At 39.5% G+C, this 285,321-nt stretch overlaps 17 protein-coding genes, 1 long non-coding RNA gene and 3 other non-coding genes across 51 annotated transcripts in view; 12 read left to right on the top strand and 9 right to left on the bottom strand.

The window, feature by feature from the left end:
- Positions 1-65,396: 65,396 nt before the first annotated feature.
- Positions 65,397-80,671, bottom strand: DDX39B (DExD-box helicase 39B). Of its 5 annotated transcripts, XM_031965184.1 has the most exons (12): positions 80,286-80,585; positions 79,643-79,656; positions 78,758-79,089; positions 77,748-77,875; positions 77,081-77,173; positions 75,730-75,913; positions 74,773-74,891; positions 72,725-72,856; positions 72,195-72,304; positions 71,965-72,109; positions 71,671-71,818; positions 65,397-65,684 (listed from the first exon to the last, which is right to left on the bottom strand). In XM_031965184.1, exons 3-12 carry the CDS (start codon positions 78,966-78,968, stop codon positions 65,650-65,652), a joined length of 1,305 nt encoding a protein of 434 aa, XP_031821044.1. In that variant the 5' UTR covers positions 78,969-79,089; positions 79,643-79,656; positions 80,286-80,585; the 3' UTR covers positions 65,397-65,649. The 5 variants fall into 5 exon arrangements, with proteins under 5 accessions (XP_031821044.1, XP_031821043.1, XP_031821046.1 ...); XM_031965183.1 differs by lacking the exon at positions 79,643-79,656 and having other exon boundaries at positions 80,286-80,671; XM_031965186.1 differs by lacking the exon at positions 79,643-79,656 and having other exon boundaries at positions 65,397-65,681; positions 80,286-80,671.
- On the top strand, positions 70,065-71,213 carry MCCD1 (mitochondrial coiled-coil domain 1). The gene is made up of 2 exons (XM_003768924.3): positions 70,065-70,226; positions 70,696-71,213. The coding sequence occupies exons 1-2, from the start codon at positions 70,065-70,067 to the stop codon at positions 70,879-70,881; spliced, it is 348 nt and encodes a 115-aa protein (XP_003768972.1). The 3' UTR covers positions 70,882-71,213.
- Positions 75,566-75,642, bottom strand: LOC111720613. Its single transcript, XR_002770223.1, has one exon. It is a non-coding gene; the product is annotated as a small nucleolar RNA SNORD83 (small nucleolar RNA).
- LOC111720612 lies at positions 77,609-77,684 on the bottom strand. The gene has a single exon (XR_002770222.1). It is a non-coding gene; the product is annotated as a small nucleolar RNA SNORD83 (small nucleolar RNA).
- On the top strand, positions 80,651-82,348 carry LOC116423215. Its single transcript, XR_004233723.1, has 2 exons — positions 80,651-80,738; positions 80,881-82,348. It is a non-coding gene; the product is annotated as an uncharacterized LOC116423215 (long non-coding RNA).
- ATP6V1G2 (ATPase H+ transporting V1 subunit G2) lies at positions 81,955-83,885 on the bottom strand. 2 transcript variants are annotated; one of them, XM_031965187.1, is made up of 3 exons: positions 83,710-83,885; positions 83,364-83,464; positions 81,955-82,882 (listed from the first exon to the last, which is right to left on the bottom strand). In XM_031965187.1, exons 1-3 carry the CDS (start codon positions 83,801-83,803, stop codon positions 82,709-82,711), a joined length of 369 nt encoding a protein of 122 aa, XP_031821047.1. In that variant the 5' UTR covers positions 83,804-83,885; the 3' UTR covers positions 81,955-82,708. The 2 variants fall into 2 exon arrangements, with proteins under 2 accessions (XP_031821047.1, XP_003768952.1); XM_003768904.4 differs by having other exon boundaries at positions 81,961-82,882; positions 83,722-83,884.
- Positions 83,886-89,379: 5,494 nt separating this feature from the next.
- NFKBIL1 (NFKB inhibitor like 1) lies at positions 89,380-90,803 on the top strand. Its single transcript, XM_023502880.2, is given in 4 exon segments — positions 89,380-89,745; positions 89,977-90,061; positions 90,063-90,370; positions 90,373-90,803. Coding segments are annotated over 4 exon segments (795 nt in total). The 5' UTR covers positions 89,380-89,525; the 3' UTR covers positions 90,555-90,803.
- A 5,920-nt stretch (positions 90,804-96,723) lies between these two features.
- Positions 96,724-98,456, top strand: LTA (lymphotoxin alpha). Its single transcript, XM_003768905.3, has 3 exons — positions 96,724-97,043; positions 97,148-97,265; positions 97,407-98,456. The coding sequence occupies exons 1-3, from the start codon at positions 96,966-96,968 to the stop codon at positions 97,814-97,816; spliced, it is 606 nt and encodes a 201-aa protein (XP_003768953.1). The 5' UTR covers positions 96,724-96,965; the 3' UTR covers positions 97,817-98,456.
- Positions 98,457-99,426: 970 nt separating this feature from the next.
- Positions 99,427-102,091, top strand: TNF (tumor necrosis factor). The gene is made up of 4 exons (XM_023502874.2): positions 99,427-99,808; positions 100,196-100,241; positions 100,456-100,500; positions 100,842-102,091. The coding sequence occupies exons 1-4, from the start codon at positions 99,623-99,625 to the stop codon at positions 101,261-101,263; spliced, it is 699 nt and encodes a 232-aa protein (XP_023358642.1). The 5' UTR covers positions 99,427-99,622; the 3' UTR covers positions 101,264-102,091.
- A 4,108-nt stretch (positions 102,092-106,199) lies between these two features.
- Positions 106,200-108,723, bottom strand: LTB (lymphotoxin beta). Of its 2 annotated transcripts, none has more exons than XM_031965181.1 (4): positions 108,643-108,723; positions 107,903-107,948; positions 107,655-107,723; positions 106,200-106,938 (listed from the first exon to the last, which is right to left on the bottom strand). In XM_031965181.1, exons 1-4 carry the CDS (start codon positions 108,688-108,690, stop codon positions 106,457-106,459), a joined length of 645 nt encoding a protein of 214 aa, XP_031821041.1. In that variant the 5' UTR covers positions 108,691-108,723; the 3' UTR covers positions 106,200-106,456. The 2 variants fall into 2 exon arrangements, with proteins under 2 accessions (XP_031821041.1, XP_003768955.1); XM_003768907.4 differs by lacking the exon at positions 108,643-108,723 and adding an exon at positions 108,396-108,623.
- Positions 108,724-154,973: 46,250 nt separating this feature from the next.
- On the top strand, positions 154,974-155,801 carry AIF1 (allograft inflammatory factor 1). Its single transcript, XM_003775312.4, is given in 4 exon segments — positions 154,974-155,010; positions 155,236-155,398; positions 155,710-155,767; positions 155,769-155,801. Coding segments are annotated over 4 exon segments (288 nt in total). The 5' UTR covers positions 154,974-154,976.
- A 2,999-nt stretch (positions 155,802-158,800) lies between these two features.
- PRRC2A (proline rich coiled-coil 2A) lies at positions 158,801-175,427 on the top strand. 8 transcript variants are annotated; one of them, XR_004233722.1, is made up of 33 exons: positions 158,802-159,010; positions 161,061-161,235; positions 161,762-161,939; positions 162,201-162,300; positions 162,394-162,466; positions 162,904-163,047; positions 163,334-163,485; positions 163,628-163,704; positions 163,881-164,023; positions 164,419-164,509; positions 164,659-164,872; positions 165,482-165,947; positions 166,308-166,498; positions 166,784-167,081; positions 167,296-167,506; positions 167,746-169,581; positions 169,927-170,198; positions 170,415-170,545; positions 170,708-170,837; positions 170,927-171,012; positions 171,208-171,441; positions 171,566-171,694; positions 171,819-171,893; positions 172,002-172,163; positions 172,481-172,563; positions 172,682-172,892; positions 172,972-173,070; positions 173,184-173,396; positions 173,483-173,571; positions 173,649-173,745; positions 173,874-173,964; positions 174,258-174,427; positions 174,867-174,953. XR_004233722.1 is itself a non-coding variant. In XM_031965166.1 (32 exons), the coding sequence occupies exons 2-32, from the start codon at positions 161,124-161,126 to the stop codon at positions 175,103-175,105; spliced, it is 6,600 nt and encodes a 2,199-aa protein (XP_031821026.1). In that variant the 5' UTR covers positions 158,801-159,010; positions 161,061-161,123; the 3' UTR covers positions 175,106-175,427. The 8 variants fall into 8 exon arrangements, 7 of the variants coding, with proteins under 7 accessions (XP_031821026.1, XP_031821025.1, XP_031821029.1 ...); XM_031965166.1 differs by lacking the exon at positions 174,258-174,427 and having other exon boundaries at positions 158,801-159,010; positions 173,901-173,964; positions 174,867-175,427; XM_031965165.1 differs by lacking the exon at positions 174,258-174,427 and having other exon boundaries at positions 158,801-159,010; positions 174,867-175,427.
- Positions 161,441-161,577, top strand: LOC111720616. Its single transcript, XR_002770226.1, has one exon. It is a non-coding gene; the product is annotated as a small nucleolar RNA SNORA38 (small nucleolar RNA).
- BAG6 (BAG cochaperone 6) lies at positions 174,519-197,887 on the bottom strand. Of its 8 annotated transcripts, XM_031965173.1 has the most exons (27): positions 197,666-197,741; positions 195,502-195,647; positions 187,392-187,509; positions 185,597-185,714; positions 185,288-185,487; positions 184,980-185,033; positions 184,246-184,320; positions 183,482-183,690; positions 182,900-183,029; positions 181,505-181,702; positions 180,955-181,207; positions 180,394-180,471; positions 180,182-180,289; positions 179,942-180,054; positions 179,754-179,838; positions 178,708-178,988; positions 177,948-178,239; positions 177,315-177,484; positions 177,010-177,063; positions 176,675-176,777; positions 176,470-176,594; positions 176,208-176,354; positions 175,998-176,054; positions 175,760-175,903; positions 175,579-175,686; positions 175,093-175,239; positions 174,519-174,714 (listed from the first exon to the last, which is right to left on the bottom strand). In XM_031965173.1, exons 3-27 carry the CDS (start codon positions 187,497-187,499, stop codon positions 174,619-174,621), a joined length of 3,453 nt encoding a protein of 1,150 aa, XP_031821033.1. In that variant the 5' UTR covers positions 187,500-187,509; positions 195,502-195,647; positions 197,666-197,741; the 3' UTR covers positions 174,519-174,618. The 8 variants fall into 8 exon arrangements, with proteins under 8 accessions (XP_031821033.1, XP_012404381.1, XP_031821030.1 ...); XM_012548927.3 differs by lacking the exon at positions 195,502-195,647 and having other exon boundaries at positions 197,666-197,887; XM_031965170.1 differs by lacking the exons at positions 195,502-195,647; positions 197,666-197,741 and adding an exon at positions 192,543-193,072.
- On the top strand, positions 190,947-193,454 carry APOM (apolipoprotein M). The gene is given in 8 exon segments (XM_023502904.2): positions 190,947-191,589; positions 191,983-192,117; positions 192,119-192,135; positions 192,506-192,590; positions 192,670-192,764; positions 192,986-193,013; positions 193,016-193,085; positions 193,364-193,454. Coding segments are annotated over 8 exon segments (642 nt in total). The 5' UTR covers positions 190,947-191,403; the 3' UTR covers positions 193,390-193,454.
- Positions 193,601-195,495, bottom strand: C4H6orf47 (chromosome 4 C6orf47 homolog). The gene has a single exon (XM_003768926.4). The coding sequence runs from the start codon at positions 195,088-195,090 to the stop codon at positions 194,224-194,226; it is 867 nt and encodes a 288-aa protein (XP_003768974.1). The 5' UTR covers positions 195,091-195,495; the 3' UTR covers positions 193,601-194,223.
- A 23,479-nt stretch (positions 197,888-221,366) lies between the features above and the next one.
- GPANK1 (G-patch domain and ankyrin repeats 1) lies at positions 221,367-224,207 on the bottom strand. The gene is given in 4 exon segments (XM_023503998.2): positions 221,367-221,411; positions 222,074-223,535; positions 223,537-223,670; positions 223,673-224,207. Coding segments are annotated over 3 exon segments (573 nt in total). The 5' UTR covers positions 223,967-224,207; the 3' UTR covers positions 221,367-221,411; positions 222,074-223,390.
- An 89-nt stretch (positions 224,208-224,296) lies between these two features.
- Positions 224,297-232,558, top strand: CSNK2B (casein kinase 2 beta). 7 transcript variants are annotated; one of them, XM_031965178.1, is made up of 7 exons: positions 224,297-224,385; positions 228,800-228,882; positions 229,453-229,555; positions 230,923-231,038; positions 231,701-231,776; positions 231,917-232,106; positions 232,301-232,558. In XM_031965178.1, exons 2-7 carry the CDS (start codon positions 228,811-228,813, stop codon positions 232,389-232,391), a joined length of 648 nt encoding a protein of 215 aa, XP_031821038.1. In that variant the 5' UTR covers positions 224,297-224,385; positions 228,800-228,810; the 3' UTR covers positions 232,392-232,558. The 7 variants fall into 7 exon arrangements, with proteins under 7 accessions (XP_031821038.1, XP_031821039.1, XP_031821034.1 ...); XM_031965179.1 differs by lacking the exon at positions 224,297-224,385 and adding an exon at positions 224,417-224,438; XM_031965174.1 differs by lacking the exon at positions 224,297-224,385 and adding an exon at positions 224,576-224,696.
- Positions 232,559-233,890: 1,332 nt separating this feature from the next.
- LY6G5C (lymphocyte antigen 6 family member G5C) lies at positions 233,891-236,558 on the top strand (the record flags this gene model as incomplete). The annotated part of the gene is given in 4 exon segments (XM_031968629.1): positions 233,891-233,947; positions 233,949-234,003; positions 234,623-234,759; positions 234,761-236,558. Coding segments are annotated over 4 exon segments (387 nt in total), but the record flags the coding sequence as incomplete, so codon positions are not given.
- Positions 236,559-248,715: 12,157 nt separating this feature from the next.
- ABHD16A (abhydrolase domain containing 16A) lies at positions 248,716-262,589 on the bottom strand. 5 transcript variants are annotated; one of them, XM_003770507.4, is made up of 20 exons: positions 262,395-262,588; positions 261,312-261,368; positions 260,058-260,124; positions 259,758-259,844; positions 258,342-258,427; positions 256,482-256,555; positions 256,113-256,235; positions 255,517-255,631; positions 255,341-255,442; positions 253,007-253,070; positions 252,306-252,355; positions 251,721-251,844; positions 250,708-250,812; positions 250,121-250,184; positions 249,955-250,011; positions 249,787-249,849; positions 249,630-249,706; positions 249,445-249,543; positions 249,245-249,291; positions 248,716-249,059 (listed from the first exon to the last, which is right to left on the bottom strand). In XM_003770507.4, the coding sequence occupies exons 1-20, from the start codon at positions 262,524-262,526 to the stop codon at positions 248,976-248,978; spliced, it is 1,677 nt and encodes a 558-aa protein (XP_003770555.1). In that variant the 5' UTR covers positions 262,527-262,588; the 3' UTR covers positions 248,716-248,975. The 5 variants fall into 5 exon arrangements, with proteins under 5 accessions (XP_003770555.1, XP_031821023.1, XP_031821024.1 ...); XM_031965163.1 differs by having other exon boundaries at positions 252,306-252,352; XM_031965164.1 differs by lacking the exon at positions 250,708-250,812 and having other exon boundaries at positions 262,395-262,589.
- Positions 262,590-282,695: 20,106 nt separating this feature from the next.
- The window catches only part of LY6G6F (lymphocyte antigen 6 family member G6F), a gene marked incomplete at its 5' end in the record, with an annotated part of 3,656 nt that continues 1,030 nt past the window's right edge, over positions 282,696-285,321 (top strand). The window contains 4 exon segments of the mRNA XM_031968628.1: positions 282,696-282,777; positions 284,726-284,844; positions 284,846-284,912; positions 285,210-285,243. Coding sequence (XP_031824488.1) covers positions 282,696-282,777; positions 284,726-284,844; positions 284,846-284,912; positions 285,210-285,243 — 302 coding nt within the window.

The raw sequence follows: 285,321 nt of genomic DNA, 5'->3' as shown, positions 1-285,321 counted from the left end.
TATAGTTGAAGAACTTCCAGCAGCTGCGTGTAGTAAAGATAAGGCGAAGAACTTCCAGCAGCTGAACTTCCAAGGACATTTAACTTCCTCTTCTGTATCTTTAGTTTCTCTATCTTTAGTTTCTCTGTGACCTGTGTGAGTATGTTGAGTGGTAGCCAACATGTACTTAGATTTTAGCCATATGTATTTAACCTCAAATGATGACATTTATCACTGTTCAAGTTACCAACATCTGGCCAATTAGTTGCCTGATGTATGGTTCCTCCCTGAACTAGGAATCTGCTGTTTTTGGCATGAATAACATCCAATTAAGGGGGGGGAGGGGAACCTATCTCTTAATGTTCTCCAACTCATGATGTAATCCTTTGTATCTAAAACCTATAAAAATTGTATACCTTATCCGCTTCTTTAGCCCTACTACCATAAGCTCTCTCTCTTTCCCTCCTCACAGTGGAATTGCTCATTCTCATGAGAATTAATTAAATAAACAACTTTTCTGCTTTTTACTTTGAGAGGTCTCTGAGTAATCATTTTTGGATAGGATCTCTATCCCTCACAATACTTATGGAATCTCATTATTAGTATACACTAATCTTCTCTCCCACCTAATAGACTCTATACATTGGTAGAATAGTATGTTCCATTATTATTATTACAATTTTAGCCTTCCATTGAGCAAAAGTTAGGATTATTCTTGCTTTTGCCTTTTCATTCAATAAATGTTTCATGTACAGTAAAGCAAACAAAGATTGCATTAACTTTTTTGGCTAAGATATTATACTATTAATTCATATTGAGTTTGCAGTCCACTAAATCTCCCAGGCCTTTTTTCATACAAATGTTGTCTTGCCAATTTGACTTCATCTTGTAATTGTGAAATAGATTTTTTGAAACCTAAGTGTAAGACAACATTTTATCTTTGCTTGAACCCAATAGTCTAGCCTGTCAAAATCTTTTTGAATCATAGCTGCAAGTTAATTAATCCCTACCAAAGTTGTGACATCTTCGAATTTAAGTATCATGCTATCTTCAACCAAGTCATGAATCTATATTTGTGTGTGTGGAAACACACACACACACACATTTATATGATATATGCAGATGTGTATTATAGCAAATTATATAAGCCACGGGTGGCGCATTTGCTGACCTTTGATCTTTTTATTTCTGTTATTATTACCAGCACATAACCATCATATCAAAACAAGAAAAGGAAAGGGAAAAAAAATTCAGAGAACTGAGATAATTTCTATCTTAACTTTGGCCTCTGATTCTAATTTTTTTATTTTTATAATTTTATTTATTTCATTTAACTTCTATCTTTCTCACTTACCTCAGTTGTAAAATAAATATAATAGTAATATAACAACTATAAATAATAACAATGATAATTAAATATAAGAATAGCCCTAGGTAATGTGTCATATTGAATAGAGAACCACATCTTTAATAAAAGGCTAAAAAGATTTATATGATCTGAAGAAAAGATAGTATGAAAAAAAAAGATAGTATGAAACCAACTTCTTAAACTATGGTTCATAACCTCATATGGAGTTTTGGACCTGAATGTGGGAGTGATGAAATTATGATTTTTTTTTAACCAATAAATGTTTGATTTATATGTCTATTGTACATATATATATATATATATATATATATATATCCCAGGATCATGTAAAAATTTCTCAGGTGAAAAGGGGTTCTAGTGAAAAAAATTTAAGAAGCCTTGGGATAGAGAACTGGCCCAGAGTCAGGTACATTTAGGTTTAAGCTTTGTCTCTTACACATAATGCCTAGGTGACCCTGGGTAAATCACTTAATTTTTCTCTGTTCTAGTCAACTCTTTAAAACTTTAAGTTGCAAAGGTGCCAGCCTACATCGATTGAGAGAGTTTTCTCATCTGAATTCCCTATGTCAAACAAAGGATCAGTACTTAATCTTATCCTTATAATCGCAACTGACATTTATATATCATTCTATGACTTACAAAGCTCTTTAAATAGATGATCTCATTTGATCTATATGTAATCTGAATCCTAGACTCTCCTCCGACAGAGATCAATACGCCTTGCCTGCATGAAGGGCCAGAGAAAAGAGCTGAGTCTCTTTGGATTCTCTTTGAGTCTTTTTGGTCTCTGGATTTTCTAAAAGTCTCTTTGACTCTGTCTCTTTGGGTTCTGGTGCTTCTGGCTATAAGGAGAGAAGATGGACAATACCATCCCACTTCAGATTGCTGAAGGAAAAGCCTCTAGAAACAAGCTGACGAGAAGAGCTCCCCTTCTTCATGTTCCTATCCTTAGCTTGATATTCTAGAGACCCCAAAAAGTTTCCCCTAGAGTGAAAATTAAAACTTTCTTTCTTGGTTGCATTGACTTACCTTGCTTCCAAAGGGAGAGGTCCTTCAACTCTATATTGTCTGATAAATATTCTCCTTTGTATAATTTTTGATTTCTGTTTTGCTGTCAATCTGGATAATGGTTCCTACATGTGTTCATGGTGGAATTGGTATTTGATGGATTAAAAGACAAACCCAGATATAAAGTTTGGGTCCTACCTTCTAATTAAGAAATATCATCAGACATTCGCCTGAAACTGAAAACCATATCCCCATAACTAATAATATTTAAAGAAATAGAGAGATATAATTCTAGCTCACTATCCTCTCTCTGAGAAAAGCCAACTGGCCAAGTTTCTGGTTCCAAACCTCCTGCTTCCCCTACCTGCAGAAAATAGTCTCCTTTGGAAAAGGGTGAGCAGAGAAAAAAACTAAAGATGTCTATTTTGCCTCCCTTTGAGCCACCCACCCCATCCTATAAGAGTGGCAGCACTCATTACATACATTTCAGTAAGAAACCATTAAAATTATATTCTTAAAGAACCTAGGCTGTTAAGGGGATTTACTTGGCATCGAGTTTCTTGAAGTTGTCATAGTATCTGTGACCCAGAAGGAGGCAGTAGAGTCATAAATTGAGGATCTTGGATGGGACTTTTTATACCTGTATGTTCTATAAAGGCAAGTTCTGACTAGATAATCATCCAATTCAATTAAATTCAGTTCAGCTCAGTTCTGCTTAACTCAGCTCAGCTGAGATCTTGTTGCTGGTCTCAAGTGCAATCCAAAAAAAAAAAATTAGTATGAAAGAGAGGGAGGTTTGTAGGAGGCTTGGTATACAGAGATAAAAAGGACAAGGTTTGTAAACTCCAAGTGATTATAGTATATTCATGTGTATAAGATTTACACAAATAAAGCACAGAGCCCGGATCAAGTAGTCAGTGAGCCAAGACCTAGTCAGGAGCCAACGGAAATAAAACTGGAAAGAGGAAAACAAAGCTAAAATTTATAAATCTGAGACAGATCTAAGAAAGGGTAGTCCAGGTTAGAAAGCTGGCAACAGGCAGAGGCAATTGATGCTGAATATCTTTATGAAGTTACTTTGTAAAGAAAGATGACATAAAGCAGCTTCCTCACACTTACTCCAACAAAGATGTTAAGATTTTACCTCAGTGAATAATGATCAATAAATCCAATTAGAAAAAAAAAAAAAGGGTAAGAGGTGAAAAATTGGAACAAGAGGTTTGGCAATTGTTAATGATGTAAAGTTACCCATGTATATATCTTGTAAATAAAAGGCTATTAAATTTAAAAAAAAAAAAGAAAAAAAAAGAAAAAAAAAACAAAATAAATTAAAATAAATAAATAAATAAATAAATAAAAATAAATAAAAAACAAACAAACAAACAAAAAAATAAATCCAATTAGAAACTATAGTATGTGACATCAGTGCCATGAGTGCACAAAAAAATCATTGAGAAATCCATGGACAATAAGAAATGGGTCCTGTCACCAAGATCCGGGCAAGCAAGCCTTCCCAGCACAATCAGATCTGTATGTGGAAAGTCATAAACAGTAAGAGTGGAGGATTTATCTGAGAAAGTCAGAAACCCAAGGTATAGACCTTGGAAGTCACCTGGAGTAGCCATGTAACCAATGCAGTGACCAGTTCAAATTAGAGATACTTAATCCAGAATATTCCAGGATTTATAGACACCTGTCCTGAATTACAGTCAAAAGCACAGAAAATTCAGCCTTCTCATCCTTAAGGATTCAGGGGATTTTTGAGAAGTAGCTCTAATATCAGTGTCTTCTTTTTTCAGATTTGATGTTAGAATGGAATGAAGTACTTGAAAATCATTGTACAGTTAAGAAATGGAGGTTTATCTTGCCTTAATATACAAAGGATCTGCAATGAAGAGATACGGACAATTTTTGCTGATATGCCATTCTGTAGTCCTGTACAGAAATAGATTTTTACATAATTCAATTTGCCTCCAGACATGAGGAAGAAAGGGAGGGAAGTAGAAAGGGGGGCACATGCCTGGGGAGGAAGGGGACTGGCACATGATTCAAGGACATATAGAATTGGGGGCCCAGAACAAAGAAACTAGAGCAGAAAGAGGAGCATTCAGTATAGGGATCAGCCATGTGAGGGGCTGGACAGAACCAAGAAGAACAGGGGTTGGGGGGACCATACGCTTGGGAGATGGACAAGGATATAGACAGAAAAGGGCAGGCAACACAGGTGCTGGGGACGGAGGCAGAACTAGATTGCAGGCAGTGAACATGGGAGAGTGTGTGGAATGGGGCGAAGTTTTCTTGCTGCTAGTCTCAAACCACGCCTGGATTCAGGAACTGGACCAACAGTATCTTCCTCTAGATATATGTCTTCTGATTTCACTTGAAAAGATTTTATTTTTTTTTAGACTTTCTTTTTTGATGAGGGAATGGGAAGCTGGGGAGAAGTTGGGGTGCATAAGCAGATAGACAGGAGAGGAAAGAAAGTATAGTACTATACAATGAAGTTAACATAGTATTTTTTGGAATACAGATTTTTAAATTAAAGCTTTTTATTTAAAAGTATATGCAAAGATCATTTTCAACATTCACCCTTGAGCTCCAAGATTTTTTCCTCCTTTCCTCCCATCCTAGATGGCAAGTAATCTGTTAAATATGTGCAATTCATCTATACATATTTCCACAATTACCATGCTGCACAGGAAAAATCAAATCAAAAAGGAAAAAAATGAGAAAGAAAACAATGCAAGTAAACAACAATAAAAAAATGAAAATACTATGTTGTGGTCCATACTCAGTGCCCCTTTTTCTGCGTGCAGATGGCTCTCTTCATCACAAGATTTGGAACTGGTCTTTATCATCTCACAGTTCAAAAGAGTCACATCTGTCAGAATTGATCATCATATAATCTTGCTATTGTTATATACAATGTTCTCCTGGTTCTGCTCATGTCACTTAGCATCAGTTCATGCAAGTCTCTCCAGGCCTCCCTAAAATCATCTTGCTGATCATTTCCTGTAGAACAATAATATTCCATTACATTCATATACCATAATTTATTCAGCCATTCTCCAAATGGTGGGCATCCGTACAGATGGGTCCTTATTCCTCTTTTGTCCTCTCTGGGATACAGACTCAGAAGAGACATTGCTGGATCAAAGGATATGCACAGTTTGATAGCCCTTTGTACATAATTCCAAGTTGCTGTCCAGAATGGTTGAATTAGTTCACAACTCCACCAAAAATGTATTAGTGTCCAGTTTTCCCACATCCCCTCCAACATTCATCATTATCTTTTCCTGTCATCTTAGCCAATCTGAGATGTGTGTAGCGATACCTCAGAGTGGAATCCAGATTTCTCTTTTTTTTTTCTTTTAGTTGTTACATTTATTTTTTAAGCTTTTTTATTTTTAAAACATATGCACAGATAATTTTTCAACATTGACCTTTGCATTGCCTTGTGTTTCAGATTTTCCCCTTCTTCCCCCTACTCCCTCTCTTAGAAGGCAAGCAATCCATTATATGTTATACTTGTTAAAATATATGTTAAAATTAAAACCCCTCAATTAAATACCAAATTTGACATTCTGAAAATAAAAGACTAAAAATAGAAAATAAGAAAGCTTGAATTAATAAATAAAACTGAGCTGATTTTATGAAAAAAAAACAACAAAATAGATAAACCCTTTGTTAATTTGATTAGAAAAAGGAAAGAAGATAATCAAATTGTTAGTCTCAAAAATGAAAGGGGAAAACTTTCTACCAATGAAGAGGAAATAAGAGCAATAATTAGGAGTTATTTTGCCCAACTATATGTCAATAAGTTTGATAATCTAAGTGAAATGGAGAAATATCTACAAAAATATAGATTGCCCAGGTTAACAGAAGAGGAAATAAATCACTTAAATAATCACATTTTAGAAAAAGAAATAGAACAAGCTATTAATCAACTCCCTAAGAAAAAATCTCCAGGGCTAGATGGATTTTACATGTGAATTCTACCAAACATTTAAAGACAGTTAATTCCAATACTACATAAACTATTTGAAAAAATAGGGATAGAAGGAGTCTTACCAAATGCCTTTTATGACACAGATATGGTGCTGATAACTAAACCAAGTAGGGTGAAAACAGAAAGAAAATTATAGACCAGTTTCCCTAATGAATATTAATACAAAAATCTTAAATAAAATATTAGCAATGAGATTATAGGAAGTCATCCCTGGGATAACATACTATGAACAAGTAGGATTTATACCAGGAATGCAGAGCTGGTTCAAGTATTAGTATAATTTACTATATCAATAACCAAACTAACAAAAATCATATGATTATCTCAATAGATGCAGAAAAAACATTTGATAAAATCCAACACCCATTTGTATTAAAAACACGAGAGAATATAGGAATAAATGGACTTTTGCTTAAAATGATCAGTAGTATCTATTTAAAACCATCAGCAAGCATCAGATGTAATGGTGACAAAACAGAACCATTCTCAATAAGATCAGGAGTGAAACAAAGTTGCCCACTTTCACTATTACTATTCAATATTATATTAGAAATGCTAGCTTCAGCAATTAGAGAAGAATAAGAGATTAAAGGAATCAGAGTAAGTAATGAGGAAACCAAATTATTACTCTTCGCAGATGATATGATGGTATACTTCGAGAACCTTAGAGAATCAACTAAAAAACTACTAAAAACAATTCACAACTTTAGCAAAGTTGCAGGATACAAAATAAATCCACATAAATCATCAGCATTTTTATATATTGCCAACAAAGTCCAGCAGCAAAAGATAAAACAAATGTTAAATCCAATATGTGTAAACAAACATATTTATACAATTCTCTTGCTGCACAAGAAAAATTATGATTCACATTCAGTTCCCACAATCCTCTCTCTGGGTGCAGATGGCTCTCTTCATCACAAGATCATTGGAATTAGCCTAATCATTTCATTTTTGGAGAGAGTCACGTCCAGCAGGATTGATCATTGTATAATACTGATATTGCCATGTACAATGATCTCCTGGTTCTGTTTATTTCACTTAGCATCAGTTCATGTTAAGTCTCTCCAGATCTCTCTAAAACCATCTTCCTGATTGTTTCTTATAGAACAATAATGGAATCCAGATTTCTTTTAAGGATTCTTTATGTAAAGTCAAGTTTCTGTAATTCAGATTTACCTGAATTGAGAATTGTGTGTATGGTACTTTGCTTCCCTAGAAGGGGCTTTCCTCATGCACATATGGAAACTGATTCTATCATCAAGGCAGATAATCGAAAAGGACATGGTGACTTCCATGATCTTCAGAAGTCCACCACCAAGAGATAGACAGAGTTCATGTGGTTGAATTTTAATACCATTAAGTAACCAGGGAAGCCATGGTGAATCAAATCCAAAGGACAAGATTAATTTCCTTTTAGGAAAGAGTAACCCCAGTCCCAGGGGAAAAAAGGAAGCTTATCTGTACCCTATCTGTAGTGTATGTTTGTGGGGGGGGGGGGGGGGGAAGGAGGAAGCTGCATCAAGACAACAAGGGTCAATTTGGTCCCAGGACTGCCTATCATAGGAGTCTAACCATAACCAGTGAGGTGGAAGTTAGCACAGAAAGCCAGATGACCTTGGGTCCCAAGGAAAGGAAACAAGATAGAAGTCCCCTCTCCCTTCCCTCCCTCTCTCCTTCTTTTTTTCCCCCCCCCCCTCCCCCCCCCCCCCCCCCCCCCCCCCAATACAGAATTATCTTTTTAAGGCTTGTTCATAAAGATTTTGAAAGTGTCCTTGTACTGCTTCTGACCCACCATGTGAGCAATTGCCTTATTCAAGTTCTGTATAAATTGTTTTGGGTAAATGTAAATTTGGCATTCAAACAACCTGGCCAGACCATTAAGAGTTGGACTTTGTACAGCAGTTTAAAATTCTTGGCAGTTCAGCTTCAATAGTTCTGTAAACCTTCAGTTTGGTAGTCAGCCTAATATCTTTTCTCTCCCACACTTTTCTTCAGAATCTCTCTTAAAGCTGAGCTAGCTCTCTGACAATGCATGAGTTACCCCCATCACTATGTGGATATCCCTGGAAAGTATATTACACCAAAGTGAGTTTATCCACAGTATTCAAAATTTCTTTATTTCCTATAATTGATAGTTCCACATATAGATATTGCTGTGCTGGTTAGTGGAGAAACTTTTTTTTTTTTTTTTTTTTTTTGATATAAACTAGTGAATCTAATCTGTTGCTTTAGCATTATCTGCTTAATAAATAATTGGTTGATTGATTTCCCACCTATAGGTTTATAGTGTAAAGGCTCTCCCTACCTACTGTGCACCACACCATGTTCCAAGGTCAAATTCCAGATGTCTTCCTAACTTTCAGAAAAACTGGAAGAATCATGGCAGACAGAAGCTTCTGAGCTCTGAACAGAATTCCATCTTCATTGTCCTCAGGTGAGATAAAAATAAAATGGAAAGCTAGACCAGTGACCTCAATTTCCTGATCTGGTTGAAGCTTGATCTGAAGGATGGGCTATGTATACCTGGACCCTGGGATATCTCTATAGTACAGGAATTAGTCCCTTCTCATTCCCTTCTTCCTGAACAACTTGAATATGGGAAGCTGAAGACACTGTACTTCCCACCTTGAAAATCTCAAAAGGAAGCTTTGTAGCTTCCAAAAGGAAGGATTTACTTAATGAAAGACATCTCCTCCATTAAATGTACCTAACTCCTGCTATATCTCAATCTGTGAAATGTCAAGCCAGCCTCACCTCAGTAAATTACCTGCAGCAGATATCTGGGTTATCCAGTTCCCAAAATACTAAGGAAAGGAAAGGACAGAGTCTACACTTGTTCCTAGACTACAAGGGCTGGCTGTCTAGTCCCACCTCAGAAATAAGAGTAAGTAGATTGATGTAGGACCGTTGAAGTTTCCCTAAAAGCCTTGTTAAACACTTGCAAATTGTGGTTCCCCCCAGCCCATAAAACTTTTCTTTCCATCAACACCATTAACCCATCTTTCTTCCATTACAAGTCTTAGCTCTAAAATTCTTTGGAAGGGCTGGGGGCTGAGTTGGAGAGTATTTGTAGTGTGCTTTCTAGAGCCCCACGTTGGACTACCAAAATGTAGTGTTCGGACCAGCTCTCTGGAGGATCTTGGTACCAGCCCAAGTCCTTGGTCTTAGAGGAGGAGTGATGAGGCAAGGACCCACATGGATGATCAAACATGGTGTCCATTTATTCCAAGTTCTCTCAACCCTAAATACCTTAGTACAATTATGTACTAAGTACAATATACTAGGCATGTGCTCACTCTAGTATGATTACCTCACTACAACACACTTTGCATATGCTAGCTATAAAGCACCCTGCTATTATTATATAAATGCCTCTTTTACTGTATCTGTAGCACCACAATTCAAAAGCACTGATTCTGAGATGCTCAGCTTTCCTTATAGTCTAAGCCATATATTATTCTGCAAAAGCCAAAGATTTGACTATACAGACCTTTGTTGACAAGGTGATATCTCTGCTTTTTAGTAGTGTCCAGAGTTGCCATAACTTTCCTTCTAAGGAACAAGCATCTTTTAATTTCATGGCTGTAGTCTTGTGATCTTTGAGCCCCAAAATATAAAATCTTGCATTCTTCCATTTCTTTTCCCTCCATTTGTCAGGAAGTGGTGGGACCAAATTGCCAAGATCTTAGTTTTTTTTTTTTTTTATATTTGGCTTCAAGCTATTTTTTACATTCTCTTCTTCACTTTATATCATGAGTGTTATCATCTATCTGAGATTGTTATTTCTCCTGCTTTTAATTTGTCCAACCTAGCATTTTGCATAATGTGCACAAGTTAAATAAACAAGGTGACAATATGCAACCTTGTCATACTCCTTTTCCAGTCTTAAACCAAGAGGTTCCATGTCCAGTCCTAACTGTTGATTCTTAGTCTCGGTACAGGTTTCTTGGGAAGATAAATAAGATGATCAGATACTACTATCTTAACTTGAGGACTTGCCACATTTTGCTATGATTCATATAGTCAAAGACTGTAGTGTAGTCAATGAAGCAGTAAATGATTTTTTTTCCCTTTTTCTAGAACTCCTTTGCTTTCTCCAAGAATATTGGAAATTTGGTTTCTAGTTCCTCTGCCTCTTTGGAAACTATCCAATGCTTCTGGTAATTCTTAGTTAATATACTGCTGAAGGCTAGTTTGCAATATCTTAAATATAACTTTGCTAACATGTGAAATAGGTACAATTCTTTGGTAACTTGAACATTCTTTGCCATTGCCCTAGATTAAGACTTAAGTGATCATTTCTAATTCAGTGGCCACTGTTTCCCAAATTTGCTGGCATTTTGAGTACAGCACTTTAACAGCATTATTTTTTAGAATTTTAAATAGCTTAGTTGGAATTCCATCATCTCCACTAAGGTTTGATTTTAGTGTTGTCTATGAAGTTTTTTTTTTTTTTTTTTTTTTTTTTTTTTTTGGCAAAGACACTGGTTTGCTATTTCCTTCTCCAGAATTCTTTTGTCAGAATTTTTCACTATGACCTGTCTGACTTGTATAACTCTTATAGCTTCATTAAGCTTAAAAAACCCCTCCACCACAAGACAGTTGTGGAATAGATTCCTTACTTTGTTAAATGAAGAAGCCCTGAGTAATCTCAAAAGCCCAGAATCAAGCTATCAGAATAAGAACACTAGTAAACAGTACAAAGTCCTTTCCCCACTAGCCTCCAGTTAGTGTGAATGAACCATATATTTTAATGTAATATCAACATATTTTTTTTCTTTTAATACCAAAATAATTCAGACTTCTCTGGTATGAAGGGAGGATCAAAAAAAATTTACACGTTTTTTCCTGATTAAGGGGCCCAGGCTCCTAACTCTGAGATGTAAAAGGGATAACTGTACTGGATTTGAGGGATTCTATACACACGATATAGCTTTCTAATCTGCCATTGCAACTCTTCAGTCTCTTAACCACTTTTACTACTGTCTCCTCCTGAGAGTCTTTACACTTTCAGGTTGGAAATTCCCCTGGATTGATACCACTCATAACCCCACTAAGTTAGCAAGGTTCTACTGAGTCTTTCTGCTGAAAGACTAGATAGTCACAGAGGAACAAGAGGCAGCTAGCTGCACTAAAACTTCTTCAGTTACGTGTTCCATGCATGGGTGCTAAATGATGAACACTCTAAAACAGGTAAGTAGTTGCAGGTCCTATCACTTCTTCAACTGAACAGGGTTGGAAAAGAATGACAGGATAAAGCCAAAGCTCCTCTGGCAGAAGAAATAGAAAATGAGGAACTCATTATTATGAGGGGGAAGGAAGTAATAATCAAAGACTAAAGTCTATACTTGAATGGTCAACTGTGTTCTTATTCCAGATCTGATCTCTGACATTTTCTAGTCTAATCTGGAGTCTCAGTTTGTCTATGTCTAAAGTGGGCATAACTGACCACTTTCCTCAGGGAAGAAAATTATGAACTTAATCTTTCCACAAACAAACTTTGTGAAAGGGAAGGCCTTTGGGGATGGACAAATTCCGAGACTTGAGGACATTCGGTCCAGAACTGGACAGAATGTAGCTTGCAGCCTAAGCTTGTAAAAGAGGAATTTTGGTACCTAAGACTATTGAGAATGAAGAAGCATGTGGAGATGCGCAAGGAAGTGGAGCTGGTGGGAGATGTAGGAATGGACAGGTGGCAATATCTAACATATGTGTGGAGTTGGGAACAAGTTCTAAGGGGGGCAAAAAAAGGATGGAGAAATCGGCTGTGAAATGTGTACTAAACTTATTTTCCTCGACCCTTCAACTCCAGCTCCAAGCCTAACCTTAGACAGGGTAGGCGCAGGCAGGGGCACGAGGCGAGGCTAGTGGCAGGATGTGGTAAAACAGAGAGAAGGGTTAGGGCGTCTATAGGACTCCGGAGTTCGGACATTTTCTCTTGGTACTTTGGGGAGCACAGTAGTTGAGGCTGTGACTCGGAAAGCGGACGCCGCAAGGGAGAAGTCTCTTCTCCGGCCCTATGAAGAGCGGCCTACGTGGCACTTCTCGGGCCGCGGGGGCTCCGCTCCCATCGGATTCTCGGCTTCGGAACAAGGGATACAAAGGCACAGGCAGCCTCCACCTCCCACCCCCGGTTCGCGGCAGTGCAGTGCGAGTCCTGCCTCAGCCACCTAGCTTGGCCAAGGCTCTTAAAACCTTCCTGGGCTTCAGTTTTCTTATCTGTAAAACTGAAGGCGAGATTTCAGAATTCGTTGATTCGGAGCAGGACTCTGAGGCCATTGGGCCCCCCTGATTTACAGATGAGGAAACTAAAGGTCAGGGCTACAAAACTACCAGTGTGAGGCAGAATTTTAGCGTTTTTCCTACTATACTAAGCCCTGTACCAGCCCCAGACCCTATGATCTAGGTGCGCCATCATTTCATGTTTATCACTAAACTGTTTTCCCAGCTAGGAAAGGGCTCAGGTACCGGAGAGGAAGAAAGGTTGGATAGTTCCTTTCTTCCCTCCCCCTAATCAGTAGGTTTTAACGAGCTCCCCCTCCATCCTGTCCCTCCCCTTTTTCCCCACATCTTTTTTGGCGTGCTGATAGTCTTACCTTCCTCCCTCCTCCGAGCCTTGGAATCTCCCTCCCTTCAGTCCCCATACTACGAACGGCGTTACTTGGGTAGCTCAAGGCTGGGAGAAATTGACTCTAGGGTACTATAAACCAGTAAAAAATAAAACACTTGAACTTGAGTGTTGTTACTTCTTCCTTCTCTCTTCAAACTGAGATTCTCTCCCCCACCCTCCCCCTTTCAAGTACAACTGTTTGGATAATGAGGTGACCAGCGATGCTTGAGCCACCTGATCATGTCGGCTGAGAGTGTTGAATATTGATGGTCAGAGGGAGGGGTGACATTGTAGGATACGAAGTCGTTTATATTGTTAGTCTAGGAAGTGGCCACGTGCTTTGTCATGAATGGGATGGCAGAGAGAAACACGTGGTCATATTTGACTAGATTCACTCCCCTTGCTATGGACAGCACAGAAACAAGCCTAAAGAAAGTTGCCCTACTCATCCCTTTTCACAGGATTTAGGCCAGAGATTACACCACAGCGCCTGCTGTCCAGCGAGATCGGACAATTCTGGCTCACGGTTTTATAAAAACATATTTGGATTTCTTAATTGATTTTTGGAAGATAAACGTTCACTTAAGCCACTAGGTCATGCTTAAATTATTTTTTAATGGAATGAAACTTGAATTGTAGGATAAAATAGAAGCCTTGTGGGTTGGTTTTTTTTCTCTTTTAGTGTTTTTGTAGAAACCCTGAATTGTGCTTTTAAACCGATCATTATTACTTTGACTCACTTTTACCCGATGGATCTAAGCTGCTCCTGATTAATGGCAGAATGTGAGTAGTGGGAATAGTAGCTGCTGCTTCCCTCCTGTTTACAGCTGGCAGAGCTTTTGGACAGAAGGAAGAATCTCCTTGCTCTCTCTTACATGTATTCAAATACATTTATATTTGGCTCTTAAAAGTGAAGCTTCTTCATTTCAATAAAATCAGAAATGATTGTTAATAACATTGTTCATTATTATTATTTTTGTAAAATAACCAATAGTATCTGAATGGACTGGCTGGAGGTGACAAATGATACTGATATTCTTATGTGTTTAAGTGGAAAGTTGAAACCAGCAATAGAAAAATTGCTTTGTGTTAAAACTGCATGTTAAATACAAGTCTTAGACTCTATAGCTAAACCTAACAATTCTATGAGAAGTTTTATCATTTGAAAAAATGTCTGGGCAATTTGCATGCTGAGAGGTAATGAGGAGAAGGATGGGGTTGGGAGATGGCCTACCAAGACTAGTAATCTTAATCAGATCTTGCAGCCATCGTCATTCCTGCCTTTACTCTGAGTGACCACTGCTTGTGCAGTTTCCTTGAATTGTCAAGCTTAACCCACAAGCTAATGAAATCAGTCTTTGTGTGTCTTCTTTCACAATAAGACTAATATGGCAATAAAGTAAGAAATGAAGCAAAGAAGGCCCTCTTTTGTCTAGTGAAAAAAAAAATCAGTTTGGGCAGGGGAGACTTTCCAGGTTGCTGGTCAAAACAGAATCCACCCACTTTTGCATAGCAGTGGCAATACAGAGTGGATTTTCCCCGGAGTTGAGGGAAAGAGAAAAAACATTTGGAACTCAATTTAAAAAAAAGATGAGTCAGTTCCCCAATTGGTAAATGGTCAAAGGATACAAACAGGTAGTTTTCAAATGAAGAAATTAACTATCTACAATCATATGAAAAAAATGTTCTAAATCACCATTGAATGGAGGAATGCAAAATAGCATAACTCTGAAGTACTATCTCAAACCTATCATATTGTCTAAAAAGAAAATTATAAATATTGCAGGAAAAGTAGGAAAACTGATACTTATTGATGAAGTTGTGAACTGATTTAACCATTTTGAATAGTATTTTATTTTTCCAATTACATGAAAAGATAGTTTTCAACTATGTGATATAGGTTTATACTTGTACAATCATTTTTATTTTGTTTTAATATTTTTATTTTCCCCAGTTACATGTAAAACAATTTTCTTACATTTATTTTTAAAATTTTGAGTTCCAGATTCTCCCCCTTTCTTCCCACAGTCCCCATTGAGAAGACCAATGTGAAGTTATACAAAACATTTCCTCAAATTCATATTGCAAAAAAGCCCCGTAACCACCCCCACCAAAAAAAAAAATTCTCAAGAAAAAAAAAGTTTAAAAAAAGTATGTTTCAGTTTGTATTCAGACACAATCAGTTCTTTCTCTGGGTATGAACAGCAATTTTCATCATAAGTCTCTCAGAATAGTTGTGGATATTACTGAGAATAGCAAAATCATTCAGAGCTGATCATCCCACAAGTTTGCTATTACTATGCTCACAGGACACAGGACACAATACATTTCACTTTGCTTAAGCTCATAGAGGACTTTCCAGGTTTTTCTGATAGCATCCTGCTCATTCTTTTTTATAAAACAATAATATGTCTTCATAATCACATACTCCAATTTATTCAGTGATTCCCCAATTGATAGACATCTTTGAGAAAAGTGCTGCTATACATGTTTTTATACATATAAGTTCTTTTCCTTTTTTTAAAAATGTCTTTTGGGATTCATGCCTAGTAATGGTATTGTTAAGTCAAAGGATATGCATCTTTTGGTAATTTTCAGATCAAGGAATGGCTCTTTTTTTTTTCCTAGTAGCATTTTATTTTTCCAAATATATGTAAAGATAGTTTTTAACATACATTTTTGTAATACTGTGTTCTAAATTTTTCTTCTTTTTTCCCTACATAAGCAATCTGATATAGGCTAATTGTGTGCAATCCTTTTAAACATACTTTCATATCTGTCATGTTGTGCAAGAAAAATAAGATCAAAAGGGAAAAAAACCACAAGAAAGAAAACAAACAAAAAGGGTAAAAATACTTTGATCCAAATTCAATCTCCATAGTTTTCTCTCTGGATGTGGATGGCATTTTCTATCCCAGATCAATTGGAATTGCCTTGAATTATCATATTGTTGAGAAGAGCCAAGTCCACCACAATTGATCATCACATAATTTTGTTGTTACTGTGTACAATGTTCTTCTGGTTCTGCTCACTTCACTCAGCATTAGTTCATATAATTCTTTACAGGCTTTTCTGAAATCAACTCATCATTTCTTATAAAACAATGATATTATATTATCTTCATATACCATTACTTAATTTAGCCATTCCCCAACTAATGGGAATCCACTCATTTTCCAGTTCCTTGCCACTACAAAAAAAAAAAAAGATACTACAAACATTTTTGTACATATTTGTCTTTTTCCCTTTTTTTACTGTGTTTTTGGGACACAGCAGTGAGATCTCTGGATCAAGGGGTATGCATAATATTATAGCCTGTATGCCCAGTATTATAGTCCTTTGGGCACTGAAATTCAAAATCTTATAAAAGTATGTACTATCTTTACATATAATTGGGAAAAAAAATACTATTAAATGTGTGTGTAGGAGAATGTTGGCCATCAACACTCACCCTAACTTTGCCACTCAACTTTGATGACACTAAAAGAGAGAGTGAGGCTGATGACTTTGTGATGACTTAAATATAATTAATATACCAGTCAAAACATCACCCATGATATCATTGGTTCTAACAACCCTAATTCTCCAACTCCAATCCTAACCAATCCTCCAACTCTAACACTAACCTAAACCTTAATCTTTAATCCCACCAAATTTAACCAATTTAGTTATTAAGGAAAAACTAAACTTACTGAGGAATAAGGATCCCAGAGATCCAGAGGTGCCAATCAAAAAAAAGGATTTGGCCAAGGATTTGATTTTTTTTTTATAACTTTTTATTGATAGAACATATGCATGGGTAATTTTTTACTACATTATCCCTTGAACTCACTTCTGTTCTAACTTTTCCCTTCCCTCCCTTCACACCCTCCCCTAGATAGTAGGCAGTCTTATACATGTTAAATATGTTATAGTATATCCTAGATATAATATATGTGTACAGAATCTTACAGTTCTCTTGCTGCACAAGAAGAATTGGATTCAGAAGGTAAAAATAACCTGGGAAGAAAAACAAAAAATGCAAACAGTTCACACTCATTTCCCAGTGTTCCTTCTCTGGGTGTAGCTGATTCTGTCCATCATTGATCAATTGGAAGTGAATTTCATCTTCTCTTTGTCGAAGAGATCCACTTCCATCAGAATACATCCTCATACAGTATTGTTGTTGAAGTGTATAATGATCTCCTGGTTCTGCTTATTTAATTCAGCATCAGTTCATTTAAGTCTCTCTTCATCCTGCTGGTCATTTCTTACAGAACAAGAATATTCCATAACATTCATATACCACAATTTACCCAACCATTCTCCAATTGATGGGCATCCATTCAGTTTCCAGTTTCTTTTCTTCTTTTTTTTTTTAATAACTTTTTATTGACAGAACCCATGCCAGGGTAATTTTTTACAACATTATCCCTTGCACTTACTTCTGTCCGATTTTTCCCCTCCTTCCCTCCACCTTCTCCCCAAGATGGCAAGCAGTCCTATACATGTTAAATAGGTTACAGTAGATCTTGGATACAATATATGTGTGCAGAACGGAACAGTTCTCTTGTTGCTCAGGGAGAATTGGATTTAGAAGGTATAAATAACCTGGGAAGAATAACAAAAATGCAAGCAGTTTACATTCATTTCCTAGTGTTCTTTCTTTGAGTGTAGCTGCTTCTGTCCATCCTTGATCAATTGAAACAAAGTTAGATCTTCTCTTTGTTGAAGAAATCCACTTCCATCAGAATATATCCTCATACAGTATCGTTGTTGAGGTATATAATGATCTCCTGGTTCTGCTCATTTCGCTCAGCATCAGTTCATATAAGTCTTGCCAATCCTCTCAGTATTCATCCAGTTTCCAGTTTCTAGCCACTACAAAAAGGGCTGCCACAAACATTTTGGCACAATCAGGTCCCTTTCCTTTCTTTAAGATTTCTTTGGGATATAAGCCCAGTAGTAGCACTGCTGGATCAAAAGAGGGTATGCACAGTTTGATAACTTTTGGGGCATAATTCCACATTGTTCTCCTGAATAGTTGGATTTGTTCACACTCCACCAACAATGCATGAGTGTCCCAGTTTTCCCACATCCCCTCCAACATTCATCATTATCTTTTCCTGTCATCTTAGCCAATCTGAGAGGTGTGTAGTGGTATCTCAGAGTTGTCTTAATTTCTTAATTTGCATTTCTCTCATCAATAGTGATTTGGAACATTCTTTCTTATGGGTAGAAATAGTTTCAATTTCATCATCTGAAAATTAATTGTCTGTTCATATCCTTTGACTATCAATTGGAGAATGGCTAGATTTCTTATAGAGTCAATTCTCTATATATTTTGGAAATGAGGCCTTTATCAGAACCTTTAACTGTAAAAATGTTTTCCCAGTTTGTTGCTTCCCTTCTAATCTTGTTTGCATTAGTTTTGTTTGTACAAAAGCTTTTTAATTTGATATAATCAAAATTTTCTATTTTGTGATCAAACATGATCTCTAGTTCTTCTTTGGTCACAAACTTGTATGTCCAACAGACATATTAAAATTAATATGTCCCAAACTGAATTTATCTTTTCCTCATTAGGTTTGTAACCTGGATATTATTCTCAACATTTCACCTTCTCTCACATCAGTTATCCAATCTATTGACAAACCTGTCAATTTCACCTTTGAAACATCTTTTGAATAAGCCCCTTCTCTCCACTGATACTGCCACCACCCTGGTACCAGCCCTCATCACCTCATACCTGGACTGGTGCGATAGCCTTCTGGTGGGTCTGCCTGTCATAAGTCTCTCCCCATTCCAATCTGTCCTTCAGGATCAAATATAAAATGTTCTGTTTGATGTTCAAAGCCCTTCAGAACTTGACTCCCTTATACTTTTGAGTCCTCTTACACCTTACCTTCTGTCACAATGTACTGTTTGGTCCAGTGATACTGGTTTCCTTGCTGTTCCAGAAATAAAAGATGCCCTGTCTTGGCTCTGGACATTTTTTTTCTGGATGCCCTTAATGCCTGAAATGGCTTCCTTTAAATCCCAACTAAAATACCATCTTCAGCAGGAAGCCTTTCTCAACCCCTTTTAATTCTAGTGTTTTCCCTCTTTTATTTCCTATTCTGGATATGCTTAGTGCACAGAGTGCCAGATCTGGAGTCAGGGAAGACTCATCTTCCTAAATTCAAATTTGGCCCCAAATACTTGCTAGTTGTGTGATTCTAGGCAAGTTACTTAACCCTGTTTGCTTCTGTTTCTTCATCTGTAAAATGAGCTAGAAAAGGAAATGGCAAACTACTCAAGTATCTTTGTCAAAGAAAACTCCAAATGGGGCCACAAAAGGTCAGAAAGGACTGAAAAATTACTGAACAATTCTGTACATAGCTTGTTTGCATATATTTGCTTCTTATCTCCCATTAGATTGTGAGGTCCATAGGGAGCAAAGACTATCTTTTGCCTCTTTTTGTATATCTGAATATATATATACCAGGCTCTTAATAAGTATTGATTGATTGAAAGAGTGAGTGAATGTCGTGGGAATGGGTAGTTTGCTGTCATTACACAGTTGTCTCCCCCACAGAATTAATTGAAGGAAGAAGGAGCAATTGCCTTCCCACACTCTCAGGGAAAGTTGATTCTACTCCAATGTGAACTGAGTTAAATTCAGTAAGAGGATAATTGGCAAGCAGAATTGAGAAAAGGAATGAATGCGATAGTCCTCCCTCTCCCTGGTTATGGGATCTACGAGTGCTACATGAAGGAAGTGAGGAAGGTGAGACAGGGCGCTAGACTCAGCCCTGACTAAAGTGGAAAGGAAGAAAATACATTTAAAAAGTGAAAGAGTACTTGTAAATTGAATAAACAACTTAAAAATAGAAAATCAACAAATAAGTTGAAATCATTATGTAAAAAAGGCAATTTTGGAAGAGGGGAAAAGAAATTGGAAAATAGACATCAAATGAAAAGCTAGCTCTTTGAAAGAATGACAAAACTGATAGACCAAAGAGCTTAGATGGTGCAGTAGATAGAGTACCAACACTCACTCATTTAATTCTTCCTAGCTGTGTGACCCTGGGCAAGTCACTTAACCCCAATTGCCTTTCAGGAAAAAAAAGAAAGAAACACACACCCATACCCTAATACACAAATTAGCTGATCTGATTTTTGAAAATGAGGAAAATTCACTAAACTAAACAAAAAATGAATAATGTGAAATTTCTACAAAATAAAAAGAATTATCAGAGGTAATCTGCACATTTATATTGCACAATTATGTACCAGCAAAGCTGAGAACCAGAAATAGAGGATTATAGACAAAAGTATAAAATATTCAAATTAACAGAACCTGAAATAAAGATTTTAAACGGAGGCAGGTAGATGGCGCAATGATGGCTCTGGAGTCAGGAAGACTGAGTTCAAATGTGACCTCAGACACTTAATACTTTGTAGCTGTGTGACTCTGGGCAAGTCTCTTAAACCCAATTGTTTAGCAAAAAAAGAAAAAGGAAAGAAAGAAAGAAAGAAAGAAAGAAAGAAAGAAAGAAAGAAAGAAAGAAAGAAAGAAAGAAAGAAAGAAAGAAAGAAAGAAAGAAAGAAAGAAAGAAAGAAAAAGAAAGAAAGAAAGAAAGAGAAAGACAGAAAGAAAGATTTTAATTTAATTTTAGAAAATGAAATTGAACTAAATATAAAGTAATCAAAAGAGGTCAGGGGAAGAGGAGGAAAGAAGGAAACACTGATCTAAATGAATTTACAGATCAATCATACCAAATTTTAAAAGAAGAATAAATAACTTTACTATGTAAGGCTACCAGTCTTTCATTAGAATCCAAATAAAATCCAAATAAAGAAAAAGAAATTTATCACTAATGAATATCAGTTTTAAATAAAATCTTCACAAAGAGATTGCAGCAATATCTCCCTCAAATAGTCATGTTGTTGGATATATCCCAGGAATACAAAGATAAGTCAACACTAAAATATTAACTAACAATTATCTAAACAAGTAAAAGCAAGAAAACCTTCAAAATTACATGATTATAATAATAGATACGGAAGAGCATTTGCCAAAGTACAGCTTTTATTTATGCTTTTTAAAATAACCTGTATAGTATAAGTATTGAATGGATAATTTTAACATGCTAAAAAGGAATATATATAACTCAAAGCTAATATTCTATTCCTTTCTCCTCAAAAGTTTCTAGTATAATATTCAATGGGAGAACATTAGAAGTTTTTCCAATAAAAAATAGGAATAAAGTCTTCCTTTTTCAGATTTTAAAACATTTCTAGAAATTCCTAGTGATAGCAATAATCATTGACATGATAAGGAAATAAAAGGAATAAATTAAGGGCAAAGATCACAGAAGCTATCCCTATTTACTGAGGGTATGATGGTTTAGTCAGGAAAAACTTGGGAGATCAACAATTACTTGAAGCAATAGCTTCAGTAAAGTAGATTTCTCCCATAAAAAAAATACCCCACAATAATCAACAAAGTATCTATACATCATTATCAAAATCCAGGAGGAAAAAAATCAAAAAGAGAAATCCCTTTTAAAATAATTTTTAAATGGGTAAGCTATGTGATTTAGTCTACTAAAACATACATTAAAGAAATTAATAATGACTAAACAGATTAAAAGAACATAGGATAATTTACCTCTCAGATCTGTGGAAGAGAAAGGAATTTGTGACCAAAGAAGAACTAGAGATCATTATTGATCACAAAATAAAAAATTTTGATTATATTATGTTAAAAAAATTTTTGTACAAACAAAACTAATGCAGACAAGATTAGAAAGGAAGCAATAAACTGGGAAAATTTTTTTACATTCAAAGGTTCTGATAGAGGCCTCATTTCAAAAATATATAGAGAATTAACTCAAATTTATAAAAATTCAAGCCAATCAACAATTGATAAATAGTCAAAGGATATGAACAGACAATTTTTAGATGAAGAAATTGAAACGCTTTCTAGTCATACGAAAAGGTGCTCTAAATCACTATTGATCAGAGAAATGCAAATTAAGACAACTCTGAGAAACCACTACACACCTCTCAGATTGGCTAAAATGACAGGAAAAGGTAATGATGAATGTTAAGAGGGGATATGGGAAAGCTGGGCCACTGATGCATTGTTGGTGAAACTCTGAACAGATCCAAACATTCTGGAGAGCAATTTGGAACTATGCTCAAAAAATTATCAAACTGTGCATACCTTTTGATCCAGAAGTGTTTCTATTGGGTTTATATCCCAAAGAGATATTAAAGAAGAGAAAGGGACCCACATGTGCAAAAATGTTTGTGGCAGCCCTGTTTGCAGTGGCAAGAAACTGGAAACTGGATCAATTCTGATGGACGTGACTCCTTCCAACATTGAGATAATTGATGCCAGCTCCAATGATCTTATGATGAAGAGAGCTATCTATACCCAGAGAAAGGACTGTGAGAATTAAATGTGGATCACAACAAAACATTCTCACCCTATTTGATGTTATTCACTTGCATTTTGTTTTCTTACTCATTTACTTTCTTTTTTTTTTTTATTTGATTTCTCTTGTGTAGCAAGAGAATTGTATAAATATATTTATATATATTGGATTTAACATATATTTTAACACGTTTTACATATATTGGATTGCTTGCCATCTGGGGGAAGGAAGTGGGAAAAAGGAGAAAATCCAAAACACAAGGTTATGCAAGAGTCAATGTTGAAAAATTATCCGTGCATATGTTTTGAAAATAAAAAGCTTTACAAAAACAACAACAAAAAAATACAACCTCCATTCCTATTAAAAACACTAGAGAGCATAGAAATAAATGGAGTTTTCCTTAAAATGTTAAATAATATGTATCTAAAATCACCACCAAGCATCATATATAATGGGGATAAGCTAGAAGCATTCCCTGTAAGATTAGGGGTGAAACTATCACCATTACTATTCAATATTGTATTAAAAATATTAGCTTTAGTAATAAGAGAAGAAAAAAGAAATTGAAGGAATTAGAGTAGGTAATGAGGAAACCAAATTATCATTCTTTGCAGATGATAGTATACTTACAGAATTCTAGAGAATCAACTAAAAAGCTACTAAAAACAACACCATTAGCAAAGTTGCAGAATATAAAATAAATCCACATAAATTATAGGCATTTCTATATGTTACCAACAAAGTCCAGCAGCAAGAGATAGAAATTCCAATTAAAATAACTGCAGGTAACAACATATTTGGGAATCTACTTGGCAAAGGTCACACCTTTTCAAAATAACAAAGAAATCTTCAAAATCATTTCTGTGACGGAAATAAACCAGCCTAGAGGGAGAAATAATCTTAGAATTAGAACACATAACACTCCACCCTCTCTCTCTCTCTCACACACACACACACACACACACACACACAAAACTACCCTCCTACAAAAATTCTTTAAAAAAAAAAAAAGCTATTTCTCTTATTCTTGTGATCAGGAAAATACACAGTTCTGTGGCCAATATGTTTGAAAAATCAGCCTCCATGTGCACCCAAATGCTGGGAATTAAGGAAGCTCTTGTAGAATTAGCCCATAAAAAATGGCAGTAAACTCGGATAGTCATCTGATTCAACCACTAACTTAAGCATGAAGCTTGTTGAGAAGATATGATTAGCTTCCTTCAATATTGTTCTTTTTAAATTAAAAAAACTTTTTCCATTTTCAGATTGTCAGAATTTGTTATAAGTTTTAAAATTCTTACCTAAAGTTTGAAATATAGACATTTTTAAACCCTCCCTTGAAACTTTCTTTTAATGAGGGGAAGAAAAAAACCCAAATTCTAAAATATGGGGGGGGGGGGAGGGGGGGGGGGGGGGCGCGGGAAGAGGGAATTTAGCTATGGAGCAACATCCCCATCTTGTGGCATTTAGGAATATTGCTGATAAATACTTTTATTAGGGAAAGGATTTTTTTCTGATGTGGAAACCATGGCTGACAGATCAAAATAACTTGCTGGATGACACAACTAGAAAGTGTCTAAATCTGGATTTGAACAAAGGACTTCCTGGCTTCAGACCCAGAGTGTCTGTCAACTGCACTGCCTAGCTGCCTCTAGAAAACAGGCAAGAAAAGTCCAGGTTTCTACCTCTCCATCCTCATCCATCCAGCTTGGCCAGCTGAGTCCATGGAGAGTTCCCAGCCTGTGATGCACACATCCCAGTCATATAAACAAGGCCCTAGAAGTGTTCCTGAAGCTAAGGAAAAAGGATCTGCCTGTCCCCATTTTTAGAGGGGCCTAGATAATGGTCAAAGCCCAGGTCAGGGAACTTGCTGCTCTGAGGGGAAGGATGGGGGTATGAGTGGGGAGGAAGCTGGATAGAGAATGATTGCCTTCCTACCTCCCTGAGGAGGAACATACTAGCTCAGTCAGCTCTAGCAACTGACAGGGGGAGGACAAAGAAGCTACAGGTAGGTTAGTTTCAGGTCTCATTTCAGTCATGGGCCATGATGGATCATCTTGCTCATGGAACTACAGACACTTAACACTGAAATTCTACCATTCTATAAAAAACCTGTTTAAACACCATTCTGGAGACCCAAGAAAAAATATATGCCATGGATCAAAAAGACCAGACCTTAGCTATATGTGGCAAACTGGAAAAATTTCACATTACAAAAAAAGAAGGAAACCAACCAAATGTGGGGAGCTGTTGGATACACAGGGAGAGCTGCTGAAATACACGGGAGCCACCTGCAGACCTGCAGAATGGATCTCCTCATGTGAGAGGATGATACAAGGAGACTGAGAGGCAGTTGTTCTCTGATCTCTCTGACTGAGAGGCTGTTGCGTTGTCTGACTTCTCTGAAAGTACCTTGACAAGAGGGACCCTGTCTTCCCATATTCTGCATCATAGCCTGGGTATAAAAGGCATTTGTGCCCACCGTGGCATAGAGTCTTATGATCTCCTCTAAAGGAGCATCTTTGTGTAGGCCCCCTATAATTCTTCTACAAACCTCATTAGCATTTTCCTTAGCTAGTTGTCTTATCATAATTCCTGTAGCTGCATTTTCTTATTGTTGGTATGACAGCTGTCTGCAGATGTCCCACAAAATCAACAAAGGATTCATTGGGACCTTCCTCTATTTTTGTGAAGACTTCATCTCCATCTTTTTCTAGGAGGGAGCCCCATGCTTTGATAGCAGCAGCAGCAATTTGCTCACATGCTATCAAAGGGTAATTAATCTGTATTGAAGTGTCTGCATACTGACCTTTACTAGTTGGTTAAAGGTGATTTGTATATTAACTCCAGTTTGCCTATTATGTTGAGTCTGTCTCCCACAGAGTTCACTATACTCTGAAAGCCACAACAAGCTTTGTCCAGGTTCTAAACATGTCCTTGCTATAGATTTCCAATCACTAGGGATTAAAATTTCATAAGCCAAATTCTCTAATACCATCTTAACATAAGAGTGCAACCCTTTTTCGAATCTTTAATAATTTCCAGATCAAAAGGAGTGTATCTTCTCCTGTCTTGACCTGAAGAATCAAATTCTTCATTATATTTAATATATATATATATAATATTATATAATTCCTTAAAGTATTAAGTTATATGTATAAAATGTTTCTTTAAGAATTGAATCAGGGCCATTATCATTGTAGAATTCACTTAGTTGCTCTCCTACTAATTTTCATTCTTCTGGATCTAATTCTTTTTCCATTGAGAACCAAGGAGATGTGTATTGTAATGTTTCTAAAAGTTCAATGATCTGCTCCCAAGTTACAATCAAACTTTGTTTTTTATGAGTTTAACTAAGCTTTCGACACATTTTCCTTGAGAAGGAAAAGACGCCTTTCTAAACATTTGTCTCATTTCAGCTGAAACACTTCTTTAACCCTTAACACTGTTTCCTTCTTATGTTTTTATACTCACACTAATTTCTGGGTCACAAAGACTTTTCCACTGAAATCAGGATTGGAGACTTTTCCATTAACTCAGGATGTGTCAGTCTGGACTGCTGATTGTAAATCCTTAGTCCCACATTCAGGCACCAAAATGTAATGTTCTTGTTTGCTTTTCTGGAAGTCTCTGGGGCAGCCTTCTTTTCAGCAGGGTAATCACCATGAGAATAGCCAGGTCCAAATCCTTTATTATCTCTTTCACAGTCTAGTTTCCTTGCCTGGGACCCAGGCTAGCTTTCTTAGAAGCCTTCTAAAGTCTTGGTTTCAGTGGAGAAGCTAAGGAGGAGAGCCCTGCCACCCTGGTGGTGTGAGATGGGATGAATGAATCCCTCTGAGTCCAAGGGCTTCAGCCTCCAGCCACTACAAAGGTGGACAATGGAATGAATCTGTTTCTGTGTCCCTGCTGGCTGTTATATACTCTATTATAATTATATTATCATAGGTGTGAATCTTGTGGAACTATATTAAGTACTAAGTACATGTACTGAACTAGAGAACTATTAATCACCATGCTAAACTAGATAACCATTGTCTCATCAATTCCACTGACTTAACATCTTGTAAGAATCCTTGTTTTAAGTACAGAGTTCTGGCCTTCCCTTCCCTGCCCCCCCCCCAAATTTTTATAACCCCCGGTTATATAGGGATATAAAATGGCTATACAAGTCAAACATTTACTGGTTTTTAAAAATCCTAATTTTATGATCCTTACATTCAATTATGAGACCCCATACAGGATTTAAGTTTAAGAAGCTGGGCCTTAGAGCACTGGGTCAGAAGCATTATTATTCCCCAAGCTCTTATCTCCATCAAGATCTGAGGAAGGGTGGTGATCAAGATGTTGGCAATGGTTTTGGCCTGCCTGTTTCTCCCTCATGATGCCTTACTGCTCTAATCTGACTATGGAATACTTATCCCTCACTCTAATCCTAATTTCAAAATAGTCAGCCAAAAAATTAAAAATGCATTTGTCCTTAATAAATACATTTAAACATCACTTTTTGTTTTACAAATGTATATTTTTAATTCCCTAAAATTCAGCCTTTTATGGTACATGGGTATTTGTTCTATAGTGGGTCAAGTCACACTTACTACAGTGGGGCCTGGAAACCTTCCCCAGATATATAATCCTTTGCAGGGGTCCTCAAACTATGGCCCGCGGGCCAGATGCTGCAGTGAGGACGTTTATTCCCCTCATCCAGGGCTGTGAAGTTTCTTTATTTAAAGGCCCATAGAACAAAGTTTTTGTTTTTACTATAGTCCCGCCCTCCAACAGTCTGAGGGACAGTGAACTGGCCCCCTATTTAAAAAGTTTGAGGACCCCCTGCTTTAAAGTCTATATAATCCTGTGTTTGCAATTTATACTTTGCACTCCTTTACTGACACCATGTCCCTGTCATAGGGAGTTGCCCTTTCTCTGAAGTTGAGATCATAACAAATCCTTTTTTTGCTTTTTTACCTTGGGAATCTCTGATTTTAATTTGGGTAAGGACCACTGTCCCACACATGGCCAACAAGGATCTATTCTCTTTTAAGAACCAATCCAGCTAAATTCCAATTTATACCAGATCTCAAATTTCAGTATCCTGCTAAAATCTCAGATCCAGAGTTAACTACTAGAGATTTCATGAAGCTCTTCATTTAATATGTCAAGTTTCCAGCAAACATTCATTTCCCTGTCTAAAGGAGAGGAACAGTGGCAAACAAAACTAATTCAAACTGGACATTTCCTAGCACTCCCGAGTGTAGAATGATCCTATGCCTGAGTAATTTCAAGGGTTTAGGAGAGGATTGGTCTTGAAACACAGCTCTATAGATATTTTACATGTTCATTAAATATTGTTCTGTTTTGTTTATTTGATGATAGATTCTATGCTGAGGAAACAGATTATGCATATACCAAGTACTTCTAACAGAGCCAACTCTAAGGACTCAATGAATTACAGCAAATACAAGAAAGGAAATGAGAGTATGCCAGAGAGCAGAACAACAGAGGTCATTCTAATTGAACCATCCACTTATCTTCTCACCCTTTCACCAACAAACCCAAGCCCAGTAGTGAGAGGCTGGGGACTCTCTGGAAATCATAAAATAAAGCACCTACTCAATATTTCCACCAACAGAGAGTGTACAAACCACCAAAGTGTGCCAAATGTGTGCTCTATTCTGGCTATGGAATACTTATCCCTCACTCTAATCCTAATTTCAAAGTGATCAGCCAAACAATTTTAAATGCATTTATTTGTCCTTAATAAATACATTTTGCTCTGTGAGCAGCTATCAATACCACCTGTCACTTATATGATGGAGGAAAGAGGGGACAAATGGAAAAGGGGAAGAAAGGCTAGGAGAATGGAGAACCTGAACCCAATCTCTTATTTGGAACATTTTAATAATGCCTCTTACTTTCATGTCTTCACTTTATATATCCCCTCCCTCTTAATCTCATTCTTTCAGAAAATTGCTCCAAAAGAAAAGAAAAGTCTGAAAATATGCATGTGAAACCCTTTCAAAAGCTTTGACAATAGTATCTGATACACAAGGATCCTGTATACTTTTAGAAGAATCTTTGTGTCACCTTCTAGGCCACCCCAACCTCACATCATTCCAGTCTAGCCAGAGTAGAGGAAAAAAAATACGAAGTCTCCTAACTTTCATTCCCATAGTACCTATTAATTCCAGGCAATTTTTACCCATTCTATTCTACCTCTGGGGGGCTTTTAGGGATGGAATATGGAATAATAGGGGGTCTTCTGCTTATTTTTTTTTAGAAACTTTATACAATAATTGCACAATTTCCCAATTTTCTTCCAGCTCTGCTATATTCATTATTTTCCTTAGTGTACCCTCTTCAGTACCTTAATCTCCAACCCTACCTACCCCAACTGAGCACTCAGGTGGCCCTAGGATCATGGCCCAGAATTCTTTAATCTGTGTTTGTGTTCATAGATTTCAAAGGGCATAATAAAAGAAGCCACTTTCCTGGGTTCATGAAGAAAGTAAAGTCAGAAAGGGAAAAATTATCCAGGCCCTCTCTATCCATTTGCTGAAGTTTCTTTCTGCCCTTCCAGTGCCTTTGCAGAAAAGTGCCCTTTGCAGAAAAGAAGCAGCCTATATTCTCAGACTCACAAATCTGGGTTTCCTTCCATGTTTCTAATAGCAGCAGCAGCAGCAGCAGCAGCAATAATAACACAATGGAAAAGTGAACCTGCTTTATCTTCCTTTTCTCCATTTATACAGAGAGAAATACTGCAAAGTGGGTTTCCACAGAGTGTTACAAGCTTTGAGACAGTGGGTACCACTGACAATAGATTTTCAGAATGTGAAAGGTTAAGGAAGGTTAAGATTCCACAAAATAATTAAATTTCAATCTCTTCAATCTCTTCAATCTCAAGAAGCCTTGAGCAAACAAGGAATTGGGGAGTTCAGAAGGCATAGGTGGATTCAGCCAATTATAAAAAAAAATTATATGGTTTAAAAAAAAACCACAAGCTTAAGATAAAAGCCAATCCAGCTCAAACTAGTTGGGATCAATGACTTGACTTGACCAAATCACTATTGAACCTACTTAATAGGCTAACTGAATATAAACAACATTCCCCATGGGAGGAATTTTCCACCATTTTTGAATATGGGATATATAATGAGGGAGGGGGGACATGCTTATACATATTTAGGGGGAAACATATAATGGGTGTATCAGAAAGATTGTAATCTGGAAAGGATGATGAATATTGGAGGGGAAAGTTGGTTCACTAAAGTTGGTAAAGTAGTAAAATGATCCAGCCATTCTGGAGAGAATCTAGAACTATGCCCAAAGAGCTATCAAATTGTGCATATCCTTTGCCCCAGCAGTGCCATTATTGGGTCTGTATCCCAAAGAAATCATAAAGAAGGAGAAAGGACTCACATGTGCAAAAATGTTTGTAGCAGCTCTTTTTTGTGGTGGCAAAGAACTGGAAAATGAGTAGATGCCCATTAATTGGGGAATGGCTGAATAAGTTGTGATTTATGAAGATAATGGAATATTATTGTTCTATAAAAATGATGAACAAGCTGATTTTAGAAAGGCCTGGAAAGATTTACACAGAAATTTAGCACAGAAGTGAAAGAAACTTATACATGCCAGCTTATACAGCCCCTTCCTTCAGAGAATGCATTGATCCGTTTCCCCTTGTGAAACAAGCAGAACCAGGAATACCAGGAATATTATACACAATAATAGCCAGAATGTGAGATGATCAATATGAAAGACTTTTTCTTCTTTTTTCCTATGCTTCCCTATTCCAGTACTCTGGAATTTTCCCCACACTCTTAATCTCAAAGAGTAATTTTTTTTTGGTTCATTGTCTCCCACTTAGCATTAATCTAGGAACTTCAAAATAAAGTTTCATCATGGTTCATATCTAAAAATTTTCCAAAAGTAGATAACAGAGTCCTAACTCCCACATAATTACTTAATGTGTGACATGAATGTTTTCATATTGAAATGTTGTAGACTGGACCTCCACCTTGGGAAATGGCACAAGATAAAAAAACATACTCAGGAAGTCATAAACAATTAACAATTGTCAATTAATAAACATTTATTAAATGCTAACTATGTGCCAGGCACTGTGTTAAGTTCTGAGGATACAAACAGATGTAAAAGACAGTCCCTGTCTTCAAGGAGTTTACAATTTAATGGGGGAAACAATATGTTAAAAAAAACCATAGAAATGTCAAGAATTCAAATAGGCTTTTGGACACACCATAAACTCCCACCAAAATAAAGCTACTTTGGTAAACTACAGAACAAATATTCTCCATTCATCTCTTACCTACCATCTCAATTATCACATGGCAAGCCAGTAAAATGCAGATCTGCTGACCATTTCTGACATTGCTTTAGTCTTTTAACTTCATAAAATTATCTCTGGAAAATCTTCTTTGAGAAACATGTTGTCAAGGAAATCCGATTGGTGGGAACTCTCAAATACTGGATTCTCCATGAGGTAGACTCTTAATTAAGGGTTCCCAGGACAGGTTAAGTTCAAGGCAGCAGCTTTGTGAACAATTCTGGAAGGCAGCCTTCCAAATGGCTCAGGAATGGGAAGCTGCAGGCCTCCTTCCTCCCACATCTGGGCAGCCTCTCCTATAAGGGAAGATAGAACCTTTATCAGTCTCTGGAATCTCAGGTTGTACTTCTCCTTATGGAGCTTATGTAGGCAGCTGGGTGGCACACCTTCCCAAGTTCCCATTTATTAGCTATGTGACCCAGGGCAAGTCACTTAAACCTGCTTGTTTCAGTTCAGTTCCTCATCTGTAAAATGAACAAGAAATAAAGAAAGAGCAAACCATGCCAGGATTTTTATCAAGAAAACACAAAATGGAGTCATGAAGAGCGGGAAATGACTGAGCAACTCTTCTTGTGGGATACAATGTTCAAACTGTACCACTGACTTGATATGGTGATGCGATGGCTCTTCTCCTGACTGGCGCCTGCTGAATGTGTTGTGATGAGGGAATTGTAGGGAAGGGTTGGAGGGCTGAGGGAGCCAGCCCAGACATTGCACTGACTATTCTGCTGTCTCTCCCTGCAGTCTCCCACCTCTGGGCACTGTTGCCTGGAATGTACTCCTTTTTCTTGACCCAATTCAAGGGTTATCTCCTCTCCCTTCCCCAATAAAAGCTTCTCTCAACCCCTAGCTAAAAATAATTTCTTCTTTTGCTTTTGTTATAATAATAAATATAATAATAAAGACTTCTTGTTCTGCCAAGAATCATAGTTGCTTGTATACATTTCTTTCATTTGATAAACTCTTGAGTGCATTCTGTATTGTTTCAATTTTTGTAGTCTCAAGCATCTAAGAACAGTGCTTACTGTTACTTCATAGGATGTTGGAGAAGGAACAGGAAGTATACTTTGTTCCCACTCTTTCCTCCATTTGCCTCTAAACATAATTCACCCATAATTCACTGATTGGATATGAACAGTGGTTCTTTATAGAAATAGGGGCATATGACCTTGAGGCTGGTCAATGATTGTTCAGGAGTGGGGAAGCAGCTATATTTTCCTGCCTCCTACTTTTTGATTGCCTCCTACATCAGCTGGTTGTCTCATATAAGTATTTCAGGTGCTGAGAAGGACAAAAATGAATGAGAATGAGATCAGTCAGTCAATCAGTAAACATTAAGTGCCATTTGTGTAAGAAGGTATATTACTAAGCATTGGGGATATAAAGAAAGGCAAAAGATAATCCCTAATCTCAAAGAGATCACAGTCAAGAGAGGACACCATTTATAAACAACCATGTATAAATAAAACATATCGAGGACAAATTAGAAATAGTAGAGCACTAGAATTAAGAGGAGTTGGGAAAGGCTTCTTGTAGAGCTTACCAGGGACCTAAAGGAAGCCAGGAGGCAGAGATGAAGAGGGAGAGCATTCTGTTAGAAGATGGATTTCTTGTTCAAGGAACAGCAAGAATCATAGAGTTTGGTAAATGGAAAATCTAAGAAGATTTAAAAGGTAAGAAAAGATCACGACTGCCAAACTGAGAATTTTTTTCATCAGATCATAAGATGGAGATGATAAGGAGCCATTGGAGTTTATTTAATATGGGGACCAGACCTGCACTTTAGGAAGATCATTTTGACAGCTAAGTGAAGAATTGATTGGAATGGAGGGAGCCCAACTAGAAGTGTGATGAGGCCTGAGATATAATGGCCTGCACCAAAGTGGTACAGGGTCAGGGGAGAAAAATCATATATAGAAACTATTATGAACATAAAATCTATAGGCCTTATCAACAGATTGGATATGGAAGAGGCTATAAATCTGTTTGACTGGATAGATGATGGTACCTTGCACAGTAACAGGAAGGGGAAGATTTAGAGTGAAGTTTAAAATGTCTATGAGACATCTAATTTGAGTTGTTCAATAGGCGACTGGAAATGTGAGACTGGAAATCAGCAGAGTGGTTAGGGCTGGATAAGTAGATCTGAAAATCATTAGCATAGAGATAATAATTAAGTTTAGCACAATACTGGAACATATTAGGTGCTTTATAAATGTTTATTGAATTGAATGTCTGAAAACTGATGAGATCACAAAGTGAATGAAGGAGGAAAAGAAAAGGTCCAGGACAGAGCACTCTAGTATACTCATGGTTGGTGAGATTGTTTTAGATAAGAATTCAACTAGTATCCTTCTATTAAGAAGGCTATTAAGAAGGAATGGTGAATCAAAGAAGGAGAATCAAGCCTCACAAAAACCTAGATAGAAGAGTATCAAGGAAAAGAAATTGATGGATAGTATCAATGGCTGAAGAGAAGTCAAGGAAGATAAGAATTGAGAAATGTAAATGTTGGAATCCTTACAAAGTGTTAACTCATTAGAGTTGATAGAGATAATAATTATCTAATTTAGCATGGTTCAGTATGATTGATCTAATCTTAGGAGGAGATGTTATGGGCCAGAACTTGAAACAAGATACTAAGTGGAATTGAGGAGACAATGTTTAAATCTAGTTTAGCATACAACAAATAATGGTTTCCCAGTGATATAATTATTGGTGTACTCAGTGAACAGCATATAAGCAAGAAACTTTCAGGGCCAAGGAGCACTCTGAGAGATACAGAAAAGCCCACAAGCCCACTCTCGGAGGCGAAGTCAGATTCATTCCATCTTCCACCTTTGTGCTGGATGGAGGCTGAAGAAAGCAGAGGCAAAGGACAAAGCTGCAAGAGCTCTTGGAACCAAGCAGAGAGATAGGCCTCTAAGAAAGCTAATCGGCCCAAGGAAAGAGATAAGAAATAAACGTTTGGATTTCATCAGCTGGCTGTATTTTGAGGTGATTATTACTTTGAACTGAAACTAAGGCTGCCTCCAGAAAACCTCCCCAAGAAACCTGCTCAGAGAGAACCTTCATATTATAAAAAAGAAGAGAACACCACAGAGAAAAGAATATTCAATTTGGCAGACGAGATCATTACTAATAAAGGGCATTTTCAGTTGAGAAAATGATGAGGAAATATCAGGTACACTACTAAGCACTGGGAATATAAAGAAAGGTAACTGGGCAAGTCACTTAACCCCAATTGCCTCAGCAAAAAAAAAAAAAAAAAAAAAAAGTAAAAAGAAAGAAAGAAAGAAAGAAAGAAAGAAAGAAAGAAAGAAAGAAAGAAAGGCAAAGGATAATCCCTAATCTCAAGGAGGTCACAATATAATGGGGACACAATATGTAAACAACCATGTACAAATAAGACATATGGAGGATAAATTACAAATAAAAGAGACAAGGCACTACAATTAAGAGGGGTTGTGCTTCTACTCCAAAGGTCTCTAGACTCATATACCCCAGGTTCAATCCTGAGGGTCTCACTTCAAAGAGATTTTGATTTTTCTCTTTGGGATTCTATTCCTTTTTTTCCAGTCATTTTTCAGTTGTGTTGTGTCCTTTGTGACTCTATTTGGGGTTTTCTTGCCAAAATAATTGAAATAGTTTGCCATTTCCTTCTCCAGGTCATTTTACAGATGAGGAAACTGAGGCAAACAGGGTTAAATGACTCATCCAGGATTATGCAGCTATTAAGTGCCTAAGGCCAATATTGATGACTTTTCCTAACTCCTGACTGTGCCATCTATCTGCCCTGCCAGGAAAATCTCTAAAACAAGGTGTAGGTATGGCACATCTCTGAAGCTTCATAAAATGTTGGTAACAGAGTCTCTTCTAGAAAAAATTAATATGCAATATGGATGTTGATTATGTGACTACTGTTTATTTCTCTCACTACAGAAAAATGCATTAGCCAACCAGAGGTATACATTAACAAATACCAAAAGTATCAAATTTCTCAAGTATTTCAATGCATATATTAATTATATTCTACCCAAATGCTAGAGATCTTTTGTTTGTGAGATTGCTAAATAGTTATTCACCTCACACCTGAACTATCTGAGCAACTCACAAGATCCAGACATCCTGGCCAACTAGGATAGATCATATGTATTCAAAGGGCATTAACTACATATTGCAACCAATTAACCAGTGTTTCAGTGAGAAGTAGGAGCGGCTTCAGGTATCTGAAGAGGGAAAGGACCTTGGGGTCTTAGTCTTAGCTGAGCTAGTAAAAATCCATGAAAGCACAGACTGACTTTTTTTTTTAGCTTTTTATTTTCAAAATATATGTGTAGTTTTCAACATTCACCCTTGTCTTCCAAATTTTTTCTCCTTCTATCCCTTACCTCCTTCATTAGACAGCAAGTAATCAAATATGTTAAAGATGTGCAATGCTTCTATACATATTTCTATAATTATCATGCTGCGTTGTGATCCACATTCAGTTGCCACAGACCTCTTTCTGGATGCAGATGCCTTTCTCCATCATGTGTCTATTGGAATTGGCCTGAATTGTTGAAAAGAGCTCCATCCATCAGAACTGATCATCGTATAGTCTTGTTGTTGTGTACAATGTTCTATTGGTTCTACTCACTTCACTTAGCATCACTTCATTTGAGTCTCTCCAGGCCTTTCTGAAATAATCTTGCTGATTGTTTCTTTCTTCTTTTTCTTTTTCTTTTTTTTTTTACATTTCTTTTTATTACTGCTTTTTATATACAAAACATATGCATCGGTAATTTTTCAACAGTGACCCTTGCAAAAACTTCTGTTTCAATTTTTCCCCTCCTTCCCTCCACTCCTTCCCCTAAATAGCAGGCAGTCCCAAATATGTTAAAGTATATGTTAAATACAATATGTGTATACATATTTATACAGTTATCTTGTTGCACAAGAAAGATTGGATTTAGAAAGACGGTAAAAATAACCTGAGAAGAAAAAACAAAAATGCAAGCAAACGATAACAGAAAGAGTGTAAATGCTATGTTGTGGTCCATACTCATTTCCCAGTGTTCTTTCCCTGGGTGTATCTGGTTCTGTTCATTACAGATCAATTGGAACTGATTTGGATTCTCTCATTGCTGAAGATGGCTAGGTCCATCAGAACTGATCATCATATAGTATTGTTACTGAAGTGTCTAACGATCTCCTAATTCTGCTCATTTCACTTAGCATCAGTTCATGTACTTCTCTCCAAGCCTCTCTATATTCATCCTGCTGGTCATTTCTTATAGAACAATAATATTCCATAACATTCATATACCACAATTTATTCAGCCATTCTCCCTGGGCATCCATTCAATTTCTAGTTTCTAGCCATTACGAAAAGGGCTGTCACAAACATTTTTGCACATATGGGTCCCTTTCCCTTCTTCAATATCTCTTTGGGATATAAGCCCAGCAACTGGGCTGATTGTTTCTTATAGAACAATATTCCATAACATTCCTATACCATAATTTATTCAACTATTCCCCAATTGATGGGCATCCACTTTGTTTCCATTTCCTTACTACTACAAAAAAAGCTGCTACAAACATTTTTGCACATGGGGGTTCTTTTCCATTTTTTATGAACTCTTTGGGATACGGGCCCAGTAGAGACACTGCTGGATCAAAGCTTTCATGCAGTTTGATAACCCTTTGGGCATAGTTCCGAATGGAGATCTGCAGAATGGTTTGATTAGTTCACAACTCCAACAATGTATTTGTATCCCAGTTTTCCCACATCCCCTCCAACATTTATCATTATCTTTTCCTGTTATCTTAGCCAATCTGTGTAGTGGTACCTCAAAATTGTCTTAATTTACATTTCTCTGATCAATAGTGATTTAGAGCATTTTTTCATATGACTAGAAATGGTTTTAATTTCTTCATCTGAAAATTACACAGACTAACTTTTGATAAGCGAGGTAAAGAATTGGATATGGTTTTAACTTGTAAGTTCAGAAAAAATTAGAAGTTCAAATTAAAGTTTGGTCCCTTTAAAGCACCAATAAGTAGCCTGTAGAGTTCATCCCAACAGTGAATAATAACTGAGACACCTTTTTTTGTAGCAATTTTATCCACTGGAGTGAATGCTTTCTGCCCCTAGTTCAGCATAACATTTTGTGTTTCTGTTCTTGCCATATCTCCTCAGTAAATATACCTTCATAAGCACTATTTGAGGCAGCAAATCTGGTTTCAGACACTAGCCTTGTGACCATGGACAAGTCACTTAACACAGTTTGCCTCAGTTTCCTCATCTGTAAAATGATCTGGTAAAGGGAATTGCAAAAGACTCCAGTATCCAGTTAGACACAACTGAAACCACTGAACAAGAAGAAGGACTAATTAATGTTCATTAAATAACACTGAAGCATTGGAAATTATTAATGATATGAAAAGTACTAAATGTAACTGGCAATTTTGATGTAACCACAACAGAAACTTGAGATGTACTAAAGCATTAAAAAGTCAATCCTAATCCCACCAGGGTTATTTCTAGAATCTGGAGGGAGAGATACAGCTACCTTTTCTTTCAGGAACATTCAATAAACATTAAACACCTACTATGTACCAAACACTATATTAAACATTGGGGATACAGAAAAAAGCAAGACTCTTAGTCCTTAAGAAACTCAAAGTCTAATGGAAGAGGAAATGAGGAAATAAATATGCTACATATAGGATAAGCAGAAAACGATTCTGGCTCTGGAAAATTAGCTCCAATTTCTTTATGGATTTTTGGAACTCCAGCTAGAATAATCCAAGAATTCATACTTATTTCTAGCTAGGACAAAATAAAACTCTATGGTTTCCTATGTGATCTTAGGCAAATCAGTTAAATTGCTTGAGAAGAGGAATTATTCCATTCTTTTAATTTGTACTCCTAGTACCTACCCCAATGCCTGGCATATAACAAACAACTAATAAATGCTTGTTGATTAAATTCCTTGGATCAGATTTTCTTCATCTGTAAAATAATGGAGTTGGATTAAATGATTTCTGAGAGTTCTTTCACCTCTACATCCATGATCCTGTCATTTTAAGTTGGAGATGCCATGGGCATAGGATAGGAAGAGGTGCAAAGTATCTCCAAGCTGAGAAACTTTACCCCAGTTCCCTCCCCCAGCAAGCACTTTCTTGGTCAATCTCCCCTATTCTATGCACTGAGTATAGCCCTTTGAACTCATTAAATTAGACCTTCTCTTCTGTGGAATTCTTATGTATGTTTTTTTCTATAAATCTTCTATAAATGATGTGCCAATAGACTGAGACCTTCTTTTGATAGATTATGAATGGGGCAGCGAGGTGGTGCAGTGGATGCAGCACCAGCCCTGAAGTCAGGAGGACCTGAGTTCAAATATGAACTCAGACACTTAACATTTCCTAGCTGTGTGACCCAGGGCAAATCACTTAAACCCAGTTACCTTAGGGGAAAAGAAGTTTGTAAATATAGATAGTTTATTTTTTTTTCGCTTGAGGGCAGTGACTTCCTTTTATATCCCTAGCTTTTGGCATAGTGCTTGGCACATTTGGACTCTTAACCAATGTTGTTGATTAATTGATTGAGTATACTGCTACATGACCAGTTTATTTCTGATCATATATATCTTCAATCTTTTGTCATTTCTCAAATGTAATCCTCAATCTAGGAAGTCCCTTGCAATAAGGAGCAATGGCTCTGAATTCACATAAATTGATTTCATCTTGGGGATACAGGACTGAATGGCTTTTAGTACTTCAAATTTCTATTTCTATTCAAATGATCATCTTTTCCTTTGAGAATCATGTTGCTATGGGAATAATCTTCTGCTGGGCAGTCTACATCTCTATCCCAGAAACTCTTAATCTCTGGAAATCTTGAGGTTGCTGGTAGAGCTAAGTTTTTAAGAAAACAAAAAGTAGAGGAAGGTAGCCAGAAATGTAGATTCACCCAGGTAATCACATGTTCTCACTGCTATGTACTTGTAATTGCCTTACTTCCTGGAGTAGTGGGGGAAAAGTGAGATGAGGAGAAAGAAATACCTCTCTCTCCTTCTCTGGAAGTTCAAGGGAGAAAAAACATGTACACAGACAGAAGAACCCCAAAAAGAAAGAGAACAGTGATATTTCACTGATTTCATTGATTTTTATATTTCAGCAAAAAGGGGAGGTAGCTCTGAAAGATTCTATCTCTGTCTCACTCAATGACCTATCATGGACAATACCCCCATTTGTCACAGTCTCTGAGGACCTAATCAGGAGTTGCTTTCTTATCTCAACAAAATGCATGTCCTTCAGCAAAAAGCCAGAGGACATTCCATTGAAAGGGGACAGAATCCATGCCCATTTTCATGGGAGAAACCCCAGTTTGACAGATCACATATTCCCCTGATTACTTCTATAACGTGTAATCATTTATAATATTATTACAGAAGAAAAGGAACTTGTACAAAATATTTTTGCTCAAATTTTTTTTTTCTATTAAGAATTGAATGCTGTATTTAACATGTATAGGATTGCTTGCCATCTGGGGGAGGAGATGAAGGGAGGGAGGGGAAAAGTCAGAACAGAAGTGAGTGCAAAGGATAATGTTGTAAAAAATTACCCAGGCATGGGTTCTGTCGATAAAAAGTTATAATTATTAATATATATATTTTTTTTAATAGCAAAAAAAAAAAAAAAAGAATTGAATGCTGATGAAGATTTTCTGATGATTTTTCTAGATGTGTCTGGGGCCACTTCATTCACCTAGTAAGAGGAATCTCAAAATTATTTCCCCTCAATTTTAGATATCTCCATCAAGAATCGTGGGCAGTTAAACACAGAACATTCCAAATGATAAACAATGTTAAGTTAGTTTTTCTCAACAATCCAAGACAAGTCCAAAAGACTCATGATGGAAAATGCTTTCCACATCTGCAGATTGAAGCATACTACTTTTACTTTCTTTATTTTTTGCTTTTTGTTTTTTCCTTTTGTAAACTGTATTTTTTTTTTTGCATATTGTTTCTTCTTTCACAACATGACTAATATGGAAATAGGTTTTTATATGATTGCACATATATAATCTATACCAAATTGCATACTGTCTTGGGTAAGAGGGAGATAATTAGGGACCCAAAATTTTATTTAAAATGGTTGTTAAATTTTTCTTTACATGTAATTAGGAAAAAATAAAATACTAGTAAAGTGTATGAAAGGGAGGGAAATTAATATTGAACCAGCCCTGCATTCCTGGTATAAATCCTACTTGGTCATAGTGTGTTATTCTGGGCATAACTAGCTGTAATCTTTTTGCTAATATTTTATTTAAGATTTTTGAATCAATATTCATTAGGGAAATTGGTCTAAAATTTTCTTTCTCTGTTTTGACTCTTCCTGGTTTAGTACCATGTCTGTGTCAAAAAAGAATTTGGTAGGATTCCTTCTTTCCCAATTTTTCCAGAATCTGCATAATGTTGGAATTAATTGTTCTTTAAATGTTTGGTAGAATTCACATGTAAATCCATCTGTACATTTTTTCTTAGGGAGTTGATTAATAGCTTGTACAATTTCTTTTTCTGAAGTGGGACTATTTAAGTAATTTGTTTCCTCCTCTGTTAATCTGGGCAAATTATATTTTTTGTAAATATTCATCCATTTCACTTAGATTATTATATTTATTGGCATACAGATGAGAAAAATGGTTCCTAATTATTGCTCCAGTTTCCTCTTCATAGGTGGAAAATTCATCCTTTTCATTTTTTATAATAACAATTTGATTTTCTTCTTTCCTCTTTCTGATCAAATTAATTAAAGATATCTATTCTGTTGTTTTTAAATAAAACCAACTTAGTTTTATTTGTTCAATAGTTTTTTTTTAACTTTCATTTTATTAATCTTCCCTTTTATTTTCAGAATTTCAAGTTTGGTATTTACTTGAGGGGGGTTTATTTGCTCTTTTTTTTAAAAGCTTTTTTAGTTGCATGCCCAATTCATTGATTTTCTCTTTATTTTATAAAACTTCCCCTAAGAACTGCTTTGGCTGCATCCCATAAATTTTGGTATGTTGTCTCATTGTTGTCATTCTCTTGGATGAAATTATCAGTTGTGTCTATGATTTGTTTCACCCACTCATTCTTTAGAATCTAGATTATTTAGTTTCCAATTAATTTTTGGTCTATTTTCCCCTGGCTATTACATGTGATTCTTATTGCATCATGATCTGAAAAAGATGCATTTACTATTTTTGCCTTTCTGCATTTGATTTTGAGGTTTTTATGCCCTAATACATGGTCAATTTTTGTGTAGTACCATATACCACTGAGGAAAAAAGTATATTCTATTCTGTCCCCGTTCATTTTTCTCCAAAGATCTATCATACCTAACTTTTCTAAAATTCAATTTACCTCCCTAAATTCTTTCTTATTTATTTTGTGGTTTGATTTATGTAGTTCTGAGAGACCAGAATGTAGATGTAGATTCTGAGATCTAGAGATCTAGATCTGAGATTCCCCATTAGTATAGTTTTGCTGTCTATTTCTTCTTGCAGCTCTCTTAAGTTTTCCTCTAGGAATTTGGATGCTATACCATTTGGTGCATATAAGTTTAGTATTGATATTACTTCACCATTACTTCACCCTTTAGAAAGATAGTTTCCTTCCTTATCTCTTTTAATTAGATGTATTTTTGCTTTTGCTTGATCTGAGATCAGGATCACTACCCCTGCTTTTAAAAATTCACCCGAAGCATAAAAGATTCTGCTCCAGCCTTTACTCTGTATGTATCAGTCTGCTTTACATGTGTTTTTTGTAAACAACATATTGTAGGATTCTGGTTTTTAATCCAGTTTGCTATCCACTTCTGTTTTATGGGAGAGTTCGTCCCATTCATATTCCCAGTTAAAATGACTAATTCTGTATTTCCCTTCATCTTATTTACCCCATTATGCATTTCTCTTTCATTTCTGCCCTTCTCTCTTCCCCAGTATTTGGCTTCTGACCACTACCTCTTCAAACAACCCTCCTCCTTTATAGCTCCTCCCCCTCTCTTATAGCTTTTCCCTACTACATCTATTTTCTCCTCTATTAACCTCCTCCTTTCCTTTTTCCTTTCCCCTCCCACTCCCCTATAGAGTGAGACAAGTTTCTCTCTTTGAGCAAAATCTGAGAGTAAGAGTCACACAATGTTCATCCCCCTCTCTTTCTTCTCTCAATTATAATAATAGATCTTCTTTGCCTCTTCATGAGATGTAATTTCCCTCATTTTACCTCCATTTTCCTCTTTTTCCAGTATAATCCTCTTTGTACCTCTAGTTTCTTTTTAATATTATCACAATAAAATCAAACTAGACCTGCACTCTAAATATACTCATAACAGAGATATAGTTCTCAAGAGTTCTTTCCTTTTTACGCTTCTCTTGAATTGATCAATGAATTTTTTCAATGGCTATTTAACTTCTGGTTCTAGGATATCAGGGCAGTTTTCCTTGATGATTTCCTGAAAGATGATGTCTAGGCTCTTTTTTTCATCATGGTTTTCTTAGGTTGTCTGTCCTAGATCTATTTTCTAGATCAGTTGTTTTTCCCAATGAAGTATTTTACATTTTCTTCTAATTTTTCTTTTTTTTTTTTTAGTTTTGTTTGACTGATTCTTGATGTCTCATCGAGTCATTCATATTCATTTGTTCAGTTCTAATTTTTAGTAAATTATTTTCTTCAGTTAATTTTCACAGCTCCTTTTATATTTGGCCAATTGAGTTGTTTTGTTCAATGGATTATTTTTCTACTTCACAAATTCTGTTTTTCAAGTAGTTGTTTTCTTTTTCCATCTTGTCAAATCTATTTTGTAAGGAGTTTTATGCTTTTTCCATTTCATCAAGACTATTTTATAAGGAGCCATTTGTTTTTTTCATTCTACTAAATCTATTTTTAAGAAGGTTTTTTTGGGTGATTTCTATGTTTCCTTTTCCAAACCATTTTGCAGAGTTCTTTTTTCTTTCCCCATTTTTCATCTCTCTTTTAGGATCTTTTTTGAATTCTTCCTAGACACCTTGTGAGATGGGGACCAACTCATATCACTCTTTGGGGCTTTATCTGGAGATGATTTGCTTTTAGTATCCTCAGGGTTTGAGATTTGTTCTTCTCTTTCTCCATAAAAACTATCTATGGTCAAAGTTCTTTTTGCTTTTTTTTGCTCATTTTTTTAAAGGTTGAAGTCTGCTTTTAGAGCAAAGGGGACATTGTCCAAACTTCCTCTACAGGTGATAGTGCTGCACTGGGGTTGGTACTACCTAACTTCCAGTTCTATGTGGGAGAGGCCAAGTCCTGTGTTATTCTGGGGTTCAGGGACTCACTATTTGCCTTTTGTATTTGTGTTGGATGTCTTACGGCTAATCTGTTGATCTGCTAGCTTTCAACCAGAACAGAGTAGCCAATACTGCTGTAGATTCCTTCCATTATATTCCCTGGCCTTGTGCCCACACCACCAAGCATCTCTGCACTGTGCTTGTGCTTGGCCAGCTTCCTCTGATTGAAACAGGTCTTTTCTGAATTTCTTCCAAAATATCTTCTCCTAGAAATTTGTTACACTCCAAATATTTGTAGGTTCTGTCACTTCAAAACCAGTTCAGAGGCTCAATCTAGTGTTGATCCAAGGGACATCAGGGAGAGTTCAGATAAAGACATGTCTCCCCTCCATCATATTAGCTTTGCTCCCAGGAGAGAGAAATTAAGTTCAACTTCATTTGATCTGTAGTGGGTTCTAAACTATTTGTTTGAGTAAGTGATCCTTATACATCAAACTCCATTCCTATCTCATTCTTTGCCTCTGGAAATCTTCTGAATCATGCTTCTAGCACAGGGAGTGTCTGATGGACATTCACCAAGATCAGAATCAAGAATGATTCATGGAAGAAAGAAGAGAGCTAAGACATTAATGTGGTTGGTTGACTTTGTGCTCTTCCATAGAGAATCACCCATCACTCCTTTCATCACCCTTACTATATGATATCACTTGTGAAACCTTGCAGGCATTTTTGGGAAGATAACCAGCAATTTCTCAGAGAGTCAAGTTCCCTGCCTTGGAGGAAGAACTTTTTATCTGTTATGAAATGATCCTCCCTTTTCTCTTCTGCTGGCATATTTTTCTCTTCTCTCACCTCTCAACTTCCACATTTTCACATTTTTCCCTTTTTTTTTTTAAATCTTGAAATCCATCTTTCATTTCTGATGAATGTAAGCATGAATTCCAATCACCATGGAGATAGAGACGCTTCCCCCACACCCACTAGCATTGATGTGGCATTTTGTCACAGTAGTTCTATGACAGATTTGACCACAAGATCAACAAACAAGAATGAAAAATGAATGAAGATAGAAAAAGCATTATGGCCTGGTTCTTGGTCATGGGTTGAGCTTTTATATTCTACAGGATGAATTGGGAAGAAGGTATAAAAGGAAAGGAAGAAGGAAAAGGGAGAGGGAAGAAAGAAACAGGCATAAATGTTTACTATGTGCCGGGCCCTGTGCTAAGCTCTAAGGATATAAAATGGAAGCAAAAAGATAGGCAATCTTTTGAGCCATTTTAGAAAATTGAGGCTCCAAGAGAAGCTCACCAATGAGACAAGTAGGGCAAGCCTCATGAAGGGCTGTAAAGAGCAGGTTGGAAGGCTCCAAGGGTGATTGGCTTCTCTAGGGCCAGAAGGCCCCAGGTGATGAGGAAGTTCCAAGTGGAGCCAGCAGTAAAGAGGACATTGTGTTGAAATGTAGAAAAAGTCAAGAACATGGTCAAGAAGGGAATTAATGAATCAGAATTCTATTTTTTCAATTCTATAAGTTCCATTATGGGATTTTTTTCTTATTCAAATTCTTTGTTACAAAAGATTGCTCTTTGAGTAAGGAAGTTGGGAGAGATATATTTGAAAATGAAGATGTTATGAACAAGGAAGGGATTAAGAAAAAATATGAGGAAATGACAAATGAGGAAATTCCCTATAGTAATGTAAACCAGAATCCTTTCTGAAACTATTAGAGAGTTCTGTAGGGCACTGCGACGTTGTAACTTTCCCAAGTTACACAGCTAGTTTGTGTCAGAGGAAGGACATGAATCTTGACCCTTTGAGTTCTGAAACTAGCCCTTCTTGTGCCATACTATTTCAATGGAAAAACAAATAATACAAATTAGTTTTTTTTAAAGTTCTGTAAGTTCCAAATTATTTAATTTAAATTATTGGTACCTGAATATTTATGCTTCTTGTTCTACCCTCTTATCTTGTTATGCATTATTTACTCTATTACAGATCAAAATGAAAGCCTAACATAGTAGATAGGAAGCTAGTTTTGGAGATGGATAATGACATAGCTTCAAATCCCTCCTCTGATGCTCCCTAAATTCGTGCCTTGGCAAATAATTGAATCTCTGTCTTTCATTTTTCTCATTCATAAAATGAACTGAGGTCTAGTCTCAGAGATACCTATGCAAGTATATATTCTTACTGCCACATTTTTATAACTGCCATAGATGATGGGAGAGGGAGAAGAAATCATGGAAATCTAAAGGAATATTAACTAGGTTCCTCATGACACCAAAAAAGAGAGGCCTTTTCAAAAAAGACTGCAGCCTCTAGTTGCAGAGAACATGAGGACCAACCAAGATCTTCTGATTATATATGACTTTAGGTAGGATCTAAAGCATGTGTCCCTCCTCACAGAGCCAAAGTTAATATGTCCAACTCTGTGGGGAAGTACAGCTCTTGCTATATCAGCAATCCAGTTCTGTCCATCTCAGCAGCACTCATTCAATTCAACCAACATTTATTTAGTTAGTTAGTTTTCAACCAACATTTATTAAACATTTGCTTTGTACAAGAAACTGTACTGATAGATCTTTCTGAAAGTCTAGCTTCCAAACTCTTGCAACATTGTCCCAAAGTTTCTCAATTCCTTATTCCTTTCACCCCCACCCTTTTCCTTCTGTTCCTTCAATCCTCATTACTTTCTCTACCAATGTTTCTCAAGTTCTCATTCTTTTCTGCCCGGCCCTCCAGTACTCTCCTTTCATTGCTCATTTCTAAAAGAAGAAAGATTTTATCTTTGTATCAATGTAATAATGGAAGGAGATGGAGATGTGAAGTAAGAGGTCTAGAAATTAAGTTCTGTTTTGAAAATGCTAATCTTCAAGTCTCTAGTGAACAAAATCAGAGTTTAAGGTGAAAAGGAACATTAATTACAAATTATAGATCATATCCAATCCCTTCATTTGACAGATGAAAAAACTGAAACAAAGAAAGATTAAGTGACTTGAAAACACAAAGAAAATTATTGGTGGAGTTAGAATTAGTCTCCTCACAATAGGGCTTATATATATGCTATTCATTACCATGGTGCCCTCTTAAAGTAGTTTTGAGCTCTTTCCTATTACAAAGTGTCCTTGTTATATTTTTCAAAACTCACATTCTTCTTCTTGCTTCTAATCCCTTCTCCATTCATATTATTTTCTGTCTATACTCCATAGTAAGCATGTTCTTGCTCATTCTAGGAAAGCTACATATTCCCCTCAGAGTTCTAATGTACCCTAGAGACTTGGGACATCTTTCTTCTGTAATGCCATTGACTCAAGCCCCTGCCAGTTGTGCTCTGCTTATTTTTTAAAGAGCAGTAAGTAGTGGATTTGATACTCTAAAGAGGTAGCTTTTATGTAAAAATAGGGCAGCTAGTCTTGGGGAGAGAGGGGAAAAAAATTAGAACATAATATTTTGCGAAAGTGAATGTTGAACAATACTAGATGATGACTAGTCCTGATGGATCAGGCCATCCTCAGCAACAAGATCAACCAAATCATTTCTAATGGAGCAGTAATGAACTGAACTAACTATACCCAGAAAAAGAACTCTGGGAGATGACTAAAAACCATTACATTGAATTCCCAGTCCCTATATTTATGCACACCTGCATCTTTGATTTCCTTCACAAGCTAATTGTACAATAATTCAGAGTCTGATTCTTTTTGTACAGCAAAATAATGTTTTGGTCATGTATACTTATTGTGTATCTAAGTTATATTTTAATATATTTAACATCTACTGGTCATCCTGCCATCTAGGGGAGGGGGTGGGGGGGGGTAAGAGGTGAAAAATTGGAACAAGAGGTTTGGCAATTGTTAATGCTGTGAAGTTACCCATGTATATATCCTGTAAATTAAAGGCTATTAAAAAAAAAAAAAAAAAAAAAAAAGAAAGTGAATGTTGAAAATTATCTTTCCATGTATTTGAAAAAATAAAAATGCTATTGAAAAAACAAAAGAAATAGGGCAGTTAAATGGCACAGTGGATAGCGCATTGAACCTGGAGTCAAGACCACCTAAGTTCAAATCTGATCTCAGATAGCTATATTATCCTGGGTAAGTCATTTAACCCTGTTTGCCTCAGTTTCTTCATCTGTACAATGAACTAGAGAAGGAAGTGTCAAACCACTCCAGTATCTTTGCCAAGAACACCCCAAATGGAGTCATAAAGATTCATACATTGAAATAGTTACTTCAAAAATTTAGGAACAACAAACATTTCTCCCCTATACCACCTTGGTCTCTGGGAGAATAAGCTTGAAATTTAGCATTTATTCTTCCAAATTCCAGATGTAGTACAATTACCTCATGAATTTTTCCATTTGGCAAAAGTCTCAAAGGTTGTCCCAAAAATCATTCTTTACTCCCTGAGGCATTGATATTATTCTGGTTGAGAAGCTCAGAATGGATTCTGACCCCTGAATTTTTGTGACTTATTCTCTCTACTTTTCAAAACTCCCAGGGTCAGAGATTCCACTCCCTTCAATGAATGCCATGAGCAGATGCACTAGTATTAGTCACTGAGATTCTTAAAGTGGAAAAGGCAAAAAGAAATTATGGCTAAAACTAATAGATCTTTTTCAATTCCTCTATGAATGGGATAAACTGAGTGAAAACTTCTCATAAGAGTATGGCATTGACTTATGCCTTAATTTTAACTTGAGATTTTACAATAATGGGGTAAGCTATAGCTAAAAGCTGCAGGTGTTCAATTATAGATAAACAAACATTTCCCTCTTGTCTTCTTCCCTTTCTCCTTCCCCCCATCCCCCTTTTCAATAGCATTTAAATACCTAATAGGTAAAGTGTGTTCTGGAGTCAATATTTAGTCGCTGGGTAAATTAGAGCTCTCCAGTCAATGGGAGAAAAAGTCAGGAGAGGTGGGGGCTTCTACGTTAGTGATGTGGTGCTAGTGATGTGAGAATTGAGATGGGGAATCCCCTCTGGTCAGTGCAGGTCCAATTTGAAAGAATTAAAAAACCCGAAGATCTGAGGCAAAAGGGAATTTTATTGACACTAAGAAGCCAGCTTTGCTAGGAAGACAGATTTCTTAGTGGCAAGGTCCTGTCAGAGAAAATGGCATAGGTTAACACTGAGAAGAGAATATCTTCACAGTGGGCAAGAGTCCTGGCAGGCAGCTGTGTCAAAAAGAGAGGCTCCTTGGCAAAGCATAATTCTATTTCAGACTTCTGCAGAGATTTGGAGTTCAGAATTGTCTTTTATTAGCAGTCTGAGGCTCAGCTTCCATTCAAAATTGAATGAGAATCCCTCAATGTTGTCACTGCCCCAGGGCCTAGATTTCCAGTTGAAAAGAGATTGTTTATCTTAGAATTTTAAGCCACTCCATAGGAATATCAGATCCAGATCTTCAACTGAATGAGACCACTTAACTGAGAGTTGGAGCTACTGGGAGTGGTCCCAGGCTAATCTCTGGCCAGATAATTTGGAAGGTATGCTTTTCCTAGTGGAGAGCGTGAGACCCCAATTTCCCTTTTACAGATTAAAGAGGACACTGTTTCAGGGTTCAACTCCCATCATTATGGTCTATATAATCTTGTGTTTGCCGCTTGTGCTTTGCACTTTTCTACTGACATCTTATTCACTGGGAGTTGCCCTTTCTCCTGAGATTGTAATAAGCGTTTTTTTGTTTGTTTGGGTTTTTTTGCTTTTTTACCTTGAGAGTCTGATTTTAATTTAGGTAGGGGGTCACTGTCCCACATAGTTTTGGAGGCTTGTTCTAGGATATTTTATGTTCATGAGGAGGTCTCTCCCATACTGAATCTTTGGGCAGGTGTCTTCTGGGAGACTTCTCCAGGGTCCTTGTACTCTACTTGGGAACTCCCCCTCTGATCAAGTAAATTTCCAAGGAGAGAAAGCTTCTACGTTAGTGATCTGGTGCTAGTAATGTGAGAATTGAGGTGGGGAATCCCCTCTGGTCAGCACAGAAAGCAAAACTGGAAATGGGCTAGTAAAGATAGAGGATTAATTTGCTCAGGAGATAAACCAGCTGAGAAAAATTTGAAATCCATCAGGTAAATTGTGCACAATCTAGACAGGGCAAGAAACTGGTCAGGAGGGGAGAGATTCTGAAGTGGTTAGAGCTGGAAAGAGGACTTTCTCTTTGACAAGAACTGGGGAATCACCTGGGTGACTGGGATTGTTATTGGAGATTTTTAAGCAGTTAGAGTCTGTAAAAGGCTCCCATTTCCCTTTACTATTGGGAAATTCTAAGCAGTTAGAATTTGTAGGGATTCTCCCATTTTCCTTCGGTGAGATTGGGTGAATCCTTCATGAAAGAGGACAAGATACTGTGAACCATGGAAAAATGATGTAATAAGACTCTGTGATCCCCTGATCTTTGGGGGAGGGGAGGTCCTAGGTCAGAAAACCCTGAATTTCCTGGTTCTGATTTACAACCCCTCCCCATCCTTTTCACCTGGCCTTGGGGAAACTCCTAAAATAATTCCTACCTTCAGTTCACTTGGAGATCACTCTTTAGTTTCTATCCTCTGGAATAATCACCACCCATAATTGACCTGGAGATTACTTCCTCAGTTCATCTGGTGATCATTCTCAACCTCGGGCCACAGAAGGCTAAATAAAATTGAATTCTGTCTCCCAAATCTTTGCTAATTTCCTAATCAGGAGCTAGCCCACTGAGAACTACTCAATGACAATAAACCCCCCCCCCTTTTTTTTTTTTTTGCCAACCTCAATTTGCAGACTGAGGCTGTGAATTCTTTCAAGAAACCTGCTACACTGGCCTGGGGATCTCCAAAAGCTGTTGGGATGTCTCACTACTCAACAAAAGGTACAATCTAAGATAGCTGGTTCTAAAAACTTATCTAGTGTCCTAAGAAGATAGCCCTTTAGGAAGAATTGGGATGAAGTATCAAAATTTATAGAAATTAAATACTATTGTATTGTGTCCCACTTGGAGGAACTGTTAATCACATAAGGGCTGGGTGTAAATTCAAAAGAGCCTTTAATACCCAGCTTACTGACTCCAATGGCTGCAGCTCCAGAACTTTCTTCCTCCACCCCAAGGAGGGGTCAAGAAAGGGAGCTTGATTGATTTAGAAAAGGGGTATGAGAGAGAGAGAGAGAGAGAGAGAGAGAGTGTGTGTGTGTGTGTGTGTGTAGCAGACAGAGACAGAAAGCCTGTGTTGTATCTTCTATGTTTCTCTCAGTCAGAAGAATTACAAAGGAAAAGATCTGGCTATTTGGAATTATGCAAATAGTTTTTAGCTAGAGAGAGGAAAAAGTAGTTTTGAGCTAGGGAAAGTTTTTTAACTACCATACCAAAAAGAAAAAAAAAACCTGACATGTTTCTGTGGACCTATAACTGGCCAATTTGGATCTGCAAAAATAATTAAGGTAATAGAACTGCTAAAGCATTTTTAGCAGATTCTGGGGGAGGGGGGGTGAGATTAATTATTGATTGGCTCCATCTATCAACTAATTTGTTAGTCTATTATATTTTTAAGTAGGCCTAATTTGCATGGCTAAAAGCCTTCTGAGGGTCTGAATCTGAGGCTTACAAAAAACTGCAAAAGAAAAAAAAAACCTGCTCTCTCTGGAATTTTCCAGGCTTCTTTCCCTTAGAGAGTATTGTGAAATGTCATGGCTAGGCTGGCTTCCCTCACTGGCATCAATTTTTCTGGGGTTCGTGCTGGTGCCCCAACATCTTCAACATGGTTCCTCAGCCTTTCTGGCATGAAGGATGAGCTAGTCATTGGGCCACAAAACAGTCGGATACCTGAATCCAAATTTCTCCAACCCTTCACCCCAGGGTCCTAAAGTCCACCAGTTTCTTAACAACCTTCTTGTATGTTCCCTTCCATTGTAGATAGACTTGAAAGGCAGTTTTTTACCATCCTAAATTTTGGGGCTTGTGTGTTTAAATTGGAATTCTGATTCTGAAATTATGAGATAATTACTATTAACTAGTACCTGGTGAAATTGTGAACTTGTTGATATCGGTGTAAGATTTTAGAAATATGTGTGCATTAATACTTCAGTATTGTGTTGCTATAAGAAATTTAAATTTGTATTTGATTTGATCTTAAGTTAAAAAAAAATCATATGAGGTGTGCTTTAACATTTTGTCAGCCCTGCTGGATATGGGGTATAAGTTTTGTGAAATTTGGCCCCAAATTATATTACCTTTATTCTGAATCTTAAGATTTATCTTGCTTTCTCCCTTTAACAAAGAAGTAAAAGCAATAAATTTTGTTGTCTAGGAATATGTGTAATTGTGAAACAAATTATATTTGAAAGCTATATAATATGTCTAAAGATAAATAAGATGTTGACAGATAAAGCACCCCAATAATGTTAGGGGTCCCCAGGTCCAGGGGTCTGTGATACTCACAGACATGGCAAAAGAATTTGCAAACTAGGGGCAGCTAGGTGGTGCGGTGGATAGAGCATCAGTCCTGAAGTTTGGAGGACTTGAGTTCAAATCTGGCTTCAGACACTTAACACTTCCTAGTTGTGTGACCCTGGGCAAGCCACAAATTGCCTCAGCAAAAAAACAAAAACAAAAAAGAATTTGCAAACTCAGTTTGTCTCCAAGTTAAGGGACAAAGATTTGTTATGCTGACAACTGTAATGTCCCGGTTAGCTTTCTGGAGGATCTTGGGACTAGCCTTGGTCTTAGTGGAGGAGTGAAGTAGGTAGGAGAGCCAGCAGGAGGATGGCCAAAGATGGAGTGTCTCTATATCCAGTCCTCTCTCAGTCCTTTAATAACTCAGTATGATTACATCATTACAGCACACTAAGTATGTGTGAACTAGAGAACCATCATCTCATTAATCACACTGAGTAAGCACCCTGCTGTAAGTATCTTTGCTTCAGGTAAACTTTTCTTAGTTCCCCAATATCTTCGGTCCTCTACATCTTCCGCCTTCTTTTGTTTTAGAACACAGGTGGTCATGCCCTCTCTGACTTCTCAGGAAGGGAGGTGAAAACACCAAAAAGGAAATGGGGAGTCAAACCAGATATTGTTAGCAGGTTTCTTCTGAGCTGAAGGGTAATCAAAATAGGTATACATAAATCCATCAGCATGGGAGGTTTTAAACAAGCATATAGTAATATACAGGCTAGTAGTGACATAACAAACATAAATTAACATAGTGATATAACAAACAATATGAATATACATGTCCATAAGTCTTAAAAGGAGTGTATATAAATAACAATCACACATACCCCTTTAGCAGCCAAGAGATAGCCCCAAACCAATTTATTTTCCATTACTTCATGTGTCAGGGAATCCAATGATTCCTCAGATTTTGAAGTCCTGTAATAGTCTCATTAACAATTTTTCATGTTCATGAGTCAATTGCCATATTCATTGGGTTAATAGCCATGCTTTTTCAGTGGCACATGTAGTCAGAGATGGAACCATATGATGTTTCTTGGGTCTTTTCCTTTGTTTCAAGGGTCTTCTCCATCTCTCTCCAATGGACAAAGTGAATACGGCTAGTTGGCACCCATCTGATTCCTTCTCCATCTGTAGAGATACAAGCAAACCCTCTCCCCCAAGAAGTTAGCCTATCTGGTTCCTTCCATTCATCACTTTCTGGATCTCTCCATATCACCTGGCAATTATCTAAAGATAATGCAGATGCTCGCACTGGGCACTCCTCTTCCAGCGAGTTATAAAACCTGTCTGCTGGAGGCAGTGTATCTTTATCAAAAATAAAAAAATAGTGTAAAGAGCTAAATTTAAAAGTTCTCTAGAGTTACCTGTGGCTCCCCCTTTCTTTAGTTTTTGGAGGAGCATCTTGATGTCTCCATTTCTCCTCTATTACTATTGCCTGTCCTTGAGGATTAAAAGGTATCCCAGTGGTGTGTAAAATCTGATACTGTGCACAAAAGTGTGCAAAATGTTTAGAAGTATATGCAGGTCCATTATCAGGTTTTATTGCTTCTGGTGCAGCCATAATTGCAAAAGCTTGTATAAGGAATTCAGTAATCCCTCAGGCTGTCTCTTTTGTTGCTGGTATTGCAAAAGTAAATCCTGAAAAGGTATCTACTACAACATGGATATAAGACAGATGACCAAAAAATTTATAATGGGTCACATCCATTTGTCAAATTTCATTGGGTCTCAAATCACAAGGGTTCTTCCATGGAAGGAGTGTATGAGTGTGGAAAGGAAGGCAAGCTGTACAGGCTTTTACTATGCTCCTAGCTTCCTCTTTTGTAATCCCAAACTGCAAACATAAAGCTCGAGCAGCCTGATGATATTTAGAATGAGATTCTTGGGCTGCCTGAAATAAAGAAGTATTGGCTAACATGGTTAGAAAGTGATCTGCCTTTGAATTTCCATAAAAAATAGGACCTGGACGTCCACTGTGAGAGTGGACATGCAAAATATAAATCTTACCTGGATGCTTTCTCACTTTATCTTGAAGTTCCTTAAAGAGCTGATATATATTAGAAGCTACAAATTTTATTTGGGCTGTGATAATTCTTTGTATTACACCTACTGAATAGGCTGAATCAGGTATTATATTTAAATCTCCTAAATAATAAGTAAGAGCTAGAATGATTGCATACAATTCATTCTGCTGAATGGACTGAAAGGAAGTTCTGACTATTCTCTTTATAATTAAGTCATGAGAGTTTACAGCACAAATGTTATATCTGGATGCATCTGTAAAGATAGTTGGTCCTTTAAGAGGAACCATAGAAACTTTTTCTTCAAAAATCCATTGCCAATTATGTAATAGTCAGGATATCTTTAATGGAGACCCGTGTGTAAAATTTGAAGCTGTGGCCAATAAAATTTGCCACTCTGGGATGGTTTCACAGCATACATTAATTTGTTCATTGGTATAAAAGGTGTATATCTTGTCAGGATTTATCCCAAATAATTGTACTACTGACTTAATGACCTTTAATATGATTATAGCCACAAGCACTGGGTAAGGAGTAAGGCTTTGTTCCAGTTGTGCTGGGAGGTTCACCCTCTCTATCACGCTATTTCCTTGATGAAGGACTGCTGTGGATGCCTCTTTTATAGCAAAAACTGATATTTCCAAGGGTTTTTGAGTGACTCTTTCAACCACATTGGACAAAGCCAGTTCAACTTCTCTCAAAGGCTATTGAGCTTCTTTTGTAAGCTGGCATGGTGAGTTTAAAGCACTGTCTCCCCTTAAAATGTCATATAATGGTTGTTATTGATAGGTAGTTAAGCCTAATGATGGACACATCCATTGGATATCTCCTACCAATTTCTGAAAAGGTGTTCAACTTCTCTGTTCTTAAAGAAAGCTTTTGTACTGTAAGCATCTTAGGATATACTTCATATCCTAAATATTGAAAAGGAGCGTGCCTTTGAATTTTTTCTACAGCTATATGCAATTTGGAATTCCTTAGTGTTTCTATGGTCTTTTGTAGACATGCTTCTAACATTTGCTCCTCAAGTGCACACCCCAAAGTATCGTCCATATAATGTAATAACATAACTTTTGGAAATGTTTTTCTTAGTGGAGTAAGAGCAGCAGCAACATACATTTGACACATAGTAGGACTATTTTTCATTTCCTGTGGCAAAACTGTTGATTCATATCTTTTATAAGGCTGCATCATAGCCTGGGTATAAAAGTATAAAAGGTATTTGTGCCCAGTGTGGGCACAGCATCTTATGATCTCCTCTAAAGGAGCATCCTTGTGTAGTCCTAGTATAATTCTTTTACAACCTTATTAGCATATTCTCTAGCAAGTTGTTTTATAATTTCTGTTGCTGCATTTTCACCAATAGTTCATATGACAACTGTCTGCAGATGTACCAAGAAATCAGCAAAAGGGTCATTTGGACCTTGAATTATTTTTGTGAAGGCTTTCCCTCTATCTTGTCTTCCTGGGAAAGTGCCCCCTGCTCTGATAGTAGCAGAAGCAATTTGCTCATATGCTGTTATAGGGAAATTAATCTGTGCTAAACTGTCTGCATAAGGACCTAAACCTGCTAGTTGATCAAAAGTGACTGGTACATTAACTCCAGGTTGCCTATTTCATTGGGTTTATATTCTACAGAGTTCACTATACTCAGAAAGCCACAACAAGTTTTGTCCAGGTTCTAAACATGTTTTTGCTATAGATTTCCAATCACTAGGGGTTAAAATTTCATAAGCCAAATTCTCTAATACCATCTTAACATAAGATAACGTAGACCCATAAAGAGTGCAAGCCTTTTTCAGATCCTTGATAATTTTCAGATTAAGAGGAGTGTATCTTCTTCTTTCTTGACCTGAAGAGTCAAACTCTTCAATCACAGGGTATGTTTCTATTCTCAAATCAGATGTATCCTGTCCTTCCTCTTTAGCTTTTAACTAATGCCTTCTGTAATTGTATCATAAGGGATGGACAAAACTGCTGCATGGATGATGCTGATGATATCACTCCCCCTCCCATTACTCCTCTTGGCTCCACCCACAAAGGCAAAATTGAGAGAGGAAGGTCAGGAGACAGGAAATGCCCTAAGGGTGCCTGCTGAGAAGCACCACACTCCTTAAGTACATCAGCATGCATTTAACTCCTTTCTTGTCCAATTATCCATGCTTTTCAGTTGCTTTGTCTGTATCATCCCTCTTCTGCTCTTTCTCTTCACACTTCCTTGTCTGGCTGTTTACATTAAAATTTTTTCTTATTTTAAAACTTGTGAGATTCCTTAAAGCCAATTGTATTAAGTTGTATATATAGAATGTTTCCTCAGGAATTGAATCAGGACTTTTTAGCATTGTAGTATTCAATTAGTTGCTCTCCCACTAGTTTCTACATATCTGGTTCTAATTTTTCTTCCTTAGAGAACCAAGGAGAAATGCACTCTAATATATTAAGGGAGTCCAGTGATCTGCTTCCAAATTAACAACAAACCTTGCTTCTTTATTAATCTAACTATGCATTCTATACATTTCCCTTGGGGTGGGGGAAGGCTCTTTTCTTAGTATTTGCCCCATTTCAGCTGAGTAAAAAATGAAAATGACTAGTTTAGCCCTTACCAAAGTTTCCTGTTTGTCTATTTTTGTACTCACTCTGGGTCACAGGGACTTCTCCACTGAGTTTATGATCGTGTCAATCAAACTGCTGAATGTAGGTCCTTACATCCTGAGCCTCAAAATGTAGTGTACTTCTTTCAGTGCCCTATGTTGGGCGCCAAAATGTAATGTCTGAGCTAGCTTTCTGGAGGATCTCAGGACCAGGCCTTGGTCTTAGTGGAGGAGTGAAGTAGGTGGGAGAGCCACCAGGAAGATGGTCAAATCCTCTCAGCCCTTAAATACCTCAATATTATTATATTATTATAGCACACTATGTATGAACTAGAGACCATACTAAGTACTAAGTATATGTCAACCAGAGAACCATCATCTTATTAATCACACTGAGTTAACACCCTGTTGTATCTTTGCTTCAAGTATACTTTTCTCAGAGTTCCCCAATATCTGCGGTCCTCTACAGACAACAGCAGGCTAAGCTAAGTTTCAAAAGGGATTAGCATGGAACCAAGAGAAAAAAGATAGGTTTATAGGACAGTTAGACCAGAGCTTCATGTTACTTATTTGCTAATTTTATGGCTTACAAGTAGATTTGAGGGGTGGTCTATTCACTATTGTCTCAGGAGCTTTGTTATCACTGACCAACAGATTATCTATCTGACAGTCAGTAGTTTGTAGGACTATTGTAAGGCCAGAAAACTTTTACAATCATTGACAGATTGTTAGAACAATATCACTCTAAGATCAGGGGACCTCGGAATCATTAATTCTAAAGCAGACAACTTTTGAATCATTGACTGATTGTTAGAACAGAAGCACTATGAGGTTAGGGGACCTCTTCACTGTCATGTTTCCCTTAGAAGCTGTACCCCATCAAAGATATTGAGGAGGTGTCCCTCCAGAGGGAAGGAGCCTGATTCCAGAATATTCAAGTAATGTTTTACTGAAATGACACCAGAGGGAAAACAGAGGTATTTACTGATTATAGTTGACCATTTGATAGAATGGGTAAAAACACCTCCCCTGAGCTCTGCTGCCTTAAGAGTAGTTAGTGGAATAACATTGGGAAAAATTGTACCTAAGTATGGATTGGTAGAGACCAGTGATTCTGATAATGGAATATATTTTACTTCTAAGGTTTTATAAAAATAATGGGGAAGGATTGCAAATTTGAGTGGCAATTCCATACACCTAGGCATCTGCCTTCATCAGGGATAGTGGAATGAATCAGATTCTTAAGAAATAGATTACTAAATTGATGTAGAAACTAAATTGCCTTGGACCAAATGTTTGCGTACCTGAACATCTTTTAATATAGATTGGTTATCTTTGAGAGCTAAATTTACCTGAAGCTTTGATTAATGAGACCTATTATTTGAGATAAAATCTCTTGGGACTGGAGCTGATATTATTTGGAGTTTTGAATTTAGGTATGATTGTCTGATGGATCATCAAGCCAGTAATCCACCATCAGAAAGGAATATGCCACAAGCTATTCAGAGGAATGTGATCCTAAATTTGTTACAGGTGAACATTAGTATCTGAGGAAGAATTGGGAAGACAACCTTGGCATCTGATTAAGGTAGGATCTTTCTGATTCAGTTTTCCAGTGGTCTTTTGAATAAGAATCCACCTGATTATTCCTGAGTCTGGCTATAACATGGAATTGTTATTGCATACAATTACCTAAAGTCAAACCAAGCTAAAGGATGCTTTATCCTGTCATGTATGTGCTCTCAGGCTGAGGTCTGGATGACCAGTTTTTGATTATAATCATGTTCCTGCTTTTTCCTCTTATAGCAAATTTCCAAAATGAGGGCAATTGCTCAGTAGAAGCTATGATCACAATTCAAGTATCTAAGATCTTGAAATTTCCTTTCTGAAAATATGTAGTTATTATAGCCTAAATAACTCAGTGAGTATTTGGCCTAGTCATCAATCTGTTGTTAGATGCATATGTTTATTTGCTTCTTTTAGCGTTTCTTCTGTTGCTGATTTTCCTGATGGACATCTTTATTTGTGAAGAGTTACCTATTCTAATCACTGAGGACACAAATGTTTGGGGTGATAGATGGCCCCAGATGGGAGTTGGGAGTACAAAATCCCAATTTGTGTTAAATAGGCTCATTAGACTCCAGCCCAGGTTGAAAATAACCACTAACCAGATGACAAAGGCACTAGATTTATTAGCAGATCAGATCATTCAGATTAGAGAAGTAGTCCTCCAGCACTATTTGTTGGCTGAAGAAGGTAGTTTGTGGGAAAATTAAATTTTTGCTGAGTGAATATTGATGATAATGGACAGGTAGTGAAGGAAATTGCTAAAGACATCAGAAAATTGGCCCATGCCCCATTTCAGAATTGATTCTCACCATTTAATACCTCTCGATGGTCTTGGTCTGGAGGCAGCTGGTGAAAATAGATTCTTTGAGATCTAACTCAGTTTCAATTGATCAAGGATGGATAGAAGCAGTTATACCCAAAGAAAGAACACTGGGAAATGAATGTAAACTGCTTGCATTTTTGTTTTTCTTCCCAGGTTATTTTTACCTTCTGAATCCAATTCTTCCTGTGCAACAAGAGAACTGTTCGGTTCTGCACACATATGTTCTATCTAGGATACACTATGACATATTTAACTTGTATAAAGATTGCCATCTGGGGGAAGGGGTGAAGGGAGGAAGGGGAAAAGTCGGAACAGAAGTGAGTGCAAGGGATAATGTTGTAAAAAAAAAAAAATTACCCAGGCATGAGTTCTGTCAATAAAAAGTTATAATAAAAAAAAAGAGAAAAAGAAAATAGATTCTTTGGTTCTTGCTGATAGCTTTAAGTGGAGTCACACTACTCCCTGTCTGTTTCCCCTATTTGATATAGCTTATTACAAGGGTAGTACAGACATCACTGGTCAGAATAGTAAAGCTTGAACAACCTGGAGAGGGAAGCCCAGTTAGATTTGGAGTATTAAAAGGACAGGATGAACCCCTGTAGGGAAGAAGGGACAAAAGTAGTTCAGAGAGATTAGAGACTGAGAACAAGATGGTTGAGGTAATGTATCAAGAATGTTATGAGGGGTTTTCAAAGGTTAATAAATAAAGAGGGATTGAATGGGATAAACTGAATGAATGTGACCTTGATCTATGCCCTAATTATGATAAGATTTTGCAATAATAGGTTGAGCTATAGCCAAAAGCTGAAGTTGTTCAATTATCTTAGATAAACATTTCTCTTCTGTCACTCAGGGTAAGTTAGAACTTGACAGCCAATGGGAGAAAAGAACAGAAGGGAAAGGGGGAGAGCTTTTTTTGCATAAGGGTCTATATAATTCTGTGTTTGTAGTTTATGCTTTGCATTCCTTTATTGATGCTTTGTCTGATGGGAGTTGCCCTTTCTTGAGAGATTGTAATAAATCCTTTTTTTGCTTTTTACCTTGAGAGTCTCTGATTTTGGCTTGGTAAGGGTCACTGTCCCACACATCTATAACTAATCAAAAACCCTTATCTTTGTTATGTGGTGGTTAGCTGACCAGAATCAGTTATGGAATATTGATGCATGCTCCATAATCTGTCTCTCCAATACACTTCCCTTTACATATCTTCACAAGACTCAGATTTTTCACATGGAGACACAATATTCCAGGCACTGTGTGTACAGGCCAGATTCTTACTACATATAGATTTTTTTATATCTATAACTAGGTAACACAAAGTATCTATCTATCTATATTTTGTATGTACCTAGTTATTTACATGTAGCCTTATTCGAATATGTTTCTTGAGGAGAGGGGCTAATTTTTTCCTTCCTTTGTACTCCTTAGCAAAGTGTCTGGAGCATAGTAAGTAAGCTCTTAATATGTTAACTAAATAACTGGTTAAACCAGGACAGTGATATCTTTAACACAACCACAAGAACCACTGATAAGGAACTGCCCCTCTCCCATATATGCACATGTTTAACAAGCCTAAATGAAGATACCTCTCCTTGCTTTAAGGTAGTTCTTAACTTTTTTTTGTGGGTCATGGGCCCCTTAAGCAATCCAGTGAAGAATATAGAACATCTCAAAATAATGTTTTTAAATGTATAAAATAAAATGTGTAAAACAAAAGGTTACAAAGGAAACTAATTACATGGAAATAAACATAGGTGTTTCCCACCCATATTCACAGACTCTCAAAAATCTAGCTACAAACCTAAAGCAAAAAGTATAACTAAATTCAACCCCTAATAGTAGATATTCCCTTTCTCTGAAACATATCCTAAAAAATTATTTTCTCTTCTCTGCCTTCACAGCTTTCTAAAACAGGGGCCAACTACTAAGATGCTAAAATAACTTGAAAAATTCAGTAAAGCCAGCTAATCCCTTTTGAGATATGAATTAGTCTTTTAAATGAAAGAGTGTAATGTGGAACCATGAAAAATGATAGTTCATGACTCAGAATGACATTTAAATCAGTTTACTGAAGACAGAAGATGAACTCAAAGAAGAACCAAATTTTTTACTGTATAAACAGAAGAATGAAGCTAGAGAAAAGAAAGCTGTAGGGAGTCACATAGACCTGGAGAAAGAGAAGATATAAGAAAGAAGCACTTAGAACTGAGAGAACAGATAAAAAAGCATAAAGGAGAAGTGCTTGGATCAAATTTTAAAAATATATATTAATTCCACTTAATTAAAAAAAATAAATAGTATTTTATTTTTAATTATATGTAAAGATAATTTTCCATATCCATTATTTTTGTAAGAATTTGAGTTCCATTTTTTTCTCCCTCCCCTTTCCAAGACTGCAAACAATCTGATACAGATTATACACATACAATCATGTTAAAAAATATTTCCACATTTTCATGTTGTAAAAGGAAAAAAAACAGAAAAGGGAAAAACCATGGGGGGAAAAAAACCATTAAAAAGTGAAAAAAAGTATGTTTAGATCTGCAGGCAGATTCCATAGGTCTTTCTCTGGATATGGATAGTATTATTTATAGAGTCTTTGTATTGCTGAGAAGAGAGCCAAGTCAAGTGCTTGGACCAATTTGGCATGAGAGTGTCAGGACTGAATCTGTGTTGTTTAAGTCATCACACCAGTACCATTAAACATTAACCCCCAAAATGGCAGTCTTGTATCCCTACTTCCCTTTGAGCTCCTTCTCCAGAGAATCCTGATATCTTTTCTTCTGGACATGGAGGGAACACATTTCTTGGTTTCAAATGTTTACTTTGTCTTTATGAACTGTCATAGTTTGGCAAATTATTAGTCCTGATTGTACATATTAGGGTTACGGTGTGGGAGAAAACAACTGAAGAGAAAACATCCCCAGAGAGCAGCCTGTCTTTGCTAGGGAACTTAGGGCTAACAAAAAGATAAAGAAAGTTACAGATCCTTTGATACTATTTCCCTGAATAAAAAAAGAATAGTTATCCTGGGAAAACCCATCCATATGAGTTAATAATAGGGTGAGGGGGGGAAATAGGAATGTTTAAACAACTCTAATTACCATCATCAATTTAAGAGTGCCACACTCAGCAGCAGCAGCAGCAGCTTCACACTTATATAGCACTTACTATGTGTCAGACTGCGCTAAGTATTTTACAAATATCATCTTCATTTGATCCCCACAATAACCCTGAAAGAGAGGTGTTATTATTGTTCCAGTTTTATAGATGAGGAAACTGAGGCAGAGTAATTTGCCCAGAGTCACACAGCTAGCTAGTCAGTGTCTGAAGCTAGATATGAATTCATCTTACCAACTCCAGGCCTGGTTTTCTACCCATTGCTCCAAATTCTCTCTATTCTTGTCCCAATATCTTTACCTTCCCCATATTTTCACCTTTACTTTCCCCCAAACTTTTTCTCTGAGGCATGTGGATTTCCTTCCCCATTCATTTCTCCCTTTCTCATCTGCTTTCTCACTCTGTCCCCATCCTCTCTGGCTTAAATATCCACTCTCCCATTTTTTAATACACAAGTCTGGGTCGGGTTGGAAACCATTTGCATCTAGAGATGTAGAAGATCAGAAAATGCAGGATGGGAGACCAAAAAGAAAACATGGGGGAAGAAGCCAAATTTGTGTATATATCAGAACCCAATCAGTAATAATCCTTGTCCAAGTCCCTGTACTTGGGTAAATAATTTTTCTCTAAATTCATTGCATCTGCAGGAATGCAATAAAGTGTTTCTTGGGTAATAGGTTATTTTAAATTGACTCAAGTATATGTCATTTTAGAGTTAGATCATCAATTCATATCTATTTTCAATAGGAACCAGGTTTCATCACCCTGACTCAATATGGCTTCAGACCTTATCATTTGACAGAAACCGTTTTCTCCAATGTTAGTAACAATTGCCAGGTGTAATGGTTTTTTCTCAATTCTCATTCTTCTTGCCCTCTCATCTTTGAAACAATGTATCGCTTTCTTCTTGATCTTCTAAATTTTCATGACACTAATTTCTCTTCCTCCCTATCTAATCACTCCTTTCAGTCACCCAGAGTCATGATTTGGGTGCTATATTTGATTCCTTTCTTTCCCTCCTCCAAAGCCCATATCCCATCTATTACCAAGACCTGTCAATTTTACCTTTGTAACATCTCTTCTATACACCCCTTTCTCTCATCTGACACTACCACCACCCAGGTTCAGACTTTCATCACTAGATTATTGTAATAACTGTAGAATGATCTGTCTACCACAAGTCTCTCTCTACTTCAGTCCATCCTCCATTTTGCCTTTTGTTCTTACCTCCAACACTTAGTATATTTTTTGGCACATAGTAGGCATAAAATCAACTGATGGGCTGGCTAGGAAACAATGAACTGTGAAGTTCATCTTCTGAAGTCTAGAGATTTCTCTTTTATCATATATAAAAGGAATGGAGTATCCTCACATATAAGGTGCTGGTACAGGTAGTATTCTTCTGTAATGGTGTGCTGGGCCTTTTTATGAGTACTTGAAAAGAAAAGACAGGTAGGTAGACATCATTTTCACAGTGGTTGGAATAAATACTTGGGGCACATTCTCTCCATAAATTCAAAGCTGGATCTACCTATCCAGGACACTTTCAAAAGCTCAGGCAAAGCCTAGTCTAGGTTTTGGTACATTCACCTTAAAGAACTACTCACCCAGACTCCTTGCAATATTTGTCTGGGTCCCTATCTCCTAGATTGTTTGGGTTTGTCAAACACTAGAATACTGTAATCACTGACTATTGTGTCTTGTGAACCTAACCTATTCCAAGGATCAACTACTTTATTTCTTAGTCAGTACCAAATGGTTTTGATGACCACTACTTTATAATATAGTTTTAGGTCTGGAAGAGGTAGGCCATCTTCATTTGCATTTGTTTTCATTAATTCCCTTCTGTAGTTGTGTTGGACATCCCACAACTAATCTGCTGATCCACTGGTTTCTGAACCATGACAGAGTAGTAAACACTGCTGGATTTTGGTTATAAGCCTCCTGGTATATTCCCCTAGTACTCAGAGACTACTTTGCCCTGGGTGCCTGAGCTGCACCTGTGCTAGGCTGTCTTCCCCCACTCCCATGCTTGATTGAAACAGACCTTTCCTAAAGTGCTCCCAAAATTTCTGCTGGAAATTTGTTACACTCCAAATATTTGTGGGTTCTGTCACTCCAAAACTCGTTCAGAGGCTTGATCTGGTATTGATCTGAGGGAAGCCAGGAAAAGCTCAGAGACCTGTCTACTCTCTGCCATCTTGACTCTGCTCCCCAAAATTATAGCTCTTGAAACAATCAGACAGAGGTGACACAGCTGGTGAATGCTGAGGTTGTTGAATGCCTATATGCTGGTTCTTCTTGCCTCCAGGTTCAGCCCTCTGCCACTACACCACCTGGCTAGCTAAAAAATTGATAATGGAAATTTCCAAATAGGAAAGGATTCTTTCAGTGGTTTCTTATGAATCCAGGTTTTATTGGAACTCTTTTAAATTGCCCCAAGATGATTGGCTTTGTTTGACTTCCAGGTTGACTAGAAACTCTCCTAGGAATATCATATTGCCTTGAGTATTTCTTGAAAGCAGTAGTATAGGACTTAGTTCAATGGGGAAACAAAAACCACAAAATGAGATTCTGAACTTTGGTAGAAACACAGAAATCCTGAACATACATGAAAGGAATATTTTAATCTTCTGGACTGGTGCTCATTCAGCCTCAGCTTGAAGACTTCTCAAAACATCCTATTTTACTTTCTGACATTGCTAGGAAGTTTTTCCTTAATGTCAAGCCTAAAATTGCTTCTGCAATTTCTACCCTTTGCTCTTGGTTCTACTTCATATGGATAAAGAACAATTGGAATTATTCTTCCACATGCCAAACCTTCAGGTACTTCCAAATTGTATCATGCTACAACTTCTCCCCGACTCTACCCCAACCCCAGTCTTTTCTTCCTCACACTAAACATCCTCATTGTTTTTCAACTACTCTTCCAATGCTGGTAACTAAAATAAAGCTGAACTGATGTATTATCATGAAAAATCTCAATACTGGATAACTATTAAGAAATATATTCTCTCCTCTCAGCAGAGGAATGAGAGGTTGTAGAAATGGAAACCAGTCAAAAAGGGGTCCATGTCAGTTAACTCTGTTTAAATGTCTTTCCTTTCTCATGAAGAAGAGATTCAGTGGTGAGGACAAGACAAGTGAAAGGGAAATAACTGAGATATAAAAAAAAAAGACAATAAATATCACAAAAGGACCAGAATCCAGGTATCCTTACTGAGCTAGTATTCTTTCCACTATATTTGGCCAACACCATATGTACCCACTAAAAAGTTTCCTAAACACAAAAGGAACTCACTTCATAAACTGGCTCAGCATGGTTGTTTATCAAAAGCTCCCTCAATGTTGATATCCCCTCAAATGGCCTCTATGACCCTGGACCTTTACCCTAGGGATGGGGCAGGGCAACAAACTGGACCCAAAATGGGTCCTCATGATCTCCCCATACACTTAGTATTCCTGGAACACGGAGACTCCCCTCAGCTTCCAAGGATACAGATTTGGAATCCACCTTCTACAATTTCTCCTGGTGTGGAAGAACTCTCATTAGAGGATCAGCCATGTGAGTAATAAATGGGAACTCTAAATTTTGGAAATAAATGTGACACCTCACATGGGTGAATGGGGAAAGAGCTCTGGATTGGGAACTACAGGACCTGAGTTCAAATCAACTTCAACCAACTCTCCAGATCTCTATTTTCTCATCTGGAAAATGAGAATCCTAGAGCTGTTAAGTTCTAAAATCTTTCTAAGCTCTATAACCCATATATGGTCCCACCCACACTGGATAAATGTCTTAGAAAAAAAGAAGCTTGGAGAACAGGAAGTGAATAAGGGTTAAATGAAGAGAAAAATTGCCATTTACAACTTGGCTACAATCTTTCTAGACTCACTTTACATAACTCCCTTTTATGAACTCCCATTCTATACAAACTGACCTACTTATTTTTTTCTGTACAATGAGCACAATCCTTATGAGTATATTCAGAATTCTCTGCCCAATGGTCTGTCAGAGCTGCTGGCTTCCAGAATTCCTTCTTCAATAGGCAGCTGATTAGCTGCAGTCTTTCTCCATCTTTAGTCATCCTTTTCAAATGGAGTGCTCTTATCTGCTAGGGAAATACAAAGCTCTTTCAGCTAGTGTAAAAATATTTTAAAATGTACATCTCTTATAGTTGTTTTCATGGAGTTTCTCACAACAATCCTGTAAAGGGAGTTGCTATATTATCCCCATTTTATAGAAAAGGAAAATGAAAAAAGTTATGGATCACAGAATTATGAAGTCTGTGGCAGAATTTGAACTCAAGACTTCCTGATGCCAAAGCTGGTATCCATTGTTATAATTAGCCATATATGAATGAGAAAAGAGAAATAGAAAGAATAAAGTTGGAAGTTAGAAAAAGTAATAATAGAGGCAAAGAGGAAAAAATAAAGAATACAGAGGAATTGGAGGAAAAGGGGGAGGGAAAAAGGAGAAAGGAAGACCAAGGCAGGAAATAGAAAAGCAAATAGCAATCAGTCAGTAGGTAAAAAGAGTGTGAAAAGAGGGAAAGGGAAGAAAGAAGAGATAGATAAAACCTTGAAATAGACCAGGCCTAATGTCAAACCCAGCTTTTGGGGCTAGGAGAATTAGAGGCAGATGCTTGCTTTGCTCCCGCTCCAATTTCCAGACCTCCTTCCCAATTTCTCAGAAACTCCCATTCTATGGTATGACTTCACTGTGATATCTCAGCCTAGTACAGGGCAATCTGCTACATGGCCTTGGGTTATTTGGGCAGTCGAATCTACATGACCTATAACAGTGAGGTTGAGAGGGCCAGGTTGAGAGTCCTAGGCTCTGAGAAGGTACCTAAGGGGGCCTTCCTGAAAAGACAGTACCAGGTCATTGGCTGAAGTCTGAGGAGCATTTTGGACTACAAGAAGCTCAGTGGTGAGCTAGGGATTCAAGCTTAAACCATTCCCTCACCCCTATTCTGGTCCTCATGAGGTCCAGGAAAAACTCTAGCCCCTTCTACACTCTTACTAGATTCAGGAATTCCATCTTCCAGTCCATCTTCCCATCGCTCAGTAGGAGCCAGAAGTTGGAACCCTTGACCTCCTACACTTCGTAAACCCACTTATTTGGATTTCCCCCAAAATGGGACACAGGAGTTCTTATGCTCTCAGATTACACCTTCATGCACACATCCCTTTCCTTCCTACACTGCCTTCTTGCCACTGACTTTAGGACATGGGGTGCAGGAAATGACACCAGTGACTTCAGCTATAGCTGAGAACTGGGAGGTGATGGCTTCTGGTGCTTTGCCTATGATGGCGAGTACTTCACTGCCCACAATCCAGCAATCTGGACCTGGGGAGCGTCCCTCCCAAACCAGAAAGGAAGAGGAAGCAGGTGGTGGTAGGCAGCCAGCTTTCAGCAGTACGGGCCTGGCTGCAGAGAGACTGTGGGAAGAGACTTTGGGAATTGCTACGGGCAAAGCTTGGAGGCCAGGAACCCAAGCCTCTAGGATACTAGGACTTTCTCTTGTCCAAGACTTCTTAGGCCTTGGATGAGATGAGTCTTAAATTTATCCTTCTTCAGAAAGAACCCAGAGAAGATGTTAAAATTTCCAACTAGAGAAAAGGCAAAGACACTGAGAGGAATTCTCTACAAGGGTTTTAGTGTCAGTGGGGAAGTGGATGGATGTGTTTTTATGGCTCTGATCTCTTATTTTCTTTATCTTTAGGAGATTCTTGCAGACTTAATTGATAGGGAGACTACAAGCCTACAATAAGGGGGGAGAAGTGAATGGGGCAGTAAGGAGATTAAAAAACTAAGACAACCCTTAATCCTCAATTCCTCACTATTGTCTCCATCTTTCATGTGAGTCTCCAGGAAGCCCTTGGGGAACACATCCTCAGATGGCTAGCATTTGATCTCTACCCACCTAAAATCACCCTGACTTGGCTTCCAGATAAACAACCTTTGAGCCAGGGACTTCAGGACCCTGAGGCTACCTGACCTAGAGGAGATAGGAACTGACCAATTTCACCTAGATTCCAAATCTAGGTGGCACAATGGCTAGATCCCTGGAGCTGGAGTTAGGAAGACTTGAGTTCAAATGTGATCTCACTTACTACCTGTGTGAGGCCAGGCTAGTCACTTAACATCTGTCTGCCTCAGTTTCCTCAACTGTAAAATTGAGAGAATAATAATAGCACTTACCTCGCAAGGCTGTTGTGAGGATCAAATGAAATATTTGTAAAGCACTTGGCACAGTGCCTGGCATTTAATTGTTTCCCCTTCCCTCTTCTAGCCCTACATCCCACCATCACCTACTCTAACATTCAGAAATCATTCCTCCTTTGTTTATATTCATGGATTCTAACCTCTCTTTTCTTCACCCTTCAAGGAATAATCAGACACTTCCCCAGTGCTGGGACTACTTTAGGTGAGATTCCAGGGCAAAGGCAGGGGATAAAGAGCTGTGGGAGCTTAAAGCTAGATATTTAGGAGTTGAATGGAAGGAAAAGGATGCGAAGCAATTAGATGTGCTTCCACCATTGTTTCTCTCTCATAGACCAAGGAAGAGATCATTCCTCAGAGGCATGGAGACAACAATACAGACACCTTCTCAAGTGAGAAATATAAAACATTTTTTCCCCATTACTGGAGGATTTTTCTCCTTCTTCATCAGCAGCCTTGGTTAAGAGCCTGGGATTTAGTTAATATTAATTTATTCACCGAAAACAGCAACCTTGAGCTAGAGGATCTTCTGAGTATTGAAAGGTCTCTTTTAGATTAAAGAATTCTTAATTCAAAGTAGGGAAAAGGGGAAATTGTTACTCTTAAGTCTTAGGACAAGATGAAATAAATATAAACAGGTTCAATAGAAATTTAGACACATTTGTAAATGATGGAACCCTAATGGATTACTAAGTTCAAAATAGGAAAGGCTAGCTGATTCCTTCAGACTAGCCCTCTCAGGCTGCTGTGGACCTGGATTCCAGAGTTTGGTCCCTCAGTATTTCTATTCACTTACAAAAGACTGACTTTACTATATAACAAATATTTATCAAGTCAGAACCTTTATGCCCAGCAATAGGAAGGGTACAAAGAATAATGATCCCTGTCCATAAGACAGTCCAGCTTCAGAGACAAAACAACATATTGTTTTGTATATCTAATATCTAAGGACTAAATTGTGTGGCTCTTAGGTGTAATATAATAGTGAGAAAAGGCTGATGGCTTTTTAGGACTTGTGCTTAGTTCTCAACAGAAAGAAAGGAAAGGTATAGGAGTGAGAAAGGGAACCAAGTATAAGAAATTGAGGTCAAATGCATAGTAGTGTGTTTAATTTGGGGAAGGGGCTGGGGGGAACATTTTAGAAAAGGTATCAACAAACCGGAGTATCTACAAGAATCAGATGAAAGGCCAGTTAATTCAACATGGAGAATAACCTAGTATTTATATAGCATTACGCCATTTAACAGATAAGAAAATTGAGGCAGAGGTTGAATGACTTGTGCCCAGGGTCAGACAGCTATGCATCAGAGACTGGGTTTGAAGTTATTGCATCTTGTATCCCACTATCAATCTACTTCAACACCTAGCTGAAGGGACACTTAATAGGCACTTAATCAGTTGTATTTCCAGAATTCGAAAAGATATTTGGCTTGGCCCCAAAGCACAGAACTAAGCATTGGGTGAACATTGTAAAGATACACAGACATAAGGAATTGATGAAAAGGAAACAATCAAAAAGTGGAATAAGTAGTTTCAGAAGATTCCTATCCCCTACACTTCACCCCATCCCACCCCAGTCACTAAGATCCTCAGTTAAAGAACTGACCACTTCTCAGGATTACTAATAGATGTGTCCAGACTGGACTGACAAGATGATCCTTGAGGTTCTTTCTAGCTCTGGGAATGATTTTCTGTGAGTAAATTGTAAAAGTGAGGAGTCATGAAAGAAGAGGGAGAATCTAGAATGTGAGGAGGAGGAACAATTTATAGCAAAATGAGAGGTCAGTTCTACCTTTTCAAAATTAAAATTCAAATATTAAGCACAACACACTTCCCTGTCAAAGTAGGACTATTTATCAAGAAGCCAGAAAGAATAGGCCTGGGGAATAAGGTAGGGGGGGGGTGTTGATCCTGCTCTGCGGAAACAAGAGCAGGCATGGGTGAAAGCAATGGTAGGCAATAAGGAAAGCAATAAAAAATAAAAAGGAGTAGGAAACACAGAAAAAAACCATGTGAACCTGATTTAGATTCGCAAAGAGCCTAAACTGGAACTACCTTAGTACTTAAGATCCAAAGGACAGAGGTGCCTGGTGGATTAAATTATATGCAGCCCAGGAACAGAAGTTCATGAACTCTGTTGTTGGTCAGTCTGAGGAGGGAACAAGAGCAGTGAAGCGGGCAGGGGCGGGGGACTGGGCAGGGCCCTGCAAGAAGTCAGTTCCTGGCAACTGCAAGGCAGTTTGGACATAACTCCCTCCCGACTGCCATGGGTCTCCCTCTGCCCTGGCTCTCTCATTACTGCTATGGGTTCCTGCTGTCCCGGATCATGGCCCTCCACATCTCTCGTAGGGCCTGCTCCCAGAATGCTGGGCCACCTATAGAAGAATTAGCTACAGAAGAGACCAGGAAGACTCTATTCCCAAAAAGGGTAAGAAGGGTGAAAATGGGGACTTGCATTACTTTAAACTGGGGGAAAAGAATTAGTCCAATCCAATCCACCCACACCCACCTTGGGACAGAAACACCCAATTCTCTAATCCATACTAGAGTCCTTTCCCTTCTACCCCTCCCCCAACTCCTTCATATAGCAGAGTCCATAAAGTCCTTGAACAGGTCCCTGGTTTAAGAGTTAATTATTTGTCAGAGGGGAGGGGCAGTTTCCTTTTTTTTTTTTCCCCAGCAAGGCCATACTGTCCCTTTCATGACATGAAACCAATGTCCAGACATGAGACCAATATCTGCCCCTAGTACCTAATCTCTTCTACTGCCCTACTATAGCAGGAGGCCAGGCCTTGATTTCAAGAGATGGGGTAACAGAAGAAGCAGTTTTTCTCTCCAGTAAACTCTGCATCACAGCCTAGTTAAGTTCCTCTGAATACTTGGCATCTTCCCTCCAGGGTCCAGGCCACAGAACAGCTGAGCTGGCCCAGGCAGAAGAACTGCTGGAGCAACAACTAGAGCTATATCAAGCCCTGCTGGAAGGGCAAGAAGGGGCATGGGAAGCTCAAGCCCTTGTACTCAAGATCCAGAAGCTCAAGGAGCAGATGAGGCGGCACCGAGACAGCCTGAGAGGTGATGCTTGAGGGGACCCATCCTTACCTTCTTTCACTGGCTGAATCCAAACACTTCTAAGAACCCTTTTGTCCCAGGATCCTATCTTGTTCCCTCTCCTTTTCTGGAGGAGAGAGAACATCCAATGAGGGGAAACAGGAATGCTCTCCTTCTAAGTAGGGTCAAGAAATGGGAAGGGGTACTCAAGGGAAGCCCAGTCCTTCCTCATTCTAATAATTGAATCCCCTCACAATGATCCTATTTCCAGTCCCCTAAGATGACTTCCATTCTTTGCTCAAGGCTGAAGAGAAGAAAAAAACACCATCCACTGCCATCCCTCAAATAAAGGAACAAAACCCTCAGACACTCGATACTTTTTTGTTTCATTTTTAGTTTTGTTAAAAAAAAAAAAAAAATCCGACAGGACAAATCAATAAGGGTGTTTGGGGGGATGACATGAACAGGGCCATTGGGGGTAGGGAGGCTGGGGGTAGGTGGCAGTAGTGTCTCCTTCACCCCCGCGCCCGAGTGTTCGGCTCCTGGGGAGAGAGAGTGTATCATACTCCAGGGACAGGCCAAGGCCTCTACCGAGTCTGCTCAACTGGAAAAAAAAAAAAAGAAAGAAAGAAAGAAAGAAATTAAAATAGGGTGGGAATAGTGACAGAAAGGGAAGTGATACAGAAAAAGAATTATAGATAGATTGAGGAGGAAGAGGGAAAGGTGATAAGAATGAAAGAATAAGACATTCTAAGACTTAAAAGAAAAAAAAAAAAAGGCCCAATAAAGTGAGATCATGTGATGAGGCAATGTCCAATACTCACTGTAGGAAGAAATGTCTATTTCATCAGGCAGTTCACTGATGTTAACCTCAAAGCGATCCTGGACATCATTGAGGATTTTGGCATCATTTTCATCTGATACAAACGTGATGGCCAAACCTTTTGTACCAAACCGGCCTGCCCTAGCCACCTAGGAACAAGGCGGTGATAAAGTCAAGGAATATCCGAGGAAGAGACAGGGCATAGAAAAGATGGTAAAGGGCTAAAAAATGAGGAAGGGGTTGGAAGACCAAGAGAGAAGGCATTAAAAAGTACCACCCAACCATGGGCCTTTACCCTATGTAAGTAGGTATCTGAGTCCTCTGGCATGTCATAGTTGAAGGCAATGTTTACTCGCTCAATATCCATGCCTCGGCCAAACAGGTTAGTGGCCACAAGGATTCGACGCTGGAAATCCTTGAATTGTTGATACCGGGACAACCTAATGGTGGGAACAGAGAGAAGAGAACAGAGGACATGAAGTTGCCCTTAGTACTCTGGTTCCCCACCCCAAATCCTCTGCTCACCTCTCCTCTTGGGGCATCCCACGATGAATGGCAATAGCTGGGAAATTCTGTTCCACTAGGAGCTGGGCCAGGGCAATGCAGCGCTGCACAGATTTCACGAAGATCACCACCTATGTGCAGTGGGGTGAGAAAAAAGATTCAGTAACCATCTTATCTCAGAATACCCAATTCAATTCTTTCTTTCACCCCCAACCTACATACTCCTGCTATTCCGATAGCCTTAAAAAAAGGCTATATTCACTGTTTGTCTGCTTCACTTGATTCTGAAAATTATATCTTGAGAATAAGATAAAAAAAACCAGAGGGAAGTTATGGGAGGTTACCAAAAAAAAAAAAAAAAAAAGGATTTTAAGGAAAAGCAAAAACTGACAAGATGATCCTTGCATTTATAAAATCATGAAGACTGAGCACACAGAAATAATTTCCCTAGTATTAAATCTAACGAACCCCCACTAAAGAACATTCCTTTTAGGGATTTTCTCCAGTTTTATTCCTTTGTCTGGCCCCTCCCACCTTTAGGCTCAGCTGACCTGGTTGAACTCCAGAACATCCAGGAGATCGAAGAGCTTTCGGTTCTTCTCATTGTCCTTCAGCTTCACGTAGTACTGCTGCAGCCCGTGCAGCGTCAGCTTCGTCTCATCATCCACGAAGATCTCCATTGGCTGGGGGGGGAGGAAGGAAGGGGACGGAGGAGGGAGGGCAGAGTGGGGGTGTTAAACCTGAGGGGGGTGGGGAGGGCGGGGATAGGTGACTCCCAATACACCCCATGAATGGGATCGGGAGAATAGAGTTAAGATGTCAAGTACCCTTCCCATCTCCAACCCCATAGCCTCCCAAACTCAACATGGTCTCTTTTCTATAAAACAAGATTTTACAAAAGCCATGTTAGGATGTCATTAAAAACCCATGGAAAGTATTAGAGGGCCAGAAGGACAAAGGACCGAACTGATGGCCTTAAGTGAAACCATCCAATGGCAAGAGGCTACTCAGATGGATTAGAAATTAGTTTGCCTGAGAGAAGGGGGCAAAAGTGCATGTGATCAAAAGTGGGATATGATATCAATAATCACATAAATCTGAAATGGTAAAAAGTTATGACAGGATGACTTAGGGAGAGATAATTAAATCTCTTAAAAGATCAGAATGCCATGTTAAAGCTGATTGAAAGGAAATGGACATTTCTTAAAGTGAAAGACTTATGTTGCTTTCACCTTCCAGCCAGAACCATCTAAGATGGAAGACCCTTTACAGGTCTGGCTTTCTCTAGAACCTAAGGTTAAATAAATTCCAGTAGTAAGGGCATTCAGGCAAAGAACTGAATTCATTATTATATAAGAATTCTCCTTTATAGCTCCTGATCCCCTTGAAGGGAAGGATAAAACCACCGCAAAGATAATAAAAAGATTCAACCTTAATCCCCATTTGCTTTTCTAATCTCTCTAGCTAGCCCTAAATTCTGCAAAGAAAGTGATGGTTTAGTTCACTTAGGAGCAGGAGTTTAAAAGCCTCCTTGAAATTCAACTCTATTACCCACAGGGGGTAAATATACGAGAGAGGCATCCCACATGAAGGAGAAATAGATAAACCCCATGCCCAAGCCTTATATCCCACTATTCTTTTCCCCACTCTGAAAACCCCCAGATTCCCACCTAGTTACAGCAAAGTAAAGATCTTCACTTGTTACCTTGCCCTTTCCCCCTCCCAGAAAAAAAGGAAACAAAAACCCCAAAAAAATCCACCACCCACTCAGGAGCACCCCCGCAACTCGCATGGGCGAAGGGAACGCGGTACACGTAAGGTTCAGGAAAAAAAAACCGGGAACGGAAAAAAAGGCTGGTTTGGTCCTCTGCTTCCTGGACACGGTTCTCCTGCGGCCTCCGCTGCCGCCTTCCGATGATGGATGCCATCCGCAATCCCCCGCCGCGCTGAGTCTCTGCTGCTGGCTCACATCTCCACAGGGTCCAGATGGGGGAGGATGAGGAAAGGGAAGGGAAGGAGTAGAAGGGTCGGGGGTTGAGGTGCCAAAGGCCCCCACCCCTGAAGGTGGGGAGGGGGCAGACTCATTTGTGATTTTTGCTCTTCTCTTGGCCATGCCCTGCAATATGTCTGTCCCTCTCTTGCTCTCCTGTCGTCAGGAAATGTGGGTTTTGGGGAGATGAGTTTTTAGGGGGGCCAAAAGGCCCCAATTGTGCTCGATGCCACCTTGAGGGTGTATGCTCATGTGGGACAAGGGAAATAGTGGATGGTGGGGTAGGACATTCTGTCCCACCCTGCCAAAGGGAAAAAGAATTTTGTTGTTTGGGTTTCTTATTTTGTTGGGGTTTATTTGATTTCTACCCGCTCTCGTGTTTATCCCGACCAAGTCTTCCGGAGTTTCCCTGGCACCCGCGCAGACCTTATCACTGGCTGTCTCTATCTCTGTCTTTCCAGGGAGGATTCAGCCCTGGGGGGGTGTCACATGACTCCATCTCAGCGCTGGGAGGACAAGGGAGAGGGTAGACTGGAGAAGGTCGAGGAGAGGGAGTAGGAGAAGGCTGCGGGCAGGGGATGGAGGGAGAGAAGGTAGAAGGGTATTTACGTCTTGCATGAACTTGCGGCAGACAGGGCGGATCTCTTTGCTCAGGGTGGCACTGAACATCATGACCTGCTTCTCATGGGGGGTCATGCGGAAAATTTCCTGGACATCCCGACGCATGTCTACAAAAGAGGAGTGATGAGGAAACTAAGCATAGAGCCAACACAAAAATGAGTACTTTACAATAACGAAGAAAACAAGAGTTTACTATATGCCTCCATGTCTTCTACTCACACTTTTTCTAAACCTAAACTAAATCAGTATACTACTTTGGGTTTTAATATGTTGACCCAACCCCTACCTCCTTAATTCTGCCAAGATATCTTCAACTTTTTCCAAATATTGCTCAAAATTCCCCTTCCAAAATTTTCTCACTAATTAAACATACTCAGTCTTCTCTTGCTGAAGATTTCAATATGCTTCCTAGTTACAGTAATTAAAATTTAGCCTATCTACTAGTTCAGTTCTTATTTCAATGTCCTGGTTATGCTCTCTCTTCCTACCCTAAAAGCTGAGGTTCCCTTCCCTATCTCCAGTAGTTCTCAAAATTGCCAGGAATAGACTCTGCAAACATAAAGCTGAATAGTTGTTAAAGTGTTCTCAGATTAAGGAAGTTCTTCTATAGTGTGAAGGCACTATACAACAACAAACAAAAAGTAAAACGTTATTATTATTCCCATCACTAAAGCTGCCCAAAGTTCCATGCTGACTTGCTTGAACTCCCCTAATACCCTTTCATCATGAACCAATGAATGCATTCACAGATATTCAAAGAATCCCAGCTTCTGAAACCCAGAACCATTAGTCATGGGTGATAGATTGAGTTGTCTTGGCACTTAGATGCTCCATTTTAACATGAACACATCATGTGGCTCCAAGGGTCAAATACACCGACCTTCAATTTCCATGAGCTACAACCCTAGTTCTGGGATTCCTCTATTCTTCAGGTCTTCCACTCACCGAGTTGTTCGAGCATTTTGTCACACTCATCCAAGATAAAATGTTTAATATGCTTGAGATTGAGGCTCTTATTTCGGGCCAGGGCTAAGATACGGCCTGGGGTCCCCACGACAATGTGTGGACAGTTCTTCTTCAGCACCTCTTCATCCTTTTTTATTGACAGACCACCAAAAAACACCGCCACCTGCCATCCAGAATTGAGAAGGTCACTTTACAGACTAATTATCTTCCTATTTCCTAAATAGCCACCATTTCCCAGTCTTGATTTCTTCCCTGTTTGGCTAAAACCTTTTCTTAGTGTCATATAAAAACTTCAGAAATCTAATGCTCTCATTCTATACATAAGGAAAACTAAACTCAAAGATTGACTCCCTCCCTATTTCAGTTAGGCAGTGGCAGAATCAGGGCTAGAACTCAAAATCTTCTGACTTTAGCTAGTGTTCCTTCCATACCCTTCTGTTCATAATTCTGAAAAGTCTTGCTTTGCTCTGGGATTAGGATGAATGTACTGAGGGAACTGCGAACATTGAAAGGCAGAGCTTTTGGTTTGTTGCAAAGTTAAATTGGACACAATTTACCCCAACCAAGACAGCCCAGTTCTGACTGGGAAGAAGTAAAATCAAGCAAACTCATCTGTACCTAAGCAGACAGCATGCTTTCTACTCCAATACAGTTAAGTGAGAAAAGTATAATGGGAACCTCTTAGGCCATCCATCCATCCAGTGGTCCAGATAGCCAGGCCTCAATTTTCTGCTATCCTAAAGAATGAAGACATCATGTACCTTCCGAATCCACATATACCATTAGGGATAGAGAGCTTAAAACCTTCCCACACCACACACCCTAAGCTTTTATCCATACTATTACTTCCTAGAGTATCCCAAATAGTAATCAGGAAGAAAAAAGACCTAAATATAATAATGAGGCACAAAGAGCAGGTAAAGTAACTTAAAGGCAAAGAAACTGAGAAGCAAAAGGTCAGGATAATAGAAGCAACTACACACCCCGGTTTACACACCACTTAACAAAGGAGACTGGGGAAGAATTAATAAAAATAATGTATTTAAGAGCCTCTGGCCACTGAAAATTCACCAATAATGAGATAAAAGATTTTGAGGGAGATTAATGAAATCTACTGAAAATCTCACCCACATTCAACTTTCCAAGAACCTGCCTACTGCATAAAATAAAACACACCTGAAGACAATATTTACTCTGGAAATGGCTAAATTCATTTTAGGATTAGATGGCCTGATTTTCTACTATATTCCCAAATATACCTTCTTAATTATTGCTCTCTTCCTCCACCCTTATTTTCTATTCTTAATCTAGTCTTCTCCCCATCAATTACCTTGACATTAGGCATGTATTTGGAGAAACGCTCATATTCTTTGCTGATCTGAAAAGCCAGCTCCCGGGTGTGACACATCACCAGCACAGAAACCTTAGACAGACATAGACAGGTGTTCAGCAAATTGCCCTTTATTTAAGAAAAAACCGACCATAACAAGAAAATACAACCCAACAATTCCAATCCTGGGACCTAACAGTTTAAGTACCTTTCATGCATTTAAAAACAAAAGCGCCTTGTGAAATACAAGCACTCAAGAATTATTTATAAAGCACATTCATGTATTTTGGCCTTCAAAACTAGAAAATGAATTCCTTGAAGGAAACTTTTTCATTATTTCCCCATACAACTTGCCTCATACAACTCTTAAATACTAGGGAGAATTTCTTAAAAGTCTTAAATTAGCTCCAAAACCTTTAAATTGAGTTTGGTCTTGAAAATAGGTCTATACATTTTAATATTAGGTTTTGAAGTCATAAGGTCCTCACCTCCCACTCCCAACCTCTTCCACCCTGCCCAGGACCTATCTGCCATCAGTCAAGGGTGATAGATAGAGGTCATCTCAGCACTGAGTGCTCATGTCTCTGAAAATACATCATGTGGCTTAGATAGGAATACTTTTTTCACTTCAAAATTCATTCCTCATTTTTCCCCACATGGTTTATACCTGACCAGTGACTGGCTCCAGCTGCTGCAGCGTAGCCAATACAAACACAGCTGTCTTTCCCATGCCTGACTTGGCCTGGCACAAGACATCCATTCCCAAGATGGCCTGAGGTATACACTCATGCTGGACTGAGGAAAGAAAAAGAAAAAACGATAAATTAAAAGTAGATTTCTCCACCCAGACCCACAAATCGAAAACTCCTAAAATCTTTTTCAGACTATAGGAACCAGCTTCTATATTTGATGGAAGCAGCTAGGTGATTCAGTGGATAGACCAGAGTTCAAATCCAGCCTCATACACTTATTAGTTGTGTGACCCTGAATAAGTCACTTAACATGTCGACCTCAGTTTCTACATCTATAAAATGGGTTAATAATAGCACTAACCTCCCAGAATTGTGAGGGCCAAGTGAGACAATTTTTATAAAGCATCTAATAGTATCAGGCACACAGTAAGTATTTTCCTCACCCTTTTTACACTCCAAGATAATTTCTATACTTAATCAGAGAAAGGAAGAAAAAAAATGTGATTTTGAATAAAGAATGTGGTTGCTGTAATTTTAGGCAATAATAACCCTAAAGAATGGGATTAGGGATTCAGGCTTCAGGGAACAAATCTTTTCTATTACTCTTCTACCTTTTTATTCCCTCCTAACTCTAAGTGTTGACTCTCAGAAAAAAGCTTACCTCTTCCAAATTCCATCATAGTCTGCTTACCCTATTTTTACCAGTCTACCCACACCTTACCCCCAATCATCTCCTCTTAATTCAACCAACATTACCTCTCGCTCTATCCATCTTTCTAGTTCAATAGACATCTTGGCACTGCTTTATCCTTCTATGACCTCACTCTAGAAACCCTTCTCCTTCTGTTGCCATCAATTCCCTAGTTTTTAATCATCCTGCAAAGTTTATTTTCTATTACCTCAAAACCTCTTGTCCCTGAATTTCCTATCACAGGCCCTTCTCTTTGGTCCCTAAACTCATGGTGCAAAAAAGAAAGATGTTTACCTTCAGATGGATGCTCAAAGCCACAATCTACAATGGCTCGGAGCAGTTCTGGCTTAAGTAGAAAGTCACGGAAGCCAGAACTGTGGATGGAGACATAGGAGCCTTTCACATCTTTCTTTGCAGGGGCCTCAGCTCCATCTCCCCCAGCTGCTGTCTCCACTTCATCATCTTCATAATCCAGGAGTTCATTGTCCACATCATTTTCTGCCATAGTTGGGTCAGGGACAAGAGATCTAGATAGACTCTGGGAAAACTCGGTCCAGGGAAGCTTAAGTGGTAGAGATTCAGGAAGCAGCAAGGGAAGATGGAGACACTGGATTCAGAAGTGAGAGCTAAGGAAGATAGGATTGGGAGAAACAAGCTGGTGATAAAAAGAAAAAAAATTCCCACCAACCTCCAGTTTTTTCCATATACCTCCCTCTTTTTAAAAATTTTGAGCTATTTCTTCTGGATAGAGAAAAACAGACAAGCTAGAATACAAAAATGAGGTTGGAGGACAGAGAGAAGGGGGTTTATTACTTTGGGGGGAGGGGCAAAATTTGAATTGTAACAGATGTAGGAACCAGAGTAATAAGAAAATGATGATAGTATGAAGCAACTACAAAGCAAAAGTTCAATGGATAATTTAGAATTACAAAGAGTTAAGGGAAAAAAAAATTTTTTTTATATCAAAGAAGGGAGGGTCTGGAGCTGGAGCAAAGACTGCAGCAGGCTTAATATCTAACGACTTATAAAAGAAATCACTTCTTCCCACCCCCAAACCTGCAGCAACCAAAGGTATGATATTCATAGCTCGCAGAGTTCTAGTCTCATGACGAACACACTACGTTGCTGGTTGTTACTCAAGCCCCAGTCTGTCCAAGTCCCTCTTGAACAGGGACCTACCAGAGGTGGAGAACCTTAAAGTCAAAAGGCAAACGTTCTTCATCAATGGGAAGCAGGATGGGGAGACAAGAGAGTTCTTCACTAAGAATATCCCATTTCCCTTCCAACATTTTAATGGCTCGAATCAAATCGGGAGGATCAAGGGGGAAAACCTGTTGGTAATTTACAGACACGGGACCCAGAAACCCGTCCCTCTCATCAAAAGAATCGGGAGAAAAGGCTCCACGGGCAGCGTTGCTTTGGAGAAGACTCAGCACTGTGTGATATTATGAATCCCACAAACGTACTGGCTAAAGAGGAGACTGCGGCCCTCCCGGCCTTCTCCAGCTGGGGTAGGGCCGCCGGCGGGGAAGAGGAGGACGGAGACAAAGCGCGTGAGGTTACCAGAGGGGACGCGGCGGCTGGCACACAATGGCGCCACAGCCGCCATCTTGGGTCCTCCCCTTTCGCTCCCGGCCATCCCCTCCCCCCTGGGGGGGTTCTTCCCTCGCGGGCGGGGCGGGAAAAGAGGCGGAAATAACGGCCCCGCAGGGGCCAGGAGGCTAAAGCATCGCTCTTGGCAGGGATATTGAGGGTCTCTTGCTATCGAATGGGCTTAGAGAAGGATGGATGGATGTGGATAAAGGCCGTGGCCGCCGCTTACCTGAGCGGGGAAGAAATGCGTCTGGTGGCGGCAGCGGCGGCGACCGACGAAAGCGGCCTCCACTTCCGGTCCCCGCGTTCCCTCTCCCCTTTCCACCCCACTCTTTCCAGGATGCTAGTGCGCAGACGCGAGGAACAGGAAGCAAGGCTCGAGGACCTCCTACGAATCAACCGTCCCGCGCATTAGAGAGATGCCCGCAGGATCGCCTGACTGGATGTAAACTATGAATTTCTTTTCCGTTCTCCCGTCGCCTCTCTAATCAAAGTTGTGAGGGGACATTCCCTGTCTCTCTTTTGCGAACCCTCCCCGTACCACCACCCCGGACTCAATTGTACTATTTTGCTTTTCAGTCAGGCTTGCTTAAAGCGCCGCTCTTCCCTTGGAACGCAATGAATGGGTCGCGGAAGCGGCGGCACGTTCTCCCCGCGTCCCACGACTGCCGCAGTTGCCAAGGTGACCTAGGCGTAGGCTAGGGCCCCTGGGATGGGTACGACTGCTGAGGACGTGGGATGGAAGGAAAGGGAAGTGGATTGAGGAGTTCTGAAAGGGGAAGTAACGGAGGCCCTCGTTTTATTTTTATCCTATGACCCTGCAGGAAGGAGGTTAATGGGCATGCTGCCATTCTGACTAGGAACCTTAGCGACCTCCTGAGGCAATCCTGCCAGTCAGCAAGCGTTTACTGATGATGCAAGAAAAAAAAAAAAAAAGGCAAAAAAAAAAAAAAAAAAAAAAAAACTACCGTCCAGGTCTCCAAGAAGTAATACTCTAATGGAGATGTGTACGTACAAGATGGAGAACAAAGGGAATGTAGTCTCAGAGAGAAGGGCGCTGGGGATTGGGGGGAGGGGCGAGAGGGGACCGTGGGAAGGAGGCATCTTGTATTGAGATTTGAGCAAAGAGGAAGATGTCTGCCCGGCTGATCCGAGAATCCCCCTCCGCAGTCTTCCAGGCAGATGGGCCCACTTACGGATCTCTCCGATTTTGGAACAATGCTAGCGTGTCATAACAGATTTACAAAGGATGTATGACCACTGACTTGCCACTGTCACGGGACAGAGCTGGGTAAAGTTACTGGGTGCCCCAGGAAGGGAGCAGTTTTAAGGACCCAAAGTGAGGGAGGAAGAGCCTAAATTCAGGCACAAGGCTTCATTTTCCATTCCTCTTGCTCTTGCTTTCATTTTGGGGATCTACATCCACAAAAACTTGCCCCTTCTGCCTAGGGGCAGGGTGAAATCCAAATGCTTTCTTGGGATGAAGGATATCTCATACCTTTATCTCTTGTTGGAATATTACATAAATATAAACTGTAGCGTGAAATAATAGAGGGGAAAAACAAAGGATTTAGAGTGGGAGATTAGGGTACAAATTCCAGGTTTGCCCCTTATTTAAAGTTGTGCTGCTTTCAAAAACTAGTTTTCCCTTTCTGGGAATTAGAACATGTAAGACAATGTGGAAAGTAAGGGAATTGGTTTGTCCTAAACTTAAATATTTCAAATTTCAAAAGATGCTTTATCCCAAGTTTAATAAGTAAATGAAGTATTATGAGGGAGATTCTTCCAAAAAAAAGAATTCTTATAAGTTTTCATAATTTATTTTATTGACATTCGCATGTTTCATTTTACAATTGAATGGAACAATAGGAAACTAAAGTGTGGGAGAAGGAAAATAGAAAAAGATAGGGGACATTCACATAAGAATACCACTTGGAATAAAGAAAGTAAAACAGGTCTCTTCAAGAAATTGTGAGAAACAGAAAATGGAGAAGTAACAGGAAGAAAAAATGGAGAAGTAACAGGAATGATGTAAAGATTATAAAAAGGAAAGAGCAGAAGAAAAAGAAACTCTTAAGAGTCATAAGATTAATAAAATTTTGGAGGTCAGCTAGTTTCATCACTGGTCAAAGGAACACCATGCAGGGAAATCCATGCACTTTGAAGGATGGTCCTTTAAATCAGAAGGCTACTAGGATTACTTAATTGATATCAACTGGGGAGAGATTTTGATCTACCTGGGAGAAATCTTGATAATGATGTGTAGCCTTTAATACTTTAAGGTTTGCAAAACATTTTACAAAAGTCATCTCATTTAATCTTCACCAGAACATTGTAATTACATGCAATTGTCTCCATTTTACACATGAAAAAATTAAGTAACTTGCCCAGTCACACAACTATTACCATGATTAGAGGGCAGTTATCAGTCAAGATTTTAAGGTAGATTTAGATTCTATGTGAAAGAAGCATCCTTCTCTGAGAACTTAAAAGGTCCTGGTAGGAGTTATGGAGCTAAAGATTTAGAATTCTACATGGGAGAATTACAGGGTAACTCCTTGCATTTCTGGAGGACTGATGGGAGAAAAGGGAAATGGCTGTAGGACAAGGTATAAAGTTTTGGGAAGAGGGGAGATGATTGGTACAGAGTCCCTAGGCAGCAATCCGATAGTTGGGATGAATCTGGGGTCTGATGTCACAGACCATGCCAAGAAGTTGAGCCAGGACACCCTCACGACTGTGCTGCTGAGAACTCTGCATGCTCTGTATCTGGCGCCGAGTTGCCTGCTCCACTTCAGCTGACAAGTTCCCCTGGGAACCCATGGCCTGTTTTGGGAAGGAAGGGGTAAAGAGGGTGGGGGCATTGGGAAAAGAGAAATAGGAAACAAAGAGTCCCAAGAGTGTGAGGTTGCCACAAGGAGAACAAGAAAAAAAAAAAGACCCAAATATGAATATTACTCCTTCCCCTGAATATTTTATGCACAAACTATGCAAATTATAAAAAAGCCATCAAAGTCACAGAGAGACATGTACATTAAAACCCACAATCCAAAAACTGAATTCCCCATCCACTTCAACATTATCATCTGACCCAGGAAGATTTTATATTTCCCACCCTAGCCCACCACTATTTTCCACAATGGATATAAAAAAGCACAAACACTGCCTCATAAATTCTGTGCTTTCCTGAGAGACCTCCCTCCACAAAAATATTTGAAAATGCTAATGTACCTCATACAGGTCCCCATTCCATTAGAGAAATTACCCTGATAATGTTTTCCAATATGCAATATATGCCAAATCTTACCGCTTGTTGCTTGCTCTGGAACTCTTGCTCCTGTTCCCTACGGTATTGCTCTACCTCCATCTGAGCCTCTTCCTTGGCCTGTTTCAGACGCCGAGCCTTCCCTGGAGTGAAAGAAGAGAAGAACAGCTTCAGAAACATAGTTTAAAGGGCACTTTCAACCAAAAGAGTACTTCATGATCACCATGGTAGTTCAATTCCTTATACATCTCTAAAGAAATGCTTATATGTCTCTAAAGAAACGCTGGCATCTTAGGCTACCTCACATCCTAATTCTCTGCCCCACCCCCCACCATTCCTCTTAGTAATTAAATTGACCAATCCTTCTAAAGCCCTGTTAGTTCCCCACCAAGGCTCTCACTCTTTCGGGCATCTGCCACCTTCTCAGCTGCTCTTTTCTCAGCCTGCAGCAGTTGCTGGATGCCCTGAGATTGACTGGCCATCTCTATTTGTAAGTGGTGATGCTACCAAAGGTACCAGTTTACTGCCACTACCTCCACCCCCACACCCCACCACATGCAGCTATCCTTCACTCCGTTGGGTCTTAGTGTCCCCCTGCTCTCGAAGTTTCCTCTTATTCCCAATTCTGGCTAATTATTCCGCCTCATTCCCTTGCTCTTGCAGTAGTACCATTTGAGGGCAACAGAGACCAGATTATTGCCTGTTGGGGGTGGGGGGAGGTAGGGAAGGAAAGAAGTTTTCTAGCCTCTGTTTTTTGACAGCATGAGTTCTACCTCATTCTCAGATTTGGTGAATAGGGTTTCTGTGAAAGGTAAAAGAGATCATAATGGAAATTAAGGGCTATGAACATGAAGGACAAGAAAGTCTGTGAGGAAGAGATCATCACAGAGTGGGAATATAAAGGATGAACAATTCTGGTTTTTCTCTAAATCTCAGCAATTCCATTCCACAATAACTAGCATTTGTTTAATGCTCTTAAGGCTTGCAAAATGCTTTATGATTTGGTCTCATTTTATCCATAAAACAACCCCAGAAGGTACCTGCTATTGTTATCCCCATCTTACAAATGAGGAAACAGAAATTAAATGACTTGCCCCGGGTCACACAGCTAGTATGTGAGAACAGAGCACATTTGAACCTGGAAATATCTAACCTAAGACACTAATGTGACCTTGGGCAAGTTACTTAAGGGAAAAAATATGTACTCACTTCAATAACATGCCTCATGTTACTAATATTACCTTTTTTGATCCTCACAACCCTATGGAGGTACATGCTGTTATCTTCATTTTACAAAAGAGGAATCTGAGGCAGACATAATGACTTGCCCAGGCTCACAGTTATGTGTGTGAGATATTTATTTTATTATTATTATTATAGCTTTTTAAATACAAAACATATGCATGGGTAATTTTTCAACATTGACTCTTGCAAAAACTTCTGTTTCAACTTTTCCCCTCCTTTTCTCCACCCCCTCCCCTAGATGGCAGGTAGTCCCATACATGTTAAATATGTTAAAGTATATGTTAAATATAATATATGTATACATATTTATACAGTTATCTTGTTGCACAAGAAAGATCAGATTTAGAAAGAAGGTAAAATAACCTGAGAAGAAAAAACAAAAATGCAAGCAAACAATAACAGAAAGAGTGAAAATATCATGTTGTGGTCCATATTCATTTCCTAATGTTCTTTCTCTGGGTGTGGCTGGTTCTGTTCATTACAGATCAATTGGAACTGATTTGGATCCTTTCATTGTTTAAGAGAGCCAATACATCAGAATTGATCATTATGTAGTATTGTTGTTGAAGTGTATAATGATCTCCTGGTTCTGCTCATTTCACTTACCATTAGTTCATGTAAGTCTCTTCACACCTCTCTGTATTCATCCTGCTGGTTATTTCTTACAGAACAATAATATTCCATAACATTCATATACCACAATTTATTTAGCCATTCTACGATTGATGGGCATCTACTCAGTTTCTAGTTTCTAGCCACTACAAAAAGGGCTGCCACAAACATTTTTGCACATACGGGTCCCTTTTCCTTCTTTAATATCTCTTTGGGATATAAGCCCAGTAGTAACACTGCTGGATCAAAGGGTATGCACAGTTTGATAACTTTTTGAGTATAGTTCCAAACTGCTCTCCTGAATGGTTGGATCTGTTCACAGTTCCACCAGCAATGCATCAGTGTCCCAGTTTTCCCACATCCCCTCCAACATTCCACATTATCTTTTCCTGTCATCTTAGCCAATTTGACAAGTGTGTAGCGGTATCTCAGAGTTGTCTTAATTTGCATTTCTCTGATCAACAATGATTTGGGGCATCTTTTCATATGGGTAGAAATAGTTTCAATTTCTTCATCTGAAAATTGTCTGTTCATATCCTTTGACCATTTATCAATTGGAGAATGGCTTGATTTCTTATAGAGTCAATTCTCTATATATTTTGGAGATGAAATCTTTATAAGAACCTTTAGCTGTAAAAATGTTTCCCCAGGTTATTGCTTCCCTTCTAAACCTGTCTGCATTACATTTATTTATACAGAAGTTTTTTTAACTTAATATAATTGAAATTTTCTATTTTGTGATCAGTAATGACCTCTAGATCTTCTTTGGTTACAAATTCCTTCTGTTTGAGTTATTTCTACTTCTGTCTACTTGTTTCCTCATTTGTAAAATGGAGATAATAGCATCTACTTACAAGAGTTGTGATAACAAAAAATGAAATATTTGTAAAGCGTTTTGCAAACCTTAAAAAGCCAAGTAAATTCGTATTGATGAGGTCTAGATAAGGGGTACCTAAATGAAATTAGGGTTTGAGATCTAGTGGCAGGTTTGGGGTATAAGGAGTCAAATAGAGCTCCCCTGCAACCCCATTGGATTCCCTACAAGGATATGGAGTTAAATGAGGTCTAATAACAGCAGGAAAGTCCCCTGTAAAGGAATTTACAGGTATGAAAAGCTAGATTGATAAAAAAAGGTTTATTATGGGGATTGGAAGTAAGGTTAAAGTCTGGTTAAGGAAATAGATGAAGGTAGAGAGAGGAGGGCATCGGAAACAGGGTTTCAGTGGACAGAGATCCCTGGCGTGCCAGGCATAAGGCTGGCATGTTTGGAACCTCTGCAAAGAGAGGGTTCTTATGAGAGATTTAGCTAAAGGGGCCTGTGGGTAGAGTCCCAAGTTGGCTCCTTGCTGGATTTCAGTGGAGGCTCGAGTTTGCTTGGTGGGGTTTGGGAAACCTGAGCAGATCATTAGAATGGGGGAGTCGGCTCAGATCCAGGTGGGGGCTGGGACAGCCTGGATCTTCTATTGGAATTCAAAGGGATGTTTTTGACCAGGTTTTGTGAATTAAAGGTCCTAGCTTCCTAGATTGATAATGCATCAGGCAGGAGGGGCTGGGAATCAGAAATAAACCAATTCTTAAAGGGACCACAACCCACATCATTCCCTCCTCAAGCAGTTAAATTCATTTAAGAGAAAAAAAAAAAAAAAAAAAAAGACTTGGGGCAGAGTCTTTTATTGAGGCAGAATTGAAGATTTCCTCCTTCAAGGATTTTCTGAGTTCAGGGGTCCCTCTTCAGTATGATTAGCGATTGTCTGGGGCCGGGTTTGAACTCTAGAACTTTACCGACTCCCTGAGCTCCTCCTCCCTCTCTCTGTCTCTCCCTCATTTCCAGTCCTTTGCTCAGTTTGTAATGCTCTCTCTTCCCCTCCCCCCCCTCCACCTTCCTCCAGCCTTTCTGTGCCTTCTTCCCGTGTTCCTTTCTCTCCCTCCCCCGCCCCCATTTTCCTCTTTATTTATTTAATTAATTTAAGAAGCCCAGACCCCAGCCCGGCCGGCGAAGGCGGTGGGGCGGTGACATCACAGCAAACCGCTCTTCCTTCCAGCCTCTCCATTTCCCGCCCCGCCAGAGAGGAAAGCCCCTCCTCCTCTTTCCCTACGCCTCCCAGGCCGGCGGCACCTTTGTCCCGCGCCCCGCGGCGTTTGTCCGGAGCTAACAACGGAGCCGCGCGGCTGTCGCCGCCCGCCTTGTGCTCCCCGCTCCTTTCCGATGCGTTTCCGCCCTTTTCCCTTCGGGCCGCGGGCCGAGGCGGGAGCTTCCGACAGCGAGACTGCCGCTTTTTGGGCCTGGTGTGGCGCTGATTTCTGCAAAGCGCTGCAGGGCCTGGGTCCCCAGCGCTCCTAGTCTGCAGCCGCGGGGCCTGGGGCCGAGCCTTCCCCGCCCCTCTTATTCCTTGTCCGGCCTGGGCTTGCGCGGGGTCTGGGGCTCCTAGCTTGTGCAGGGCGGGCACCCGTTTGCCCATCTCGGTGTCACATTTTAAAATTAATAAAGGAAAGACTAAATTTCTGTTCGAGGCTAGTGAACATAGATGTCATTTCCCCCACTCCAGAAAGCAGACTACACACATTTAAGGGCCCTACTCACTACTGGGGCTTTGCAAGGCAAGATGCCCCGGTCAGTTCCTGGGACAGCCCTAGGGGTCTCTCCTGCCTCCGGCCTGAGGTAGCCCTGAAGGAGGACTTGGGCCCTGCCCACTCATAAGGCATCAATATCAATCTATAGACAGATTATCATCAAATTACGAAATTAATATTCTGAAGTTTTACCAGGAGCCCAATGTTCCCCTGCTAAAAAGATACTCAATCTTCTTTAATGTCATTTTTGAACGTGACTAATATGGAAATTTTTTGCGTGACTCCATATAGAAATGGGTGTCGAATTGTTTGCCTTTTCAATGGACTAAGGTGGAACTGAAGAGAGGGAGAGAATCTGGAATGGAAAATAAAACGAAAAAACTATGTCATGGAAAAAAATGTACTTTTTTGCACAAAGGCCCCCACATAATTTTATCCCCATTCCAAAATTATATAGCTACTCAGCACAGTACCCTATAGGACTATACTTAAGTTTTGAGAAGACAGTTTTTTGTTTTTTTTTTAAGACAAAATGAAAGGTAAAAGTGTATAAAAGTGAGAGAAACAGGGAGAATGGATGGGAAAGACAGCATGGGGCTTATATCCTCTTCTGATTTTAATTGTTTTATTTTTTTCTCTTTTCCAATACCCATCATGGGTTCTTCCTCTTAGCAACATAGACATGAGCCACATTTCAGAAGAGAACTTTCTACAGGATCCCTGAGCAAGGCTCAATCCCTCTTTCAACAACACCCTAGGCTGGATATTAGATGCTGGAGAACCTCCACCACTCCATCAAACCTGTGCCTGCCATGATATTCCTACCCTTCCACTACTACTTTACCTTGGTGCTGACCCCACTTACCAGGACTCCCATGGGAATATTGTTGTGCATGCTGCTGTTCTTCAAGGTCCTAGTGGTGATTCCACCCCTTATAAGGATAGCTTTGAAAGTGTCAGACAGTAATCTAAAATGAATCTTAAGATGAAAGCAAGACCCTTGGGTTGCATGGTTATGAATGAATTTCTTTGGCAAATGGGAATAATGATGATAGTTACCCTATCTATAGGATTTGTTGTGAAGGTCAAAATGGATAACCTATAACAGTTGTAAACACTAACAAATAATATGTATGTATCTGTCTATATATTATATACATATATTTATAAATACATACATAAAGATCTCCATCCATGATGGGTTTATATACATTGATGAATATATATATTCATACATACATACTTATAATATGGATCCAAGATGGCACTCAAATAAGATTTTTACATCCATTCATTTAGCTCCTACTCTTGCTTGTTTTGAAGTCATTTTTCCAATCTGCCTTTCCTGCCCAGATCTATTTTTATCCCCAGTTCCCACCATTTTGCCCATGATAATGGTCTTCTGGGAAAAAGTTGGTACCCAAATGTGTAATTTTTCTCCAGAGTGCCTATCCTCCCCCCTCCCCCCCATTATGTAATTTCTCTAGTGCCCAGATAAGACAGGTATGTGGTACAACACATAGTGGGCCTGGAGTGAGGAAAACCAATCTTCCTGAATTCAAATATGGCCTCAGACACTTATTAGTGTGACTCTGGGCAAGTCACTTAATTTTGTTTCCTTCAGTTTTCTATTTAAACGAGCTGGAGAAGGAAATGGCAGTCTCTTTAAAGTGATTGAACAACAATAACAGAACCCAGGTAGTAACTGTCAGTATTCTTATGAGATGAAAGCCACAGCAAACAATTTTACCCTTTTGACAATTTTAACCCTTGCCAATGGCCTACAAGGACTTCTTGCCTCCGATGACAAAATGTCCCACTTCCATGAAGATGAAAGATAAACAAGGAGAGACCTGAGGGGAACTTCTGGACTGGGAAACCTCTCCAGAGAGCATTTGTAGAAATGAGGAAGAATCTTATACGGAGAGAAAATGGAAACAAAAGCTTCAGGAGGAACTAGAGGATTAGTGGCAGGAGATGCTGGGGAAGTTTGAAGGTAAGAAAATCCTAATTAATGCCCTATAGGTATTTCAGTGGTTCCTCATCTCCCCCATTTTCCATATGTCTTATTGTTTAGCTATTCCACATTAATTCCCATCCCTTTAATTTTTTTGTCTCCATATTTTTTGACTCTCATCTATCTCCTGACTATCTTCCGTCTCACCTTATTGTTTCTCTTCCTTCTCTCTCCTTAAGCCTCTCCATTTATATACCTATTATTCTTTAGGTGATGAAGATGCTGCCTTAGATACCCCAGAGTCTGAGTCCTACTCTGCATGGACTGAATGTCTGGCCCAAGAACATGCCCAAATAACAACCTCAACAAGCAACAGAGAAAGTCCAGCATCCAAAATGTATGTCAGCCTCCTACCACTGCTGGCAACAAGAAAATGAATGTCAGCTATTCCAAGAGCAAGCCCAGGCCAAGGAAGAGCTGAGGGAAAGCCGAACTAAGAAGGGCCAGGAAGCCAGGGGGCATTGTAGAGGAGACTGTAACAGGACAAAGCCCAAGAGAAATCTCACCAAGAGAGGGAACAGATTTTGGTGTTTGGGAGCTATACCCTGGCACTGCCTTGGAAGGAAGGTCCGGGAGGCAATGGCAGCAGCCTTAGTAGCTAGGGGACCCCACCCACAGATCAGAGAACCTTAAGGAAGTATTTGAGGGTCCAGCAGGTTCAGTGGCATCCTGACTGATTCCTACAGCAATTTGGGGGCCAAAATGAGGCTAAGGAAAGGGAAAAAGTAATAGAAATTGTGATAACTCTGTCTCAAGTCCTCAGTCCATATGCAGAAGGCCTAAAATGATCTGGAAGAAAAAGACAGAGAATGAGTACATTTAATATAAATAATGAAGACCACAAGATAAAGACAGAGAATAAGAACAAAATATGGAACCTGGAGTAAGGAAAAAATTGAGTATGGAACTGTCGGAAAAGATGATACCTGAATGAGGACAAGTTGTGGGTTAGAGATAAAAGCTGAGCTGGAGCAGTGGTGGGAGGCTACTACCACTAAGTCCCTTTTCTTCCTACTCATTTCCTAATAAAATATAGTTCCCCATCTTACTCTTGAGTGCTACTCTTTCTTTTTCCATCTGTGTGGTTTCTATCACCTATGACATCTCCTTCCTTCCAGAATTCTAAGCCTATAGTTCCATATGCCAGAGACCTACATGTGCATGTGATGTACTCTTAACTTGTGACATCAGCTCATCCAGGCCACTCCATCCTCCCAAGATCAAGGTCTAGAGGCTTTAGCTTGCCCCACCAAAGCTCTCATCCCCTCCCTTTTCCCCCAAACTCCCCCTCTCACCCCCATCCCCCCACAACTTTTAGACCAAGTGCCTAAATCACCTCAACCCAGTTTGTGGCTGGAGAAAGAGGCTTACTGTCGGGTCAAAAAAGGGAACAAAACTAGTCTCTTCTCTTCTCCTCCCCCCCCAACCTCTACCAGAACCACATCCTCCACCCCCTTACCTCCACCCCCTCCCCCAGGGCTTTCCCTTTGCTGAGTCACTAGGATTTGAGGTGGAGGGTAGTTGAGACTAGGAGACCCTTCAAGAGGATTGTAAGGAGGACAGAGTTAAGGGAAGGCAAGAACAGAGAGGGAAGCAGCCCCTTTGTGGGGGAGTGGAATTTCAACTGCTAAAAATAACATCGGGGAAGGAGGAGGAAAGACCAAATTGTGTAACCTGGATTGTCTATTCTTGGGTAACTCGAGGTCTACGCCCCAAAACTGGGCGTCTAGTTTCCCAACTGGGAACTAAGCATGCAGATCAGACCTCTCAAGGAATTCAGACATCAATATCTTTAGCTTCCCTGCCTTATCCTTCTCCCCCACCCTCCCAGTTCAGGACTCTGATTTTCCATCTCAGTTTCTACTCCCCTCAAGGACCCAGGAACTTCTGGTCTATAATCTAAGTGGTGATATTGGCTCAGTCTACATAGATCATTATCTTCTCTTCCCGGAAACAGTGGTTGAAGTTCTGTGCAGGGAAGGGGGCTTAGAAATCAGATGGGGATTCCCATGGAGACCACTCTTTACTCTCTCCTCTGGCTTCCCCAAACCTCCCCCCCAGCTTCCAGGAAACAGGAGTGGGAGTAGAGAGCAGAGTCTACTTCCCTTCCAGCCCACTCCTACCCAACTCAAACATTCTGTTTTAGTTTTGTTTTTTTAATAGTAGATTTTTACTTTCAAAATACATGCAAAGAGTTTTCAACATTGCAAAATTTTGTGTTCCAAATTTTTCTCCCTCCCTTCTCTCCCACCACCTCCCCTAGATAGCAAAATAATTAAATATAGATTAAACATGTGTAATTCTTCTAAACATATTTCCATATTTATCATTCTTTCATTTTATGAGAAAGAGCTAGAAAAAAGGGAAGAAGATAATAGTGTCTCACTATCTTTTCATGCCTATGGGTACATGCTCATCTATGTATTATGTTAGAAACTAAATCTTTACAGAACAGAGCTCACATCAGCATGAGGGAGCCCCAGAGAGATGGAGCCAAGTAAAGGGCATTTAACTGTAGGGTGCTTTTGAGAAGAAAAGTGAATAGAAAATGGAAGTGGGAATGGGACACATAGTCTCAAACAACAAAGTTTCCAATCACCTTTAATATTCGTTCATTCACCCTATTTGATGTCTAATTAGTCACTGTCACGTCTTTGTTCTCTCCAGTCCACCATAGTTCAGACCCTTTTCACCTGTATTGTTGCCCTGGCTTCTTTCCATAGTTGCCTAATTGGTTTCCCATTATGGAGTCTCTTTCCTCTAAAATGTAACTGCTAATTTTATATTCCTAAAGCACAAGTCTTAAGAAATCGAAGGATAAACAGACTGTAGAATACACCATGCTCAGTATTTAAAACCCTTCACAGTATGGCTCCAACCTATCTTTCCAGGCATCATACATTATTTCTTCCTCAGTCACTCTATTTCAAAACTAATGGTCCTACTTTGCTTCCCCCAAAACAACTCTCAGTTCTCTGTTTTGGCACTTTAACCATAGGCCATATATGTTCCCTGTCTAGAATTTTCGCCCTCCTCATCTCTGTCTTCTGAAACCCTTCCCTCCAACACTCAGATAAAGTGCAATTTCTGACAATTGATCTTTTCTGATCCTTCTAACTATTAAAGTCCCTCCTCTCAAAAGATTTTGTATTTATTTTATATACAATTTGTGTTCTCTTAGTTTTGTACATATTGTTCCTCTTTCCTCCTTCCTCCATTCTCACTCTAGTAGAATGTAAGCCCCAAAATAAAACTTGGAGGGTTTTTTCCCCCAGGATCCCCAAGATATATTTAGCTTTTTATTTTCAAAATACCTACAAATAGAGTTTTCAACATTCAACTTTGCAAAATTTTGTGTTCCAAATTTTTCTCCTTCCCTTCTCTTCACCCACCCCCTCTCCTATACAGTAAGTAATCCAATATATGTTAAACATGTGTAACTTTTCTATTCATATCTCCACATTTATCATGTGTTACACAATAAAAATCAGATCAAAAAGGAAAAAAAATTAGAAAAAAATCAAGCAAACAATAACAAAAACAGTGAAAATACTGTGTTTGATCCATATTCAGTCTCCATAGTTCTCTCTCTGGATGCAGATGGCTCTTTCCATCACAAGTCTATTCGAATTGGCCTGAACCACCTCATTGTTGAAAAGAGCCACATCCAATTATTATATAATCTTGTGTACAATGTTTTCCTGGTTCTGCTCATTTCACGCAGCATCAGTTCATATAAGTCTCTCTAAAATCACCTGCTGATCATTTCTTATAGAACAATAATATTCCATAACATACATATACCATAACTTACTCAGCCTTTCCCCAACTGATGAGCATCCACTCAATTTCCAGTTCCTTGCCACTACAAAAAGGGCTGCCACAAACATTTTTGAACATTTTTGTATTTTAATTTAGAAATGTGGATATGTGGACATGGATGAGATTTTCTGAGACAAGATTGAAGTATGGGACATAAGCCTTTTGAAGGGATAATACATTGTTCTCTGAGAAATTGAAGTTTTTCAAAGGGAATTGGCATGGTTTAGAAAGGACTATGCTTGAGCTATGAACAATCTGGCATCCAATTCTTAAAAGTGCCCAGAAACTCCAGAACCAGAATGCAAAGAGCCCCAGAGTTAAGAATGGGAAAGTTTATGCCCTGGGAAAGAGGGTATGGGGAAGAGAGGGAACAGGAAATACTGGTACCTGGGCAACCCTCTCCCTTCTACCCAGAAGAACTTTTTTCTTTGTTTCTAAGCACATCCCCTCTTCCCTTACAGTTGTGTAAAATGATATATATCCAGGTATCTCCCATTTCCCAGATACCACCCCTAATTTCTCAGTTCTTCTAAACTCCCATTTCAAAATGTCTGACCCCCCTCCAGTTCTGAAGGGGGTTCCCCAAAGATGAGGATGAAGTTCACTTTCTCTCACCACATAGTTTCCGGTCCTGTGTCTCTTGTTCTGATGCCGATAAAAATATTGGTTCCCTGGGGGCCCTTAGCTTCCTCCTACCCGCTGGGGCTATGCATCCAGGCATCCTGTGCCCCTGTTCTGGGGGGGGTTAGGGATCTCCCTGATTAGTGACTCAGGTTCTTAACAGCTATGTGATAAAGAGGCATGAACTATGTCGTGAACTCTAGGATCAAAGTCAAGAATTTGACAATAGAAGTTGAATTGATATATTGGAAGTTTAGGTTAGAAGTACAGATTAAAGTTAAGGTTGGAATAAAGGTTCTATTGCTATTGAGGATAAAATGCCAAATGAATTTGGAGGGTGAATTTTGACATCCTTGTGATGTGTGGTTGACTTTGACTTGAGGTTAAGATCAGTATTGGGATTGAGTTAGAAATGTGATTAAAGATGGAGTCAAATTTGAGTTAGAGCAATGTTAAGTTCCAGGCTGGAATTGGGTTAGTCTTATTTGATTTCTCTTTCTATGTGGAGTCTCCAATGATTTCATTAATTTCTTTGGAAAAGCCATCTTACTCCATGTCACTATAAAGTTAGACAAGAGCCAATTCTACACATTATCACTCTTCATACTCAGGAAAATCCCCCAACTAACCACCTTCCTCTTCACAGAAACTAAATCCTGCTCAATATCTGAAACTGAAGTTGAAACTGAGATCTGCCCTTCCTGACATGATCCTAATAGAATATCATAATGTCTTATATATCAGGCACCTACCACAGCCTTGGACTATTCCAGTATCAAAATGAGTTTATAATCCTTCTCTCATTCCCATTTCTCTCTCTCTCAGTTTTTCACTCTCAATTCTTCAGTCTCTCAGTCTCCCTGGATTGTCCTCTCTTGGTCCTTCAGTCTTTTTCTCTGTTTCTCTGTGTCCCTCAGTCTCTCCCTGATTCTTTCAATTCTCGACACTCCCCATCCAGCTAGGTCCCTCAGACTTTCCAGACCTGTCTTTCAATCTCTTCATTTTCTTCTATTTCTCTTGTACCTCAATCTTCCCCTCCACTCTGTCTCTGTTTTTCAAACTTCTCATCTTTCTGTCTCACTGATATTTGGATTGGATAGGCTTCATCTTTATTTGATTCCATTTTCTCAAGAACTCCCTGTCTTTTATCTGCCCACACTACCAAATGACTATAAAACTGTGTCAGAAAAAAAAAAAAACAGAAAGAAACAATACAAGAAAAGATTAAAGAAACAAAGATAGTAGAGAGATGATGAGAAAAAGAGGCAGTCAAGCTTAGATATAAGGAAAAGGAATGGGAAATGGATAAGGGAAGGAAGGAGAAGTAGGAAATGACAAATGGCAGAGGGGTTAGAGACAAACTTGGGCGTGGGGGATAGAAAGATTTGAGAGACAAGAATGAATCACCATGCAAGTGTGTATCTTTGTTTTGTCAGAGTAGAGAGAGTAAATTGAAGTACATTACGGCCAATACATTTTATATCATATGGGTAGCTCAGAACATGGGAGGAATGAGCTATGTGCTATGTGCATGGGAACTCTTATCAGTTAACTACTGCTCACATGAACCATAATTTGACTGGCATGATTTATCACATAAATTATGATTAAGAAACATATCGAATATACAAAAGATAACTATGCCACCTGTGAGCATAACTATGTGAGATTAGAAGAAGACAATTCTCTACAGACTCAATCTGGAAGAAGGAATCTGTTACATGTGGCTACATGATTTATCCTTTGTTAAAACTTAACACATATTAGAGACAGGCAGATTTTTATATGGGCTTAGGAATATGTAATGAGACATCAGGAATGTGTAAATGGCAAATAGGATAGATATAAATAGTGGGAAATGAGGAAAATAGGAGTTGCATAGTCTGGGGGGGGAGAGTGCAGAGGTCATGAAGGAAATAAAGATCTGGAAGATTGCTGGGAGCTTTCCCAATTCAGTAACCTTCCCCCTTCATTTTCATGTCATCTTCCCCCGGAATCCTCCTAACTCTACTCCCTTTTCCCAGAACCTCACCTGGCCCCCAGCCTTAACCTCCTAGCCCCAACCTTTCCTGCCTTCAGCAAAAACACCAACTCCTTGTAAGCCCTGGGGGCTTCCCCGGGCCAGGTTAGAGCCCTGAACCCTCCCGCCCTGATGCTGCTTCCTCTATAAAGGGACTGAGGCGAGCGGGGCCCAGGAAACCCAGCTCATAGCAGGTAGGGGCCCCTGGCTGAGACACTACTGAACTCTGAACCATTTCTCCCTGGCCCTTTAAAAAAAAACCAAAAAAAAAAAAAACTTGATTCCAATTATTTCACCATAACTTCCTGTGTCTATTATTTCTACCTGCCCCTCTCTAGGTCTGCTTTGGGCTTGGTCTCCACCTCATCCTTTCTGAGTCTCTGACTTTCTTTCCATTAGTCTCTATTTGCTTCTGTTTCTGTTCCTCTCTGGCTGTTTCTGTTTCTCTGTGTCATTTCTGTCAATCTCTCTCTCTCTCTCTCTCTCTCTCTCTCTCTCTCTCTGTCTTTGTGTCTCTCTCTGTCTCTTCTCTTTTTTTGTCCACATGTGTCTATGTCTCTGTCTTGGTATATATAAGCTTCTTTATATCAGTGTGTTTTCCATATCTTCCTGTTTCTGTTTCTGTTCTTATTTCCTATTTCCTTTCTCTCTTTCTCCCTATCCCTAATTCTTTCCATCCTTATCTCCTCCCTGGTCCCTTCTCCACTTTCTCTTTCTCTCTCCTCAGATTCTCCCCATGACCTCATCTGGAGTCCTATGTCTCGTGGGGGCACTGAGCCTCCATGCGCTTTGGCTGCAGCCACCAGAGGCTCAGGTGAGAAGCAACAGAATTGGGGGATAATTTGGGGATTGAGAGCTTAAAGGGGCAAGAAGGAAATCTTGGCCCTCTGGTACCTTCTTAACCATGTTCTTTCATAGGGGGCTCCCAATCTTGATAACTCCCACTCATCTCGCCCAGCCCTACCCCAGACAGCTCAACAGTTCAGCCAGAAGAGCCTCATAAGAGACACTCTCAAACCAGCTGCCCATCTTGTTGGTAAGAATCTAGATGTTCTACCTTCTTCACTCCCCTCATAGACTCAAGCAACCAGCTCCCAGATTTCTCCTCCCTTAGTGGCCTGTACATGTAGCCTCCCCAGTCCCGTAACATTCCCTGACTTCTGTGTCTCTCCTCTAGGAGACTTCAGCGCCAAGGACTCTATACATTGGAGAGCAAGCACAGATCACGCTTTCCTCCGACATGGCTTTTCTCTAAGGAACAACTCTCTCTTGGTCCCCACAAGCGGCCTCTACTTCATTTACTCCCAAGTTGTCTTCTCAGGAACCAGTTGTTCTCAGGTTACTCCCACCCCACTCTATTTGAGCCATGAGGTTCTCCTCTTCTCCACCAAGTACCAAGTTCATGTACCCCTCCTGAGTGCTCAAAAGTCTGTGTGCCCAGGGACTCAAGGATCCTGGATGAAATCAGTCTACCAAGGAGCTGTGTTCCTGCTCACCCAGGGAGATCAGCTATCCACTCATACAGAGGGTATCTCTCACCTGCTCCCGTCCCCTAGTAGTGTCTTTTTGGGGGCCTTTGCACTATAAAGAAATAGAAAAATAAAGAGAAAAATGGCTTCAAGGCCCATCTCCATGTCCCTTCTTCTATTTCTACAGTTTCAAAGGTCCACATCATCACTCTCTGCTTCCAACATGGTTTCATTTCTTTCAAGTACTTCCCTTCTCTACAACCTCCAAAGACGGAATTCTGGGTGGTTTGAAGACACTCCAGAATGGGGGTTGAGGTGAGGAACCACACACACCCTCACCCCTAAACCACTGCCAAATTTTGGATTGAGAATTTCCCATACAAAAATAATATCCATTAGTAATTAGAGTGAGATTTAAGCCTGGTCATGGAAGGGAAAAAGAAACAGGGTATGGAGGATGGGAATCAGAGATTGGTTGGTAGAAGGAATAGAGAAAATTATTTATGAATGTTGAATATTATTTATTTATAGAGAAACAGAGAATGAGAAGAGGGAGCTAGAAAAGACAGAAAACTATCAAGGGAAGACTTATCAGGTAGACACAGAGGCAAAATAGAGAAAAAGTAGAAAAGGAATAAGAGAGAGGGAAGGAGGTGGTTTGTGTGAGAAAGAGAAGGACTTGTAAAAATGGTGACAGCAGAGTGTTAGGGACCCTGCCTGGACTTATGCCCTCAGCAATGTTTCAATAAATATTTTTCTTCTGAGATGCCTCTCTGTCTGGTCTATTTAAAGGATTGGGATAACACAGGGATTTTTGTGAAAGGGAAGACAAAAAAGAAGATAATAGTGGCCATGAGAGAAGGGAAGGATACATGAGGAAATATGGGGACAATGGAGAAGAAAAATACTTAAGACTAAGAGAAAATGAAAGTAATATGGGAGACTTAGAAGATGAATGATAAAGATGTGGGGGGGAAGTGATATCAAAGAATATAGGGGGCTTCCAGGAATATATACCCTGACATAAGGAGGCTCTGAGATAATCATAGATGAAATGGGGGTCCTATATCAAGAAAATATTCCTGTAGACTAAGAATGAAATTGAAGAAATCCGGAAGTCAGAATGAAAGGAGAAGGACATTCCTAGGACTGATTTCACCTTTGTTGGGATGTCTCTACTCCTTTCCAAAATTCAGATTTTAAATGCCAACTTTCTTCTCCCTTTCCTCTCAAGAGAGCTCCAATCCCCCAGACCTCAGTATATTCTTCTTTCAGGGTTCTAGACATCTGAATCCGAAAATCCCACTTAAGCCCTAGTCTTTCTTGAAGAGTGTCTCAAGATTTAAGGGCTAGAGGCTTGGGGAATCAGTTCAAGACATCTTACCTCCTGAAATCATCATTGGGGTTAACCCTTAAAGGGGAGTGATATCTCTGGACTCTTGGATTCCTTTAACTCCAACTTTCCAATACCCGCCCCCATTAGGAGGAGGAAACTGAGAGGAGCTTGGGGAAGGTCCACAAGGCCCCCACAGCAGCTTCCTCCAGATGAGCTCATGGGTTTCTCCACTAGGGAAGTTTTCCGCCCTCAGAGTGAGAACTTCTCCACACACACCCTGCCCTTGGGGCATATAAAGGCAGCTGCTCACTCATCAGTAGACAGAAGCTCCCAGAGAACATCAAGGGACTAATCAGAGAGAAAGAAAGACTACTCCAGGCTTTCTGAAATTTTTACCCCATTTAAAAACTAAACCACTGAGCTCTCTCTCTCTCTCTCATACACACACACACACACACACACACAGACCCGCACGCACTTTGTCCACTGAGTCACTTGACTCTTTGCAACAAGGAACTACAAATTTGGACTTCAGCCTCTTCGACACAACATCTCTGGAAAACTGAGCAGCTCCACCAAACGGGAATCATGAGCACAGAGAGTATGATCCGAGACGTGGAACTAGCAGAAGAGGCACTCCAAAGGAAGGCAAGGGGGCCCCAAGGCCCTGGACGCTGCCTCTGCCTCACACTTGTCTCCTTCCTTTTTCTTGCTGGGGCTACTATTCTCTTCTGCCTGCTGCACTTCGGTGTGATAGGACCTCAGAAGGAAGAGGTGAGATGCCTCACAATACTTGGCCATAAAAACAGGAACAGAGAGGAAATGGGAAAGGCAGGCCAGATGGGGAAAGAGGGATAAGGATGTAAAGAAAAAGAGGGAGAAAAATAATAATAGAGTGATGGGGAAATTACAGTAATGAAAATAGAAAAGAAAAAGAATGATGGAAAGGAAGAAAGAGGGGGAGAACTAAAGAGAAATATAAATGGGGAGATACAAAGAGAAAGATGGAATAAGGAAGAAAGATATGAGAGAAAAGAGACAAGATGAGAATTATGAGAGGCATGTGTAGGTTCTTCTAAATATACATTCTAACCTCTGTCTTTTTAACTCTTTTTGTCCATAATTTATCATTGACCTCTTCTTTTTTTCTTTCTTCTCTAGGAGCAGGATGCCTTTCGTAGCATGAAACCTTTGACTCAGAGAGTCAGTAAGTGTCCCTTGTTTACTATCCCAATCTCCTAAACTCTCATTTTCAAGTGGGATATATCTGGTTTGAGGCTGGTAATAGGGATGAGGGAACAGTTCTTAGGGGACAGGAAGCATCTCTGAATTTTGGTGGGAGGTGGCAGAGGGGAATAAAAGAGAGCTTAAGCTCAGTTTTTAACTTTCATTTCTTCCTTCTCTTTTCTCTTCCATTTTAGGATCTTGTCTCAGTGAAAGTGACAAGCCTGTAGCTCATGTTGTAGGTAATTACCTGAAATTTTGGAAATTGGGCCAAATGGGGTCTGGAATCAGAGAATGGGCTAAGTCAATATGGAACTTTGGGGATAAAACAGAACCTATAGGAGAAGAAATATTAGGAGGGGAGGAAAAGGGAGAGGGTGGAAATGAACTGAATGGCTAGAAATGGAAGAAAAAGATGAAGAAAGAATTCAAGGGATAGGATTCTGTGGGGATGGAAAGAACCTGAGGGATATGACACAAAGAATGTCTTGAATTTTAGAAATAAGTTGTGGGTAACAAAATGTGGAAGATGGAATTCAAAAGAAGCATGTGGATTTAACTTTTTCTTCCTCTTTCCCTACAGCTAATCCCAAGGCAGAGGGGCAGCTCCAGTGGTTGAATAGGAGTGCCAATACTCTCCTGAATAATGGCATGGAACTGAAAGACAACCAGCTGGTGGTGCCTGCCACCGGGCTCTACCTGGTCTACTCCCAGCTCCTTTTCAAGGGAGAGGATTGTGCCAGTGAACCCCTGTTCCTCACTCATACCATCTCCCGGGTTTCATTGTCCTACCAACACAAAGTCAGCCTTCTTGCTGCCATCAAGAGTCCGTGCCAGAAGGCAACACAAGGAGCTAGGGAGGCTAATCCCTGGTATGAACCAATCTATCTGGGGGGTGTCTTCCAGCTTGACAAAGGTGATAAGCTCAGTTCTGACACCAACTATCCAAAATATCTTGACTTAGCTGAGTCTGGCCAGGTCTATTTTGGGATCATTGCTCTTTGAGAGAAGAAAGGAAGTCATACCTCCCCCACTCCTTATCCCACAATTACCTTTATCAATCTTCCTCCATGCTCCTTGACATGGAGGCAATCAGCCTTCCTTTTGGGGGATTGAGAAGTGGCTTAAAGACTGACAACTAGAGTTTAGAACAATTTAGAATATGACAAAGGGCATCAAGAAACTGCAGTTTTTATTATTTATTATTTATTATATATGGCAGACCATAGAAATAAAGGATCCAGAGTAATATAAAACTCTATCAAGAAATCCATGCTGAAACAAATTAACCAGCCCACAGAACCAGGCCACCCCTTGAAGCCTAACCTGAGGGAAAGGATCCTCTTTAATCTAGAACACTCTCTGAGATATATAGCTGATCTAAACACTGAAATGAATCAAAATTCAGATCATTCATATTCTATTGACTGTAATTCAGGAGTCTTGCCTTTTTGCCCCCCTGGGACCAAACCTGGGGTGGCCTTTGTTATTTATGATTAGATAATGTGTTTGTTTATTTGTTTGTTTATTTATTTATTTATTTATTTATTCTCAAAGATATTTATTTAGGATGTTAGGATTTATGGGGGACCCAGATATTGAGGTTTCCCCAGCTCAGGAGTATTTTCTGTGAAAATAGAACTGAACCAAGGGGTGCTCCTATTCTGACCCCTCATCTACCCTCTCATCTGCCTATTTAAAAAAAATTATCTGATATTATCACATTGCTGATTTAGTGGCTGTATGTCGCTGTGTCTCTGAACCTCTGCTCCCCAGGGGAGTCGTGTCTGTAAGCGCCCTATTTGTCAGTGGCGAGAAATAAACTTTGCTTTAAAAAGACTTGGAATTTAATGAGATTTGTTATTAAATGATGAAAGTGTTTGGGAAATTACAATACATTTAAGTTATTCAATTGCTTTATTTCCTCTATCTGCCTCATTTCAAAGTAGGAAAATTTTCATCCTGCCTCCCAATTCCTTCTCTCTAGGATGTAAGTCTTCTCTATAATTCTTTCTTCATCTCTAGTCCCTAAATTCTAAGATCATAGAATCCAAGAGATCTCACAGAGATAAAGACCAGAAAAGTATTATACCTTGATATTTAGAGAAAAAGATCGCTTCTTATTTTAACAAGCCAATTGAGACCATCCTATAAAAGCTTCCTCAACACTACTCTTGGAAAAATTCCAATTATCATTGCTTACCCTTTCTTTCTTTGCTCCTGTCATAGAGGAAGAAGCATTCCTTTTCCTCCACAAGCTCATATTCCTAGATCTCATCCTCTCCTACCTCCAGTACCCATTTGCTTGACTCCTTCCCAACATCTACAAACATGTTCAGGTCTTTCTAGTCATATAAAAACCTTCCCTTGACTATTAACCGTAAACACATCTGCTCTCCATTTCACTTCCAATTTCTTGAAAATTTCATTTATTCTCCATCTTCGTTTCTGTCACCCATGCTTTCCTAGATTTCATGCAACTAGCTTCTGTCCCCTTCCTCTGAAATCAACTCTTCTTCTTCAGTATTAATAACCAAAATTTATTTAGCCTGGGAAGGCAGGAGTCTATGGAAAAGAAAAGAGTCTCATGTTATAGAAAGAGGAGAAATAGGATTTTGTATGTATTGGGGAAAGTCTCATATCAAATAGAGACTGAAAAAAAGAGATTTTGATGTGATTGAGAGTTAATTGTTGTCATCCAACAAAATGTAAATGGAACATATCTTTTCTCATGAATTTTTCAAATGTTACCAACAAAGAGAGGAAGTGTATTATCTTGGAGAGAACATTAAACAGAGTGAAACACCCATCTTTGATACATATTATGGGTTACACAAATTATTAATATCTCTGTAAGATCTGTAATCTACACAATGGGAGTTAAACTATATCACCTAGCAACTGTAATTATTCAACTCACCATTATAGGAATCACCACTACAATATGTCTGACAACGGATCATCATCTAATTTTTCCTTGAAAAGAAGAGGGAATCTCTTTGTAGTGGCCAGAAACTGGAAACTGAATGGATGTCCATCAGTTGGAGAATGGCTAAATAAATTGTGGTATATGAATATTATGGAATATTATTGTTCTGTAAGAAATGACCAACAGGATGATTTCAGAAAGGCCTGGAGAGACTTACACAAACTGATGCTGAGTGAAACGAGCAGGACCAGGAGAGCCTTATATACTTCAACAACAATACTATATGATGACCAGTTCTGATGGACCTGGCCATCCTCAGCAAGGAGATCAACCAAATCATTTCCAATGGAAAAATTTCCAATGGAGCAGTAATGAACTGAACCAGCTATGCCCAGAAAAAGAACTCTGGGAGATGACTAAAAACCATTACATTGAATTCCCAATCCCTCTATTTTTGTCTGCCTGCATTTTTTATTTCCCTCACAGGCCAATTGTACACTATTTCAGAGTCTGATTCTTTTTGTAGCAAAATAACTGTTAGGACATGTATACATATATTGTATTTAATTTATACTTTAATATATTTTTATTTTAATGTAAAGTTCTTCCAAAATCACAAAAATCACACCAAAATGATGGCCTCTTTGCAATTATCCCAACCTGTGCTGCTCCTGGTTCTCCACAGGAACCTATTAGAACAAATCCAATACCTTCTCTATAGAACAGCCTTTCTTTTTTATTTTTTTTATTTAATAGCCTTTTATTTACAGGTTATATGCATGGGTAACTTTACAGCATTAACAACTGCCAAACCTCTTGTTCCAATTTTTCACCTCTTACCCCCCACCCTCTCCCCCAGATGGCAGGATGACCAGTAGATGTTAAATATATTAAAATATAAATTAGATACACAATAAGTATACATGACCAAAACGTTATTTTGCTGTACAAAAAGAATCAGACTCTGAAATATTGTACAATTAGCTTGTGAAGGAAATCAAAAATGCATGTGGGCATAGATATAGGGATTGGCAATTCAATGTAATGGTTTTTAGTCATCTCCCAGAGTTCTTTTTTCTGGGCGTAGCTGGTTCAGTTCATTACTGCTCCATTGGAAATGATTTGGTTGATCTCATTGCTGAGGATGGCCAGGTCCATCAGAACTGGTCATCATATAGTATTGTTGTTGAAGTATATAATGATCTCCTGGCCCTGCTCGTTTCACTCAGCATCAGTAGAACAGCCTTTCAATTGCTTGAAAAAAGCTATCATCTGTCCCCCTACCCCCACTCCAAGTCCCTTTTTCTCCCCAGTTCCTTAGAGAAATCATACCCAGAGAATTAAGAATTTCCAATTCTGGGAATTCCAATTGCTATCTGAGAAATTCCACACAATTCAGGTGAACTTTCCAGATTTAGGGGCCTGAGAGATCAGGGAAAGGACAATATTCCCTATGATCTGAATCATAGAACTTCCAGGAAGTCAGATGTCAGGTATCCCAATTTCCCTCCTTCACAGACTCCTTTCAGGGATCAAGATTTCTTGTACTCTCAGCTTTCCCTTTCCCTTTCCTGTTCTCCAAGAAATGATATTAAAGAGATTTGAAAAAATCAGAAACAGAACAACAAAGACTATTCTGAAATAGAACTTGCTACCCAGTCTGGTCTCTCTCAATTAGGATACAATGGGGAAAGGGAGATATGTAGTAAGACAGAGACAAAACTATAGATAGATGGAAAGAGTTTTCTTCCTACACACTCTCATTTCCACCTCCAGTTTTGCTATATAGATGAACAAATATGTTATGTTTCTCATGGCAAATAATTCTGGGAGGAATAAAAGGAGCCAAGGTCACATAAGATGAGACTGACCTAGATAAGAGTGTTAGGTCTTCCATCTGCCTCCTCCACACTGGGGCTCTAAATGGGTCAATGGTGTTGGGGCGGATGCTCTTATTGTTACTCACCCCAATTCCCCTAACTCTTCTTGGAACTGGGGACCCAAGGTGTGAACTGGGGAGTAGGACTTTCCATTCTACCTTGGATTTGAGAATGTTCCCCTCCAAATTTTTTTTTTCTTCTCTTAATCACCCACCACTATTTTTTTTCTTCTAAGATAGGATAGTCTTTCCTCTCTGCCATACAGAAACTTTCTTTTGAAATAAGACTCTTTCTTCCATATTTCTTCCAATCCCCATATGTCTCTTCCTCTCTTTTCCTCTGTCATGAAAGTCCTTGCCTCAGAACACTTTGGGGGAAAGAAGCATCATAACTCCATTGGCCTAACTCAGGAAGAGACCATTGACTAAGGGTCAGACATAATCCCTATATAGCATTCTAAGCCAGGTAATTTTGGATGGTAGAGCTAACTACCAATTACACCAAAATTTTTCCTTTGTTAGAATTTTTCTAAAACACACAAAGTTCCTACTCCTCTCTTTCTCTTTAGTCTTTAATCTTCCCAGGCTACAGAAATTTTGATTGATCCTGGAGGGGGGAAAAAAAGCTTATTTGAGGATATTTTAAAGAGACTGGAGATGAAGCAGAGATTGATGATTGTAGCTGGAGTGCCTAGGTCTCCCAAGTAATTGTTCTCCTTTCCTTTGAATTTCTCAGTCTATGCCTAGGAAGATTACAGACAACAGGTCAGACTTCTTGACAAAAAAAAAAAAAAAAAAAAAAAAAGGGTTCCAGGCTGGAATGGGAGTAGCTTTATGGAATGTTGTGAGAATGTTTTTAAATTTAATGGGGGTCTGTTCTCTTAACCTCAGTCTGAGATGGCATATGGTATAGAGGAAAGAACATTTAAGTTAGAGTCAGAAAACCTATGATTTAATCTTGTCTTTCCCACTTAGTATGACATTGGGTAACTCACTTCCCTTCTCTATACCTCAATTCTCTCCATAAAGGGGTTGGAAATTACTTTAAATCTGAGGCTAAGTAGAGGAAGGTGGTGTTATACAACATGGGGTAATGCTGAGGTGTCGAGCAAAGGAAACAGCAAAACAGAGGGTAGAGAAGACAATCACCATGTTTATTATCAGGGGAAAACTTACAAGATACTCTTGATACCTTATTTAAGAAACTAATACAATTACAATTTATCTCTCTTCCCATATCTCTCTCCTTCTATTACCTCTAGGACCTATCCATCTGACCATTTAGCCTTCATTTTCCCTAAGGACTCTACCTGAACAGCACCCAATCCCAGTCCAACCAAGTCACTGCCACTCCCACCAATGGACATTTCCCATAGTATCTATGTGTCCCTCATCCCACCATTACAGCTCCAAAGAATGTTTTTCCTCTCCTGAAGTCCACCATGTCAAGGTGACTGACATTAACATAGATCCTCTCACCCCCTCGAAGCTGAACCAATCCTCCAAATCCTACACTGGCATACCACAAAGTACCCTGCTCAGCCCCCCTGGTTTGTCGCACAGAAGAGGTCACAGTCTCTGCTCCCTGAAGCAGCAGTTCTGGCTCCCCTGATCCATAGGCTCCCCCAGCCCTATATAACCAACTGCTGAGGATGACGGGAACTCCAGGGTCCCCAAACTGATTATGAGACCGAGGTTGTTCTCCACCAGAGGGAGCTCGGCCCCTGTATCCAATATGACAGTAAAGGAAATAAATTCCATCTTGAGGAAGGGCCAGTAGCCCTTCATCCCCCAAGAATTGTGTTCCACTCTTCAGAAATGCTTCCTCGTGTCCTGACACCCAGTGCAGCCCATGACCTGATTTTGAGACACCTGTAGAAAAATAAGGGTGAAATGATGAACACTGTCTCTTTAAGAACCAGCATCTGAGCTAAGTAATTCTGTCCGGATCAAGCAAGTTGCATTGAAATCTCAGTTGATTGTTGTTCTTCACTCTGGAAGAGGACTAACATGGCATCACTATATTAAGAATCAAGTTACAGTGTGCCCAGCCGTGGCTGATCAGACCAAGAGTAGGAACAAGCTCAAAGGATGGGAAAAAGGTTGGAAAATTCAGGGAGGGTTGGGAGAGGTGAGAAAGGGAAGGTTTCTAAACAGCCCAAGGGACTCAAGGCTGAATTTTGTGTATCACAGATAGGTCTTGGTATAAAAATTCAGATCTGGATTTATGGAAGAGGGAACCTTTCCAAGTTTAGATGAGATGTTCTCAGGAGCCCAAGATTCAGGATGCTAAAGGAATGAGAGTGAACCCGTGAGAAGCTAGCAACAGCCTGGGACAGTAAGACAAAAATGAATGGAAAATTGAAAGTGGAAATGGGAAGGATGTCTATATGGAATAGGAACGGAATGGGGTGGGGAAGAGAATAGGAAAAGTTTGGGGAACCAAGTAGGGAGTGTGGACACAAGATAATGGCAAATGAAAAAGATAGCTAATAGGGAAAGGGAAGGAGAGACAAAAAGCCCTTTTATTTCAAATCTTTCCAAGTTCAAGCTTATCTCCACATCCTCTGGTAAATTCAAACTCTTACCTATGAGATGGGCAGCTGGAGGAATGGGACTGAAATCTGATCCGGACTCCACTGGCAGGTTATGAAATCCTAGAGAGAAAGACAGAGATTGGAGGGGGGTGGGGAGAGGCGGAATTGAAGGGTTGGAATAGTCTTTGAGGGAATCGAGATTTGGGGAAATCATGAGCTAGATATTTGGGTTCATGAGATGAACAGGGAAAGGGAAAAGGACCTAGGGACCACATCTAGACACTAGGAATTACCCTTACCTAGTTGTTGCAGCAATTGTCCTCCTGGACCAGAAGGATCAGCTATCTGGGTGAGGAGACAATGACAAGTTCAAACGTGGCATCATTACTTCCTCTTCCACTTGGATCCAAGAATTAGATTTTTCAGCTTTAGGTTCTCTTCCCCCAGCCACCCATCCCCTCCACCCCCACCCCCCCACATTTCCCAGGGCCTGAGAATCACTGGAGTCAATGTGAAAAGAGAAAGGAAGGCATCAAATTTTGATAGCTCAAAGAGAGACAGAGAAGTCCAAGGCATAGGCCACAGGAAAAAAGCACAAGACCATGAATGAAGAAAATTGGGGGAGGGTGTTATTGATACTCACATAGAACGGCATAGGGATGCCAGGTATTTCACAGAGGTGGAGAGAAAGAGATACAGAAATTGAGAAAGAAACCAGGACCTAAAGAAAGAAAGAGGTTCTCCACAAGAAAAGTAGGATTAGAGAAAGAGATGCAAACAGCCAATGTTCACCTTTCCCCCCTGTTCTTGGGGCATCAGGGCCAACACAGCCAAGACAGTGAGGGGTACAGATAGCAGCAGAGTCCCCAACACAGCAGCTCCTACTGAAGCCAGCAAAAGGCAACCCTTCCTATTAGGTCCATCAACTCGGGCCTCCAGTCCTGAAGCCCCCATTGATGCACTGAACTAGGGCCTGAACCAGAGAAGAGGGTCTTTCATACCTCAGGGGTGGGGTTACCACCTCCCCCCACACACATACCATGCACACATCTGTCTGGGACTTTCCAAATACCCCTCCTCTCATCATGGTTCCTCCCCACCAAGCCCCAACCAGGTTTCCTGTTTACCCAGATATAGGGCCGGGCAACTAGACGCCTAGATTCTCTGAACTCGGGAAGGAGGTAGGGTATACATGGCTTGATGCCTGGGTCCCTTAGGGGATTGAGGGGTGGGGGAGGGGAAAAGACAAGAGATAATGTTTGTGTGGCCCTATATTTATATTCTGAGGGGAAACATCATAACCTAAGAGATAGAATATAGGTAGACCCTTTATATCTTTTTGTCAATACCCCAAACCTGACTTGGTAATGTTGCAATAAATGTAGCTGAAGCAGATGAAGAGCTATTGAGGTGCATATATAAGGAGATAATCAGCCAATAAATACTTACTGAACATCTGCTTTATACTAGATACTATGGACATGTGAAATTAGAAATAGAATACACAGTTTCTATCCTCACAAAGCCCTTTCCCCACAATCATTCTGTGAGGTAGATAATAATTTTATCATAATTTTATAGATAAATAGATTTTGTGACCTTAAGGGACTTCCCCTGTGTCATACAGCAAGCATGTGGTTCAGAACTTGAACCCGGGTCTCTTCATTCCATTTTCAATGCTCCTTAAAGAGATTTCCTCTATGGTACTGACCCTGAAGTCAGAAGACCTGAGTTGGAATCTTTGATCTTCCACTTACTCACTGTAACCTTGAGCAAATTATTTCACTTTTCTCTGAATCTCAGTTTCCTCATCTGTGAAATTAGGATAAGATTTATACTTTCTTCTTCAATCAATTGGTTAAGTATTTATTTTACTATGTGCCATGTACCATATTAAGTACTAGTGATGAAAATACAAAAATTAGGTTGTTCCTACCCTCAAGGAATTTACATTTTAAAAAGTTTTAATAATAGCTTTTTGTTTTCAAAATACATTCAAAGATAGTTTTCGACATCTACCCTTGCAAAACATTGTGTTCCAACTTTTTCTCCCTCCCTCCTCCTACCTCCCTTTCTTAGACAGTAAGTAATCCAATATAGGTTAAACATGTGCATTTCTTCCACATTTATCATGCTACACAAGAAAAATCAGATCAAAAAGGAAAAAATGAGAAAGAAAAAAACAAGAAAACAACAATAACAAAAAAAGGTGAGAATACTGTGTAGTGATCCACATTCAGTCCCCATAGTCCTCTCTCTGAATGCAGATGGCTTTCTCCATCACAAGTCTTTTGGAAATGGCCTGAATCACCAGTGTGAAAAGAGCCATGTCCAACAGAATTGATCATCACATAATCTTCTTGTTGCTGTGTACATTTTCTCCTGGTTCTACTCATTTCACATAAGTCTCTCCAGATCTTCCTGCAATCATTCTGCTGAACGTTTTTTATAGAACAATAATTTTCCGTAACAGTCATATACCATAACTTATTTAGCCATTCTACAGCTGATGGGCATCTACTGAGTTTCCAGCTTCTTGCCACTACAAAAAGAGCTACTACAAACATTTTTGCACTTGTGGATCCTTTTCCTTTTTTATAGCTTTTTATTTTCAAAATATATGCAAAGATAGTTTTCAACATTCACCCTTTCAAAATCTTGTTTTCCAAATTTTTCTCCCTCCTTTCCCCTCCCCCTCCCCCTAAATAGTAAGTAATCCAATATATATTAAACCTGCACTATTCTTCTATACGTATTTTCACATTTTTCATGGTGCATAAGAAAAATCAGATCAAAAAGGAAAAAATAAGAAAGAAAATAAAAATCGAGCAAACAACAAAAAAGGGGAAAATACTGTGTTGTGATGCACATTCAGTCCCCAAGTTCTCTTTCAGAATACAGATAGTTAGCTCTCTCCATCACGAGTTTATTGGAATTGGTCTAAATCACCTCAATGCTGAAAAGAGCCATGTCCATCAGAATTGATCACACATAATCTTGTTGTTGTGTGCAATGTTCTCTTGGTTCTATTCACTTCACTTAGCATTAGTTCATGTAAAGTCTCTCCAGGCTTTCTGAAATCATCCTGCTGATCATTTCTTTCTTTCTTTCTTTCTTTTTAACATTTATTTTTATTTTTTATTTATTTTTAATACACATTACTTTATGAATCATGTTGAGAGAGAAAACTCAGAACAAAAGGGAGAAATAAAAAAAAAAAACAGAAAAAAAGGAAGTAAACATAGCATGTATTGATTTACATTTGTTCTCCTTAGTTCGTTTTCTGGATGCAGATGGCATTTTCTGTTCAAAATCTATTGGGATTGCTTTGGATCACTGAACCACTGAGAAGAATCAAGTTTCTCATAGTTGATCATTGCACATTCTTATTTTATTGTGTACAATGTATTCCTGGTTCTGATTGTTTGGCTCAGCATAAGTTCATATAACTGGTCATTTCTTACAAAACAACAATATTCCATAACATTCATATACCATAACTTATTCAGTCATTCCCCACCTGAAGGGTATCCACTCAGTTTCCAGTTTATTGCCCCTAGAAAAAGGACTGCTACCAACATTTTTGCACATGTGGGTCCTTTTCCCTTTTTTATGATCTCGTTGTGATACAGACCCAGTAGAGACACTGTTGGATCAAAAGGATATGCACAGTTTGATAGCCCTTTAGTTCCAAATTGCTCTCCAGAATGGTTGGATCAGTTCCCAATTTCACCAACAATGTATTAGTGTCCCAGTTTTTCCACATCTCCTCCAATATTTATCATTACCTTTTTCCTGTCATCTTAGTCTGAGTGGTTTGTAGTGTTACCTCAGAGTTGAAGGAACTTACATTCTGTTAATGGCTTATAATATGTTTACAGATGGATACACAAGGAGGAAGGAATATATAGAACCTACTATATACCAGTGCTTTACAAATATTATCTTCTTTGATCCTCATAATAATCCTTAAAGATAGGGGCTATCATTGTCTCCATTTTATAATTTATGAAACTAAGGCAAACAGAATTTAAGTAACTTATTTTAAAAGCCAGTCAGTGTCTAAGACTAGATTTGAATTCAGGTATTCCTGACTCCAGATCTCCACTTTATTTCATATTGATTCCAGTGCTTTATCCACTGTGCCACCTAGTATACACAATCATGAGAGATGAGAGAGGGTAAAACTGACATCTGGAGGAATCAAGAAAGAATTCTCGAAAGAGGAAGCTTGAAAAAACTGGTCCTTAAAGGGAAGCAGAGGTTACAGGAGGCAGAGGTGAGAAAGGAGGGCATTTCAGACATGGAGGACAATCTGTACAAAGGCCTAGAACTAGAAAATGGCATGAAGAACGCCAGGTCAGCCTGTTTGACCGGAGCATAGAATTTGTGACTGTGACTAATAGTCAGTCAGATTATGAAAAACTATAAAAGGCTAAAAGAATTTGGGTTTTACTCTCAAACTATTGGGGAAACCCTGAAGCTTCTTAAGCAAAAGAATGAACCTCAAGAATATTGGCTTAAATCAATGTTGGCTTACGGCAACAACAAAATTACACAATGATCAATTCTGATGGATGTGGCTATCTTCAACAATGAGATGATTCAAACTAGTTCCAATTGTTTAGAAATGAAGAGAGTCAGCTACACCAAGAGAGAGAACTATGGGAAATGAGTGTGGACCACAACATAGCATTTCCACTCTTTCTGTTATTGTTTGCTTGCATTTTTGTTTTCCTTCTTGGGTTTTTTCCTTTCTTTCTGGATCCAATTTTTCTTGTGCAGAAAGATAATTGTATAAATATGTATTCATATATTGTATTTAACATATACATTTAACATTTAACATATTTAACATGTATTGGACTACCTGCCATCTAGGGGAAGGGGTGGGAGGAAAGGGGGGGGGAAGGTGGAACAGAAAGTTTTGCAAGGGTCAGTGTTGCAAAATTACCCATGCATACGTTTTGTAAATAAAAAGCTATAATAACAACAACAAAAAAAATACTATTGGCTTAGCACTATGCAGAAGATGATTTAAATAAGAGACTGATAGTAAAGATACTAATTAGGAGACTATTATAGTAATCCAGATGAAGGTTTGAAAAAATATAATGAAAGTTTAAACCAGATAAGTTGCATAAATAAAGAGAAAAGGAGGAATGTGAGAGATGCTGAATAAGTGGAATTGACTGGATATAGGATGAGAATGAAAGTGCAAGGCATTATAGTCATTCTATCTTCTTATCTCCTAATTAATATTTTCCCCAGAATCATGTAGTTTAAGGAACAGAATGAGGAAAAATAGAGTCTCTGGAAATGGTCATCCTCTTTTCTTCCCTCATTTTCCATTGATCACACCAGAAGGAAAGAAGAAAGAAGGAGGTTCAAGATGGCAAGATTTAGGGCTAAGCATGGACAGATCTGCTTTTGCCTTTTGGCTTATAGACTTAACGTTTCTGGAGGGCTATTCTGCCACTATTGATGCATCTGATGCATCAGGCCTATGGGGGAGGAGAATTCAAAATCCACAGAGCAGCTAGTAAAGGACCATTGTGCAGAAACAGCAAACAAGGCATTATGAAACCTTTGAACTGGTAAGAAGATCAGAAGGCTGACCCATCTCTTATCACTACCCCAAAATTCTTTAGAATTTTTAATATTTAGACCCAGACTTAGATCTGGGCCCTGTACTATTCAGTACAGGGCAGTATCTATTCAGTACTATTATTATTTCTTGTCCATGAACCTTTGGATTTGAAAGGAAGTTCTGGAATATGATATATCTAACCTATGTGAGAGCACTGAAACTTTTTCCCTTGCAACTTCACTAAGTTAAATAAGCTGTATCGCTGCAGAAAATTGATTGACTGGACTTTATAAACATAGAGGGTTATTTGGCTGAAAGAAGAAAAATCTCAAATACAAGGGAGGGCATAGTAAATTAGAGATTTTCTAGTTTTAACAATCCTGAAAATATTTTATAACAAGCTCATAAGTAAAATTCATTAAATGTTGGTGATGGAGTGTGTGTGTGTGCGTGTACACGTGTGTGTGTGTGTATGTGTGTACATGTGTGTGAGAGAGACAAAAGAAGAGGAGGAGATAGAAGTAGGAAGTAAGGTATATGAGGCACCAGCACAACTCTGATGAGACCATTTAGATTTAAAAGATTACTACCTGTTGAACAAATAATATATTCCATACACTCCTTGATTTGGGGCAACTAGAACCCCACATTGAATAGAGTGCCAGGCCTGGAGTCAGGAAGACTTATTTTCCTCAATTAGAGAACTTCTAAATCTAGCTCTTTATACTATTAACTTCTTGATTTTTGACAAAGATGCACTGGCTCCGGCTGACAGGTTTTATAACCCACCGGAAGGTCAGTGTCCAGTGCGAGCAGCTCCACTATCTTTAGATAATCGCCAGGTGATGTGGAGAGACCCAGAAAGTGGTGAATGGAAAGGACCAGATAGGCTAACTGCTTTGGGGAGAGGGTTTGCTTGTATCTCTACAGGTGGAGAAGGAATCAGATGGGTGCCAACGAGCCATATTCGCCTTGTCCATCAGAGAGATTGAGCAGACCTTTGAAACAAAGGAGAAGACCCAAGAAATATCGGGTGGTGCTGTTGCTGATTGTGCTCACCATTGAAAGAGCGTAGCAGTTATGGCGTTTGACTCATGGACATCAAAGATTGTCGGACTTGAAAACTCTCAGGAATCATTGGATTCTCTGAGACATAGGACTTGAAAACTCTCAGGAATCATTGGATTCTCTGAGACATAGGACTCGAAAACTCTCAGGAATCATTGGATTCTCTGAGACATAGGACTTGAAAACTCTCAGGAATCATTGGATTCTCTGAGACATAGGACTTGAAAACTCTCAGGAATCATTGGATTCTCTGAGACATAGGACTTGAAAACTCTCAGGAATCATTGGATTCTCTGAGACATAGGACTTGAAAACTCTCAGGAATCATTGGATTCTCTCAGACATAGGACTTGAAAACTCTCAGGAATCATTGGATTCTCTGAGAAATGATAAGACTGTTACAACACTTCAAAATCTGCTGGAATCATTGGATTCCCTAACACATAAAAAGACTTTTCAGGACTTCAAAACTCAGGGGATCATTGGATTCCCTGACATGTGAAACAATGGACAATAGATTGGTTTTGGACTATCTCTTGGCTGCTGAAGAAGGTGTATGTGTGACTGTTGTTTACATACCCACCTTCTAGGACTTCTGGTGATCTTTTCCAACACCATGTTGATTTATATTGTTGCTATTCTGCTACTTGTGTGTACAATTCATGTTTGTTACACCACATCGAGCCTGCACTGACTGAGGGGAGGGTCATCCCTAATAGCCTCTGCGTTATTGCTATGTGCTTGTGTAATACCTCCCATGCTGATGGGTTTGTGCATAATAAGACCCTTCAGCCCAGAAACCCGCTAGCAACCTCCATTTCCCTTTGGTGCTTTTCATCTCCCTTCCTGAGATGTCAGGGAGGCTGTGATCACCTCCTTTTCGGTGCTTTCACCTCCTTCCCTGAGAAGTTAGGGAGGCTGTGATCACCTCCCCTTGGGGGCTCTGACCTCCCTGAGGAGTCAGGGATGGCATGACCACCGGTGTTCTAAAATAAAAGAAAGCGGGAAATGTAATGGGCTGAGGTTTGAGCTGATGCACTGAGGTCCCAAGTACATGAGGCTAGATAGTAATTGGGCTATACTCTATTAATATACATGATTGGATTAAGAATGGTCCCTGCCTACTCTCCTTGCAAGTCCTGATGTGTTGTATAGGAAATGACGATTTTGGTGGGTGGAGACAGAGAGGGAAGAAGACAAGCTGGGAGAGATTGGGCTGGGTTCGAAACTCCGAGCTGCTGGTTATGTGGCTGCTGGTCGAGCTAGCTTCTTGACTCAGCTGCACACATTGCTATCGCCGATTCTCTTCCACCTCCGATCCTTCTTCACTGAGAATAAAGACTGACGATTTTCCCCTAACCTGAATTCCTGTCTCATGCTGATCTTAAAATATACGATCTTAACAATCTCCTAATTAATATTTTCCCCAGAATCATGTAGTTTAAGGAACAGAATGAGGAAAAATAGAGTCTCTGGAAATGGTCATCCTCTTTTCTTCCCTCATTTTCCATTGATCACACCAGAAGGAAAGAAGAAAGAAGGAGGTTCAAGATGGCAAGATTTAGGGCTAAGCATGGACAGATCTGCTTTTGCCTTTTGGCTTATAGACTTAACGTTTCTGGAGGGCTATTCTGCCACTACTGATGCATCTGATGCATCAGGCCTATGGGGGAGGAGAATTCAAAATCCACAGAGCAGCTAGTAAAGGACCATTGTGCAGAAACAGCAAACAAGGCATTATGAAACCTTTGAACTGGTAAGAAGATCAGAAGGCTGACCCATCTCTTATCACTACCCCAAAATTCTTTAGAATTTTTAATATTTAGACCCAGACTTAGATCTGGGCCCTGTACTATTCAGTACAGGGCAGTATCTATTCAGTACTATTATTATTTCTTGTCCATGAACCTTTGGATTTGAAAGGAAGTTCTGGAATATGATATATCTAACCTATGTGAGAGCACTGAAACTTTTTCCCTTGCAACTTCACTAAGTTAAATAAGCTGTATCGCTGCAGAAAATTGATTGACTGGACTTTATAAACATAGAGGGTTATTTGGCTGAAAGAAGAAAAATCTCAAATACAAGGGAGGGCATAGTAAATTAGAGATTTTCTAGTTTTAACAATCCTGAAAATATTTTATAACAAGCTCATAAGTAAAATTCATTAAATGTTGGTGATGGAGTGTGTGTGTGTGCGTGTACACGTGTGTGTGTGTGTATGTGTGTACATGTGTGTGAGAGAGACAAAAGAAGAGGAGGAGATAGAAGTAGGAAGTAAGGTATATGAGGCACCAGCACAACTCTGATGAGACCATTTAGATTTAAAAGATTACTACCTGTTGAACAAATAATATATTCCATACACTCCTTGATTTGGGGCAACTAGAACCCCACATTGAATAGAGTGCCAGGCCTGGAGTCAGGAAGACTTATTTTCCTCAATTCAAATCTGGCCATAGACGTTGAATAGCTGTGTGATCCTAGGCAAGTTATTTAATCTTATATGCTGAGCTCCTCATCTGTAAAATCTTCCTTTTTTTTAATAATAATAATCTGCCTTTTGCCAAAGGGAATGCATATTATGAATTCCTCACATGACTGGACCCCAACTTTTGGTGTTTTTCCTAAAGCACATCATATGGTACCTAAATAACATCTGGTGCTACATCAGCCACATAAGAGTCAGTTTTGGGGGACAATTACCTGATTTATGGCTAACTGTTTAGTGGGAAAAGAAAAGGAATTTCCTGAAAGGAAAAGGATGGAGACCTGGACATTTGATTAGTCAAATACTCCTCTAATTAGTGCCCTGTGTTGGTCACTCAGGAAGAAAGAAAAGAATAGAACAAACACAAAATATACTTTCCTCATCACTCTCAAGAGAGTACCAAGGCCAAAAGGAAACTAAGTTCTAATCCTCAGGGAAGTCCCTTTCTGAGAGGACACAGGGCCCTAACGCTGAGAGTTAAGGGCATACTATGTAAGACAGCAATCAGAAATAATCAGAAAAGGCTACCTGTGAAGAAGGGACCCCAAAACTCTAAAACTCCTTGAAGGAGAAAATCTCTTTCAACTCTGCTTCAGTGAGAGAAACAAGACAGTTTCATTCTGTTATCTAGGTGGGATTGGTTCAGTCCTGAGCAAAAGAATGCCAACTTTATTCAATTAAAGATCTAATATAATTCTATTTAAAATCCAGCCCAAGCTGAAACTCAGCTTGTAGATGAGCCAACTTGGGACTCCACCCACTAGCCCACTTCAGTTTGTAGCCATTATAAAAGAGCCAATCTAAAATCCTCTCTTTGCAGAGGTTCCAAACATGCCATGCTATGCCATGCTATGCCAAGGAGGCCTCTGCCCACTGGAATAATATTCTTTTCCAGTGTTATCCTCTCTTTACCCTCACCTATTTCCCTAACCAGACTTTATGCCTCTCTGCCAGGATTACTAATCTTACTTCCCAATCCCTATAATAAACCTTTTATCAATCTAGGTTTTAGGGTTTGTAAATTCCTTTACAGAGAATGTCTATGCCTCCAGAAGAGAGTCCCCCAAACTCCCCACCCTTGTGCCGAATCTCAAGGGGGTGCAGGGGAGCCAAACCTCTCCATTTGGTTCCCTGAACTCTGAATCTGCCACTAGACCTTATCATTTAACTCCCTGACCACCAAAAACCCTAATCTCATTTTGGTTCCCTAAATCTAGACCTTATCATTTTGGTTACCTACTAAAGAGAACCCCCAAAACTAGACTTCACCTCATCATATTTTGGTTCCCTGACCAACCAGAACCCCGAAAACAAGATCACCGCATCACCTGGAGGTCTTGTTCTTCTCAAAATTTTAATGTAAAGGATGAGTATTCTGGGAAGGAGGCTTCTGGGAGGCTCTGATTTGTAGAAAGGAATATCTTCTAACCTCAAACCCCACAGCCCAGCTTCCTCTCTCTCAGTACTTTAGGATGATCTACAATGGGGGATTGGGTGAAAAGATCTAGAGGAACAATAATCTGTTTTGCCCCAGGAAACAGATCATTCTAGACTCTACATTTCTAGATCAGAGACTTCACTACTTGCAAAACTTGATCTTTAAGGGAGGTAGGAACTGGAAAGAGGGTCAAATGACTAACTTCTCAAGAGTACTAAGACTGAAGGGCCAGGCAAGGGAGGGAGATTTTGTATCTGGGAGTCTGTACATCTGGGTCCCTTGAAGGAAAAGAAACTAGAATGAGAAGTGGGAGTAAAGGAAATAAAGGAATTTCTTCTTGAGTTCTCCCATATTTTTAAAATCATTGTCCTTTTTTCCTTACTCTTTGTCCTCCACTATGGGACAGTAAGCATTTTCCCAGTTCCCAAATTTTGGTCAGTTATATCTGACCCTGGGGTGGAGTCAAGGGCCCCATTCTCCTCTAAAACAGAAACCAGTGGTTGGAGGACAGGAAGTACAAGGGCAGAAGTCTTGGGGCCAGTTACAGGCAACCCTCTCTCCCTCCCCTCTCTACCCTCAGCTCTGTCTCTGGGGACCAGCTTTTCCTATCAGCCATGTAGAGCAACCCCCACTTTTTTTAATTAAGTTTTTTTTTCAACAAACTGAATATTTTCTAACTCTTTTAATTGTAAAAGAAAAAGACAAAAAAAATTCCCTTAAAACATACATAATCAAACAAAACAAATTTCCACAAAATTGTTCTTTTTATAATTTTATAATTTGTTCAACCATTTCATAATTGATGGGCACCCCTTAGTTTTCAGGTCTATACTATAAAAAGAGCCTTTATAAATATTTTTGTACATATGACTCCTTTTCCTCTTTATCTGACCCCTTTGGAGTATAGACTTAATAGTGATATTGCTGAATCAAAAGGTATATTCAGTTTAATAACTTTTTTTGCAAATAGTTCTAAATAGATTTTTAAAATGGCTATATCAATTCATAATTTCACCAAATTAATGTGCCTGTTTTTCCCTAGCCCTTCAATATTTGTCATTTTCCTTTTTATTTAATCAACTTTGCCAATCCCATGAATGTGAGGTGGAATCTTAGAATTGCTTTAAATTATATATTTTAAAAAATAATAATAGTTTTTTTATTTTTCAAAATACATGCAAAGATAGTTTTCAACATTCACTCTTGCAAAACCTTTTGTTCCAAATTTTTCTCCCTCCCTCTTTACTGCCTCCATCCCAAGTAATCCAATATAAGTTAAATGTGCAATTTTTCTAAATATATTTCATGCTGCACAGAAAAATCAGATCAAAAGGGGGAAAATGAGAAAAAAAAAAACAAGCAAGCAAACAACAACAAAAAAGTGAAAACACTATGTTGTGACCCGCATTCAGTCCCCATAGTCCTCTCTTTGGATGAAGATGATTCTCTCCATCATAAGTTTATTGGAACTGCCAATTGATGGGCATACACTCAGTTTCCAGTTCCTCGACACTACAAAAATGGCTGCTACAAACATTTTTGCACATGTGGGTCCTTTCCCCTTTTTGTTTGCTTTTTCTTTCTAATAGTTTTTCCCTTTTGTTCTGAATCTTCTTTCACAACATGACTAATATGGAAATATGTTTAATATGATTGATTATGCATATATAACCTATATCAGATTGTGTGCCATGGGGAGGAGAGTAGGGTAAGGAGGGAAAAAAAATTTGGAACTCAAAATCTTATAAAAGTGAATGTTGAAGGACTGTTAAATGCTACAGTGGAAGAGTACTGACCCTAGGATCAGGGGGACTTGAGTTCAAATCCCACATCACACACTTAACACTTAACTGTGTGACCCTGGGCAAGTCACTTAACTCCAACTGCCTCACAACAAAAAAAGTGAATGTTGAAAAAATAAAATATTAAGTAATATATTATAATATTATATTACTATTAAGTGCAAGGAAAACTTTTTTTTTAAGAAAATTGCCTTTTTATATCCATTTATCAATTAGAGAAAGACTTATAATTCAACCAATTCCTTATATGTTTTGGAAATGAGACCTTATTCAGAAATATTCAAAGATGTTTCTTTTCTAATTTTAGCAGCAATGGATTTGTTTGTTTAAAAAAATTATGTTTTGTAATCAAAATTGTTTCTATTTTGTGATTCTATCCTTTGGTCATGAACTCTTCCTATTCATAGATTAGAAAGGTAATTTCTTCCTTACTCTTCTAATTTGTTTTATGTCATACTTTATGTCTAAGTCACATATCCAACTGGAACTTATCTTGTTATGCAGTGTTGGTCTATGTCTAGTTTATGCCAAATTTCTTTCCAGTTTTTCCAGCCGTTTGGACTTTGGGCTTTTCAAACATTAGGCTAGTCAATTGGCTTCTGTATGACAACCTCCTCTTGAATTACAGCTGAAGGAACTTTTCCTGTTTCAAGAAATATGATGAAGCAATCTCCTATATTCACCAACTCCCACACCCCTTGTTTCAGATGCCTTTTCCTTTAGTATGAGAATCTTTTCTTCTACAAACCAACCATGATCTCCTGAATTTGCTGGAAGACAAAATAAGGATTTGGAGTAGGAAGAGTAGAGAGGGAGGATGGGAGAAAAGAATGGAGAGGGAAAGACAGAGAAGAGAGATAGAGAGAGCACTAAAGGGAAGAAAGAGGAAATGAGATAGCTCTAGTGTGAGCTAACTCTTGGAAAGGTAGACTATTTTATAGGGAAATAAAAGTTATTGTGATATGTTTCTAGTGAAGGTTGATACTTTCTCTCATTTGAGGTTGGGGGTGTATCATCTAGATATAAGGGAGACATGGAATACTAATACCTGTCAAATTGTTTTCTCTCCTGTAGAAACATACATATTGGGGGCAATAGGAGGGGTGGAGGCGTCCTGCTCCTGCTTTTATACTCATTCTGTCTCTCTATGTATACCAACTCTGAAAAAAAGGTAAGTTTCCCTCCTATAATGATTGAAATTAAGGTAAACTGAAGCACAAAGTTCTGAGAAAATAACCAATAAAAGGTGTCTTTAGCTTCCCATCGAGCCAAAAGATCTTAAATTCTCATTTGAGAATATAAGACAGATAGATTGGGGAAACAATATGATTGGTTATAAAGCTTACAGGCATTACAGATAGGGTAAACAGTATGATTTATTGGAAATTGGCAATGTAGGATAGGTAACCTTCCATCTTGTAATTCAGGAAAGCTCATTGGTATTGTCCATCTGCAAGACTAGATAATATCACAGCAATAACAAAATCATACTTTTTTGAAGGGGACTGCCAGTGTTGCTGTCAACGAACCAGACTTCCTGGCATCTACCTGCTTTCTTCAGGAATGACAGATAACATAATAGAAAAGTGACTGGCTGTTTCCTGTCAGTCTTCTAAACTGAACTTCTAAACTTAATTTTTAACTCAGAGAAGAAAGCTGAACTTCTGAATTTAATTCAGAAACAAAGTAAAGTGACTTAGTATACAAAATGTAGGCAGTGATACAGGATAGAATCAATTTGATTTTCTCACTCCCTTCTCTATCCTTAGTTGTATCTTTGTCTGGGATCTAATTTTTCTCACAAGCCATTTAGGGCAACTCTCTCTTTAAAAAAAATTTTTTTTAATAAGCAAAAATCTATTTTCTCCAGCCCTCTAAATTGAAAAAGGAGGTAGACAAAAACAAATCTTTTGTAATATGCTTAATATTTATAGTCAAGCAAAACCATGCTAGTCATGTCCCCCCCAAAAATATGCTTTTAGTATCTTCCTATACATACACCCACCCATTTTTCTCCAAATGCCCTCCCCCAGCACCACAGGCCCTTAGAAGGGCAGTAGACTGCCCCCTGTTCTCCAGTGCCCAAGACAATTCTTTCTAAGAAATTCAAAAGGAAGAAATTATTAAGATTAGGGGTAGCACAGAATTAGAAAAAAATCTTTCAGATGATGGAAATGGGGGAAGAAGCACAATTTGCAGTTAGTCACTTGGGATGTAGTTTTCCTATATAGGAAGGTGAGGGTTTTTTATGTTCTAGAAGATAACTTTCTGAGAACAGAAACTCGTTCAATTTTCTTTTTGTATTTTCACAGCACTTGAGACAGTGCTTAGCACTTAATAAATGCTTATTAATTTTTTCATTTTTATTCATTCATTCAAAAAAAAAAAGATTTTCCAAGTTGTAGCTTTTTTTTCTTTACAAGTAATGAGGCTGGAGGGGAACAGGGTGAGTTCTATACATCTGTTGGGGTATGGGAAAAGTCTGGAACTAGAGATGTGGAGAATGGGGGTAAGGTGGGAAAGAATAACTAAGAAAGAAATTGGTGGCATGGAGGGGGATTCATCATAGAACTGCCTCCTGACACTCTTTCTCCATGCCTTTAGGATTATTCTTTGGAGCAGCAGCTTCATTATACATCTCTCCAGGAGCTTTCAACTGGATTAAAGGAAGGAGCTGGGGAACCTCCTCAAAATGATCTTAGGGGGATTATGTTTATGTCAAGCCCTGCCTAATTGCAATTGAATAAGTCATATTCAAGAAGTTTGCACCAGTGTGCTATAGAAATAGTGATGAAGCCCACCAAAAAATGCTAAGACAACAAGGAGGTCCAAACTTCGATCTGGTGATGACCCTGCCATCTTCCTATCCTTCCCCAAGACCCCAATGAGGGGAAGAGACTTTCAGTAAACTTAATAAAGAATGTTTTATTCCTATCAATTTAAATGTCTCAGGTTTTCCAGTGCATTGCAAGATCTAAATTCAAAATAAGCATTTACAGATTCAAAATGGCTTTTTCCCCTTCTCCTTTCTAGAATCAGGGATTCAATTTTCTGTTAGGAAAAAGGGTTATGATTTGGAAAGGAGTATGGAACCCAGATATCTTCAGAAGGCTGGAGAACAATTTTTCTGTTTACCCTGACTCACAAGGTTTTAACAAGGTTGAAGAATTTGAAGAATAGAAATACAGTCCTGATGGAGTGCATGTGGTACAGCTCTAGGGGAAATATAGCAGTAATCCAGAAGTCTCCTGACCTTAAAAATATAATATGGCTATATATTTCTTACCTGAGATTTTAGGGAAAATATAGCAGTATTCATGAGGCTCCCTGACTTTAGGAGAGTTATTGTTCTAACAATGTCTATCAATGATTCCAAAGTCTCTTGGCTTTAACACTACTATAGTATTACTGACTGTCAGATACGTAATCTATTGGTCAGTGATAGCCAAGTTCCTCTCAGGAATCTACCTGTAAGCAATAAAATGAGCAAATAAATAACATGAAGCTCTGGTCTCTCTGAGACCTGGTTCTCTGCTAAATCCTTTTGGAACTTAGACTGTTTCAATTGTCATTGCAATTATAATAAACTTTGCCTCTTGACTTGGAGATGGATTCAAGCCTACAAATTCCTTTGAGATACCTTGTGACACTGGTCTGCAACCCCAACCTTTTGGGATCTCCTTTTGAATCACAACATTTGGTGGCCTGCACTAGGAGAGTCTGGCCTCCCCTCACTTCATCTCCTCCTTGTCAAGGCAAGCCTACATTCTTTTCTTCCTTGATACTATAGCTGGGACACCCCAAGCAATTGGAAAAAGGTTTCTCTGTGTCATATTAAACTTCATGCTTAGCAAAGTTTCTTTCATTGGGGATGTCCAGACTCAGATATTCTTGTAATTTTTGGCAAAATTCCTAGAAAATTTTTGCCACCTTTTCACCTTCTCTGGGACACCAGAGGAGGCAGGTGATATAGTGTAGCTTTTGGCAAAGATGAGAAAGTCCTCTTCCATGTCATTTTTTTGTCTGTCTGTGTTTCTGTGCAGAATGTATGTGTCATGTTGCTATGCCTCAGTTTACCTTAATTGTTCTGACTCAGTTTCCCTGAATTGTTCTTCCTCAGTCTTCCTGGTGACAACCCCCTTCCTGACCATTAGGACTGAGATAATTAGGGCTGTGGAGTTCTAACCACTCTAGCATTCCAAAGAGTCATAAAACTTCAAATGGCTTATCTCAAATGTTTGGGCATCTTCTGCTTCAGACTTCCTGGCTCTTAGCTTCTTCACTCCCAACTTATCAGAATTTATGATCCTTCCTTCTTTACCTCTAACCTGTCAAAACTGAATTTATGGTCCTTTCCTGGAACTTACAAACATCCAGTACTCTGCCCCCCACACTTTGTTTCCATGATTGTTGGAGCCCTTATAAAAGTCTCTGGAATCCCTTGCTTGTCGCTGAATTCTTTGAGACAAGAGTTGGATTCAGCTGGCTGGGGGTCAACATGGATCCTGTTTGGCTGCCATTCCAAACTCTCCACTATTAAAATATTAAAAACCCTCTAATCTCTATCTTGCCTCAGTTTCTCCAGCATTATATCCTATGAGCTAGATTTTTACCTGAAAAGATTTAAAATGCAGCAAAACATAACAAACAAACAAACCTTTTATTCTAGGAAAGATTTCTTAACAACTTTGACTCCCATCTTAAAAAGGGAAAAACCTGACTTTTTTCCTGTGGATCCCAGCTCTGGCCAAGCTGGGGGCTACAGAAATAAAGTTAGTTAATGAAAATTACAGAACTGCTAAAATAACATCTTAGCAGGTTCTCAAAGTTTTGAGAATAATGATTAAGGAGTTTGGCAAATAATCATTTTAAGATTGCAAAAAAAAATTCTGAGATATTGGGGATAATTCCAGGAATTTATCCTATTTTAAAAGAAAAAAAACACTAGGTAAAAAGCAACTTTTTGCTAACCCTTCCTTAACTCTTGTCTGGAATCTCCTTCCATTCCTTTGGGAAAGCACCCCAGAAGATATTAAGAGACCCTCTCCACAACTCTGACAACTCCGCATGCTCCACTCCCCAGAGTACTATATGTATCTCAGTGGTAGAGATATAAGCTTTTTTAGTGATTGGTCCTTGCACCAGGATGAGTTTAAACTCCAGGAAAAAAAAGAAAAACATGTTAAACAAAATCTATATGTGTGAGTCCTGATAAACTTTTTTATCTAACCCTAAGCTGTGATTAGTAGAATTTGCTTTTAAAGATAAAATCTTTTGAAACTGTAATTAATATTCTTTAAGTTTTGAATTTGGGTATGATTTCCTTATGGATCATTAAGTTAGTAATCCACCACTTGAGAGAAATGCCTTAAGTTACTCAGAGGGATACCTTCCTAACTGTCACAGATGAACATCTTATCTGGGCAAGAGTTGGGAGGACAACCTTAGCCTCTGCTCAAGGCCAGATCCTTCTGACTCAGTTTTCATTTCTGCTTCTTCGTTTCCCATCTGATTATTCATGGGTCTGGATATGAGATGGAATTGTTACTGCATGATTGGTTGTCAGACAGAGCCAAAGATATTTTCTTCTGTCATGGGTGTGCTCTCAGGATGAAGCCTGAAGGACCTGTTTTGAGGCTATTATAATTATGTCCCTACTTTTTCCTCTTACAGCAAATCTCTATAACAGAGCAAGTGGTCAGTAGAAATCACAAGCACAAAACAAGTTGGTAGATCATATCTTGATCTGCAGCCCAACTCTAGAAGTTTCACTGGCTGCAGCCATAAAATCCCTTAACTTCTTGGCCTCCCAGGGCCTTTGTCTAAGACCAACATAGCTAGTCAGTCTGTTAAGTATTTGGACCATGAATTAATTCCCACCTCCCTTTCTGTCACAATGGAAAAGAAGCAATCAATCTTCTTACTTCCTGAACCTGCCTCAAAGAAACAACCTCATACTTTCCTGGGCATGGCTGGATTTTGTAGACTTCTCAAATAAACCTGGTATTTTGGGGATGATCCTTATGCCTTAAGGCAGTGGCTGCCACAGCCCTTCTAATTGAGGAAGTTTCCAAGCTCATTCTAAGCCATCCACTGAAGGTTTTAAGTCCCCACTAGAACATCTCCTCATTCAGAACATTTTGGCTTGCTAATGGGAAGCTTACCAGGTATCAGGCTCTCCTGTTAGATAACGCTCAGTATGAGAATGTGCACCCTGTTCCCTAACAATACTCAGTCAGGTACATCATTCACAACTGTGAGGAAGCTTTAGATTCTGTCTATACCAGTCAGCCTGACTTGAGAGACATTCCTTCTCACAACACAGATGGTAAATGGGGTTCAGTTTTTTTGAAAATGGGGAAAGGAAGACAGATTACTCTATAATTCTCAATAGTACCTCAATAGGGGCTAAACCATTCCTCCCTCCCCCCCAATCTCTGCTCAGAGAGCCAAACTTATTGCTCTCAACAGAGCTTTAGAATTGGGGAAAGGCCCTCCAATCCCTTGTGAAAATCCTGAATGGGCTGTTAAACTTACCCCATCCTGAAGCCTATCCAGAGAAAGGGTACATACCCAGGAGAAGGCTGGCAACTAGATTTTACACATATACCCCCTTACAGAGGCTTCAAACTACTTTTGATTTTTGTTGATATCTTTATTAATTAAGTAAAAGCCTTTAGCAAGATTGAAAAGGCTCAGAGTTTTTTTTTTGCTAAAGGAGATCATGCCTTGCTTTGGCCTGCCCAGCTCTTTACAAAGTGACATTGGCCCAGTCTTCACATCTCAAATAACTAAGCTGTGGCTGAGGCATTTAAACATTATGATGCTTAGATTGTAGGCCTATGTCTTGAGATCTGATTTGAACTCGCGTCTTCCTGACTTCAAGGCTGGTGCTTTATCCACTGCACCACTTAGCTGCCCCTAAAATTATATTTCTGAATCATAATATCAGCATATCAATTTAATCTTAGTTTCTCTTTCCTACAAAATTATCTTCTTGATTCTGTCTCTTTGCTAGATTCTCCTGGAATTAGCCCGCTGTCAAGCAGCATAATTAATCTTTGCCTTTTAACTTGGAGACTGAGTGTGGAGATTCTTTCACCAAATCCACCAGGGGGATCCTAATCTTGTTGGGGTATTTTTCTCCTCAATAATGAGTAACTGTGTTGAGGTGTGAGAAATGAGGGGTGAGAGATACCCTAATAGCAATGGAGTCCCCAGGTTGGTGTCGCAGGTTTTTGCTAAAGAATTCCCAGTCCCCATCTGCAGGCAAGATTTTTGGTTAAAAAAAAAAGGGGGGGGTTATCACACTAGGAAACAACTTCCCAGAGGACCAGTTCCAGAAAAGAATTAGCAAAGGTAGGTTTTTGGCAAAGATGAAAGTTTATTGTTGGATAGAAACCAGTTTGCTAAGAGACTGACTGCTATAGTGACAAAGTCCTATTAGGGAAATGGAGTCTGGCACTGAGAAGAGAATCCCTTCTCAGCTGGCAGGGTATTAGCAAATTGCTTGGGCCTCTGCAAAGAGAAAATTTAGAAACTCCTTTAAAAGGAGTCTTGAGGCTTCAGGAAGCCAAGGTTCTCAGCCTAGATGCTTATCAGTATCTGGCCCAGATCTCCTATCGGAATTAACAACACTTCCAAGGGGTGCTTTTTGACCAGGATTTCTAATTGAATCAAAGGCTCTGGCATCCCCAAAAGAGAACTTCTCTGGGGGGATATGCCTTCCCCAGGAGGGGCCGAGACTCCAAAAGGGATCACAGATCAAAAGGGAATACAGTTTCAGAATGATGATCTTAAAGGGAACACAGCTTCAGTAAAGCAAACAGTTTTCCTCCCCCTTCAGTTAACTTCTCTGGGTAGTTATTTTTTAGTGAAATTCAAGCTAATCAATTCATTCAGTCTTCTTGTGAACAAGCCTAATTAATTGATTTTGGTTAATATCTTCAGGAAAGGCCCAATACTTGATAGTAAACAAATCTCATTAATTTTTTAAATTAATAAACAATATCTATTTTAATTTATATGATTGAGGAATAGCACTAATTCATTAACTCTGATGATCAAATATTAATAACTAAAACAAGTGATTTAAATATTAATGAACATTACTAATTAAATCTATTCATTTCAGAATTCTGCTTCTTACTAAAGCAATGCATTTATTTAAAATTAACTTCATTAAGAAAGCTACTATTTTAACTAATCACCATAACCCATTTCTTTCTTTAAACAAGAGTATCCACTTAATTTATTGCGTTTTTAATATCCATTATTTTCCAGTCTCCTCCTTCTGTTTAAGGGGAAACACTTCCTAGTTATGAATAAGACTTAAATGGGCCATGTTTTGGTGTCTCATCTTTAAAGAAGTATCATGAAACAACAGGAGATGTCCAAGTATCATAAAACAACAGGAAATTCCCAAGGAACCCAGTCAAGAAGTGAAGAAATTCATAAGAAGGTAGAGGGTAAGGGAAACAGCAACAGCAAATAGCAAAAAAAAAAAAAAAGTCTAGGTCTGGGAGACTCAGAAGAGAGAAGGTGAAGGAAAGGAACACCATGTCTTATTTCCATGGAGGGTAGCCCTCATTGCTGTTCCTTACATCATCTGGTGTCTCCCATTCTCTTTTTGAGCCCAGGTATCTAATTCACAGCTCTTGCCAATCTATGACTTAGGGTCCTTGATCTTCCTTTCCCTAATTCCTATTTGCCTTGGGAGACTTAGTATCTTCCACCCTCTCATAAGATCTCCGCTACCTTTAGGGAACTGTCCCCATTACCTGGGCATGCAGAGAGAAAAATGAAAAGCAACTTCCATGCCATGTTGGGAGATTTGAGAAGTGGAGGAGTTGCAGGACATATGTGTGTATGGGAAAAGGATAACCAATTTCTCAGTGACCAACCCTGCTCTTCACCAGATGGCAAGGCAGTTAAGCTTTCTTCTGCAGCATGGGATACATACTACATGCCAAGGAACACAAACACTTTAGGGTATTAAATTTTAGAGATATATTCAGGCAATGTAAGGCTGAGCCTCATAGAGCTAGGCATACTACACACTTCATTTTCTGAAAAGGAAAGTTTGTAGTGATTAGATTGGAGATAGAAAGCACAGAAGGGAACATTAGATTGTATGTAAGAGAAAATTTCCCAATATGGCAAGGGGTAGAACAGAGTATCTCCCATTTTCACATGTCCTTTAGCAAGGGACCAGAGCACATAATCCATACAAGGGATCCAAAGGATATTTCCAGCACCAAGGAAAATTTTCAATCCATCCCAGATACACTCATAATTAGAGCTGCTCAAAAGATAAACAAACTGCCTAGAAAGTAGTAGACTCCTGTGATTTGGGAGTATATGGATTATGAGGAGAAAGCACAGATTTTTTTTTCCACTCAATAGTATTTTATTTTTTCAATTACATATATAGTTCTCAACATTCATTTTTGTAAGATTTTGAGTTCCAAATTTTTCCTCCCTCCCTCCCTTACCTTCCACCTCCCTAAGACAGCAAGCAATGTGATATAGGTTATATACATATGATCCTTTTAAAACATGTTTCCATATTTGTCATGTTGTGAAAGAGAAATCAAAACAAAAGGGAAAAACCATAAGAATGAAAAAACAAATTTAAAAAAGTGAAAATAATATAATTTGATCCTCATTCAATCTCCATAGTTTTCTCTATGGATACAGATGGCATTTTCCATCCTAAAACTATTGGATTTATCTTGGATCACTGCATTGCTGAAAAGAGCTAAGTCTACCATCAGATGATCATTATATAATCTTGCTGTTACTGTGTACAATGCTTTGCTCACTTTATTCAGCTCATGTAAGTCTTTCCAGGCTGAAAAAGAAGAGCTTCTAACCATGTTAGTGCCCCATGCAATAAACTCCTATTATCTTTAGGATAAAATATAAATTATGTTTAGCTTTTAAATCCCTAAAAAAAAACCCTAGCCCTAGACTTTCTTTCCAGCTTCATTAGACATTATTCACCCTCCATAACTGGGCAATGTAGTTACACTGGCCTTCTCATTTATGACCTTTCATCTCTGGTTTCTAGACCTTGGCATTGGCTATCCCCTATGTCTGGAATGCATTCCTTTCTTACCTTCATCTCATAGAATTTCTTTCTCTACAAGACAAAAATTTAAGTACTACCTGATTCTCGCACCTATTATTACTCTCCCTATCAAAGCACTTTGTATTTAATTACTTTGTATTCATTGTCTCTAAATAATCTATATGTAATTACCCAATGATTTGTTCCTCTTCTCCCCAACATTAGAAAGTAAACTCCTTGAGAGAAGACATTATTTCATAGTTTGCATTCAGATCCCTAGGTCAAACACAATGCTTGATAAATATTAGTCATTTAATGAATGTTCATTAGGGGCAGCTAGGTGGCACAGTGAATAGAGTGCCACTCCTGAAGTCAGGAAAATTCATCTTCCTGAGTTCAAATCTGACCTCAGATACTTACTAGTTGTGTGATTGACTCATTTTTAAACTCACTTTGCCTCAGTTTCCTCATTTGTAAAATGGACTGGAGAAGAAAATAATAAACTGCTCCAGTATTTGTGACAAAAATATAAATATAGAGTGATGGATCAGTGGACTAAATTATGTACACAGCACATTGTAGTAAACAACTATAGTAATTTAATATTTTATAAACTCAAAGATCTAAGTTTTGGGCACAAAAACTCACTATTTGACAAAAACTGCTGGGAAAACTGGAAAACAGTATGGCAGAAACTGAATATATACCAACATTTAACAATATGTAACAATATAAAGTCAAAATGGGTACATGAGGGTGATATTTTAAGCAAATTAGGAGAGCAAGTGATAATTTACCTGGGAGATTTATTGAAAAGGGAAGAATTTAGGGCCAAGCAAGAGATAAAGGATGCTATAAATTATAAAATGGACTGTTTTAATTATAATAAATTTAAAAGGTTCTAATGCAACCAAAATTAGAAGAAATGCAGAAAATTGGGGGAAATTTTTTACAGCAAATATTTCTGACAAATGCTTCATTTCCAGATATATAGAGAACTGAGTCAAATTTATAAGAACACAAATCCAATTGATAAATGGTCAAACGATATGAACAGGAACTTTTCTTTTTTTTTTTTTATTATAGCTTTTTATTTACAAGATATATGCCTGGATAATTTTTCAGCATTGACAAATGTAAAACCCTTTGTTCCAATTTTTCCCTTCCTTCCCCCCACTTTCTCCCCCAGATGGCAGGTTGACCAATACATGTTAAACATGTTAAAGCATAAGTTAAATACAATATATGTATACATCTCCATACAGTTATTTTGCTGTACAAAAAGAATTGGACTTTGAAATAATGTACAATTAACCTGTGGAGGAAATAAAAAATGCAGGTGAACAAAAATAGAGGGATTGGGAATTCTATGTAGTGGTTCATACTTATTTCCCAGAGTTCTTTTGCTGGGTGTAACTGGCTCAATTCATTAATGCTCTATTGGAACTGATTTGGTTCATCTCATTGCCAAAGAGGGCCACATCCGTCAGAATTGATCATCATATGGTATTGTTGTTGAAGTATACAATGATCTCCTGGTCCTGCTCATTTCACTCAGCATTAATTTATGTAAGTCTCTCCAGGCCTTTCTGAAATCATCCTGCTGGTCATTTCTTACAGAACAATAATATTCCATAATATTCATATACAACAATTTATTCAGCCATTCTACGATTGGTGGGCATTCACGCTGTTTCCAATTTCTGGCCACTACAGAGGGCTGCCACAAACATTCTTGCACATACAAGTCTCTTTCCCTTCTTTAAGATCTCTTTGGGATATAAGCCCAGTAGTAACACTGCTGGATCAAAGGGTAAGCATAGTTAGATAACTTTTTGAGCATAGTTCCAAATTGTTCTCCAGAATGGCTAGATGTATTCACAATTCCACCAAAAATGTATCAGTGTCCCAATTTTCCCACATCCCCTTCAACATTCCGCATTATCTTTCCCTTGAACAGGAACTTTTCAAAGTCACCTATAGTCATATATGGAAAAAAATGTTCTAAATCATTATTGATTAGGGAAATGAAAATGAAAATAACTCTAAATTATCATCTCAGATAGATTAATATTACAGAAAAGGAAAATAATTAATATTGGAGATAATATAAGAACAGTAATAGGGACATTAATGCATTATAAGTAAAGATGTAACTTATTCAACCATTCTGGAGTGTAATTTGGAACTATGTGATTTGGACAAAAGGATCTATTTGTACAAAAAATATTTATAGCAAATTTTTTATGGTAGCTAAGAATTGGAAATTGAGGGAATGACCATCATATGGGGAATGGGTGAACAAGTTGTGGTATATGATTGTGAGGAATGTTATTGTGCCATAAGAAATGATGAGCAAGATGATTTCAGGAAAAAAACAAACAAAAAAACTTGGAAAGACACAAACTGATGCAGAGTAAAGTAGGCAGAACCAGCAAAAAAAAAAAAAAAAAAAAAATTGTACATAGTGACAGAAAGATTGTACAATGAAAAATTTTGAATGACTTGACAATACAATGATCCAAGACAATCCCAAAGGACTCCTAATGAAAAATGCCATCTGCCTCTAAAGATATGATGGTATCATAATACAGACAAAAGAATATGGTTTCCTTTCCTTCCTTCCTTCTCTCCTTCTGTCAGTTTCTCTCTCTTTCTCTTTCTCTCTCTCTCTCTCTCTGTCTCTCTCTCTCTGTGTCTCTCTGTCTCTCTGTCTCTCTCTCCCTTTCTGTTTTTTCCACAAAATTACTAATATGGAAATGTTTTATATTATTGAATATGCATAATCTTTATCAGATTACTTATGTTCAATGGGAAGGAGTAGAGGAGGGATTGAAAAAATTTGGAACTCAAAATTTAAAAAAAACAACACAAATGTTAAAAATTGTTTTTATATGTAATTGAAAGGAAAATATTATTTTAAAAAGAATCCAATAGGGTCACAAAGAGTTAGACACAATGGGAAAACAACTGAACAACAATAAACAAATTAGCTAATTGGCTGATTGATGAGGAAACAAATGCATTTTTTAAATGGGATGGGGGCAGAGGCAGAGGAATAAACAGGATTAAACATCTAGCTATTTTGTTCTTACCCCTACCTCTCTATTATCAGTATTGTCTCATCTCATTTTCAAAAACTTACCTACTTCTCTTTCCTCATCTTTAATCAGGACCTCTACAGGATGTGGCTTCTCTGTCATTCTGAGGTACAGCAGGGAAGAACTTTGCCTCAGAGGAACCCCATACAAGACTATGACCTGCTTCTAAATCTTACCACATGTTACCCCTCGTCCTAGAAACTTTAATCCTCTTGCTTCCAGATCATCTTTCCCTAAATTTTCCAAAAAGTAGATTTTCCATCCTTACCTAGGAGAAGGTCTACAGGATGGATAAGATTCTTTCAAGAACTGTACAACACATAGCAGAGGAAAGGAAATGTTAAATGTCAGAGCTACATATTGCATAGATTTTATATTGTAGAAACAAATCATCCAAGAATTAAATATCTATTTTTTTGTCTTTGAATCCTAGTAACAATGCCTCATACATGTTAATAAATCCTAAAAATGTCTGGAAAATAACAAGATCTCAACAATGCCTGACACATAGCAAGTGCTTAAATAAATAATTGTTGAGTTGGATTAGATTGGATAAAATTCCTTTTATTCACCCTAAAGCAGCTCTAGGAATTATGGGAAATGAGAAGATACAGAATCCATTTTCCTTGCTCTTAGGAAACTTTGAATCTAGTTGTTGAAATTAGTCTAAAATATATAAAATAATCAAGGGCTATAACCTGTTCCTTTGCTTTTCTTGCTTATCTCCTTAACTTATTTTCATCCTGGGCTTAGGGAGATGATTTATAGAGAGAAAAATGAATGTTAGATCACCATAAGGAATGATGAAGTATGTTAACCCTCTTTTAACAGAGAGATGTGTGGCATAGCAAATCCTAACTCAAAATGACTTCTCAGAGGTCTCTCAAAGTGAAGAATAGAAGCTTTATTTAGGATCTCATGAGAAACTGACATCTAATAAACTGGGGTTCCCAGTAAAGAGAGGTCACCCCTTAAGTCAGAGGAAATTATAAAGTCATAAGCCACAAGAAATCATGACAACCCTCCTCCCCTCTTCCCCTTATCTGGTCGATTCTCATTATGTCACTTAATGGAAGTAATATGAATTTGTTAAATTTTGACTTGAATTTTAGGTTGGTTAGTTTCACAAGTTTTACAACTGTTTGCAGGTATGTTTTATGGTGGTCAGTTTTGCTACTGTTTACAATTGTTTACTTTAGTCAATATGAGCACCCTATTTCCCAAATTCCCCAGATAAACTGAATCTAAGTTATAAATTTAATCTTAGTTAACAATTTTATAAGAAATCATATAATTCCCCACAAAGAGGAGATTTGTTTAGAAGAAAATAATCCATTAAGCTAGAATAACCAAGGAGACTTGTTTATCTCAGGCTTCCTCAAAAATAGAGATTACCCAGTTTATAGACCTCTTAGAATATCTCCAGGTCATTAAATAGTTAGATTCTTCTCTAAGCAATTAAGTAAAGGTCCAGGAGGTCAGATATTTCTGCTAGAAGAGCAAGCCTTTTGTTCTCTTTCTCAGAGCCTTAATGATTAACAGACCTTTGAAATTGGGGCTGGAATTATCAAGTGACTATTTTGAGACATCCTCAGTTTCCTGTTACACTCAGAGAGAATTAGCAGGGTGAAACATATATTTGCAGAGATGGCCCACGTATGGGTTTGTTTTGCTGGACTATGCTTATTTGTCACAAGGGAGGATCTTTTTTTTTTTAACTGCTTGGGACATTTGTTGGGGGAGTGAAGAAAGGGGACCAGTGATAATTACCACCACCATCCATCATTCCAAAATAAATAAATAAATAAATCAAAGAAAAGAAAGCCTTTGAAAAAACTCAGGAGAAAACAGAAATCAGTTTAGAGAGAGAAGTCAAGAAGTCTTAAAGTCAACATGTTAAATTTATTGCATATTTCTTACAAAGGACAAGTTATTTGTAATGAAGATTCGCAATTTCACGTAGAATCCTTTTTCTATTCTTTGCACATGGAAACATTCATCTTTATAAGTAGTAGTAGTAAAAATAGAATGACCCACAAGTATATATTTCTTAATCTTAAGAAGAATTTCTAATAATCATGGCATAAAAAATTGGTTGCTCCCTCCCCAACTATATCCAGTGTTATACTCAAAAGACACATGAGAGAAAAAACACTACTTTTCTTGTCTTGTTTTCATTTACTATCTTCCTTTTCAAGCTCTTATGATTTTCAAGCTTCTCGACTTCCATAATGCTAATGAGAAGGACCTGCTGGTAGATGAGGATTGAAGAAAGGCCATTGGATTTAGCAATTAAGAGACTATTTGTAACTCTGGAGAAATCAATTTCACTTGAATGAAATCAGAAATCATGCTACATAGTAGTGATGTTAAACACAAATAGGATCATAATAAGGATCCATTCAGATACATATTAAACCATGTGTTAACATATTTGTTTTATTGTATTTTTATTTGTTAAATGTTTCATAATTACATTTTTTTTATTAGAGCAACACTACAGAGTACTGGGATAGTCTAGCATGTTTGATATCCCTACTATAGAAAGTGCAGATGAGAATGAGTGAAAAGGAAGCAGAGCCACATATTTTTAAGAGAGCCTTCTCAAGTTTGTCCACAAAAGGGCGGAGAAACAATCGTATGATAGCTAGTGGGAATGCAAAGATCAAATGAGGGTTTTTTGAGAATGAGGGAAGAAAAGAAAAAAGAAGGAAAATCATTTATTAAGTACCTGTGCTAAGTACTATACACATATTAATTCATTTGTGGATAGGGGAGATAAGGAAAGCAGCTAATAAATAGAGACTGAAGATAAGTAAGAAAAGAGATAGAGGGAAAGATCTTGTGAAGAAGATGTGATGAAATAGGATCATTTTTGCTTGGGAAGAGGCTTCCCTTTGCAAGGAGAAGAGTTACCTCTTCATAAGTAACAGGGGTGAAGGTGGAGATAGTTGCAAAATATTATGAGATATGAAAGAGAGAAGTTCTTAACAAATGACTTCAATTTTTTTCAGTGAAATAGGAGGTAACATTCTCAACTGAGGATATAGGAGAAGTGGGAATCATAGGAGTTTTGAGGAGATATACAAAGGTTTAGTTAGAATAGCTGTTGTGGCGAGTAGGATAGTAAATCAATTAGGAAGATATGAAAGAATCATTTCACAGCAATAAAGAATCAATTGAGATTATGTCATATAAATTTATAGTGAACCAGTTAGTGTGCTCTAAAAATTTCTTTCTCTTACGCTATTTTAAATCTGATTCCCTCTGGGTTCAGCATCCCTATCAGACAGACTTAGAGTACACATTCATTACTTTCTGTAGTTTGACTCCCAATTGTCAGAACTAATTCTCTCTCCCTCTCCTTCTCCTTTTCTTTCTTCCTCCCTCATTTCCCCCCCACCCTTTCATTCTCTGTCTCTGTCTCTCTTTTGCATTTCTTATTTTATTTTCCTCCAATATCTTACCACTGGACCCGATGACTAGAAGAGAAAGTGAGGTTGGTGATTTAGCAGCCCATACTCATTAAATCCAATTTACTTGCATGTTATGGCATCACTATGCTGATGTCAAGAACAAAAAACAATCAACATGTAAAAACAATTTTAATATTCAGTTTTAAAACTTTAAGTTCCAAATTCTATCCCTTCCTCCTCCTGTTCCCCAAATTGAGAAGGCAAGCAATAGGACATTAATTACACATGAATAGTTATGCAAAAATCCATGTATTTCCATGTATGGAAAATGTGTTTCCATAACTAATTCTCTTTGGAAACAGTAGTTGGCTACCTTCTTTATTGCCAGATGTTATACTTCTCAAGGCTCTCTAGCAAAGCTTCTTAACCCATGGGTCACAATCCCAAATAGAGTTGTGTAATTCAATGTGAGAGTTGTGAAATTATAGTTTATTATCAGTAGATATTTGATTTGAATGCCTGTTTTTATATATCTATATATATGAGATCATGTAAAAATTTCTCAGGTGAAAAGAGGTCACAAGTGGAAACAGTTTAAGAAGCTCTGCTCTAGGGAACACGTATCTTTATTTTTTCTTTGTTTAAAGTACCACCAGAGTTGTGCTGATCCTTGGCTAGCCAATATCTAGCTGCCTCCTAATTCCATCAAGGAGAACTTCTTTAAAAGATTAACAAGATGAAAACCATTCTTCTTACTTCATTTAAAATATTAATATCTTGTTTTTGTTGCCTATCCCTTAATCAATATGATTTCATCACCTGGGCTGGGAGAGAAATCAATTGATCAACGGGTGTCCTAATCAAATATTTCACCTACATATAAACACATATATAAAAATTATGAACTAATACAAACCAAAACAAGTTGAATTAAAACAAAATGCATACAAGATGTGACCCATCAGAGGAAAAACAAACAGAAATGTATGGACAAAGAATCTTGATGAATATTTATAGGGAGTGACTTAAAAGTCACAAAAAGTTTTAATTTTATTAGTTGGATTTCATTGATCTAATATAAGTGGTATAAATAAAATAAATATATTATATATATATATATATATAATGTACAACATACATATAATTAAAATAAAAAGCAAGATTATTTGTATTTTGTGCTTACCGATGTTCATAATAAATCATTATTTTTTAAACTATTAAAGAGAAAAGAAAATCAAGCAAAATTTGGGTTTTATTATGTAATTTCTATTTGACTATTCTATCCATTTCTGTTCCCCCCACCATTCTGAAGGCCTCAACTGCATTGGCTGGAGTTGGATTGCCCTGGGCATTTTAATATAAAGGGTGCTGTTTAAAATAACTAGTGTGTGTTAGAAATCTTTAAAAACAAAAGACACATTTTAAATGGATATATATCCATAATATTAAAGTTCATACTATTAAAAAATTAGAAGAGAAACAGATCATTTACCTTTCACAGCTATGGGTAAAAGATGTATTCTTAATCAAAAAAGAGATAGAGACAATTACAAAAAATAAAATAGATAACTTTAATTACTCGAAACTGAAAAACTTCTGCATAAACAACATACCATGAATCTAGGATAAGAAGAGAAATGGTTGAATGGGGAAAAAAATCTTTGCATTCTTTCTCTGACCAGGGTTTGATATCTAAGATATATAAACAATTAATAAATATTTACATAAGAATAGTAGCTATTCTCTCATGGTCAAAGGATATGAACATAAATAATTGCAAATTATTTGCAGTCATATGAAAAAATGCTCCAAATCTCCGTGGATACAAGAAATGGAAAGCAAAACAACTGAGGCTTCATCTCATACCTTGCAATTTGGCAAAATTAATAAAAAAAAATAGCAACATTCAATGGTGGAAGACTTGTACAAAGATAAAACATACTAATACATTGCTGGTGGAACTGTGAAATATAAAAAAATGATTTTTGAAAACAATTTGGAATTATGAAAATAAAATGACTAAAATGTTCATACCCCTTGATCTAAAGACTTTATTGCTGGGTTTATACTTCAAGGAAGTCACTGACAGGAAAAATTGTCCCCATATGCTACAAAAGATTTATAGCTTCAAATTGAGAATTGGAAACTAAATAGATGTCCATCAATTGAGGAATAGTGCTGTGCTATTTAAAAAAATATGCATGTGATCAACAGAGAACCATGGAAAGATCTAAATGAATTGATGCAGAATGAAGTAAGCAGAATCAAGAAACCAATATACACAGCAACTATAACAACATAAACAGAAAGACCACCACCAGACTACAAAATCAAAAGTATATGTGATGAACTGATGCTAAGTGAAATGAGCAGATCATTATACACATCAACAACGATACTGTGTGAAGATGTAATCTGATGGAAGTGGATTTCTTTGACAAAGAGACCTAATTCAGTTTCAATTGATCAATAATGGACAGAAGCAGCTACACCCAAAGAAAAAACACTGGGAAATGAATGTAAACTGTTTGCATTTTTTGTTTTTCTTCCCGGGTTATTTTTACCTTCTGAATCCAATTCTCCCTGTGCAACAAGAAAACTATTTGGATCTGCACACATACATTGTATCTAGGATATACTAGGACATATTCAACATATATAGGATTGCTTGCCATCTAGGGGAGGGGGTGGAGGGTGGGAGGGAAAAATCGGAACAGAAGTGAATGCAAGAGATAATGTTGTAAAAAAATTATCCTGGCATGGGTTTTATCAATAAAAAAGTTACTATAATAAAAATTAATTAATTAATTAATTTTTAAAAAGTATATGTGATGCTGTTCTACTGGCAGTGCTGAGGTTGTGGGAATCCCCTTCTTGGTTGGAGGCATAGGTCCAACATGAAAGAATTCACAAACCTGAAATATTAGTGGCAAAAAGGGTAGTTTATTGGCACTGAGAAGTCACTTTTGCTAGGAAGGCAAAGTCCTGTTAGGGAAATGGAGATCAGCACTGAGAAGAGAATGTCTTCACAATGGGCAAGAGTCCTGGTAGGCAGATGTGCCAAGGGGTTCCTTGGCAAAAGCATATTCTTACTCCAGACTTCTGTTAAGATATGAGTTTTACAATTGCCCTTTATAGAAGTCTGAGGCTAAGTTTCCCAGTTGAAAAGAGAGCCAATGCTCCCAGGCCTAGATACTTATCTTGGAGTTTCAGCCATTCAATATCAATTTGAGATCTCCAACTGAATGAAATGCAATTTGAAGGCTTCCTGAAGGGCGATCCAGCTGCCCAAAAGATCAAGTGGGGGGAGGGGGAGAAGGGTGATTTGCTTTAGAAAAGGCCCAGGCTGGAAAATATGCCTTTTCCTAGACTCTCTGGAGTCTGGGAAACCCTAAATCAATTGAACACAATTTCAGAGTGATTATTTTATAGCTCAAAGGGAGCACAGTTTCACCCCCTTTATATGTAACAAAATCATAAAGATCAAGCAGGACTTGAATGAAGAAACATCAAAAGATATTTCCAACCTACTCTTTTTTTTTTTTTTTTTTGCTAAGGCAAATTGGGTTAAGTGACTTGCCCAGGATCACACAGCTAGGAACTATTAAGTGTTTGAGGCTAGATTTTAACTCAGGTCCTCCTGACTTCAGGGCTGGTGCTCTATCCCATTGTACTACTTAACTGTCCCCCTAACCTACTCTTTTATACAAGTAGGAAGCCCAGAGATATTATATACATTGCACATGTTTTCAGACCTTCTCAATAGATCAGTTGTACATCAGACTTTTCCCCCTTCTGGCTAAAATAAAATACTATTTGTCATATGGGATGGATATCAAAGAGGAGGGAAATACATAGGACACTATGGTGCTATAAGAAAGAGAAAACATCATTAAAATTTTATTTTAAAAAATAGAAGAAAAAACAAAGGAAATCTGCCTATACGCCAAATATTTCAATGATGGAGCAGACCCTGAGCTCACAGTATCTTATTTCAGAATAGGAAATCATTCTGTCATTACACTGAGAAAGGCTTAACAAATAATGTATGGAAATGCTAGAGACAACAGAGAGACACAATGGAAACTAATAAGAGAAGGCTGAGTAGGGTTAGGGTAGGGAAATCTTCCATGTGCTGCCCATTAGAGAAGACCAAGACATCTCCTAACCTTGGATCTTTCAGTAACCTGTCTGCTGGATCATCTGACACATCCATCTGGTATGCTGACCAAGAATAGATATGGGTGAGACAATTCCTCCCCTTTACTGTAAGATTTTGATGGGCTTAGGAAATCTCTCAAAACCTGGGGGTAAAGGGGAAACAGAGTGGAACCTGACTATAACCATTGAAATCAGGAAGATAGTAAGCAGAGATTCCAAACTTTTTCAGGTAATATTAAATGCTTATATCTTTTATTTTTAATCCCATTTAGTAAAAGTACTCAAATCTATAATGTGACTCTCTAATGTCTATGTAGTCCTTTGGAGTCATGTAAAGCTGGAAAAAAAATTAGAATCCCAAATTTAGTGGGAGAAAATGAATCAAACAAATCATAAATTATGAATTGCTGTTAGAGGTGTTTGTATTTTATATGCTAGGTAGAAAACCTGGGCTGAGATAATAAAATGGTTAGGAGCCAGGGAACCCTGTCTGCATATATGCAAAAGGCCAGAAAGAAAACTTGGTCTGGTTGCTCAGGACTTAGACGGCCATCTGGAGGTTTATGCAGATATAGCACTCAGAGTAGGTTTTAAAACACAACCTTCTAAGAGAAATATGTCTTTGCCTATCCTTTACTTACCTTTTTAGGTCTGGTGCCAATGTAAAGCTGGGGCTTCTGTGGAGAAGAGCACTCCTTGATCACAAATGACAAATATTATTCCACCTATTTATGTATTTATGTATGTATGTAAATACATATGTAAATATGTATTTATGTCTTATAGTTATCTATATAGAGTATATGTTTTAGGTGAACTCTGATGATGAGTACTCCTCATGTAATAAATATTCATCCACAGCAATGAATAGAGAAGGAGTTAAAACAAACCAGGATATCATAGACAATTAGGCCGCTTTCTCTCCCCCCTTTAAACCTAGGCTTCTAATTTAATAGCAACAATAGTCTAGAGCAAGGGTCAGCAAATATTTTCTATAAAGAGCCAGTGAGTAAATATTTTAGGCTTTGTGAACTAAGGGCAAAATCAAGGATAGTACATATTTCATCTTTGAAAATGTCCTTTCATATAGAGAGGTATTGCCAAATGCTTATATCAGTCCTCAAGTATATGATATTTATTGAGCCAAAAGGCTCAATAATCTTAAATTTATTTTCTCTAAATCAAATATGATTTAATTACTGTACCACAGGTAATTTACCTTTCTTGGTTTGCCTTTCTTGGCAACAAATAAGCCAGTTAAAGTTACTTTGGTTGCAGCCTCATTTTCATTTTTAAATTTTTGTCAAGAAATTTTTATTGTGATGAGATATTGTATTTCACATTTTCTAATTTTTCTCACCATTGCTTTTCTCTGAATTGGGAACATTGGAATGAGCACTTAGTCTGGTAATATCAGTGGGTATTATATATATATATATTTTTAAATCAAAGTTATAGCAACATTTGTATATTAAACCCAATGCTTTGAACCTAATTTTTTTCTTTTTTGTTTTAATATTTTTATTTTTCCCAGTTACATGTAAAACAATTTGTCTTACATTTGTTTTTAAAACTGAGTTCCAGATTCACTCCCTTCTTCCCCACCCCATTGAGAAGGTACAAGTAATTTTGCATCTAATTTGATAAAAAAAAAAATTAATTCACATTCCACTGTGTCTAAATATATGATATTAAAAGTTTACTTTTATCTTCTTTTTCTTGTTTTCACATGAAGATTTTGTACTGATAATAAAACATTATAAAATGTCTTGGTTTAGTGATACATATAGTGTTCAAAACACTGTCTATAACTGTGCCACTGCAATTTGTAGTATCCAGAGCAGCACGATGATAGTAAGTGATAACAGTGACATCTGTCACAACTACTCAATTTTACTATACTGGGAGAAGCAATCATAGTAAGTATGTGTGTCTGTATTCCAAGCAAATTTATGGACACTGAAATTTTAATTTCAAATAATTTTCAGGTATAATGAAATATCATTATTATTTTGACTTTTTCCAACTATTTTAAAATATAAAAATCATCCTTATTTCAATGTGCATTCAAAAATAGGTGATTGACCAACAATAGTTTGTTGAAACATGGTCTAAGGGATATTTATGATTCTTTTTCATGAAGTTTAGGTAAACAGAAGATAGTGTTGGAGAATAAAAGGTCATGAGATGCACAAATCCTCAGTAGTAAATTATCATTGCTATTACTGTTTCCAACCCCATTCCTTCCAAGGACTCCTTACCATTATACCAGTGTGAGCCTTAAATTAGACTTAGCATTAAAGTCACCCAGAATTATAATGATAATAACAATCTCCAGGGCTTCATAAAATTTTTCTTTGACCTTATTGGGTTTCAGCATGGTGCGACCATAGACATTAATGACGATTGCATGTAGATTTCTTAGTGACAATCACATTATCATGAGTCTGTTACAATTCACTTCTTTAGTTTTGATTGCAAAACTTACATAAGCTTCATAGCACTCCCCTTCACTGTGGCTACTACAGAAAAATGTGTATTCAGATCCAACTTAACCTGACCTCCATTTGTCAGCCTTGTTTCACTCAGGACTAGTATTTGTATTGTAATACCTATTGAATTCTCTTGAAAGAAGAACTGCTTGTCTTTCAAATGTACTGAATTTTGTGTTGTCTATAAGTATGCACACATTTTATGTACTAATAGTGAGTGGAATCAAGTACAGAAATTTTTATACATTTTTTTTTTACTTTCAACTGTAGAATGGGATTCCCTTCCTACTGTCATAATCAAGCTAAGATTTTAGACAATTTTTATGGCACCTTTTTTTTTTTATTGACAAAACATAGGCGTGAATAATTTTTCCAACCTTGACCCTTGCAAAACCTTTTGTTCCAAATTTTCTCCTCCATTGACCCACTCCCTCCCCTAGCTGGCAGGTAATCCAATACATGTTAAATATTTTGAAATACATGTTAAATCCAATATATGTATACATATTTATATCTTGCTACATAAGAAAAATCAGATCAAGAACAAAGAAAAAGAAAAACTGAGAAAGAAAACAAAATGCAAGCAAATAAGAGAGAAAGTGAGAATGTTATGTTGTGTTCCACATTCTTGTTACATGGTTCTGTCTCTGGATGTAGATGGCTCTCTTAATCACTGAACAAGTGGAACTGGTTTGAATCATCTGAATGTTGAAGAGAGTAGGGCACCTTTTCTATCCCCTTCCTCACCCTGAGAGATGAACAGTGGGATCCTTAAAAGGCTGCTCAGGCACTTAGGGAGCTTCCAAATTCCACTTCTCCTTCTAAAGTACTATGGCCTGGGCTATCTGCGTGTAAGGTTGTGACTACAGCTCCCAGTGCTGCTTCATCACTTGCCCATTGTCTGTCACAGAGCTTTGAGGATAGAGATGGTAAAATGATATGGTGATGTCTCTTGATTACAGCATAAATTGGATTTTAAGTGAAGCAGAGTTACATGAAGTAGTTGGCCTCACTGTCTCTTCCAGAGCTATTACTGTCCAGCAGCAGTATAGAGTCAAAGCAAGATTCAGTGGATGACCTTATCTTTAATGTCTAACCAAACTCCAAAGGATATGAACAGATAATTTTCAGATGAAGAAACTAAAGATAAAAAAATGCTCTAAATCATCACTATTGATTAGAGAAATGCAAATTAAAACAACTCTGAGGCACTACCTCACACCTCTCAGATTGGCTAAGATGACAGGAAAAAATAATGATAAAGGTTGAAGGATGTAAAGGGCAGAACTCTGGACAAGTATACATGAAAAAAGGTGTTAACTCAGTGGAATTGATAAAGACAATGGTTATCTAGTTTAGCATTGTGATTCTCTCGGTCAGTACATGAGCTTAGTACTTAATATAGTTCTACAAGATTGACACTTATGATGATGTAATTATAATAGAGTATATAAGAGTCAACAAGGACTGGAAGAGGCATTCTTTCTTCACCAGCCTCATGGTGGCTCTCCTGCATTCCTCCACTGAAACCAAGACCCATTCTGGAGGGCCTCCAGAAAGCTAGCCAAGCCCCAGCTGAAGAAGACAGACTGTGAAGGAGATAATAAAGACTTTGGGAATTTATCCCTGACTATTCTCATGGTGATTACTCTGCTGAAAACAAGACTGGTCCTGAGACCTCCAGAAAGTTAACCAGAACATTACAGAAGGGGATGTGGGAAAACTTGGGCACTGATGCATTGTTGGTAAAGTTGTGAAAAGATCCAACCATTCTGGAGAGTAATCTGGAACTATGCTCAAAGGTCTATAAAGCTATGCATACCCTTTGACCCAACAGTACCATTACTGGGTCTGTATCCCAAGGAAATCTTAAAGGAGTGAAAAGGACCCACACGTGCAAAACTGTTTGTAGCGGCTCTTTTTGTGATAGCAAAGAATTGGAAAATGAGTTCAATTGGGAAATGTCTGAATAAGTTGTGGTATGTGAAGATAATGGAATATTATTACTCTATAAAAAAAAATGATGAACAAGCCAATTTTAGAAAGGCCTGGAAAGATTTATATGAACTGATACTGAGTGAAAGAAACAGAACCAGGAATACATCGTACATAATAACAAGCAAGAATGTGTGATGAAAAACTTGGTTCTTCTCAGTGATTCAGGGATCCAAAGCAATCCTAGCAGACTTTGGACAGAAAATGCCATCTGCATCCAGAAAAAGAACTAAGGAGACTGAAGGTAAATCAACACATTACATTCACTTCTTTTTGTTTGTTTGTTTTCGTATTTTTTTTTTTAATTTCCCCCATGGTTTTTCCCTTTTGTTCTGATTTTTCTCTCCCAACATGATTCATAAAGTAATATGAACTATAAATAAATTTACTAGGGAAAAAATGCCTAATTAAGCTCTAAGTGCTCCATAGTACCTGTTTCAGCTGCCTTCATGGTCATTGGAAAAAATTGTTTTAATCCACCCATTCTATCCCCTAAATCACTGTAAGATTTGAGATCCCTTAGTTACCCTCAATCTGGTTTAGCCCGTCTGCTGAAGGATTTATTGATATGTGGCCACTAGGCATGCTACATTTTCTTGGAGCCACAGGTGAGAGGTAAAGTAGAGCAGATGAACTCCAAAAGTGGAAAGCAGCTCCAAAGGGGCTCAGCAGCTCTCATACGTGAGGTACTAATCTAGTTCACAGGCACATTGCCAAAGTTATCTCAGTTTTCATGATGCTCCAAAGGAAAGTATAAGAGAAAAAAGGTATTAGATTGACTACCAAACTGAAAGTCTACAGAGCCATTGTGCTGATCTTATTGATGTAATTTGGACAGCATACCAGTGCTGTACCAGGAAACTGTATTGCTTCCATATGAATTGTCTTAGGAAGGTTCAATGGCAGGATAAGATACCACACACTGAGCTCCTTTCTCCAACTAAATGGTCAAACATTCAAACCCTACTTCAGAGAACACAACTCCATTGGGTTAGCCACATTGTTCAAATGCCATGAAGAATTCACACAGGGCAAATATTACTGTGGTAGTCAGAAAAGGCAGTAAAAGGATACTTTCAAGTTCTCTCTTAAGAACTTTAGAATTAATTGCATGACATGAGAGACACTGACAGAGAACTGCCCAGCATGGCGTACCCTCATCAGAGAAGGTATTGCACTCCATAAGCAAAACAGAATTGAAGTAGCTCAGAAGAGAAGGAAGATGTCCAAAGTTAGAGAATCTATCCCAAATGTATGTATAGACTATTTGTGCCCAATCTGTGATAGAGCATTCCAAGCTCATATTGCTCTAATCAACCAGTCAGAAACAACTTGATTCTAACATAGTTATGTCATTTTGGTCCTCTTCAATGAAGGACAACAACAACAAAATCATAATTCTTATTAGGTCACTAATCTCTCCCTGCTTATTACCCTGAGATGGCTCAGAAAACTACTTCAGGCAATCCCAAGTGGAATCCGAGGAAAACCCAAACTCTCCCATGTTTTCCATTTTGGGGAAAGAGGGAAAGGAATAGAGCTTCTATTCTCCTTATTACAGATTTACCTTGGTTCCCAGTCTTTATCTTGCAAATAACAATATTCAAGAATGAAGATAAGTGTGTTCATTTCTTTTATAGCAAGAAAAAGCAGACATAGAGGAAGGAGAAAAAAAGGTCAGGCCAGCCAGTTCATTGAAAATTTGACACTCATTATTGAGCTTCTAATTTACAAGGGCAGGAAATGGCTTTTTCATGCTTCAGTGCTCTTAGAGAGGGAGAAGTTAATATAGTCACTTCCTCTGCTGCTTAAGAGTTATAGAGGAGAGAGGATATCTCTAAGAAACAATATCACCACAAGTTCATTCAACACTGACCACTGCACCAGCTATACTACTCTTGGCCATGGCAATCAGCAATTTTTCCTAATCTCTCTGAATGAAAGACTGGGACAAACTTAAGCACTACCATCTCCTCATTCTCAAGATGGCAAATACATTCAAATACATTGAACTGTGTTTCTTCCCCCATCATCTTCTTCTGGTATCTTTTCCCCCAGAACACTCTGTAATGCCTTCACAATGCCCTCCCAGAAATCCTTGTTGCAAAAGAACTGTTGTTGATAGATTCCAGAATGGTTGTAGACATCAAGAAATTATGACAGCTAGATAATGTTTACAAAACACTTTACATGTATTATCTTATTTGATCTACACAGCAACACTGTGAAATAATATATCTTATATTAAAGTAACACATTATATATCAGGAGTACATTTTACATATTATATGCTACAATATCCTAAAATCACAGCTGAATAGGAGGAATATGTTTAAAACAATTAACAATATACAATGCCAGTCTTAATGTATGATTTTGGAACTGAGAAATGGAATTATTCCACATTTGAAAAGTATCCTGACAAAAATACATAGGACCAATTGCCCTAAAGTAGATAGAAAAATGAACATTTCCTTATCTAAAAGGAAGAAAATTGACAGACATTCTTAGAGCATATAGTATACAAATCAAAAATCTATAGGAATACTTTGAGAATAAGCAGATATCATGTCACTGAGTTTATAAGAAATATGTAATTAGATTTATCAAATGTTACTAAATGTCATCTACCGCCAAATGAAGGCTGTGAAGTCTCTAACATATGGGATTGGAATCAAAAGGCCCTGTGTATATCACATCTATAGGAACTTAGTCAATAATATATTGACAAAAAAAAAATCAAATTACCAAGTTGTATGGTTTTATTTGTAGAAATGGAGGAATGTATGATGGATGGTACTTCGGGACATCAATAATAGGGCTATTTTTAAGAATTAACTATAATTCAAAAGTTCTGAACTTATTAGCACCAGATGAGATGAGATTTCCACATACAAAGCATGATAGAAAAAGATGGCAAATTCAACTGCAAAACTTTATTCTGTATTGTTTACTTCTTCCTTCAAGGATACAAATTCAATATGTTATCTTCAAAGTTGTCCTGTGTATTTATGTTCTATTACTTTTCTTATTTTCTTCTCTTTCAATAGATTGGAGTGCTTCTCCCAATGAGAAAAGTTTGCTTCTTTTGTTATTGTTTGCTTGAATTTTATTTTCTTTCTAATTTTTCTTCCTTTTTGATCTGATTTTTCTTGTGCAGCAAGATAATTGTATAAATATTGGATTTACATATATTTTACCATGTTTAATGTAAAAAAAAAAATTTAAAGCCCAAGTAAAGCTTAGAGAAATGTAGGATTCTCGACTCAGTAAGAAAGCAAATGAAATTCAATTTTTTACTGATTGTAACAATCTAAAGTGTTTTTATGATGCTCTAAAGGCTATTTATGGGCCAAAGATCCATGGTGCATCTCAACTATTTAATGCTGATGGAACTACAATTATTAGTGATAAGGACATGATTCTGAAGAGATGAGCTGAACACTTCCATAGTGTTCTCAACAGACTGTCATCAGTCAATGCTGAATTTCAATAACCTCAGATTAAAGTCAATCCCTCTCTAGTCAAATTTCTAACGGAAGAAGTTTTGAATGCCATTTGGCTCCTGTGGCAAAGCACCTGATGCTGATTCTATTCCAGCCAAAATTTATACTGTTCTGGGGGGAGGTAGGAGGAATCCATTGCTAATATAAAAACTGAGTAAAATTTTCTGGGTTATATGACAAGAGGAGGTTACCCTCCCCTCAGGAGTTCAAGAATGTCTACATTATCCACAATCACAGTGGTGGTGGTGGTGGGGTCTTTCTCTTAGTTATTGCTGGCAATATTCTTGCCTAAGTCCTTTATAAACTGATCCTTCACCTGGAAGATGGTCATCTACCTGACAGTCAGTGGGGCTTCAAAAGGGGCCAAGGAATGGTCAATATGGTATTTGCTGCTGATAACTCTAGGAGAAATGCCAAAAGCAGAACAAAGGTCTGTGTACAACATTTGTTAATCTGACCAAGGCCTTTGATACCATCAATCAGGAGAGCTTGTGGAAAATTATGTCAAAATTTGGTTGCCCAGAGAACTTTTTCAGTATTTTATGTCAATTTCAGAACAAGTTCTAATTAATGTAAGACAGTATTGGTGATGAGAAGATCATGAGATGTATAAGTCTTTGGTAGGGTTCAGAGCAGATTCAGGTTCTTGTAACTTCCCAGTCATCAGCAGAGTAAAGAAAGGAAGGTTGTATGCATGTTCCCATGCTTTTTTATTATATTTTCAGCAATGTCATTAGATGTCTTCAACAAGGTCAAAAATGGTATCAAGGTGAGCTACCACACTGATGATAAATTATTTAACTTGAAAAGACTACAGGTGAAGATTAAAGTATAAAGAAAGTTGGTATTTGATTTTTTTGTTCACATGATTGTTGACTCATTTCAGCTTCTGAAACTAAAATGTAACAAAGTGGGATTGATTCTGTGTTGCTTGTATTAATTTTGGCTTGACAATTAACACCAAGAAAACACAGGTTCTTCACCAAACCAACAATAAACCATTCATCAGTTACAGCAAATAAAAAAATTTTGATTACTATAGATAAGTTCACATGTATACATATATAATATATAAACATACATATATATGGTTGTAAATAAATATATACATACACACGTATATATAACAATATACATACTAGTATATGTCTACATAGATGATGAGATTGACACATGTACTGCCAGTGCTGACTCAATGTTTGGGAGGCTCCAAAGGAAAGTGTAGGAGAGAAAAGGTATTACATCTCCCAAATGTAAGGTCTACAGAACCATTACACTGAATGCATTATTGTATGCCTGTATTCCAGTGCCATTCCAAGAAACTGAATTGATTCCATTTGAATTACCTTAGTAAAATGCTAAAGATCATCTGAAAAGATAAGGTACTGGACACTGAGGTTCCTTCTTAAGAGAAATTGCCAAGCATTCAATCTCTATTGCAAATAATGCAACTCTGATGGACTAGCCACATTGTTAGAATGGCAAATATACATTTGCCTAAAAGACTATTTTACAGAGAATTCATGTAAGGCAGGTCTTACGTAGTGGTCAGAAGGAGTGATAAAGGACAATCTTTGGAAAGAACAAGAACTTTGGAAATGATTGCATCACATGAGAGACACTGGTAAAGGGACCACCTAGCATGATATGTCCACTTCAAAGAAGGCACTATGCTCCATGAGTGCTCCAACAGAATTGAAGTATTTCAAAAGAAATTTTAAGATGTGCAAATTTAGAGATATTTCCACTTCATATGTTCATATGAATTGTTTGTATTCAACCTGTGGCAAAACTTTCATATTCAAATTCATAATAATTTGATCAGCTACAGTTAGAACCACTGTACTTTAGCTATAACATAGTAATGTCATTTTGGTCCTCTTCAAGAATAAAGGTAAACAACCAACCAATAGAACTGGTTTCCTTCTTCACTTTGAAATGAACAAATATATTACCATCCTTCTACCCATCTAATTAATCTTTGATCTCCTACTCAACTAATTAAGTTATCTCTGTAGTCAAAATTCATCTAACCTTCTGAACCTTTGTGGTCCTGGATTGGTTAGTAATACAATTCTCCCAAGGGCCCTCAGTCTAAGAGTTACTCCAATAAAATTCCTACTACTGGGTATTGAAGGGGAGGCAGGCAGTGGGAAGGAAATAAATATTTATATAGTATCTACTATAGGGCAGGCATTGTGCTAAGAACACAAATATTATCTCACTGATTACATAGGATCAGACTGTCATGTCCCTACTCCCTACTTTTCTTCACCAACAGTTTTGCTTTTATAACTTAGAGGAATTTTGTCTTGTCTTGATTGCCTCTGAATCTTTCCACTATCAAGGTCTCTCATTAGTTAACAACAATTGCAGGGAAAACTGGACAGCAGTTTGTCAGAAATTGGGTTTACGTAAGGCCTCATATCATTTACCAAGAGAAGCTACAAATAGATTTAAGTAACATAACAAATTAATTAAAGGAGCAAGGAAGAAATTACCTATCATTCTATGGGTAGAAGAGTTTGTGACTAATAAGCAAAAAAAAAAAAGAGGATCACACAAGATTAAATTGTCAAATTTGATTATATAAAATTTCAAAGTTTTTATACAAACATTTTATGTAGTTAAAATTAGAAAGGAAACAGATATATGGAGGGAAAAATCTATGCAACAAGTTTCTTTAATTGAGGTCTCCTAGGTAGAATACAAAGGGAAATGATAAAATTTTATGAAACTAAGAATCATTCCCCATCTGATAAATAAAATATACAAACAAGATGAAGGATGAAACCCAAGGTATCAAAAATCATCAATAAAAAAGCAAATTAAGCACACAGTTACTCATATACACTGGCAAAGATGATAGAAGGCAATGACAAATGTTGAAGGGACTGTAGGAAAACAGGTACATTGCTGTACTGTGATGGTGGAATTCTGAAATGATGTAGTCATTCTGGAAAGTCATTTCAAACTATGCCAAAGAAAGATATTAAGTTGTGCAAGTTTTTTGACATAATGATGTCATTACTAGGCATATACTCTTTTAAAAAAAGTTTATTTTTTATTGCAGCTTTTTATTTTCAAAACATATGCATAGATAATTTTTCAATATTGACCCTTGCAAAACCTTGTATTGCAAAATTTTCCCTCTTTTCCCCTCATTTTTTTCCTCTAGATGGCAAGTAATCCAATATATATTAAACATGTTTAAAAAATATATGTTAAATCCATTATATGTATATATATTTATACAATTATCATGTTGCACAGAAAAATCAGATCAAAAAGGAAAAAAATGAAGAACACAAAATTTGGCATATACTCTTTAGAAAATGAAGAAATACAGGGAAAAAAATCTATATGTAAAAAGTTCTTTTCATAATAGCAAAAAATTAGAAAGTGAAGGAATATCTTACTGGGGAATGGCTAAGTAAATTATGGTATGAAAACATAATGGATAGTGATATTAAATGGATAGTGATTTTAAAAATAATAAAACGGACAGTTTTAGAGAAATTTGGGAAGACCTCAATGAACTAATGCAAATCAAAATGAACAGATCTAGAAAAATAGTTTATACAATGACAACAACATTGTAGAAGAAAACAACTTTGAAAAATTTTGGATCAATGCAAAGATAAACCACAATTCCAGAGGACTGAAGATGAAACATGCCACTCACCTATCACATAGATGAAATTAAAATGTAGAAAAATTTTCAGATGTGTAAATGTAGAAATTTTTTTTTGGTTGGACTATACATTTGGACTTTTTGTTATTGTTGTACTATAATGAAAAATTTTTTTTTCCTTTCCCTTCCCCTTCCTTTCTTTCCTTTCCCTCCCTCCCTCTATCGTTCACTCTCTCTTTCTTTCCTTCCTTTCTTCCTCCTTTCTTTCTCCCTCCCTCCTTCCCTTCCTTCCTCTTCACTTAGGATAGTAGAAGTGTCAGATTATGAATGCATGTAAAAATATTTAATTTTTTTTAGCTTTTTATTTTCAAAACATATGCATAGTTTTCAACATTTACCCTTGCAAAATCTTATGTTCCAATTTCTTTTCTCTCTCCTTTCCCCTCATGTGCAATTCTTCTATACACATTTTTACAATTATCATGCTATACAAAAAAAAAAAAATCAGATGAAAAAGAAAAAAATGAGAATGAAAACAAAAAGCAAGCAAACAACAACAAAAAAGATGAAAATACTATGTTGTGATCCACACTCAGTTCCCACAGTCCTTTTTCTGTATGCAGATGGCTCTCTCCATCACAAATCCATTACAACTGGCCTGAATCACCTCACTGTTGAAAATAGTCACTTCCATCAGAACTGATCATTGCATAATGTTGTTGTTGTTATGTACAATGTTCTCTTGGTTCTACTCACTTCTCTTAGCATAAGTTCATGTAAGTCTCTCCAGGCCTTTCTGAAATCATCCTGCTGTTTGTTTCTTATAGAATAATAATATTCCATATTATTCATATACCATAAACTTATTCATCTATTCTCTAACTGAAGGGCATCCACTCAGTTTCCAGTTCCTTGGCACTTCAAAAAGGGCTATTACAAACTAATTTATATTTTTATTTTTAAAAAAGTCTCTCCATAAGACCAAAACAATTTTAGTGAGGCTTAGGGTCGAACATATTCTGAGATCCTTCTAATCACACTGCCCTTTGATCATGTAGATTCTCTGTGACAGAGAACATTATGACAGGGAATATTATAAAAGGGATCCTGTCTACAATTTATGACCATTCTATCTTTTTGTCAATTTATGACACTTGAAAGACTAGAGGTATGACCAAAGGGGTATCTACCAGACTACTAGTACTAATCCAGATCACATGAGGAGAATTTGCCACATAAAAGTCTGCCACCCAGAATCTGCTAAGGACCATACTACTAATAATAACAATAGTGATGATGATGAAAATTATTATAATTACTAACATTTATATAATACTTTATTAAAGTTTGCAAAATACTTTTACAAATATTATTTCATTTCATCCTCACAAACAGCAATAAGAGGTAGATATTATTCTTTCCATTTTATATATAAGGAAACCAAGGCACACAAGTTACTTGACAAATAGTAAGTATTTGAAAAGGAATTTGAACTCAGGTCCTCCTGATTCCAAGTTGAGCATTCTTACTAACTGAACCATCATAATAAAGTGCTATAGATCCTGTTTAGCAATCAGACTCGGGATCTGGAAAGTCTCTGATCTCTCTATATTTCTTTCTGAAAAATGATACACAACCTCTTCCCCTGTCCTATTGTCTATGAACTTCAGAAATGTATGTGACCTTTGCTCTCCTGGAGGCTAAAGGGAAAAGGGAAAAGAAGCCTATTTCTTTGCATATAAGAAACTTTTCTGATTTACATCCCTCGATTTCATAATTATTAAAACTACAGTAATCCACGTGTGAGGTGGATCTATATATTTACTTAACTAATAAATTACTGCAGAGGTTGGGAATGGAACCAACATAATTGTAATGGTTTGCTACTTTACTTACTTAGAAAATTTCATCAACTGGGCTAGATCTTAGGGAGTAATACCATACAGAAGGACCAACTTTCATTTGGTAAGTGAAAAGAAGCCCCCAACAGAAAAAACAGCTCAGATGTCAAGGAAAAAAACATGGCAAGAACTATATAACCTGATACAAAGTGAAATGAAAAGAACCAAGAGATCATTGTGCACAGTAACAGCAATGTTGTAATAATAACCAACTGTGAAAGACTTGGTTACTCTAATCATATAATGATCCAAGACAATTACAAAGGACTCATGAAAAAAAAAGTCAGCTATCTCCAAAAAGAGAACTGATAAACTCTGATGAATGCAAATTGAGGTATAATTTTCTCACTTTATTTTTCTTACTATTTTTTAAAAATATGGCTAATATGGACATTTGTTTTACATGATCTTTGCACTCAAACCTAATTTCCAATAGCAATTATTTGTTTCCCTCCTTCCCACCACCCCCCCTGCAGTTTTCCTAATGGTTCCTACCTCCCATCTCATTTCTCCAATCTCAATCACTCTCTCGAACCATAATCTGTCTCTTCTGTCTCTACTGTCCTCCATCATAAATGCCTACCCCTCTCAATCACTCTCTAACCATAATCTGTCTCTTCTGTCTCTACTGTCCTCCATCATAAATGCAATCTTCTAACCCTCCCTGCTATTTTTTTTTTTCCTCCTAACCTCTTCAGAGAAATATATGGAGTTTGACTTGAACAGAGAAGGCAATATTGGTGACAATAGGGTAATTATCCCCATCCCATCCCTTCCCCGGGGTGGAAGGAAGTGATATTCTTCTAAAAACATGTCTAGGAATGGGGGAGCATGGTCTATCCTAAGTCTTTGCCAAACTACTAGCCTGGCGTTTGTTTCTGTCCTACTCACTGGGGAGGGTAGAATCTACTTCATGGAAATGTAAAGAAATGAAGTTGTATGATCCTTTCCAATCACTCTGAAAAATAAAATGTCTCTGAAGAGAATACTAGCGAAACTAGGAGTCTCTAAAACCTACCTAGAGCTGAAGAAATTAATTAGAGAGGTGGCAGATGGCCCTGGGGAGACCATTTGTTATCTGGATTTCCTCAGGATGATGCTAGGCAAGAGATTGGCCATTCTTAAAATGTAAGTGTCATACCCCCATAAACTATCCTGGATCCCCATGTTCTTCATCTGAATCATCTGGGTTCTACTCCTATCCATTCCTCAGACCTCCTAATGACAACTTCCCCATTCTGGTCCACTATCCCCAACAAAGATATGGTTCTTTTCCCTTCCACTAATTTTACTTCCTCTCATGTTTCTGAAATCCTTGGTTGCTTTCAAACCCCAACCTGTGTCTTTTTAATTCACTTGGGTTCTGACCCCCTTTACTCCTTTGTCAAGCAGACTCTTCCCCATTCCCACCCTTCTATCTTTCCAATTCTCCAATTTAGGATCCTGATGTATGAGGAGAAAAACAGGGTACAAGAGAAACCAACGCACCCCCCCCCAACCAGCCAAGAAAGCAATCTCTGAATTGCTTTGATTGAGAGAGTGGGGGGTATCATTCAAGGGGTTCATCTCCTCCACCCCAAAATGGGGCACTGAAACTAGAAAGCAAACTATGAATCAAATACATACTCTCCCCCTCAAAATTAAGCATATTTGATTTATCTGGGATGGGGGATAGAATTAGGATAGGGTAAAAGAGCCCTTTTACTTAGATAATCAATTGATAAAAAAGTATACTGTGAATGTCTACTCAGCTTATGGAATTTATTAAGTGCTCTGAAGTATGCCTCATCGGGTAGAAAATGAAAGTATTAACTGGCCCTCGTCCATTTGAACCAAATGAAGTCTTCTGACTCCACATTTAATGACCTTTTCCTATATCTTACTGATTCTCTGGGTTGATGAGAAAAGATACCAACATATATTTAAAGTGATAATTAACACAAGGCCCTCCCCAGATGCTAATTAATGTTCTGGGGAGTTCAGAGGAGGTAGAGGTTACTCTGGATTGAAGAGAGACATCAGGGATCATTTCACACATCAGGTAATACAAGTAGTGATGGACCTCAAAGATTAGGTAGGTACAGATGTCATTGAGAGAACTTTTTTTGTATTGAAATTGGAAGTATATTCTGAAGATATCTCCCCTACCATACTGTTAAGTCAGTGAAGGCAAGAACTGGGTCATGTTTATTTTTGTATCCTCTACAGTACCCTTTAATGTATGTGAGAACATTCTTGAGCAATAAGTCTACTAAACTTAAAAGTTTTCCTGAGGTTTGGTGAGATTGAGTGACTTGCCCATGCTTATACATCTTGACAGAGATCTTCCTTTCTCCATCCAAGTACAGTACTCTGCTTAGGCCTTTCTATAGGTAGGAAATGGTAGGATCACAGAATTTTTTTTTTTTTAATAGCCTTTTATTTACAGGATATATGCATGGGTAACTTTACAGCATTAACAATTGCCAAACCTCTTGTTCCAATTTTTCACCTCTTACCCCCCCACCCCCTCCCCTAGATGGCAGGATGACCAGTAGATGTTAAATACATTAAAATATAAATTAGATACACAATAAGTATACATGACCAAACCGTTATTTTGCTGTACAAAAAGAATCAGACTCTGAATTATTGTACAATTAGCTTGTGAAGGAAATCAAAAATGCAGGTGGGCATAAATATAGGGATTGGGAATTCAATGTAATGGTTTTTAGTCATCACCCAGAGTTCTTTCTCTGGGTGCAGCTGGTTCAGTTCATTACTGCTCCATTGGAAATGATTTGGTTGATCTCGTTGCTGAGGATGGCCTGGTCACAGAAAATGTTTTGTGACGATGACTACTCCTATCTGGTTGGAACACAGCATTAAAGTAAAGGAGAAGTTACGAAATAAGATTGAGGGAGTATTGCTTGTCATCTTTTGAAAATCTGTTATAATATATTAAGTACACTAGGAAATTACTTCTCATTGTGTGGCACATAATTTTTTTTTCTTTCTTTCTTTTTTATTTTCTTTTTTTTGCTGAGGCAATTGACTTGCCTAGGGTCACACACTAGTAAATATTAAATGTTTGAGGATGGATTTGAACTAGAGTCCTCTTGGCTTCAGGATTGGTGTTCTATCTTACCGTCCCTATACCGTATAATTTCAAAGGACTCATAAAGAAAAATGCAATCACCCTCAGAGAGAGAACCAATGAACTGAGTGTAGATTGAAGCATATTTATTTCATTTAATTTTCCTTGTTTTTTTTTTTTTGCAATATGATTAATGTGAAAACGTTTTACCTGGCATCACATACACAATGAGTATCATTGCCTTACATGAGTGAGATACCGGACAGAAAGAATTTGGAATTCAACTTTTAAAAAAAAGAAATAACTTAAAAGCAATAACGTCATCTCATCACTGACTGCACACAGTGAACAAACACTGACAAAAGCAGGTTTGCATGTGAGAACTAGCTACGGCGGTGATTCTCAGGCTGTGTCGTGCTACTAAGACACTTGTTTCAATGTGGTGACTACTCGCCGGCTGCAATCTACAGAAGCACAAACTGTGGGGGCAGAGTTTTAGCGGGGTAAATCTGACTATAAAGGAGTTCCAAACCAAAAGGGTTAAGAGTTGCCGATGACTTGGCTTCGAGGCAGCAGGGAAGGGTGGATGGAAACCTGTCCCAGAGGCCAGAGGCAGCTGAGCTCAGGTCGTTTAACCTCGTAGAATTCTAGGCAATTCTCAGAGACACAGAAGACACATGCCCTGCGCGGGTCACGGATTGTCTCTAGCATGCATCTTTACGCGTGCGGCAGGGCTGGGAACGAATCGTGCTAATTCCACAGAAAGTCGGCCTGTCATCCTTCGGATCTGACTCCCATCAATATATTTACGTTAAATCTAAAAGTGAACGTGCCCGAAGCGTATTTTATTCTCAAAATCCTGTTAAAAACCCTACTCCGTGACTGGCTACATCGATCTCGCGAGATTATCACGAGGCCCGCACAAATCTCATTCTACGTAGATGGTGTACTAATTATTAGACTATTCCGTGCCTCCCCTTTACCGCTCTACTAGTTCCACGCGTCCCGCCCCTCTTCCCAGCTATGCCGCTTACGTCTATCCTGCCTCTTCCCGTCGCGTACGCAGGACGCACGTTCCGCCCCTTTGCCTCTTTCCGTAGCTTACGCTTGACATCTACCAACAGCCGAACAGACCAGCGCCGAAGCCCCGCCTCTCCCGCACGCCTCACGCCTCATGCCTCACGTCTCATACCATAACGGCCGACTAGGGATGGGCCTGCCTTCCTAGCCAACCACATCCCAGCTACGGCTTATCCTACCTCTTTATGCAAATAACCTCCTCATCCTCCCTTCTCGCTTGTCCCAGTTTTTTTGCTCCCCCCCCCTTTTTTTTTTCTTCCAGGCCTTTTCTTTTTCCTCCTTTTTTTTTTTTTTAAACGAACAGTACAGTGATTAAAGAGTGGGGTCTGGTGGCGGGAACTCCACCCTTTATGCAAATGAAGGGGGCGTGTCCCGGCGCGGAGGGAGGCGGGAGGTTGGGGGGGGCGCTCCCGGGGGTGGCGGTTGCCCGGATGGGCCGTTAGTCGGAGCCGAGCCGCCGAGCGAGCGAGGGAGACGGGAGGAGCCGAAGCCGGCGCCATCCGCCGCCATCCGCCCCCGCCCCGCCGCCATCCCGCCCCGGGGAGCCCTAGACCCCGGCCCCGGACCTCCGCACACCCGGCCAGGTGAGTCTGGGGGACGCGCAGCGGGGCGGCCACCTCATTCCCGGCGCGGGTGGCAGCCGGCAGCTGCGACGGAAAGGTTGGGGTTAGAGGCGGCGGTAGCGGCGGAGGGAAGAGATAGAGAAGCAGCAGCAGCAGCCATCAGCCGCCGCCGCCATTTTGTCCTCTTTTAGCTGCTGGGGTCCGGCCGCCCCTCCCCCCGGGACTCCCCCACCTCTTTCTTGCTCCCCTCCCCCCCTTCCCAGGGGGATGATAACTTGCCTCCCCCAGCTTGTAGCGGGGCGACCCTCGCTCCCACTTCTGGGGCACCCCTGTCTCCCGTAACTAGAGGTAATGGCTTTCTCCGCAAAATCAACCTTCTCTATCCCCTTCCTCCATATTGTACACCGGCCCCCTCACACTTCTCTCCTGACTGGCTGGGTCTTAGCCCTCACCCTGGTTGCTGGGTCCTCTCCTGCTCCTTCCGGGTTGCTCCTCTCCCTTTGAGTCACTAAACTGGAATCCCCTAGGTAATGTTAATCTCTGTTTCCCTCCCCTCCCCACTCACTCTCCCTTTCTCCCCCATGTCCCTTTCCCATACCTCCCTCCTCTACATGTGCCCCCATTCTGCCCTTTTTTCCTCACATCATCCCTAACTTAGCCTTTCACGTTATATTTTCTTCTACCTAGGGCCTTAATTGACCACTTTTGCCCTCCCCCAATGGACATTTTACTTCCCCCTTCCCTCACATTTTTGCTACTTCTGATGAAACCAGACCCCCCCCTTCCCTCTTCAGCCCTTCACCACTGGTAGCCCACCATGAGTGGGTTCCCCACTCCTTTCCTCCCCCCACCCCTTCTGGATATAAGCCAGTCCTTTTTCCCTTTGGGAATAAGTTCCTGGTGGTTTAAATCCTGTTTTACCTTGTGTATTCTTCTCCTCAAAGAATTGTTCCACTCCCTCTCCCTTCTTCAGCTTAACAAAAAGAAATTGTGTTTCCCATCCTTTGGGCTCAGAACTGGTCGAAGTAATAAGATTTGCTGCCTACTTATTCCACACATGGAAGTCCTAGTGTATCTGGGGAGGGGGGATTAAGGAATCCTGTCAGAAGACAGACAAGCAACCATAGATAGGGGGTTTTAAATTCTGAGAAGGGAGGTAAAAGAGAAAGTTCTGGGATGGGTCGTGGGGCCAGCATTGGCCGCTAAGAGGGAAATGTCCAAGTCTGTATTACTTTGTTTCAGCACCATCTGGATTTGGGAAAATAAAAGTTGGCTGGTGCCTTACCCCACAATCTGAGTCTGCAATGTTCTGGGCTCTCTGGGGACTGGAATATAAGGCAGGCTGTTTTGCAGGTAGTTTACGGATGCTTTAGCCACAGAGTATGGGTGAACACATTGTTCCCCTCAGCACTTCTCTGACACCAACCTCCATTCTGGTTGGGCAGACTCATAAAATCATCAAACTCCCAGCATCCCTCTTTCCTAACCCTCTCCAGATGGGACAGAAGGCATGCTGGGAGTAGAGCCTTAAGGTCCTAGGCCCTGAAACAGGGTTGGGGAGTTTTAAAACTAAGTGGAGAGTTCAAGTTTGAAAAGTTACTGGATTGAGATTTCCGTGTTTGTGAGCTGTGATCTTACTGGTTTTCTCTGGAATAAGGATTATTAGTTTTTGTTTATTTGATGGGAGATGGAAAAAGCCAAGGAATAAATAATCAGAGACCTGATGTTCCATAGATCCCTAAAATGAATTCATTAAGTTGCTATTATCCTCTCCTCTAACTCCCCCTTCCCTTCCTCCCCCTTCTCCCCCCCCTCCCAATTATTTGGGACTTTTCATTGTGGTATGGAGGGTGAAGCCAGGTAGGAAGACCAGTTGTTGAAAAGCAACAGGATTTGAAATTCAGATCTCCCTGCCTGAGTTTGAAAGGTATGAGAATCTTGGCTATTTGGGTTTCCGAGGATGATAGAAGGCTGAGGCTTTGAGCAAAAGAATGAGCCAGGGATTCAAGATATCTTTCACTTTGTTGGGCAAGAAAGAACAGGGAGTGAGGTACTGGAACCTTACCTGCAGGCTCCAGCACGTTTCGGGGGAGGTGCCTGCAGGACCCAACATACTCAATGAGCTTCCAGCGCGATGTCCGATCGCTCGGGGCCGACTGCCAAGGGGAAGGATGGAAAGAAGTATTCCTCGCTCAACCTGTTTGATACATACAAGGGCAAGTCCTTAGAGATCCAGAAACCCGCTGGTGAGGGCCCTTATGGGAATATTTCCCTGTAGGGGGGGGATGGGGCAGAAATGATGGGAGTGATCAAGGTCCTTTGGGGAATCCAAACATAGTAAGAGACATGGGAAGCCAAAGGAACTCAGAGGGCTTAGTAGGTATACACCATACACCAGGAATAAAGAGGGGGAGTGGATTAAGATACCTGATTCTGGATAGGAGTTCTTTTACCTCCCACAAAGGCGTGTCTGTGGCTTCCCATTCATAGATACGTAAGAACTGGAGGCAAAGAAATGAGGGGCTAGGAAAAGTTCAGGACTAGCTTGTCGTACCCTTGCTAGCCCAGGACTTTTCTGTCCTACATTAATTCTTAGGGAAATGGAATCTCAGCCCTAATCCCAAAGTGAGGGTTTTATGATCAGATTGGGCCCTTGATGAAAGAATGGTGTAAATTGTGGGTATCTGGCATTGGAAACTCCTAAATCTGAGCCAGGTCTCTCTTGTGCTAGATTGGAGCCTCTCCTGACCCTTTTCTACATTTTTTTCTTAGTTCCTCCTCGACATGGCTTACAGAGTCTTGGGAAAGTTGCCATTGCCCGGCGTATGCCACCCCCAGCCAATCTGCCAAGTCTGAAAGCCGAGAATAAAGGCAATGACCCCAATGTCTCACTAGTGCCGAAAGACGGAACAGGATGGGCAAGCAAACAGGAGCAGCCCGACCCCAAGAGGTGTGAAGAACAGAGAAGAGATGTTGGGGCTTCAGATTTTCTCATAGGGAATCTGGTATAATAAAGTTGGGATTTGGATTAATTCTTCATACACAAACATGAGAACCAAAAACAAGGACAATGGTGACCCAAAGAGGGTTGAGGCTTTTGAGTTTTCATCACTCTCTGATTTGATCTGGTTTACAAAGATACCTTCTCTAAATGGATAGAAGAGGTGGATAGTCCCAGGCTCAACTCCTCTATCTTTCCATCTCCCTCCAGTTCCGATGCCTCAACTGCTCAGCTGCCGGAATCGCAGCCACTGCCGGCTTCACAGATGCCTGCCTCCAGCCAGCCGAAACGCCCCCCAACAGTCCCCGAGGTATTATTTAAAGAAGTCCGGTCATACTTTGAATAAAGAGAAGGCATCTGAAGCTCCTAGCTCACTTTTCGACTTTGATTTCTCTCCCATCAGAACGCCCCTTCGGTTCCAAGCGGGGTAAAGTCTTGGGCACAAGCCAGTGTCACCCATGGAGCGCACGGGGATGGTAAGTGAGAGAAATTTACTGGGCTGTTCTGCATGAAGGACAGATAATGTGTGTATTTTCTTTGCAGTCTTCCTTCATTGTCTTGAAGGACAAAGAACAACCTGTTTAATAATCCTCTCTCTAGGGCCTTGACTCTGTAATAGTGGTGCTAATCTTCTTAAAGGCAAGCAGAGATTCATTTGTTTTCTTTGGCCATATTCTGATTCTCTAATCCAGGTCTCATCTTCCCAGGAACCAAGTCATCAATATCATGTTAGGCTTTTTAGGGATAGTCAAAACATCTTGTCAGCAGAACCAGTTCTCCATGAGTGACAAGCAAGAGTCCCCAAATCCACCCGTGAGGTGGTGAAGAATTTATTCTAAAAGTCTGATAACTGGGTATTCTGCAAATGTTTGATAATGATAAGATCTTTCTGTCTTTCACTTCACCCTTGTAGGTGGAAGGGCATCAAACCTACTGTCACGATTCTCTCGAGAGGAATTTCCGACCCTGCAGGCGGCTGGCGACCAGGACAAGGCTGCCAAGGAAAGGGAGTCTGCCGAACAGTCGTCTGGGCCCGGACCAAGCCTCCGCCCCCAAAGTGTGTCCCTCAAAAAAAAAAAGTTTTATTTTAAAATGTTTTGTTTTTACTACCCATTGACTTTTGGAGTAACTCAAAATTACTTGTTCATTCCATTATTCTTGACATGTATGACTTTTTTTTTTTCCAGTATTTCATTTCCCAATAAGTTTCTATTCCAGAATTAATTCTTTACATGATCAGCTTTGTTCATCCCTATTCCTGTTACAAATGTTCACCTGCCGTTGAGTAGTCACATCTCTGTTTTTCTTCCCCTTCTTTTCTCTAAAACCCATCCTTGTAACAGATGCCACAACTTGGAGGGATGGAGGTGGGCGGGGCCCTGATGAGCTGGAGGGCCCAGACTCCAAACTTCATCATGGCCATGACCCCCGGGGGGGGCTCCAGCCCTCTGGCCCCCCTCAGTTCCCTTCATACCGCGGGATGATGCCGCCCTTTGTGAGTTGTGGGTCTTGAAAGAAGGGAACTTGGTGGTCTAGGGAATAAAGGAACAGAATGAGGGTTGGATCAGGGATTTGGAGGGAGGGAATTGGCCCACTTGATTTCCCCCTCTGAGTGCAAGTGTTGGGACCTCTTGCAGATGTACCCCCCATATCTCCCGTTCCCTCCTTATGGACCACAGGGGCCTTACCGATACCCTACTCCTGATGGGCCCAGGTGAGAGAGCAAGCATTGGGTTTGGACCTGGGATGGATGGGTTGTGGGGCTGAGGGTTAGGATACCTAGAGTCTGGGATACTGGACAGACTGGGACCTATGAGGGAATGAGATGTATCTCCTAGGAAACAGGAGCCCCATTTAGAGGTGTAATCCGTTCACATACCCTTAATGCAGCCGTTTCCCCCGGCTGGCTGGCCCCCGGGGCTCAGGTCCCCCCATGCGCCTGGCAGAGCCTGTGAGCCGACCCTCCATCCTCAAGGAGGATAACCTCAAGGAATTTGACCAGCTGGATCAGGAGAATGATGACGGTTGGGCGGGTGAGTGGAGAATCCAAGGAGAGATGGATAAAGGGTACCTATGAAACAGGATCTGCTGGGAGAAAAAAAGCTAGAACCAGTGAGGGAAAGGATAAGATCTTTTCAGATATATGGGGGACTGGGAGGGCATGTGTGGAAGTACCAGTGGTGAAGAGCTTGGGAAATTAAGGCTGTTAAAAAGAGTTACTTTGAGGGATCGGTTGGAGGGGAAAGTTGAAAGAGAAATTGAAATACTATATCTACTGATTAATGTGATTAATCTACCACTACTACCCTCCCCTAATCTTGGTCCCAACCTTAGAGGGAGGAGTGAGTGTTCTGCCATTCTAAGCCAAAGACGCCCAGGTTCCATTAGAAAGAGACCGGGTTTACCAGCTTATGCCCTCTCCATTCAGGGGCCCATGAGGAGGTAGACTACACGGAAAAGCTCAAGTTCAGCGATGAGGAGGATGGTCGTGACTCTGATGAAGAGGGAACAGAGGGCCAGTGAGTGGGGGTGCGAAGGTGGGAGCATTCCAATTCTCTGAACTCTGAGCTCCTGTGGTTCTTAAAGTAAATCACCTTTGATTGGGGGGGGGGAACGGCAATAGATGCTGATAACCTTGCTTTGATTGCCCTTATTCCTCTTTCTACAGCAAGAACTCCCATCCTTCCAGTGAGGACCGGCCCCCTGATACAGACAACAAGAAGGGCTGCTCCGTTGGAAGTGAGCTGCCCCCTCCCAAGGCAGCCTGGACAGAGACCTCCCGGCCTCCTGAGGCAGAGTCTGGGCCTCCTGCCCCTAAGCCACCCCCACCCCCACCTCACAGAGGCCCCACTGGGAATTGGGGTCCCCCTGGAGACTATCCAGTGAGTTTTGACAGGGAGAATTGAGAGATATATGAAGAATATGGTATCAGAGGGAAGGAGAATAATAGCATGTGGAGAGATAGTGCAACAAAGGCTGATGGGAGCCAGGATTCCATGAAGATGTGACATCGGCAAGGTCCTATGTAGCTGGTAGAACACTTGAGTTAGGGGCAGATACACTTTGGTGTAAATCATTGACTCAGTATTTCTCTAATTTTGGACAAGTCACATTACTTTGAGCTTTAGTTTTCTCATCTCTGAAATTAGTAAATTGGATCAGATGGTCTCTAAGGCCCCTTCCAACATAAGATACTGGGTTTTAAGAATGCCAAAAGAAATAGAGGATATTAAAAGTGAAGTCGAGGGCAAAATGGTGGAGAATTGGTTGAGGGTGGATCAAACTTGAAACCTGGAAAGAAGTGGGGTGAGTGATAAAAGATCCCTGAGAGAAATGGGAGGGAAGTATTTCTCCATTTCACCCACTTCTGAGGTTCTGTGCCAGGACTAGAAAGGATTTAGGTGGTGTGATAGAATATAGAACCAGAGAGCTAAGATTTTTGCATAAGCTATGTGGAAGTTTGAGTGTCTAGCATTGATCCATGTCATTAGGATCGTGGAGGTCCACCCTGTAAGCCACCAGCACCTGAAGATGAGGATGAAGCCTGGCGGCAACGTCGAAAACAATCATCATCAGAGATCTCTCTGGCAGTAGAGCGGGCACGAAGGCGCCGAGAGGAAGAGGAACGCCGTATGCAAGAGGAACGACGGGCAGCCTGTGCAGAGAAGCTCAAGCGACTGGATGAGAAGTTTGGGGCACCTGACAAACGACTCAAAGCAGAGCCTTCTGCTGCTCCTCCTGCTCCACCTACCCCAGCTCCACCCCCTGCTCCCTCCAAAGAATCCCCAGCACCACCTCCAGTGCTAGCCCCACCAGCTGAAAAGGAGCTTGAAGACCCAGCTCTGGTCCCTACCCCTATCCAGCCTCCTCCTGTCCCTGTTTTGACTCCAGTTCCCACCTTAGTGAGCGGAGGTAGCAGTAGCAGTACCAGCAGCAGCAGCTTTGATGCTAGCCCAGGTATGGGGTATACAACCAGATGAATAATCCTTATTTGTATAATTAATTTGTCTGGTTTGGGGCCAGGGAGCCAGTTAATCATCAGTTTACCTTCATGACTTGTGAATTGAGATGGGACAATTTAACAGACTAAATCTGGAATGAGTTGACTCCAATTTGGTTTGGCAAAGAAGAATTAAGGGCATATGGAAAAGATGTTAACTTAGTCTTGACAAACACTAGCTGTGAAAGGGGATTTCTTGGATCTGAGAATGGTTTTTGTTGCTTTGTTTGAAGGGGAGACACAGTTATTAAGTATAGATAGGAATGTTTGCCTAAATCAATTTTATTTTCTTTTGTCCCTCCCTCTTCCCAATTTAGCGGAACCTCCACAACCACCAAAGGAGGCCCCTGAGCCAACAGAAGAGGCCCCCCCACCTACAACGCCCCCAGTTTCCAAAGTGGAACCCAAGGCTGATGGAGGTGGGCCAACCCGACAACCCCCTAACCAGGGACTGGGTTATCCCAAATACCAGAAGTCGCTGCCTCCTCGCTTCCAACGTCAGCAGCAGGTGAGCTTGAGGTCCTTTCCCCATTTTCAGTTTCACTAGAATTTGCTGTGATCACTGACCATTTTCTAAAGAATTCTCTTATCTCCATTAGAATTTGTCATATTTCAGTCTAACTTAGGCCTTTGTTCTTCTTTCTCTTGATTTCTTTGGTTACTTGGTATCTTCATCTTTCTTGTTCTTTGTATTCACTCTTCTCCTATCTGGTCCATTGTAACCATATCATCTTTAAACCTATGCTCCTTTCTGCCAATTAATTGTTTGGTTTTTTTTTACTCTTTTCCCCAGGAACAGCTTTTGAAGCAGCAACAGCAGCAGCAATGGCAGCAACACCAACAGGGTCCCACCCCTCCTACCCCAGTGCCCCCATCACCTCCACAACCTGTGGCCATGGGTGCTGTGGCACCCCCCCAGGCACCTCCACCCCCACCTAAGGCCCTTTATCCTGGCTCACTGGGACGACCACCACCAATGCCCCCCATGAACTTTGATCCTCGTTGGATGATGATCCCGCCTTACATGGATCCCAGGCTGCTCCAAGGGCGTCCTCCCCTGGATTTTTACCCTCCAGGTGTACATCCCTCTGGTAAGGAATGGGAATTGGAATTGTTAAATGGGCTGATAGAGGACAAAATCTTTGATTAAATTAAATTTAAATTTATTTAAATTAAAATTAGGAAGATTTTTGTTTTTGTTTTTTGACAAGAGGTTTTCCAGAGTTCTGAATGGTTGTACTCATTGTATGGGAATGTTGTTGCCAAAGCCCCATTTTCATTTGGAACCACCACCCTGTATCTCAGGTCTGGTTCCCCGAGAGCGCTCAGACAGTGGGGGCTCAGGTTCAGAGCCTTTTGATCGGCATCCACCTCCCCTTCTAAGAGAACGGGGCACTCCACCAGTGGACCCAAAGCTGGCTTGGGCAGGAGATGTCTTTGCCACTGTGCCTGCTGACAACCGTCCTCTCACCTCTCCATTGCACCAGGCCCCAGAAGAGGATGACAAGGGCATAAGGTGAGATGAGATGAGGAAGAAATCTGTCATCAAAGGATTCATAGACTCAACAGATAGACTTATAACTTTTTGTCTTGGTTGGGAATAATTAGTTGCCCACCACTGGGAAGAGGGAAAGGTTTGAAATATTAGAAATGATTATCAGTATAATGAATCCTATATCTCTTTTCCTTCAAAGCCCAGTATGCTGATTTTATGCCATTTTTGTTTTCTACTTTCCAATATCACTTTTTGTATAGAAGCGAGACCCCTCCAGCAGCTCCTCCACCACCCTACCTGGCCACTTATCCAGGCTTTCCTGAGAATGGAACTCCTGGTCCCCCACTTTCCCGATTTCCTCTGGAGGAATCAGGTCCCCCAGGCCCTCGTCCAATTCCTTGGCCACCTAGCAGTGATGAATCAGCCAAATTGTCAATCCCTCCTAAAAAGGAACCCCCCAAAGAAGAATCACAACAACTAGGGGGACCAGATACTGGACGCAAACCCCCCCGGAGTGGTGGGGGCCAAGGCCCACCACCACCACGTCGTGAGAGCCGAACAGAAACCAGATGGGGTCCCCGACCAGGTAGCAGTCGCCGTAGTGGACCACCTGAGGAGCCAGGGGCACCCTCTCGTCGCGCTGGGCCTATCAAAAAAAACCCACCTCCTACAAAGGCAGAAGAATTGCCTCCCAAGCCTCTTGAGCCAAGTGACGAAACCTCTAAGGTCCCCAAACCAGATGCTCTCAAGGTTTCCAAAGGGAAAACAGGAGGCTCCAAGGAAGCTCCTCCAGTTGGGGCCCTATCCCCTGCACCTCGACTTCGTCGGGATTACTCATATGAGCGTGTGGGGCCAACTTCCTGCCGAGGCAGGGGCCGTGGAGAGTACTTTGCTCGGGGCAGGGGTTTCAGGGGAACCTATGGGGGAAGGGGAAGGGGTGCCCGAAGCCGGGAGTTCCGTAGTTACCGAGAATTCCGAGGAGATGATGGACGTAGCAGTGGGACTGGGGGATCATCCCATCCCCCTCCTTCCCGAGGCCGAACAGCCAGCGAGACAAGAAGCGAAGGTTCAGAATATGAGGAGATTCCTAAGCGACGCCGGCAGCGGGGCTCGGAGACAGGCAGTGAGACACATGAGAGTGACCTAGCCCCTTCGGACAAGGAAGCCCCTCCAGTCAAGGAAGGAGTGCCACCTCAAATACCTGTAGTTGCTTCACAACCAGGAGCGCCATCTTCACCAGCTCCAGCTAGATTCCCTGCTACTCGGGGTGGGCGTGTTTTTACTCCCCGAGGTGTCCCATCACGAAGGGGTCGAGGGGGTGGTCGACCTCCTCCCCCTGCTGGTCCAGGCTGGAGTCCTCCTGCTAAGTCTCTGGCTCCCAAGAAAGCTCCACCTGGCCCACTGCCATCAGGCAAAGAAGCTTCAAAGGAGAAGCTGGTTCCAGGACCTTTGCCACCCCAGGCTCGAGGTAGTGGTGGTGGTATAGAAGATGGGGAGCGTCCCCGGAGGAGGAGGCATGGACGGGCACAACAGCAGGACAAGCCACCTCGATTCCGGAGGCTGAAGCAAGAGAGGGAGAATGCAGCAAGGGGAACTGAGGGAAAGGTTCCCTCTTTGCCCCTCACAGCAACATCCCCTGGTCCTGAGGAAATACCAACTGCAGCAGTAGTTCCCCCACCTCCACGAAGAGCAGCTGCCAAATCACCTGACCTGTCAAACCAGAACTCAGACCAGGCCAATGAGGAGTGGGAGACAGCATCAGAGAGCAGTGATTTTGCTAGCGAGCGTCGGGGAGACAAAGAGGCCCCCCCACCTACCTTACTAAATCCCAAAGTCGTGGGAACCCCTGGCAGTGGAGGTGGAGGGGTTGGGGCAAGTCCTGGGGTCCCATCTATGCCCCGAGGTGAGCTGAGCCAGAGAGCCAAAGACCTGAGCAAGCGGAGTTTCTCCAGCCAGAGACCTGGCATGGAACGGCAAAACCGGCGCCCAGGACCAGGAGGAAAGACAGGTGGTAGCGGAGGCAGCGGGGTCCCTGGAGGGAGGGCTGGCCCTGGGCGAGGGGACAAAAGGAGCTGGCCCTCGCCCAAGAATCGCAGGTGAGTAGAAATGGTTACTTGAGCCTATGGGTCAGGGTGGACTTGGTGGGGAAGTGGGCTGGAGGGTTATTTAAGCTCCTGAAATTGAAGAATGAGATACGAATTTGTAGTTCCTAGATGAGAGAAATAAATATTTTGGGTAAGGTCCAGATAGAGGTGGTTTTTAGAGCCATAGGGAAGGGAAGGGAAGCATTTGAGGGAGAAAATAACCTGAGGCTTAAGGAGAGTGAGTAGTTGCAAAGGCTAGTTAAAATAAAAGAATTTAGATACCTTGGATGCTTGGGAGAGGGCAGGGGCTTGGCCAGCAATGGGACTGATGCCAGCCACCCCCTGCCATATCCCTAGCCGACCCCCAGAGGAGCGTCCCCCAGGACTTCCCCTGCCTCCCCCACCCCCCAGCAGCTCTGCCGTCTTCCGCCTGGACAGAGTCATCCACAGCGACCCAGCTGGTATCCAGCAGGCCTTGGCCCAACTCAGCAACCGACAGGGGGGTGCAGCTGCCCCAGGGGGCCCAAGGCCCAAGCTAGGGCCTCCCACAGCCCCTCAGGGCCCCTCTCCCCGGCCCCCAGCACGATTCGAACCCCCAAGGGCCAGCAGCAATGGTGTAGGTGGCACCGGTGAGCTGGGAGAAATGGATTGGAGATGGGGTGGGATGGGGGGGGCAGGGCCTTGCCTTTGTCACTAGAGGGAAATAATTGCAAGTGGGAGGTCTTTATCAAGGGCCCAAAGTATTAGGGTCTCTTCCCACCCCCCAAAAAAGTGAAGGTTGGTTTGGTGAAGAAATCCTAGGATTCTGGATTCATATACTACCAGATTTTTCCCATTTTCCTCAGAGCCTCACTTTGTGGAACCAGGGCCATTGGTAAGAGGGGTGAGTGGGACCTCCCGGGACTCTGCTGGGGTTAATCCCTTCCCCCCCAAACGTCGTGATCGGCTAACTCGAAAGCCAGAGTTGCTGCAGGAGGTGAGAGAGTTGAGGGTTACATGCTTTATTTTCTTTGTCCTAAAGACTTCTGGGCCTCTATATTGCATTTACATCCCTTTTGTCCTTCCTTTGTGTCTTTTATTTCCCACCCCATGTCTTCTCTTTCCCCTTCAATATCCTCGTTCTTTGATTTTTCTACAGGAGTCTTTGTCTACTCCTCACAGTCCTGGATTCCTAGGTCCCAAGCCAGAAGGATCCAATCCACGGGGAGAGCCCAGAGATGCAGGTACAGAGGCTCTGGCTCCCCACATCTGGAATCGTCTACACACTAGTGAGTAGAATTGTAGTGGGGAATAAGATTTTGGGATGATCCACAGCAGGTTCTCAGATTGCTATTATCCAATCTAATTTTTCTTTTAGCCGCCAGCCGAAAGAGTTACCGACCTGGCTCAGTGGAGCCCTGGATGGAGCCCCTCAGCCCTTTTGAAGATGTTGCTGGCACAGAGGTGAGCAAGATGGTGAATTCTGGGCATCTCTTATGGGTATATCCATAGAAGGAAGACCTCTCTATTGCCTCACGTTCAGTGTAATGTTTCCATATTCAGATCTCCTGTGTGTTCATTCATCCTTCATTTATGGGATAACTTGGGAAGGCTGTGTTTCAATTGGAGACTGATTACTATTTCTCCATCCCATGCCAGATGAGCCAGTCTGACAGTGGGGTGGATCTGAGTGGTGACTCTCAAGTTTCATCAGGCCCCTGCAGCCAGCGAAGTTCCCCTGATGGGGGATTAAAGGGGACAGGAGAAGGTGCACCCAAGCGTCCTGGAGGCCCTTCACCTCTGAGCACTGCCCCTGGTGAGGGTCCACCTGGCTCTGAACCCTCCGACCCTCCAAGGAGACGTCCTCTTGCCTCCCGTGATGGGGACAAGAAGGTAACGGGTCAAGAAAAAAAGGGAGGTGCAAATTGTAACGCAATCCCTCACTTCCACCTTTGCCCCCAGAAAGCACTTCGCTACCCTGATTTTGACTCTTTGTTGTGTGTCTTTTCTACCCTAGGAGCCACCCCTACCCCCTGGCCCCATAGGCACAGAACGATCCCAGCGAGCAGATAGAGGACCGGATCCTGGTCCCCTCCTGCCCTCTCACCGACCTGGTCCCCCTATCCAGTTTGGAACCAGTGATAAGGTTTGTCTGAAACTGGACAAACATATTTATTAGGAACTTTGGTTGAGGAATGGAGAAAGACCTAGGAGAAAGAAAGGATAAAGACCTAATGTCTTTATCCTCTTTTATTCTGCTGGGATTTCAGGACTCTGACATCCGCCTGGTGGTGGGAGACAGCTTAAAGCCAGAGAAGGAGTTGCCACAATCTGGACCTGAGGTGGTAAGTAGGTGATGAAAAAGTGGTTAGATGTTTAAAAGGGGAGAGTTGGGAAAGGAATACAGGTTCCTAGCTCCTTCACATGACATGGGGGCTTTTTCCTTTTCTTAGCCTCCTCCCCGTGACTGGGAATTGCTCCCCCCTGGTCCCACCTCAGCTGAGGCAACATCTAAAAGCCTGGGCCCCAGCCACTGTGGCCCAGATCCCAACCCCTCGGGTCCCCGCCTATACCCTGAGGTCTTCTACAGCAGCCCAGGGCCTCCAGGCACTCAGGTATGTTTTCCCTCCCTCCTTCACTCTCATCCCGGTTTCTTGCTAGAGTCCCTAGATTATCACTATACCAGAGAGGCCTGGCAAACTTTTCATTAATGTAGTGTCCATTTTACATTGTACTTTGTTATTTGTGTTATGTCCCTGCTATATAAGCTTCATAAGGGCAACAGCAATTGTACATAGTAGATTCCCAGTAAACATTTTTTGAATGAACAGGAACACTGCCTTTCCCAGGCATTGAGATCTCTTTTAGGAAGTGAAAATATTGAAAAATGACCATGCAGAGAGTTACACCGACCTCATTTTATTTCCCTCAGGTCCCAGGGGGAACAGTGGACTCTCAGCTGCACCCCACCAATGGTGGCTTCCGCCCAGGGACTCCTTCACTGCACCCTTACAGGTAAAGATGAGGAGTCTGGATACCTTGAGAGTTAATGGGGGGGCTTGTAACTCTTACTTAATTTGTAACAAAACTTTCCACCTTTCCTCCTCTTCACTTTGTTCTACTTCCTTTTCAGGTCACAACCCCTCTATTTACCCCCTGGCCCAGCCCCTGCTTCAGCACTGCTTTCTGGTGTAGCCCTCAAGGGCCAGTTCCTGGATTTCTCAGCATTGCAGGCAGCAGAGCTGGGAAAGCTGCCAGCTGGGGGTGTCCTCTATCCCCCACCTTCCTTCCTCTACCCACCGGCCTTCTGTCCCAGTCCCCTGCCTGACCCCCCTTTGCTACAGGTGAGAAGTAAGGACACTGGTGTAGCTAGTTAGAGCTGGGGATTTGGGAACCTTGAGCTTTGAAGCCCTTTTTCTCTAGGTGCGCCAGGATCTGCCATCCCCTTCAGATTTCTACTCTGCTCCTTTGCAGCCTGGTAGCCAAAATGGCTTCCTGCCCCCAGCTGCTCCCACCCAGCAGGTAATCTCCCCTCACATTTTTCCCCTTTATTTTTTTTTTATGACCCTCCTTTCATTTATTGTATTCTCTAGTAAACTCCCCTATTGGTGATCTGTTTTTAAATTATTCTGTAGATGCTGCTACCAGTAGTGGAGTCCCAGCTACCTGTGGTGAACTTCAGCTCCTTGCCTCCTGCCCCACCTCCTGCCCCACCTCCACTTTCCCTGCTGCCTGTGGGCCCTGCCCTACAGCCCCCTAGTCTGGCTGTCCGGCCCCCACCTGCTCCGGCAGCCCGGGTGCTACCCTCACCCGCCCGGCCTTTCCCTCCCAGCTTGGGGAGAGCAGAGGTGAGAGGCTGGGAGTTGAAGGGGAAATTGAGATTGTAAAAAGTGGACACTTGAAGGCAAATTCTGAGTTTTTCCCTCCATCCCAGCTGCACCCAATGGAATTAAAGCCGTTTCAGGATTATCGAAAACTGAGCAACCTTGGGGGACCTGGAGCTCGAACCCCTCCAGCTGGAAGGTGAGGGACTCGGGGGTTTTAGGTCACCCTATGGTATTTAAGACTAGCCCATGATGATTCTATAATATTCTATATAGGCCCTTCTCTGGTCTCAGCTCCCGCCTCAAGGCTCCACCCACTGGATATAGTGGAGTTGGTGTGTTCCGCACCCAGCGCTTTGACCTCTACCAGCAGGTGAGAAAAATAATGCTCTATTTTATATCCCTTAGCCTGAAATTTACTTCCCAAATCCTAACTCTTACCCACAGTTTGGAAACTGGTATACCCTCAATGATCCCCAAGTCTGTTTCTCACCCTCCCAGTTTGACTCCATGTGTACCTGCCCTCAGGCCTCCCCACCGGATGCCCTGCGCTGGATGCCGAAGCCCTGGGAGCGGGCAGGGCCACCCTCTCGTGAGGGTCCACCCCGGCGGGCAGAGGAGTCAGGGCCCCGTGGGGACAAGGATCCTGGGTTGCCCCCACCCCGCTGAGGGAGCTGTCCCACCCCACACCCCACCCCCCACCCCACCCCCCGGGGCCTGTACATAGATATAAATATATAAGGGGGAAGGGGGTGGGTGGGGAGGGGTTGTGGGGCTGGGGCCTCCTTCCCTCTCCCCCCTCTTCCCCTGGGCCCCTATCCTTGGGGCCGTTTGTTTAAAAAAGAATAAAAGGATTTAAAAAATATATCTATGTCCATGTCCAAGTTCTTTAGAAAATGAATGTAAGAAGGACAGATATTCTCCTGAATGGCCATCAGAAGGAAAAAACTACAGTCAAAATACATCCTGCTTTCTTCACCCCAACTTCCACCCCCTTGGAACAAGTTCACTAACTAACTGGGCCATTGGGGGAGGGGGGAACAGGTGGATATCAGGTAAAATGAAAAAATAATGTGACACTTAGTGAGCTCAGACTAGTAAATGAGTGAATGGAGGTGGCGATTTGGAGGGATAAAAACAACCAAAGCCAGGAAAATCCGACTTTATTTCTTAAATACTGTGAATGGGGAGGGGAAGAGAGAGGTCCCTGGGAGAAGATGGTGAGGGGTGGCCATCAAGCAAGAACCTAAGGGTCATCAGCAAAAGCCCTATGGGCATTGGGGAAGCGCTGGGGGCTGTAGTTGGGGTCATCCTGAAGTCGTTTTTGGATGTCAGAACGGAGCTGGGGAAAAAGAACAAATGGGTTTAAGAACTGAGTAAAGGCCCAACTTAACATGAGCCCAACACTCTTTCCCCTCCCCCCCCCTCCCTTAAATGTGTGTTCCACTAGGATGGTGACTCAGAAGACAAATCTTATCCATCTTCCCCATGCAGATTGTATATGGCAATATCGCTCACCAGAGGCATCAAAAATAATGACGGTGATCCAGTCCATCCCAGCTAATCTCCCCTTTGCTGATCTAATGGTCCTCTTCCACTTGAATCCACCCTCTTTACAAAATGAACCCACCTGCCCTAGACTATTCCATTTCAGCTCCCTTATGAAGGTCCCTTATGAAACTTCACTAAAGAATTGCTGTTCTGTTTTGAGAGGGTGCACCTGCTGCCTGTAGCTCTCCTGAACCTCTGGTGCCTCCAGGTCATGACTCAGGCTCTCCGAGCTAGTTAGAGGTCGAGCTCCAGCTGCCTTGGCTGCCCTGCTCACAGCCTCAGAAAGAAGCAGCTGAGGGCCTTCGCCCTGCATCGTCTAAAGGGGGAGAAGAATGGCTTTCAGCATCAGACCAGCTCTCCATCCCCCAACAAACTTAACTCATAAATTTCCAAACTATCAGAGAAAAAGAAACTTGTCATGTGAATACATTTGGAGAGGGGAGAATGCCATGGCAGATTGCCTGGCCCCAAGTAGGTGCTCAATAAATGTTTGTCATTGGATTATATTGACTTAAGCTCACATTTGCATTCACCAAAAAGGGGGCAGGTGGAGGAGGTGGGTTGGGGATGGGAGGATTCCATAAATGGAAGGAAATTGGCCTCATCACCCCACAGGACTAAGGGGGCCATCTCCCCAAGAGGAAAGGCGCCAAACCTTGCGTCTCTTGGCAGGCATGCCGCTGAGGTAGGCATCACTCAGGGGAGGCTGTGGTTTCACCTTTCTCTGGCTCTGGATATCCTGCTGGATAATTGGAACCCATTCCTGGGGAAGAGTGAGGAAATTAGCCCTTCACAACATTTAGCACCTCCACATCCTCCAAAGCCACACAACTTACTGGAGGAACAGCAGCAGCCCAGGGCTCTGTCTCAGCAGTAGCTCCATCTTGTTCCTCCTGAGAGGTACCCTCAGGAGCAGGAGGTGGTCCCCGGGACATGGCCTCCTCTGCGGTGGTGCCAGGGGCTGGGGAGGCATTCTCCCGCTGAGAGATAAGAAGCGAGGATATCATATAACCCCTCTCTAACTTCCTGCCCCCAGGTAGGTACCCAGTTTCCAAGAGAACTCTTCCCCAATACCTGGGGCTCAGGAGTTCTTTCAGCAACTTGGAATTCCATTGGTTCCTCAAGACCTGGCTGTGAAATTTAGTAGAAGGATAGAGAAAGGTCTCTTTATAGGGTAAGTCTATAAGTTCCCATTCCCCGATATAACTAAAACCTATTTCCATTCTCCCACTTTATGCCAACACAGTACTTGGGGACACAAGCATAAGGCCCTACCATCCTCACCTGGGAGGGATCACCAGTTCTTCGAACATATCTCAGGATAGCATCAGGCCCTACAGGCATGTGCTCCAGCACAACTTGCAGCCTAAGTCCCATCATGGTTGTCAGCCAGCTTACTAAGGATGGGTTCACTCCTCCAGACATCCGGCGCTGGTAAAAATAAATGAAAATTGTGTCTCTCTTTAGTAACAGAAGAGGAAGGTGGACTTAAATGTATATATAATAGGAGTTCTAGGGAAAAGTAGACCAAATCATCATGTCTTACAATTCTGCCATTGATGACATCAGTGAGTGCACTCTGTTGTCCCCCCAGACAATGTAGGTTCAGAGCCAGACACTCAAACAGTCCCTGGTTACACAATTCCAGCAATCGGGCCCCAAAACCACCATCTGTAAAGGAAAGGAGAGGAGCTGTTCTCTCATAATACTTATTCCCAATTCCTTGACTTCCACAAAATCCTAGCCCTAACCTGTGCAGTGCAGAACATGGGAAGCAATGCCATTGAATTGCTCCTGGAGAAACTCTAGATTTGTCCTGGTGATGTCCACACCTGGTTGTACTTGCACAGAGGCCTGAAAAACGACAAAATTAGACAAGGTAACAGTGACTACAGTGGAATGAACTACTTCTGGATCCAGAAGCGAATCCACCCCACAAAAGGTTCCCAAGGGATTGTACTTTGGAAATGTGGAGGAAGATGGGGAAGATAAAAATTTTTTGTGAGGTAGTTATTTCATTGCCTCCTCCCAAGCCAGAAAGAGAAGTAGTAGCTGAGTGTGGGAGTTCTTATATTTCACCACTCACAAAACTCTCTCGAACATACTCTTCCAATCCTGTGATCAGTGTATGGGTTGCCATCTGTGGGAGAGACCAAGATAAGGTCAGCAACTAGCTTCTGGAGAATCCTCCCCTCCCCATGCTCAGTCAGTAACCTAGAGGCTTCAGCTAGACATTATAGCAAATAGATCAGATTTAAAGCTGGAAACAGACTAAGAATTAATTCATCAAAAGTTCAACCCACTCATCTTACAGATAAGAACAAAAGTTACATGATTTGCAATAGGTTCCTGCAGTTGCAACTGAGTTTTGAAAAAAGAAGCTCCCCTCACCCGGATATTGTGGGGTGTGGGCTCACGGCCTCCCAGGTAGTGCTGATGAAAGAAGCCCCGAAGCTGAGGCTGGAGTCGCTGAAGTGGCTGGAAGTGACCATGAAGGAGCATTACCACGTCTACCATGGAGAAATTCTGGCACAGGAGAGACAACAATGCCCCAAAAAACCCTGGAAACAGAGGAGAAACTGAAATTATCAAATGCAATAAAGTTGCATCAACCTAGAAAAAGAACCAGTTTGAACACTTTACATATTCAGACTTCCTTAAACCCAAGTACCTCTTAACTCCTTCCCCACCCCCCTCCACACTTCCTTAGTTCTTTCGCTTATTTTGGGAATCATCTTTCTTAGCCTCACTAAGCCCAGGAACCCCTTTCCATCAAAGGCTTCCCCCTGAAGATGACACTCAACTCCCTATCAAGGAGATCCAATCCCATTCTTAAAATTTCTTCTTGGGGCAACTAGTTGGTGCAGTGGACAGAGTACCAGTCCTGAAGTCAGGAAGACCAGAGTTCAAATCTGGCCTTAGACACTTAACACTTCCTAGCTGTATGATCCTGGGCAAGTCATTTAACCACAAAAAAATTTTCTTCACCCCCAAGGTTTCCCCTTGCTCCCTCACCCCACTCACCAAGGGCTCCATCTGCCCCAGGTTCAAAAATGTTGCTGGAGCCACTAAGGCGCTGGATAAAGGCTGCAATGCTCTCACTGCTACCTGCCCTTGCTCCAAGAGAACCTAGCAGGGAACTCAGCACACCCTGTACCACTGAGGTGAAGAACTCAGGAGGCAGGCTCTCAGGTCCCACCCCACCTTGGCCACGTGCCCCCAGCCCTGCTGGAGGGGACCCAGGTGGTGGAGGTGCCTGTTCTGGAGCAGGAGGTGGGGGAGGGGGAGGAGGAGGGGGGGGAGCAGTCTGTGTTGCCTGTAAAAAAGCAAAGGAAATCAGTGCCAAGGAGCAAAAACAATAAAACCATGAACTAGATAAAAATAGATTAAACAAGCTAAATAATGTATTGAGACCTTACTCTTAGAGAGGGATGAAGATGATACAACATGCTGAAGAGATTGGACCAAATGGTATAAAGGAAGGGAACGAATTAAGTTAAATCCCCAACTATGGAGTGGGTTTTATTAAGGCCCTAAAGCTAAGAATTCCAAATATTTATTGTATTCTTCTTCCCATCCCCACAAAACACCAGGATTATAGCATATATCCAACAAGTATTTGTTGATTAACAGGTGAACTAACAAAAAGAATTAAGAATTGAATATCTTCTTCTATGCTCTCAATGAACCATGGGAGAGATCACAGTGCTCACATTTCCAATGATAGAGATAGAAATTATGAAACAGGCCTATCAAGAGATGCTTCAGCCGCTTTACCACTCACCTGAAGAAAATCTGTCATTCCCTGGAGGAAGGCAGGAACACCTGGCATGGCCACAGTGATGGTTGGAGAGCCTACACTAGCTCCTCCAACTCCTGACCCTCCAGGCCCCAACAGATTCCCCAGAAGCTGAGAGAACTGAAGCTCAGTGGGAGGAGGTGGTGGTGGAGCCTGAGTAGGTCCTCCTGGGGCTGGCCCAGCAGTGGTGGCTGTGTTGGTGGTACCAGCACTTGCAGAGGCTGTAGCTGGGGCAGGAGGTGGGGCCAGACCTGAGGCCCCCTGAGCTATCAAGGTAGAAGGGAGGAATTGGAGAGAAATAATCAGCATGGAGAAGAAAAGGCACCACCAACCTGTCAGAAAGGGGTCCAAGGAACTAATGAAGGTGGAGGGAAGGGAAGTTGTAGAGCGATAGGAAGACGACAAATGAGAGAAAAAGACCTGAAGAGTCATAAAGGGAAATGGAAAAATCCAGTGGGAATATGAAGGTGTAAGAATGTTAGGGACAGGACTGAGATTAGAGGTGAAAGGTATAATGGTATGATATTAGCACTAGATTAGGATTCAGTATTCTAATCTTGACCTTGAACAACTGAAGAATTGATGTCAATAAAAAGACTGGCTAAATCCTCCCAGCAAAGCAAAACAAAAAAAACCTATTTTGTATTAATTCTGAAGCCACAGGAATGCCTTTATAAAAATGCCTTTACATTTAAAGAATATAAATCATAATTCATCCAGATGCATAAAAATAATGTGATCTCCATTAAAATTATCTTTTGCCACTGAAAAAAATGGGGACACACACACACACACACACACAAAGGCATTGCCTCTTTTTTTTTAATTTATAGATTTTTACAAGACAACAAACAAAAAAAATTATAGCTTTTTGTCCCCTAGACCTTCACATCTTGAAGTTCGATTGAGAAAAAGAAAAGCAGGGCAGTTTAAGAAGAAACAAGAGATTTAAAATGTTTGGAAGGAGAGATGGGATAAGAATCTTTTTCTTTTTTTGGAAGGATCAAGAAGCAAAATGAAAAAGATCTTACCCACAAGCACAGGCTGCATGAGAAGCTGCCCTACCAATCCGCTCACCATCTGAGCCAGAGATGCATTTGGTCCCAAGCCTGGACCCTAAAAGAAGGGAGGAAAATTGAATTCTGCCAAGATTCCTCTTTCATTTCCTTCCCCTTCAAAATTCCCTTGTAATTTTCCACCCACTTCCCTTCTATCTCACCACAACTCCAGGAGTAGGTGGCCCACCAGGATGGGGGGGCCGAGCCTGGGGAGGGGTAGGCCGAGCAATCACTACCCTTGTAGGAGCTGATGGAAAGCCTGGAACTTGCTGTCCTGGGGGTACATATGGGAGAAACCAAAAAATCTGAGGTCCCATTCCTCCCAATTCCCACTCTCCTAATGACCCAAACCTGATTAACTGACTATTCACTACCTTCTTTCTTCCAAAAGGACTGGTTACCTGTAGCTGCAGAGGCAGCAGCTGCTGCCATAGCCTGCTGAGTGATTTGGTGAGCAACAGCTTGCATGAACTCAGGAGGCAGGGAGGGCAACTGAATATGAGTAGAGCCTAGAAAGGAAAGGGACAAATTGAATACTGACCACCATACTCCTTTAGTATATAATCCCATCCCATTCCTTCCTTTACCCTCCCAGAAATTCCCTCACTCTTACCCAGGGACTGGCCATGACTAGGAGGGCCTGAAGGACCAGTTGGGGCACTGGGAACACTACCTGTCTGTGAACTAGAATCTGGAAAAAAAAGAAATGGAAACATTAAATCAAACACAGATACAAGTTAAGAAATTTACTCTCTCTCCTCCAAACACCTTTCTGTCTACTTCTTAGGCTCTAGCTCCACTCAAACAAACTTTGCATCATCTCTCCTATACTGATACCCTCAAGTCTCCCCTCATCTAATCCACTGCAAAATTTGGTAATGAAATCCCTTTATTACTAGTCTTTAGACCGAAAAGACCTTAGATATTCAGTCTCCCAAATAAGAACATGTCACATGTTTATCAAGACAGGAAAAATATCCCAAAGTTCATGGCAGAAAAGTCCATGGTACAGCCAGGACCAGAATCAATGATTTCTAGTTCCTAATTCAAGCATCTTCCTACAGCTTGTCTCTTCCACTGTTGAATTCAACTCATTCCCTCCCTCCTCCTCCAAATAATCCTGACTCTAATGTGCTTTGTCTTCTCCCCAAACCATGGACTTTCCCCAGCGCACCCTGAATGTTCATGTGCATCATGACGACAGGTTCCACACTCTGGTGGGAAATCCTGATAACTCTGGGATGGCCAGGCCCAGGGGGTTGGGCTGGGCCCGTGGGAGGAGCCCCCTCAGTTGTGGGCTCCCCTGTAGTAGGAGAAGGTGCTGGAGGGGAAGTCTGCCCAGGCACAGAGGGTGATGCCTCTGAGCTAGGGGTTGGGGGTGGTCTGGTCCCATTTCCAGTCATGGTCACAGTTGTCCCCACATTGATCTAATTGAGAAAGAACAGAGAGAAAAACAAGAAAAACTGGAGCCACAAACATAAAACTCCTCATCCATCTTCTCTTATTTTTTTACCAGCTGTTCAATTCTTACATCTTGCCCTCCATTACACTGTTCATTCCTTATTCTTGCTTTTTCTCAGTCTCACTATTCTTCTCTGATTCAGTCAGCACTAACTCTCCAAAAATCAAATACTACTCACTTCTATACCACAGTACCCCCAACAGATCACTCCTTGGTGTGATTATTATTATCTACTCCTCACCCCAGACTCTGCTATACCCACCTGAATGGGGATAGCAGCCTGCTGCAGCACCATGGGAGCTGTGTAATGAGACATTGGACGGACTACATGTAGATGTCTAGGAGGGGCACAAGCCAAATTGCAGCGCAAATCAGACAATGCCACAAAGGTGTTACCCAGCAGTCGTAAACTCTCTCCAACCAAATTGATCACTCGCTGATCTTCTTCACGGCCTTCAGTCTAAAACCATTTCCCCAGACCCAGAAAAAGAGAGCAAAGAAAAGAAAATTTAAGGGGAGAACTTACTGGGACTATCACACATCTCCTTGAAATGGTATCATTTTCTGTAGAGAAGAACCAATCATACCATTTGACCCCATAATTCCATTGCCAGAAACAGGTCAGGCCATTATTCTTTTTTTTTTTTTTTTAAAGTTTTCTATTTATAGATTTTCATAGCAGCATTATATATAAGTAAATGGTAAACACTGAGATGACCTAAAAATCTTATAAGAGGGGAACAGTTTAATATTAATATTATAGAACATTATAGTGCAATTACAATAAATATTAAATAGAAAGAAGTCTGGAAAGACCTTTAGAAAATAATGTAAACTTTTTGCATTATTTAGTTAATATTATCATATTGTATTATTTCAAAAAAACAAAAACAAAAAAAAGATAACCATAAAAATGGAAAATGCACTAATTACTATCATATTTACAAAAGTGTCTAAGAATGAGGAAACTTAAGAATCTTAATGGTGACTTCAAGGAAAACATTGAAAAACTATTATACCAACTATTGAAATTAATTAAAATGTAGCCAGTTAATAAGCAAATATGGTTCTTAGCACTGATATTTAATACTAAATTTCTAATAAAACCATTTTTATAATAATAAAGAATTAGAAGATGAATTCCATATAATAGGAAGGGGAAAAGCGAAAATATATCTAGAAATTTATTAAAAAGTCAGACACAATTATGTATAAACGAAATTTCTGCAAATTTAATTAGTTAAAATTAAGCTAGCTGTGTGAAGGAACATTTGTGATTTCTTTTGAAATCATTGGCCAGTAAATTATTTTTCAAATCCATGTTCTCATATTCAAATTTCCTGTAATTTTGCTTAAAGTAAAGCACATCTATATCAGCTACTGGGTTAAGAAAACAAGGATAAAGAAAAAAGGGGGAAAATAATGTTCTGAATACTGCACATATGCTAAGGATAATTATTTGGCTTATTTTAAAGTCATGTAGAGAAAATATATGTGGACCATGGGGGAATGAAAGAAAAACGTTATATGGACAATATGATGGCCACCTTGGATGGGCTGGTAAATTTCAAAACAAGTTCTACCTTTAAACCAAACGATATGAAAGGGACATTAAAAAAAAAAAAACAAAAAAAAAAAAACAAAAAAAAAACCTCACATTATTATTATAGTCTGTGGTGGCAGCAGATCCCAGGATTTCATGGTAACGCTGTAGAAAGGGCTGGAGTCGGCCCTCTACTCGTTGTAGCTCCTGAAGCACTTCAACATACTCCAAAGGAGATGGATGGCTATGAGAAATGATGGCAAGGCATTCATTAAGGTTTTTACAGATTTCTTAAGCCCCACTGTGAAAGCTCTTTCTCTCCCTTACCCATTCCTAAAACCCCGAAGCATGTTACTGTTCCTTAGTTTTTCTATTAGAAGAACCAGAAATATAAGTTTACTTCCTAGCCAAAAACTGGGGGAAAATTAGAATTTATGGGAATAAAGTAACTTCAGAATTCTCCTATCCCAAGAAGCCAGCACTTTCGCTCAGCTTATCATAATCTTATTTTTTAGGTTTATACCTACATACCTCTTTAGTTACTTACCCTACACAAAAGAATCTTCATCTACTTCTTTATTCAATAGGCAAAGTTCAGTCCCTAGCCAATCTCCCCTTCGCAACAATACCTTGCTTTCAAACTCATCCCCCTCCTATCCTCTAACTATACTTCCCCTGCCATTCAAAATCACTCACTTGGGAGCAGGAGCTGGAGCTGGGCCAGGAGGAGAGGACTCAGGGCTCCGGGGCTGGGTGCTTTCCTCAGGGTCTCCTGCTTCCATGGGCTCTCGTAAAGGAGGTTCACCCTCTGATGGTTCAGGAGCCTCTGAATTTAAGGATGATGACTCTGAAACAGGTGGTGGCGGTGGGTGTTGCTGCTGATGCTGCCCTCCATTGGCTCGGCCCTAAAGAGTGAAGAAGATTACTGAGGCAAGACTGAATCAAAATAAGTTATACAACTTAAAATACTAAAGACTAGAATTCAACATTTAAGTTCTCCAAACATATCAGCAGCTGGAAGGAAAGAAGGAAGATTATTTCCCAACTCCAATGAGAAGAGAGAACAAGATAATTAACTGGCTGTTGCTATCATAGGAGCAACTAAAGTGAGACCGAATTAAAAATCTTTCACTAAGTACTGTTTAAAGGACTGGAATGAGGGACCTTAATAAAGAATGTGGAACATTTTTCTACTTGGAAGGGAAAAGGTTTTACAAACAATAAAGGTTTTTTGTGTGAAAGGAGCTATGAAATTGCTTTCTGGACTCAGGTAGAATGTGAATTGTGAACTAGATAGAATATGAACAAGACAACATCTCCCAAATCCCCGTCTTCCCACCCCAAACCTCACAAGAAAGGAGAAAACTGAAGTAAAACAAGATGGAGACAAAGAAACTTAAGATGGCCAAATCCTGAGGCGTTGCACAAGAATAAATCTGTGTCAGCCTTTCCCCATATACCTCCAAGCGGGATAACACAGCCTGTATATCTCTCAGCATATGCTGGGCCATAACCAAACGAACACGAGGCTCACTCTGGAAATAAAAAAAAACAGAATAGGTCAAAACATGAGTGAAGACATTAGCTCCATAATCCTACTCAAACCAGGCCTTTGCTTTCTCACAGAATCTGTAGTTGGAAGGAACTTCAGAGGCCGGATAATTCAATCCATACCTGAAAAAGAATCCATTCTACAACATACCCAGCAACTGGTCATCCAGCCTTTCCTCAAAGACCTGCAATAAGGGGGAGCTCACTGCCTTCTGAGAGAACCCATTTCACATTTGAATTATAATCTAATTATTGGTTAGTTTCTCTTCTCATTCTTAGCTGCAGCTAAGCAGAAAAAGTCTCATCCCTCTTCCACATAATGGCAACTCTTCAAGTATTTGAAGATATCCACCAAATCCTATGTCTTTCTCCTCTCTAGGTTAGACATTCCCAATTCCTTCAACCAAACCTCATATGACATGATTGTTGAGCCCCTTCAACATCCTGGCTGGAGCTCTTCAGCTTATCAATTTCCTTCCTAAAATGTGACATTCTGACACAACATAACAAATGTAGTACTGAGTATTGCACTGCTCTGCACTAAGTAGATAATTCTACTGTATGTGTACATTGTGTACAAATCCCCATCTCAAGTTCACTCCCTCCCAAATACCCTACCCTGATGTTCCCAGCCCCTGGATACCTGGATTGGCGCCTGTTCCATGTTTATATGAACATCCACAGCAGAGCCGTCGCTCTGGGGGAAGGGGGGAGGGAGGGAAGGAGTAGGAGGGGGAAGAGAGGATGCTGTGACAACTGAGCTCTAGAAGAACTCCCCAACTCTCTCCCTCCAGCCTCACTACCCAAGAGACAGGTTTATCATGCCCTCCAAATCCCCACCTTCCAACCCAAAGACCTAAATATCTAGCCTTCCAATTTTTCCCACCCAGCCACTTCCATCAACCATTCCCCCTCCCCCAACCAAAGACACAATTTGACTGCCCAGCTTACAGGGAGATTGAAGGTCCCAACCATGACATAACTGTTAGCATTCCTGTCATGGACAGATACACCAGGACCTCGAGGACCAGATGGGGGCCCCCCACCATGGGTGGAGGAGGGAGACCCAGCCCCTGTGGCAACTCCAGAAGATGGAGGCTGGGTCTGTGGAGGGGCCCGCTCCACTAGATGAATCACCTTTCCCCCAACATCTGTAGCAAAGAAGAAAATATAAGAGTGAGGAAAGCCAGTTAAGTACTTCAATCCTCCCCCCTTATCCAGCAAATAATCCTTCTACTAAAACTCCATCTAGCCCCTCACTATATTCCTGTAGCTTCTTCTCATCTTGTAGAACTCGCCCCTGATATATGAGTCGCTGTTTCTCAGAAGGGATGCTGACAGAGGTAGCAATATGCTCCTTAAATTCCTTCACTGTCATCTGCAGAGATAAAAAAGAACAGGAAGAAAGGTCAGAGAATATCTAAGCAGAACATTAGGCAATTGGTGGGGAATGAATCATGTAACAGTTACAAAAAATCACTGCTTATTTTATTACATTTGTGAAGTATCCACTGCCTGTAAAGTTCTATGTTAATACTTGAGAGAAAACAGCAATTTTTTAAAATATAATTTATTTTTGAAATTCTTTTAAAATTTTGAATTCTAAATTCTTTCCCTCCCACACCCACCAAGAAGGCAAGTAATATATCAATTTCACATGTGAAATCACAGCAATGATTTTATATGGAAACTAGATGGTAGGCTCAGGAAAGGTTCTATGTCTGGAGTTACAGGTAGGGAGGTTCTTACCACAGGTATAAGTTTGAGAAATGAGGGAACATTTTGTGAGGAAAAAGAAACTGTAATCAGGCACGTGGTCCCAGACTGTGTTCAGTTTATCAGACTAGATCAGGACTAGATTCACCCAAAGAAATGGTTTTTTTGTATATCTATCTGATCATAGATACACAAACATATTAAATACATTAATGTGTATATATACATATATATATGCAAATATATTCTTTCTTACTCTGTTATATTTACACAAAGTTAACAATAATAACAATAAACATTTATAAAGCATTTTATGATTTTGCAAAAACAAATGACACAGTTAGATAACAAATTTATCAGCTCTTTTTCACCCATAAGGAAATTTAGGTTTAAAGATGTTTAGTAATTTTATCCAAGATCATCTACCTGTGTCAGAGTAAAGAATCAAACCCATATCTTTTCTAACTTAAGTATTTATTTCTGCACTACTGCACCAGATCAATGATACATCCCAACCCAGTATTTTGCTCTGTGCCAGGTACTAGAGAATGATTTGAATGTGATGTGAAGTGAAACATGGCTTTTCTCCATGAGATTTCAAAAGTTGAGAATATTCCCAAACAACTGTACTTCCAGATTTTATCCATGTGGTACAGATCACAACTATTCTAAAAGTTAACAATCTTAATACACAACTGTAACCAAAAATATGTGTCTGTAGGCCAATCCCGTGATGATCAATCTCTTTTGAGGAGGGTACTTCTCAAATAACAAATATCTAGTACATCATCAGACCCACAATCAAAGCCTTTCCAGCTTGTTGGGACTTAACGTCTCGTAGTTTTGTTGACCTTGCTTTAGAGAGCCAAATCCTGATAAGCCAGCAATGTTAGGGGAAGAAACATCCCTAATAACCCTCATGCTTTCTCTGCTTGTGATTTCTGTCTGTGTATCCTGCCCCTACCACCCTCAAACCCCCACAGGTTCCATATCCTTTCTTATTAATGCTGGAGTTTTCAAAGATAGGAAATAAAATTTTTTTTTGCCTCTAGATTCTCCTAAGAATAGAAGTGTGTATACAATAGAGGCAAAGAGACTGTGCTTTAGGAAACAGACCTCCCTAGAACCCAAACAGTAATTAGAACACTTCACGTTTCTTTATCTACAAAATGAAGAGAAGTAGATGATCTCTAAGGCACTTTGCAATTCTAAAATCCACTGACAACATAGCGAAATAGAAGAGCAAGAAATTTGGAGGTCCTTGCCCCAGGATGAAAAGGTAATTAAAGGGAAAGCTTTAGTCAGAATCTTCCAAGACCCGGGAACTCTCAGCTCTCACCTCAGCCCCCACAGTGAAGGTCCGAGTCTGGGAGTCCAGAGTCTTCACCAGTACCTCCAAACTGGCTGGTTCCTCCATAGCACTGCTGCTAGTGTCACTGGGTTCCATGACCAACACGCTGGAGAGAGAGAAAGGAAAACTCAGTCATTATCACAGGGTATAATTAAACTTCTACATGCCAATTGATTCAAACTCTGCCAGTTCCCCAAGGAAGCCAGCCCCCTTCCCCCACACCTCCAAGCACACGCACATCCTCCTTCCAACCCAGGGTGAGAGAGAAAGAAAAGGCAGAAGCAAGAGTTCAGGCACGGGGAGAGAACTTGGAATAACACTTAGAATGACATCAAGGCAACATCTGTCGGGACAGGAATCACGACCTGGCTGACACGAATGGAAGGGGAGGGGGGGCGGGCAAAGGCCTAAATAAGGTTGGGATAAGCCTCTTCTGTGAAGGTTAGAAGGGACTAGGGAGGCATGCGCCATACACGCGCACCGTGCCACGCCCACCGCGATAGGGCGCCCTCGAGCCTGCTTCTGTCGCGATAGATCTAGGAATCGGGACAATGACGGTAAGAAAGGGAGGCCCCAGTGTAGTTGGATGTCACCCCGTCCTTACGGTGGCACAACGAGAACTACACATAAACACATATGCACATTTATATACAAATATACACACTAGGTGGTGTACACACACATACACACACACACAGAGACACACATAGAGACACACATACACACACACGCACACACACACACACACACCTGCCCCGTGGCTCCGCCCCCGGCCTCCCGGAGGCAACGCCACTTCCGGTCCTGCCCCCAAGCTTCCGCCTACGAACACTTCCTATTCCCCGATAGAAACTGGGGGATCGCGAGACGGCACTTCCGGTTCCCTCGGTTCCTAAGATTTCCTTCTGTTGGGTACGAAGAGGGCAGGGACGGCCCCGGGTATCGGGGAGTCCCTAAGAGGAAACGAATCAGGGCCCGGCCTAGGTGGGAGAAAGCCGAGCACCCAGAGGAGCCACCGTCGCCGCCTCCCAGGGGACCTTACTGCGCTTGCGCAAACCACACTGCGCCTGCGTACATGATTGAGGATCTGCCCCGCCGATTGGGTTTACCAGCCTTGTGTGCGCCTGCGCCGCAGCTCGAGCAGCAGGAGGAGGAGGGCGAGGGCGGGGAAGTCTCTTTGCGGATGGCTACAGCAAATTCCAGAAAGTAATTTTCCCTCTGGGGGCTTTCTGCCCACTTCTTAAAAGGCCTGTTAACTAGTGAAATGATCACGTGTCTGCCTTTGGCAGGCGGGTTGTTCTAAAACGTGAGGAAATCCGTCCTTGGCAGCCCCGTCGGATGCCAGTGTTTTAAATACCCGAAGTAATCCTGCTCCCTTCCCTTCTTAGGTAACTTTCTAACAAGGCCATTAAGGGCGCTAAACGTTGGGACTTCCTCCCTCGCTGATTCTGAGGGAGGGCGGAGGAGCCATGAGCCGCGGCCATATTTCTTTTGGGCAATGAGAAGTTTTTCTGGAGAGGAATAGATGTGGAGACCAGTTTACCTTTTTTTTCCCTTCTCCACTGTCACGAGGGTAGTAAAACCCCTCGTTGATATCGCTGTTAAGAGACTGACCTCCTTGAGGGGATGGGGAAGAGGAAGAGAGACCACCCTATTTTTTGAAGGCAGAGATTGCTGCCATTTTGTTACTTTTGGTTAAAAGCATGTGGGGGAGGGGAAAGCTTGTGTCGATAGTGACAGGGAGGCACAGAAATCTGAGATGGGGAAGTCATAGGTTATTCCTGCAGAGGAAGGTTAGAAGGGTATTGTTAGGTGGTGGGGACGCTCTTTGGAGGTCCCCCTGGAGTTTTCACTTCAGAATGGTAAGGATTTTATGAGGCACTATATTCCAATTCATATTTGAAGCAAAAGCTTCTCCCTAAGAAATCCCCAACTAATTGGCCATTAAGACTACTTTGAAGACCTAGATGACGGAGAACTACAACTCTTTAACAATCCCCCTCTGCTTTTACATAGCTTTCATTGTATAGATGATGATACACCTTGGACCTTTGATTTAATCATTGCAATTTCATTAATTGCCCACTTTAATTCAATCAGTTAGATCTCAACTCAAGCCCTGTATTATCATCCACTGCCTTAAAAGAGGTTTGCTGTCCACAAGATGGAAAATAGTTTGGTCAGACCACATTTTAAAGAGGACAGGAATTAGAAGTCAGCCAACCAGCATAGTGAAGGACTTGGAAGGATTTTACACACACATACGCACATATATACCTTTGTTGTTCACTCATGTCCAATTCTTTGTGAGCCCATTTAGTGTTTTCTTGACAAAGATAATGGTGGAGTGGTTTACTGTTTCCTTCTCCAGCTTATTTTACAGTTGAGGAAACAGACTTGCCTATTAAGTGACTTGCCTAGGGTCACACAACTAGTAAGTGTCTGAAGCCAAATTTGAACTCCAGTCTTCCTGATTCCAGGCCCAGCACACTATTCACTGTGCTTAATATACATACATAGCTGTTCTGATATATATAACCAGTATATATATATATACTGGTTGAAGGAATAAATTTGTTAGCTGGAAAATATAAAGCTTAAGAGAGAGATCTGTCTTCAAGTATCTGAAGAGCTGTCATCTTTTACAATAATACCATTTTTTTTTGGCCCCAGCTGACAGAACTTGGAATGATGAATAAATATGCCAAATTTCTAACCCCCCTCACTGGAATTAATTCAGTCAAACACCAAATGACCAGTAGTAGGATATGATGTAGAGTGGATTCTTTTTTTAATATAGGTATATGACCTCAGTGGGTTGAAGCAGGCAGGAGGTAGTATATAGTATGTTACATGTTATAATTCTGAGATTCTCCCAAGTTTGGGTATGATTTGTTATCCTAAAATTTCTCTTGAATCCTTCTTTCCCACTGTTATTTAACACATTTAACACTGTGTATTTCTTTTGTGAATGTTTTAAGTTTCTGCAAAATTGAATTATTTGCTTCCCAAACCTTACCTTCCTGGTCCTATTCATCCTCTAAAGCCAACTTTGAGTAATAGTGAGCCTTCTCTGTCTGCTCCTTCTTTTCCCCCAACTGAACCTTTCTGTAATCCTGTTTTGCACTAAAGTATGTTTGCATCTTTAAAACAACACTTGGGGGGGGGGGGGGGGGGGCTCACAAATTCCTTCTTCTCCATAGAATTGTGTTTATTTAAGCACTTGGGGTTAAGTGACTTGCCCAGGGTGTCACACACTAAGTATTGTGTCTGAGGCTGAATTTGAACTCAGATTCTTCTAACTCCAAGGCCAGTGCTCTATCCATTGTACCATCTAGCTGCCTTTCTAATGCACTTTGATCTTTGCACTATATAGTTATATATTTTGTGCACTGGGATTGCCAGTTCAATGAAAATAAAGAGAAGATAATTTGTTTTAATAGAGTCTTGGACTTGAAGTCAGAAGATTTAGATTAACTCCAAACTCTGCTGCTTAGTAGCACTGTGACCTTGGATAAATCACTCCCTCTCTTTCAGGACCTTAATTTATTTGTTAAAAAGGCAGGGTATGAACTAGGCCAACTTTTTAGTTAACAGCATAGTATCTGTACATAAGAGTTACTTAGGTACTTAATAATTACTTTTTAATGTAATGGTTTTGCTGGAGTATTTGCATCCTTAATTAGATAATAAAGTCCTTTGAGGACAGGGCTTCTATATATGTTGCTATGTATATGGTATACAATACTGGTAGTGAATGAATGGGGGGGGGGGGAGTTTGCAGGAGTGGCATAGTCCTCCAGTTAGAAGGTTACACCCTTCCCTTCTTCCCTCCCCTCCAGGTCTAAGCTCCCAGGTATACTGGTGGTATGTATATAAAGTGAGGAGAGGAAGGAAAACCTAGAACATAGTCAACAATTCACTTTGGTTTGGAAAACAAGACTAGTTACTGATTAGCAGGCCCAGGAGGTCAAGGGTTGAAGAAAGGGGGCCAGGGGCTGCAATGGACAGAACTCCCAGAAGAGAGTGGTTACAGGTAGCAAGCAAGCTTGCACTTGCACTACAATCTCTAAGGATGTTTCACCAAATTTGGGCAGCTTTCCTTTACCTCTACTGGATTCTCTATGAAAACATTTACCAGTGTTCTGAGCCTGATAAATTAAATCTTCTGGGAGTAAATGGAAAAGAGGTAGGAGGAAACGGAAGAGGGTAGAGGAAAGACAATAGAAGCTAATTAAGCAGGGTTTTGGTAGTCTGTAGAAAAGATTTTAAGGGATGGTGGGGAACCTGAGGACCATCTAGGTACAAAATTTGGGGGATAGTGATAAGAGAAGGCAGAAAAGAGTACTGAGACCATTAGAGTTAGCCCAAAGGATTTGACAAATGAAAAAGCCTTATTAAGAGGGATAGGAGTGACCAAGGGCAAGTGAAATTTGCTTAGTTTTGATAATTTGATAATCCTTAGTTCCAAGACACTGGGGAATCAGGTTAGAAAAAGGGTAACACTAAAACTTGAAACTAGCAGCAAAGAGAGGGCTTATGTTGTATTACATTCCTCCTTTTCCCTGTCTTGCTGATCCAGTTCCCTGGACCCTACCTGGATCAATGGTATTTCATTGCTGGTGCAGCTCCTGCCCCGGAGGAATTCATTTTTATCCCAGTGGACAACATTCTCTTCAACATGGCTGCTAGCCACATTCCCCAAAAGCTCCAATTACAGGGCCACCATCAGAATGTAAGTTGTGGAGAAGGGCATCCCATTAGGTACCTTTCTCTCCATTTATTATTTCAAGCCAGAAATTCCTGAAGTCAAAGCCTCCATTAAGATTAGGTTTCTAATTGGACCATTTCTCTACTAGATAAATGAAACTCCATCAAGGGTCCTGATTAGTCAGCCACTTGATATCCTGACTTCTCTTGGCTAGCTGATTTTAGTCTCTATTTTATCCCTGGGTAGAATCTTGATTAACAGATACAAAAAAATTGAGTTCCTTGCTGTATGGATTAGATTAAATGACAGGGAGGAGATGACTGGTGAAAGGGGGTATCTATTTTGTGTGAAGGGGAGGGTCACTCATTCCTTTATCCTACTCCAAACTTGTCAGGAAAAATGGGCACTGTGTACCCCGAGAATGGACTTACCATCTGACTGATGGGAGCACAGATCTCAAGACTGAAGGTTGGTTACCCATTATCCAGATCTTCCTTTGTGTCCTCTAATAACCTCCCCTATCCACTACCACTTCAATCTTTACCCCCACTACACAACAATACGAAGACTGAACTTTTCTCCAGCTTTTGCCCAGATGGAATCATGCTGAGAGAGACAGGACAAGGTAACCAGCGCTTCCTCCTCTACAGTGAGTGCCCATCTATGCAAAGTAAGAGGCGGAAATTCTAAAAGGTGATGGAAGCTTTACTCTCCCATACTGATACCTGGAAAAAGCATGGTGACATCACCAGAGGGGAGTGGTACTCTAGAGGTCTGTGATGTCATTCCCAGAGGTCTGGGATCTGGGAACTACGGGGTGGGAGTATGTTTGTTGGGAGGATTAGTATCATTCATTCCTTCCCTCCCTCTACAGATTCCCACAACCCTCAAAAGAATTCGTGGTGTGAGTGAGTTTCAGTTCTTGACCTTTTGCTTGGACTCAAAAGCTTTCCTGCAGACCCCCAGGGAGTTAGGTGAGATATCAATAAAGAGGGGTGGATTCTTCAAAAGGAATGAGTTGAGGATCTTGGTCAAGAGAATTCTGTGGCCAGCGGGGAAGGGGGGAAAAAAGGGCATAGATCAAGGTAGATTTCAGCCTCCTAGAAGAAATTTCAGAGATCTCAGTGGATATAGAAAGCCTCAGAATTTTTATTATTGAGGGAGCCCTAATCCTTCAAATTTTCTCACTTCTCTCCATTTTTATTTCATTATCTCATCTGCTGTTCCATTCTGTTCTTTCTTTTCCCTCCAGAGGCCTGAGAGTTGTCCAGTGACTGACCTATGCCCTCTATGGAGCTGGAGACCTCTTACTCCTTTCAAGAACAATAAAGATGATTTTCTGACCTTTGTCTTTTCCTGGGGCTAAGTTTACAGGCATCAATTTCACCCTCCTTTCAGCCCCCAGCCCTTTCTTCCCTGGAGATAATTCACTGTCCCCAGAAACCCAAATTTGGCTTCATTGTCGATAGGAAGGACACCAGAAGCAATGTTAACTTCCCTTTCAGTAGTGGTATATTTAGGAGATCAGTGCAGTGCAACAATGAAAAATCCAAGGTGGCCAAGGGTGTTTCCAGAGATCTTTGTTGTGGCGTCTTAAGGCTTTTTTGCTGAGTTTCCTGGAGCATTGTGCTTCTCCTTTCATTTTAATTGGCTCTCTAGTTTCAAGCACATCTTCTCTCCTCAACCTATGCTTTTCTGATCCATCAGTTTTTTTTTTTTGTTTGTTTTTTTGTTTTTTTGTTTTTTTTTTGCTGACATCCTTCCCCATTATGCATTTATGGCTAAAATCCTAGTATCCAATAGATCCCCACTCCTCCCACCCTCTGTTTTGCCCTCCCTCTTCTTGGACCCAGAGCACTGTCCTGTTACTGTTGTCCTTACTCTCCATTATAAATGGGGTGAGGAAGGGGTGTGATACTTTTTTTTCCCACTGGGGTATAGAGAATAACACTAAAGAAAAAAGTGACAATAGCTGATGAATTAGAGGATAACACCCCTAACCTGTTGCAGGGTGGAGAGGGTCTCTATGGTACCACCTTGGAGACTTTTACCTGAAGTCCCTGTGTTCCTCAATCCTAAGGCAGCACCCTATAATCATGGTCACACTCCCTCCTATCCTTTAATCTCTTCTTCCTTCTCCCTATCTCTTCCTTCCCCCCCCTCCCATTTGTATTTCTTTTCCTCCTCCGGCACCTGGGTGCCCTCTCGGAGACTGACAACCAGTACCAGGGCCTGCAGAAGGCCAAACAGGCAGGCAAAGTGGAAGGGGTGTGCAGTGAGCAGAGTAAGGGCCATATGAAGTCCATGGAGAGTAACAAGGAAGGAGAGAAGTCCATGCAGCCAAAGCCCCAAAGGCCCCCGAAGACCTAAGGCATCTAGAACCAGGCGCAAGGGCTTGGAACATAGCCCGAGCAAGGCTGAAGCCAGCAATTCCAGCAAGTGTAGGGTCAGATTGGTGGAGATCTGAAGCCATTCCTCAGAACCCCCCAAGTACTGTGGGTGGGCCCCCAACCCTCTATTTGTTTCCCCCTGAAGCCAGCCCAGCAGCCCATGGTCATGCCTTATTTTCTCCATAGGAGCCTCAGAATTAGAGGAGTTTGTTCCACGTTTAAGAGCTACTTCTCCCTTTGAGTCTTTAGAATTTACGGAGATCGTTCTCCTAGCTTCCAGTGACCTGGACTCCTCACAATGGGGCACATCAATGCTCAGGTTGGGGGAGTTTCTTCTGTCCCTCAGTCTCTCAGGATCTCCATGGCTGGGACAGCCCTTGCTCCATTCAGGGGGATTCCCTCTATTCATTTGTCTCCTGGCATCCCCAGCCTTAGGTTGACCTGGGTCTCCCACAGTGTCAGGAGCACTGTCCCAATCACTCCCTGACTTCTCAGGAGAGCTGTTTCTCACAGAGTCAGGGTCAGGCAGGGGTTCTTTTCGGTGGCCCAGGGAACTGGGCAGCCAACCACCCAGACGTCGAAGAAACATAGTTTGGGTAATGGGTAAGGAGAACGCCCCCCCCAGACTTCTGGAATTTCCAGGTGTTCCTCTAGCCCTCAGGTGGGAGGTTGGAAAGGCTTCCCAGATGCCGGGTTTTGTTCCAGCAGCTCCAGGGAAGGGTTCCTGTTTGGTGTCCCTGGTAGTTGTGCAAAGACTCCCCAATTTTCGATTGAGTTTAATTCCCTCTTAGAGTCTGAGGGGGTACTTTCTACTCCCAAGAATGTGACGGGAGATTCCAGGGTTGATACTGGGGAAGCTATAGACCTCCAAATTCATTACCAACCCGCAAAGATTCCAAAAATGTCTTGGGTAAAGCAAAGCCTTGCACTCTCACAAAAGTCTTCCTGCTGTGCTTAGCATTCTGGACCCTATAAAGTGGCACCCCAGGTTTCAACTCACCAATGCCACTGTCCAATATGCACTGGAAAATGGGCGATGGTGCTCCCAGGAGATGAGGCCCCTCAAAGTGTTCCAAGATCCACAGGTTCCTCTGTATCTAGGAGAGCTGTATCCCCCGTAATTTCTTTCTCTGCTGGAGGGGAGGTCTAAAAATAGGAAAAGAGTGGTGTGATCCACCCTTCTGAAGAACTCTTCTTTGGATTCGTTTCCCCTGCAAGCTCTGGATTTGGGAGGTCTTAAAACCCCAGAATCCGTCCAGGCCAATCCTTGGTTCAGCAGTGGAATCGGGACTTCGGCCAAGGTCAGGAGATGATCTGTTGTGTGTCCGAGGGTCCGCTGACAGCAAACGAAACTCCTCCCGGAAAGGGGGGCAAAGGGAGCTTCTCAGGCGTCCAGACCTCGCGCGCAGAGTGCTCTTTGGGGTCCCCGGACAGGGGTTTGGCCAGCTACCGGAGGCCCGAGCCTAACAGCAGATTCCGGAAGCAGCTGTGACCGGGAGGGTGAGGGGAGAGTGAGGGGCGTATCCTCAAAGGAGGGGCGTGGCCAGAGCATACAAGACAGACATCACCGCGGGCCCCAACGTGCATTCTCTTCCAACGCCATTCTAACTCTCCCGGTTCCCTACTCTACCTTTCTGAACTAACCAATCTGGCTCATCTGCATCTTCCTCTCTACTATCATCTCTGCAGTATCTCTGGGTTCGGGTGTCTGTATTTCTTTGCACCAGTGCATGCAGTTCTTTTTTCTGCTTCCTGCCCCTCTCCAACTCTAAACTACCCACCCTAATCTACTACCATAGCCTTCCCCTCTCATCCACCCTCCAACCCTCTCCGACCACCACCCCCTATTTACCCCGCGCCCGCCTCAGCCATTACTTGACGTGTTCTCTGAGGCTCTGTCCTAACAACCACTCAGTTGTGATAAGAAGTACCCAAAGAACTCCCAAAAAAAGAGGGTCAAAATGAATCCAGCCAAACTGGGGTAGGTTCATTTGGAACAAAGGTTCTTGGGTCCCTGGAGAGTCCTTGTATTTTTTTTTTCAATATATTGATAACTATTTTGGCCGCTTCCCCCCCCCCCCATTATGTATTTTATTTTCTGCACTTAAAAATATTGTTTTGAGTATTGCCGAAGAGGTCGATGACAAAAAGAAAGAAAAATGTTTTTTAAAAATGCTTCCATATTGCACTTGGAAAAAAAACCTTCAAGAGGAACTTAAGCATGATCCTTACTTCCTTTTCCCCCAGAGGCCTTTATAATCTTTTCCCATCTCCATCTCCTATCATAATTTGCAGGGTCCCATATATATTCTATTGGTCCTCAGATGATTTCTAATTCATTCCAACCTGTTCAACCTTCAGTCCTTCCAATTCTGATGCTCTTATCTCTTCCTCACTTTTTCTCAGTGTCAATCCCAAACTATCTGCCCTTCCCCATTCCAAATTCAGTTTATTACTAGCCTCCCAGACACGAAAATCCTGGTCTCTGTTGGAATTCTTATCTGTCTTACTAGAAAGTAAATTCTATAATTCATATGAGTCTTCCTGTCTCTGAATCCTTCATATTCATTATTTCTTACAATGCAATATTTCATTACATTCATGCACCTCAATTTGTCTAGCTATTCCCTGATCAATGAGTCCCTGCTTTATTTCCGGTTCTTCACTACCACAAAAGGACTTCTATGAATATTTTTTGTATACAGAAACTTTTTCTTCATTTTTAATATCTAAGCTTAATGAAAACCTACTCATTTCCATTTAAAAAGTAGAACAGAGATTATATGAAACCAAAAATTTCTTACAGTTTATTTTTTTTTTAATTAAAGTTTAGCACTCTCTATGAATTCACTCTCCAAATTCTCACACTAATGTTTTATTTCTCCCTTTAGGGTCTTAGGGATATAACTGTTACCCTTAAAGAGGTTTTGTAATATTGTTACATATAAGGCTCTTGTGCTTCTCAATTATTACCAGATTTAATTAGCTTTTAAAAAAAGGCATTTACTAAATTGCTATAGTAAGAAAAGTTGGTATAAAAATTTGTGCAAAATCAGTCCTCCCCAAAAGTCTTACCTATTCTTCCACGAGTCTGAATGGCCATAAATTTAAATTCAATAGCAAATTACACAAGTAATGAACACATGATAAAAGATTCAACTCACAGCTCCAGATTATTAGAAATCCTTTTCTCTCTCCATAGAATCCTCATGAAGTCCCTCCAAGGTATAGATCTCTACAAGGACTCTGAAGGTCAATGCCTTTGTGGAATCCATAGCTGTACTTAACCCTACCCCAAAAAGCTGCCTTTTCTCAGTGTTGTTTAGTTGTTGGTCCTCTCTCATCTACTGGCTAGAAACATTGTTTATTACTGGCCCAGTCTCTTTGATGACATAGTCAATATGCTTTGGGAGATATGACACTACCCTTTTGTTATCCTCTGGTAAAGGGACAAAGGATCCACCTCCTCCAAGCCTACTGGAATCTTCATCGCCTTTTTACTCAAATCCCTTCTTTAATATCTATAGGACCAGGAGTGTTTCTAAATCATTCTGCCAATCACAATATGCTTTTTTTCTATAATTATCTAATTTTAAGCATTGGCTCAAAAGCTCTTCTCTCAAATGGATTGACTTGATTCAATCCAAAAGTCTGACTTTCTTTATTTTCCATTAATAGTATAATAGAATTTATCTCCAGTGAAAGAACTGATAAGGTCTAAAAGTAAATAAAACATACTTTTTTTTTTTTTTTTTTATTCTGGGTGTTTGGAAGTTGAGAGTGAAAGAAGTTGGTCTGGGTTTTCTTTTGCCACAAAGTTAATATTGGAAATATTTTGCATGATTGCACATATATAATCTATCAAATTGTTTGTTTTAAGGATTGGGGATACTAGGAAGACAAGATGGAACTCAAAATCTAAAAAGAAAATTATTTACATGTAATTGGGAAAAAATGAAAATATTATATATATATATAGATATATATATATATAGATATATATATACATCTATATTACATTTTTTAAAGTGTAATAAGATTCTACTTAAATGCAGATCACCCGAGATGGAGGTAGCCAATATGGAAGTCAACAATTCGCGCTAGGACAGTCAGTATCTTTAAAACTACCAGCCTGGGATGTGCTCATTGTCTCTTTCTGGAAGCCTCCACCTACAGCATGAACACCATACAGGAAGGTTACCTTCTCTCATGTGTTAGGTCCCATAACTCTTGAGATTATTACGCCTGAGATTTTAATCTATTTGATATGTCTAGGTGTAGAATGTGAGGAGTCGCCCAGGCCCTTGAGTAAAAGCAATGAGTCTTTGACTTGATAAACCTTTGATTAGAGAAATGCAAATTAAAATAACCTTGAGATATTACATTATTAGATTGGCTAAAATAATAGAAGGGGAAAGTAACAAATGAAGGGAATGAGGAAAAATTGGGACACTAATTCATTATTATTGGAACTGTGAACTAATCCAACCATTTGGGGAGCAATCTGGAATTATTAAATTGCTTATGCACTTTGACAATACCACTATTAGGTCTGCTTCCCTGGCCAATTAAAGGAAAAAGGAAAAGAATCTATGTTCCAAAATATAACAGCTTTCTTTATGATGGCAAAGAACTGGAAATTGCCTGTCAATTAGTGAGTGGCTATACAAATCATGATGAAATACTGTTTTGTTATAAGAAATGATAAGCTCATTGATTTTAGTAAACATGGAAAGACTTGCATGAAATAATGAAGTGGGAAATGAGCAGAACCAAGAGAAGGCTATATACAGGAATATGTTTTAAGAATAACTTTGGGTGACTTAAGGACCTATGAAGATGCTATCTGCCTCCAGAGAAGGAACTGATAAATAGATGTGTGGAATTGTTTTGAAGGGACCCCGAAACTCTAAAACTCCTTGAAGGAGAAATTCTCCTAGGACTTTGCCTCAGTGACGACCCCAGGAAACAAGATAAACAGCTTCATTCTGTTATCTAGGTGGAGTTGGTTCAGTCCTGAGCAAAAGAATTCCAACCCTATTCAATTAAAGATCTTCAATTCCAGCTCCAGCTGAAATTCATCCTTGAAGATGCGCCAACTTGGGATTCCACCCACTAGCCCACTTCAGCTTGTAGCCAAAGCTCCCATTATAAAAGAGCCAATCTAAAATCTTCTCTTTGCAGAGGTTCTAAACATGTCAGGCTATGCCAAGGAAACTTCTGCCCACTGAAATAATTTTCTTTTCCAGTGCTATCCTCTCTTTATCCTCCCCTATTTCCCTAATGAGACTTTCTGCCTCTGTGTCAGGATTTCTAACATATTAGGTTTATTAGGTTCTTATCATTTAGGTTTATTTTAGGGATTGGGAAGTAAGGTTAGAAATCTGCTATAATACCTAAACCAGGAAAAAGCAAAGCAGATGAAGACATGTTTGTTCTTATCATTTGATCACTTAACCACAAGGGAATGAATGGCTTTTAGTTTTGTGCATTTGTGTTATCTCTTTTATGTTATCTTGGATATTAGTTTGTGAGATACTTAACATTCTTTTCTTAATGGTGTCCTTATCCTAGCTGCATTTATGTGTTCCTATAAAAGCTTTTCAATTCCGCTATCCTTTATTTGATGATGAGAACCATCTTTACCCAGAGAGAGGATTGTGGGAACTGAGGGTGGATTACAACATAGCATTTCACTCTTGATTGAGTTTTATTTTCTTCTCTTTTTTTTTTAAACTTTTTGATCTGATTTTTCTTGTGCAGCAAGATAATTGTATAAATATGTATGCCTATTTTGGATTTAATATATTTTTGCCATGTTTAACATATATTGGATTACATGCCATCTAGGAGAGGGGATGGGGGGAAGGAAAGGAAATTAGAACACAAGGTTTTTTAAAGGTCAATGTTGAAAAAAATTATCCTTGCATATGTTTTGAAAATAAAAAAACTTCAATTAAAAAAAAAGAAATTTTCCTCTAGCTATAGATGCAGTATGTCTTGATCCTATTTCCTCCCAATTTTTTTTTTTTAATGGTAGGGCCTTTTATGTTCAACTTGTATATCCATTTTGAGTTTTTTTTTTTAAGTGACATTTGGTGTAAATTATTGGTCTAATGGTGATTTCAATCAAACTTTTACAATTTAATTTATCCAGCATTTCTTGTCAAATAGGGAATTGTTCCCCAGGTGTGACCTTCTTAGAGATACACTAATTAGCTTAGACTTCCGAAACATTGAGTTATTGAGTGTATTTTTTATTATTTCTTTTCAAGTATCTCATTTCTGTTTTTAATCAGTTTTAGTGATTACTGCTTTAGAGCTATTTTCCCTTCATTCCTATTTGTTTTCACTGCTTTCTTTGAAATGTTTAATTTTTTTTTCATACAAGTAGATTTTTCTAATACTTAACTAGCTCAATATAAAATATCCTTTTGTCAGTTTGATTAGTATAGCATTGTTTACAACAACTTGGATAATATTGTAATTTTTATTAAACAATGGAACTCAACTCAACCATGAAAATGAATACAGCTTCAATTATTAAATTGTACTTTATGTATTTAAGTATTGTTGGTAATTGCATTTATATGTCTTTGTTGATCAATGTAGAGGGTCACAGAGAGTAGGGAAACTCTGGGTGAGGTATAATACTCTTCAGCCCAGAGGGAACCTGCTAACAATGTCTAGTTCAGCTCCCCATCTCCCCTAAGGGTTCTCAGCCTTTCTGAGAAGCCCTGGGGGAAGGGAGGGAGGGAAGGGAGAGGAGAGAGTGATGACAACCTGTGTTGTGATTGAAACAGAGTGATACTGTAATGCTGGAGAAACTGAAGCAAGATAGAGATTAGAGAGTATTTAATATTTTATTCGAAAGGGAGAGATATACTGGGACCAAATGGATCCATGGTTTGGTCCCAGGACTGAATAAGGCTATGGTCTCCAAGAATCCAGCAAACTATGTGAGTTCTCAATGACATATATATATGTGGCTCAGACACAGGGGGTAGAATGAGGTAGGGGTGGAGTCACAGTGCTAAAATGGGCAACAGGACTTTGACAGAGTGGGGGGAAGGCACCAGAGTTGAGATAATGGGGGGAGGCATCCCAGAGATGGGAAAAGGCATCTTGATAAGATGGTATCTGATATTGTGATAGATTGGGATGGGGAAAGGTATTCTGATATTCTAAAATATAAGATCTTTTATCCTTATCAAATATTCTGATGATTAAGAGGGAGGGGTAGTTTTGCAGGATTGAGCAGAACAATTAGAAACGTAGGCAGGACAATTTAGGGAAACTGACTCAGGACAATAAAAGAGAACTGTGGCATAACAATACCAGGTGGAAGAGTGATATCGGGTGGCAAACTACATACAATAGCAAGTTGTTTTTGTGGTCCCACGTGCTCAGTATATACTTGACACATGAGCAGTGTTTTGTTACATAAGGGCATGAGGGTATAAAAAAGGGAAAGTCCTTGGAATAAAGGGACTCAATTTTTCCACTATCCTCAGGAGTCCTGCCTCATCACTTCTCCATTAAGACAGTATATTTTAATCACCTTGGCATGGCAGCACTAGAAAGCTCCATATGTTTTATCACCCCAACGTAGGGGCTCTAGAAAGCACAGTACATTTTGTCACTCTAACTTGGGGTCTCTAGAAAGCAGTATACAACAGATTGACTGTCGGATATTTTATGTATTTTGTAATTATTTTTAGAAAAAATTTCCCTTTTGGATCCATATATGCAAGAATGTTTGTGGCAGCCCTTTTCATAGTGGCTAGAAACTAGAAATTGAATGGATGCCCAACAATTGAAGAATGACTGAATAAATTGTGAATTTGTGAATTGACCTGTGGATTGTAGATTATACTCTCTAACTGTAGTGGTTCTGACCTGGGCCTTCTATTCTTCTCCCTTTATACTGCTTCATTTGGCAATCACAATTATGAATTGTGAAAAACATATGAATGTTATCGAATATTATTGTTCTGTTAGAAATGACCAGCAGGATGAATACAGAGAGGCCTGGAGAGACTTACATGAACTGATGCTGAGTGAAATGAGCAGAACCAGGAGATCATTATACACTTCAACAACAATACTATATGATGATCAATTCTGATGGATGTGGCTCTCTTCAACAATGAGAGGATCCAAATCAGTTCCAATTGATCAATAAGGAACAAAACCAACTACACCCAGAGAAAGAACACTGGGAAATTCTGGGAGATGACTAAAAACCATTACATTGAATTCCCAATCCCTATATTTATGCACACCTGCATTTTTGATTTCCTTCACAAGCTAATTGTACAATATTTCAGAGTCTGATTCTTTTTGTACAGCAAAATAACGTTTTGGTCAGGTATACTTATTGTGTATCTAATTTATATTTTAATATATACTGGTCATCCTGCCATCTAGGGAAGGGGGTGGGGGGGTAAGAGGTGAAAAATTGGAACAAGAGGTTTGGCAATTGTTAATGCTGTAAAGTTACCCATGTATATATCCTGTAAATAAAAGGCTATTAAATTAAAAAAAAAAAAAAAAAGAACACTGGGAAATGAGTGTGGACCACAAAATAGCATTTCCACTCTTTCTGTTATTGTTTTTTGTTTTTGTTTTTTCTTCTCAGGTTATTTTTACCTTCTTTCTAAGTCTGATTTTTCTTGTGCAGCAAGATAACTGTATAAATATGTATACATATATTGTATTTAACATATACTTTAACATATTTAACATATATGGGACTGCCTGCCATCTAGGGGAGGGAGTGGAGGGAAGGAGGGGAAAAGTTAAAACAGAAGGTTTTGCAAGGGTCAGTGTTGAAAAATTACCCATGCATTTGTTTTGTATATAAAAAGCTATAATAAAAAAAAAAAAGAATTTCCCTATTATTTCTCATATCATTATCTTTTGTTATTGTTACCTAGAAATATTAATATTTATGAATTTATTTTTCATTCTGTTATTTGTTGGTACCATTACTTAAATTAGTTTCTTTGCTGAACTTTCAAGGTTTTCTAAGTAAAAAATGACTGTAATCTGATTTTTCAAGACCTCTTGGAAATGGTTGGGATAGATTCATCAAGGCCAAAATAAGTCAGGATTAGATTGTACATATATATATATATGATTGGATTGTAGATTATATCTCTAACTGTAGTGGTTCTGACCTGGGCCTTCTAGCCTTCTATTCTTCTCCCTTTATACTGCTTCATTTGGCAATCTCATCAGCTCTCATGAGTTTAATTGTTATCTCTATGCCAATGATTTTCAGATTTACCTTTCCTGTTCCAATCTTTCTGCTGTCTTCCAATCTTACATCTCCACTTGTCTTTCAAGGCATCTTGAACTGTATATCCAGTAGACACATCTTAAACTCAGCATGCCCAGAACTGAACTTTCCCCTGTTCCTGTCTTCCCTGTTATGTAAAGAGCACCAATCTCCCAGTCTCTCAGACAGGCTCAAAACCAAGAAATCATTCTGTATTCCTCACTGTCTCTAATCCCTCATGACCAATCTGTCGCCAAGGCTTGTCAATTTTACCTTTGTAACATCTCTCCAAGATGCCCTTTTCTGCCCTCTGACACTGCTACCACTCCAGCAGGCCCTTTACACCTCATGCCTACCCTGTTACAACAACTTGCTGGTGGGTCTGCCTGCCTCAAGTTTCTTCTCACTTTAATCCATCCTCCATTCAGTCACTAAAGTGATTTTCCTAGGTCTGACCATGGTACTACTCAATAAAATCTAGTCATTTCTTATTGCTTCCAAGGCACATACCAAATGCTTTGTTTAGTACTTGAAACTCTTCAAAATCTAGCTTCCTCAGATATAGTATACTCCTCAGATAGAATATACCCATACTCTACAGTGATGCTGGCCTCTGGACTGTTCCAGGAAGAAGACACTGGATTTTTCAGCTCTAGGCCTTTTCTCTGACTGTTTCCCAACCCCAAATGCTCTCCCTCCACTCTTGACTACTGACTCCCCTGGCTTCCTTTATGTTCCATCTAAAATCCATCTTCTTTCCTAACATTTCTCAATTCTTGTGTTTTCCCTCTGTTAATTATTTATCCTCTATATAGCTTTGCTGTTGTTGTGATGTTTCAGTCATGTCTAACTTTTTGTTACTTGAGTTGGGGTTTTCTTGTTAAAGATTACTAGAGTAATTTACGATTTCCTTCTCCAGTTCATTTGATAGATGAATAAACTGAGGTAAACAGGGTTAAATGATTTATCCAGAGTCTTACTGCTAGTAAGTGTCTGAACCCAGATTTGAAATCAGGAAGATGATTCTTCTTGACTCCGGGTTTGTCACTTTATCCACTGCATCACTTAGCTAATTTATATGTATTTGTGTATGTTATCTATGCGGTTAGATTGTTTAAGTGCCTTCAGGCTCTTAAAAAAGTGTCTTTTGCCTCTTTTTGTATCCTAGCACTTAGCACCATGCCTGGAATGTAATAGATGCTCAATAAATATTGATTGACTGACTTGGCACATTCAGAAGTGATATATGAATGAAGCACTAGATTAGGATCTAACATTTATATTATTATTTTACATGTAAAGTCTTACACTTGTTACACTTACACATATCACCTAACATGGAGAAATGCCAGGGATCTGCTCTTAAGAGAAGATAAGATATTCTTTGTTCCCCTACCACCTATGTAGGACCAGCCTCTTTCACTTGGCTGTGTAGCTGGAATATACATATAACTACCAGAAAACTACCATATTGGAGTAGTCTCTCTTTCCAGCTGCATCCAGATAAGGTAAAGGTCTTGTTCACTCATTTATCTGTTATGAGCACCATGAATCGAAGTGGGTGAGAGGAGGGTGTCTATAGAATAGGGGTGTCATTATGTGGCTCCAAGGGAGACAGAATAAACATCTACAGTCTCTTCTCTCCCATCCTTTTCCAAAGGACACGTTCATTCCTGCTAGGCAGGGAAGTAGGATGTTAGGGCCAAAGCCTATCACTCTGCTTTCAGAAAGAGGGGATACCAGGTTGGAATTATATCTACTTGCTCCCTTGAATATTATTAATTGATCTAAGAGAAATTATATGATTCAAAATAACTTCTGATCTGTGTGATTGGGGGAAGGCTCCACCACTTTCCCATCAAATACCAGTTCCACAATGAACATAACACCAAGAATAGCAAAGAAATCCATTTTTCCAAGTCAATAGCAAAACAGAAATCAGAGAAGGTAAACAAGGAAAAATATATGCCCTTCAATGCAGAATAAAGAAGCTCTCCTATTGCAGGCTCAGCCAAGAGAGAATCCTCAATTTTATTAAAGGGGAAATGCCCAAAATCTTTAGTGTAGCAAGCTAGAGATAGGGACTGCCTAGATAAAGACTGACAGCTTCTCTTACATCTTCCCAAAGTTTCTTCCTTCATCAACCTAAAATGGGGTTAGTCTCTTCCATCTTTTCCCTTTGAAGAAGGAAACCAGAAGAGCCCAAAGTGACTCAAAATTCAAGGTCCCCAAGAGGATTGAGAGAGGCTGGAACTCTGTTGCCTTTCACTAATTCCACCTTGCCTCTCATGCAGAGTATGGCATTAATTTTCACCAATAAGGAAAGCTTCCCATACTAATAATTTTAGTATAGAGTTACATTATTAATTTTTTTAAAGAGAGGTATCTGCCTGAATTTCATTTTAAGTTTTTATTTCAAGTAGTTACAGCAAGAGTGAATTAACGAGGGGAAAATAGACTGAGATAGGAGACACAGATCAAGATAGAGAAAATAGAGACAGAGATAGAGAAATTGAGAGGCAATCAGAAACATAGAAATTCATCAGATAGAGACAGAGAAAAAGATACTAGAGACATAGAGAATTCCAATTAGCTCCACCTCACTCAGCAATTTAGTGGAATGAAATGTCAAGAATTGAAATTCTTCTTAGGAATATGGAGCTGATAGGAAGAAGCCAAACAGATAGGATCAGGCTTGCTGAGACTTGATATAGAGTGCAAGACAGGAAATGCCATACCATGAAATACAGTTTGTTGAGAGTAAATGCTTTCAAATTCATTTGAAATTTTGTTAATTTGGGAAAATTGTTTTTTTTTTTTTTTTAATCTGTCTTTTTGTAATGCCAGAGAAACTAAGCAAGATAGAGATTAGAGAGTATTTAATAATTTATTAAATGGGAGAGATTTACTGGGACCAAATGGATCCATGGTTTGATCCCAGGGCTGAATGAGATTATCCTTTCTAAGAATCCAGCCACAAACATCAGATAACAAGATTCTTTTATAAGATAACAAGAATGGTGACATAATAGGGGAGGTGCCTAGGATGAGGATGACTTAATGGAGGCAGGCACCTAGGATGACATAATGGAGGGAGATATTGGAGAGGCTCCTGATATTCTAATGATGTCTAAAATGGATAAAGACCTTTATCCCATCAAACATTAAGAGGGAATGATTATAGTCTAAGGCAGAGTAACTGAATAGGACAATTAGGGAAACTGGGTAAGGACATTAAAAGAGAACTGTGGCACAACATTTTAAAATCTTTGGTGTAAGGGATGTCTCTATGAGTAGTGGAATAAAAAGTCTATAGTTGGGAAAAGAAAACAATGTGAAAACAATATCAATAAAAATAAAGTTTGTTTAAGACTTGAACCTTATGAATTTAGAGTGTCATAAATGAAGTCAGAAGACACATTTAGCCATAGGATAAGGGTTTGTAGAAAAGAAATACTCATGTTTTGAGTAATTTGAGGGCATATTCCAAATAAACCTCTGGCCCTTTATTAAACCTGGTAATCAATCACTAACTTCACTCATAGGCTTGAGAGATTGTATGAGCTGTGAAAGAGTGGAATAAATAAATTAGGTATAATAATATTAATAGCTAGCATTTAAGATTTGCAAAGCACTTTACAAATATCATAGTTTTATCTTTGCAATAAATAGGAGGTAGATGCTATTTTTCCTATTTTACAGATGAGGAAACTCAGGCAAACAAAAGGTTAATGAATTGTTACAGGATCATACAAATAATAAAGTATCTGAGGTCAAATTTTAACTGCTCATCCTGATTCCTTATCTAGCACTATGTTGACTGCCCTTAGTTTCCTCTTGAGTACTCAGCCATAAAAATACTTATTAGCTGACTAATTAATCATTGAGGAGCTTGCTGCTCTAAAATAGCAGAAAACAAAAGAGAGAGGTGTGGATGGATTTAGCTTTGGCTAGCCTACCACCTACCAATCAAAACTACTATCACATTATCAAATCAGCAAATAGGAATAATTTTGTTTCTTTTTCCACAACATTTACACTTTTGATTTCTTTCTTTTACCTTACTGCTGTTGGTAGCACTTTGGGAATTGTGTTACATAATAGTAGGGAAGAAGGAACATCTTTTACTTTACTCCTTTATTTATTAGGAAAGCTTTTATTGTTTCCTCACATAAAATCCTGTTACAATAATGAGCTTAATTAAGCTTTAGGACTATTGATGTCTCCCTTTTGGTCTTAAAGAGTTTGTTTTAGACCAAAAACAAAAAAAAGTTATAAGTTCTATCACAGTCACTGTGAGCTTTCAAATAAGAAATTCCTTAATATTTCATCAGAGGTTGGACTCTCTAACTTTACATGTATATCTGTCTAGTCAACCCCTGCCTTCTTTGTGGGTGAAACAAAATTAAGTTTACTGGAAATGTTTGGGTAAAAAAGACAGCAAATTATATTACAGAGCCAAGGGCATCATAAGAGGAAATGATGGAAAGAGTCAACCATTTCTCAAGATTTCCTTCAGAGTAGTTCCTCTATCAAGGCCCATAAAGCCAATAAATCTCCATGATATCTGGCTTCTCTGCTGCAGCTCAGTCCTACCTTTGCTCCTTATAAGGTGTGTTGTAACATCACACTTATTACAACTTCTCAAATGACCCTAGCTATCTAACTTCATAATTTTTATGTTATAAATTGGCTTAGGCCATGACCAAGTGTACTGGCCTATCTGAACATAATTGTTATGCAACATTAATACAGTTCAAAGGACTTTCCTATACTAAGTCTGTTGTCTATCTTTTTTGGCTGGGATATTATTTAAAATGTTACATTGATATTCACTGGTGATGTCAGTCTATCGTTCTCTTTTCTTTATCCTTCCCTGATTTAGAAATGAAAACCACATTTGTCTCATTAAAGGAGTCTAGTAGATATTCATCTTTCTTGTTTTTTGAAAACAATTTGTTTAGCATAGAAATTAGTGCTTTTTAAACAATAGATAATACCTGTAAAATTTGCCTGGATAAGAACATTCCTTTTTTCTTTTAGTTGAATTTCATTTCCTGAGACTGAGTTGTTAATGATTTGTATGTCATATATTATTTCGTTTGTAAGTTTTGTTTGTATTTTAAAAAGAATCTTCCATCTCTTTTGAAATATCAGTTTTGATGTTAGAGACTAAATTGCCTTAGACCAAATGTTTACCTATTGCTGTGTTAAAAAATAAAAAAGTTGGGGCAGCTAGGTGGTACAGTGGATAGAGCACCAGCCCTCAAGTCAGAAGGACCTGAGTTCAAATGTGACTTCAGACACCTAATACGTCCTAGCTATGTGACCCTGGGGAAGTCACTTAACCTCCAATTGCCTCAGCAAAAGAAAAAAAAATTGAACACTTCTCAGAAGTGATCTGGGACTTTACCCATATAAAATGCTATTTGATTTACTTTTATTTGGGAGAAAGAAGGAAAAAAAAAGTGAAGGGAATTCTCTCTTGAAACAAAGGATATGTTTTTAAGATATTATATACTGGGACCTTATCCTTTTTTAGCTCCTGGAAAACAAGGATTGCTGATCCAGACAACACCTTTGGAGTTTGCAGTTTGTGGGAGAGTAGGTGTTTACTAGGTCCTAGAAGAAGCAGAGTGTAAATATATTACTAGACTTCAGAAGAAAGAGATTAACTCTGGCAGCTAAGGACTTAAAGGGTCTGTGGAGGAACCTCAAGGATGGACTGTTGCCATTTACTGGGTCTGTATCTCAAGGATAAAGGAAGGAAAAGGACTCACATGCAAAAATGTTTGTAGCAGTTCTTTTTGTGATGGCAAAGAATTGGAAAAGGAGAGGATGCCCATCAACTAGGGAATGGCAGAACAAGCTGTGATACATGAAGGTAATAGAATATTATTGTTCTATAAAAAATGATGAACAAGCTGATTATAGAAAGGCCTGGAAAGATATACATGAACTGATGCTGAGCAAAACAAGCAGACCCAGGAGGAATACATTGTATACAATAACAGCAAGAATGTGAGATGGATATAACAATGATTTTGAGATCCCCTGATTTTAGGGGGGATTTTGTTCTAACAATAAGTCAGTAGTCCTAAGCTTCTGGCTTTGAAGTCTCCCTCAGGAAACTGTCTGATTCTGAATAGATCACACCTCAGTCAGATAGCTTCTGGTCTCAGGAAACTCCCACAGATTGAACTCCTGAGAAAATAATGAATAGACCACTCCACTGTTCATTGCTAACTGTCAGATAGATAATCTGTTGGTCAGTGATAACCAAATTTGGAAGCCACTCCTCTGGGCCATAGAGCTAGCATGTCAATGATAGAATGCTGGATAAGGGGGTCTCCTCTCTCTTAGGAGGTTTCTTTTTTATTATTATTATTATTTTATTTAATAGCCTTTTATTTACAGGTTATATGCATGGATAACTTTACAGCATTAACAATTGCCAAACCTCTTGTTCCAATTTTTCACCTCTTACCCCCCTTCCCCTCCCCCAGATGGCAGGATGATCAGTAGATGTTAAATATATTAAAATATAAATTAGATACACAATAAGTATACATGACCAAACCGTTATTGTGCTGTACAAAAAGAATCAGACTGAAATATTGTACAATTAGCTTGTGAAGGAAATCAAAAATGCAGGTGGGCAAAAATATAGGGATTGGGAATTCAATGTAATGGTTTTTAGTCATCTCCCAGAGTTCTTTCTCTGGGCGTAGCTGGTTCAGTTCATTACTGCTTCTTAGGAGGTTTCTTTTGGAACTCAACTCACTTATAATGGCATTACAATTATAATAAACTTTGCCCCTTAACTAGAAAATAGGTTCAAGCCTGCAAATTCTTTTGAGACACCCCATGACACAGGTCTGTGACCCCAAACTTTTGGGGTCCCTTCCTAACCTCAACATTTGGTAGCCCAGTATGGGGAGAATCTAGTGTCTCCTGGCTTGATTCTCTCCTTGTCAAGCCAGTTAGCCTTTGCATTTGGTAAGACCACCATTCTCTGTTTCAATTGTGGATATGTATTGGCTATGTAATTTATGGCAAATTATCTTACCTCTGCCCAGTTTTCTGATTTGCTATATAAAAATAAAAACTTTTTTTTATCTCAGAATCCTACAGTCGGACATTCCAAGCCAATGAGAGAAGGCTTGTCTGGGTCACCATGAGCTCTACGCTCAGCAAGTTTTCCTTGATTGGGGACACCCAGACTAGGAACTTCTTGCAATTTTCTGTACAGTTCCTAGGAAAACTTTGCCACCCTTTCACTTTCTCTGGGATGACAGAGAAGACAGAAGTACTTTAGGATAGCTTTTGGCAAAATTTTATGGCTTTTGGCAAAGATGGGACAGTCCTCTTTCATGTCATTTTGTCTGTCTACATCTCCGTGCAGAATGTTTGTGTCATGTTTGTTCTGTGGAGTCGATTTTGTTACCTAGAAAAATTTAAAATGCAACCAGCAAGAAAAAAGTCCTATGTTGTAGTTAGAATACTGGCAATATTTCTTTAAAAGCCTAACATTAAAAAACAAACAAACAAAAAAAAAAAACTAGCTTTTTTTCTGTGGATTTCAACTCTGGCCAAACTGGGGACTAAACAAAAGTTAGCTAATTAAACATCAAAATAGCATCTTTGAAGATTCTCAAAATTTTGAAAGCAATGATTAAGAAGTTTGGCAAATTAGTCATTTTAAGATTGCAATAAAAAATTTCTGAAACATTGGGGATAATTCCAGGAATTTACCTCATCCTGGAAGAAAACAAAAGAAAAAAACAAACTAGGTAATTAGCAACTTTTTGCTAACCCTCCCTTAACTCCTATCTTATTGGAGTCCCCTTCTGCTCTTAAGTACCCTAGAAGGTATTAAGGAACCCTCTCCATTCTACTCTCCAGAGTTCTGAGTGTATCTCAGTGATGGGGATTGCTAACAAGATCGACATAGTCCAAGTCTGCGAATTCTTCTCATCTCCCATCAGATTTAAAACTCAAATTCTGCCTCACCTGTAGAAATAGAAGCAGCTGTGGGGACCCCACACAACCTTGTCCAAACACCTCCCCAACCCAGTTTTGGGGGAGTGGGGGTAAAGCCCAATGGTTGGCATTCCCTGAGTCCTGGAACCTGAAAGGGATATCAAAGGGATATCCTGGCACCAATCACCCTAGCTTTCAGCAGGTTCTGTCCAGGAATTGCTTGGAAAAAATCTGGGTACCCCTGGCACCACCCAGACTGGCAATGTGAGAAAGCCAGTTAGCCTCTGCATTTGGTAAGACCATCATTCTCTGTTTCAATTGTGGATATGTATTGGCTATGTAATTTATCGCAAATTATCTTACTTCTGCCCAGTTTTCTAATTTGCTATATGAATGTTAACTGCTTTATTGGATACAATTGCTTCATATTTGATAACTTTATGGGTTGGTGGGTTTTGTTTTGTTTTGTTTTTGATGTGACCAATAGATAAATGATTTCTATGTTTGTGTAATATTTTTGAAATTTGAGATATGATAGTAAAAGCAATTTTAAAGGAGTGCTAATTAAAGCCCACTAAAGGGATCTATTTGCACTGATAGTGTTAACAGAAGAAATTGGGAATTTTAGGAAAACAGAAAAGCAGTCTGCTATAACTTGATATCTAGAGTCAGACTTCTAAGGGCCCTGTCAAAAACTGACACCTTTTCCTGACTCACAAAAGAGAAAAAGAAATTGTATAAATTGGAGAATAACCAAGCTGCAATTCAGTTTGTCTAGAACATTTAATCAGAATCTAGGGAATCTCATTAATTAAAGTTAAGTCAATTTTAATCTCAATTTTAAGAATTATCTTGCTTTCTCCCTAAAACATTTAGGGAAACTCAGTTAAAGGAATAGAAATTATGGCTAACATTCTCCAACTGATAGATGGTTAAAGGATATGAACAGACAATTCTCAGATGAAAAAATTGAAACTATTTCTAACCATATGAAAAGATGCTTCAAGTCATTATTAATCAGAGAAATGCAAATTAAGACAACTGAGATACCAGTACACACCTGTCAGATTGGCTAGAATGACAGAGAAAGATAATGTGGAATGTTGGAGGGGATGTGGGAAAACTGGGACATTGATACATTGTTGGTGGAATTGTGAATGGATCCAACCATTCTGGAGAGCAATTTATTACTACGCTCAAAAAGTGATAAAACTGTGCATACCCTTTGACCCAGCAGTGTTACTACTGGGCTTATATCCCAGGGAGACTTTAAAGAAGGGAAAGGGACCTGTATGTGCAAGAATGTTTGTGGCAGCCCTCTTTGTAGTGGCCAGAAACTGGAAACTGAGTGGATGCCCATCAATTGGAGCATGGCTGAATAAATTGTGGTATATGAATATTATGGAATATTATTGTTCTGTAAGAAACAACCAGCAGGATGATTTCAGAAAGGCCTGGAGAGACTTACATGAACTGATGCTGAGTGAAATGAGCAGGACCAGATGATCATTATATACTTCAACAACAATACTATGTGATGATCTGAACTGATGCTAAGTGAAATGAGCAGAACCAGGAGATCATTATATACTTCAACAACGATACTGTATGAAGATATATTCTGATGGAAGTGGATTTCTTTGACAAAGAGATCTAATTCAGTTTCAATTGATAAATGATGGACAGAAGCAGCTACACCCAAAGAAAGAACATTGGGAAATGAATGTAAACTGTTTGCATTTTTGTTTTTCTCCCCGGGTCATTTTTACCTTCTGAATCCAATTCTCCCTGTGCAACAAGAGAACTGTTTGGTTCTGCACACATATATTATATCTAGGATGTACTGCGACATATTTAACATATATAGGGAGGGGATAGAGGGAGAAAGGGGAAAAATCAGAACAGAAGTGAGTACAAGGGATAATGTTGTAAAAAATTACCTTGGCATGGGTTCTATCAATAAAAAGCTATTATAATAAAAATAAAAAATAAAAAGAAATGAGAGAAGATTTATAAAAGCCCTCCCCCCAAAACAAACCTCTATGATGATCAATTCTGATGTATGTAGCCTTCTTCAACAATGAGATGAACCAAATCAGTTCCAATAGAGCAGTAATGAATTGAACTAGCTACACCAAGCGAAAGAACTCTGGGAAATGAGTATGAACCACCACATAGAATTCCCAATCCCTATATTTTTGTCTGCCTGCATTTTTTATTTATTTCACATGTTAATTGTATATTATTTCAAAGTCCAATTCTTTTTGTACAGCCAAATAACCGTATAGACATGTATACATATGTTGTATTTAACATATACTTTAACATATTTAATATGTATTGGTCAACCTGCCATTGGGGGAGGGGGTGGGGAAAGGAGGGGAAAAATTGGAACAAAAGGTTGTCAATGCTGAAAAATTATCCATGAATATATCTTGTAAATAAAAAGCTGTAATTTTTTAAAACTACCTTAAAAAAAGAAAAATAGGGGGAAAAAAAGAAATTATGGCTAAGCTATGGTTATTAGAAAAATTCTAAAATTATTAACTAAGTTACTTAAGAGTTATTGTCATCATGTTGAGGCTTATCCATTTTATCTATTTGAGATATTTCTTGAAACTCTAGCTAATATTTGGAGTTTTGAATTCAGATATGATTGTCTGATAAATCATCAAGCCAGTAATCCACCATCAGAAAGGAATATGCCACAAGGTATTCAGAGGAATGTGATCCTGAATTGTTACTGGTGGAAGTTCGTATATGGACAAGATTTGGAAGGACAACCTTGGCCTCTGTTTAAGGTGGAAGCCTTCTGACTCACTTTCCAATAGTGAAAGAACATGCATAATTATTTCTGACTCTGGCTATAAAGTTAAACTGAGCTAAAGATACCTTATCCTGTCATGTAATGTGCTTTCAGGTTGAGTTCTGAAGGAATAGTTTTTAATTATAATCATGTCCCTGCTTTTTCCTCATAGCAAATTTCTGTAATCAGGGCAAGTATTCAGTAGATGTAAGATCTTATAGTTTTCTATCTGAAAATATATGGTCACTAAGTGAATATTTGGCCTAGTCATCTGTTGCTAGATGTATATATCTGTTTGTTTGGTTTTTTTTATATTTTGTTGTTCCTGATAGGCATTTTTATTTGTGAAAGGTTACCTACTCTAATTACTGGGGACACGAATGGTTGGGGTGATGGCCCCAGATAGGAGCTAGGTGTATACCCCTAATTTGTATGCTGAATAGGCTCATTAGATTCCAGCCAGGCTTCCAGGTAGAAAATAACAGACTATAATGGTACTGGATTTGTTATAGTATTGAGAGAGCATATAGTTAGCAAGGAAAAGGCTTTAATAAGTTCCTTGGTGGAACTCACAATTTCCCAGTAGAAAGGGAGTACCCCATGAGGTTGGGGTATGGCCTTGTCTGGCAGGCTAAATCCTGAAAAGTATTTAATACCCTAAAAGAGCTAGTTAGTTATAGGGAGAAATGGAATCAAAAGTATAGTGAAGTTACCAGAGATTCCATGTGATATGGGGAAAGGAAAAAACAACACAAGGCAGAATGCTGTGGTAGGCTGTGGTATAGGTGAGCATACCCAGAGGAGAGTGGCTGCCACACAAGTAGGTTTGGCCCACAAGTAGGTTCCATAGGGAAAATTTAACCTCAGGGACATGATTGGGATTTCCACAGAGGAAAGACTGAACCACCTGGAGAAGGAAGTTCAGTTAAACAAGGACGGACTCCACTAAGTAGAGAAAAAGGACAAACCAGATCCAGAGGTATTGGAGACCAATGTATCAAGAATGGTATGAGAAGTCTTCAAAGGTTAATAAATAAAAGAGGGATTGTATGTAATTAACTTGAGTGAAGACACTCTCATGGGAATATAGCCTTAAACTATACCTTAATTGTGACTAGAGACTTTATAATAACAAATAGAGCTAGCCAAAAAAAATAGCTAAAAAAGTTGCAGGTGTTTGTCCCCTCCTTTTGGGATTACTAGCATTTAAGTACCTCTTTTAAAAGCAATTTATTCTTTTTGTTGTTGATTTTGATTTACACGATATATGCATGGGTAATTTTTCAGCATTGACAATTGCAAAACCTTTGTACCAATATTTCTCCTCCTTCCCCCCACCCTCTCCCCCTGATGGTAGGTAGACCCATACATGTTAAATATGTTAAAGTATATGTTAAATACAATATATGTATACATATCCATACAGTTATTTTGCTTTATTTTGCTTCACAAGAAGAATGGGACTTTGAAATAATGTACAATTAACCTGTGAAGGAAATTAAAAATGCAGGCAGACAAAAACAGAGGGATTGGGATTGCTATGTAGTGGTTCACACTCATTTCCCAGAGTTCTTACGCTGGGTGTAGCTGGCTCTATTTATTATTGAACAAATGGAACTGATTTGGTTCATCTCATTGCTGAAGATGGCCATGTCCATCAGAACTGATCATCATATAGTATTGTTGCTTAAGTATATAATGATCTCCTGGTAAGGCAATTTATTCTTTTTATTTTTGGGATAGATTTCCATGATTAGAATGTAAGGCTGTACTCCCCCAAACAATGGGAAAAAAGGGCCAGGTTTGGGGGACAGGGAATTTTCTTCATTCAGGTTATTTAATCTTGTGCTTTTCAGTTTTTACTTTGCACTCCTTTTACTGACAAACACCTTGGTCAGATTAAAGATGCCCTTTCTCCAGAGATCATATACCCATTTTTGCTTTTTCTTATTCTGAGAGTCTTTGATTATTTTCATGGTTGCTACTCACCCACACATTTCCATGAAACAAGCTTTCCATCTCATCTTCTCCCATCCCTCTTTCTTTTTCCTTCAATATTTCCCAACCTCAGGGTCTTTTCCAGTGAATCCCAGATTCTCATTATCTGGCTAAATTATTTAAACATTAATTTTGGTATTTGACCTTACGGTGAATAGACTGAATTAGTTTATTTAAGCATTAACTGATTTGATCTCTTTGTTTTCCAATGAATTCTCAAGAGTCTTCTCTAGCACCACAATTCAGTAGTTCAACTCTCACATTACTACTGGAAAAACTTGTAGCTTTGACTTTAATGAACCTCTGTCTGCAAAGTAATATGTTTTTAGTAGGCAGTCCAAATTTGCCTTAGCTTTTCTTACAAAAAGCTTGCTTTTAATTTCATGGCTTGCACTCATCATCTGAAGTGATCAAAAAGTTATCTTGGGCTTTATATAATCTTACTTCTATTTCTTCTCCCTCTATCAGCAAAGGAGTGATGGAATCAATTGCTAAGACCTTTTTTTATGTTAAACTTCAAGTTAGCTTTTACATTCTACTATTTTTACCCTCAATTCTAAATTCTTAATTCTTCTCTTAGTAATTCTTCACTTTCTGCCATCAGAGTGGTATAGATTGTTGCTATTTCTCCCAGCAATCTTAATTTTGGTTTTTGATTCATCCAATCTGACATTTCTCATGATTTACTTTGCATATAAGTTAAACAAATAAGGTGACAATCTTGTCATGCTCCTTTTCCAATTTTAAACCAATCATTTGTTCCTTATTCAATTCCAACAATTACTTCTTAGTCCACATAAACTCTCTGCTCAGGAGACAAATAAGATGAACTCTCATATCTTTGAGGACTTGCCACATTTTATTGTGATTCACACAGTTGTAGTGGACTGGACCTCTGAAAAGGTGTATTTGAATCTAGGTCAGCAATGTACTTATAGTTAAGCCTATACTTAGTACTTAGTATGGTGATGTAATGATTCTCTAGTCCACACATAACCAGTATGCTGTAATTACAATACTATATTGGGGCTAAGAAGGACTGGAAGAGACACATTCCATTTTTGACCAGCCTCATGGTGGTTCCTGCCTTCATCACTTCTCCCCCTAAAAACCAAGGCCCGTCAGAAGGACCTCCAGAAAGCTAACCTGGACATTACAGGTCAAAAAGACTTCAAAGATAATCAATGGAGCAGAAGTAGATGTTTTTTTTTTTTTTCCTGGAACTTCCTTGCTTTCTCCATAATTCAGAGAAGATTGGCAATTTGGTCTCTTATTCCTCTGCTTCTCTAAAAAAAAAAGTCTGCTCTTCTGGTAATTCTTGGTTCACATATTCCTTAAGTCTAGCTTGCAGAATCTTAAACATAACCTTGCTGGTGAATGAAATGTATACAATTGTTCAGCAATTTGAACATTTCTTATCACCTTTCTTTAGGATTGGGATATAAACTGATCTTTTCCAATTCAGTGACCTCTTAATTTTTTCAAATTTATTACCACTATTTAAATATTATCCCCCCCCATCTCCTTCATTAAATCTTTAATCTCAAACTCATCTTTTTCTTTATCTCACTAACTTTCCCCATATATAACTCACCCTTTTCCTTGTTTTCTTCTCTTCTATCCTTTTCTCCTTTTTTTTTTTCTGCCTTGTAACTTCTTCTTCTCTCCCACCCCAGCTTTCCAGCTTCCTTTTGTTTTTTCTTCCCTTATAAGCTCCTGGAAGGTAATGACTATTAGTTTTTATATGTATATCCTATGTGCTTAGCACACTGCCTGGGACAAACTAGTAGCTTAATACATTTTTATTAACTGACTGAATAGAGGAAAATTGTTTCCCACTATTAAGACTTAGGGATGGGATTCACTTTAAAGGATAGCCCTTAGGGTATTTCAGTAGGAACACAGGTACCCCTTTCCCAAGGTTGATTCATTTTTCTTCAAGGGCTTCTCTCTACTATCCCACACACCTTGCCCAAAAACCTTTCAAATCCAGCTAGGAGGAGTGGGGATGCAATGGAGGTCAGACCCCATGGTCAGCATTCCCTGAGCCCTGATTACTTGAAACTATCATTCAAAGGGAGATCCTGGCCCCAGTCAACCTAGCCTTTTGCAGGTTCTGTCCAGCAAATGCCTAGGAAGAATCCAGATGCCCCTACCACCACCTAGCATGGCAGTGTCAGGTGAGAAAGCTAGTCAGACTCTGAATTTGGTAAGCTCAACTCTGTTTCAGTTGCAGATAAGTATTAGCTATGAAATTTATAGCAAATTTTACTTCTACCCAGTTTTTTGATTTGTAAAGAGAAATAGTAATGGTTGTTATGAAGATCACAATTGAATTAGAATAAAACAAATGCTTATATGAATGTTTTAATAACTACATAGGTTTGTAGCTGGATTGGGTAGGTGTATGCTTGCTTCCTCTAATTCTATAGATGGGGCAGAATTTGAGTTTCCCTACAAGATCTTTTTCTGATCCGAGATGAGGGAAATTACCAAACAGAGGGACTTGAGCTATATCGATTTTATTAGCAATCCTCAACACCAAGATACACTCAGGACTCTGGGGACTGGAGTGAAAAGAGTCCCTTAATACCTTCTGGGGTGCGAACCAATGGAGCTGAAGGGGACTTCAGACAAGATAGATATCAAAGAAGGGCTAGCAAAAAGTTGCTATTTACCTAATTTTTCTTTTTCTGTTTCCCTCCCAATATCTTAGGAATTTTTTTTCTTGAAATCTTAAAATGACTAATTGCCAGACTCTTTAATCATTGCTCTCAAAACCTTGAAAATCTGTAACCACCAGCACTGACCAAGCTAGGAGTCAAAGATGTTAAATCTTTCCCAGGTTTTAACTACAGCATAGAAGTTTTTTCTTGCTGGCTGCATTTTAAATCTTTCCAGGTAACAGAATCTAGTTTCCAGACCAAACATCACACAGACATACAGAGACACACAAAAATGTTATACAAAAGGATTGTCCCACCTTTGCCAAAAGCCATCCTATGATGCCTGCGTCTGCTGGCATCCCAGGGAGAGTAGCAAATGTTCCTTAGCTAAGAGGGAACTGCTGCTAAAAATTGGAAAAATTTCCAAGTCTAGGTGTCCCCCAGTCAAGGAAAATTTGCTGAACATGGAATTCAAGATGACCCAAACAAGCCTTCTCCCAGTTGCTTGGCATATTCCATCTATAGGATTAAGGTAGAAAAGGGGGCTTTCCTTGACAAGGAGGGGATGAAGCCAGGTGAGGTCACTCTCCCCTTACAGGCCAACAAATGTTGAGGTTCAAAAGGAGACCCCAAAAGGTTGGGATCACAGACCAATGTCGAGAGGTGTCTCAAGAGAATTTACAGGCTTAAACCAATTTCCAAATCAAGGAAAAAAGTTTATTGTAATTGTAACACCAATTGAAGCAGACTTAGTTCCAAAAGGATTTAGCAAAGAACCAGGAGAAAGAAGATAAATTTATAGAACAAAGTTAGAGACTAGAACTTCATGTTACTTGCTAATTTTATGGCTTACAGGTAGGTCTGAGGGGTGATCTATTCACTATTGTCTCAGGAACTTGATTATCTGACAGTAAGCAATGTTTGTTGGACTGTCCCAAAGCCAGAATCATTGACAAGATTGTTGGAACAATAGCACTCTAAGGTCAGGGATTCTCAGGATCACTGCTGTATTTCCCCTAGAAGCTGTACCCCATCAGGAGTACAAAGTGAAAAGGGAAACATCTCCTGCCTTTGAGCTTACATTTCAAGGACAATAACAAAAGAGAAACATGGTACTTGGAAGGGGAGAGGCACTGATGGACTTACAGAAGACATACACTCCAAGAAAAATCAGAGACAAAGATGGAGGATTTATGTGAGGTTCAACACGGAGGTCAATAAGACTGGATAGCTAGCTGAGTATGTGAAGGAAATAATGTATAATGTTCAAAATGTTACTTTGTGAAGGAATTTAAATGCCAAAGAGAGGACTTTATATTTGATCTTTAAGATAACAGTTGGGTGCAACTAGTTCACTAAGTAGGGGAATAACAGTTATATCCATGCTTTAGAAAAATTGTCTTTGAAGCATTGAGGACAAATTAGAGAGGAGAGCTCAAGGCAGAAAGATGATGAGGGTCTAAATTAAGGAGTTGTGTGTACAGGGAGAGAGATGAATGTGAGAGAAATGAAAATGGAAATGGATTTGACAATTTATTGGCTATGTGGGGTGAGGAAATGATGACACCAAGATTGCAAATCTAAGTTTGTAGAATAGTGTTACCTTTGAGAGAAATACAAATTTGGGAGAGAGGTGAATTATGTGATAGTTTTGTTTTGAACAGAATTCAAAATCTATCATCTCAAAGCCAGGTAAGGCTCAGGTCTACAACAGTACAGTTTCAGAAATCATTAGAGATAGAAAATTGAATCCATGGAAGCTAAATTGAGTTAGTATAGAGTTAAGAGGCTTAAAAGCTTTGGGATAAATCTTCAGTTGGGAGTGTGATATAAGAATGATGACCCAATAAAAGTGAGTAGTATATTATAAAAACAATTTTTAAAGCATTACAATGATGAATGAAATGTTCATGATTCCGGAAGAATGCTGCTCAACCCATGACAGACTAAAATGCATTGAGATGAAATTTTGGATGTGACCAAGGTGGAAATTTATTCTGTGATTATAGCTTGAATAGCCCTTGCCTAGTTTGGAAGGCATTCCATTCTCATCTCTTCCACTTAAAATACTTACCTCCTCTTTCCTTTTAATCAGGTAAGGCAATACATAACAGGCACTTATATTTATTGGTTACCTGAAATGTAATGGCTCTTCTGGGTCCCAGTTTCCCCTTCTGTAAAAATGGATTGAATGAAATTATTTTAAAGCTCTCCTAGCTCTAAATCCTATCATTTTAAACCATATAGCTGAGACAGTAGATTAATTCAGTCTAAACTTACTGCTGTTCCTATTCTCCCATTCCAGTTCCAAATTCCATTATCCTTCAAACCTGCCCTACCTACATCACAAAACAAAGTTGAAAAGGCAGATTTTATTTTTGTACTTTAAACAAGGACAAATCAACCTTTACAATCTCCTTCCAGCAAAAATTCAATCAACCTAAACATAGAAAATCCAACAGTCAAGTTCTAGAAAGAACCAATGGACTGAAATTCCAAATTTAGGGTCATATGACAGCAGTAAACTGTAAGCAACACCTTGTGAGTGGGTAGTCACAAGTCTCCAGTCTATGAGCAGAAATCAGTTTATATTGTCGGGATCAAAAAATCAAGGTTTATATAAGTCTGTAGGTTCCACTCCCAAGCTCAGCTCTTCTCTTCTCTTTTTCTTTCAGCCACAGCCTGAAAGTCCTACTGGGAAATGAGTGACTTGGAGTTGAGAAGCTGGCCTGTAACCTAAACCTTCCTGGTCTCTCTTTAGGACTGTGGGAATGGGAGCAGTCTACCCCTCAGCCCAGGGCCCCCGTCTCAATCCAGGCTCTCAACCCCCCTTTACCAATAATTAGAAGCCAGGGCTAGAGGCAGGAAATCCTGGAGGCAACAGAGATGGCTGAGGCCCATGGGACACAAATAAGAGGTGAGCAGTAGAACTGTTATGATTAGGGTCTCAGTTATTGCGAGCTGCAAGTCTCACAGTACTTTGGCAATGGAGAACAGGGCCTGGGAAGAAAAAGGGAAAAAAAGAGTGAAGATGAGCCTCTTTTCAAGTTCAGTTCAGTTGCTACCTCTTCCATGATGGCTAGTCACATAACTAAGCATATCTCTAACTCTAATTTTCCTAAAGTGCTTGGGAGCTCTTTTGTGCCTTTCGTTAAACCTAATATAATATTTATGCACAAATGATCATAGACTTAACGGTAGGAGATCTAGAAGTTATCTAGTCCAACTTCACCCCCTATTTTACAAATGAGGAACTAAAACCCAGATTAAATGATTTCCCCAAATCAGAGGACCAAAATCCCAATCTGTATAGTTGTGTATACCCAACCCCCAGCATACACTTATATTTTAGATATAGATTTTACAGGCATTTGATAAGTCTTCAAAAACTGTATTACCAGAGAGGAGCCCCAAGACTGGTTCAGCTCTGGAGTTGAAAAGAATGACCAGGCCTTTAAGCCATGTTCTCACCACCACTAAGGAAAAACAGGGCCCTGCTGCCACAGGGAACAATCTAAAGCAATCAGGATCCTTGGGGAAAAGGAAGCTAGGCATTACTGACCATTTACTCTTTAATGAAATAGGGTAAAATAGTGTAATAACAATAATGATGATAGCAGCTAGCATTTATAAACTTATTACATGCTTTACAACTATTATCTCATTTGATCCTCACAACCTTGGTCCATGGAGAAAGACATGGAAGAGTAACAGCAGACCCAATGGTCATCACTTGCAGGATAAACTTAAAATTGTTTGGAATTTAAAGTCCTAGACAATGGAGCTCTCTCTTTTCTAGGCTCCCTACACCTACACTCTGTCCCACATTCTCTGACACCCAGAGATTATGACCACCTTGCCGTTTCTCCCACGACATTCCCCGTCTACAGACTAGGCATTTTCTCCAGCTGTGCCTCATGCCCAGAATATTCTCCCTCTGCATCTCCATCTCATGGCTTCAAGTACCAGCTAAAACTCCACTTTGCACAAGCTTTTCCCCCTTTTCCTTTAATACTAGCACCTTTCCTCTTTCTGATTAACTCCAGTGGATGCTATGTATGGCTTGTTTGCCTGTGTTTTCCCATTAGACAAAGAGCTCCTAGAGCCAGGGAAGGTTGCAAGCCTTTCTTTGTAACTAGGGGGCTTGGCCCACTCAATGGGACAGTGGCAAGGGGCTGTCCCCGGAAGACCTTCCCACTAACTGCTCTCTCGGGCCCCCTCGGGGAATGGCCTCTTGCACCAGCTGGGCTAGGTTTCGGCCTCCCGGCCCACCAACACCCACGCGGGCAGCTCCGCCTGGCCCGGGCAGCGCACACCAGCGCAATGCACCCGAAGGCGTCCCAGGCGCGGATGGCGCGCTGCGGGCCCCCGGGTGGCAGGCTCCACGGGTCGCGCCGCGGCCGCACGTCTCCCTCCTGCGCAGCCCGCTGGAGCCCCGCGCGGCCTGTCGGTCGCAAGCCCCCTGGCTCTCCGCAGCCCCAGACCGCTGCAACCGAGTTTTCCGCGTGCGTTTTCTCCCCCCGGGAGGTGCCTGCGAGGGTCCCGGGGGCCCTCGGGGGAAATCTACCTCCACCCTAACCCCGGCTTCATAGAAGGCCCACACAGCGGCCCCCTCCAAGGGGGTCTGGCTCCGGCTGGGCCACCCTTTCTTCCAGAGGTCACCGGAAGCGGGGGCTAGGGTGAAGGCGACGAGGATGGGCGAGACACGCCTGTCCCGGCGGGAGAACATCAAGCCTGCAGCCTCCGGGAGCAGTTGCGGGACTAACGTGAACCGAACCTTCTCGATCTAAACACGTAGTGTGTCATTCTTTTAAACTAATGCAGCAAAAGGAAGGCACAGCCCCCTACCCAGAACTGCACGCCACCGGCCAGCACGAAGCAAGCTAAAAGGTGACGAGGCTCCTTTAGGGACCCCAGCTCCAACTCCGCAAACTTGGGGGAGTGCGGCTATTTTCAGTACGAACAGCAACCAAAGCCAGGGCGAGATTCAGTTCCGGAGCCCGCACCGAAAACGACCCGGAAGCAGATAGCGGAAGCGAATGCGCTTGCGTCAAACTACAGCTTCAGTGCGAAGGAATGGCGCGGGCAAGAACTGATGTAAAACCTGAAGCGTGCCACCTTGGCAGCACCCATATGCGTCTGCAAAATGTACAGCTGGGAACTGGAGAGGGGCGAGGGTCGGGGAAAAAACAGATAGAAATGTAATTCTGCGCCTGCCCCATTTCCCACTTTTTCTCCACCCCTTAGCAGCCCCTATTGATTCGAATGGCCCTTTAGCAGGACGTTGTCGCGTGCCCAGAGGCTCGGAGGCCTCGGTGGGGGAGGGGAGGGCGCTGGCCGTTATGGTTCTTCGTTTGCATAACGCCCCACAATGCTCCTCGTTCCTCCCAAGGTGGCCCCCAAAGCCCATTTCCTGGGGCCAGAGACGGGGTTTCAGTGGAGTCAACTGCCCAAGGAAGGTGGGCACAGGCCTGCAGGGTGTAGCCAAGTCTAAACGTGAATTAGGGCCACGCTGCCTCTCACTCTTAGAACAACCAACATTTGAGGGCTGGGCTGTTGTTGAGGGCAACAAAGAGCCCCGTGTTGCTGCAGGCCCAGATTAGCCCCTAAGACAGGAGGAGGAGGAGGAGGAGGAGGAGGAGGAGGAGAAGGAGGAGGAGGAGGAGGAGGAGGAGGAGGAGATGGACAAGGGCAAGGGGACAACTAACAGGATGGCTGGTGCCTCAGGTTAGCGACCTTTCCCTATGACAAGCCCCTTCTCTGGAGGTTGGGGTTAAAGCCTTTCACTCCCTAGTGTCATACTGCCTCCAGTCTCTGGAGGGAAGGGACAATGAAGAAATCTTGGTTACTCAGTATCCTGGAGGAGAATAGACTGTATTCTAACACTATAGATCCAAATAGGATCTATTTGGTAGAGCTGGCAGAGGGGATAAACTGGTATAATAAGAATGATTGGAGAAGTAGGGATAGGGGATGGTGGAGCTAATTGGCAATTTGGAGAAGAAAATAGAAGATGGGGATAATGAAATTGGATAAGGGTTGGAGATAAACTATGATGGAGGGATGAAGATAAAGGAAAATGGGATGAGGGAAGGCCTTCATATTTTACTGATAAAAGAGAAGCCATCCTAAAGGAGCTCTCTGTTCTCACCTATTCTATAAACCAACCCTTTCAGTTGTTCCCCATTTTCTCCTTTGTGCCAGTCTCCTATAAGAAAACATCCTTTCTCCTTATCAACTCCCTCTCAACTTGTACCCTTCAATTTATGTCCATGAGCATGCCCCCTCCATCTTCAAATCTTCTTATCCACTGTCTACTAACATGTTCTAAAGCTTTTCTCATCCTTCCCTAAAGCCTCACTTGACCCTGACATACACTCAAGCTATTTCTATTTCACAGCCAAACAGAAAAAGCCTCCCACTACCACAATTAAAACTGTTCTCTCCTAGGTTATTAATAATTTCTTAATGATAAATTACTAACTTTATAACATCAATGGCTTTTTCTCAATCCTCATCCTTTTTAACTTCTTAATTTTTCACACTGTTCATCACCCCTTCTTCCTAAATATTTGATCTCAATTTAGCTTTCATTATATTTTTCTCTTTGGGTTCTCCTACTTGAATGACTACTCCTCAGTCTCCTTTGGTGGAACATCATAGGTGTTCAAACCACTAAAAGGTGGTTTTTAGCTCCTCTAAGGCTCTATCTTGGACCCTCTTCTCTTTCTCTGCAACATTTCTTTCATATCAATTCCCATATATATATACAAAGGTCTCTTAAATGTATACATCTAGCCCTAATTGCTTTCCCAAATTCCAAGTCCTATATCAATTAGTTCCACAAAATTTTGTTAAGCATCTACAATGTACTAACCATTGTAATAGGCACTTGGGATACAAGGACAAAAACATTATGAATAAAGTATTAGCTGGCTGCCATACATCTCTACCTGGATGTTTTGTAGCAATCTCAAACTCAGCATGTCCAGAATAGAACTCATTTCCTACCATGCAAGCAGCACTCTTCACACTTAGAACCATTTCAACAATTCCCAGGTGCTCTTTCTGCTTCCAATTTGTTCCCTTTCCAATCTACAATAATCTATCTAGAAGCAAAAAAGATCTTGCTCCCCTAATCAAGAAAATTATAGAACTATTGTTTTGTTGAACTATAAGCTATTGTTAGGTCTAGGATAAAATACAAATTCCTCAACTTAGCATTTAAAGCCAGAATCTGGTTCCAGTTTCCCTTCCCAAATTTATTGCACACTACTTTCCTTCATGCCTGGGCCCAAGAGGCAGAGTGTGTGGACCCTGGAAGAGAGACAAAAGCAAGAGAGAGGGGACATGCAGGAGGGAGGCAAGACAAAACCATCTAATCAAGCCTCCTTTAATTAGTGCAATAATATAGGTATATATAGCAGCAGGGTTGCCCGAACTTAGTACAGGTATTGGTTTCCCGCCCAAGGATGAGCTTATCAGGTGTCACGTAGGAAGCTCCAGGATGTGATTAGGAGATGTCTAGATATCTGCCTATTCAAGGTTAAGGTGGTCTTTGGTCATGTAGGAAACTCCATGATGTGATTAAGAGATTCCTATTCAAGGTTAGCACAGTCTTTTGGAATATGGCCTTATCTCCTTATCACCTGTAAATTAGTGCCACTCCCCACACCTTTATTTATTAGTGTCATAGTCAAACTGACCAATAGGTCAGTTTGCTTTTCCTAGAATTTGGCACTCCATCTCCCGATTCTGTGCCATATTGTGCCTTTAAAGATTAAAAATAAATCGAGAATCATTATATTAGACATTCTATCTATGAGATACGTAGGGGAAAGACTTTCCAACTTTACTTAGGAAAATGCACAAGAAAAATGTCCCTCATTTCTGGAATGTACTTCACCATCTTTCTCTTGGAATTCTTAGCTTCTGTCAAGATTCAACTCAGATGCCAATTCCTACAAAAATCCTTTGTTAATCCTCCTAGATTTTGATTTTCTATCCAATTATCTTATATTTATGTACTTCCACATGGGGGAGTTGAGGAATATCTACATCAATGAAATCAGAGATCAACTAGAGTACTAGAATATATGCAAGTGCCTGGCATTTATTTACAGGGACTGTTTTTCATGTTTTTTTTTTTTTTTTTGTAATTCCAACCCCATCGGTTCCTTGAATATGACAGGCAACTAAGAAATGCTTGTTAAAGTATTGAATCAATGAAGAATGATTGAGAAGAATGGGATGATGAAAGCTAGTTAAGGGGGATGATGAGAAAAAGGGAGATGACTGGAAATATGGGTGAGGGATAACAGGAAGATGATTGGGAGATATGCAGTAGATTGAATATGAGGTGAAGAGCTAGACCATTATTTTAGATACTATACCTGAGAGACGCGTTGGAGAAAGATTCTCCAAACCTACTTGGTCTAGCTCTTGCCTTTTGTGGGTATGAGACTACATTTCCCATGTGCACTAGCGTTAACCTCGATCTCGGGTTCCTATTTCCAGCATTTTAGCTAGCAGCCTCCAGGGGCCTCCTTTATGGCTCCGCCCCTGCCCTATTTCACTGATAGGGCAGGGGCAAAGGGGACTTCCGGAAGTCGTATTCTCCTAGCCCTTTCTTACCACTGTTTCGGAACTTCATCTCCCGTCTTCCATCGGGAAACTTGACCGTCTGCGCTTGCGCTCCGTGTACTTTCCTGCCCTCCTGTTTCTCTTTCCCCCTTCCCCTCCCCTTTACGCCCTCCCGTCCCCTCCCCTCCCCTACTTCTCCTGCCGCGGTCGGGTCCGCGGCCTTAGCTGCGCGGCTTCGGTGCTGCCGCTGCCGCCCCTGGGAGCAACCTCTCCCTCTCCCCCCCCAGTCCCGGCCCGGTAGGTGAGTGGGAGGGAGGGTGACTCTCCGCACGCTGGGGGCGGGACCTGAGGACGCTTGGCCTTGGGGAGGGAGAGATCCTAAAAGAAGAATAAGGGAGGCCAAGGCTGCCTCGGACCTAAGGTGCGCGGAGACGCCGAGGGCCCTCCCCGGAGAAGTCCTAAACCCCCGGAGACTCCGAGGGCCTCGGAGGGAACAGTCCAGGAAACCGGCCCTGCGGAAGTTGGTTGGGACTCGGCCTCCTGGGGGGAGGAGAGGGCCTTCCGGGCAGCTGAAGGGGCCGGTAAGGAGTTGTGGAGAGGGCCCCTGGGCCAGGCCTGGATCGCTCTCCCCCAACAGACAGACAGACAGACAGGCAGACAGACAGACACACACACACACGCATACACACACACACGCATACACACGGCGTGGGGGGGGGGGGGAGGAGAAGGAAAGGGGAGGGACACAGGTTTTCTGAGCCTTGGGGAAAAAAAGGCTTACTCTAAAAGGTGAGTGATGGAGAAGCCTTGGTGTTGCCGGGCAGGGGAGAGGCTAGAGAGGATTTCTCATCTGATTATGGAGCAACACACCCCATAACAGCCCGGAGAGGGGAATGGTGATCCTTCCTTAGGAAAGGGGGCCAGGGTAGCTCTGGAGAGGCTGGCCTTTCGTCCTCCAAGCTAACCTCTTTTCCCTCAGCTGACGTAAAGATGAGTAGCTCAGAGGAAGTATCATGGATCTCATGGTTCTGTGGCCTTCGTGGCAATGAATTCTTCTGTGAGGTAAGATTTCTTGTCATTAAGTGCTCCTCAGATTCCCCTTTTACTGATAGGAACGGTTCCCAATGTGCCCACTCCCTTCTAGGAATTAGATGCTTAGTCTCTTTTCTCTGTGCTAGCCACACAGGACTTGTTGCTTTCTCTCAGCAGTCATCACATACCATGTCATTGTGACCCTAAAGATAGTCTGGATCGATCTTATTTAGTAGACGTTACCAAGTCTGGGAGAACCTATGGACACCTCAGAATAATGTTTTTAGAGACATAAGATTATAGGGGAAATAAGCTATGTTGATACAGTAATCAAAATATTGAATGGGAGGGGGGAAGTTCGGGATCCCCAGACTAAGAACCTCTGTTGTCATAAGGAGAAAGACTGAGATAGCTTCTTTAGATTACTGTCAGATTGAAGTAATCTGCTGTAGTAGTAAGGGCATTGAGATGGAGCACCTCTTTAGGGGCAAAATAGATAGTTATGCTATATGACATGTCAGTAGTAACTTGTCTCCCTTCCCATCCTAGTGCTAGTAATCCAAAAACCAGAGTTCTTCCCTCACTTCTGCATTCTAACAGGTGGATGAAGACTATATCCAAGATAAGTTCAACCTCACAGGGCTCAATGAACAAGTGCCCCATTATAGACAGGCACTAGACATGATCCTCGACTTGGAACCTGGTGAGATACCCACTTATCCACCCCCTAAAATTTACTTTTCCCAGATGCCTGTGTCTTCTCTATGATCCCTAGTTACCTGACTGATTCTCCTAGTTCTTTTTCAGCACACATAACTTTTTTTTAAATTTTTTTTTATTATAGCTTTTTATTTACAAGGGTAATTTTTCAGCATTGACCCATGCAAAACCTCCTGTTCCAGCTTTTCCCCTCCTTCCCCCCACTCCCTCCGTTAGATGGCAGTCCCATACATGTTAAATATGTTAAAAGTATATGTTAAATACAATATTTGTATATATATCCATACAGTTATTTTGCTGCACAAGAAAAATCAGACTTAGAAATAAGGTAAAAATAACCCGAGTAGGAAATCAAAAATACAAGCAAAAAAAAACAGGGAATGGAAATGCTATGTTGTGGTTCATACTTATTTCCCATAGTTCTTTCGCTGGGTGTAGCTGGTTCTCTTCATTTTTGAACAAATGGAACTAATTTGGTTCATCTCATTGTTGAAGAGAGCCATGTCTATCCGAATTGGTGGTCATATAGTAGTATTGTTGAAGTATATAATGATCTCCTGGTCCTGCTCATTTCACTCAGCATCAGTTCGTGTAAGTCTCTCCAGGCCTTTCTGAAATCATGCTGCTAGTCACTTCTTATAGAATAGTAATAATCTGTAACTTTCATATACCACAACTTATTCAGCCATTCTCCAATTGATGGGCATCCATTCAATTTCCAGTTTCTGGCCACTACAAAAAGGGCTGCCACAAACATTTTTGCACATTCAGGTCCCTTTTCCTTCTTTAAGATCCCTTTGGGATATAAGCCCAGTATACACTGCTGGATCAAAGGGTATGTACAGTTTGATAACTTTTTGAGTATAATTTCAAATCAGCACACATAACTCTTAACCTAAATTTTTTTGTAATAGAATTCCTTAGTATTCTGGACCTGCTATACAACTCCTACCACTTCTTGATTTTAATTACAAAAGTTAACCTTGCCTTATCTCTGCTTTGCCCTCCTCCTACCCCCAATTTTTTCCTTTCAGTGTCTTTCAACCTCCTATTGCCACCTAAATAACCAGATCGTTTGCTTTGGTTCATGTTTCAGATCTGTGGGAGGGAAAGCAGAGGAAATTCAGATTTACATAGTAATATTTTGTGGAAAGAACTGTTTTTTTAAGGCGGTTAGACAGTTGGGCCCAGATTCCTGGGCAGGGTAAGGGCGAGTGGGCTGGGGACAAAAGGAGGGTGGAGGGAAGGTTGACCTGATTGGTGTTTCTTTGGGATGGGTAGGGTTCAATAGGAAAAGGGTTGAATGACAGCTGACGGTATCCTGGTTTGGGTGTGGGGGACATGTTTCAGATGAGGAATTGGAAGACAACCCCAACCAGAGTGACCTGATCGAGCAGGCAGCTGAGATGCTGTATGGATTGATTCATGCCCGCTACATCCTTACAAACCGTGGCATCGCCCAGATGGTGAGGTTATCCCACCTCAATCCAATTTTGTTTTCTGATTTTTGAGGAAATGAAAAGAAACTTAAGTGCACATTACTTTTTTGTTATCCTTAGATAAGAAAGCAGGGCGTTAAAACTTGCATAGGACTTTACCATCTGGGAGGATGAAGTTCAAAATTAGTCTATTCCACAATTAGTTTTTGTTTATTTATTATTCATGACACCTTTGTCCTGTAATCTGTAGTTTCTGTGTGGTTTTTATGCTCTGTATTAGGGAAGTAGAAACCATTGAACATTTGTGGGGATGACTATCTTAATTTTAAGATGACCACTAGTTTCACAAGGACAAAGTTAAGAAATTTCATGTCTAAACGAAGAAGTCATAATGGAAGCAAAGGAAAAAAAATAATTTGTGTAGTTATTCTATGTTTTTGTATGTGTGTATGAGATTCGTGTAGTTTTAAAGATTGGGGCAGCACTTTATTATTATACCTGTGGTGGAAATGTGTCCCAAGAATATTTATACATCTATTTACCAAGATCTAGAAGTAGACACACACACACACACACACACACACACATACACATACACACACATACACATAATTTATTTGTATGTATAATCTCTGTTGAGCCAGTACATTAACATTGCTTCTATTTCTCAATTATATTCCCCTTCTCAGTTGGAAAAATACCAGCAGGGAGACTTTGGCTATTGTCCCCGTGTATATTGTGAGAATCAGCCCATGTTGCCCATTGGTAAGTATTGGGAATAGAAGGGAAAGAATTCCTATGGAGGAGTAGAGTTGGGATTTATGGAACCAAATGCTTGGGTCCTTGGTTGGAAGCAGGGGGAAGGTGAAGAACCAGATGCTGAAACTGCCTCCTACTGTTCTTAGGACTCTCAGACATACCAGGTGAGGCCATGGTGAAGCTGTACTGCCCCAAATGCATGGATGTTTACACCCCCAAGTCGTCCAGGCACCACCACACAGATGGTGCTTACTTTGGCACTGGCTTTCCCCACATGCTCTTCATGGTGCATCCTGAGTACAGGCCCAAAAGGCCTGCCAACCAATTTGTGCCCAGGTGAGAATTGAAGAATGGGTTAGGCCTCACTATCACTCTTTTCTTGGTTCTTGGGAACACTTCCTTGGAAACTGAGTGGAGATAGTTTGTTGGGAGATGATCACAAAGGGCACCCTTTAGATCCCAGTAGCAGTAGTGGGATGAGAATGTAGGGACTAGTCCCAGTTTTCCCTCTTATCCTTTCTTCTCTCCAGGCTGTATGGCTTCAAGATCCACCCTATGGCCTATCAACTGCAGCTTCAGGCAGCCAGCAACTTCAAGAGCCCTGTCAAGACCATCCGCTGATTTAGCTCCTCCCCTTCCCCCAACACCTCAGGCTGAGACACCATTCCCTCTCCCCCAGGACACACACACCTTTCCAGAACCCCTAATGGTTTTTAGTTTAAATTAAGAAGAAGTCATTATTGTGGTGGTGTGGTGGGAGTATGAAATAAAGTGGAGGAAAAGGCACAGCTTCAGTCCAATGACTGTGGGGGGAAAGGGGAGTTTTTAAATATGACCAAAACCTGGATACTCATAGCTTACCACTCATCTGCACCCCTCACCCTCCCCAAAACTGCCCTAGTTTGCAATATAAAATGAAAGGTTATATTTGAGAAAAGAACAGAAGTCAAATTTAGAGTATAGAGATTAAAGGCAGATCATAGAAAGGTGGTGGGTAAATTATTTCAAATCCTGACATCACTGAAAATTTCTTCTAAAAGCATCCAAGGTTTCTATGATTTCTGTCCCTTTCGAAATTTTCCAAATTCTTTGAAACAAAATTGTGGTAGAAACTAAAGAATGATGATCTAACCCCCCCCCCCCCCCCCAAAAAAAAAAAAAAAAAAAAGTTAAATTTCACAAGAGCATAAATTATGCTTGTTGGTAGTTGGATGGCCTACATCTCCAAGGCAGAGCCTGAATTGTGAGGTCAGCGATGCCTGCCCGGAAAAAAGTGACTAGATTATGGCCTATTGGGGCCATATGGGATCTGCCTCCAGCCCTTGGCATGATTTTCCACTTTTCCACTACTGCAACTTTGAAGAGCAGACAATTTTGGAGCTTTAGGGCCCCAGGTGGTGGACATTCTTGTGAAATTCAGGAATGGACTTAAGTGTTACCATCCAATTAAAAATTGCCATCTCTGAGCCGGGAGAGTTTTAGAAACCAGAAGTTACCAGGCCATAGATGGAAATAGAACCATTTTTGTCTTACTCCCCACTCCCAAACTCACCAGCCCCTTCCAACGCAGCTTCAGTCCTGAGACCTTGAGTGGGTGAGAACACAGTGTTCCTCTGAGTTTGTGGGCAGCTTTTTATTCTGCCACCCACCCTCAACCCCCACATACATACATACAACCCTCTTGGGGAAATGGCAATAGTAATATAAATCCTAATCTGGAAAGACCTTGTCTTCTGAGGCAACACACTGATTGCCAGAGTTGCATCTTCTGTTAGGTATCATCCCTTAAATTTCCATCCTTCTTATGGAGTGTTGCTGGACTTGACCTTGGGTAAACATGTTATAGAGCAAAACCCTGGATTGATTAAAAAGATCTGAATTCTTTTCTCATCTCTGCTACTGGGTGACTTGGGCAAGATAACCTTGGGCTTCAGTTTCTAAAATAAGGTTCTTTTTCACCCTTTTCACTTTGGGTCCAAATTGATTTGGCAATAGAAGAGAAAGAGAGCTACCAAGGTAGAGGGTTTGTATTGTTGCTCAGCTACTAAGCCCCTCTTCTCTTAGGAACCAAACTCTGCCTCAACTCCCCTTCCTTTCTTCTATCTGCCCCAAACTAATCTGTTGCTACCTATGGATGCATCCTGGAGATCAGGGAGCTAGGCTGCATCTTGGGCTCTTGACATCTGCCCCTCGGCCAAGGGTGGAGGCTGCCTAACTACCATTGTTCACAATGGCTCCACCCCTTTTCCCCATCTAATTAAACTGATAACTTTCCAGATCTTCCAGTCTTGTCTGAAACTACTTAAATCCAGAGTCTCGCCCTTCACTAATATTTAGACTGCCTTATTGTTCCCAAATTATTTTAGTCCCAAACTATCTTGGTGGTTCCTGCTACCTTCAGCCTTACTAAGCCAGTTCTTCACTGTCCTCATTCTGTGCAAAAAACATAAGATAACAAATTGATTTACCCTCCTCCTCCTATTTCACCCTCTCAGTATCTTTCCCCTCTCCTTTAATTTTACTCAGATTATGTTACCATACATTTCAATTCCATCCCTACAAATCTTCACTATAACATGGTTCTGTCTTTTTAACCCCAATGGTGGGGAAATTTGGGGAAGGATTCACATACCTTGAAGGCAATAAAAGGCTACCAAAAAAGGACAGTGCCCCAAACTAAGAATTTGAGGGAGAAGACATGACAGAGGACGATATACACAAAATGAGGACAGAATGACAGTTGAGAGGTATTTAAGGGCGATTTGGAACTAAAAAGATAGTTGGGGAGGCAGAATGGTGTAAGGACATTTTGGGGGATCTGGGTGGAACAAAGAGAATAATTCTCCTTTCAGGCAGTAAGGAGGAAGTCATAAGTGACAGCCAGAAGAAGGATCGCTTGGCAAAATGCTCAGTGTCTTCTCGATGTTTCCTTGAGCCATTCTGTAATTCACCACCACTCTCTGACCAGGTCTTGTTACAAGACCTGGATTCTGTTACAGAATCAAGATAAAAATACTAGTGTTGTATTGGATTTCCTCAATCCCATTCCCAGTTCTAGGTCACCATCACCTATTTTCTCAAAACTCTCAACCAGCCAAACTGGATGGCCTTCAGACTATGACCCCTAACCAGCCCTTTCTAGAGCGCTCGTAGAGACCACTGAAGTTGATTGGTCCCAAACCTAATCTTGCTTTAGAATGTAGCTAGTGATCTCCCCCCCAATTATATCCCTCAAATTTCAACCTTTTCTTCAAGGCCCACCCCTACATCTTGCCTACAAGTTTCCTGTTCAGATTCTCCAATCCAATCTAAGTCAATTCGCCATATTCATGAAACATCTCAAGTACATGCAAGACATTGTTAAGCATTCTACTACTCCAGATGATACTACTGATACATTCTACTACTCTCATCTCCTGGAGAGACCACAAAGGTCATCTAGTCCAAAGATTCATGGCGGGAGAAAGTTTAAGAAGCCCTGATCTAGCTCAATGAACATGCCTTCCCAAGGACTGAACATTTTTCAGGTTAACTATACCTCGTTTTCCTCATCTATAGAAAGAAAACACTCAGAATTGTTATGGGGAAAATATTTTGTCAATTCTATAAAACCACACACACACATACACATATATATGACAATTATTGATGATCATTGGCAAAAATCGGGACTAAAGCCCACATCTAAATTCTAGCAATCTAATAAGCTTTCCATTTTAACTTGCCTCTATTTTGGGTCATTTAAACATGATCTCCACTCATTATTACCTGCCCCCCTCCCTTGGAGGAGAAGGAACTAGTAATGTCTTTCCACACCTTAGTCTTTGTCTCTAATTTTACTCCATGATAAACTGATGCAAAAAAAAAAACCACATTCAAATTAAATGAGATTAGGGTGAGGGGATATGAGATAGAAAAGGATGACAGGATACAAGAGAGTGCTACTTAAGTTCTACTTAAGTGGAACAGATTAGTTCAATCCAGCACAACAGTCCAGTGCAATTCTGAAATTTCTCCAGCTGAGTTTTTTGAATCCCTCATACGCCAAATAGCAAAAATAGATTTGCCCAGGATCAAATCACCTATCACCTCTCATCTACATCAAACTGCTTGCCAACCCCAAACTTGAGGCTGTAAAGGTAATCCCAAGGATGCCAGGGTCTAACCTTGAGGCATCTGGTAGTTGTCTTTTCTGAATAGAGTGGGGGTGGCAGAAAGATAGGACCCCAAAGTCAGGTTCCCCTCATATTCAATCAAGTCAAAAAGCATTTAAATTCCTTTTATGTGTCAGGCACTGTATTAAGGAATGTAGATAGATATAAAGAAAAACAAAATCCAGTATCTTCTCAAAAATCAGGGGTAGTCTCAAAAGGTAAGGTACTAAGATAAAAAAGGTCTGGAAGAGATTACTTGTAGATGAAATTTGAAGGAAACCATGTAACGTGAGAGGTAAAGGGAAGAGGGAGAAAATTCCTGGCATGGAGGACAATCAAGGAAGATACTCCATTCAGAAGATGGAGTGTCTAGGGTTGTGTGCAATTTAGATAAGATATAAGAAGACTAGCTGGGTAGGCAGAGGCTGGGATATGAAGGTTTTTACAAGCCAGATTATTTCTTTTGGGAATCAGTTAAGTAGCATAATGCACTGGGCCTCAGAGAAATTTGAATTTACATCTCACCTCAGACACTTGTATAAACCCTGGGTAAGGTACTTGTCCTTTGCCTCAGTTTGCTCAATTCTAAAATGAGGATAATTTCACCTACCTCCCAGGATGGTTGTGAGTATCAAATAAGATAACATTAGTGCCTGGTATAAAGACTATATAAATGCTAACTATTATTAAAAAGAGGATTATATATTTGATCCCATAGACAATAGGGTGATTGAATGGAGGTAGGAAGTGTGCCATGGTCAGACCTGTACTTAAGGAAGATCAGTTCAAAGGCTGAATGAAGGATGAATTGAAATGGAGAGAAACTTGAAATAATTTTTTTCAAACGATACTTTATGCTATAGCAATTATCCAATTATGAGGTGATGAGGCATTACCTCAAGGTGGAAACAATGAGAACATATGAGAGCTGTTAATAAAATAAAATCAATGAGACTTGATAACTGCTAAGTTGCCAGCCTAGATGACTTGGAGAATGTAATTTTTTTTTTTTTATTAAGCTCTTATTAGAGCAAAAGCAAAAGCATCCCCAGTCAGAGGGCTCTCAAGAAACTCACATTCTCATGAGCATTTCTTTAGATAGCCAAAAAAAGCCCAGCAGAAACAGATAAAAAGAAAAAAAAATAACCGTAAACAATATAAAATACTTGAGAGTCTACCGTCCCAGGTAAACATAGGAAGCTATATGAACACAATTACAAAACACTTTTCACACAAAGTCAGATCTATACAATTGGAAAAATATCAATTGTTCATGGATAGGCCAATATAATAAAAATGATAATTCTACCCAAATTAATTCACTCAATCTCATACCGATCAAACTACCAAAAAATTATTTTATGAAGCTAGAAAAAATAATTTATCTGGAAGGTCAAAAATATCAAAGGAATTAATGGGGAAAAAAGGAAGATGGCCCAGTAATAACAGATCTCAAACTATATTACAAAGCAATGATCGTCAAAATTATCTGATGTTGGTTAAAAAATAAAGTGGTGGATCAATGGAATTGATTAGGTACACAAGATACAGTAAAAAATGACTATGGTAATTTGGTGCTTGATAAACTCAGACCCCAGCCTTTTGGGATAAGAACTCACAAAAATGAACTTGAAAAAAATTAATGGAAAAACTAAAAAATAATCGGGCACAAACTATAGAGATCAATATCTCACACCATATACCAGAATAAAGTCAAAATAGGTATATGATTTAAACATAAATGGTTACCTCATAAACAAATTAGAAGGAATAGTCTATTATGGAGAAAGGGAAAATTCATGATCAAATAAGAGATAGAGAACATCACGAAATATAAAATAGATAAATTTAATTACATTAAATTGAAAAGCTTTTGCACATACAAAACCAATGCAACTGATGCGGTTTGAATCCTCTCAATTCTTGGTAGTCAAGAGGTTAGTGGCAATAAGAGAGTTGTTAAATATCCCCTTCAAATAGGCCGCAGGTTTTAGGAATGAAAGAACTCACTCATTCCCGAATTATTAGTTGCAAAATGAAAGTTTATTGTTGGATAGAAATAAATTTCTAAGGGACTGACTTCTAGAGTAACCAAGATCTATTGGAAATGCAGTTTTGACACTGAGAATGCTCAGCGGGCAGAGTCCTAGCAAAGTACATGGGCCATTTGCAAAGACCTTAGTTGAGGGAGGCTGTTATATTGGGTATTTTGATGGGGATTGAAAGCCTAAGCTGATCAGACCAGGATTCTTGGTGGGGGCCCCAGGAGCCAAGGTTCCTAGGCTTAGATTCTTATTAGTTTTCAGCCCAGATCTTCTATTGGAATTGACACTTCAAAGGGATGCTTTTTGACCAGGATTTCTAATTGAATCAAAGGCCTTGGCATTCTGGAAAGATAACTTATCTGGGGGGAATATGCTTTCCCCAGGAGGATTGAGACTCTGAAGGGGATCACAGATCAAAAGGAAATACAATTTTTTAAAGGGACCACAACTTTAGTAAAGGAAACAGTTACCTCCCGCTTCACAACCAGGACTAGAAGGAAATCAGAAAACTGGGAAACAATCTTTATAGCAAGTATCTCTAATAAAGTCTTTATTACATACATATGATGAGTCAAATCATGGAAGCCATTCCTCATTGACAAATGGTCAAAGGATATTAATAGGAAGAGTTCAGATGAAAAAAATCAAATCTACCCAAAGGAATATGAAGTGCTCAAAATCACTTTGGTTAGAAAAATGCAAATTAAAACAACTCTGAGGTACATATATAGATATAGATGTAGATATAGATATATATGTTGATAAACTCAGACCCCAGCCTTTGGGATAAGAACTCACAAAAATGAACTTGAAAAAAATTAATGGAAAAACTAAAAAATAATTGGGCACAAACTATAGAGATCAACATCCCACACCATATACCAGAATAAAGTCAAAATAGGTATATGATTTAAACATAAACGGTTACCTCATAAGCAACATATATATATATATATATATATATATATATATATATATATATAATCTGATTGACTAATATGACAAAAAATGAAAAAAAAAGATAAAAAGATTTTGGAAAAGATATGGGAAAATTGGGATACTAATGCACTAACGCATTGGCAAAGTTGTGAACTGATTCAGCCACTCTGGAGAGCTGTACAAAAATATTTATAGGAGCCCTTTTTGTGGTGGCAAAAACATTGGAAATTGAAGGGATACCTATCAATTAGGAAATATCTGAAACAAGCTGTGGTATATGAATATAACGGAATATTATGCAATAGAAAATGATGAGCAGGCAGATTTTTTAAAACCCTGGAAAGCCTTGTATGAATTGGTGAAAATTAAAATGAGAAAAAAAGGGAAAAGGATCCACATGTTCAAAAATGTTTGTAGAAGCCTTTTTTGTAGTGACAAGGAACAGTAAACTGAGAGAATGTCTATCAATTGGAGAATGACTGAATTAAGTTATGGTATATGAATGTAATGGAATATTATTGTTCTATAAGAAATGATCAGCAGACTGATTTCAGAAAGGCTTGGAAAGACTAGAACAAGTGCGAAGTGATGTGAGTATAGAAGCAATATTGTTGTACACAACAAGATTATGTGATGATCAACTGCAATGGATTTGACTTTTTAACAATGAGGTGGCCAAAAGGCTAATTCCAATAGACCTTTAATGGAGCAAGCCATCAGAAAGAGAACTATAGCCACTGAGTGTAGATCACAACTTTTTCACCTTTTTGTTTGTTCATTTGCTTGCTTGCTTTTTTTTCCCTTTCTCACTTTGTTGTGCCACAGTTGTCTTTTAATATCCTGACCCAGTTTCCCTAATTGTCTTATTCAGTTACTCTGCCTCAGGTTATAACCTTTCCCTCTTAATGTTTGATAGGATAATAAGGTCTTATTATTTTAGATCATAGGCTATACTTATTCCCTCTTAATGTTTGATGAGATAAAAGTCTTTATCCATTTTAGACATCTTTAGAATACCAGGAATCTCTCCAGTTCCTCCCATTAGGTCATCCGTTGTTCTTGTTACCCTATAAAAAAATCCTGTATCTGACGTTTGCTGCTGGATTGTTTGAGAAGATAATCTCATTCAGCCCTAGGACCAAACCATGAATCCATTTGGTCCCAGTAAATCTCTTCATTTAATAAAGTATTAAATACTCCCTAATCTCTATCTTGTTCAGTTTCTCAGGCATTACAGCTTTTTTCCTTTTTCATCTGATTTTTCTTGTGCAGCCTGATAAATGTAGAAATGTTTAGAAAAATTGCATATGTTTAATCTATATTGGTTTGTTTGTCAACTAGGGGAGAGGGGGAGAGAGGAAGAAAAAATTGGAACACAAGGTTTTGGAAGGGTGAATTGAAAATTATCTTTCCATGTATTTTGAAAATAAAAAGCTATTACTAAAAATAAAAAAAAAAAGAAAAGTGAAATGAACAGAACCAGGAAAACATTGAACACAGTATCAGCCACATTATATGATGATCAACTATAAATGATTTAGTTCTTCTGAGCAATATAAGACAGTACAAAGGACACATGATGGAAAACACTATCTACATTTAGATAAAGAACTGATAAACTCTGAATGCAAATCGAAACATACCTTGAACACTTTTTTCATTTTTATTTATTTCTTTCACAATAGTGACTAATAGGGAAATGTGTTTTACATAATTGCACATATATATTGTTGTGCCTCAGTTTCCCTAAATTGTTTTGCCTCAATCCCCCAGGTTCTACCCCATGAATACCTTATGCTCCCTATTAACCTAAACCTAACTGTAGTTTTCCTGTTAGCCCTTCCAGGAGTCTTAATCTACCGATCACATCTAATGTCTACCCTCCTATACCTGGAGGGAATAATATTGTCCCTATTCATCCTCATAACCCTCCTAATCACCCACTTCCACATATTCTCAATATCCATAACCCCCTTAATCCTACTAGTCTTGGTTGCAACCCTTCCTGACCATTAGGACTGAGATAATTAGGGTTGTGGAGATCTGGTCACTCTGACATTCCAAAAGAGTCATAAACTGTAAATGTATAATCCAGATAAGGGGGGGGTTCAGACTTCCTGGCTCCTTAGTCCTCCTAAGTTTTCAAGAATTTATGGTCCTACCCCAAGCCTGTCAGAACCAGATTGATGGTCCCTTTTTGGAAATTCCAGCCATTTACCAATGTTCAAACTCCACTTCCTTGCCTACCCAGACCTATGGAAACATATATTTCATTGGAATCTCACATTGCTGCTGGATTCTTTGGGAAGAAAGTCTAATTCAGCCCTGGAGACAGAATGGATTCTTCTCTGCCTCCAGACTATCTCTCCCTCTCAGAAATCCAAATAAAATATTAAAAACTCTCTAGTCTCTATCTTGCCTCAGTTTCTTCTTCAGCATTACAGTATCATAAGTCAAAGTTCCTATCATTTTAGTAAAAAAGAAGGAGAGGGAGGAAAGAAGAAAAAAATTCAAAATCTTGTACAAATGAAAGCTAAAAGTTTTTTTGACATATAATTGGGGGGAAAATACTATTTTTTTTTTAAAGGACAAAACTCACGTTCACATTCTGAAAGAAGACAATACCTGTGTTAGAGCTACAAATCAGGTAGAAAGGTGTCCTAGATCTTAAGCATTCCAGACGCCTTCTCTTTAATGTCATTTTCACTGATAAATTTCTATCAGTTTCTGACATCAAACTATTTGTGTTAAAGACTTTGGGAACAAATTTTTTTCTGCATCTTTTAATAGCTCTGTGTCTACAACACCTATAGAAACAGTTGCCAGGCTGCCTCTCCTCAGGGATTCTTTCCCAGGGTGATAGCTGAATTGTGTTGGAAGTTTTGCCCAATGCTCTTAGTCCTGGGCTGCCTCTGTCAGGCCTCTAAGGGAAGGTGGTGATCAAGGTCGTGACTGGCCCAGCACAGGCTGCTTCTTGTGTCTCCCCCAGCATACTTTGGAATGCTGGCTTGCTTACTTTGGTTATGAATTAGTAGAGATGATTAGCCCCCTTTTTCTAGAAGTGTTGTCCCTGGATGATGTCGTGAGGAAGATATCAATAATCAAAATGCAGGATGGTGAAGAAGAGAGTTCAACGTGGGTAGGTGATTGGGAGAGGGTTATAGAAGGGACCAGACTGCCATTCTTAGTAGATATTTGCCATTCATCATTATTTCACCCATAAAGCCTTCTCTAATATTCTAAGCGAGAAAGGAGGATATAATCATTTAAACAGAACCTACTATATGTCAAGTACTATGCTAAATGTTTTGCAAATTTTATCTTATTTGATCCTCACAATAATCCTATGAGATAAGTGCTATTATTATCCTCATTTTACAATTGGGGCAAAAAGAAGTTAAGTGACTTATTTAGGAACACGTTTAAGTGTCTGGGATGATATTTGAACTCGGGACTTCCTGACTCCAGACCTAGCACACTATCCAGTTTGTGCCACCAGCTGCCTAGTTGAATCTCTCTCAGATCATTCTGTGGGATTTTTATGTACTTCTCCTCTAACTTGTATTGTATTCATATATCTGTTCCTCAACCCTCATCCTTCCCTTCCTCTCTCACCCTTGGCCACTTTCTAAATTGTAAACTGCTTTAGCATCATGATTGGATTGTTTTTTATATCTGCAAACAATGCCTAGCATGGTCATATATAGAGAAACTAAGGATTACCCCTGGTTCCTTAAGTTTTTAGAAGTTCCATTGAATTTCTGGGTAAGAAATACCTCTTTTAATTAATTGTAAAAAAAATTAATTAGGAGAGACAAGAGGCAATATTTGCTAAACCACCACCTCCACCTTGACCACTATCTCCCCTGAGACTCGGAAGGATCCTGAGTCCAAGAAGACTGGGAATCACACCATCCCCCAGACCTTCAGCCCCTATCCAGCACAGCCTCCACAGTTATTATTGAGGGGAAAAAGCATTGTAGAGAAGAGGTTCACTCTCCTCATTGATGCCAACGACAACCATATGTATGGCTGTTCTTCAACACTCTCTTTAATGTTTGCTGTCTAAACACATTACCACATCCAGATCCGTATTTCTATAACCTGCCTGCTTCTAGGCCACTCTCCCTCCCTTTTTCAAGGAATTTGCCACTTGATTTGATCTTCCATTGTACTCTAAGTCAGGGGTTTAAATATTCCTATTAATGAACACGTTGAATATGAACATTCATACTAATGAAAACATTTAGATTAATGAAGCAAAACTGTTCCATCTACTAGGTCTTGATCTCTTTATTGGAAAAACTCTGTACAGGGGCAACTAAGTGGCACAAAGGATAGAGAACAGATTGTGGAGTCAGGAAGACAGTTCAATTTGGCTTCAGACTCTTGACACTTACTAGTGAGTCTGGGCAAGTCACTTAATCCCAATTGACTTCCCCCAAAAAACAAACAAATAAATAAAGGGGATATTTATTCAAGTATAATTCGATGATTTCTGAAGTCTCATTCAACATAAGTATTCTGTGATTCTATGCTCTCTGATCATGAATGCCCAACCTCTTTGTGTTTCTTTTTTCTTTTCTTTCTTCTTCTTTGTTTTTTGGGGGGTGGGGGGGGACTGAGGCAATTGGGGTTAAGTGACTTGCCCAGGGTCACACCGGAAGGAAGTGCTAAGTATCTGAGGTCACATTTGAATTAAGGTCCTTCTGACTTTAGGGCTGGTGCTCTATCCACTGTACCACTTAGCTGTCCTGTTTCATTCATTCTTTTTTTTTTTTTTTTTTAATAAAAATTCACATTTATTTTATTTTTTCAAAGTTCTTTCTTTATCTTTCCTGTCACCTATTGAGAAAACAAGAAAAACAAAACCCATTACAATTACGGATAGTCATGTGAAACAAATTCCAACATTAGCAGACAGAGAAAGAGAGGGGAAAAAAGAGGGAGAAAAGAAAATGTTTCAAAATGCATTCTGATTCTATCAGTTCTCTCTCTCTCTGGAATTGGATAGTATGTTTCATCAAGAATCTTTTAGAATTGTAGTTGGTCATTCTAGTGATCAGAGTTACCAGTTCTTTACAATATTGCTGATATTTTTCTCTTGGCTCTGGTCATGTCACTTTGCATCAGTTCCTACAAGTCTTAACAGGTTTTTCTGAACCCATCCTTTTATTTACAATATAGTAATATTTTATCACATTCATGTTGTTTTTAAAAAACATGTAATTACACATATGAAAAATATCCTAAATTTTTACTGATTATAGAAATGCAAATTAAAATAACTTTGAGATAACATCTTACATCTATCAGATTGGCTAAAATGAGATACTCCTCAAGTGAGGAAGGATTAAATAAGCTATGGTATTTGATTGTGATGGAATACTACTCCGATTTAAGAAATGATAAACTGGTTGATTTAGAAAAACAAAGAATTGGACCTATGAAGGAAAATAATATCTATCTCCAGAGAACTGACAAATAGAAATATGCATAATGTGGTCTGTATATGTGTGTATATATGTATATGTTTATAGATATGTATATGGTTAATTATGGCATTCTCTGAAGGAATAGGAGAGCGGGAAACAGGGAGAAAAAAAATGAAAAGTGTACAGCAGAGAATAAAAAAAAACCTAGAAGCAAGCACAGAAAAGCTATGTTGCTTTGAAAACATGTAGAATTTGTTACTTGGGTTTTCATGAAATGAAAATTTATTGTTTTATATTGAATCTTCTTATGTTCTGTTGTGTGCATGGGAATGTTCTTTTTGTTTCTTTTGTATTTAAGTTTAAAATGAATAAAATTTTTAATGTTTTATATATGTCATATAATGTAAAATAGTCCCAAACAATACACTATCACCTATATTGTCCATTAGACAATTAATTGGACTTATTAATGAACAGATGCAAAGTAATGTTGTATGGCCAGTCAACTAAGATGTTGAGAAGAGTTCACTCACTTGTTATCCAGAGACTGCCAGTGCTAAATAAGCTCACAGTTACTGTTTTCAAGGAACCTATATTCTAACAGGAGTGTTGTTCAGTCATTTTAGTTGTGCCTGACTCTTTATGATCCCATTTAGGGTTTTCTTGGCAAAAATACTGGCGTGGTTTACTTCTTCAGTTCATTTTACAGAGGAGGAAACTGAGGCATATAGGGTTAAGTGATTTCCCCAGGATTATACAGCTTGTAAGTGTCTGAGGCCATATTTAAATTCAGGAAAGTCTTCTTGACTTCAGGTCCAGCACTCTATCCTATGTATAAACAATCCACAAAGAGGATGGTGACCAAGGAGGAGTGTTTTGGATTAGGGAGTAAGAAGAAATGGTGACTGATAAATGACTCCACGAAGTGATGACATAATTGCCTATTGGTAAGCAGTAGAGGTCAGGTGACTCAACCAAGAGTATAGCAGCCCTGGAATAGACAGTACAAAGGAGACCTAAGGTGATCTGTGGGTTGTAGGGAAAAAAATTATAATTTCTATTCCTGCTTATTTTTAACCTGAAAAATAACAAATTGTACGTTTAAAAAATAATACTTATATATTTTATTTTTTAAATTATCTTCATTTATTATTTGTTTATTATAAAAACTTATTGTGGCACTCTTAGCCCTAATATTAGATGATTTGCCTGAACAGACAATATAACTGCAATTTGAACCCATGTCAATCAGTTAATAAGCATTTATTATGCACCTACTAAATGCCAAGCACTGGGAAAATACACTGGGGATACAAATAGAAAAAAAGATTTAAAAGAGGGAAAGATGGCATGCACAAAAAAGCTGGAAGGGGAAAATAGAGGAGTTGGCACATGATGGAAAAAATGGGCTAATACTCTATTCATTGTGCCATCTAGCTGCTCCTGTACCATGCCATTTCTTTGTGTAGTACATAGTGAGCTTTTTGGTTACCCAGGTAATACAGCAGGTTGGCAGTGGGGAACAGAACTTGAGAGATGAAGGTTGATACATATGGTATACAAGGTATCTGAGGAAAGAGTATGAGTTCCTTGAGGCAGAAAGAATGATGGGGCAGCTATACTTGTACCAGTTTTTGTCATTTGTTCTTTGAAAAGGACCAAAATGACATCATTATGTTAAGAGTAAAATCAGTGTATCTGCTGTGGCTGATCAGACCAACATGAGCTCTGAATGCTCTGCCACAGATCAGACACAAATATTCCCTATGAACTTTTGGGGTAGATTCTCAAATTCTGTAATTTTGCTTTGCTCATAGAGCACACCTCTGTTATAAGATATTTGTGCCCATTTAAGAGGATAAAGAGAAATTATTATTAAAAATCAGTATCTTGGGGAGCTCTCCCTTTCTTCAAAATTCCTGATTTTATAAAGTTGAGTCTCTGGAAGGATATTACTGATAATGAAATTAACTCTCCATGATCTTGGTCAGAGTCCTGCCAGTAAAGGATTTACTCTAAAGTGAGGAAGCCTATTGTTATTCTATCCAAGCTTGGATGGAGACAGATCCTTTTCTGTCTATAGCCCGAGGCTATAGATAGTCTGAGTATAAAGATATTTTTGACAGGATGTCACTCTCAGCCTCTTTGAACACCTACTCTTCCAAAGGGTATATAACTGTGAATGATTATAGATTATAGAAATGCAAATTAGGTGATGGTCTTTGATTCAATAGGGGGGCCAAAATGGCCATCCTTTTATTAATAACCTACTGGCCTTATTAATAAAATGAGAGGTAGCCAAAATGGCCATCCTGTTATTAATGACCTACTGGTCTTATTAATAAAATAATTATGATGAAACTGTTTTTTAACCTTTTTATTCACCATAGGATTTACAGCTTATGTGACAAAATAGATAGGTAACTTTAAAAGATGCTTATTATAGGGATAATAACAACCAATGAGAAAATGAAAGAGTTGACACTACTCCTATACCTAGCATAAGCTCTTCATCTTGCAAGGTAAACTAATTAATTTTAACAAGAAGTTGGCCCCCAAAATGAGAAATTATTAACATCTGAAACATGAATTTATTTCTGCTTTCATTGATGATAGTGATTATCAATCCATACTGTAATCATTAATAATGAACCTCACACTAAGTATTTATCATACCTTGAAATATTATCTATTGGTAATATGATCATGATTTACAAGACATTTCAAAATTTAAGGGTCCAGAACATGAAGACAGATTCCTAGATTATATATATCCTCCCCCCTCCCCGAGGCAATGGGGGTTAAGTGACTTGCCCAGGGTCACACAGCTAGGAATCTGAGACCAGATTTGAACTCAGGTCGCCCTGACTTCAGGGCTGGTGTTCTATCCACTGCACCACCTAACTGCCCCCTTAGAATATTTTTCAACAAGGTTTAAAGTCATGCAACACTTGACCAAGTTTCACTAAACTAAATGAAAAAATGATTTAGATGCTTCTTTTGAGGCTTCTCAAAAAACAAAACCAAAAACCAGATGCCATCAAGGAAGCACTTGTCACTGTAAAAATGGGCAAAAAAATACACACACACACATATACTTTAGAATATTTTCTGTGCATTTTATATATATTTTTTTCTGACAAGGAATGCTTTTTAATTTATCACCATATTATGTGCAGGTGTGTATGTGCTAGAGGAAATCACACAGTTTTGGTATTCACAAGCTTATTTTAGAAAGGCCTAGAAAGATTTACATGAACTGACGCTAAGCAAAACAAGCAGAACCAGGAATACAGTATACACAGTAACAGCAAGATTGTCTGATGATCAAGTATAAAAGACTTGGTTCTTCTCAGTAGTTCAGTGATCCATGGCAATCCCAATAAACTTTGGGATGCCATCTGCATCCAGAAAAAGAACTGTGGAGATTGAATGCAAATCAATGCATACTATTTTCACTTTATTTCTTGTGGTTTTATTATTAATAATTATTATTAATATTGTGGTTTTTCCCTTTTGTTCTGATTTTTCTTTCACAACATGATTAGTGGGAAAATGTTTTAAATGATTATACATGTGTAACCTGTATCAGATTGCTTGTTGTCTTGGGAAAGGAGGAGATAAGGAAAGAGGGGGGAAAAAAATCTTACAAAAATTAACATTGAAGACTACCTTTACATGTAACTGGAGAAAATAAAATACTATTTTCTCTGGGTCTTAGTCTCATCCTAGGCACTAGGACTGGAGATGTGAAAGAGACATGCCACACAACCACAAAAAATTAAAATGAAGTAAACCTCCAAGTTTGGGAAGCACTCATTATGAGCAACAAGTTCCCACATTCAAATAATTTTAAAATTTCCGAAACCAGGTACTCAGAAAGCAGATAATACTACGCAAACTTAAGGGAGAGAAGAAACCAAGAAAAGGAGATTTTAATGGTAATCAGGAAAGAGTTCCAGAGAGAAAACAGAAAAAAAAAAAGGTCCTACTGCTGGGGGGGGGGGGGGGGGGAGAGTCAATGCTGAGCCCTCTTGGGCTGGTTCAAGAAACATAAATTTGATCAGATAAATTTGCTTAGTGTAATGTATAGAGAGCCCAAAGGCAAAGAAACAAAAATGGGAGTCAAGTATAGGCAAAAGGTAATGAAGGGATTAGAGAAAAGATGGGACTGATAGTGGTGAATTGGATGTTAGCAGAGGAATAAGAGGTAACCATTTTCAAGACTATAAGCTTGAGAGGACAAAAGAGATAATAGTGGTTGAACAGAGAAGAAAAGATCCATCAGGAGTCATCCCTAAGGCCCAGTATCCTCTGGAACTTAGACTCCCTCACCTTAAGACCCCAATTTTCACCACCACAAACTCAGCCAGCCAGATAAAAAAAAATACCTTTTATTATTATGAATAATCTGTGATCATTTAAACCTTTAAAGGAGTAGGAAGGAGAATGTAGAAAGATAGGGGAGGCCAAAGTCATGCTGTGGAAGGGGGTGGGGAAAAAAGGAGGATGGACAATCCCTCTATTCCCCCAAAACAATAGACTATGTGAATATGAAGCATCACAGAAAAAAGGATTCCCCACTCATTACACCTTTCCCCACAAAAAGCTACTCCCCCTTTTCAGGCTCTTCTAGAGCTTCCAAGGTATCTGGAATTCATGGGGAGGAAGTGGGGTACAGTGTGTGGCCTCAAAGTTGTGTAAATGTTTCCGAGCCTGAAAGAGAGCCAGATATGAAGAAAAAAATTAAGATAATAGGTCAAAGAGTAAAAACATTTGAAAGATTTTCTCTCTCTTTCCCCAAGGGTCTTCTCTTAGGCATTCCCTAACCATTTCCCTGGGAATATCTTGATCACCCTTGATAGCTAGACTCAAAGAGAGGGAAATCAAACAAAACTCACCAAAAACAAGGCTAGCTGCCGCTGCCCATCTTCACTAATGTCATCACCTGAAGAAAAAGCAGCTAATCAAATACAGTGCCATCCCCTTCCCTATCCCCTGAACTACTCAGCCTAAAATTTTTAGCCACAGAGTTTTCTCCCCTTTCGTCTCTTAAATCTTACTCCCAGAATATGAACTTCTAAAAGTCCCCAAGTCTTACCAACACTCCAGGGGAAGTCACCCCCATGTTCTGTCTGATAGGATCGAAGAACAGACACACACCAATCCTCATCCACTTCCCAGCGGCTATACACAGAGGCTAGGGCAGGGGTTAATAGGACACAGTCAGAACCATCGTTCAGCAGGAGCTATCCTTAGTCCTCATCCTAGCCCCCTTCCTCTCACCTTCCTCTAGCTGGGAGGAAGCCTCCAACCATTGTCTCACCACTCGAAGACTCTCCTCCCCCATTATCTTGGGGTACCTAAGAGAGAGGGTTAAGGTCAAGATTCCTTCTCTCTCCTTTCCCCACTCTTACTTTCAATGCTTTCCCCCACCTCTCACCGGTGTTGCAGAAGTTTCAACAGAAGGTTATTGCCACGGTTGGACATAATATCATCAGGGACCCTGGATATTAGAAGAAGAAAAACTTAGGAGTACAAATTCCAGGACTCTGAGAAATAGGGATGGAGAAACTGGGGGAAACAGATGTAAACTGATCTCATGACTCACGTAGTGGTGATGATCTCATCCTTGGTTCTTCGGATCAGCAGTACTGGCCCCTGATACCTGGAGAAACAAGAATACCAGTCCATGGAATCAGAGACGAAAACAAAAACAACTTCCTCTCCTCTTTCACCCCATTAGCCCTGAGACCCTGCTTGGGTTTCTCCTTTACCTGCATAACTGTTCAGCATTATTCAGATTAAGGTGCTGTCTCACAGTTCGAGTCACAAGGGTTTCTGGAATAGGAGAAAGGAAAGGAAATCACTGAAACCACAATATCTCAAATTATCCCTCTATGACAGCAGTCTTGTGCCTACATAAGAAAGGGATATGGCTATTTCCACTATATTTCAGAAATCTATGATTTCATCAGTGTGGGAACTACCTCCACCAAGCCAGATCCCAACCAAGCCATGGTACATTATCTTTATGAGTTTGCTAGGATAAAAAAAAAAATTCCCCAATAGCTAATCTTCTGGAGAAGGGACTCAGAAATGCTAGCGCCTGAACAATAGTCTGTAGCCATATTTGTTCAGCTTGGCAGTATCTGGCATGTCTTGATGAGGACTAGAAAGAGGACTCCATATGTGAAGATGGATCAGAATTCTCAGAGCTCTCTTTGGGAATTGTATTGCCCTGTTTGTCAGCAGCTCTACAGCAGTTTCCCCAGACCTTCCTCATCAGAGACTTTCCCCTTTCAAAGGACTATCCCATTCTCCCCACCCTCTCCCCCAGCCCTCTCCATGGATCCCCACTCACTCCAGCTGTCAGGCATAACCTTTAAGGCCAAAGGTATCAAGTCATCAAAGGAGGCATCTAGTATCAGGGCACTGATATCTGGATAGGACATGGCAGCCCATGTGGCTGGGTGAGGGAAGAGGAGGCACAATCAGGATAGGAACTGAAGCCTTCCAACTCCTATTAAAGCCCACCCCTTCAGTCCCACACTCTGTGCCATTCACTTAATTTTAGGTTCTTAATCTCTCTTCCTATTCCTAATCTCCAAATTTTAATTACCAAGATATATTATTTCAGGAGAAAGTAGGGAGGAATGAATGTTTTCAATTAAAATTGTCTTCATTATTAAGGTCATATACATAGGAACACAAGGGCCTCTTCATTCTTAAGTGCCATTATTCTCCTAGTTTCTTTCCTATCTCAGTAATAGTCTGAGGGAGCAAAGTCACAAAATGATGGGGATAAAAGAGAATGATGAATATGGGAATGTGGATGTATCCCATTCTTCTAGCCTCATAGGTAACCCATCCAATCCCCTCTATCCCTGTCCTCAAACCATAGCACAGGAGCAGCTAGATGGCAAAGTGGATAGAGTACTTTCTCTGAAGTCAAGGGCACCTGAGATCAAATCAGGATTCAGATACTTAACACTTAATAGTTTATTAATCCTAGGGGAGTCACAATCCCAATTGTCTTACCAAAAAAACAAACAAAACCATAGCACAATTCTGAATCCATTGCTGTGAGAAGTATTCATTCTTGCCTAATTTCCTACTTACTCCCCACCTTCCCCTTCCTAACTGTAATCTTAAGCAAGTCATTTCTTCTGCTCTAAAACTTGGTTTCCACTTTTATCAAATGAAAAATTAGGACAAGATGATCTTCATTTCTTTTCTACTCTAATTTCCAATGCTCTATAAGGAGGTATTAGCTGAGCAGATGAAAAGCAAAGTGAGAAAGCTCAGGGAGACCACTTTGGGTAGGGATAGAAGTATAGGCTATATAATATGTTTTGGGCATGGGGAGATGTATACCAGTAAAACCCCCGATGGACCAAGCATAGAGGATGATGTCCTGTGGCTGGAAGTTGAGGCGATGGATAGCATATTGGATCACCACATCCATGGCATTGGCTTCATTCTGAGGGAATGGCACTCCCTACAGCAGCAAAGTAAAGATTAAATGTTCCTGCAGCACCAGAGGCTATACACCTCCAACTAAAAACAGGTCCTTCCTCCCTGAAACTTCCAAACCAGTGAAAATATTCCCAGGGCCAACTACTGACAGAGTGGATGTAGAGAAAAAAGATGTGGAAAAGGTAGTTTCTCTAATTAATGATATCCTTTCCCTATCTTCTTATAAAGGATATTCCCAAGCTATTTGGGATACAGAAAGAACAGGGATCTAAAAGCAGAAAAAAAGTCCAAAATTTCCATCTCCATAAGTACCCACCTCCCACAATTCTTCCAAGGCAAACCCAATTAGGTGGGAGATTACACAAAGGGAAAGTCCAGGGTGATAGTAGAGAAATCTACAATCTCCCTCTCCCATGGGAGAATGGAAATTTTTTACACCAATCTGAGAACTGGGGAGACAAAGGACTAAAGAGAGGCTCTCACCGTGCTGCCAGCAAAGCCAGGATGATTCCAACCCAGGACCGAATATCCTGCTGTAATACAGGGTTGGGGGAAAAGGGATGGAGAGGGAGGAAGACAGTGATCTGAATTCAGTGATCTCAGAATCCTGAGATCTCATGTCCTGAAAATTACAAAGGAATGGAACACCTTCTTGGGAGAGGGAAAAGAGACAAAGGAAGTATAGTAAAAACTTATCAGAGAGCTCTAAACACTCCAAAATTTGGAGATAAATTCTTCCAACATATTCTAACACAAAGCAGGAAGATAGTAACAAGGGCTAGGAAGAGGGAGGGAGGAAAAAGAAGGGGGAGCTGAGGACAGATGAAAAAAACTACTTAACACCTCTTCCCACCTCAGTTACTCACAGGAGCATTTATTTAACAGAGGGACATTGTAATGAGGGGAATATCAAGAAAGTGACAGTTAGGAGTACATTTATACCAAGGAAAGGGATATATGTTATCACAGGAGAGATAAATTATACCAAAAGGGAGCTGAGGAAGGGTGGCAGATGGAGGGTAGGAGTCTTACCAAGGGGGTTAAAGAGGTCTCAGAAGGTAAAAAAAAGTTAAGTACACAAAGAAGGAAGGTAGCCATATGAACTGAGAAAGGAAGGGGGCTTGGATTAGACCAGTGAAAAAAAAATAAATACAGGTGACAAAGGGATAGTTCAGAGGTCTCACCTTCCAGAGGAGTAGAAAGACAGCCAACCTCATAGAATCCAGCATTCCCCTCACAGCAGATTACCTAAGGGAGGAAGGAATCTTGTCTGAGAGACACATTTCCTCTAGTGCTCTTAAGCCAGGAGAAGGGCATAGCTAAGAGTCCATTGAAGTGATTGGATTAGACTCTTCAGAGGGAAAAAAGAAGGCCACATTGGAATTCTCCTTTAAGAAAATGACCATATATAGTACATAAAACTAAAATGCAAAGTAGATTTGCATGTCCCTCTAGCTCCTAGAGAGAATCTTTTTGTTAACAGCAAAAATTTAGTCATTAAACCACATAGCCCTAAAGATAGCTCTCTATTGCTTTTTTCCCTGCAAAGTCTTTCAGTCCTTGTTGCCTATTTTACTAATAGGAATCATTCTTTCTCAGAACACTCCCAAGGAATTCAATACTTCTTGAAAGTAGTCCCTGACTAATCCTAATCTGAAGCAGACCACTGGCTTGTTTTCTATTAATTTACCACAAAACATATTATCTAAATTATGATGTAGAACTACTTGGCCAGCAGAAGGTTGTAGCAAGAAAATGAAGCTAGAAGAAAGATACCCAGGATTTGAGTTCTGATTCAAAACCTATTAGCTAGTGAAATGACCAGAACCACATCATTATACATGGCAACGAGAAGACTATACAATGACTGCTGGACATGGCTCTCTTCAACAGTGAGTTGATTCAAACCAGTTCCAATTGTTCAGTGATGAAGAGAGCCATCTACACCCAGAGAGAGGACTATGGGAACCGAGTGTGGACCACAACAGAGCATTTTCACTCTTTCTGTTATAGTTTGCTTGCATTTTTGTTTTCTTTCTCAGGTTTTTTTTTTTTCTTTCTAGATAACTATATAAATATGTATACATATTTTAGATTTAACATATAATTTAATATATTTATCATGTATTGGACTACCTGCCATTTAGGGGAGGGGATGGGGAGAAGGAAGGGAAAATTTGGAACAGAAGGTTTTGCAAGGGCCAATGTTGAAAAAATTACCCATGAATATGTTTTGTAAATAAAAAGCTATTAAAAAAATGAAACAACCTGTGACCTCCAACAAGTAACTTGACCTCTGGGTATGCTTCCTCTCTTGTACTAAACTGGATGCAAAAACCTTTCCAGTTCTGATTGTCTACAAATCACTTTTCAAATATTAGCTCATTTGATCCTCATCATAACCCTGTGAGGGAGGTGCTATTTTATTATCCTCATTTACAAAGGAAGCAAACATCTCTTAAGTGACTTGCCCAGGGTCACCCAACAACTAGGTACCTAGTCTGACCCTGATTTGAACTCAGGTCTTCCCGAGTCTAAGTACAGTGCTTTATATTATCTCAATTGTCAATTTGACATTATATGGTGGGGGATAGGGTATTAGAGGAACCACTAAGCTGCCTAAGAATCAGCCCAAGTCAAAAATAAGGCCAGATAAAAGCTCCCATGACATTCAGCAGTGGGACTGGGCTCATGAGAGACCACTACACTTCTAGCTCTGGCAAGATAGGCAGACCCAATCTCAAAAACAAAGAAATAAATGTATGCTTTCATCCTCTAGTTGTTTTATTTGTATGTATCAAGTATTTGGAGACTTTAAGCTCCTCAAGGCTAGGGATAATCTTTATTTTCTACTGCCATCTTGTAGTAAGGACCCAGCAAGTATTAATGAGTTGGCTGCTTACTCCATATTTGTTAGAAAGCAATGCTACACTACAGTATATTTCTAGAATTGTGGGATCATATATTTAAAGCTGGAAGAGACGTTAAAAATTACTAAATCCCACCAGTCCACTGCAGATTAGGAAACTCAGGCCTAGAAGGATTAAGGTACTTATAATGAATTTCAAACCATGAGCTTGAGCTACTGATTCACATTTGCACCATGCTGTCCCCTCCAAGATAAGTTTCTGTACCTTGCAGATAATATTCATCCACTAGTTTTTCTATATTAAGGAACTTTAGTCAGGGGAGGGTTTTTAAGGACAGAAGCAAAGCAGAAATCTATTTCCCTTTGCTTCTCTCTGAAGATTGCTCTTGTTCTGATTAGAATCAGCTGTATAAGTTAAATTGCTCCCAGTTAAGAATTCTTGGACCTAATTTCCGTGCCAGAGTAGAAGAGCAGTTTTTGTCTGGATCAGGCATTTCTAATAACTAATAAAGCTGATAAGAATCAGAACAAGGGATGTGAATAAAGATCATTAAGTTTAGCCCCCTCATTTTACAGATGAAACTCTCTATTACAACCATATCAACATCCATTTTTTATAACACTCTCTTATCCCCCAATTTCAACTCACCAGCTTCTGTCCTTGAGATTCTGACATGCCTCTTCGGTCAATGAACATGGTATCAATCTCATTACCATCACAGGCTACCAGTTTGGCTCTTCGACCATTAAACTGAAAAACAAAGAGGGAATGAGTTAATTTTAGAGAGCCAGCGAGAAAAGCAGGGCAGGTCAAGAGTGTCTTACCTCTTCTACCAGTCGCGCTTGGCCCTGCAGCAGCATGGGCATCAGGGCCTTTTGCAGCAGGTACACAGAACCAGGGTACAGCATCCGGCGTCCCAAGGTATGTGCCACCAAATAACTATGAAAAAATATGGCATTAGTCTTACAGGAAGCACTCAGAACCCTGACTCTGAACACAACAAACTCTTAATCATTAGCAAGCTGTAACCCTCCATAGAACAACTTGGAAAAGTTTAGCCTGTCAAGTGTCTACCCCTAGTATCAAATACAATACCCTGTCAGCATTCTTCCAACTTCACCAAATGTAAACCCAAATTGATCACCAAAAAGCATCCCTCTTCAACTCCCATCCTTTCCATGAATTTCACAGCATACTTACTAAACAATCATAGAATCTAGAATTACCTTACTCAAAACTAGCAGACTTATCACAACTCTAGCACTTCCTCCCACTACATAAGCCTGTTAAAAAACCAAGGAGTAATTTACTCACAGCAGTTTACCCTACACACATAAAATGAGGGAACTGAATTAGATCTCTAAATTTTCTGATTCTAGATTTCCCCCTCAACAGAGAATATCACTTCCCAATCCTCTACCTGGCAATCTGACAGGGAAGCTTCTTAACCCGATTGAGGAAATTATCAGCTGTTCCCCGATGTAGTGGTTCAGTTCGAAGCAGAGATACACCTTTGTGGGAGAGACCATGTTGGGTATCCTTCCTAAGGGCAAAAGACATAGTAGGGAAGACACCAACAGGGTTGGAACCAAGGACTAAGATGCCTGAGTCCCTGATAGAAATGGTATCTGAGAAAGGGACATGCTAAGCAATGGCTGAGGAGGAAGGAAAAAATGGGATGAAATGAAGAGGTAGCAGAGGACAGAGATATGTAAGGAAAAGATGGCTGAATCCCTAAAAGGTAGGAGAAACATGATTAAAAGAAAGGACAGGAGAGCAAGGGACTCACCAGCTGCTGGGTTCTTTCCAGTGGAAGTCAACAGGCCAGCTCTTAAAGTCAAAATTGTAAGTAGATAATTGTTTCTATGTTTTCAGGGAAGGAAAAAAAGGGGAAGAAAATAAATATACCCATCATTAATACTCTCTAAATTGAATATCATGTAGGCATCAAACACATTATGTTCAAAACCAAACTTATTATTATTCCCTCTTCCACTGCACCCTGATTGTGTAATACTATTCTCTCAATTATATTTCTATATACTGTTGCCTCTGAAATCAGATTTAAGCTCTTCTGTTTCAATCTGATTATATCTTGCCTTTCCTACATTCTAATGTCTAGGCAAATTGTTTTTCTAGATGTTCCTCACTTTCCCTCCTATCTGTGCCTTTGTACTAGTTGTCTTTGATTCCTCCATGCTTGGAATATACTCACACCTAACCTCCATCACTGAAAATTATTCATTTCCCTAAAAACAGTTAAGGGACAGCTTCTACATGATGTCTTCCCTAATCTATTAGCTGTTAATAACCCTAACCCTAAAAGAAATTTACTTATTTATTTTGCATGTAGGAGAAGAGAAGAAGTAATGAGATGGAAGACATACATAGTAATCATAACTGTGAAAGGATAAGATGAATTTCATCCATAAAATAAAAGCAGATAACAAAATGTATTAGAAACCAGAATCCAACAATATGTTGGACTTAAACACACTTGAAACAAAAAAATACATACACAAGTTAAAAATAAAGGGCTAGAACAGAATCTAACATGCTTCAGCTGAAGTAAAAAAAGGCAGGGGTAGTAATCATGATCTCAGAGAAAGCAAAAGCAACAATTGATTTAATTAAAAGAGGATCAAGGGAACTACCATACTAAGAGATAAAAATGAATATCAACAAATTTTTATTTCAAGTTTCTCTGATAAAGGTCTAATTTCTCAAATATATACTGAGTACAGAACTGAGTCAAATTTATAAAAATTAGAGCCAGTAAGGATATAAATAGGCAGTTTTCAGAAAAAACAAAGCAAAACAACCAAAGCTATCTATAATCATATGAAAAAATGCCCTAAATTATTACCAATTAAAGAAATGCAAAATAAACAAATCATCTGTGGTACCACTTCAATCCTATCAGAAATGACAAATACCAGAAGGGACAAGGGCAAGAATAGGTATACTGATGAATTGTTGGTGGTGTTATGAACTGGTCCAACCATTCTGGAGAACAATTGGCAATTATGCCCAGTAGGTTGTAAAATTGAGCAATACCATTACTAGCTCTGTATTCCAAAAGTATCAAAGAAAAAGGAAAAGGACCGATAAGAACAAAAATATTTTTTAGTAACTCTTTTTGTGTAGCAAAGAACTGGATGCCCACCAATTGAGGAATGGCTAAAAAAGTTATGATAGAATTATGCTATAATAATCAAAATAGTTTCGGAAAAACCTGGGAAGAATTATATGAACTAATGTAAAGCCATTCTCATGAGTGGCTGCTGTACTTCCTGCCTGGGCACTGAAAGGAGTTGAAAGAGATAAGAAAGGAAAAAGAAGCTTGGGGAAGTAAAGGGGAATGAAGAGAGAAAAGAAGGGAGGAAGAAAAGAAGGAAGGAAGGAAAAAGAAAGGGAGGGAGGGAGGAAGTTCATTACAGAAAAGGGAGGGGGGGCAGGATGAGACAGCTATATATTGGATTGTGCCATTCCAGCATCATGGTATTAGATGTGAGATCTTGAGTAAGTCCATCAGTCCCTCTGGGCTTATTAAGTTCCCTATCATATAAAATGCATTATGTGATCTCTGAAGTCTCTTCTAGCTCTCCCTTTCCTCTCCTTTCCTCTTACCTGTCACCTAAGACCATACCTTATTCTCTGGGGAGTTATTCCTATGAGTCTCTTCCAAAATGGTGATGAACTGAATGTAGTGAGGATTGGTCCACCGGCCAATGCCTGAATGAATGTACCAAAAAAACCTGTTAGTTTAGGAGATGAGACTTCTAGATTTTGGAAATGGTAAATGAAGCTATAAAGAGAGAAAGCCAAAGTAGAAAAAGGTATTACATGGAAACCAAGAATTTCAAGATAAAAGCCCTGATTCATAGGAAAATAAAGAGGAGCTGACCTTAGTTTACCTTCCAGTTCTTTAGAGATCTTGTACCCTCAAGGACTTCCTTCTTCCTGGATTCTTCAATCTCTCTAACATGCTCTAGCCTCCCCAATCTTAATGATCCATGTAGCCCTAATCTGTATGTTAGTTTTCTTCTTCCTTTCATTGCCAAATTTCTTCAACTTTACTACTAAAAAAATTGATTTTTCTATTTCTGTTTATGAGATTACCATTATTCTAGTCACAATATCAAAAACTCTTTAGTGCTTATTTTTTGTAAAAGCCTTTTATTTTTCAAAATATATACAAAGATAGTTTTCAATATTCATCCTTGCAAAACCTTGTGTTCCATGTTTTCCTCCCTTTCCCTCAGGTCCTCTCTTCCCCTAGGCAGCAAATAATCCAATATAGATTAAACATGTGCAATTCTTCTAAACATATTTCCACCTTTATCAGACGGCACAAAGAAAAATCAGATCAAAAAGGGGAAAAAAAATGCCTCTTTCTCTCAGTTTTATGCATCCTCCCTTTGAAACCATCTCTTTCTTTTTATTCTTTCTTTTCCAGAACATTAATTCAAGTCTATATCACCTCATCCCAAGATCATCATGACAATCTCTTAACTCAATCTTATTCTTCTCTAATCCAGCACATGAATCTTCATAAAGCATCACTTTTATTGTTAACCTGGTCAGCTGAATAAATTCCAATTTAGAATTTCAAAGTCTTCTTTGAATCTAGTCTAATCTCAAACTATCTTTCCAGGCCTCATTTCACACCACTTCCCTAAAAAACACTTTAATAAGCTAGTTTCTTCAATGTCTCCTAAATTATTTGCTAGGCCACCTCCATGTTCAGATCATATTTTTTCCAGGAAATATAATGTCTTCTTCTATTCTTTCCACTAATCTAGGTCCTGTCTGCCCAGCTCAAATTCTACCTTTTCGGGGAATCTCTCTAACCAATACATTCATCATCCAAACCATTCATTGACATTTATCACAAGTTACTTTTTATATTTATCTTTCATTCAACTATGTTTCATCTCCCCAACAACTCTAAATTCTACAAGGAAAGAATCTTACTTAGTGCTTTCTACATCTCCCCAAGCCCAACATAAGAAGGGATTAATAAATATCTGCATATTGAATTTGCCTATTTTGGTTTGCTCACCTCGAAGACAGGCCACACCTGCTAGAAGCAGTAGCAATGTCCCTGCATAATGAGAGAAGGGCACCACCTTTGACATACACAAGTAACCTGAAAAGAGAAAAAGCTGAGTTCAAGCTCTGCCTTCATCAGTTGCTCCTCCCCTCTATTCTAAGGCCAATTTGGGGCATTTGCTGTTCCTTCTGGGGAGCACTTGCTATACCTACTAACAGAAGAGGAACCCTTCTCCTGAGACAAGATTCTCCTTTTAATCAAAATTCACACTATCCAAAATCCCACCCAATCATTTAACTCCACACTGACCTTTTCTGTACAAGTAGAAGAAAGCCAAGGGGGAGGAATAATAAGAGATGGACCAGAGAACTGAGGCCTGTGGTAGGAAAATGGACAAATAGACAGTCAATTTTTTCCTTTTGCTTTGACTGCTCCCCCATTTCCAATACTGGATTCTGACCAATCTGGAGAAAGTCAAGCATTCCATAGTGGCATGAAAAGTAATTTGGAACAACTACATTAAGGGGAGGAGGAGTTTAAGGTAAGTATGTTCCATTCTGCCAAAATTCACTCTTCCAAGGGTGATTAAAAATGGTGATAAGAAGACTGGAAGTGCTGTGTAAACTATCATACAGGGAAGTCAAACAGTAAGGGGAAAGGAAAATTAAGATATACATGGGAGAAAAAGCAACAGAGAAATGCTTTGGAGGGGTGGGGGAAAAATAGGGGAGAAAATGCACTTTTCCCCAAGTCAGCCAAGCCTCAAGAATATGATCTATATGTCTGACAATTAATTTGTTTTCTTTGCTCAGGTTACATAAGTAGTAAATTTCTAGGACTGAACTCAGAACTTTGCACAGTGCTTACTTCTTAGCTTCTTTAGGTAGCCTAACTAATTATATCATCCTATTTGATCTGCACAACACTCCTAGAAGGTGGGCACTATTATTTTTCCCATTTCATAGATGGGAAAACTAAGGCAGAAAAGGGTTGAGTGACTTGTCACACAGTTTAAGGAGTGCCTAATGATTTTAATTCAAGCCTTCCTGACTTAAGGCTCAGCCCTTTATCCACTGTATCATGCATCTGTCATGATCAATACTGCTTATGAATATTGATACAAAAAGGAACTTCCTCAGGTACACATCTAAAAAAAAAATAAAATGATCTTTTCAAACTTAAAAGGCGTACAGTCCCTCTTTTTATACAATTTGTCCAAATGTTTTACATCATTGCTACTTGGTATGTTCTGGTCCCCAAATGACAGTATTAAAAAATGTTGACGTGAAAACTCTAGTGGAGAGGAGAGCTCTCACCAAAGCAAAGAAAGCCTGGTTGCTTGAGGAGACGTCTTTGGAAACTGTAGCATTTGTACTTAGAACCCAGGGAAGGTCCTTGTTTTCCTCATGACCTGTATTGTCTCAGAGGAAGATGTATGGCATAACACAAGGGAAGAAAGAATCCCTCAGCTGAGGCTCAGAACCTAACCAGTCTTCTACACTGGGAAGGGGAACATAAAAACGACCAAGCCTGGGGAGGGAAGAGTGCAGAGGACCAACTCACCAAAGCCAGGATGCTGTCAGCATGCTTCTCTAGGGCCCTGGGCTGATAATAGGACTCCTGGGAAAGAGAAAAAAACAAAAACAAAAAACCCAGCCCTGTCCAGTCAGGGCTTCTTTTTAGAGCCTCCCCCATCTTCCCATTCCCACGCCTGTAGGTGCTCGGATCTCCTTCGGGCCTCTAAGCAAAAAGTGCCTCCTCTAGATTTGGGTCTCCTCCCTCCCCGGGAGGGCCACCTCAAGACCTGGCTCTCTCCTCCATCTCTCCAACCAGCTCCGAGGAAAACACAAAGAACTAAAGCGTATGGGAGAAAGCAAGGAATGACTTTTGTCCCCCTTTCACAACTCCCTTCTGGGGAATGGATGAAACCAAGGCGGGGGTGGGGGTGGGAAGGAGACCCAGGAGAAGGAAGGGGTCTTTTATGAAGAAAGAATACGCTGGGAAAGCCTGAGAGCATGGGAGAAATCAGAAAAAGAGAGCGGGGAGTCGGTGACAGTGGGCGTAATTAGTACATATGAAATGTCTCCTGCTTCTAAAAATACAACTGCCCCGTGGGGCTCTCCAGGGCCGGCAGAACGGGAGGGAGGTAAGGGCAGAGCCGTCACTCCGGGGGGCGGGGAAGCCATCACAGAAGGAAACTAAACACAGGTAAAGCTCACGGGGAGCAAAGGACAAAGCGGCCGTTCGAACGGAGACGCACGCAGTTTAATGGCAAACACCACTGAGAACACACCCTTTCTCATAGCATCTGCGCTGGGGCGAGAACCAAGAGAACGAGCGCGGGGAGGCTGGAGCGCTGTACCAGGAGCGGGGAGCGGGGGGGAGAGAGGGGGCTAAGAGGAAAAGGGCGAACGAGATAGAAACTAGGAAGCTGGAAATGGATGAATGGAGGGAAAGGGAAAAAGCCCACTCCCACAAGCACCTAAATCGCACCGGCAAGAGCCGGAGGATCACTGTTTGTGGGGAAACAGGCGGACTGACACTCTCCCCCTAATTCCAATTATGGGTGCTTCCGGGGAGCCGAAGCGGCAACGGGTTTGGGCCATACCATGACTCCAGCCGGGGGAGAGGAAGAACAAGACTCACCCAGGACTCAGTCGGGGAGGTGGCCACGGCGGCCGGAGTCCCGGGAACGCTAGATTGGGGCCTTCCCGAGTCCCTCTCTCGATAGATCCGGTACAGCCGGGGACCTAAGACGCAGCTTAGCAGCTTCGCCATCACCCCGGTTCCAGCCGCGGCTCCTCCAGCGGCAAATTTCCCCCCCCCCCCCCCAGTCAAGTCGCCCCGCCTTCTCTCTAGTCTCTTGGGTCATGCGTGATGCCTTACGTCATCACGTAGGGTGCCGGCGTCCTCCTTAAACTCCGAGTCCTGACTTAAACCGCTTTTGGGAAGCGTTTAGCGCTGCCTCATCTCTCTCTGCTGGGAGAGCTGACCGGTGGGGAAGAGGGATTTAAGGAGGCTCCACTGGGCGGCCTGGATTGAGGCTTGGGGCCATTCAGATTCAGGGCCTGCACAGAGCACTTTACTGTTGGTGCTTTGAGGGATGCAAAATTTAGATTAAGCAGAGGCTGAGCGCTTTACTGGGAACTGGGAAAGTATCAAAGTTCAGCTAGATCCGTCTGGGTACAGAACTGCTTGCGGGGTGCTAGGAAGGAGACAAAATTTAGCTGAAGCCCAGCTGTGTGCAGAGATGTGTGGCTGGGTGCTAGACAGGATACAAAGTTTATATATAGATATATTTATTTTTATTTATTTTTTCAAAGTTTATATTAAGTACCTCTTCTCTAGAAAATTCTTATGCCTATGGCCAGGTGCTAGAAAGGATACAAAGTTTATATATATATATATTTTTTTTTTTTCCAAAGTTTATATTAAGTACCTCTTCTCTAGAAAATTCTTATGCCTATGGCTAGGTGCTAGAAAGGATACAAAGTTTATATATATATATATATATTTATATATATATATTTATTATATATTATATTATATATATTATTTATATATATATATTTTTTATTTTTTCAAAGTTTATATTAAGTACCTCTTCTCTAGAAAATTCTTATGCCTATGGCTAGGAGCTAGAAAGGATACAAAGTTTATATATATTTTTTTATTTTCTTTCAAAGTTTATACTAAGTACCTCTTCTCTAGAAAATTCTTATGCCTATGGCTAGGTGCTAGAAAGGATACAAAGTTTATATATATAAATATATATATATTTATTATATATTATATTATATATATTATTTATATATATATATATATATTTTTTTTTTTTTCAAAGTTTATATTAAGTACCTCTTCTCTAGAAAATTCTTATGCCTATGGCTAGGTGCTAGAAAGGATACAAAGTTTATATATATATATATATTTTCTTTCAAAGTTTACACTAAGTACCTCTTCTCTAGAAAATTCTTATGCCTATGGCTAGGTGCTAGAAAGGATACAAAGTTTATATATATAATATATATATATTTATTATATATTATATTATATATATTATTTATATATATATATATTTTTTTTTTTTATTTTTTCAAAGTTTATATTAAGTACCTCTTCTCTAGAAAATTCTTATGCCTATGGCTAGGTGCTAGAAAGGATACAAAGTTTATATATATATATTTTTTTTTTCAAAGTTTACACTAAGTACCTCTTCTCTAGAAAATTCTTATGCCTATGGCTAGGTGCTAGAAAGGATACAAAGTTTTTATATATATATATATATTTTTTTTTTCCAAAGTTTATATTAATACCTCTTCTCTAGAAAATTCTTATGCCTATGGCTAGGTGCTAGAAAAGGATACAAAGTTTATATATATATATATATATATATATATATATATATATATATATATATATATATTATTATTATTTTATTTTTTTTTAATTTTTTTTCAAAGTTTTTATTAAGAACCTCTTCTCTAGAAAATTCTTATGCCTATGGCTAGGTGCTAGAAAGGATACAAAGTTTATATATATATTTATTTATTATATATTATATTATATATATATATTTTTTTTTATTTTTATTTTTATTTTTTCAAAGTTTATATTAAGTACCTCTTCTCTAGAAAATTCTTATGCCTATGGCTAGGTGCTAGAAAGGATACAAAGTTTATATATACATATATATATATTTTATTTTTATTTTATTTTTATTTTTTTTCAAAGTTCATATTAAGTACCTCTTCTCTAGAAAATTCTTCTGCCTCACCTCTTTTTGGAACCCTCTGATTTCCTTCTAGACTCAGCTCAACTATCATCACATATATCAGTGGTTCCTTCTTGGGTCTATGTGCTTCCCAGAGGTTACCGGGAATATGTGAGACATTTCAAAAATAACAGGGTGGGGGGAAGTTATGAATTGGAGAAGGGATTCTGAGGCAGCGAAAGCTGGGTAGGAAAAATAAAAAGTAATCTGAAATTTTTGTAAGAGATAGATGAAATAATTTCTGTTTACCAAAACCAGATTAGTGAGTCTGGGGAGATAGGAGGGGAAACAGAGACTCAGATACATGCTAATTGATATTCATAAGTGCCAGTTAATGAAGGTACAAAAATTTTTGGAATACTGTTGAAAGAACACATCTCATTCATACCACAAGGTTTTAAATTTCATTTATAAACTTATCTTTGTAAATAAAGGATTCTCAGGACTGGTCCAAATCCAGTCCAAAGCAGGAAACAAATTGAAATATGAAAATCATATATAGGTATCTCAAAAATCATAAGGATAAAACCTGCTTGACAAGAAACAATGTTGGCATTGTTTTTGTCAACCAAGTTTTATCCTTGTTATGATTTTATAGATTTATAGTCTCATTATTTATAATAATATGATATAGCTTGTGGGGAAAATTAGCAATAATTTTAGTCCCCTGACCTTAAGGAGCTTCTGTCATAACAATGTCAGTGATTCATAAATCTTTTGGCTTTGAAATCTGTGATCCTGAGTTCTCCACTACCCCACCCCAACATTGTACTATTGTTCTGGCAAAATGTTTGTCAATGATTGTAAAACTCTTCTGGCCTAGAAATATAATATTTTTTCCCTTAAACTTCAGGGAAGATATATTAGTGATCCTGAGACTCTCTAACCTTAGGATGCTATTGTTCTAACAATTTGTCAATGATTCTAAAATCTACCGGCTTTAGGATAGTCTTAGATCTGCTGGTCAGTGTAAGGGTCAGAGGACAAAGGTCGCAGCTCAGTGCAACCAGAAAGTAAACAAGTGGAAATGCCCGCAAGTAATTTCTATGAGCCAACAGAGACCACATTGTGGGTGGGAACTCTGGCCATATTGAAATAGCTTCCCTAACAGGGAGTGTCTCCTCCTCTGATTGGCTATTCAAGTGATCTTATAGACCCTATTTAAGCTGTAAGGAGGAGAAGCTCTTTTTACCTTGAAGCTCTGCTAGAAGTAGGAGAATGCAGGAGGTCAAAGGGTAGGATGTCGACAGGTGAATAAAGATCCTGAGCTTGCATACAACTGTTCTTGTGTGCTTTGTTGTGCTCCAACTGCTGTTCATATGCAACAGTAGCCAGAAACTTCTGAAGACCTCAGAAAGTGGTAAGCTTGGTAAAATTGGTTTAAGACAGTGACCAGCGGTATCTCTGAGGGTCTGGAAATTAGGAGAGACTGGCAATAGTAAATGGAAAGTTAAGCATTTGCAGGTCATGATTAAGCAAATTCTTGAAATCACTCCTCAGTTCTCCTCTAGGCCATAAAATTAGCATATCAATGAAATGAAGCTCTAGCTAAATGTGTCTCCTTGCTTCTGGTTCTTTGCTAAATTCATTTAGAATTTTGTCCACTTTAATTGGCATTACAATGTCGATAAATTTTGCCCCTTGACTTGGATATGGTTTAAGCCTGCAAATTCTTTTGAGATACCCCATGACATTTGTCTGTGACCCCAAACTTTTGGGGTACCTTTCCAACCACAACAATTTGACTCTGCTCTGATGTTTAAAATGCTACATAAGCTATTTATGAAAATTAATTTATTTTAAGTCATATATAAAGACATGGCAAATTCATTTATTTCCTCTTATTAAATATAGGGTACAGGAATGCTTACTGAAAGCCAAGGAGTACAGAGGACAAAAAAATGTTGGAAATCTTTATATGAAATCTTTCTTGGTCTCCTTAGCAATCCCTTTCTTCCATAAAATACACACACACACGGTGAGGTCAGTGGTAGTTGTGATGAGGTTTGAGAACTAGGGTGGGAAATGCCCTCTGATTGGAGGCATAGGTCTAATGTGAAAGAATTTGCAAACCCAAAATCTATGTGGCAAAAAGGATTTATTGACACTGAGAAGACAGTATCTTCACCAGTGGGCAAAAGTCCTGGCAGGGCATAGTCCTGGTTGGGACTTCTGCAAAGATAATTTGACCAACCACTGATTATATGGCTACATCTTGGCTTAGGGGCTGGGGAGCAGTTTGAGCTGACTATCAGGCCAAGATCTCCAACTGAATAAAATTACTTTACTGGGAGTTTAAGTTACTGAGAGTAGTTCCAGACTAATCTTCAACTCAATAGAGGGTGAGATCACATCCCTGGCCAAGATTTCCAACTGAATGAGACCACTTATCTTGATTCCGTGAGGGTAGGCCTCTCCCAGAGAAGAATTTGAAATAAAGGAACTTCCCTGAGAAGAGGTAAGTTTCAGAGTTTACCTCCCCATCATTTCTCCCCAAAAGATCTCAGTTTATATCACACACATACACACATACTCTTTTCCACCATTAGAAGGTTAAGTTCCTTAAGGATGGGAACAGTGTCCATTTTGGTTTTTTATTCCTAGTGTTGGACACAGTGATTAGAACATAATCAATGAATGCTTCTTGGTTGAGTGAAGGAAAATTGAATGCATACCATTATAACTTATACAGTGATGAAGTTGAAAAAGTTGCAAGGCCTGAGAAGGCTAGCTGGTCTTGGGAGTACCACAGACAACGCTGGCCGATAGTAGTAATTTAATACTGATTCAGTTGGTTCCTAACTCGTAGAACGCAATGATGAGAACTACACTACCCCTACTATTCCACGATTGTACCTCTAAATCATAATATTAGCATATCAACCTAATCTTTGTTTCTTTTTCCTGCAAAATTATCTTCTAGATTCTGCTTCTTAGCTAGATTTCCCTTGAATAACCCATTGTCAAGCAGTGCTGTAAATCTTTGCCTTTTAACTTGGAGACTGAGTGTGCAAATTCTTTTTTTTTTTTTTTTTTTTTTTTTTTGCTGAGGCAATTGGAGTTGTAACTTGCCCAGAATCACACAGCTAGGAAGTGGTGTTAAGTGTCTGAAGTCCTGCTTTCAGGACTGATGCTCTATCCATTATGCCACCTAGCTGCCCCAGTGTGCAAATTCTTTCGCCAAACCTATGACACTGACCAGATGAACCCTAATCTTGTCGCTTTCTTTGGAAAAGCCAGTTAGCTTGTCAAATCCAAAGTGGAAAAGTGGGAAACAGGTTATATTTGAATAAGAATTGGTATAAATCTGCAAAGGCAGGATGTGGAACTATGGCAGCAAAAGGTATAGAATGGGGAAAAAGAAGACAGAGAGCTTGCTGACTATGGGGAAATGGTGAATATTTGAGGAATGGAGGAGTTCCCCCCCTTCCAAAACATGCCTCCCTACAGATGGGGAAACAAAAATTGGGGTGTCTATAGCACTCCTAATATACAGATATCCCTTCCTGGACTCAGAATTTTTTTTTTTTTTAATGAGCAGTTTTAGACAAGATTAGAAGGGAAGCAATAAACTGGGAAAACATTTTTACAGTCAAAGATTTTGATAAAGAAGGCCTCATCTCCAAAATATATGGAGAATTGACTCTAATTTATAAGAAATCAAGCCATTCTCCAATTGATAAAAGGTCAAAGGATATGAACAGACAATTCTCAGACGAAGAAATTGAAACTATTTCTAGCCACATGAAAAGATGCTCCAAGTCATTATTAATCAGAGAAATGCAAATTAAGACAACTCTGAGATACCACTACACACCTGTCAGATTGGCTAGAATGACAGGGAAAGATAATATAGATTTTGGAGGGGATGTGGGAAAACTGGGACACTGATACATTGGTGGAATTGTGAATACATCCAGCCATTCTGGAGAGCAATCTGGAATTATACTCAAAAAGCTATCAAACTGTGCATACTTTTTGACCCAGCAGTGTTACTACTGGGCTTAATACCCCAAAGAGATTTTAAAGAAGGGAAAGGGACCTGTATGTGCCAGAATGTTTGTGGCAGCCCTCTTTGTAGTGGCCAGAAACTGGAAACTGAGTGGATGCCCATCAATTGGAGAATGGTTGAATAAATTGTGGTATATGAAAATTATGGAATATTACTGTTCTGTAAGAAATGACCAACAGGATGATTTCAGAAAGGCCTGGAGAGACTTACACGAACTGATGCTGAGTGAAATGAGCAGGACCAGGAGATCATTATATACTTCAACAACAATACTATATGATGACCAGTTCTGATGGACCTGGCCATCCTCAGCAACGAGATCAACCAAATCATTTCTAATGGAGCAGTAATGAACTGAACTAGCTATACCCAGAAAAAGAACTCTGGGAGATGACTAAAAACCATTACATTGAATTCCCAATCCCTATATTTATGCACACCTGCATTTTTGATTTCCTTCACAAGCTAATTGTACAATATTTCAGAGTCTGATTCTTTTTGTACAGCAAAATAACGTTTTGGTCATGTATACTTATTGTGTATCTAAGTTATATTTTAATATATTTAACATCTACTGGTCATCCTGCCATCTAGGGGAGGGGGTGGGGGGGTAAGAGGTGAAAAATTGGAACAAGAGGTTTGGCAATTGTTAATGCTGTAAAGTTACCCATGTATATATCCTGTAAATAAAAGGCTATTAAATAAAAAAAAATAAAAATAAAAAAAAATGTATTGAAACATGAAAAAAAAAAAAAAAAAAGAAAGAAAGAAATGACCAACAGGATGATTTCAGAAAGGCCTGGAGAGACTTACACGAACTGATGCTGAGTGAAATGAGCAGGACCAGGAGATCATTATATACTTCAACAACAATACTATATGATGATCAATTCTGATGGACGTGGTCCTCTTCAACAATGAAAATGAACCAAATTAGTTCCAACAGAGCAGTAATGAACTGAACCAGCTACACGCAGGGAAAGAACACTGGGAGATGACTATGAACCACTACATAGAATTCCCAATCCCTCTATTTTTGTCCGCCTGAATTTTTGATTTCCTTCATAGGCTAATTGTATACTATTTCAAAGTCCAATTCTTTTTATACAGCAAATTAACTGTTTGGACATGTATACACATATTGTATTTAAAAAAAAAAAAAAAAAAGAGCAACTTTGATGTTTGGTTTGGGGATGAGTTGATTCTAAAGAGGGATACGAACCAGATATGGATTTTATTGTGCTCAGGATAGTATAATACAAATACACAGGATAATACGGATAGTTTATCTTTCAGAGATCATAGGTAGGACTTGAATACACGTCTTTCTAGCTCCAAGGCTAGCTATTCAATGTGGCCTCTTGATTCTCAATTTATTAAATTCAGGCTTTCCTTACTGGGTCATCACTCCTTCTGACCCACCCTTGATCTATCCAGCAAGTATAAAAAGTTGAAGGGAAATGGTTTGCTTTTTTAAAAAATACTTATTTTATTTTACATTTATGAAATAAAACAAGCAATTCTATAATACAGTAGAATAAAAAAGGTGATTGTACATGAAATCACAAATTGTTATGTACAACTTTCAATTCTTTTAAAATATATAATAAAGTTATCATGTAAATTTCTTTTTCTTTCCCCATAGGTGGCTATCATTAGCCACAAATATGTTTATCTTTTTAAAGTCATTTGCACTGCTAATATCAATCAAGTGCTTCCCAGTACTTATCCCTCTATTCTGACATACTTTTCACCAGTATTTGAAGTGGGAAAGAAAAAAAAAATTGGAGGGTCTTTACATAATAGAAGAATAATTCATTAGGATAAATGGCTCACTGGTATAACTCTAACATGAGTAGTCTGCTCAGAGATTCTGAATGGAACCAGATTCTCCTGGAAGGAAACAGGAGAAATAAGGAGATTAAAAAAAAAAAATGTTTAAGGCTTACCTATAGTATTGGGGTGTATAGTAGGATGACTACTAACTTCTGATTCAGAGTGAGAAGATCCATTTCTCTCTGTAGGTCACAATTTCCTCCTCTATAAACTACATCGTTGTTTGCAGTCATGTCTGACTCTTCATAACCCCATTTGGATTTTCTTGGCAAAGATACTGGAATGATTTGCCATTTCCTTTTTCAGTTGATTTTATAGATGAGAAAACCAAGGCAAACAGGGTTAAGGGACTTACTCAGGATCACACAGCTAGTGTCATAGGACAGATTTGAATTCAGGAAAATGAGTCTTCCTGATTCTACACCCAGTACTCTCTCAATTGGGCTGTCCCTATAAATTAATAGAAGTAGGATTAAAAGATAAGAGAAAATATAGAATGATAACATTCCCTTATTCAGACCACATCTTAAATTTTGAGTTTTTTTGTTCAACCCATATTTTAGGAGAGACATTGTAAAAACCAGATTGTGTTGATGGGAGGATAACCAAGATAGTGAAAGGTTTTGAGATCTTGAGGATAAGTCAAAGGAATTGAAGTCTTTTAGCCTTGAGAAAAGAAGATTTAAAGCAGATATGATAATTGTCTCCAAATTTTTGAAAGCTATCATGCTAGAGAGGGATTAGATTTATTCTTCTTGGCCCAGTAGACCAAAAGAAAAATAATAGCATGAAGTTGGAAAAAAAAGGAAAAATTTGGCTTTATTCACTTTAATCTCTATCAATAGGATCTGGCAGAAGTAGCATCTAAATATTGCATTTATTAAAAATTGGTCTAGGAGAGAAAAAACTGCATACCCATAATTGCCAAAGATAAAAATATGCAGGGAAATTTCTAATTTATATGTAAAGTAAATTTTTGGAACTTGAACTATTAGCATCTTCTCAGAAGGAAGGAGAGGAAAGCACAGAAATGAAAGGAATTGATCAGCTGAATAGTATCCAAAAGAAAGTTATCAGGGTGGTAACATATGATCTCTAGGAAAACCCACGTTTGAATTTGCCCTATATATTTACTAAATTATGTGACCCTGGGGAAATTATTCCCCAGTTTAAATGGGATTTAAACTTTCCATGCCTCAGTTTCCTCATCTGTAAAATATGGGTAAAGGGACTTCTTAGGTCCCTTTCACCTCTCTATGTATGGTTCTGTAATTAAGGAAGCTTAACTTGGAGGATAGAAAAAAAAAAAAAAAAAAAAAAGCAAAGCTATAATATCTTCTTTAAATCTGCAAATATATGAAAGGCCATTATACAAAAGGCAGATTATACTTGATCTGCCCCAAATGATCAGAATTACAGACTATAGCTGAAAGTTGCAGAGAAACAAATAAGGTATAATGTAAGGGGAAATGTCCTAGCAGAGTTATCTAAAAGTAAAGTGGACTGCTTTAGAACGAGTCCTCATCCTCTGAGAACTGAAGACCCTCAGCCCAAAATTGGATGATCACTTGATGGATTCTTGCTCACAGCAGAGATTCCAACTGGAACTCCATTCCTCACTGAGAAGCCTGCAGGAAGGACATCAAAATAGCTTTTTCTTTAATTTTTATGAAATTGAAGAGACAGTCTGCTTGAGGGACTGATGGGAGATAGCTTTATCTAAGGAACTTGGAATCAGTAGATTGAGATAAAAGGTTTGATTTAATGCTTCAGGCAAGTTCCCTTGAACAGAATCAAATTCCTTACCTACCCAAACTTCAGTTTCCTCCTTTGTCAAAACAGGGCATTTCCTGATTGCCACATTCTTATTCCCAGAATCTTTTAGTGAGTAATTAATATCAGGAACTGAATAAGACAATTGGACAAAAGAGCTTTTTTCCTTTTTCCCTTCCTTTCTCTTCCCTTCCTGAAATGGGCTGAAGCTCAAGTTGATGCACTGAGGTCCCAAGCATGTGAGGCTAAATAGTAATTGGACTATACTCTATTAATATATATGCTTGGAGAAAGAATGGCCCCGCCCACTTTTTGTGTAAGTCCTGATGTGTTGTATAGGAAATGACGATTTTGGTGGGTGGAGGCAGAGGGGCAGGAAGAGAGGCGGGGAGAGACAGCTGGCTAGCTTCTTGACTCAGCTGCACACATTGCTATCTCGATCCCCCCTTCACCTCCCATTCCCCTTCACCTCCGATCCTTCTTCACCTCTACTGAGAATAAAGATTGAAGATTTTCCCTTAACCTGAATTCCTGACTCTGGCTGATTTTAAAAGACTCAGTCATCACAATCCAAGGCCAACATATTATCCAAAACCATGTGAGCAGAGTCCAAATATTCTTAGATGTTTCAGAGAGTAGGCAGTTTCATTGGCCAGCTGGTTGATTGTGGCAGTCAGGTTGGAGAGAATATTCTCATGTTTTAAGTATCCCAATCAGGAAACTAACATTGCTGTTCCCTTGCTTAAATACTAAAGAACATTTCCCCAAAATCCCCTCCTTTGTCTCCTTGAAGGGGTAGGAGCAATGTTCGAAGCAGTAGCATTATACGTAGTGAAAGGAGCACTCAGATGGCCAAGGGTGCAAGTACCATAGTGTTTAAAAGGGATTAAGTATTGGGTAGAGAGAATTATGTGCTGAGGAGGGTTCCAATCAGAGGCATTATTCTTAACAGGTCCCTCAGAAACATTGGAGTAGAATAGAGAACTCATTTTACAAAGGAAAGTATATCCTTTAGATGGAGAGATCCCTTAGGTATCTGAAGTCAAGTTTTATAGTTGCTTCATGGTTAGTTGTCCCCAAGGATGATTATAATTGCATGACAGTCTATCGATCAGAATGTTATTTCTCAGGAGGTTATGAAGAAACTTCAAGGAAGGTGGTATAGAAGCATCATGAGTGAGTTTGCCAGGATAATCTTGGAATGGATACCCTGCAATTATTTCTCATGGTGGTCCATAGTCATAGATAGATACAGCTAACTCTTGACCCACTTGTATAGTTAGTACAGATTGCCAAGGTGAAATTATGGCAGATGTGGGAGGAGTTACATTCACTTGCACCAACAGTATTGGTGGTACAAGTCAGTGTCCCAACATCTGGAATGTAAACATGGCCATTATGGGTCATGGCAACATCTACTGTCTCTGTAATATAGATGTTGAGATATGTAGGTATGAGATCTTTTCCAGCAAGAAAACGGGATAATCAGGTTAGAGCAGTTCCCCTGGGGGATAGCTAGTACAAATGGAGTGGCATCCAGGATGGAGATAGCAACATTGGGGAATGGGACCTCTGCAAAAAATGCTTTAGGTCACATCTATGTAGGGACCCAACAGTCTTGAATGCCCCCACTGCCCACAGAGTTCCCTAGCCTGACTAAGAAGTTATCTCCCCACTGGTGGAGGGCCCACAGAGTAACACCAAGAAATCTAGAGAGAAAATATTAGAAGTAAAGTTCTCATCCTCAAAGTGGAAAATAGCAAAAAAGAAGACTAGACTGAGAGAGGAAAGGACCAGACAATTTCACCCTTCTTTCTCCAAAGTATTTTCAGAGGTGATGTAGAAGAGTAGCTTCAGATCCTCTATGGGCTCACAGAAATATTCGAAAATATCTGAGAAAGAAGTAACAGAAGCAGCACTTTTAATCCTAGAAACATAAATCCAGTTGGGGAACCTTCCAGTTTGACTGATGTCAGAATGACTTTATATGGTCCTTTACACTTTATATGTAGAGGGTCAGCACCTTGAGGCTTCCAAGAATTCAAATATACTATGTCCCCTTGATTTACAGGGGTGGCAGTCTGAGTATGAGCATCTATAGGTTTAGGGAGATGTTCATTTGCATATTCAGAAAAGACTTTCTGGACTGCACCAAGCTGTGTGGCAAACTGAGTGATCAGATGCTGTTCTGGAGCTAGAAGAATGTCAAAAGTTAAGAATGGCCTCCCATACATAAGTTCAAAGGAGCTAAGTTTAATATTCTCCCAAGATACAATATGGATTCTAAGAAGTCCTAGTGGGAGATTGATTCTTCATCCAATCCTCTCATAGAGTCTCCAGGTGATAAGGGTACTGATGAAGAGGTTAGGCAGGAATGGTTGGGGTTCCTTCTCTCCAAAGCCCAAGTTCTAGCCAAGGAATTCACTAAACCCAGAGGCTATGGTAATAAAGCTTTATTGTTTAAGAGACATCAAGAGGGATTCTCTGGGTGGGCATATCATTCTCAAGGAAGAAATGATCTGCAAAAAGTCATTTTTTGAAGACCTATTTTATGGATAAGTCTCAGAGAAGTCTCAAGTAAATGTGAAATCTTGCTCGGGGTTGTGACTTCCCCCAAGAAAGCTTTTCTTGCTCTGAGAGGATACAAGACCATTTGGGTTTATAGATCAAAGGAGACATTTTTTGCAATTTTACATAATTTTACACAGGTCATATAGAGTTCACTCTCATCCTCTCCCCTCTCAAGCAATAAGCACAAATTCTTTTGGGAAAAGGGTTGAGGGTCTCAGGTCTTCTGTAGCTACTTCCCACTGAAAATGGTTGTAGAATTGACCCTAATGGGAGGTCGTGCTTGAAGGAGAGAAACAAGATCTGAAAAGAGCAGCTGCAGCATCCAGTGGATGTTGAATTTGCCCATCAGTTGTCACATGATCCCCAGGTCACAGGAGGAGTTAGAAGTTTGCAGCTTGAAGCTTTGAGGAAAGAAATCTCATGAGCAATCTGAAAATGCAGGGGCCAAATATGAGCAAAAGGATCATAATCAGAAGAGGGAGTTATCCCTTAGAGACATGGGAATGTGTAAGGGTCAGAGGAGAAAGGTCACAGTACAGTGCAGTCCAGAAGTAAACAAGCAAGTAATGCTTGAGATCCTGGGAAGTGATTTTCTGTGAGCAATACAGGGACTGCATCATGAGCAGGAACTCTGGCCATATTGAGATTGCTTCATTAACGGGAAGTGTCTCCTTCCCTGATTGACTGTGTGTATGACCTCATAGACCCTATTTAAGCTCTAGGAAGAGGAAGTCACTCTTTTTAACCTGGTGTTCACCTGAGCGCCAACAGGAGGTCAGGGTAGGATGTGAATACATGAATTAAAAAACTTTGAGCTTGCACATAGCTGTTCTTGAGCTTACTACCAGTATATAAATCACAGTTCCTATGAAACAGTGGCCAGAGACTGCTGAAGACATCAGAACGAGGTAAGCTGGGTAAAATTGGTTTAAGCACTGGAAAAGACAGTGACTGGAGATTTCTCTGAGGGCCTGGGAATTAGGAGAGCCTGGCAATGTAAATGCAGAGTAGTACTAGGGTGTTTGCAAATGGAGTGAATGCCCAGTCAAACATTTACAGGAGTGGAATGGAGAACTTCCTTTGCAGAGGAAAGCACATCCCTTCAGGGCACAGATGGTAGCTGAGGTCAGGTTCTGTAGCCGTCTTCTGGTCACTCGCCCCCATGGATGAGTATGGGCACATAGCATTCTATCGATCAGAATGTTAGTTTTCAGGAGGTTATGGAGGAGCTTTAAGGAAGGAGCCATAGAAGCATTGGGAAGGAGCTCGCAGGATAATCCCGGGATGGTTCCCCACAGTTACCCCAGGGGGGAGGTGCGTGATCATGGGTTCACCTGTCCGGGGACCCTCCTGTGCAGCTGGTGCAGGTTGCCAAGGTGAAACTGCAGCAGGCCTGAGAAAGCTTACACTGGCACCCACAGTATGGGTGGTACAAGTCAGTGTCCCACGTCAGAGATATAGACTTGGCCATTATGGGAATGGTCCTCCTGATTTAAGAGCCATTGCTCTAACCACTACACCACCTGGCTGCCCCTTATTTGATTTTTACAAGTCTCCACAACCTAGCCTTTTGCTATGTTTCTAGTTGTGGTCAGTCCTACTTGTTCCTCACACATCATTTTCTACTTTCCATATCCATGCTTTTGGATTGGCCTGGAATACCCATTTCTAGCTCTTAGAATCCCTGACTTTTTTCTGATTCCTAAGAATCCCTTCCCACTCTCCCCAGCTACTAAAGCTTTCCCTTCTTAGAGCACTACTCAAATGAGTTAACATGTATCTATAATACATTTTGCAAACCTTCCTGTAACATATAAATATTGTTGTTCAGTCACTTCAGCCATGTCAGACCCTTCATGATCTCATTTAGGATTCTCTTGACAAAGATACTGGAGTGATTTGTCATTTTCTTCCCCAGTTCATTTTACATCTGAGAAAACTGAGACAAATAGGTTAAGTGACTTGCCCAGGGTCATCTATCTAGTAAATGAAACCAGATTTGAACTCAGGAAGATTAATCTTCTTGACTCCAGACCTAGTACTCTCTCCATAATGCAACCTATATAAATGTAAACTATTATTACTATTATTAATATTATTGCACATCCTGTATGTACATGTGGTGTTACACATTAGCATAGAAGCCTCTTGAAGGCAGGGACTGTTTTTGACTTTTCTTTCTATCCTAGTGTACCTGGCATATTGTAAGCACTTAATAAATTTGTGTTAATTAATCAGCGAAGTGATAGTCATACTATCCTCTTCATAGGACTATATGTGGAGTATAGTCTTCCATTCTCAGTAACACATTTTAGGAATGAGATTCACAAATGTGAATTGATAAAGTATAGCTTCTAGGGCAAATATAGCAGTAATCCTGAGATTAATTGACTTTAGAGTACTATATAAACTGATGAAAATTGGAGTAATAGAACCAGAAATGATATACAACTAATTTTCCAGTTTAAACACTGGAATAAATAGAACCAAAAAATGATAGGAACAACAATGGAAACCACAATATAAACCCTAAAACTGAAAGGTATATAATTACATACAATGACTAAGACACATTAAAGAAGAGATGAGAAAATGCATCTCATTCCTTCTTTGTAAAGCCATTTTATTCTTCTGGTTTAGAACTTTGCAGATTTTCAGTCTCCACTGATAAAATTGGTTAGTTTTGCTGTAGTTCTTCCATCCCACCCCCCCTCCACTTCCATCCCCAAGGCCATCTTTGCATCTTTCATCAACCCTTTCATCAAGGGTTCTACTCTTTTGATAAAGAAGAGAGGAGGGATATTCTTGGAAATGATGTGAACAACCAATGCAATTATTAGAAGAACCCGTTCATGGAAGTTGGAGGTTCATAAGTATTGCACATTGTATATGTATTAAGATTTTTTCAATATACTGATCAATTGTGCTGCTTTTTTTCATTTTTTTTTTCTTTAAAAATACAATTTGTTATATGGGATGATGCTCTGGGGAGAAAATTTATGATGACATAAAAAAAGTACTTAGACAAAACACAGGCACACACAACATGCATGTACACCACACACACACACACACACACACACACACAGAAACTATTGTCAGTCTCCAGTTCTTGGCCCCACCTTGGGGTGGAAGAAAGGAGGGAATTTCTGGAGCAGAAACCAGCTGGCTGGATTTTGAAAGATCTTTTGAATTTACACCCAGTTTGGGATCTGCCCAAACAAAAGAACAGTATTCAATCCCTATACATTTTATTTATTTATTTATTTATTTATTTATATTTGTAGAGGCAGTTGGGTTAAGTGACTTGCCCAGGGTCACACAGCTAGGAAGTGTTAAATGTCTGAGACCACATTTGAACTCAGGTCCTCCTGAACTCAGGGTTGGTGCTCTATCCATTGCACCATTTATCTGTCCTCTTATACATTTTTGGTACTTCATTCCAATTCTTTCTAAAGAGCTATCTTCCCGAGACACTAGATAAGTTTTTAGTCAAATACCTTAGATAGTTCCTTTCCCAAGGTTCACAGTATCTTACTCTCTCTGATGGAGAACTCACCTGATCTTACCAAAGGAAAATGGGAGAATGCTTATGGACTGGAACCACTTTAGAATTTCCCACTATCAAAGGGAAATAGGAGCCTTTTATAGACTTTAACCACTTAAAATCTCCCAATACCAATCCTATTCATCCAGGCAGCTCAAAGTTTTTGGCAAAGGAAAAGTCCTTTTATGCATCTAACCACTTAGGGTCTCTCCTACCCTCACCAGTTGCTTGACCTACCTTTTTACAATCAAACTTTTCTCAGCTGGCTTATTTCCTGGGCTGAATTAATTCTCTATTTTTGCTAGCCCACTTCTGTTTTTGCTATCTCTTTTCAGGAGTTTACCAGATCCAGTGGGAGTTCCTGTGCCGAGTCCAAGGACCACTAGAGAACTTTCTGAAGGGCATCTGCCCAAGGATTCATTGCAGGAGAGGCCCCTCACAAACAGGAAATATTCCAGAATGAGCCCCCAAAACTATGTGGGATAATCACCCTTACCCAAATTAAAAATCAGAGACTCTCAAGGTAAAAAAAAAAAAAAAAAAAAAAAAGGCAAAAAGGGTTTGATTATGATCTTTCAAGAAAGGGAAACTCTTAACAGATAAGTTGTTAGAAGAGGAGTGCAAGCACAAAATGTAAAACACAAGATTTATTGACCAAAAGTCCCCACCTCCATCCCTTTTCTCCTAATGTCTGGAGGAGTCCAGTCTTACAATCTAAACACAGAAGTTTGTTCTAGAAACAAAAGAATATAGTAAATAACAAACTCTTAATTTAAATCTCCTTAGAGAAGTGCTCTATACACAAATATTCTTGGATAAGAGAGGACTATTACCTGAATTTACAAAGCCATCATCGCCTTTAAAATAAGTTTTTAAATACTAATTTAAAAATGGGAGAAACAGGAGGGGAATTGTTCATCTAAGATAACTAAACACCTGAAGCTTTTTAGCTATAACTCAACTTGCTATGATAAAGTCTCAAGTCATAATTAGGGCAGACATAGTTCAGGGTCACATTCCCATAAGATATTTTCATTCAGTTTATCCCATTCAGGTCTACATTCCCAAATGGATCAAAGAAAAAAGAAAAAGATCTATATGTATAAAAAATGTTTATGCAGTTCTTTTTGTGATGGCAAAGACCAGAAACTAAAGTGGTATCCATCATTTGGAGAATGACTAAATAAATGAAGATATATGGATATAATGGAAAAATGTTATAAGAAATTATAAAAAGGAACAGTTTCAGAGAAACCTGAGAACACTTGTGTGAATTGATGCAGTGTGAAATGAATGGAACCACAAGAACAATAATAGCAACAGTCAGCATAATAATAGCAACAAACAATTCTGAAAGAATTAAGAACTTACTGATCCATGATTCCAGAGGATTTATGATGAAGCGTGTCACTCTCCTCAGAGTATAGACTCAAGAAATAATAAGACATGCATTAAGGACCCTGCCAATGTTAGAATTTGTCTTGATTTACTATGCATATTTATTTCAAGGGTTTTTTCTTCTTTTTTCAATGAGGGAAGGTCAACGGAAGAGAAAATGATTTCTGTTCATTAAAAATAATTTAATTTAAAAAAAACAAGGAAAGAAAAGCTTTAGGTAAACCCATGACTGGAACTATCTGCAGGATTCTGAGAGCCAATGGATAGTCAAATTGGTATTTTTCCATTATTAGATTCAAACGAATGTCACCAACACCATAATTTCTAAGGAAGGGAGATAAAAAATAAATTATGTCAGTAAAAATTAAAATAGCATTTAGATTCCTATTCTCAGGGAAACTCCAGTCATATAGGGGAATATACATTATACTTTTATTAAGTTATAGATGGCTGGAGTGGAAAAAAACCCTTAGAAATTACCAAGTACTTCATTTTAAAGATAGAGAAACTGATGTCTGGAAAAGGGAAGTAAATAGTTGATTCAACAGATTTTAAGTAAATTGAGGATAGATCAAAAAGAGAGAACAATACAGATCTGAGACAAACTATTTGTCTACTCTAGGCAAAGTTTGATTATTGTGCCACCTCTGTTACTTTCTATCAGAGACTGTCTTCATTCTAAAAATTGTACCATAAGCAGTAATAAACTGAACCAGCTACACCCAGCAAAAGAACTCTGGGAGATGACTAAGAACCATTACATTGAATTCCCAAACCCTATATTTTTGCCCACCTGCATTTTGGATTTCCTTCACAGGCTAATTGTACAATATTTCAGAGTCTGATTCTTTTTCTACAGCAAAATAACGGTTTGGTCATGTATACTTATTGTGTATCTAATTTATACTTTAATATATTTAACATTTACTGGTCATCCTGCCATCTAGAAGAGGGGCTGGGGGGAAGGAGGGGAAAAATTGGAACAAAAGGTTTGGCAATTGTCAATGGTGTAAAATTACCCATACATATAACCTGTAAATAAAAAGCTATGAAATTAAAAACAAAACAAACAAACAAACAAAAAAACCCAAAAAACCCCCAAATCAGTTCTAACTGATCAGTAATGAACAGAACCCGCTACACCCAACAAAAGAACACTGGGAAGTGAGTATGGACCACAACCTAGCATTTCCACTCTTTCTGTTATTGTTTGCTTGCATTTTTGTTTTTCTTCTCAGGTTAGTTTTACCTTCTTTCTAATCTGATTTTTCTTGCATAGCAAAATAACTATAAACATATATACATATATTGTATTTAACATATATTTTAACATATTTAACATGTATGGGACTACCTGCCATTTAGGGGAGGGAGTGGAGGAAAGGAGGGGGAAAATTGTATCAGAAGTTTCTACAAGGGTCATTGTTGAAAAATTACCCATGCATATGTTTTGTCAATAAAAAGCTATAATAAAAAAAATTTTTAAAATCAAAAAATCAAAAAAAAATAATAGTACCATAAACACATATGTATTTTGGGAGTGTCTGGCATTAAAAATGTGTACTTTAAAAAAAAAGTATTAAAAAACTGTCTCTTTATTTTGCCTCCATGTGTACTATGCTGAAAATAACTTTATGCCCTTAGTCCAAAAGCTATGCACAGGCTTGAAAGCCTTTAAATACAGGATAATGTTTTATCCACTACAATCTTTTGGCAGTTACAGGAAATGGTCAATGGATCTCTTTATATATGATAGCCCTGGGGACCACATAGGGCTGAAGGGACACACCAGATAGGATACTATCGTCTTATCTCCAGTGGACAAACTAGTTGTTGGTTTATTATTGTTGGTTTTCTCATCCCCATTAGGGGACCATATCATGCAGAGCCCCATGTCATCCACAGCCATGGAACTGTGGTCTGTTATCTTGACCCTATTTCCTTCTTAGGACACCCATCTCCCAGTGAAAGCATTCTTGTATATACACTCCCCATGGCTTACATACTCTTCAACTTTCTGTTTTTCCTGCCTCCCATTCATCCCTCTGATGTCACCAGGCAAGTAGCAGCAGGTGGACTTAGGAACTTAAAAATGTTCTCAGGATTAGGGGTTTTATAGATGAGGGGTAGAGAAGGAAGGGTGGCTTGAATGTTGAGGGATGAGACATCATAACAGCAAATTAATTTCTCCCTTTCCAAATCTTCCTTCCTATAAAAGAAATTTTCTTTCCATTCTCCTCCCCAATTTTGTTTTACAGCTTGAGGCAGAGTACCTTCCCACAAGTAATATTAATAATACTAAAATTTATATAATGCTTATTACATGACAGGCATTATGCTAAGTAAGCACTTTAGCTTAATTAATATCTAATTTACCTCACAACAATGCCGGAATAGAATTATTATCCCCATTTTACAGATCAGGAAACTGAAGCAAAACAGATTAAATGACTTGTCCAGAGATACATAGGTAGTTGTTATCTGAGGCTACATTTGAAGTTAAGTCTATTCACTGTGTCACTTAGCACAACCATATCATGACAAAACCTACTAAGAAGAAAGGAAGAAAGGAATCACTCAGGTGAAGTTAGGGTGGGGTCTGCTACCTCTAGCTGGAATAGCCTATCACTGACCCTCCTTCTTCTTATTATTATTATTATCCTTCTTATTATTATGAACATAGGAGTGTTCATCAATACCAACAAAATAGTTGTGATGTTTATCAATACCAAAGTATTGTCAAAGTAGAGTAGTAAATAGCAGAAATTATCATACTAATGTATTTACCTCAAGTATGTCCTTAATTCATTGTAAAGGGGTAAATAGTATATTTCCTGTCACATGAATTCTCCATCAAGATTATCCTAAATTTCTCTCAAGTATGTCTTTATAATTCATTGTTAGGGAGATGGTAAGCCAATAGTTTAAACTGCTTGCCCTAACAGAGAGCAGGTCTCAAGTAATAACCTGAACAGGACTCTTGCTGTTCATGGACTTATTCAGTACTGGCCCTCTACAACCTTCAATCTGTCCTGAATCACCAACTTGTATGGAAATGAGATGTTTTCATAGTACCAAAACCCTGTGTCTGGATCCCTTACTATTCCAAAGGTCTTGAAGAGGTATGAGAATGGGCTCAGAGGTAGACGCAGATCCAATGTGAAAAGAATTCATGAGCCCCAGAGACTGTGGCAAAAAGGAAAGTTTTATTTTTCACTAAGAAAGAATTCTCTGTGGACAAACCCTTAATAAAATCAGGAGATTTGTAAGGAGTGTACTGACAGTTCTCAGTTTTATGGGGTTAGGAGCAATTTGAGTTGATTTATCAGACCAAGATCTCCAACTGAATAAGCTACTAGGAGTGGGCCTGGACTAATTTTTTTGTGAGTGTGTGGATTTCAAATGTATATATCTTTTAATTATAACTTTTTATTTGACAGAACCCATGCCTGGGTAAATTTTTTTTTTTTACAACATTATCCCTTGCACTCACTTCTGTTCTGACTTTTCCCCTCCCTCCCTCCACCCCCTCCCCTAGATGGCAAGCAGTCCTATACATGTTAAATATGTTATAGTATATACTAGATACAATATATGTGTGCAAAACCGAGCAGTTCTCCTGTTGCACAGGGAAAATTGGATTCAGAAGGTAAAAATAACCCTGGACTAATTTTTTTTTTTTTTTTAATTTAATAGCCTTTTATTTACAGGATATATACATGGGTAACTTTACAGCATTAACAATTGCCAAACCTCTTGTTCCAATTTTTCACCTCTTACCCCCCACCCCTCCCTAAATGGCAGGATGACCAGTAGATGTTAAATATATTAAAATATAACTTAGATACACAATAAGTATACATGACCAAAACATTATTTTGCTGTACAAAAAGAATCAGATTCTGAATTATTGTACAATTAGCTTGTGAAGGAAATCAAAATGCATGTGTGCATAAATATAGGGATTAGGAATTCAATGTAATGGTTTTAGTCATCTCCCAGAGTTCTTTTTCTGGGTATAGCTAGTTCAGTTCATTACTGCTCCATTAGAAATGATTTGGTTGATCTCGTTGCTGAGGATGGCCTGATCCATCAGAACTGGTCATCATCTAGTATTGTTGTTGAGGTATATAATGATCTCCTGGTCCTGTTCATTTCACTCAGCATCAGTTCGTGTAAGTCTCTCCAGGCCTTTCTGAAATCATCCTGTTGGTCATTTCTTACAGAACAGTAATATTCCATAATTTTCATATACCACAATTTATTCAGCCATTCTCCAACTGATGGACATCCATTCAGTTTCCAGTTTCTAGCCACTACAAAAAGGGCTGCCACAAACATTCGTGCACATACAGGTCCCTTTCCCTTCTTTATAATCTCTTTGGGATATAATCCCAGTAGTAACACTGCTGGATCAAAGGGTATGCACAGTTTGATAACTTTTTGAGCATAGTTCCAAACTACTCTCCAAAATGGTTGGATTCGTTCACAACTCCACCAACAATGAATCAATGTCCCAGTTTCCTGGTCTAATTTTCAATTCAATAGAGGGTTTAGCTGCTCAATAGAGGGTGTTGCCAGTCCCTACAAGGATAACAGAATGAAATTACTTATCTTGATTCCCTGGGGCCGTTCTCTCCCAGAGAAGAGCTCCTCAGTTTCCCTCCCATTGCCCCCAAAAGTTCAAGGGGAACTGTGAACTCCAATGAGTACTTAAATATTTCTTGCTTCTATGAGTTCTCTAAAGGTGTGAACACAAGCATCGTTTCTATCAGTTGTACTTAGTACCTTGTTTCAAGTTCTGGCCCATAACATCTCCTCTTAAGATCAGATCAATCATACTGAAGCATGCTAAGTTAGATAATTATTGTCTCTAGCAACTCTAATGGCTTAACAGTTTGTAAAGATTCCAACATCTCCCCTTTTCTTTTGATTTAGAACATAGGTGGTCATGACCTCCCTGACTTCTCAAGGAGGTGAGAAGCCCAAAAAGGTGATCACGCCTTCCCTGACTGCTCAAAAAAAGAGTAAAAACACCATAAAAAGACTATTTGCATCGGTCTGATTTCCCATGACCAACAATGTTCCCAAGACTAAGATCTTGAGGAAATTCAGGCTGACTTTGCTGGGGAATAATTCCCTCTGACTAGAAGAGGCTAAGGAAGAGGATGCAGGATGATACTGGTGACACTGTGCTTGGCAATTATGTCAAGTACTAGAACTAGAGGGTATATGGTCTTTCTGTGATCAGAGGTGAGAGGGGGTTTATGGAATTTCTTGGGGATAGGGAGAAGGGAGGGGATACAGGGAGTCAAAGGAGTATTAAAGCAAATGGGGAGACCTCTAAGAAGAGTTACAGAGAGAGAGTATTTGATTATGGAGCCCCATGCCAGATTCTTCAGTCATCACAACCATCCATTTTACTGAGAACAATGGGCTCTGAAGATGAAAAAAGCTAGACAAAAGTGACTGATGTCTCAATTATTCATGGTGGCTGCAAGGGTTTGGTGAACATGGATAATATTCTGACACCTCTTTTTTTCCCCAAAGGCTCCCCAGCTATCAGCAAAGACTACTTGATACTGTTTGGGTGGTCTAGATTAGTGGCTGTAAGAGAATTGTTAAAAATCCCCTTTAAATTCCCAATCTCTCTATTTTTGTC

This window comes from Sarcophilus harrisii, chromosome 4 (genome assembly GCF_902635505.1).
Source record: "Sarcophilus harrisii chromosome 4, mSarHar1.11, whole genome shotgun sequence".
Taxonomy (NCBI): Eukaryota; Metazoa; Chordata; class Mammalia; order Dasyuromorphia; family Dasyuridae; genus Sarcophilus; species Sarcophilus harrisii.
Note: the sequence above shows the minus strand (reverse complement) of the source record. Positions and strands in the feature narration are given on the sequence as shown.

Bases quoted from the DNA above. Each gene is read 5' to 3' on its own strand.
- MCCD1 (XM_003768924.3), top strand. From the start codon at position 70,065: ATGGGTCTCCCTCTGCCCTGGCTCTCTCATTACTGCTATGGGTTCCTG. The intron at 70,227-70,695 runs GTAAGAAGGGTG...TCTTCCCTCCAG, and splicing joins AGACTCTATTCCCAAAAAGG to GGTCCAGGCCACAGAACAGC.
- DDX39B (XM_031965183.1), bottom strand. From the start codon at position 78,968: ATGGCAGAAAATGATGTGGACAATGAACTCCTGGATTATGAAGATGAT. The intron at 74,892-75,729 runs GTGAGTGGAAGA...CCTCTTTTGTAG, and splicing joins CAAAATGCTCGAACAACTCG to ACATGCGTCGGGATGTCCAG. The intron at 72,305-72,724 runs GTCAGCTGAGCC...CACTGCACATAG, and splicing joins ATGTTCTGGAGTTCAACCAG to GTGGTGATCTTCGTGAAATC.
- ATP6V1G2 (XM_031965187.1), bottom strand. From the start codon at position 83,803: ATGGCCAGTCAATCTCAGGGCATCCAGCAACTGCTGCAGGCTGAGAAA. The intron at 83,465-83,709 runs GTGGGGAACTAA...CTTTCACTCCAG, and splicing joins CCGAAAGAGTGAGAGCCTTG to GGAAGGCTCGGCGTCTGAAA. The intron at 82,883-83,363 runs GTAAGATTTGGC...TTCCCAAAACAG, and splicing joins TCCAGAGCAAGCAACAAGCG to GCCATGGGTTCCCAGGGGAA.
- LTA (XM_003768905.3), top strand. From the start codon at position 96,966: ATGACCTCATCTGGAGTCCTATGTCTCGTGGGGGCACTGAGCCTCCAT. The intron at 97,044-97,147 runs GTGAGAAGCAAC...GTTCTTTCATAG, and splicing joins TGCAGCCACCAGAGGCTCAG to GGGGCTCCCAATCTTGATAA. The intron at 97,266-97,406 runs GTAAGAATCTAG...TCTCTCCTCTAG, and splicing joins ACCAGCTGCCCATCTTGTTG to GAGACTTCAGCGCCAAGGAC.
- TNF (XM_023502874.2), top strand. From the start codon at position 99,623: ATGAGCACAGAGAGTATGATCCGAGACGTGGAACTAGCAGAAGAGGCA. The intron at 100,242-100,455 runs GTAAGTGTCCCT...CTTCCATTTTAG, and splicing joins ACCTTTGACTCAGAGAGTCA to GATCTTGTCTCAGTGAAAGT. The intron at 100,501-100,841 runs GTAATTACCTGA...CTTTCCCTACAG, and splicing joins GCCTGTAGCTCATGTTGTAG to CTAATCCCAAGGCAGAGGGG.
- LTB (XM_003768907.4), bottom strand. From the start codon at position 108,557: ATGGGGGCTTCAGGACTGGAGGCCCGAGTTGATGGACCTAATAGGAAG. The intron at 107,724-107,902 runs GTAAGGGTAATT...CTTTCTCTCTAG, and splicing joins ACAATTGCTGCAACAACTAG to GATTTCATAACCTGCCAGTG. The intron at 106,939-107,654 runs GTAAGAGTTTGA...ATTTTTCTACAG, and splicing joins TCCAGCTGCCCATCTCATAG to GTGTCTCAAAATCAGGTCAT.
- PRRC2A (XM_031965165.1), top strand. From the start codon at position 161,124: ATGTCCGATCGCTCGGGGCCGACTGCCAAGGGGAAGGATGGAAAGAAG. The intron at 172,893-172,971 runs GTGAGAAGTAAG...CTTTTTCTCTAG, and splicing joins CTGACCCCCCTTTGCTACAG to GTGCGCCAGGATCTGCCATC. The intron at 173,746-173,873 runs GTGAGAAAAATA...TCACCCTCCCAG, and splicing joins GCTTTGACCTCTACCAGCAG to TTTGACTCCATGTGTACCTG.
- BAG6 (XM_031965170.1), bottom strand. From the start codon at position 192,592: ATGGGTAACCAACCTTCAGTCTTGAGATCTGTGCTCCCATCAGTCAGA. The intron at 180,290-180,393 runs GTAAGAGTGAGG...TTTCCTTTCTAG, and splicing joins TAGTCATGGCCAGTCCCTGG to GCTCTACTCATATTCAGTTG. The intron at 178,240-178,707 runs GTGAGTGGTAAA...GCTTTTTTACAG, and splicing joins GAATGACAGATTTTCTTCAG to GCAACACAGACTGCTCCCCC.
- C4H6orf47 (XM_003768926.4), bottom strand. From the start codon at position 195,090: ATGTTTCTTCGACGTCTGGGTGGTTGGCTGCCCAGTTCCCTGGGCCAC.
- CSNK2B (XM_031965174.1), top strand. From the start codon at position 224,609: ATGCTCCTCGTTCCTCCCAAGGTGGCCCCCAAAGCCCATTTCCTGGGG. The intron at 224,697-228,799 runs GTGGGCACAGGC...CTTTTCCCTCAG, and splicing joins GAGTCAACTGCCCAAGGAAG to CTGACGTAAAGATGAGTAGC. The intron at 228,883-229,452 runs GTAAGATTTCTT...GCATTCTAACAG, and splicing joins GCAATGAATTCTTCTGTGAG to GTGGATGAAGACTATATCCA.
- ABHD16A (XM_003770507.4), bottom strand. From the start codon at position 262,526: ATGGCGAAGCTGCTAAGCTGCGTCTTAGGTCCCCGGCTGTACCGGATC. The intron at 259,845-260,057 runs GTCAGTGTGGAG...TTCTCTTTTCAG, and splicing joins CTTCTACTTGTACAGAAAAG to GTTACTTGTGTATGTCAAAG. The intron at 255,632-256,112 runs GTAGAGGATTGG...ATTTTTTCATAG, and splicing joins CTTCCCTGTCAGATTGCCAG to TTATTTGGTGGCACATACCT.